The sequence below is a fragment of the Phyllobates terribilis genome, unplaced genomic scaffold (assembly GCF_046119375.1).
Source record: "Phyllobates terribilis strain yellow unplaced genomic scaffold, ASM4611937v1 Scaffold_8__6_contigs__length_399053987, whole genome shotgun sequence".
Lineage (NCBI taxonomy): Eukaryota > Metazoa > Chordata > Amphibia > Anura > Dendrobatidae > Phyllobates > Phyllobates terribilis.
The window spans coordinates 306,552,105-306,840,462 of record NW_027362768.1 but is presented as its reverse complement, the minus strand read 5'-3'; the positions used below and the strand labels follow the sequence as shown (position 1 = coordinate 306,840,462).

Below are 288,358 nucleotides of genomic sequence, written 5' to 3'. Positions count from 1 at the left end.
CTCTTGAAGCTCATCAAGAGAATGCCAAGAGTGTGCAAAGAAGTCATCAAAGCAAAAGGTGCCTACTTTGAAGAACCTAGAATATAAGACATATTTTCAGTTGTTTCACACTTTTTTGTTAAGTATATAATTCCACATGTGTTAATTCATAGTTTTGATGCCTTTTCATAGTCATGAAAATACAGGAAAAAACTTTAAATGAGAAGGTGTGTCCAAACTTTTGGTCTGTACTGTATATATATATATATATATATATGTATGTATTGAAGAATATTTAGAATATTTCCTTGGAAAACTATCTGAAAATGACAGAGAATTCCTCTATGTAAAAGCCCATGTTAAAATCGGATTGCAGTCAGATCGCATTTGCATGTAAATAGGATGCAAGGTGAGGAAAATCGCATTGTACTTGCATGAAAATCGCATGACACTTGTCCGACTTTTCAGTCAAGATATCATAACTTTTTTTTCACACAGATGAGTGTGAGCCTTTATGGTGGCATCATGAACACTGACCTTAACTGAGGCAAGTGAGGCCTGTAGTTCTTTGGATGTTGTTGTGGGGTATTTTGTGACCTCTTGGATGAGTCATCGCTGCGCTCTTGGGGAAATTTTGGTCTGCCACTCCTGGGAAGGCACACCATTGTGCCATGTTTTCACTATTTGTGGATAATGGCTCTCACTATGGTTTGCTGAAAACCCAAAGCTTTAGAAATGGCTTTATAACCTTTCCCAGACTGATAGATCTCATTTACTTTATATCTCATTTGTGCGTAAATTTCTTTGCATTGCGGCATGATGTTTAGCTTTTGAGGATCTTTTGGTCTACTTCACTTTGTCAGGCAGGTCCTATTTAAGTGATTTCTTGATTGAGAACAGTTGTGGCAGTAATCAAGCATGTATATGGCAAGGCGAATTGAACTCAGCTTCCCAAAGATGTGATAAACCACAGTTCATTTATGTTTTAAAGGTGGGGGGGGGGGCAATCACTTTTTCACACAGGGCCCTGTAGGTTTGGATTTCTTTTTCCCTTAGTAATAAATACCTTCATTTAAAAAGCTGCATTTTGTGTTTTCTTGTGTTATCTTTGTCTAATATTTCAATTTTTTTTGTAATCTGAAACATGTAAGTGTGACAAACATGCAAAAGAATAAGAAATCAGGAAGGGGACAAACACTTATTCACACCACTGTAATTATATTATTATTTATTTATATAGCACCATTGATTCCATGGTGCTGTACATTAGAAGGGGTTACATACAAAATACAGATATCACTTAAAGTAAACAAACTAACAATGACAGACAGGTACAGAAGGAAGGGCTCTTCCCTTGCGGGCTTACATTCTACAGAATTATGAAGGAGACAGTAGGTTGGGGTTGCAGCAGCTCCAGTGTTGGTGAGGCGGCAGTGTGGTGAGGAGGCAGCGTGGTCATGGCAGGCTGTAAGCTTTCTTGAAGAGGTGGGTTTTCAAGTTCCGTCTGAAGGATCCGAATGTGGCAGATAATCGGACGTGTTTGGGCACAGAATTCCAGATGTTGGGGGATATTTGGGAGAAGTGTTGGAGGCGATTGGGTGAGGAACGAATAAGTGTGGAGGAGAGAAGGAGGTCTTGGGAGGGTCGGAGATTACGTGAGGGAAAATATCGTGAGATTAGTTCAAAGGTATACAGAGGAGACAGGTTATGGATGGCTTTGTAGGTCAGTATTAGTAGTTTGAACTGGATATGCTGGGATTTGGGAGTCAGTGAAGAGATTTGCAGAGGGGAGAAGCGGAAAAGTAGCGAGGAGAGAGATGAATTAAATGGGCAGCAGAGTTAAGAACGGACTGGAGAGGTGTGAGAGTGTCAGCAGGGAGGCCACAGAGGAGGATGTTGCAGTAGTCGAGGCGGGAGATTATGAGGGCATGCACAAGCATTTTAGTAGATTGGGGGTTGAGAAAAGGACGGATATTGGAAATATTTTTGCGTTTAAGGTGACAGGAAGTGGAAAGAGCTTGGATGTGCGGTTTGAAGGACAGGGCAGAGTCAAGGGTTACTCCTGAGGCAGCGGATGTCCGATACAGCGGAAAGCGTGATACCGTTTATTGTGATAGATAAATCAGATAGGGAAGATACGTGAGATGGAGGAAAGATGATGAGTTCAGATTTGTCTACATTGAGCTTGAGGAAGCGAGAGGAGAAGAAGGAGGATATGGCTGATAGACACTCTGGGATTCTGGACAGCAGAGAGGTGACGTATGGGCCAGAGAGTTAGTTCTGAGTTTCATCAGTGTATAGGTGATACTGGAAGCCGTGGAACTTTGAGTTGTCCCAGGCCAAGGGTATAGATGGAGGAGAGTAGGGGTCCTAGGATAGAGCCTTGAGGGACTCCCAACAAAGAGAGGGTGGGATGTGAAGGTAGTGTGGGGAGATTCTAAATGTGTGGTTGGAAAAGTATGAGGAGATCCAGGATAGAGCAAGGTCTTTGATGCCAAAGGAAGAGAGGATCTGTAGTAGGAGGCAGTGGTCAACTGTGTCAAAGGCAGAGTACAGGTCTAGAAGGAGGAGTTTAGAGAATTGTCTGTTAGCTTTGGCTGTAAGTAGGTCGTTAGTAATTGTGGTCAGGGCAGTTTCAGTGGAATGATGTGGAAACCAGATTGTAGGTTGTCGAAGAGTGTGTTAGATGAGAGGTGAGAGGAAAGTTCAGTGTGAACATGCTGCTCAAGGAGTTTGAAAGCAAAAGGGAGCAGCAATATGGGACAATAGCTTGACATAGCGGTTGGGTCAAGGGATGGCTTTTTGAGAATAGATGTGATTGTGGCATGTTTGAAAGCAGAAGGGAAGGTACTAGAAGTTAGTGATAGGTTGAAGAAATGGGTTAGGGATGGGATGAGTGTGGGGGTGAGGTTGGGGAGGAGGTGAGGTGGGATGGGGTCAAGTGCACAAGTAGTGAGGTGTGATTTGCAGAGGAGACTAGTAAGCTCCTTCAGTGATGTTAAAGAAGGAGGTTATGGGGTAAGGGCATTGGTCTGGTATACAAAGGGGTTGTGGTTGATTGAATGATAAAGTTTCCTTTTTTGGTCTATCTTATTTGTGAAGTGTGTGGCAAAGTCCACAGCAGAGATGAGGGAGGTCGAAGGGGGCAGTGGTGGGCAGAGGAGGGAGCTAAAAGTGTTGAATAACTGTTATCAATTGTAGGATAAGGAAAATAGGAGGGTTATGAAGTAGACCTATTTAGCAGAGGTTAGGGCTGATTTGAAAGCGAGTGTTGCTTGTTTGAATGCAGTGACGTTGCCTTGCGAATGTGCTTTCTTCCAATGTCGCTCGGCGACCCTGGACACTTGACGAAGCTTTTTAGTGAAGTTATTGTGCCAGGATTATGTATTGATTTGTCACACTCTGCCATGCACGAGAGGGGCGACCATATCAATAGCTGATGCGAAAGTGGCATTGTAGAAAGCAGTGGCGCTGTATGTCATGGAGTGAGGATATGGATGCCAGTGGTAGATTAGAGTCAGAGTGTGTGAATGTCTAGATGTGCAAGGTTTCTGCGGGGGTGTTCCAGTTGCTGGACATGGGTGACAGGTGAGGAGGACAGGGATGAGAAAGTGAGTGTAATGCACACGCCCGGGCTGAGCGGCGTGTGCGTGTGATTGTAGTGATTCCACTGGACCGTGCCGGAGAGTGAATGCCTGGAGGGGCGTAACTAGGTATTCACCCGATCCGACCAGGGTCGCACGACGGCATACGACGCCAGTGCACCAAGGAGGAACCGAGCAGAGGGACCAGGTGCTACTCCAGGACAGACCCCGGACACGGCTGTTGACCCACACAGGGGAATACAGGAACAGACTGGTAGGCTGGCACACAGACTGGTGGGTATAGGCAGGCACGACTGGTATGCAGGCAGGCGGGTATGCAGGCAGGGGGGTACAGGCAAGCACAGCTAGAGTGCAGACAGGGAGGCACTAGCAGGTAGGAACACAGGCGGGATAGGACCCAGTACACACTGGGACTCAGGAACAATACAGGCAGAGGGGTACAGGCAAGCACAGCTAGAGTGCAGACAGGGAGGCACTAGCAGGTAGGGACACTGGCGGGATAGGACCCAGTACACACTGGGACTCAGGAACAGAACCACAGATGTGGCGGACAAACAGCAGAGTGAGGCCGCCCAGAGAGGTGAGCGAGAACAGGGCAGGACAAGGCCGCCTGGAGCGGTGAGCAAGAGTAGAGCAGGACAAGGCCGCCAGGAGCGGTGAGCAAAGGGTCAGAGCTGAGCGAGACTGCCGGAGCAGTGAGCAAGAGTAAAGCAGGACGAGACCGCCTGGAGCGGTGAGCAAGAGTGGAGCAAGACTGCCGGAGCAGTGAGCAAAAGGATAAGAGCGGAGCGAGACTGCCGGAGCAGTGAGCAAAAGGGTCAGAGCGGAGCAAGGCTGCCGGAGCAGCGAGCAAAGGAGTCAGAGCAGGCTAGAACCGCCGGAGCGGTAAGCAAAGGAGTCAGAGCAGGCTAGAACCACCGGAGCGGTGAGCAAAGGAGACAGAGCAGGCTAGAACCGCCGGAGCGGTGAGCAAAGGAGACAGAGCAGGCAAGGCTGAGCAGGGGGGACAGGGCTCTGTTCACACGGAACAGACAGGAAGGGAAAGGCAGAGCCAGATACCCACAGGGTACTTGCAGTGAAGTAGCGAGTGGACCACAAACTCACAAACGGGAGTACAGAGACAACAAGCAGGAGTTAGGTACGAGTTCAGACTCTGCAGAAAAAGGAAGGGAACGGACATAGAGGCAAAACAGGTAAAGGATAGGAGAGAGTTCAGACTGGAACTGAGTGTACGGAGGAGACCGACACTGCAGCGGAATACAGGAGCGGGTCTGGGAATACGGCCCCCAGAGAGGCAGGATGAACAGGCAAGGAGCGTGTTCAGACAGGACAGACAAGATACAGGAGCGGGTCTAGGTAATCGGCCCCTAGAAGGCGGGAGGAACAGGCTAGGAGCGTGTTCAGACAGGACAGACAAGATACCGGAGCGGGTCTAGATAATCGGCCCCTAGAAGGCGGGAGGAACAGGCTAGGAGCGTGTTCAGACAGGCCTGGAAATACAGCCTCCAGGATAGGCAGACAAGAGAACACAGACAGGACTCAGTTCAGACACGGGAACTGATACCGCAAGGCAGGAGACATAGACAGGACTCAGTTCAGACACGGGAACTGATACCGCAAGGCAGGAGACAAAGACAGGACTCAGTTCAGACACGGGAACTGATACCGCAAGGCAGGAGACATAGACAGGACTCAGCTCAGACACGGGAACTGATACCGCAAGGCAGGAGACATAGACAGGACTCAGTTCAGACACGGGAACTGATACCGCAAGGCAGGAGACAAAGAACGGGACCTGGCACCTTCAGAGTGCAAGCACACACTGAATGAAACACTATGCTCAGGCAGGGATAGATGGGAGCAGCTGAGCTATATACCAGGTGACAGACAGCAATAGGCTGAGGACGCACAAGGGGTGTGACCCACAGCAGGTACAAAAAGCAGGAAGTGATCGGGCGCCGCCCTTAAGCAGCAGAAACAGACAAACAGACAGCAAGGAGGGAAGCCAGAGAGACATTCTGGACTGGAGATCAAGTGCGCGCTCTTGCACAGTGGGAGATGGACCACCATGCAAGGACGCCGCCAGGTATGTTACAGTACCCCCCCCCCCTTACGCCCCCTCTTCTTCAGGCCTGCCAGAATCTTCCGCAGGGGATTCGAGGACCAGTCGTTCACTTCAAGGAGATCACTTCCACTGTCCACAGGAAAAACTGATCTCATCTGGTTAGCTAGGATGCTACCTCCTATCCAGCCATCCTCAGCAACAGACGAAACGGGTGGAGTACCAGGAACAGCACACAAGGAAGTCTCTCTCCACATATTTTCAGGTGGCACCCCAGAGGGTACAGGAGACAACTGGAAGTCCTTCACCGGGTTGGAGGGGGACAGAGACTTGGGGGTAATCTCTGCTTCGAGGTACATCTTGTCAAGCTCACAGGAAGAAATAGACGGGTTATCAGGTACATAATGAGGAAAAGTCACTGTCTCTTTGTTATCTGGTGGTACCCCGGAGGATTCAGGAAACAACTGGAGGTCCTCCGCCGGGTCAGAAGAGTGCAGAGGCTCAGAGAAAACATCTGCTTCAGAGTACACTAGGTCAGACTCACTGGACGAAGCAGGCGAGGTATCGGGTACCGAGTATAGGAAAGTCTCTGTCCATTCACCACCAGGTGGCACCCCGAAGGGTTCTGGAGACAACTGGCGGTCCTCCGCCTGTTCAGAGGGGTGTAGAGACTCACGGGTAACCTCTGCTTCAGAGTACACTAGGTCGGACTCACTGGACGAAGCAAGCGAGGTATCAGATCCAGGATATAGGAAAGTCTCTGTCCATTCGCCACCAGGTGGCACCCAGAAGGGTTCTGGAGACAACTGGAGGTCCTCCGCCTGGTCGGAGGGGTGTAGAGACTCGGGAGTAACCACTGCTTCGGAGTACACTAGGTTGGACTCAGTGGACGAAGCGAGCGAGGTATCAGGTACAGAGTATAGGAGAGTCTCTGTCCTTTCGCTACCAGGTAGCACCCCGAAGGGTTCTGGAGACAACTGGAGGTCCTCCGCCTGGTCGGAGGGGTGTAGAGACTCGGGGGTAACTACCACTTTGGGGTACCCATTGTCAGGCTCACAGGACGAAGCGGACAAAGTATCGAGTACCGGGTGTAGAGAAGTCTCTCTCCATTTGTCATCGAGTGGTATCCCGGAGGATTCAGGAGGCAACAGGGGGTCCTCCACCAGGTAGTAGAGGTGCACAGACTCTGAGTTAACCACAGCTTTGGAGCATCCTTGGAGATGCACACCGGTTAAAGTGGGTGAAGCATCTGATGCCGGGTGCAGGAAGTTCTCCTGTGTGGAGTCTGGATGGGCAGAAGTCTCTTCGGGCAGGAGAACTGGTGCATTACCCACGCACATTACCCGTTGGGGCTTCTCCGGGATACAGGGAGATGAAGCTTCAGTAGGGACTTCAAGGTTGGGGTCAGGAGGTCTCAGGGAGGACAGACCCTGGCGTGACGGCTTGCCTCTACGTCTAGCATGTCTGGACTGCCTCTTGAGGTTGGGAGAAGTATTCCGGAAAGCGTAGTCACCCTGTGAGAATTCTGGGTGGGCAGTAGTCTCATTGGGCTGGAGGACTATTGCGCTACCCACACACATTACCCGTCGGGGCTGCTCTGGGATATTGGGAAGTGAAGCTTCAGCAGGGGCTTCAGGGTTAGGGTCCTTGAAGACCATACGAAAGGCCACCAGGAAGGCCTGCAGGTCAAGGACGACAGGATCCCATGCTTCCCATAGGGGGGTGACCCATTTCAAGGCATCACCCGCTAGGTAGTCAATCATAAAGGCCACTTTAGCCCAATCGGAAGGAAAATAGAGAGGGTAGGCCTTAAAGTGTAGCATGCATTGCTCCACAAATGCACGACACTGTCTTGGATCCCCATAGTAACGTGGCGGATCCGCAGGAACGAGAGCTGATAGACCCATCTGGACGGTGCGTAATTCGCCTGGAACTCAGCTAAGGAAAAAAAATGTATTTATTTATTTTAATGCATGTATTCGCTGGAAAACTTCTCAGAGAGCGAAGGCCGTGGGGCTCAACGGGAACCATGGCCTGAGCATGCTGTAATGCACACGCCCGGGCTGAGCGGCGTGTGCGTGTGATTGTAGTGATTCCACTGGACCGTGCCGGAGAGTGAATGCCTGGAGGGGCGTAACTAGGTATTCACCCGATCCGACCAGGGTCGCACGACGGCATACGACGCCAGTGCACCAAGGAGGAACCGAGCAGAGGGACCAGGTGCTACTCCAGGACAGACCCCAGACACGGCTGTTGACCCACACAGGGGAATACAGGAACAGACTGGTAGGCTGGCACACAGACTGGTGGGTATAGGCAGGCACGACTGGTATGCAGGCAGGCGGGTATGCAGGCAGGGGGGTACAGGCAAGCACAGCTAGAGTGCAGACAGGGAGGCACTAGCAGGTAGGAACACAGGCGGGATAGGACCCAGTACACACTGGGACTCAGGAACAATACAGGCAGAGGGGTACAGGCAAGCACAGCTAGAGTGCAGACAGGGAGGCACTAGCAGGTAGGGACACTGGTGGGATAGGACCCAGTACACACTGGGACTCAGGAACAGAACCACAGATGTGGCGGACAAACAGCAGAGTGAGGCCGCCCAGAGAGGTGAGCGAGAACAGGGCAGGACAAGGCCGCCTGGAGCGGTGAGCAAGAGTAGAGCAGGACAAGGCCGCCAGGAGCGGTGAGCAAAGGGTCAGAGCTGAGCGAGACTGCCGGAGCAGTGAGCAAGAGTAAAGCAGGACGAGACCGCCTGGAGCGGTGAGCAAGAGTGGAGCAAGACTGCCGGAGCAGTGAGCAAAAGGATAAGAGCGGAGCGAGACTGCCGGAGCAGTGAGCAAAAGGGTCAGAGCGGAGCAAGGCTGCCGGAGCAGCGAGCAAAGGAGTCAGAGCAGGCTAGAACCGCCGGAGCGGTAAGCAAAGGAGTCAGAGCAGGCTAGAACCGCCGGAGCGGTGAGCAAAGGAGACAGAGCAGGCTAGAACCGCCGGAGCGGTGAGCAAAGGAGACAGAGCAGGCAAGGCTGAGCAGGGGGGACAGGGCTCTGTTCACACGGAACAGACAGGAAGGGAAAGGCAGAGCCAGATACCCACAGGGTACTTGCAGTGAAGTAGCGAGTGGACCACAAACTCACAAACGGGAGTACAGAGACAACAAGCAGGAGTTAGGTACGAGTTCAGACTCTGCAGAAAAAGGAAGGGAACGGACATAGAGGCAAAACAGGTAAAGGATAGGAGAGAGTTCAGACTGGAACTGAGTGTACGGAGGAGACCGACACTGCAGCGGAATACAGGAGCGGGTCTGGGAATACGGCCCCCAGAGAGGCAGGATGAACAGGCAAGGAGCGTGTTCAGACAGGACAGACAAGATACAGGAGCGGGTCTAGGTAATCGGCCCCTAGAAGGCGGGAGGAACAGGCTAGGAGCGTGTTCAGACAGGACAGACAAGATACCGGAGCGGGTCTAGATAATCGGCCCCTAGAAGGCGGGAGGAACAGGCTAGGAGCGTGTTCAGACAGGCCTGGAAATACAGCCTCCAGGATAGGCAGACAAGAGAACACAGACAGGACTCAGTTCAGACACGGGAACTGATACCGCAAGGCAGGAGACATAGACAGGACTCAGTTCAGACACGGGAACTGATACCGCAAGGCAGGAGACAAAGACAGGACTCAGTTCAGACACGGGAACTGATACCGCAAGGCAGGAGACATAGACAGGACTCAGCTCAGACACGGGAACTGATACCGCAAGGCAGGAGACATAGACAGGACTCAGTTCAGACACGGGAACTGATACCGCAAGGCAGGAGACAAAGAACGGGACCTGGCACCTTCAGAGTGCAAGCACACACTGAATGAAACACTATGCTCAGGCAGGGATAGATGGGAGCAGCTGAGCTATATACCAGGTGACAGACAGCAATAGGCTGAGGACGCACAAGGGGTGTGACCCACAGCAGGTACAAAAAGCAGGAAGTGATCGGGCGCCGCCCTTAAGCAGCAGAAACAGACAAACAGACAGCAAGGAGGGAAGCCAGAGAGACATTCTGGACTGGAGATCAAGTGCGCGCTCTTGCACAGTGGGAGATGGACCACCATGCAAGGACGCCGCCAGGTATGTTACAGTGAGTAGATGACGGTCGGATAGGGGAGAGGGGAGGTTGTGAAGTTAGATAGGGAGCAGAGATAGGTGAAGATAAGGTCTAGTGTGTGTCGTTCTGTGTGGGTGGCTGAGGAGAATCACTGAGTAAGTCCAAAAGATGAGATAAGTGACTAGAGTTTTGAGGCTGCTGACTGGTGGGTGTCAGTGGGGATATTGTGATGGGAATGTCAGCAGAGAGAAAGTGAAGAATCCAGGTGGAGAATTGGTCACTTGGAGGGAGAGTAGATGCGGACAGAGTTGACTTCGAAAGAAGGTAGGATAAGGGAGGGTAGAGATGGGATTGGGTTAAAGGTGCAGTTGGCAGAAAGGAGAAGACCCACTCCTCTGCCATGTCTGTTGCCAGGGTGAGGGGTGTGGGTGAAGTGGATGCCACCGTAGCACAGCGCAGCAGGGGAGATAGTGCACATTGAAACCACCTGCATAATATTGTGGAGGTCCAAAATAGCTCTGACCCAGACTCCACAATAGTGACAAGATGTGTTATCCTTATGAAAGGGATCAATGTTATTAGGCAATATCAATGCCATGAAAGCTGCAATGTTAAGGTAGATGGCATCTGTGAGAGTAACATCAACATGAGTGCATGGATCCAACATGAATGCCGATACCCAACACAGGTGCCAGAACCCAACTCGAGTGCCAAGACTCAACATGAGTGTTGATAACCTACTCGAGTGCCAATACCCAACATGAGTGCAGGACCCAATATGGGTATCGGCACTCGTGTTGGGTCCTGGCACTCAAGCTGGGTCCTGGCACTGAACACGAATTCCAGAACCCAACATAAGTGCAGATCCCAACACGAGTGCCAGAACCCAAAACGAGTTCCAGACCCAACACTAATGCTAGGGACCAACATAAGTGCAAGACCCAACACGGGCATCAATGCTCATGTTGGGTCCGGCGCTCGTGCTGGATCTGGCACTCAGCACAAGTGCCAGGACTTAACATGAGTGACAGATCCCAACATGAGAGCCGATACCCAACAAAAGTATCAGAAACACAACACGGGTGCCAGGATCCAAACTGAGTGCTGGATCCCAACATGAGTGTCAAGACCTAAGTTTTTCCAAACCATCACACTGTCTCCTTCAGCTTGTCTCCTTTCTGTTTGCATCTCTTCCCCAGGTAAACAATGCACATGCCTGTCCATCATGATATAGAAGAGAACAAGATGTAGCAATGGAAAAAGGTGGTCTAATCTGATACATGGTCCAGTTCTGATGTTCACATGCCCATTATAGGCAACTTTAGTGGTAGATTAGTGGTAGAGTGTCCTTTCTGACCATGCAGCTCCATATACATCAACCTGTTGTGTGTACTCACATCTTTCTATCAAAGACAACGTTAAAAATTGTGGTCTTAGAAAGGCAAGCTTTGTTTATATGACCTATTGAGACATGTACATGCCATTGTCACAAGATCATCAATGTTATTTTTTTCATAATTGCACGTGATACCATAAGAAAAATATTGAAGGGCATTAGTCGGTCCGGTTTGCATTTTGCCAAGGACCTTGCAATGATTTTGGAATGCTCTAAATAAGAAGGACTTAAGGTCACAGTCATTAGTTTCGGGGACGCAGGTGAACGGCTGAGTGTACACAGTTGAATAATCCATTTTGTAATATTCATTATTGGAAGAGGTGAGTGACATGACATTCCCAAACACTCATAAGACTGTTGTATAACATGCCATTTAGGTATTAGCTACTGTGTCAAGCTTCACTCTGAACGTAAAGAGCACATCTTAAGCTTGAGCACATTGTAAAGTGGAGCATTGGAAGTAATAAATACTCGGTCAACATGAAAACTCTCATGACAGCTTCAACACAAATAAAACAGGTTGTGACAAGACCGAGACTTGGGCAGATGAGAAAGTTCTGTGCTTGTTTCTTACACGGATTAGGTAAGTGGACCACACAGAGTTGGCTGCACAGTGTCAGGCTGCCTGGCTTCTGGTGATTTAATCACACATGGTGCTGAATAAATAAGCAACACTTATCCTACAAAGCGTAAAATCAATCTATAAAGCGATTCAGCATCTAAAAAAAATAACTTCACAAATATGTAAAAACCTATAATGAGGACTGACGCGTTTCAGTCTTAAAGCGTACTTTCAAATAAAACCTATACATAAGCATGGTCTTGCTTCCTTCACCTGTACTACTGCTTTTGGTGCACATACCACAATGATATGTCTAAGAACTGTCCCGAGTCTGATGCTCAGTAAGTTGCAATTTTTGCAATATTTGAATGGATTGTTCTGTATAAGCACTCTGCCAGCACAATAAGTGCTGGAACTTCCTTTGTCTTCCCAGCATGCATTTTTCCTGCCACTCTCCTACTATATGCAGATTGATAGGAAAGCACAGAGAAAGTCTGTGGCCGTGGATAGTAAGTTAGACTGAAGAGAGACACCTGGTCGCCAGCACTTTGGGGTGATTTTTTGGGATTAAGACAACATAGTTTTTGAATGATTTTATGTCTGTTTATCACATCAGCTATTAAATTAAAATTAAATACAGTTGTCTGATAGTCATGGTACTACTTATTAGAGAGGAAGGAGTCAAATTCATGTAAAATTTTTAAGAATTCACCGAACCTGATGAATTTTAAAAATTTTGAAGACAATCACCCAAAAAGGCCACAGACATTTTACACATTGTCGTAGATTGCATCAACCAAGGGAGGATCACAAGATCTCAGGTGGTTCTTCTCCATAATACCTTGCAGATAACACCACATAGTATAGCACAGCCAATCAGGAGAGATTATCAAAGGAGAAAGAAACGCAGCAGTCATTGTGTGGTGAATCTGGATCTTTTGAGGAGGTCATGGCTTAAAAATATAGATAGGGAGAGAAAGTCATAAAACACTGAAGAAACTGTCCATAAGGTGTGTGACAGCGCAGCAGTGAAGAAGATTAGTGTATGAGGAAAAAAGAGTATATCATCATACATGTTTTACAGAATAATTGGAGTGTTTAGAGTACTCTTGATATGCTACGAATCGATTTTCATAGGAAAATTAATTGAATCTGGCGAATTTGAATTTCGAAAGATTCACCAATCTCTACTATTTAGAGGTTTGTTCTATGAAGGTGGTTGACTAAGTACAAATGTGAAAAATATTTTAAGAAACCATTTCTTTAAGCTCCTGAGGAAGCCAAATCTCAGCGATACACGGGGAGGATTTTTTATATTACTTAATTATCTACCTCTTTCCACTGAACTGGTATTTACTTAAAGTGTTAATGTTATGATTGGCACCTTTCATGTGATCTCTGATGTTGAGCTATTTCTTTCTTACCAATTATTCTTATATTTGTTCATCACCCCTTTTTTATAGTCTCAGGGGGTTCCTTTCTGGATATTTACTGACACTCCATGTGGGGGGACGTCTATTGGCTCATTGTTTGAGCCTAGACTGTCATTTTCATTTTGGCACATCGTTTTGGGCAAGTTTTTAATAGGTTTTAACTTGTATGTAATTGGTGGTTTAATTTGTATGTAATCTGTGTTTTTCGTATATTTGAATTTCAATAAAAATTTTGACTTAATTTTTTGGAATGCGCCTGTTTAAGCATAGGTCCTTTCTTCTTTTCTAAATAACAATAGGTAGGTTTATTATGTTCTCCAGAGTCAACGAGTCCATATCGTTAGACATAGTACAAATGTGTGCCCATTGTGTGCCTCCATATTCCTCCTGCTCCAGTGTATAAGAAAGTTTGTCCTCTGCCTATTTATAAATATACAAAACCCAAGATAAAAACATAAAAAGCAAATACCCTGCAGTAAATAAACAGCAAAAGTGCATGAAAATAGCATAGGGTGCTTGGTTGACATAATTTTGATCAAAAAAATATAAAAACCACCCCACCACGTCACCATGTGTTTTTGCATTCTGTTCAAATAAAGGTTGGGCCTCCCTTTTCTTTGAGCTGGATATTACATTCATGTAGTTTCCCATGCCTGGATGTCAATTATCCGGGTTCACTTCTTCTCAGCCCTTTTCCATATGCAAGTCACTTGACAAAATGCCAAGGTTTTAATATTTGAGGTTAGGACCATCCCGAATAGGGTCACCTTGACGCGGTGGGATGGTTTTTACATTTTTTTTTTATCAAAATGATGTCAACCAAGCACCCTATGTTATTGTCATGCATTGTTGCTGTTTATTTACTGCAGGGTATTTGCTTTTTATGTTTTTATCATGGGTTTTGTGTGTTTGGTGGCCGGTGTGAACATGAACTTATATTCCAGTTAATCGCTTCAGATTTTTCTATTAATAAATATATATTGAAAAAAATTCTGTCATGTGACTGATGTTTTAGTTATCGACATGATGAATAGCATTCCACACTATTAACTTAGTATTCCATTTTAATAAATGTACAATTAAAATAATAAACATTTAACCTTACATATTATTAACATGAGAAACAGGGCTGTATGTGTGGCACCCCAGGGGTCTGGTTGCCACAGTAATAGAAATATTATGTCTGAGAGCAAGTGGGAGGTTTCTCTGGTCAGGAGCCCTAAGCATGCAACATGGCCCACCCAGACCTGGGAGGGGAGGAATCTGCCCTTATAAACTTGGTCTGGGGCAGGATTAAGACAGACAGAGCCTGCAGAACAAGCAGAGCAGTCAGAGTCAGAGTGAAGTCCCAGACAGAGACGCAGTCAGGTCTGGAGGACAGCAGACAGAGGGAAAGCAAGAACTAGGATCTCTGTAGGAACAGGAGCGAGTGCCAGAGGCTGGAAGCTAGAAAGCTCGCCTTGGCTGAAGACACTAAACCCGGACACAGAGTCCGAGGCTGTGGGGACATCCAGGTCCAGCAGCAGAATCCAACCGGCAGGGGATTCCATGTCCTCTGGCCTTAGAAGCCCAGAGGCACGGTCACAAGCAAGGGACCAGCACCGCCATCGTGAAGCGGAGGCTAACGGAAGGCCCCAAGTCACCGGCCATACGGGTGAGCACCACACGGTATACTCAGGGACGTGGGCTACTTCTACCCGCATAGAGCAAGGTAGCCAGGAAAGAGTGCAGATAGTCGGGGAGGCCTACAACTCCACCTGGCCAGGGGAGATCCTGCTTGCTCACAGACTGACCAGACCCCTACTGCTAACCAGTACTCCCGGGAGGGTCTGCTTTATACCATCAGTAAAGACCCTGAACTGCACCACACGTCTCTGTGTTTCATCGCCGCACCAGCACCATTACTACTGGGACGCTCACACCATCACTCCCATCTTCCACACTAGCTGCCCTGAGGCAATACTTCTCCCGTGGGGAGTTATTCCATACTCGGCTGCGCAAATTACATCAGCCTCAGCAGTCTGCAGCGCAGCGGCGGTCCCCACTGACCGCAATCCACGGGTGGCGTAGTCGGACATTGTTATTACCTAAGACTGCCACTGGTTTGACCGCCCTGGGCACGGACAGGGTTACCGCCACGGAGGACTACAACCCCCAGCGATCCGGCTCCGGGTATCCCCCTGCACAGCACAGGCCCAGGGGGCGCTTCAACTTTGGTGTAGTCGGCAGGATTTCGTGCCCGCAACCACCGGGTACTGCGTGCCTGAAAAAAGACTTTTAAACTTACCTGTGGTGAAGTTTTCCGCCATCCGGAGCCGTTTCCTGCCATCGGACGCCATCTTGGGTCGTTTCCCGCCGTCTTCTGCCGTCTTCCCGCCATCCGCAGCTGCTTCCCGCCTTCGGACGTCATCTTCAGGACGCCGCACGGGAAGAAGAGGGGCGTGGACGCCGAAAGCGCGCGAGATCCGAAGCTCCGCACCGACGCTGCGCAAGGTCCTGGAAGGGAGAAAGAGCGACGCTGACGTCATCGGAGCGCGACGCCAGGTCCTCGACCCCGACGATTGACTGCGGAGCCGCGGCCTACAGAAGAAGAGCATCGCAAGGTAGGCCACGGTCCACTAGGGGGGAAGGAGGATGTCGGACACCGAGGGGAGCTCCACTGCCACAGCCACCGCCAGCGCAACCGCTGCAGCGGTCATGCCATTCACCATGCCCTATATCCCGGGGGCAACCTGGCTACCCCAGTACTCAGGGGAATCACATACCCTTAGTGACTTTAGGGAAAGACTTGATAGCCTCTTCCAGGTATACCCCCTCACGGAAGAGCAAAAAGTGAGCATCCTGGTGGCCCAGTTAATCGGGGCAGCCCAAAGGGAGGTAAAGTCCTGGTCACCTGGGAAGAAGAGGACTGTCAGAGAAATACTAGCCCGGCTGAAGGACACATTTGATACCCGAACCTCAGCCGAGATAAAACTAAGATTTTACGGGTGCAAACAACGGGCACATGAAAGTATAAGAGACTATGCTCTAACCTACAAGAGGCCCTGAGAGCCATTAAGCAGGCAGACCCTGACAGCGTGGGGAATGAAGACAAGCTGTTGACCGAACAATTCATTGAGGGTCTACTGTGCAATGCCCACCGAACCCAGTTGCGGGCAATGGTCTTACAGGACCCTGACCTGGACTTTGCACAGTTCAAGGACAGAGCCATCCGGGTGCTCCGAGAACCGGCACCAGGTGGCGCTGCGACCCACAGGCGCCCTGCTATCACTTATCACCAGGAGACGGCGCCCTTGTCTGCAGGGCCTGTGGGAGCTGATGCGCAGGCTTTGAACAATGACCCGGCAACAGACCTGCACCATCAGGTCCAAGAGCTGACTAAGAGCGTTGCCGCGCTAACCAGAACTGTGCAGTCTTTACAGGTCTCTTCTCCAGGAAAGATCCAGCTGGCATCCGGATCGGAGGACGTCCCGTGGCGCCGACTGAGGAGGACCCCACTGGCCAGAGGAAGACCCAGCGACCGGTACAATGAGGACGGACGACCCATCTGCCGCTGCTGCAATCAACCCGGACATATGGCAAGGTACTGTCATTTAAACGGGCACAACCTGGGGTAGAGGGCCAATCCCCAGGCATAAGATCATCAGGCCCATCGAACTGGCGTGACAAATACGTAGGGGGACGTCCGGTCTTGCCTGTGGTACTGGACGGCATTCCTATGAGTGCCCTACTAGACACCGGGTCACAGGTCACCACCATCACGTACGTGCTCTTTAAGCGGTACTGGAATGACTCGGACATAACCCACTACCCAGATGACGACCTGAGCATTATCGCCAGCAATGGTCAGCCCGTGCCACAGATAGGATTTAAGGAAGTGACCATCAAGGTCGGTAAAGTTGAACTGCCGGCACAAGGACTGATCATTGTGGACATTGACCGTCGCGAGAGTCACCCAAAAATAACCCTAGGTACTAATGTAATCGAAAACTGTCTTGCCGAGGTGATTCTTATTTAGCAACAGGTTGCCAAGAACCCCAGTTCCAGCCAGCATCGTGTCCTCCAAAAAGAGATTCGGGCACTGATGAAACGGCAACAGGTGGAACTATCTGGTGGTGAGATAGGTAGCGTGAGAATGTGTGACCCGTTCCCTATTGCCATGCCCCCGAAAAGTGAGATGATGATTTGGTGCCGGGCAGCTATTGGTCTAAGAGGTAGAGACTACCAAGCAATGGTAGAACCCGTCTACTCAGACAGTAGGCCCACCATTTTGACAGCACGGGGGGTGGTCGATGTACGCCATGGGAGGGTGCCCATCCACATCATAAATATCGGGGAGAGAGAAGTATACCTGCCCCGGTATGCCACGCTAGCCAAATTGTTCACCATCAACCAGAACTCTGTACAGGCCGTGGAACCCTTGCCTCCATCTCAACCAGAGGAAGGTAACGGCTCTAAGAAACCACTGGAGAACTGGTGTCAGCAACTGCATTTGGGTACTGACTCCACTCCCTCACACCAAAAACAGGGAGTCTATCGGGTGGTTCAAGAGTACGAGAGAGTGTTTAGTAAACACCCGCTAGACTTCGGGCGAGTAAAGGGGGTAGAACATCACATCCCCACGGGAGACCATCCTCCCATAAAGGAGAGATACCGACCCGTACCCCCTGCACACTATCAACACGCCAAGGGGATGCTGAAAGACATGAAGGAGGCTGGGGTAATTAGGGACAGCTGTAGCCCCTGGGCAGCTCCACTAGTCTTAGTGAAAAAGAAAGACAACACCATGAGAATGTGTGTAGACTACAGGAAGGTCAACCGTATCACACACAAAGATGCGTACCCGTTGCCAAGGATAGAAGAGTCCTTAGCTGCATTAAAATCTGCTAACTTCTTCTCTACTTTGGATCTCACTAGCAGGTACTGGCAGGTTCCTGTAGCAGAGGCGGACCGGGAGAAGACCGCATTCACCACCCCGATGGGACTCAGCAAATTTAACTGTATGCCATTCGGGCTCTGCAACGCACCAGGAACCTTCCAACGGTTGATGGAATGCTGTCTGGGACACCGGAACTTCGAGACGGTCCTATTGTACCTGGACGATGTCATCGTCTATTCCAAGACCTATGAGGACCATCTGGAACACCTGGCAGAAGTGTTTGAAGCCCTGGCAAACTATGGCCTAAAGGTAAAACCCTCGAAGTGTCATCTACTGAAGCTAAAGGTACAGTACCTGGGACACGTGGTGAGTGCTGACGGAGTGGCTCCCGACCCTGACAAGATCACCGTGATTAAGGACTGGCCAAGACCATCCAGCATAAAGGAAGTGCGGCAGTTCCTCGGGTTGGTAGGCTACTACCGAAGATTCATTCCCGGTTTTACCAAGAAGGCAGCTCCTATGCAGTACCTCCTGATAGGCCAGTCCAGGAAGGCCAAAAACCAGAAGCCACCCTTCAAATGGGAAAAGCTGGAAGAGGAGTCCTTCCGCTAGCTGAAGATGGCCCTCACGGGGGATGAAATCCTGGCGTACCCTGATTACAGCCAGCCCTTTATCCTCCACACGGACGCAAGCAACATCGGGCTAGGAGCCGTACTGTCCCAGATCCAGCAGGGGAGAGAACGGGTAATTGCTTACGCCAGCCGAAAACTGCGACCCACGGGAAGAAACCCTGAGAATTACAGCTCGTTCAAGCTAGAGTTCCTGGCAGTGGTGTAGGCAGTAACCGAACGTTTCAAGCATTACCTTGCCTCTTCCAGGTTCACCGTGTACACGGACAACAACCCGTTGACACACCTGGACACTGCAAGACTGGGTGCCCTGGAGCAGAGATGGATGGCCCGCCTGTCCAACTATGAGTTCACGATCAAATACCGGGCAGGACGCTCCAATACCAATGCGGATGCCCTGTCCAGGATGCCAAACCTACCGGACGAAGGGGAGGATCCAGAAGAATTGGAAGAGATCGAACTCCCTGCGTTTCACCGTCATGGGATTACCCAGTATTCCCACCGTGTGAGGGGCCAGCGATCTGCTACGTTCAACCCCTTACCCCACTACAACTGGGCGGAGACGCAAGACAGTGACCCCGCAGTCCGTCTGGTAAAGGAGATGCTGACCCAGGCTGACGCCCGCCTGGACCCAGATGCTCCGGAAGAGACCAAGCAACTGTGGACGGAAAAGAGCAGACTGTTTCTCTATAAGGAGAAGTTGTGCCGCAGAATGGTCAATTCCCGGACACATGAACTGATCTGGCAGGTGGTGGTACCGAGACGGGACGCAGCTATGGTGCTGGAGGCCTACCACAATGGGGCAGGGCACTTTGGATGGAAGAAGCTGGAGTTCCTGCTGCGTGAACGGTTCTACTGGATAGGCATGAGAGGAGCCATTGAGAGGTGGTGTAGAGACTGTGGCCCGTGCAATCTAAGAAGAAGGGACCGTGCCAGCCAGAGGACTCCCCTGCAGCCCATCATCACCAGGCAGCCGCTGGAACTGGTCGCTCTAGACCATGTTAAACTGGCTCCAAGCAGAAGCGTTACCCATAACACCTCCTACACCCTGTAGTGCAGGACCAGTTAGTGAGCTCCGTAGGTCCACTAGAGTCACTAGAGGTCAGATGCCCGCTCGCTGGAAAATCTAAACTAATGCACTGTGAATTTATCTGTTTAACTGTTTATGGTTTTTGATTGTTGCCTGTTATTAATTATGTTTCTCAGTTACCCTGCAGATTTCTATGGACTAACAGGTTATGGACACTGGATAACCGGAACAATTCTTGTAGATAGTTGCACCTTGGTGCCTCTTGCGAAGACGGCCGCGGAAGAGAAAACCTGTCTGGCGTGGCCTCCTTGCGGCCCAAAGTAGCTAGCTCCAGCCTTGCAGCCACGTCCAAGGCCAACGCAAGGGGTTTGCTTTGGACAGGTCCCCTACTTCGCTTAAAGCTTCACCTTGGGTGACATGGACGCCCTCTTGTTTCACAAACTTCACCTTGGGTGATATGGACACCCGGTTGCGGACACGCCGTGACCTTTAAAGAACTAAAGCTACTTGTAAATATGTTATTGTATTATTGTGTAACGGGTCTGGGAGGCGGAACCTCTGAGCTACTATACAAGGGGGCGGTCCTTGTAAGGGAGCGGGTGGCGACCAGGCAGGCAGTCACAGCAGTTGACTGGAACAGTCTCTGGAAGAACGGGCAGGAGATCACGGCAAGTGACTGGGGCAGTCTCTGGATGAACGGGCAGATGGTCACGGCAAGTGACCGGGGCAGTCTCTGGATGAACGGGCAGATGGTCACGGCAAGTGACCGGGGCAGTCTCTGGATGAACGGGCAGATGGTCACGGCAAGTGACCGGGGCAGTCTCTGGGTAAAGGGTTGGTACGACCTGTGGCGGCTGATGGTAGACGTGAGCTCCCAGGTGAGCAGGCGAGAGTCTCTGAATAAACGGGTGGCCACAGCATGTGACGGCGGAGCCTCCAGGAAGACCAACAGACAGGCGGCAGATGAGCGCTCCCAGGTGAGCGGGCAGAAGTCTCTGGACAGGCGGGTGGTCACAGCATGTGACGGCAGAGCCTCCAGGTAGGCTAGCAGACAGGCAGCAGATGAGCGCTCCCAGGTGAGCGGGCAGGAGTCACTGGACAGGCAGGTGGTCACAGCACGTGACGGCGGAGCCTCCAGGTAGGCTAGCAGGCAGGTAGCAGATGTGCGCTCCCAGGTGAGCGGGCAAGCTGGTCCATAGACAGACTGACAGGAGTTGGAAGGCAGACCGTCGGACCTCAGGCAAGCAGGCAGGTAGCTGATGTGCGCTCCCAGGTGAGCGGGCAAGCTGGTCCTTAGACAGACTGACAGGAGTTGTAAGACAGACCGTCGGACCTCAGGCTAGCAGGCAGGTAGCAGAATATCAGGCAGGAATAAGACAGCAAGCTGGCAGGAATCTGGCAGGTATCTGGCAGGTAACTGGCAACGGGACCTGAGGGCTGAAGCAGAGTAGTGAACAGTGCAACAACATTGCTCGGGCACCTCCATTTTGGAGGAGGTGCCTTATATATGGTGAAGTCCTCCGGCCATTGGCCGGGGACTCCTTAGGACGGCGCGCGCGGCCCCTTTAAGAGGGAGGGAGAGCGCGCGCGCCCTAAGCACAGTGGCCGGGAAGGAGCGCGCACTGCCAGCAGAGCGGGAGGAGGACGCCGGGCACGGAGCAGAGAGGTGAGGGGAACAGCGTCCCTGCCTAGCAGAGGGCAGGGACGCCGGCGCTACATATTGTTTATACCCTTGTATTTATGTTTCTTTAAAAATGTGTTTAGTCCCGGAGTACTAATATTTACTAGGGGGGAATGTGGCACCCCAGGGGTCTGGTTGCCACAGTGATAGAAATATTATGTCTGAGAGCAAGTGGGAGGTTTCTCTGGTCAGGAACCCTAAGCATGCAACACGGCCCACCCAGACCTGGGAGGGGAGGAATCTGCCCTTATAAACTGGGTCTGCGGCGGGATTAAGACAGACAGAGCCTGCAGAACAAGCAGAGCAGTCAGAGTCAGAGTGAAGTCCCAGACAGAGACGCAGTCAGGTCTGGAGGACAGCAGACAGAGGGAAAGCAAGAACTAGGAGCTCTGTAGGAGCAGAAGCGAAGGCCAGAGGCAAGAAGCTAGAAAGCTCGCCTTGGCTGAAGACACTAAACCCGGACACGGAGTCCGAGGCTGTGGGGACATCCAGGTCCAGCAGCAGAATCCAACCGGCAGGGGATTCCATGTCCTCTGGCCTTAGAAGCCCGGAGGCACGGTCACAAGCAAGGGACCAGCACCGCCATCGTGAAGCGGAGGCTAACGGAAGGCCCCAAGTCACCGGCCATACGGGTGAGCACCACACGGTATACTCAGGGACGTGGGCTACTTCTACCCGCATAGAGCAAGGTAGCCAGGAAAGAGTGCAGATAGTCGGGGAGGCCTACAACTCCACCTGGCCAGGGGAGATCCTGCTTGCTCACAGACTGACCAGACCCCTACTGCTAACCAGTACTCCCGGGAGGGTCTGCTTTATACCATCAGTAAAGACCCTGAACTGCACCACACGTCTCTGTGTTTCATCGCCGCACCAGCACCATTACTACTGGAACGCTCACACCATCACTCCCATCTTCCACACTAGCTGCCCTGAGGCAATACTTCTCCCGTGGGGAGTTATTCCATACTCGGCTGCGCAAATTACATCAGCCTCAGCGGTCTGCAGCGCAGCGGCGGTCACCACTGACCGCAATCCACGGGTGGCGTGGTCGGACATTGTTATTACCTAAGACTGCCACTGGTTTGACCGCCGTGGGCACGGACCGGGTCACCGCCACGGAGGACTACAACCCCCAGCGATCCGGCTCCGGGTATCCCCCTGCACAGCACAGGCCCAGGGGGCGCGTCATATGTGCTACAGAGGTAACTCAGTAGAAGGTTTATGGGTTACCTCTGTCAGATTTAGTGTTTCTTAAAATGATGAGCTCAGTTATTTAATAAAAGAAAAAAAAACAAGTTATTGTAGGAAAATACACATTTCCACAATTTTAAAATAGATTATTCAACAGCATTTCCCAATTTTAGCTAATAGGTTAAACTTAGACTCCAGACCTTAGATAACAATTTCAATGAAACTAGAACATTTTTACTACCTTTTCCTTCTCTTTCCACTTTTTCTCTAGACTGAAGGTTTATTGCAAGAAATCTATAAATCTCTGAAAGTGAACGTCAGATAATTGCATATTGTTTAGATACAAAATGTTTTATAATATGCTTAATGCAACAAGTGTAATGGGAGTACTGTATGGGGTCACTTGACAGCTCTAAAGAGGGCTACCATGAGCAGACTTGGCACTAGCTACTCAGTTTTCCATATCTCAAGGGTTATCCTGGCCTTCACCCTTTAAATCCTATACAGGTTTCTGGACTTAACAGGGACCCCTAGGCTAGGGCCACGGATTTAGCCGCCATTGGGTAATGTAAGCTAACACGTAGAATAGTCCAGTAGCCAGGTCAGAACAGGAACAAAATCACAAAGCAGGAGAGTAGCCAAAAATCAGGAATGTCTATGGAGAGTCAAAGCAGAATGTTGACAAATTCTCTAGGAGCAAGTTAAATTACAACTGGCAGTGGACTGCAGGCTTTCAGGAGCTTAAATAGCTTGCAGCCCCACAGAAGAAAAGAAAACAGAAAAATTAATCCTGATCTCCCAGTACGGACAGAACTACAAGTATCTGAGAACACGGAACTAGAGTATTCGCCTCGCGTTGTCCGCAACAAGAGCGCTGCACCGCCTGGTGGTGGCAAAAGCAGAGAAATGGCAAGGGCAGGCACAGACTCAGATGTCACACGTTTATTTTTTATTTCCATGTCATTATTTAAAAAAAAAAAATAAATTCTGAAATCTTGCAATTTTCCCCACTGATATTCACAATATACTGACACCTTCAGTTTTGTAGAGATTACTCCTACCTTGTCATCTCATGATCAACACAGGCAGGATTACAATGAAAGTTATCACCTCCATTATAAACCTGGAAGCATATTGTACAGAATCTACCAGGAGTTGCTGAGCTCTGTTATTGTCAGTGACACTTTCCACATGAAGTCAGCGCTGCAGACAATAACAGACATTGGGAACAGCAGTGGAGACACGGCACTGACAAGCTCGATAATAAAAATTATCAGCAATGCTAGTGATAAAGCTTGCGTACCAGTCCATCCAAGCTGTGAGGTCTTATATAGACAGGTGTGTTCCTTTCCAAATCAAGTCCCATCAGTTTAATTAAGCACAGCTGGACTCCAATGAAGGAGTAGAACTGATGCGCCCCCTGGGCCGTGGGGTACTCGGTAGCCGGGCCGGTCGGTACTGGAGGATGTCACAGTGGCAGTGACCCGGTCCGTGACCCAGGGCAGTCAATAAAAAGGGGATTACAGTTTTAAAGGGAATATAGTTTTTATATAAATGTTCATGACCCCACCTGTGGTATGCAGCTAAAGGGAGCCGCTGCTGCGGTACAGATCCTCTGGAGCTGATGATGACGCAGCAGAGTTGGTTCAGCTCTCCACAGGTAGAGCTAGCTCCAGGGCAGTGTAGATGTTGTATGTGGTAGATGTGACTGGTGCTGTATAGCGCAGGCAGGTGATGGCGCAGCAATTATTCACAGAGACAGTGGGGTGCTTTCTTCAGGGTTTTACTCACAGTTTGCCAAGATTCCAGGTTACAGTTAGCGGTGTATAACCTCCCACGTTGTCCTGTGTCTACTCAGGGAGGGGTTCAGCATATCCTCAGGTAATTCAAGAGCACTTAGCGGGACCCCGTTCTGTGTGCCTTTTCTGGTCGACTTCCTGCGCTGGCTCTCACCCTACTGCCCTGCGCCTCACACCCAGTGTCCCAAGCCAGTGACCGCGGACCTTGTCGGGTGATGTCTTCTCTGTCCCCTGGGTCCTCTATGGCCTCCTTTTTGGCGCTTAGATGTGGCTGTTGGCTGCAGCACCTGAAATACTGCACCCTCCGGTTATCTAGTTGAGACTTGAAGAGCTCTGCTAGTTTAGGGGCCGGTCCCCTCTCTGCGGCCTGATCCCTCCACTCCTGGTGGGTTCAGGCGCATGGGTGGCATCCGCACTGCCCGTGCCCCTGGGATCCCTTCTGTTCTGGAGCGTTCCTTCCTGCTCCTTTCTTCAGTCTGTCCTGGGCCTCTATCACTAGGCCCTCTTCCCTGAGCAGAGCTCCTGCAGAGCTTCGGCTCCTGATCCTCTGACTGAACACTCTGACTAACTGACTACACACCCAAGATGGCTTCCCTTTTTATATCCTCCTTCTCAAGTGCTCCCCTTTCTTCTTCCTCCACCTACACCCACTACATGGTTCCCCCTCTCTTGGTTCCCCCCACTCCAGCCAGGGACAGGGCTCAGCAGCGCAGCAATGCATCTTGCCCCTCCTGCTGGTCTGGAGTAGTGTAGCGTTGGATGCAGGTGTTTGGGTCCTGGGCAGTACTCCATTCTTACCTGAGAGTGGGATACCAAACCTCTGGGTGAGATGCAGTACCTCTGTGGCGACTGAACCCGCATGGGCGCCACAGAACCATCTCAAGGAGGATCACAAGGAAATGGACAGCATGTAACTTAAATATGAGTGTCTGAGCAAAGGGTCTGAATACTTATGACCATGTGATATTTCAGTTTTTCTTTTTTAATAAATTTGCAAAAATGTCTACGTTTCTGTTTTTTTTCAGTCAAGATGGGGTGCAGAGTGCACTTTAATGAGAAAAAAAATGAACTTTTTAGAATTTACCAAATGGCTGCAATGAAACAAAGAGTGAAAACTTTAAAGGGGTCTGAATACTTTCTGTACCCAATGTATATATATATTGATTAGAATACATAAGGTAATACACTCCCTTTCGCTTTTCCCAGCAACAGTAAGACACTTGTGCTGCTTCTTTTATCCGGAAATTAATTGAAAATAAGAATGCCAATCCCTGATTATACAAATTTCACCATAAAAGATGCCAAACAAAAGGACAAAATCTGTGTTGGCATAAGAGGGCTATTTAAAGCATGGTTGCCGATGTACGGGCACCAGGCTTGTATAAATGGCTGCTTCGTTCAGCTCGCTAAATTTTCTTTGTACTTGAATGAACAGTGTGTTTTAACAGGATTCTGCAAACATAAAAGGGATTTTATTTGAAGCAAGTGACTCTTCCCTTCAGCACCGCGCTCTCCCTATAAAACAAATATTCTTAGTGTACGAGACTTGAGTAAGAACAGGCTTCAAACCTGCCAAGTGCTCGCAATGAAAGGGACTATTCTTTTTATCACTGAATTCCAGTTTGATTCTACCAAGGATTGCATGAAGGTCTCATGGAGTTTCCTGAACAGTGCTGAGCCTGTGGCCTGATATTTGAAGAGGACGTCGGTGTCGTCTATTGAACTTGAACTGTGAAATTTGCATTTTTAATTCATTATTAACCATTGCTCAGCACATACGGTCTCCCCTGTTCCAGCTCATTGTCTCTTTTTTTTGTTTCCTTAGCAGTTTTATAGTTCAGCTATTCCACTTCTCTGTATTAACCTCCTCCATTTTCTCCCAACATCATTATTCCTAACACATCAATGTGTTGAATTAATGGACTGTGCAACTTCTCCACCCAACAGCAATTAGAAACAAATAACTCATTTATGTAGGAGCTTTACATGAGACTGGCCTACGTTCTTGCAGGATGTTCTGATCTCCCACCACAGTATTTAGAGTAGGTTTATGTGTACGTTATATGTCCTTTAGAAGTTAGTTATTGGGTCACTATGACATGGACATTGTTGTTCAGTATTCTTAAAAGGAATCTGTCATCAGGATTTCACACCCTAAACTTTTTATATGTGTAGTACTTTCCAAGACAAGTCCAGCGATACCTTTAAATGTCCAGTCCGTTCCTCCATTACTGAGAAATCAGTGTTTGAATTGATATGCAAATGAAGCTGAAGTGCTACTGGTAGATCTGAAGCCCCTGTCACTCCAGCTCTATTCCCTGCCCATCGCCGCCTTCTCCTGTTTGACTGACTGCTCCTTTGCCTGAAGTCACATAGCATAGAGCCTGTCAATAAATCAGGAGGAGCAGAGAGAATTCACTGCACACTCAAACTCATGCAAAATTATAAAGTTTATTCATACAATGTGTAAGAGAGTCCTTACTGAGAGCTGGAAGAGCCGAGAAGACACTGTAGATAATTCTTCTTTGTAGCAGAGAGTGAAGTTTATTCAGAGATATACGACAGAACAGTTCACAGAATGCAGGCAGGCAAAGTACACTAACAAGCAGAGGGGTCCAGACAAGCAAAGCAATGCTGGGATAGCTCGCCGTAGTCTTGCCATAGTGTGGCATTGGTGTATCCCCGAAAAACAGTATCAGGGGCTTTTTATACATGGTTAGACAAAGGAACTACATATTGCAGCAAAGGGCGAATACATGATAACCTCATACAGCAGGGAAAGACATGTATTTTAGACAACAAAGAAATTAATAATGCAACATGACAATATTTATGAGTATTTTCACCAAACTCCATTACAATCCATGAATCTCCATGTCCCCTTTAACTGTCATTATTCCCATAACACTCCACATATTGACAACTGCATTGTCCTAATTTCTATACCACAATTACAATGACACTATTTTCTACCATATAACACCACTTATTTACTTTCACAGTGCCCTGCAGCTGCTCCAATTAAACTTTGTGTATGCCGGCCATACCTGCTAATGGTACTGATGTCATTTTAGATCTCCATTCTGGCAAGAGCTCCCAGAACTGCATCTCATTAGCTGCAAAAGTTAGCTGATTAAAGTTTGTCCAAGATGGCTGCTAGGTCCAACATGGCTGTTCAGAATATGATGGCTGAATATTCTCTTACACAATGTAGCGAAAAATGAAAAATTCAAAGAGGTGTTCCTTGGTTGCAACTCGTGACGTTTCGATTTGAATAAATTCTTTCTCAAACTGTCGCTCAATGCAAGACACAGGGGTCATGGAACAGTCTCAAATAGCAGTATACAGTGCTGTGTCAAAGTACTCAAGTTCAAAGTTAAAGGACTCCTGGAAACACTATCTGAACATGGCAAACATGGCCCCAAGATTCCTGTAGTGCAGGGGTGGGAAACCTTTTTTTTGGGCTGTACAAAATTATCAACTTGAAATTTATACTACTATATTTGGTCAAACATTTAATTAATTCACCCCTAATGTGACAGCTGGAATGGCTTTTCTCTGGTGCGGCTGTGATGTTAGATGGTATTGATGATGTTGCTATTCGCATCTGCTTTTCCAGATTTGCGTCGGTCTGGAGCACAGTTGACTTTTTGCGATGAATTTTGATAAGAACTTACAGCAGTAAGTTCTGAACACTGATGTATATTACACTGCAGGTCTCACAGGGGGAAATCACTGCTCACTTTACATTTATAGAACTCAAGCAGTGGGAGATCTGCAGAATACAACACATAGGAGACACAGAGACTGCACTCTATACATCACATAGGAGACACTGAAATTGCTGTCTATACATCACATAGGATACACTGGGGCACATGCATCACAGGATGGGCCGCGGGCCTATATGCATTACAGAAAAGGCTGAGGTGTCCACTGCTCTCGTCTTTGGTAGAACTGGAGCGTGCTGACTCAGTACGTATGTGGAGTCCTTTATTCTACGTACTTCAGCATTCAGTAGTGTCAATTAAAGGGCCAGCTTCCGACGTTACGATCGCTGGCACAAGCATTGTGATCCCCGGGAATCTTCCGCAGGGGGCAAGAGAAAACGGCATCACAGGCTGTAAACAGCCCGCGGGCCAGAGGTTCTCCACTCCTCCTGTAGTGACATGTGGTCGAAAACCTACAAGTGACTGCCAAAGAACTGCAGCAAGATCTGGTGGCAACAGGCACTGAGGTTTACATTTGCACACTTAGGTGCATGTTAAAGGGAATCTGTCACCAGGTTTTTTGCCACCTAATCTCATAGCACTATAATGTAAAGACAGTGACCTTGATTAATTTTATGTGCCATGAAATCAGGGCTGCCTGCTGTAGTTTTGATAAAAATCACTGTTTTATCAGAAGAAAATTATCACTAGAGAACTGGTAAACCTGCTGCCATGTAGTTATCCATATTCATGAGCTCTGTATAACCCTGTCCCCACTATTAATTGATAGGTTTTTGTGTACTCTTTGCATAGGCAGAAAGCTTCCAATCAGTAGTGTCAGTGGGTTGCACATATGTTAGCATTCAGAGAACTAATATATCTGGAGCAGATAAAACAGTCATTTTATTAAAACTGCACCAAGCAGCCCATTGACACATTCCTGGAATCAGGGTCTCTGTCTCTACATCATGTGGTTCTCAGACGGGGTAGCAAAAACCTGTTGACTGATTCCCTTTTAATGATTATGATCTCCATGCCTGAACTCTAAGAACTGTACTAACCCAAAGCACAAGAGAAGTTGTCTGCAATATGTCCAAACACCATGTCATAAAGCAACAGAAGTTTTTGATTCAGTTTTGAGGAGCAATGAAACAAAACTTGAACTTTTCGAGCTTATGGATCAGCACTAAATCTGAAGTAAGAAGAATGAAGCATTCGCTGAAAAAAAAAAAACACCTTGCCTACAGGGGAGCATGGTGGTGGTTCATTGATGTTCTGGGGCTGATTTGGTTCTCTGGTACTTGAGCGTGTGGAAGGCAAGATGCATTCAATTAGGGGTATCAGGAAATTCTAGGATTAAACATCACTTCATGCCTTCTGTGAAGAAGCTGAAGCTTGTGCGTCTTTGAACATAGGACAATGATCTGAAGAATACCTAAAAGTTCATCAAGACTTAGTTTCAGAAGAAGCTATGTAAAATTCTGGAGTGGCTGTCAGTCATATAACTTGAACCCCATAGAAAATCATTGTTGGAATATGAAGAAGGCAGCTGAAACATAGAAGCCATTGGTCATAAGGAATTGGATAAGATTCCTCAGAATTGCTGCCAGAAGTTGGTGCCTGGCTACACAGCAGTGTGCTCTACATAATAATAAATATGCTTGTGATGAAGGGATTGAATAATTCTGAGACTGCAGTAGTCATTAAACGTAGCATAGACTTTGGAGGAACTGCTTATTATATTCGTTGTGTCGAGCCATTTGAATTGCTCTTGTTTCATTAATTTAATGCAAACAGCATTATAAAGATGCTTAATATATTATCACAAAAGATTACTACAAGATGTATTTGTGTACCCCCAGAAAATAGTCACACCACCTTGAAATAACCAATGTGAGCCTTCACCAAATTGTATTGAGTCCCTTTCCCAAAGACATCAGAAGATGATGAAAAGACTCTACCTTAAGGCAATCGTTTTTCAAAATGGACCAGTATCTGTCCAAAATATTTCTAATTCTCCTACTCATGACAAAAAGAAGACACAAAAGTGACCCGTTTCACATTACTACTCTTGTTTCTAGGATGAAATAGGGTTTCCCTCTCAAACGCTCAATATCCTTATATATTCTTTCCTATGCCTTAGAACAGGGGTGGGGAATCTCAGGCCTGCGGGCAATTTACGGCCTTCTATGACCTTTTATCCGGTCCCCGAGCAGATTCCCAGGGACCGCAGTGCTTGGACCAACAGCTGTATTTTGCCGACCACTGGTCTTTTAATTCCTTCTTGTTCTCCATGACAGATGTTGTCAGGTATTCCACCGAGACGACACCGGGGAGATCACACAATATCTCACGCTGTCAGGATTTCATCAGGGATCGGCGAGGACACGGTCCCCATTACTCACTACATAGGTATCGGCAAGCGACCAGTGAGCATATGGCGTCACACCTCCGGATTCCTACTCATGGAATATGTGTATACTCCCCCCGTACGGACACTGTTAGCTTCATAATAGCCCAATTATTATTATTCTCTGCCACCACCGGCCAGATTTGAAATATAATACAGGCCTGTCAGACGCCTGCGTTCTGGTAGCGTATATGGCTTCGGGGGAGGGAACAATTACAGGACAAAAGAAACAGAGCTATTAAATTTTATATTTAATCCAAAAGGGAGGCAGTGTTATGAAAAATATACAAGATTGTACAAATGGACATTTACAGTACAGAATAGACAGTTACATAAAATAAACAGGATTACAGAAGAAACTTACTATAGAGTTCACAGAGTCTAATCAGTATAGCCGGAGGAGGGGCTACCCAATTTGATTTGAGCGTTATCGAACGCGATCCGTTGCTTATAGTATTTATACCCGCCAGGCAAAGAATGCTTATCTATCCTCAGTGGACTCTTTTATGCCTAAGGGAAGATCTGCCCACACACCCCCTGTGCTGACATCACGGGGCTGGTCTCCAGCTTGCACATTTTTATTAAGAGATCTGGTTTTTGGGATAACTTATCACTGGTTGATCCCAGAAGCCCAAAAGTGATACCATACTTTCTATGGTAGGTATGATTTTACTTTTATTTAGAGACCACACATGACATAACTGCGATCTGTTATTCTGGTGTTCTTGCACTACAGCTCCCCGGAGGGGCTTATGGCTACGAAAAAATAAGCATATTGTTCCTTGGCTGACCCTGTCACTAAAAATATGGGTCCAATTATTATCAGAATTATGGAACCTGAGCTATTCCATATTTTGTATCGGTGCCGGGCATCCTGGCACCCTCTATTAAATTCCCTTTTTTGTCCTGGGAAGCCAGCTTCAACAGCTACATGTAAATTGATCGAAAGCTGGTGTATAATCCCCTGCCGCTGCCAGGGAGAAAGACCCTCACATTTTAATTATATAGGTTATAGCTTTACAAGTCACTTCTGGTGTAGGTGATAATTTGCAGAGAGACACAATCTGGACTGTCAGCTCTTCTCTTGTGACAAATGGTAGATAAGGAAGGGGTGAAGAGGGGTTTGGGAGAAATGGTTCATATTTTCTTAATGTCTCCCTGACAGATGTAAATTAAAGTTCCAAGAATTGTTTCTCAAAATTCTCAAGATTTCCAGATTGTTTTACCAGCGTTTACACTTTAAAAACCTATAGCGGTTTCTTCATTGTTGAATGGAGAAAAAAAAATCAAAACCAACTGGAAAATGTCAGTAAAAAAAGTCAATCCAGAAACAATGTAAAAATGCTAAAAAAATAATCTGTCAGTCAAAAATGCCAACAAAAGCACTCAAGAAATGACCAAAAAGATGGAAAAAAAAGATCCTACAAGAAAAAAAAATGCTGGCGAATACTGAAGAGTCTTCCTCTTGGAAAACTCTGTGGATTCACCTGAGTTAAAAAGACGTCATGTACACATACCATGAGTGTAAATTAGATCTCCGGAAGAATATTGTTACAGTAAGTTTATCATGAAACATCTCATGTTCAGTTTTAGTGTCAGTCCCAACTAAAGAAAATATTGTCAATCTTAGTCAGCACCAAACTCTACTCCAAAGATCAAATGTATAAAGACATCCTGTAGTCTCAGAATTGTTCATGGCAAGTGTATTTAGTTCTTAGTAAAGCACCTTTTGGCTATTATAGCCAGACATCACTATAAAGGGTCACAATATAGATGTTTGCATAAGTTGGGGCCACATTAGACCCCATAGCGGTTCCACACTGTATGAAAAATTTGTCCACAAAGAGAAAATATCTGTTCTCAAAAACAAATACTAGCAGGGTAAGGATATAATCTGAGTTCTTAAGTTCAAGTCTGCTACTGGACAAGATCATTATGATAACCTCCAAACTTCTCTTATGTGTGAATGAGATGTAAAGTGATACCACAGCTCTATATGGGCCACGTGCTATAAACTATGATCGACACAGTGGGAAATCTGTTTTTGTATAACTGGTGATATGGTTTATTCTAAATTTTGCATAAACCAATAATGGATTTTCCTTGGTGGAAAAAGAAGACAGGAGCGTAGCAAGTTAAAACTATAAAACAGATAGAAAATATTCTCACTTGGCACAGTTGTGCTAAAGGCACAAATAAAATTCCACTATAGTGTATTCCAGCAGGTGCAGCCAACCTGGTACAGTGTGAAAATATCCTCCATGGAGAGTTCCAGCAGATCTGAATGAAGTGAAACAAACCAGATAAAAGGATGCTCCTGTCGAGATAAAAAGGCAAATAGATCCGATAAGTGCAGATAAAAAAAATTATTATGTACACCTGAGGAAGACTGGATGCAGCCGTAATGGGTAATTTTTTTTAATAAAATGTATTTTTTTACATAATACTTTTGTTTTTCTGCACTTATTGGATCCAATTGCCTTTTTATCTTGACAGGCGCACCCTTTATCTGATTTGTTTCACGTCTATATTTTACATATTATACACCTTTTATCTTAGCGATCTACATTAGATCATGCCAATGTTAATTTTATTACCAAATGCATTATGTAACAGTAAACATATGACTTGAATGTCACAATTGAATACATATAGGTATTAATGTTATAATTGTATAGCAGCTCTTTGCATACCACTTAAGTGGATGAATGTGGATTTTACACTTGAGTAAAGGTCTCTGTGCAGGCCTATATGTGGTGATGTAATAGAATGCTAACAGCTGATTATTAATTATGAGTAGCAAGCGTCCATGGATCGGACTTGTATTTTCAACAAATTATTTGTATTAAGATTTTTGTACAAATTTTTTTATAGGGGATGAGTAGGTTTTTCTGGCCCCCTGGTGAAAGAGTGTCAGTGGGCCCCTTTAACACATACCACAATTCATGATGCACAGATACCGCAGAGAAATATAGGTATAGTACAATGCAAAGATTTCACTTCTTACATTACATGAGTGATATCTAATGTAAATTCCACAATAGCTCAGAAACTAGCGAATCGCTCCACACAGTATACTGTCCCCATAAAATGCCTCCTACAGGATAATGGTCCCCATATAACACTCCATACGGAATACTGGCCCCCATTTAACGCTCCATACAGAATAATGGCCCCCATATAACACTCCATACGGAATACTGGCCCCCATTTAACGCTCCATACAGAATACTGGCCCCCATATAATGCTCCATACAGAATATTGGCCCCCATAAAACGCTCCGTACAGGATACTGGCCCCCATATAATGCTCCGTACAAGATACTGGTCCCTTTATAACGCTCCATACAGGTTACTGGCCCCCATATAATGCTCCATGCAGGCTGTTCCCCCCACATAATGCCCTATGCAGGCTGTCCCCCCCCCCTTATAATGCCCCATGCAGAATGTCACCCCCCATATAATGCCCCATGCAGGATGTCACCCCCCCATATAATGCCCCATGCAGGATGTCACTTCTCCCCCCCATATAATGCCCTATGCAGGATGACCCTTCCCCCCCATATAATGCCCCATGCAGGATGTCAATCCCCCCCATATAATGCCCCATGCAGCATGTCACCCCTCATATAATGCCCCATGCAGGATGTCACCCCCCATATAATGCCCCATGCAGGATATCACCCCTCCATATAATGCCCCATGCAGGATGTCACTTCCCCCATATAATGCCCCATGCAGGATGTCACCCCCCATATAATGCCCCATGCAGGATGTCACTTCCCCCCATATAATGCCCCATGCAGGATGTAACTTCCCCCCCATATAATGCCCCATGCAGGATGTCACCCCCCATATATTGCCCCATGCAGGATGTCACCCCCCCATATAATGCCCCATGCCTCCATACATTACAAAAAAAAAATCAAATACTCACCTCACTCCTCCTCACCTGTTGCTGCTGCTCAGGTCTGGATTCCAGCGTCTCCGGCGCTGTCCCGCTCTGCGCTGCCTGTGATGGCTCAGAGGAGGGCGCGATGGAAAGATGTCACCAGACCCTCTGACCTGAGATGTCACAGGGAGCGCACAGCAGGAAGACATCGGATCTGCGGAGGCACGGGGAGAGGTAAGTATGCGGCTGCCGGGGCCCTGAGCAAGCGGGGGAGAAGGGTGGGCGCTGGCACCACTCTCCTCCGCCCATAGCCCCGGCAGGGTGCCCGACCGCAAGTGAGCCCCCCGGCCTGCTCAGGGCCCCAGCACTTGCCCGGGTGAACCAGGTGCTGACGCCGGCCCCGGGTATGAAATTAAGAGAATAAATACCATGGATAATGGTGGAGGGAGAGGGAGGAGAGGAGAGTGGGAGGACTTTTATTTTCAAGACATTACACAGATGTTCAATGCAATTAAACTCTGGGGAATTTGGATGCCAAATCTACAAAATGTGATTTTTTTCGACCATGCTCCCTAAGTTCTATTTCTCCATAGCCCAGTTCTGTTGCTCACATGCCCACTGTTAGCTCTTTCAGAGAAGGCCAATGCAATCCATAGACAGACAGCATGCTGCAATGTACTGTGTGTTTTTATACCTTTCTATCATAGCCTGCAATTACAGCATTTTGTGCTCTTGCTGCTCCTCTGTGGCCATTAGACCAGATGGGCTAGTCTTCACTCCTTGAAAGCAACAGTTAACTTTGGATGTGTATGAACCTGTTGGACTTCAATAATTGCTTTGTTATTCATACTTGGACTATTTATAGTATATACTAACCATTGCATACTTGTGACCGCCCCCTACCTCACCACAACCTGAAGTTTTCTTAAAGTTACTAACCTCAGACTTTTGGTATCAATCAACCTGATTTTGTGAGGCACAAAATAGGTGAGCAGATGGTTTCTACATGTGTGGTGCCCACTGTGAAACAGGGAAGAGATGTGATGTGGGGGTGATTTGGTGGTGACACTGTTAGTGATTTATTCAAAATTCAAGGCCCACTTACCCAGCATGCTTACCACAGTATTCTGTGACAACATGCCATCTCATCTGGTTTGCACATAGCGGGATCATTGTTTGTGTTGCAAGAGGACATTGACCCAAACCACACCTTCAGTCTATGTAACCAAGAATTTGAGGGATGGGGTGCTGCATCAGATGACATGGCCTCCACATTCACCTGACCTCAACCCAATTAACATGGTTTGAGATGAGTTGGATGAAGACTGAAGTCAAAGTGGTCAACAAGCGTTAAGCACCTCTGGGAACGCTTTCAAGACTTTTAGAAATCCATTTGAGATGATGACTTGATGAAGCTGCTTGAGAGAATGCAAAGGGGGTTCAAAGCTGTCAGAGTTAAAAGGGGGATACTTTGAGGAATCTACAGGTGCATCTCACTAAATTACAATAACATCAAAAAGTTAATTTATTTCAGTTCTTCAATACAAAAAGCGAAACTTTCACACCTAGTGAACACAGGCCAGGATCTTTTAACAAGCTAATTAAGACCTGCAGTGCTAGCATTTAATCCAGTCCTACCCGGCTCTGTGTATATATGTAAAACAATGGTTAAATATATAGCAGATTCAATGATTATTGACCACATCTCCAATTTTTTAAGTAAATATATTTCTAAATGACGCTATTGACATGAAATTCTCACCAGATGTTGGCAACAACCCATCCAATGAGGGTCCAATGTGAAATAAAACCATAGATGTTTATAAATGAAGTTATGTGTAATAGCGAGAAATAACAGGGAAAATGTATTGAACACTGTTATAGAAAACATTAAAATCCATAAAATATCCAGGAGAAAGAGCTGACAATCTAAACCTCTTTTGGTAATAAAACCACATGTTTAACATATGGGAAGAGAGTAAATTATGTATAGCTATGAAGTGACAAAACTACTTAAAACTCCCTTTGAATCTGTGACTACCTGCAGTGACAAAATAATTAAAACAGGATATCTATTGTGGGAAGATGTCAGAAAGACTGAGATTTATAGATTAGAGAGAAAGGGAAGCGAAAATCTAACACCTTTAGCGGTAACTATTGTTCTCTTCAGAGGAAACTGGACATCTGCTTGAGACATTTGGGCATCGGTGGAAAGTTATAACTATTGGGGTTTGTATAGATCTGATATGGATGGGATATACATTTTCAACTTAAGGACTAATAGGAGAAGCATATGCATATTTTTTCATAACTGTGAGACATGTCAATCAGTCCCAAATCAGTAGTGGCCAGATAGGAAACATGGCATGGCTGTTGTCAGCGCAGCATCTAAGAAAAGGTAAAATCACAATAAAAAATATGATGGTGATATCAAATGCCTGTAATCGTCAGGAGTGAGGATATTGTGAATGTTGGGAATATCGTAATTTTCTTAAACTGAAGCCACATCCCATGACCAGACCTGTTATGAATCATAAAGGGGAGATGTGTGGGTGTAACTTAGGTGTTAATAAAAAGACAAGGCAAATTATGATCTGTGTTCAATGCTGAAAGATACATTGTCATGTAGGCTTGATCCACGTTAACCAGACGTTTCCCAATCTGATTGCTCCCATCCGCTAAGCTCTGAGCCATCTCTGTGACCAGCGTTTAGTAAGTTTCGTTTGTTAATCCTTTTTATTTTATGTAATTGTAGATGCTGTATTGTTTTGTCACCTTTGTAAAATCTTTTGTATATTTTTTTTTTATAAACACTGGCTGTTTGGATTAAATATAAAATTTAATAGTTCTGTAAACCACACTCCTAAAAGCCATATGCTAACTGTAAGGTGTCCAGTCGGCCTGTAAACGATTGGCGGTGGCAGTGAGTAGTTTTTTTTATTGCGGAGCTGGCAGTGACCATACCAGGGGTATATACATATATTCCATGCATTGGAATTGGAGGTGTATATCCCATACACTCACTGTTATTTCTCCAATAACTGGCCTATCAGTGGAAACCGCCTGCAGTCTCCTCCATTAATCGGCCAATTGTGTAATTGTCCTAACAATATGGGGCAGCAGAGAGCTGTGACAAAAAGGTAACAGCGGGGTGGTTCAGTGTGAACCACACAGCTGTGATCTTTGACAAACACGCTTACTGAAATTTGATTAATACTTTGTGCAAAAGCCTTTGTTGATGATGACATCTTAAAAGATGCCTGTTGTATGGAAAACTAGTTGCAGGCATCGCTCAGGTGTGATTTTGGCCCAGTCTTCCACACAAACACTCTTCAAATCCTGAAGGTCCCATTGGCTCCTATGAACTCTGAGCTTTAGTTGCTTCCATAAATGTTCTAATGGGTTCAGGTCAGGTGATTGGGTGGGCCATTTTAGCAGCTATATTTTCTTTCTCGTAAACCAATTGAGCGTTTGGCTATGTGAGGGATCATTGGCTTGCTAAAATGTCCACCTTTGTTTCATCTTCATCATCCTTGTAGATGGCAGCAGTTTTTTTTTTAAGAATGTCTCTGTACATTTGTCCATTCATCCTTAATGTTATGCTTGTGTAGCTGCTCACTCAGGATAGATCGGTAAATCTAAATACTGCAATTGACCCTACCGGTTCCTGTACAGACTAGAGATCCTGCGTGAGCAGAGATCACCCTAACCAGAGACTAGAACATGGCAACTCGGACCTATGCTGTCTAAAAGGCTGTTGTGTGCATCACGCTCCTCCTAAAGAACTGGAGGGCAGAGCAGAGTGTGATTTACCTTCAAAAAAGAAAGTTTACTGAAACCGTGAAAAATCCAAGAGTAAAATAAACCACGAAATACAAAATAAAGTATGTACTGTTAGAAAATATGGCGCATACTTCATAAAAAGAAACAGAAGCTAAGTGCAGAGCAAAGAACAGAAACAGCAAATGAGATAAACCCTAGCTGGAAATATACTGACTGGCTTTAAACTACAGTAAGTAGGAAATTAGCGTGCACACTGTCTAGTACGATCGAGGTGCAGATGCAATGGACTGGTAGTGTTCGTAGATTGCATAGAAATCAATTCATCGCACACTCTTAGAAATTTGCTATTTTGGTGTAAGTTTATTCACACAGGAAAAAAATACAGTGGCGATGGTGACAATAAATGGCGACAGTAGACGTTTCGGCCATCCAGGCCTTATTCATTAAGTCGCTACTGCAAGAGGGACAAATAACAAAATGAGAATATAGAATTCATAAAATTAATCCTACATAAGAAATAAAGTTCAAAAGATTCCAAATGATGGAAAGGTTGGTATCAGGATAGGTGGTACAGGTAAGAGGGATTGTAAAGGAGGGAGGAAAGGGAAGAGGGGGGAGGGGTAGGGGGAGGGAGTAGCAGTTATACCAACAAATAGTAAATACAATAAAACATTTACAGGCAGTCATGGAGTACCAGGGGGAGCCCAGATGTTAGCTACAGGGGTAGGAGGTTTCCTTACTTGTATCTGGTTTAGATAATAGGACAAAGGAAGACACCAGAGTATACGGATGGATGTTCCAGTTAGAAGCTGTAATGATGAGATACGTGTCAGTGTCATCAAGTATTAGTATGAGCACATAGTTTCATAGATATGAATACCTTCACAGTGGTACCAGAGTTCATCAGCCTGTGGAGAGCTGGAATAGAGGTAGTGGCTATTATACATGATGTCAGTAGTGGAAAAATGAAGGCGTTTGGCTGAGATGAGTATATACCTGTTAATCCTGCGTCATGGACGTCTCTCAGGTGGGGGTCCCACGTGTGGTGGCTGCGGAGGGTGCAAGAGTGGCGTTCCCACGCTGTGCTGTGGGTAATGTGAGGACCAGGCTGCCTTTTGTATGCAGTGCCGCGCGCTGCCGGAAGTGCGTCACAGGGGGCGTGTCCCGGAAATGACGCGTCACTGCTCGGTCACGTGACGGAGGCTGTCATGCGTAGCCATGGTAATGGTATACAAAAGCGCTGTGTGGTGGGCCGTTCTATGAGTGGGGAGGTGTGGTTCTGGCATAGCGTTGGGCATATACTAGGAAGTAATGCACTGCAGCAGGTCACGTGGGGGAGTCTATCACAGGTAGTCATGGTGATGGTAAATAAAACGCTGTATGTGTTAGCCCTTTAGAATGTATAGGATGATAGCGCAGGGCACTGTAGTTAAATGGGCCAGGGGGAAAGTTAAGTGCTCACAAAAGAGGTAGGACACACTTAGGGAAAAGCTATCTGGAGGAAGAGATAAGGTATTACCCATAGGAATTAAGTTGAACCCCAAGGGATCTTAGGGTGTTATGTAAGGGCATATTGTTAGGAAATTCTTAATAGAGGGGCAAGATGAACATATGTATTAGAGGGGAAGAGCCAGTGTAGCTGTCACTATACAGTAGGGTAGAGTCAACTCACCTAATAAGTCAGGATGGTTCAGTGGGTCTGTAAAGGAAGGAGACAGTTATTAGATCCAGTCTATTTCCCTGTTGAGTCCCCTAGGAGAGAGGGTTTGCAAAGTGTAGATGCAGTAGGATTCCCGTTGTTTTAGAAGATTGATGTGGTTACCCCCCCGTCTGGGTCTGGCCGTATGCTCTATGACCTGGAAGCGGAGTTGGGCCACGATATGTTTTGCTTGTGAGAAATGGTTAGGTAATGGGAGCCAATTTTTGCTACACCGGATGGTGGATTTGTGACTTGCGATTCGGTCTCGTATGTGTTGTTTTTCTTCTCCTACATAGAGGAGACCACAGGGGCACTTGATAACTAGTGTTGAGCCACCCCCGTAGTGTTCGGGTTCGGTTCGGTTCGTCGAACACCGGGATGTTCGAGGAACTGTTCGTCGAACTGTTCGTCGAACACCTTAGAACACCGTCGAACACCGTTAAAACCAATGGCAGGCAAACAAAAACACATAGAAACACATAGAAAACACCTTCAAAGGTGTCCAAAAGCTGACAAACTGCTCAGAAGACGCTTTCTTTAAAAAAGCCGGCCGGCAATTCAGCAGCGGCATACACCGGTACCCGACAATTTAGACAAGAAGGAATAGAGCCTCACACATAGATTAGATAGATAGAAACATGTCAGTCACATATATATGAAGTACAGTGACAGTGTTGCTTACTGTACTTGTCATTTAGTGTAAAGGATTTATTAAAAAATATAATAGTGTTTTCATGCACTGTCTCTTTAAAAAAGCCGGCCGGCAATTCAGCATCTGTACCCGACAATTTATAACAGACAGAATAGAGCTTCACACATAGATTAGATAGATAGAAACATGTCAGTCACATATATATGAAGTACAGTGATAGTGTTGGTTACTGTACTTGTCATTTAGTATTAAAATAAAGGATTTATTATTAAAAAAAATTGGCGTGGGGTTCCCCTTAATTTTAGTCTCTAGCGGAGGTTAAGCAGACAGCTGGGGCAGATGTTTGAAGCCTGGGAAGGGGGTAATACCCACGGAGCTTCCCAGGCTACTAATATGAGCCCCCAGCTGAATACATAGCCTTTACTAGCTATTAAAATGGGGGACCCCCCCAAAAAAATGACGTGGGTCCCCCCTAATTTAATAGCTAGCAAAGGCTAGGCAGACAGCTGGGGGCTGATATTAATAGCCCAGGAAGGGAACCATGAATATTGGCCCCCTCCCAGGCTAGAAACACCAGCCGTCAGCCGCCCCAGAAATGGCGCATTCATAGGATGCGCCAATTCTGGCACTTAGCCTCGCTCTTCCACGCTGCCCTGTAGCGGTGGCAGGGGGTAATAGGGCTGGGGTTGATGTCAGCTTATAATGCCAGCTGACATCAAGCCCAGGTTAGTAATGGAGAGGCGTCTATAAGACACCCCCATTACTAACCCCATAGTCAAAGTTAAAAGAAAACACAAACACCCAGAATAAAGTCCTTTAATTGAAATAAAGACACAATCCTTTATTGTTCTAAATTAAACCATACTTACCATCACGCCCATTCCAGCTGAAGCCAACGATCTACTGCAATAAAAGAAAAATAATAAAGCAACCTCATCCTTACCTTTCCATGGTTCCCACGACAGCTTCAGCTCTGCTACATCGAGATGACAGGCTGGACCGCAGCAGAACGCTGCCATCCAGCCTGTCATCCCGCAGACACTGAGAAGCGCAGGCATGCTTGCGCTCTGCAGTGTCTGGCTGTGACGGCATAAAGATGAGACGAGTTCATGTCCAATGAACTCGGCGCACCTCATGCACGTCACTGACAGCGTGGGAAAATTCTCACGCTGAAGCGCTGAGTGCAGGAGAATTCTCCCACGCTGTCAGTGACGTGCATAAGGTGAGCTCATGTCCAATGAACTCAGCTCACCTCCTGCACGTCACTGACAGCGTGGGAGAATTCTCCTGCACTCAGCGCTTCAGCGTGAGAATTCTCCCACGCTGAAGCGCTGAGTGCAGGAGAATTTTCCCACGCTGTCAGTGACGTGCATAAGGTGAGCTCATGTCCAATGAACTCAGCTCACCTCCTGCACGTCACTGACAGCGTGGGAGAATTCTCCTGCACTCACGCTTCAGTGTGAGAATTCTCCCACGCTGAAGCGCTGAGTGCAGGAGAATTTTCCCACGCTGTCAGTGACGTGCATGAGGTGAGCCGAGTTCATTGGACATTAACTCGGCTCATCTGGATGCCCTCACAGAGAGACACTGTGGAGCGCAAGCAAGCCTGCGCTTCTCAGTGTCTGCGGGATGACAGGCTGGATGGCAGCGTTCTGCTGCGGTCCAGCCTGTCATCTCGATGTAGCAGAGCTGAAGCTGTCATGGGAACCATGGAAAGGTAAGGATGATGTTGCTTTATTATTTTTCTTTTATTTCAGGAGATCGTTGGCTTCAGCTGGAATGGGCGTGACGGTAAGTATGGTTTAATTTAGAACAATAAAGAATTGTGTGTTTATTTCAATTAAAGGACTTTTTTCTGGGTGTTGTGTTTTTTTAAAATACTTTACTAGAAATTCATGGTGGTCATGTCTAATATTGGCGTGACCCCATGAATTTTGGGCTTAGGGCCAGCTGATAATGCCAAGCTGGCCCTAACCCCTTTATTACCCAGTGAGCCACCGCATCAGGGCCCTGGATGAGTTGGGTACAGCGCCAGAAGATGGCGCTTCTATGAACGCGCCATTTTCCGGGGTGGCTGCGGACTGCAATTTGCAGCGGGGGTGGCCCAGAAAGCTTGGGCCTCCCTGCGCTGCGGATTCCAGCCCCCAGCTGCCTAGTTGTACCTGGCTGGACACAAAAACAGGGCGAAGCCCCACGTCAATTTTCTTTAAATTATTTCATGAAATAATTAAGAAAAAAGGGCTTCCCTATATTGTTGTGTCCGGCCAGGTACAAATAGGCAGCTGGTGGTTGGGGGCAGCCCGTTCCTGCCTGCTGTACCTGGCTGGACACAAATATAGTGCGAAGCCCCACGTCAATTTTTTTTTAATTATTTCATGAATTTCCTGAAATAATTTTAAAAAATTGAAGTGGGGCTTCGCACTATATTTGTGTCCAGCCAGGTACAGCAGGCAGGAATGGGCTGCCCCCAACCACCAGCTGCCTATTTGTACCTGGCCGGACACAACAATATAGGGAAGGCCTTTTTTTCTTAATTATTTCATGAATTTCATGAAATAATTAAAAAAAATTGAAGTGGGGCTTCGCACTATATTTGTGTCCAGCCAGGTACAGCAGGCAGGAACGGGCTGCCCCCAACCACCAGCTGCCTATTTGTACCTGGCCGGACACAACAATATAGGGAAGGCCTTTTTTTCTTAATTATTTCATGAATTTCATGAAATAATTAAAAAAAAAATACGTGGGGCTTCGCCCTATTTTTGTGTCCAGCCAGGTACAACTAGGCAGCTGGGGGCTGGAATCCGCAGCGCAGGGAAGCCCAAGCTTTCTGGGCCCCCCCCGCTGCAAATTGCAGTCCGCAGCCACCCCGGAAAATGGCGCGTTCATAGAAGCGCCATCTTCTGGCGCTGTACCCAACTCATCCAGGGCCCTGGTGCGGTGGCTCACTGGGTAATAAAGGGGTTAGGGCCAGCTTGGTATTATCAGCTGGCCCCAAGCCCAAAATTCATGGGGTCACGCCAGTATTAGACATGACCGCCATGAATTTCTAGTAAAGTATTTAAAAAAAACACAACACCCAGAATAAAGTCCTTTAATTGAAATAAACACACAATTCTTTATTGTTCTAAATTAAACCATACTTACCATCACGCCCATTCCAGCTGAAGCCAACGATCTCCTGCAATAAAAGAAAAATAATAAACCAACCTCATCCTTACCTTTCCATGGTTCCCACGTCAGCTTCAGCTCTGCTACATCGAGATGACAGGCTGGACCGCAGCAGAACGCTGCCATCCAGCCTGTCATCCCGCAGACACTGAGAAGAGCAGGCATGCTTGCGCTCCTCAGTGTCTCGCTGTGACGGCATCCAGATGAGCCGAGTTCATGTCCAATGAACTCAGCTCACCTCATGCACGTCACTGACAGCGTGGGAAAATTCTCACGCTGAAGCGCTGAGTGCAGGAGAATTCTCCCACGCTGTCAGTGACGTGCATGAGGTGAGCTCATGTCCAATGAACTCAGCTCACCTCATGCACCTCACTGACAGCGTGGGAAAATTCTCCTGCACTCAGCGCTTCAGCGTGAGAATTCTCCCACGCTGTAAGTGACGTGCATGAGGTGAGCCGAGTTCATTGGACATGACCTCGGCTCATCTTTATGCCGTCACAGAGAGACAATGTGGAGCGCAAGCAAGCCTGCGCTTCTCAGTGTCTGCGGGATGACAGGCTGGATGGCGGCGTTCTGCTGCGGTCCAGCCTGTCATCTCGATGTAGCAGAGCTGAAGCTGTCGTGGGAACCATGGAAAGGTAAGGATGATGTTGCTTTATTATTTTTCTTTTATTGCAGGGGATCGTTGGCTTCAGCTGGAATGGGCGTGATTGTAAGTATGGTTTAATTTAGAACAATAAAGAATTGTGTCTTTATTTCAATTAAAGGACTTTATTCTGGGTGTTTGTGTTTTTTTTAACTTTGACTATGGGGTTAGTAATGGGGGTGTCTTATAGACGCCTCTCCATTACTAACCTGGGCTTGATGTCAGCTGGCATTATAAGCTGACATCAACCCCAGCCCTATTACCCCCTGCCACCACTACAGGGCAGCGTGGAAGAGCGAGGCTAAGTGCCAGAGTTGGCGCATCCTGTGGATGCGCCATTTCTGGGGCGGCTGACGGCTGGTGTTTCTAGCCTGGGAGGGGGCCAATATTCATGGCTCCCTTCCTGGGCTATTAATATCAGCCCCCAGCTGTCTGCTAGCCTTTGCTAGCTATTAAATTAGGGGGGACCCCACGTCATTTTTTTGGGGGGGTCCCCCATTTTAATAGCTAGTAAAGGCTAGGTATTCAGCTGGGGGCTGATATTAGTAGCCTGGGAAGCTCCGTGGGTATTACCCCCTTCCCAGGCTTCAAACATCTGCCCCAGCTGTCTGCTTAACCTCCGCTAGAGACTAAAATTAAGGGGAACCCCACGCCAATTTTTTTAATAATAAATCCTTTATTTTAATACTAAATGACAAGTACAGTAACCAACACTATCACTGTACTTATTATATATGTGACTGACATGTTTCTATCTATCTAATCTATGTGTGAAGCTCTATTCTGTCTGTTATAAATTGTCGGGTACAGATGCTGAATTGCCGGCCGGCTTTCTTAAAGAGACGGTGCATGAAAACACTATTATTTTTTTTAATAAATCCTTTATACTAAATGACAAGTACAGTAAGCAACACTGTCACTGTACTTCATATATATGTGACTGACATGTTTCTATCTATCTAATCTATGTGTGATTCTCTATTCCTTCTATTCTAAATTGTCGGGTACAGATGCTGAATTGCCGGCCGGCTTTCTTAAAGAGACGGTGCATGAAAACACTATTATTTTTTTTAATAAATCCTTTACACTAAATGACAAGTACAGTAAGCAACACTGTCACTGTACTTCATATATATGTGACTGACATGTTTCTATCTATCTAATCTATGTGTGATTCTCTATTCCTTCTATTCTAAATTGTCGGGTACCGCTGCTGAATTGCCGGCCGGCTTTTTTAAAGAGACGGTGCATGAAAACACTATTATTTTTTTTAATAAATCCTTTACACTAAATGACAAGTACAGTAAGCAGCACTTTCACTGTACTTCGTATATATGTGGCTGACATGTTTATATCTATCTAATCTATGTGTGAAGCTCTATTCTTTCGGTTCTAAATTGTCGGGTACCGGTGTATGCCGCTGCTGAATTGCCGGCTTTTCATGTTTCACTGTTGGCACTGTTCCCATCGATTTGGGCAATCACTGTAATGCCACAACCACCATGGCTGTGGCATTACAGTGAGTGGCAGACAATCCCTGCATGATTGTTGCTCTAAATAGCGCCAGACATGCAGGACACGCTTTTGGTGCACGAACAGTTATCGAACATAACCTCGAACAGCCGAATTTTTTGCAAATCGTTCGGGTTCGTCGAACAACTCGAACACAGCCCAAAACAGCTCGAATTTGAGATTGGCGAACAGTTCTAGTCGAACACCGCTCATCTCTATTGATAACATAGATAACGAAATTTGAGTCGCATGTGAAGAATCCCTTGATGGGATAACTTTTGCCTGTCCTGTGGTGAGTGACATTGTCAGATCTAATGATATTAGAGCAAGCAGCGCAATTTAGACAAGGGAAAGTCCCGTTGCGACGGGTACTGAGAAAACGTTGTGATGGAAGTGTCTGTGTGCTGCCGAGATCTGCTCTGACAAATTTGTCCTTAATGTTGGGTGCTGTCCTAGTGCACATGATGGCCGGGGTCGTGAAAGCCGGGATCTCTGGGTAAGCTTTGGACAAAAGAGGGCAGTGTTTTTTGATGGTTGTGTGTATTTTAGGCATGAAAGGGTGGTACGTGTGAACAAATGGTATCCGTTAGTTTTTTGTGGTAGGTGGATGTTGAGGTATCGGGTCCAAGACCCGGATTCTTTCTTGTTGGAGGAATTTAGTGGGGTAATGGCGTTCCAGAAATTTTTGTGACATGTCTTGTAGTCTCTGAGGAAGGGCATTGTGGTCTGAGACAATCCGGGTAATTCTGTGGAACTGAGAACGGGGGAGACTATTCTTAGTGGTCTTGGCGTGACAACTAGAATAATGTAACAAGCTGTTGCAGTCGGTGGGTTTGGTGAATAAGTCAGTAGTGAGTCTGCCGCTGCTGTCCTGGATGACTAGTGTATCAAGGAAAGAGATTTTTTCTGTGTCATGATTAAGGGTGACTTGTAACTCAGGTCTAATGGAGTTAAGGTAGGCGAAGAAAGTTGTAAGGGTCTCTACCGGTCCCTGCCAGATGAGAAAGACATCATCGATATAGCGGTAGTAGGTGGTGCAATGTAGTTTAAAAGGATCATTGCTGTAGACAAATTCCTCTTCGAATTTGTGCATATAGGCATTTGCGTAAGCAGGCGCTACGTTAGCGCCCATCGTTGTCCCCCGTATCTGTATGAAGAACTTATCCCTGAATAGAAAGAAATTCTTGTGTAGTATTAGGGAAAGTAGTTCCAGGCAAAACTCAACCGATGATGGTGATAGGTTAGATTGTAGAAGGAGGTGTGAAGTGGCTTCTAAACCCTTGCTGTGAGTTATGGAGGTGTATAGGCTGTTGACGTCCATTGTGACTAGTCGGCTACCTTGTGGAAGGCAGGGGATATTTCTAATGATTTCCAAAAAGGCATTCGTGTCGAGCAGAAAAGCTCGTGTTTTTTTAACCAGTGGTGTCAGGATTTTTTCCAAATATATTGCCAGCGGAGATAGAATGGAATCTGTGAAGGCCACAATGGGTCGGCCTGGGGGGTTAGTGAGAGACTTGTGGATCTTAGGTAGAATATAGAATACGGGAGTAATGGGGTGGGTGTTGGTCAGGAAGGTAGCAGTTTTGGAGTCAATAGTTTTCTTGTGTAAGTATTTGGTAAGGGTAGTTTGGATTTTGGAATGGATGATATTAGTGGGATCATGATTTATCTGTCTGTATGTGGTAGAGTCAGCTAATTGGCGATGAATTTCGTCAATGTAGGCTGACTGATCCATGATGACTGTGGCGCCCCCCTTGTCAGCTGGTTTGATACAATATGTTTGTTATTTTGCAGATTTTTGAGGGCCTGTTTCTCGTCTGTGGTAAGGTTTTGGTGAGTTGGGAAGAAACCCAGACATTGTTGGTGTAGTAGGCTTTTAATGTCTTTGTCAATGAGATCTATGGTGGTTTCTGTTGCATGGTTTGTATGAGGGGGGTTAAATGAGCTCGGGTTGCATAGACCGAGGGTGGTGATGGAGAGCTCTGGGACAGGGTCACCACCTGGTGGAGGTATCCTGCTCACAGTGGTCTCATTGAGCCGACCAAAATGGGTTTTCAGACGTATGGAACGATAAAAACGTTGTAAGTCCTTTTCCAACTGAAAAGAGTCCCAGTTGGGTGTTGGACAAAAGGACAAGCCTTTCTGTAAGACCGAAAGTTCTGCAGGGGCCAGGGTATAGCCCGAAATGTTCCTCACCAGGTTTGGCATCTTACCTGGGAGCGCGTTGTCATCCTGTCGCCTCCTCGATCTCCTTGTTGGTCTGAGTTTTGGCGTCCGCCTCTCCGATTTTTCCATAAAAAACGCTGTTCGTTTGGTCCAGTAGAGGAGTCGCTGCCAGAGCTATATGAGTTCGGGTTGCAGTTTCCCGGGTAGTGGCGATGTGGTTGAGGGCCTGTAGAGACGTTCCATCGGTAAACACAGTTATTAATGTAGTCCTCGTTGTCTCTATGGAACTTCTGTCTTTTTCTTTCTTGTAAGGTTTTCTGGTGTTCCAAAAGGATTTTATCAGTTCTATTCTGTGATAGACTCCCCCACGTGACCTGCTGCGGTGCATTACTTCCTAGTATATGCTCAACGCTATGCCAGAACCACACCTCCCCACTCATAGAACGGCCCACCACACAGCGCTTTTGTATACCATTACCATGGCTACGCATGACAGCCTCCGTCACGTGACCAAGCAGTGACGCGTCATTTCCAGGACAAGCCCCCTGTGACGCACTTCCGGTAGCGTGCGGCGCTGCATACAAAAGGCAGCCTGGTCCTCACATTACCCACAGCACAGCGTGGGAACGCCACTCTTGCACCCTCCGCAGCCACCACACGTGGGACCCCCACCTGAGAGACGTCCATGACGCAGGATTAACAGGTATATACTCATCTCAGCCAAACGCCTTCATTTTTCCACTACTGACATCATGTATAATAGCCACTACCTCTATTCCAGCTCTCCACAGGCTGATGAAATCTGGTACCACTGTGAAGGTATTCATATCTATGAAACTATGTGCTCATACTAATACTTGATGACACTGACACGTATCTTATCATTACAGCTTCTAACTGGAACATCCATCCGTATACTCTGGTGTCTTCCTTTGTCCTATTATCTAAACCAGATACAAGTAAGGAAACCTCCTACCCCTGTAGCTAACATCTGGGCTCCCCCTGGTACTCCATGACTGCCTGTAAATGTTTTACTGTATTTACTATTTGTTGGTATAACTGCTACTCCCCTCCCCCTACCCCTCCCCCCTCTTCCCTCTTCCCTTTCCTCCCTCCTTTACTATCCCTCTTACCTGTACCACCTATCCTGATACCAACCTTTCCACCATTTGGAATCTTTTGAACTTTATTTCTTATGTAGGATTAATTTTATGAATTCTATATTCTCATTTTGTTATTTGTCCCTCTTGCAGTAGCGACTTAATGAATAAGGCCTGGATGGCCGAAACGTCTACAGTCGCCATTTATTGTCACCATCACCACTGTATTTTTTTCCTGTGTGAATAAACTTACACCAAAATAGCAAATTTCTAAGAGTGTGCGATGAATTGATTTCTATGGCTTTAAACTACATTCAAATGAGAATATCACCAGCAAGAAATGCCAGCAGGGGGACAGAATATAAAGCCACACCCGAAAGGTGATAGGGCAGAAAAATGAAAACACCTGTGTTATGCTAAGCAGACTGCAACCAGAATAGCAGAACCTGAACAGCCGGAACAAGGATTGTCTGCTGTGGCTTGGCAGACAAAGAAGCCGATCACAAAACACAAGGGTTTCGAACCCAGAAGCATGATACTTCCTTCAATTATATGAAGTTTTCAAGTGCCATACGTTGAAAAACAGCCCCACACCGTGAAGTTCCAAACTTCACTGTTGGTATGGTGCTTTTGGGGTGATATGCAGTGCCTTTTGGCCTCTAAACATGGTGTGTATTATGGCATCCTAAAAGTTAAATTTTGGTCTCATCTGACCAGACTATATTCTCCCAGTATTTCATAGGCTTTTCTAAATGTGGTAGAGTAAACTTTAAATGCTCTTGAACTTGCTTTTTGTTCAGCAATGGAGTCTTGCGTGATGAGTGGGCAAAAAGGCCATGGAGATTGAGAGCATTACTTATTGTTTTCTTTGAAACAACTGTACCTGCTAATTCCAGGTCTTTCTGTAGCTCTCCGCAGGTAGTCCTTGGCTCTTGGACAACTCTTCTGATAATTTTTTTCACTCCTCTGTCTGACATCTTGCGGGAAGCACCTGGTCGTGGCAGGTTTATGGTGAAATGATGTTCTTTCCCCTTCCCGATTATGGCCCCAACAGTGCTCACTGGACCTTTCAGTAGTTGATAAATTCTTCTGTAACCAATGCCATCAGTATGTTTTTCAACAATAAGGTTGCGAAGGTCTTGAGACAGCTCACTGATTTTACCCATCATGAGATGTTTCTTGTGTGGCACCTTGGTAATGAGACCCCTTTTTATAGTCCACCAGTTGAACTAACTGATATTTTTCACTAATTGGCAGGATTGCTTTCTAATTACTGATAGATTTCAGCTGGTGTCATGACTTCCCATGGCTTTTTGCACCTCTCTTCATGTGTTCAATGCTTTTTACCGGTGTCATTTCTCATTCTTGCTTAACTTAATTTATAGACATCTATGGTTTGATATCTTTAATTATATGGATTGCATGAGTTGTTACTGACATTCGGTGAGAATTTCACGACAGTAGCACCTTTACAAATACTGTATATTTACTTAGAGAATTGGTGACGTGTTCAATACTTATTTCACCGTATGTATGAAATATCTATATGAATACATACATATATATATATATATATATGTGTAACGTGTTCAAAATTCAGCACAAAGTATAAAACTTGTCTTTCAGTGCAAGCAAAACATGAAAGTGCATATGCATTACATTAATCTGTGGACAGCCTGTGCAATCTCTGCCAAATTTCTCAAGGATTTTTGAAGCATCTGTGATTTGCGTTTCCTTAGGGATTGGAGCCCTCGACAAGTTCATTAATGCTTATGGAGCATTTCCTAGCCAGTGTTAGGCAGTAATTAATACGACTGAACATGACAGGATGTGTTAGTGATAGCAGGTTCCCAATGACCACAAAAAGCCCTGCTAATATATAACAAGGACACCGCCTAAAAACAGATAGTGAGCACGCCCAGCACGCAGAGAAGATGCAACTGTACCACTTACAAAGAATTCTGATGACATCCTAAGACTTGTGGATGGAATGACCCACCAGCCACAGTCCCAGCCCAGGAGATGGAAGCTTGATCCCTGACCTCCATCATCTTGTCTCAGAGCCAGAAGGAAGTCACATGTGTGGCACGAGTCTGACCTAGAAATATGGCAGGGAGTGGGATATTTTGCGCGTATAAGGAAGGGCTGGAACTTTACAGATGAATCATTGAAACAATCATTATCCTGAGGAAAAGCCTTGAAGGGCGGATTAATTCTGATAACTGCCCTTTCAAGGTAACAATAAACTGTAAATGATCCTAAGCCAGTGGTTATAGATATAATTTATTTACAGGCTTTATTAAGTGTTTTTCCGTTGGCCAAGAATCTATTAGTTGTATAAGACATATTAATGGATAGTTATGTGCCTGAAGAGTATTCTCATATAACAAGTTTAGTACCAAGTTTTATAGAAAATGGCATCCTGGCACATAGCTCTTGCTTCTCACCATTTTTAGATAGTTATTCTTGTCATTTATGTATAATATAATACAAAACAAGGTCCACACAAGACCACCACTAAGTGTTCAAATAATACCGCCATTAATACGGTTTTCTAATGGTACTACCATATAGTACCTACATATCGCTACAATATATTTCCCATTGAATTGCTCATTAAGTGCCTAAATAAAACGCCATTCATTGTTCAAGCAATAATATATTGGTAGTATTGGTCTAAGTTTCCCCTGGGGGTCCAATATTTACAGAGGGCTAAAAAATGCAAATTCCTCAGTTTGCCAACCTCTATAACCCTGAAACTACCCATTCGATCTGTGAAGGAAATTTTCTAACTAAAGGGGTTGTCCAGGACTTAAACATTGATGGCCTATCATTGGGATAGGTCATCAATTTCTGATTCGTACGTGATGCGACACCCAGCACCCCCACTGATCAGCTGTTCCCAGTATCGGAGGCGACAGGAACTGCTCAGTTGCAGAGCTCAGCTCTGTCAATGAAATAGTAGTAGTCGGGTACTGCACATCCACCTCCTATTGATTTGAATAGGCGGCAGATGTGCAGTACCCAGCCACGGCCACTATATAGTCGACGGAGCTGTGCTGTGAAGCTCCACAACTGAGCAGTTTTGGCAGGCACTGACACCAGGAACAGCTGATTGGCAGGGGTGCACCCCTACCAACCACACATTGATGACCTATCCTAATGATAGGCTATCATTATTAAAGTCCTGGACAACCCCTTTAAGATTCTCTTAATGGGGAATGATGCAATGTTGCTGGTAAACGATTTTTCTCCATTCTTCACTAGTAGTATTGTGCTACTGCAGTAATATGCTGGTCAGCAATGTATCTCCAACAAGCCTCAATTTGGACAGGTTATTAGTTTACAGGGGTTTTCCCACTAAAGTCATTCATGTCATTTAGGCAGGATATACTTTAAATCTGTGATAGGTGGAGCGTCGGAAATGGGATCCCACCCATTGGGAGAATATCGGTCCATCCGGCAAACCAACTTATGAAATCCCCATGCATGTTCTTAGTTCACTCTATTGAAGTCCATAGAGTGTTAGACAAACAACCAAGTCCCTTGGCTTGCTTTATTAAATTAAGGATACTCATCAGCTATTTATGCCACATGTTTAAGTCTTAAATTGTATAAAGCGGAAAAATGGACAAAGAAGGAGAGTAAAGTTTTACCAATTTTTCCATCTGAGACTTAGGTAAACAACAAATATCACTACTCTGCCTTTATGTATACCATGCTAAGTATTTTTATTCTTTTGAAAGTTCTAATGAAATCACATAATTAAAATTAATTAGTTTTAATTGATTTCACTTCATTGATCATCCAAGTTATTGGTCCTTATTGGAGACATCAATGGTGTGCATCAATCACTGACCTCAATGCTGGAAGAAAAGAAGACCCGACTGGAGTACCGAGGAGCTGCCGCAGACGTGGCATCAGGTAAGGGCCTAAGACAGGTGAGCATAATTTGTTTTATTATTTTTTTATTTCCTTCCCTCTGTTATGCTTTTGGGGTCTGGAAAAACTTCAGAGCATAATTATTTATATTTAAAGCACGATTAATTCCATGGAGCTGTACATGAGAAGGTGCTACATACAAAATACAAATATAAATTACAGAGAACAAACTAACAATGACAGGCTGGTACAGAGGGGAGATAGCCCTGCCCATGAGGGCTTACACTCTACAGCAGGGGTGGGGAACCTCAGGCCCGAGGGCCATTTACGGCCCTCGATGGTGTTTTTCCCGGCCCCAGGGCAGATTCATGGGAACCACAGTGCGTGGGTTGGCAGCTGTGTTTTGATGTCCTTTAGGTTCTTCTTGCTCTGAGCACATGCAATGCAGCTTTCACTTCTGAATGCTGAGGCATGAACAATAAGAGATTACGTCCTGACACCAGTGCCAGCGTAAAGACTTACTTTCTGGGTGGAGTTAGCGTACAATTTGTACGTCCCCCAAAGGATCATGTGGATATCCAAATGGCCCTTGGCAGAAAAAAGTTTCCTCACCCCTGGTCTACAGGATAATGGGGAAGGAGACAATAGGTTAGGGGACTGCAGCAGCTCCGGTGGTGGTGACGAGGTGGCAGCAGGGTCATTGCAGGCTGTAAGCTTTCTTGAAGAGATGGGTTTTCAAGTTCTGTCTGAAAGCTCTGACTGTGGTGGGAAATCAGACATGTTGGGGCTCAGAATTCCAGAGGATGGAGGATACTCGGGAGAAGTCTAGAGGCGATTGGGTGAGGAACGTGTCAGGGTCAAGGAGAGGAGAAGGTCTTGTGAGGACTGGAGATTACATATGGGAAGATATCGGGAGATTAGTTTGGAGACATATGGAAGAGGTAGATTATGGACAGCTTTGTAGGTCAATCTTAGCCATAAATGACAATCGGGGCACTATTGATTTAGATCGATTTTATTCTGACTGAACTGAATGTGCAAAAGACAAGTCAATTAAATTTGCCCGTAACTAATTTTGCGAGATATATTAATGTCTAGTCCTTATATTTCATGGCAATCCTAAAAAAATTGAAGTGTGATATTGAAGTAGAAAAGTAGGCATAACATTAAAACTACATGTGGATTATAACCACTATAACTCCGAATCATCCCTGTGGACCCTCTTAAGATCTGAAAGTGGCCTGTTGTAGGAGTAGTGTTTTCAGAATAATGGTCGTTTAAGGACAGTTGTGTTTTTCTCTTTAATATATGTTCTTCGCTTGTACATTTAACCAATGAACAATGCAATGTAAATAAACAGTTAAATCAGAAGGAAATCCATCATGAAGTCCGTTCAAGGCTCCATTCATGTACATAAGGCCGTTCCCCATTATTGATTCAGCGCTCTTTCCAGTCTATACACCTTATGAAGAGCGTAGGATTGTATTTGAACAGGATACTGCTCGGTGAGTGAGATTTCATCCCTTAGACGAAGCTGCAGCAGTGAGTGATGAGATCTATCCTAACAGAGCCAAGTCCGAAACAAAACTTTTCTGCCTTTAATCACCAAGGAACGCGGGATAATTTGACCAGTTGTTATGAAAACAATGCACGCTTCATTAAGATTTGTGAACTTACCAACCCACAGGTTTTGCATAAAGACTTCTTTTCTTATTCCTTTTATCTGGAATTCAGATGTTTAGTAGCTGGAAATAGAAATCACATTTTTTTTTTTTGAGGTTTGGATGTTTTACATTTAACCAACATGGTTGATAAAATTGCAGAGTATACAGCTGGCACCAGTGAGAAAGCCAAGACTGCTCCGTCATGCCCATTTGTAAAGAATTCCCGGCGTTTAGCCGGCTGTGCTTGCATGTACACTACTGTGTTTCTCAAGTATTTTAGATTTATTCAGACCCCCCCAAAAAAACAAAATAAATACTGACCTGACGGTTTGTTTCACACAGTATTATATAGTTGTATTTTTGGAGCCATATAATGGCTGAAAACCTCTGGCTAAGGGTCAAAAGACCCAACCATCACCTTTAGAGATCCCTATGTTGCTGTTGATTCAAGTCCTAAACCAGTGGACTGGCCAAGACTTGCAGACTACAAGTTTTGCTGATGCCAGGGCAAATTGCAGAAGTTTTTGAAAAATTAGGGTCGACGACACTACAACTATTGAGTCTTTGCAGAAACTTCATGTATTGTCAATAAAAGTTTTTAAAACTTAGAAAAGGCTTATAATTGTACTCCAATAACCATAGAAACATCTGACCAAAGATCTAAAAACACTGAAGAAGCAAACTTTGTTGTTACACTCATGCCCGGACTGACTGGCGTGAATCATGGTTAGTGGTCCCACTGAGCCACGAACCGAGGAGTGCCTGGAGGGGATTGACTAGAGTCCACGCCTGATCCGAACACGAACACACGGCGGCTTAATCGACTCCGTGGTCCGAGGAGGGACGTGGGAGGTGGCCCAGGTGCTTCTCCAGGTCAGACCCCGGTCACAGCAGGTGACCCACACCGGGTAATGCAGGAACGGGCAGGTTAGGCTGGTATGCAGACAGGCGGATACTGGCAGGCACGGCTGGTATGCAGACAGGCGGGTACTGGCAGGCACGGCTGCTGTACAGACAGGCGGGTACTGGCAGGCATGGCAGGTATGCAGACAGGCGGGTACTGGCAAGCACGGCAGGTATGCAGACAGGCGGGTACTGGCAGGCACGGCAGGTATGCAGACAGGCGGGTACTGGCAGGCACGGCAGGTATGCAGACAGGCCGATACTGGCAGGTAGGAAAGCAGGCTGGATAGGGACCAGAACAGACTGGGATACAGGAACAGAGCAGCAGGCGCGGAGGACAAGCAGAGCAGAGTAGAGCCGCAGGCGCGGAAGACAAGCAGAGCAGAACCGCAGGCGCGGAGGACAAGCTGAGTAAAACCGCAGGCGCGGAGGACAAGTAGAGCAGAACCGCAGGCGCGGAGGACAAGCAGTGCAGAATCGCAGGCACGGAGGACAAGCAGAGCAGAACCACAGGCGCGGAGGACAAGCAGAGCAGAACGGAACCGCAGGTGCGGAGGACAAGCGGAGCAGAGCAGAGCGGAACCGCAGGTGCGGAGGACAAGCGGAGCAGAGCAGAGCAGAACCGTAGGTGCAGGCCGACAGGACAGGGCTCTGTTCACATGGAACAGACTGGGAAACACATGAAGATAGCTAGAACACAGGAGGTAGATACGGAGGCAGGGAAACGGGACAAGCAGAACCAAATACACACAAGGTACTTGCAAGAAGCAATGAAGCAATGAAGTAGCGAGTGGACACAAAACTCACAAACAGAAGTACAGAGACAACGAGTTGGATTTAGGTGCAGGTTCAGACACTGCAGGAAAAGGAAAGGATCGGACATAGAGACAAACAGGTAATGGGCTAGGACACAGTTCAGACAGGAACTGAACCTGGAACAAGATACAGGAACGAGCCTGGGTACTCAGCCCCCAGGGTGGCGGAAACAGACTAGAAGTCACAGATACAGGTAACGGGCCTGGATACTCAGCCCCCAGGGTGGCGGAAACAGACTAGAAGTCACAGATACAGGTAACGGGCCTGGGTACTCAGCCCCCAGGGTGGCAGAAACAGACAAGATACAGGACAGGACCTGGCAGCTCAGTTGCACAGAACACACTGAAAGAAAGTGTTGCTCAGGCACCTCCTACTGGGTGGAGGGGGTTTAAGTATCCAGTGACTGACAGCAATAGGCTGGGGACGCATTAGGACTGCGCACGCTGTAACTTTAAGAAACAGGAAGCAACAGCGCCACCGTCCTAAGCAATTAGAGAAGAGACATGCACACAGCAAGTAATGGAGCAAAGTGTGCAGCCTGGACTGATAGGTAAGTTGGCGGTCTTGCATGGTGGGAGGTGGTAAGCCATGCCAGCATGTCGCCAGGGATGATACAGTACCCCCCCTTTACGCCCCCTCTTCTTCAAGCCTGCAAGGATTTTCTGCAGAGAATTTGGAGGCCGATCCTTCTCTTCAAGAAGATTACCTCTTCTGTCCACTAGAGGGAGCCATCTTGGTGACTAGGATGCTTCCTCCCATCGAGCCATCCTCAGCATCAAATGAAGTGGGCGAAGTACCAGGAACAGGACACAGGAAAGTCTCTCTCCATTTGTTATTATCGGGTAGCACCCCAAAGGATTCACGGGACAACTGGAGTTCCTCCACCGGGTTGGAGGGGTACAGAGACTCGGGGGAAGCCACCATCTTGACGTACACTTTGCCAAGCTTACTGGATGAAGTGGGTGAAGTGGGTGAAGTACCAGGTACAGGGTGTAGGAAAGTCTCTCTCCATTTGTTATCAGGTAGCACCCCGGAGGATTCAGGAGTAGAGATGAGCGTTGTTCTACTCAAACTGTTCGCCAATCTCAAATTCGAGCTGTTTTGGGCGGTGTTCGAGCCGTTCGGCGAACACGAACAATTTGAGAAAAATTTAGCTGTTCGAGGTTATGTTCGATAACTGTTCGTGCACCAAAATCATAACTGGATTTTTTCTCAGTAATGATGAAAATTAATGTTAATACGCAGTTTGAGTGTACAGCGGGGTGGGGGGAGGGGCAGGGGATGGATCTCTGCAGGAACAATGAAGATCTACATTTTTTTTTTCTCTTTCCCGCATTTACAGTGGGGAGGTGCAATCTGTCAGCCTATCAGCAGCGCACACACGGAGCGAAGTGCTTTTTTTCACACAAGCAAGGGCATGTGTCATTGGCAGTGTATGTCACATGTCCTTGCCCTATAAGACCAAGCCATTTTCCCCGTCGCCACCATTTTCTCACTGCTGCAGCTGCGTGTTAGACGGCACCGCTGTTGCTGTGTGCGCTATACCTTGTTAATTTCAAGCCAATTTTCGCACAAATCTACAGATAGCTTGGGAGTAGGGAATAGTTGTGATTGCAGTCCTTTTAAGGACTAGGTTACAGCATTTCCTATGACTTTTATCAGGCAGGTCTGTGCTCTTAAATAGATAGGTTGTGGGAGTAAAGACTAATTGTAATTGGAGTCCTTTTCAGGACTAGGTTACATCAGTTCCTCTCAGTTTTTGCCAGGCAGGTCTGTGCCAGTGCTGTGCAAGTTTTTTTCACAGCATTTGGCTGAATCTAGCAAAGCTAATCCTTTTTGGCCTATTGCAGAGTGTGTTAGTCAGTGTAGTAGCCTATCTGTGTTGCAAGATATACCACCTGTGTATAGAATACCAATTTTTTTACTGCACCTAGTGAAGTAAAATCTTTTGGGCATAGCATCATTCTATTAGTCCATCTATACTGACCTCCATCAGGTTGCAAATTGAATATAATTTTTTTCTGCATCTAGCTCTGAAAAAATATTGGGCTTCTAGCTGTGTGTGGGACTTGTTGTATTAGTCCATCTATACTGACCTCCATCAGGTTGCAAATTAAAAATAATTTTTATCTGCATCTACAGTACCTCTGAAAAAATATTTGGGCTTCTAGCTGTGTGTGGGACTTGTTCTATTAGTCCATCTATACTGACCTCCATCAGGTTGCAAATTGAATATAATTTTTATCTGCATCTAGCTCTGAAAAAATATTTGGCCTTCTAGCAGTGTGTGGGACTTTCTCTATTAGTCCATCTATACTGACCTCCATCAGGTTGCAAATTAAAAATAATTTTTATCTGCATCTACCTCTGAAAAAATATTTGGGCTTCTAGCAGTGTGTGGGACTTGTTCTATTAATCCATCTATACAGACCTCCATCAGGTTGCAAACTGAATATATTTTTTTCTGCATCTACCTCTGAAAAAATATTGGGCTTCTAGCTGTGTGTGGGACTTGTATTAGTCCATCTATACTGACCTCCATCAGGTTGCAAACTGAATATATTTTTTTCTGCATCTACCTCTGAAAAAATATTGGGCTTCTAGCTGTGTGTGGGACTTGTTCTATTAATCCATCTATACAGACCTCCATCAGGTTGCAAACTGAATATATTTTTTTCTGCATCTACCTCTGAAAAAATATGTGGCCTTCTAGCAGTGTGTGGGACTTTCTCTATTAGTCCATCTATACTGACCTCCATCAGGTTGCAAACTGAATATAATTTTTTTCTGCATCTAGCTCTGAAAAAATATTTGGCCTTCTAGCAGTGTGTGGGACTTTCTCTATTAGTCCATCTATACTGACCTCCATCAGGTTGCAAATTCAAAATAATTTTTTGTCTGCATCTAGCTCTGAAAAAATATTGGGCTTCTAGCTGTGTGTGGGACTTGTTGTATTAGTCCATCTATACTGACCTCCATCAGGTTGCAAATTAAAATTAATTTTTATCTGCATCTACAGTACCTCTGAAAAAATATTTGGCCTTCTAGCAGTGTGTGGGACTTTCTCTATTAGTCCATCTATACTGACGTCCATCAGGTTGCAAATTGAATATAATTTTTATCTGCATCTAGCTCTGAAAAAATATTTGGCCTTCTAGCAGTGTGTGGGACTTTCTCTATTAGTCCATCTATACTGACCTCCATCAGGTTGCAAATTAAAAATAATTTTTATCTGCATCTACCTCTGAAAAAATATTTGGGCTTCTAGCAGTGTGTGGGACTCATTGTATTAGGCCATCTATACCAAGCTCCACCAGCTTTGAAATTAATAATAATTTTTAGCTGCATCTAGCCCTGAAAATAATTTTTCCCAATAGTGGTAGCAATAGAAATATGGGGCGCGTGCCTGGCTAACAAAAATATACGCTTCATAACACAAAACACCAGCCTAGCGCACTGCATTAATAAGATGGCATCATCGTCTCTCCCAGTGCTAGGCCTACTACGCAGGTTAGTATTCCTGTGCCTAAAACACAATGTATGGGTCCGCGCTAGCCACTATGCTGAGGGGTATAAAGCTGCTGCTAACGCTTTATAACAATTCAATTGGCAGATTTTCACAGAGCTCTTCCACAACGCCCACCCATCGGGCAACAGTTGCCCACCCTCCCTATGGGATCTAGTGGCGAATAGTTGATGCCATTAATCAGAGCGTCAGTTGCCCCGGCAACGTGGCAAGCATACGGTAAGGCATGGGAAGAGTGGACACGACTAGTAGCAGGCAGACGGGTTGACCAATGTGAACAAGCCAGATCACAAGTCACCATAGAATTTCTCCACCAGCTAATGATGAGGGGCATATCAGGGGCGTCAGCGCAGCGGTGTCTGACCGGAGTAGCATTTCACTTCCAACTACTGAATTGGGGAGATGTGACAAAGATTCATCATCAGACAATCCATAAAAGGGTGGAAAAGGGGTCAGCCAAGTCAGGAATGTAGACGTCCCGTCCCGTGTCACTAAAACTGATTTCTCACATCTTATCCCTAACACCATTAACATGACACTCACAATTTGAAGCAACACTAATGTCTACTGCATTTGTGATCGCCTTCTTCGGGGCGCTATGTATAAGCGAATTAGTCCCTCAATCCAAAATTACCACCAGTGGACGCTTATTACACCAGGAAGTAGTCATAGCCAATAATGCAATACGTGTACGCATACACCAATCGAAAACGGTTCCAGCAGGCAGGGGTACTTGGGTTCTTCTACAACCCACAAACGGTACACTGAGTCGGGTAACAATAGTAAAAACATATCTAACCATCAGATCACAAAGTAATTTCTTCGTATCACACATTGATGGAACGCCATTATCAAGATACCTGTTCCAAGCTATATTTAATAAATGCATAACATCGGCAGGGAACCACCCCAAAGATTACGGGACACACTCATTCCGCATAGGTGCGGCCACGGAAGCAGCAAGAGCAGGACTGTCAGAAACGGAAGTTCAGAGAATAGGGAGATGGCGATCCACGTGTTTGGCGAGATACATAAGACCGGACTTGTTATCCTAACGTGGTTTGTTTCTTTTACAGGTGACGCTAAGCCAACAGTGTGAGTGATAAGCCACTCGTATATATATTGGGCACAAAAAAGGGCGAAAGTCCGCCCAGGCGGGAGGAAATTAGAGTTTCAAAACACATATTTCAACTGGAGAGGTATTAGAGGCCTGCTATGGCCACAGGTACTAATGGAGGTAATCAAGGTAGGGAGAGAGGCAAGAGGTCCGGTCATCTTAGTTATACAGGCCGGGGGAAACAACCTAGGTCATCACAAGAGCGCATAACTAATGGCAATAATGAAACTAGACACTGAGCGCTTCAGAGAATTTTTCACAAAATTAGCTATAGTATGGTCAGAGATTGTGCCGATAGCTGTATGGCAAGGTGCGCGAGACATCACGGCCATCGAATGGACAAGGCGGGTAATAAATATTCGGATGGAAAAATTTAGAAGAGACAGAGGCGGTGTAGTGATACGACACCGACAACTGGAAGGAGATAAAGCAGGCCTCATACGGCCCGATGGTGTTCACTTAATAGATATTGGACTGGACATATTCCTGTCAGGACTCCAGGACGGAGTGGAACAAGCGTTAAGAGTGATGGGTGGGGGTCAGAGTCCTGCATACGAGTACGCAGGATCCTCCGTGGCCTGGAAATAGAAAGGACATGTTGGAGAGTTACACTTGTTGGCCAACTTGCCGGAGTGGAGACCCAGGGCATGCTGCAACAAGCTGAATTATTTTAGAAATAAAATGCCTTTCTAATGGAATGAGTATAAAGAGTTAATAAAGCTGTGACCGATCCTCACCCATCCAGTTGTAAGAGTTACATTATTGGGTTGTCCATGAAAGGGGGGCGGTAGGGGGGCTGAGCATCTGGGTTTGGTTGGGGGTCCCCACAGTCTGCCTAGGCTAGATTAATTTAAAAATTCTTATTAGATACACAGGCGGTGCAGCTTGCTTCGCAGCTGGGCTACTACGCCCAAAGTATTGCCTAGGCTAGATGCAGTTAAAAATTCTACGCTGACTAGCAGACACTGAAGATTTGGAGCAGACCTCTGAGTAAACAGCTCTTCAGACTCAACCATCTGTGTTACCCCAAGCCATAGTGTATGTAGTTTCTTACAGTTAAAAGGGGGGGGGTGCGACCCAACCCACCTGGAATTGACGATGCCAACGTCACGTAAGACTCAGCAAGGGGACTCCCAAAATTGTGGCACAGACACCACTTAACCCTAGAACGCATACCTGTGGCCTTGCAGGCCCGCCCAGTTAATTGTTTTCTATTTTCTGCAAGATTGCTTTAGTTAGAATTTTGAAACTCTAGGTATTCTTCATGTATATAGTTGTTTGTCATTTGAGTTTGAGTTATTCCATGTTATTTGCACACGGGCCTAAAGGGCCCCAGGTATGTGAAAGTGTAGATTTTTATGGTCATGCGTTCTAGGGTTAAGTGGCATCAATTGACCCACTGTTGCTTAAAACGGTTGGTGAGGTGATTTTACCAAATCCCCAAGCTTTTAGTCTTCCAAGGATGACACAGGGGTAGAAATGTCCTTGCGAATCCATGATTTGATCATCTTTATGAACTTGAGTCTGTCTACATTCTCAGTGGACAGCCGCGTGCGCTTATCTGTCAGCACACCACCAGCAGCGCTGAACACACGTTCAGAGAGAACGCTGGCTGCATGGCATGACAAGATCTCCAAGGCGTGAGTGGCGAGCTCCGGCGATTTTTCAAGATTGGAATACCAAAATGAGCAAGGGTCCAGTGACACAGTCATGGCTTCGATGTTCACTTGGAGATTCTCCTGTACCATCCTCTCTAGGCATTGACTATGTGTCAGACTTCTTGTCTCCTGTGGCCTTGCAAAGGATGGTCTAAAAAAGTGGTGAAACGATTCCACAAAATTGCTGTTACCAGCAGATACTGTGTTACTGTTACTGTTTAAGTGATGAAGACTCGACAGTCCCACCGTTGGCAAGTTAGAACTGTGAGATTCACTACGTGCACCACTGGTGTTTTGTGGAAAAGCACATGTAAGATTCTGCAACAGATACTCCTGCATTCGTCAATACCTTTTTATGGCAGGAATTATTTCGGCAAATATACTTTTGTACCGGGGATCTAAGAGTGTGGCAACCCAGTAGTCGGGATTACTTCGAATTCTGACAATCCGGGGGTCATGTTGCAGGTAGTGCAGCAAGAAGGCACTCATGTGTCTTGCGCATCCAGAAGGACCAAGTCCTTGTTGTGTTGGTAGCGAGGTAAGAATCATGCTTCCTTCCTCTGCCCTCTCCCTCCAACCTCGCACAACAGAAATGTGATCAAGGTCTCCCTCATCTGATGAGTCTTCCATGCCCATTGCCAGTTCGTCCTCCACTTCTTCCTCGGCTCCTGCACCTTCCTCAACAGTTTGGCTGCTACCATGCGCCCTGGTTAATCCCTCTCCCCCACCCTCCCATGCCTGCCGCCTTGGTGCTGCCAACCGTCTGGACCTTGGAGATGTTATCCCTTCCGCATACGACTCCTCCTCTACTTCCTCCACCTCCTCTTGTCCCACCACCTGACTCCGAATTCTGTTTAACATGTGCTCCAGCATGTAAATCACTGTAATAGTCATGCTGATAATGGCATCGTCAGCACTAAACATCTTCGTCGCCATTTCAAGACTGTGCAAAAGGGTGCATAGGTCCCTGATCTGAGACCACTCCTCCAGCGTGATTTGCCCCACCTCTGGATCTCGTTGGCCCAGGCTATACATCAGAACGTATTGCACCAGGGCTTGTCGGTGCTGCCACAGTCGCTGCAACATGTGCAGAGTTGAATTCCACCGTGTCGGCACATCGCATTTCAGCCGGTGAACTGGCAGGCCCAACGACTTCTGTAGAGATGTAAGTCGTTGAACTGTGGGATGCGAATGGCGGAAGTGAGCACACAGTGACCGTGCACTCTGCAGAAGGCCATCTAGTCCGGGATAGTGGGCTAAAAATTGCTGGACAACCAGGTTCAACACGTGAGCCATACAAGGCACGTGTGTGACATTGCCCCGGCGAAGTGCCGCACCCAGGTTTGCAGCATTGTCGCACATGGCCTTCCCTGGTTGCAGGTCCAGTGGAGACAACCTTTCATGAAACTGGGTCTCCAGAGCTGACCACAACTCCTCAGCTGTGTGACTCACATTTCCCAGACATTTCAAAGTAAACACTGATGCATTGAGCCCTGCTGCCAGCATAGTAAGGAGGTGTGCAGGATTCCTTCTGCACAGTTAGAAAGCAGGTGGCATTACCAGACAGGCTTTGGGTGCAGGTGGAGGACCGAGAGGAGGTTGAGGAGGCAGAAGCAGTGGAGGAAGTTCGAGATAAAGAGGATTAACACACAACTCGTGGGGACGGTAAGACTTGGACAGCAGCCCCTTGTCCTGCTGTCACCATAGTTACCCAGTGCCCAGTCAGCGACATGTAACGCCCCTGTCCATGCCTTCTCGTCCAAGTGTCTGTGGTGAAGTGCACCCTGTCACACACAGAGTTTCTCAAAGAAGCGGTGATGTTGTGTGCGACATGCTAGTGGAGCGCAGGCACACCTTTCTTTGAGAAGTAGTGCCGACTGGGCATCTGGTACTGGGGCACTGTGACGGACATAAGGTCTTGAAAATCCTCTGTGTCCTCCAGGTGGAAAGGCAGCATTTCTGTAGCCAACAGCTTGCAGATGGTGAAATTCAACCTCTTAGCTTTCTCATGGCTAGGAGGAAATGGTCTTTTACTTTTCCACATCTGAGGGACCGAGGGCTGGCTGTTGTGCTTAGACCGTGTTGAGTAGGGTGTCCCCGGCAACTGCCGGTCTGTGAGGAAGATGCAGGCGGACATGTTAGGTTGCCTTGATCCAAAGGTGGTGCTCTCGATGTCGGAGAGCGCTCAACACTAGCAGGTGTTTCCACTTCCCAATGAACTGAGGACCTGCCAATCACACTGGCTGTTGCGGGTAAACAGGTGGCAGGTCTGCATCCAAAAACATGTGTGACTGCTGTCCCCCCAGTCACAGAGGATGAAGAGGCTGCGGATGCACAAGATGGGGCAGACGGTGGTTGGCCCAGCCGGCTAGGCCGTATTGTAGCACAGTGAGCTTCCCACTGCAACTTATGCTTCATATCCATGTGACGGTACATGCATGAAGTACTCAAACTATGTATTTTTTGGCCTCTACTTAGCTTTTGCTGACAAATATTACAGATAACACGAGTTGGGTCATCCTTATCGATCTGAATAAATGCCCAGGCTATGCAAGGCTTAGAGCCCATGTGACCTGAAGAGCCACTACGACTTGTGGTCAGAGGCAGAGTTGTGGTTGAGGATGCAGTTGTTGACGTGCTTCCAGTACTCCGTCTCTGTTCAGGAAGGCGCAACCTAACCTCGTCGTCAATAGCATCTGTGATGCCCCGCTGCGCTTGGTATCACAGATCCTACAAGAGTGCATTGATGGAATCCTCCACAAGATGCCCCCATAAACATTCACACATCTCCACCTTCCACCTCAGACCAGCAGAGGGAGCCCGTTAGGGATATAAATAGGGAAGGTGGAGCTAGGCAGTTCAGTTCCTCTGAAGAGTTCCTGCAGTAGAGAAGCCTAAGAGAGGTCAGTCTGCAGTGGAGCTCAGTCTAGTCTAGAGAACGCAGTTAATAGTTCAGCAGTGGAGCACGAGGCTCCTGCTTGCTAGATTCAGGGAGCCCAGATACAGCTTAAGGTGTGCCGGTGCCGTAAGATCAGTGAAGCGCGGCAAGCTGCCGTTAGTGTGTATAGCCTAGTGAGGGCCCGAGTAGGCCGAAGGCGAGTGGCGAGTTAGTACATAAGGGGCAGAGGAGCTTAACCAGCTCACCCCGAAGCATTTACCGGACACAGGATCCGAGCTTACCGGTATCTCTATGACCCAGTAAGGCATAACCGGAATCCCTGGAGAACTACAAGTCCCAGGATCGCTAAGGTGCTGATATGTAACAGAGCCAGGAGACGCTTAGGCCCCGCATACTGGGAGCGTGAACTCCAAGAGAAGGCCCTACCACAAGGTCAGCCAGCGCAGGACAGAGACAAAGTTAGGCCTAGCTCCAGGCAGGTCAGAAACTTACTACGCAGAGGCAAGAAACAGGAGGCCCTACACCCGCTCATTGGGGAGGATCCTGATATGCACCCTTCACCCTACAGTGCTCCGGGATGTGCCTGAATTTCCACCAGTAAAAGGTACTGAAGTGACTACCGTGTCCGTTCCCGTTCTTGCTCTGACCCAGCTGGGTCTCGCCTGTCCTGTATTCCCCCTGCATACGCTGCCCTGAGACCTAGCTCCACCTGTGGGGAGCTATACCATCGAGTTGCCTTATCACCGGCCTCAGTGGACTGCTGCAGTGCTGGTGCTTGTCACCAGATACCACAGGTGGCGTCATGAACTCTTATAAAATTAACAATTATCCACCCTTTTAAAGAGAGACCCCAGGGTACGGGCCAGGGAGCCGACCACCGCGACATCCCCAAGGCCAGGCAAATGCCCGGGTACCGAGTCATCCCCATCCCCAGGGCTAGTCACATCCTCCTCCACCTCCTCTGCTGACCTCATTGACTGTCTGACTGTGGGTTGACAGTAAGTGGGATCTCCAACCTCGTCATCATCACCCTGTGTGTTATCACACCCGTCGCCCTCAGAGCCAACCTCTTCCTGCCCTGACCGAAAAGTCAAGTTGTCGCTCCAATCAGGTATTTGAGTCTCATCATCGTCTTCATCATTGTCTCCACCAACAGGAGTTACAGTTTGGGAACAAGGGTCTACATTATGCTCAGAACCTTCTTCATCTGGTCCTGGATCCAACTTATAAAGATTCTGGGCATCGGATCAGATCATTTCCTCATCTGGATTAACAGAAGCTCTGGAGCAGACCTCTGTTTCCCAGGCTATAGTATGAGCAAACAGCTGGGCAGACTCAGCCATCTGTGTTACCCCATACTCAGACGGGCAGCTGGAGACTTGGGAGCTGTGAGGAAGCAAGTGCGATTGGGGTGACACCTCTGAGGACTGGAGTATTTGTGATGTTGAAATTGAGGTGATGGAGAGCCCACTTGAAGGAGCACTTGATATCCGTTGAAGCACCTGCTGTTTTTGTGCCTCATCTAGAATTTGTAGCGATGGGCGTGTCCGTAAGAATGGGATCGTATCACATTGTCCACGAAAAGAAGTCGACATCTTAGTTTGGCTGGAAGATGGTCTTTCTTCTGCAGATGTTACTCCCCCCCCCACCGTGGGGGGCCTCGACCCACCGGCGGACAGGCACCAGTATTGGGATAGGGGGGCTGGCCGTCAGGGTCCACCGCGGCTCTGGCACAAACCCGGCGACACAGAGGTGGCACAGGCAGGAACGGACTGGCCGTGTCGGCTTCTCACTTTTTGGATTTTAAAAGGGCATGACATGCCTATATCTGTGTCTCCCCCTCCTTTTACTCCTCCACCTCTTTTCTTTTCGCATGACTATATGTACTTGTCACTTTTCCATGTGTTAGTTGTGTCTTCTGAGCAGTTTGTCAGCTTTTGGACACCTTTGAAGGTGTTTTCTATGTGTTTCTATGTGTTTTTGTTTGCCTGCCATTGGTTTTAACGGTGTTCGACGAACAGTTCGACGAACAGTTCGGCGAACACACGGGTGTTCGACGAACCGAACCGAACTCGAACACTACGGGGGTGGCTCAACACTATTCAGGAGACAACTGGAGGTCCTCTGCTTGGTTGGAGGGGTGCAGAGACTTGGAGGTAGCCACCGCCTTGATGGACTTATTGCCAGATTTATTAGAGATGGAGGATCCTTGCTTTGGGACCATATTCAGTCTGGTTTCTGAGATGACACGTCTGCGAGGTGGGGCGGTACCTGAAGCCAGATCATTGGTACAATCGTCGAGACTGTGTGGGGACATTGCCTCCGCTTCCCTTCCTTCGGAGACTTCAGCGTACAGCGAGTCAGCGACTAGCAGATCTGGTGAAGAAGAAGAAGAAGACATTGCTGACTATCCTGAAGATATGAGGACTGGACTCCCCTTGTACCTCAGCAATCCCCCAGGAAACACCATGCAGGATCTCCAGACCTGAGCGGGCACTAGATCTCTCGGCTCTGGACGACCTGTGGGTAAACCAGACAGCACCTGGAATGTGAACTTCTTCATGTGTAATGCTCCAATCTGGAGCTTAATTTATACAGACATATTTTGACTGTTTCTGAGCAGGGCTCGTCCTTCCGTTGACAATGCCCAAACCGGATTCTGGAGTTTTCGGACGGGAATCAGACACTGAATCTTCAAGGCTTTAAGCCCGAAACTTCCGGTTAATCTGAGGTCTTCACTTGCTGCGGAGACAGTCATGGTCATCCATGGAGAGGAAACACTAAAGCCAAGGGCAGCCTCTCCTACAGGACTAATGTCTTGGGATTCTCCAACCTTCGCTGGACAAAGACCGTCAGGGGGTTCAAAACAACCGCAGTGGGACCGCAATCCGATTTTGCGACTGAGTTCCGGCCTCTGCTTTTCCTGATGAACATTGTCGTCCTTCATGGATTCTGTGCGTATAGCTGCCTCTACAGGCTGGGGAACAGGAGGTCTTTGGGAGGACAGAACCTGGCGTGACAGTTTACCTCTACACCTTGCACGTCTGGACTGCCTCTTGAGGTTGGGAAGAGAATAATTCTGTGGAGCATTGTCATCCTGTGTGGATTCTGTGTGGGCAGCAGCATCTTCAGGCTGGGGAACTGGTGGGCTACCTACACGCATCACCCATCAGGATGGCTCCAGGATATTGGGAAGGGAAGCTTTAGCAGAAGCTTCAGGGTTAGGGTCATCGAAGACCATTAGAAAGGCCACCAGGAAGGCCTGCAGGTCAGAGACAATAGGATCCCATACTTCCCATAGGGGGGTGATCCAATTCAAGGCATCACCCGCTAGGTAGGACATCAGAAATGCGACTTTAACCCGATCGGTGGGAAAATAGCATAGAATTTGAAATGCAGCATGCATTGCTTCACAAACGCACGGCTTTGTTTTGGATCCCCATAGTACTGTGGTGGATCCGCAGGAACGAGTGCTGATAGCTCCATTTGGGCTGGTGCGTAAATCGCCTGGACCTCAGCTTGAGAAAATTTTTTTTCTTGGTGCACGTATTCGCCAGACAAGGATTCAAATGTCTCCGAGAGCGAAGGGCCGTGGGACTCAACAGGGACCATGGCCTGAGCAAACTGTTACGCTCATACCCGGACTGACTGGCGTGAGCATGGTTAGTGGTCCCACTAAGTCATGAACCGAGGAGTGCCTGGAGGGGCATGACTAGGGTCCTCGCCAGATCCGACGACGAACACACGGCGGCTTAATCGACTCCGTGGTAGGTACTGATAGGCACGGCTGGTATGCAGACAGGCAGGTACTGATAGGCACGGCTGGTATGCAGACAGGTGGGTACTGGCAGGCACGGCTGGTATGCAGACAGGCGGGTACTGGCAGGCATGGCTGGTATGCAGACAGGCGGGTACTGGCAGGTACGGCTGGTATGCAGACAGGTGGGTACTGGCAGGCACGGCTAGTATGCAGACAGGTGGATACTGGCAGGCACGGCAGGTATGTAGACAGGCGGGTACTGGCAGGCACGGCAGGTATGCAGACAGGCGGGTACTGGCAGGCACGGCAGATATGCAGACAGGCGGGTAATGGCAGGCACAGCAGGTATGCAGACAGGCGGGTACTGGCAGACACGGCAGGTATGCAGACAGGTGGGTACTGGCAGGCACGTCAGGTATGCAGACAGGCGGGTACTGGCAGGCACGGCAGATATGCAGACAGGTGGGTAATGGCAGGCACGGCAGGTATGCAGACAGGCCGATACTGGCAGGTAGGAAAGCAGGCTGGATAGGGACCAGTACAGACTTGGATACAGGAACAGAACCACAGGCGCGGAGGACAAGCAGAACAGAACCGCAGGCGCGGAGGACAAGCAGAACAGAACCGCAGGCGCGGAGGACAAGCAGAGCAGAATCGCAGACACGGAGGACAAGCGGAGCAGAGCGGAACCGCAGGTGCGGAGGACAAGCGGAGCAGTGCAGAGCGGAACCGCCGGTGCGGAGGACAAGCGGAGCAGAGCAGAGCGGAACCGCAGGTGCAGGCCGACAGGACAGGGCTCTGTTCACATGGAACAGACTGGGAAATATAGGAAGATTGCTAGAACACAGGAGGTTGATACGGAGGCAGGGAAATGGGACAAGCAGAACCAGATACACACAAGGTACTTGTAATGAAGCAATGAAGTAGCGAGTGGACACAAAACTCACAAACAGAAGTACAGAGACAACAAGTTGGAGTTAGGTGCAGGTTTAGACACTGCAGGAAAAGGAAAGGATCGGACATAGAGACAAACAGGTAACGGGCTAGGACACAGTTCAGACAGGAACTGAACCTGGAACAAGATACAGGAATGAGCGTGGGCACTCAGCCCCCAGGGTGGCGGAAACAGACTAGAAGTCACAGATACAGGTAAAGGGCCTGTGTACTCAGCCCCCAGGGTGGCAGACAAGATACAGGACAGGACCTGGCAACTCAGTTGCACAGAACACACTGAAAGAAAGTGTTGCTCTGGCACCTCCTACTGGGTGGAGGGGGTTTAAGTATCCAGTGACTCACAGCAATAGGCTGGGGATGCATTAGGACTGCGCACGCTGTAACTTTAAGAAACAGGAAGCAACAGCGCTGCCGCCCTAAGCAATCAGACAAGAGACATGCACACAGCAAGTAATGGAGCAAAGTGTGCAGCCTGGACTGATAGGTAAGTTGGCGGTCTTGCATGGTGGGAGATGGTAAGCCATGCCAGCACGCCGCCTGGGATGTTACATTTGTGAAAATCAAAATTTGGTCCATCTCAAAACTTTTGGCCATGACAGTAAATATGTTTGTGTGATACTGGCCTAAGTGTAAAAAAGTATAAGAATCAAGTCAATGTCTTTTTTATTTTAAAATCAGGTTTTCGTGATAAAAGAATTGTTCAAAAAAAGTTTGTCAAAGTATTTTTTTCATATCACAATCAGTTTTCTGAAACATTAGAAACCTTGCATTTTTCGCACCAGTTACAGCGTTTTTTTTAGAACTCCTTCCTGTCCTTTTAGGAGGACTTTCCAGCAATTTCATTAACATCGTAGGCAGGATTACAATGACAAGCAACATCCTTTAGACACAGCTCATAAAACAAGATCTACAATTCACAATAGGTGATTTAATAGCTCTGATTGCTTCATCTCTCATCACAATGAGGTTAGCACATGCTTCAATCCATAAAGATGGGGACTGAGCCAGTATTGCTGCTAATGTCCACGTGAAAGTGTACTGTATGGGGCCCTTCCTGTAATGTCTCCCATTCTGAGCCCCTTCCTGGTATAATGTTCCCCATTATGTAATCCTAGGCCCCATATTTAATAATGTTACCCATCGTGGACCCCTTCCTATAATAATGTCTTCTATCTTGGGTAATTTCCAGTAATATATCCCATCCTGGTCCCTTCCAGTAATAATGTCCCCCATTCTGGGCCCTTCCAATAAAAATGCCTTCATTTTGTTGTAATTCCTCCCCATCCTGGGCCCTTCCTGGTATAATGCCCCCTTATGCTGGACCCCATCGTGGTACAAAGTCTGTGATCTTGGGCCCTTTCTTGATATAACAACCAACACCTTCTGTTCTCCTCCAGCATATTATTAAAAGAAACAAACTATTATTCCTACCTTCCCCCACTCCCACGACATGCAGTGTCCTGCTCTACAGCCGGCGTATAAGCCAGCAGCTGACTTCGGGGTGCCGGCATGTGCAGCGCATGACATCACTGCCGTGCGCCACCTGTCATGGGCAAGCTGATGTCTGCTGCCGGCCTCCGATGGGCTAGTAGCATGTACTATGCACTTTTTTTCTTGGCTTGACAATGGCCCTACGTGGCCAAAACATTGCTACTTCTCCCTTATGTACACTGGTGTCAATAAAAATAATTTTTGTTGAAGGAAGATACCCGGTGCCTTGGATTTTTTGAGTATGTGCAATTTTTACAACCTAGTGGAGGGGCTGTACTAAGTCTGCATGGGACACAGAGTGGTGCATACCTGGTATCAATGGCTAGTAGCATGTATTTCAGTGCAGGGAGCCGCAATATATTTCAGCTGAATGGGTGTTCGAGGATGCACATTCAGCTGAAATTGGCGCTGGCGTCGGCATGCCCCCCTTCTACACAATCCTTACACCACTGTGAACAGGCCTTAAATGAGTGCTGAATGGTTTGCATATAGTCCCATGTAAACGGGCCATTACCATTTTCTTGTTTTTTCTAGTTTTCCCATCAAAACCACTTGTCTTCTGAGTTTTGCTGTTCTCTAGAACCAGTATAATAAAAAAAATAAAAGGGTGGGGAGTTCATTAAAATTGGAATTTGATACACATATCCAGTTAAATTGCCACATGGAGTGAGATGTGTCAAAAGATCAAGTCTATGCCAACCATGGGCAGATGTAAATTTGTACTATAATTTAGATCAAATTCTGGAATAAACGTATACTAAATTTGTGGTGAGCAGTGAGCCAATACCCTTTTTCCACTTAGGCATACTTAAACAGCGGAAAAGATAAAAACACAAATTATTTGGCAAATACAATATGCGCCATAATATGCGATTTTTTTATGCCCCCTAAGACATAAGCATAGCCTGTCTGTAGGATATCATTTAATACTAGTGTGTTGTTAAATATCGGCTGGTTGACAACCATCTCTCCTGAATAGCCCATATACATGCACGCTTGCCTCAGTTGAGTGTGCATTTTTTTTCTGCCAGGAGAGCAGAGTAAATTCTATCTCCCCCATATACAGTATTGTGCAAAGTTTTAGGCAGTTGTGTAAAAAAAGCACTACAATATAATTTATCAATAACAAAAAATGAAAAAAAGTTTGAGCAAAAGAGAAATCCAAAATCAAACCAATATTTGGTGTGATCGCCCTTTGCCTTCAAAACAGAATCAATTCTTCTAGGTACACTTGCAGGGGAGTACCTATGACCTATGATAGATGCAGGGGTTGCGATCGCACACTGGCCCTGGAGCCTACGGAGATCCAAAACATCTTTGCTCCATATAAAATGGCTATTGCTATTAAGAACCTGCGATAGATGGGGGCCCCGTAGGAGATTTTGAATTGGGGCCCACAAGCTTCATGTTATGCGACTCGGAACTCGGAACTCGGCAGGAAGGTTGTTCCAACATCTTGGAAAACTGACCACAGATCTTCTGTGGATGTCGGCTTGTGCCATGTATTGTGCCTGTGTGCGCGTTGCCTGTAACATGCATGATGCTGTTCATGCGCAGCTCAAGGCCTCTCCTGTATCTTAGACCTGTAAATCTGGTTTAAACCTGTACTCAGTGGCGTACCGCCAATATCGGCAGGCCACATCACTGCTATGGGGCCCGTGAGCCGGGAGAGCCCCGAAGCAGCAGGGGAACGAGGAGGATAGGTGAGTATTGGGGGGGGGAGGTTGCGGCGGCGGAGGAGCGGGGCACACGCAGTAACCGCTGCTGCAGCTACCACGTGTGCCCACTGCTAAAGGGACATGAATATTTCCTCTTCTCCACTCCCATGGGCGTGGAGAAGAGAGAATATTCATTCTCTTTGGTAGTGGTCACGGAGGAGAGCTGAGCCGCAGCTTTTGCTGACAGTGCCCGCTACTAAAGAGAATGCATATTCACGCCTCTCCACGCACATAGTCCCGGTGTGGAGAGGCGTGAATATGCTGGCAGCAGTAGCTCACCTCGACATCTGAGAGCGTGCGTTGCTCAGATGCTGATATGAGCTGCTGGCAGACAGGACACAGCAGCGCTGGTGCAGAGGTGAGGAAGGAAGGTGAGTATAAGTGTCTATTTTTTTGTGCATGCAGTGATGGGGCATACATACCAGGATTGGTGGGTGAGGAGGCCACACATACCAGGATTAGGTGGTGAGGGGGCCACACATACCAGGATTGGGGGGATGAAGAGGCCACACATATCAGGATTGGGGGATGAGGGAGCCACGCGCACCAGGATTGGGGGATGAGGGGGCCACACGTACCTGGATTGGGGGATGAGGGGGCCACGCATACCAGGATTGGGGAATGAGGGGGCCACGCGTACCAGGATTGGGGGATGAGGGGACCACACGTACCAGGATTGGGGGGATGAGGGGGCCACACGTACCAGGATTGGGGGATGAGGGGGCCAGGGGTACCAGAATTGGGGTATGAGGGGGCCACGTGTACCTGGATTGGGGGATGAGGAGGCCACGCGTACCAGGATTGAGGGATGAGAAGGCCACACGTACAAGGATTGGGAGATGATGAGGCCACGCGTACCAGGATTGGGGGATGAGGAGGCCACGCGTACCAGGATTGGGGATGAGGGAAGCCACGCGTACCAGGATTGGGGGATGAGGAGGCCATGCATACCAGGATTGGGGGATGAGGAGGCCACGCGTGCCAGGATTGGGGGGTGAGTAGGCCACGTGTACCAGGATTGGGGGATGGGGGGGCCATGCATACCAGGAATGGGGGGCGAGGGGGCCACGCAAACCAGGATTGAGGGATGAGGGGGCCACGTGTACCAGGATTGAGGGATAAGGGGGCCACGCGTACCAGGATTGGTGGATGAGGGATGCCACACGTACCAGGATTAGGGGATGAGGGGTGCCACACGTACCAGGATTGGGGGATGAGGGGTGCCACATGTACCAGGATTGGGGGATAAGGGGTGCCACACGTACCAGGATTAGGGGATGAGGGGTGCCACACGTACCAGGATTGGGAGCTGAAAGGTGCCAAACGTTCTAGGATTGGGGGATGAGGGGTGCCACACATACCAGGATTGGGGGATGAGGGGTGCCACACACACCAGGATTGGGGGATGAGTGGTGTCATACATACCAGGATTGGGGGATGAGTGGTGTCATACATACCAGGATTGGGGGATGAGTGGTGCCATACACACGAGGATGGGAAAATTTATCAGTAGCTGCTGCATTTCCCACCCTAGGCTTATACTCGAGTCAATACATTTTCCCAGTTTTTTTTAGGTAAAATTAGGGGACTCGGCTTATACTCGGGTCGGCTTATTTAAAATATACAGTATTTTAAAATCAGTGAGTACATGTTGCCCATAATACTGCAGGACTGTGGGATGCATTATATTATATGGGGGCTACATTTTACCCCATGGGGTGTGTAATATACTGTATGGAGGGCTATGGGGAGTGCATTATATTCTATGGAGGACCATGGGAAGTTCATTATACTATATGGAGGATTATGGGGGGCGCATTTTACTCTATGGAGGATTATGGGGCTCGCATTATACAATATGGAGGATTATGGGGGGCACATTATACTATATTGAAGGCTATATGGGGCCATTATAATATTTTAATGGCCATTACACTGTATGAAAGCAATTATACGGTGTGAAGATTTTTGTGGGGTCCATCATACTGTTTGGAGAGCTGTGTGGGGCTACTATACCCTTTGGAGGGCTAGTGCAGGCACTGTACTGTATGTAGGACCATTATACTGTATGGAGGACTGTGTGGGAGTCACAGTTGGGGGATCATACTGTGTTGGGGTCACCATACTTTGCCTTGGGAGTTGAGGTGGGTACAGTCGGGTCATTATACTGTGCATGTGGAGGAATTCACCATGGGGGTATCATACTGTGTTTGGGGGGCACTTTCATTGGCATCATACTTTATGGGCGCAATGAAAGATGAATCTAGGACTTCAGCAGGAGGAAAATTACTATGTAGAGGCTGCAAAATTGTGAGATCTGCTCTTCTGTGACACAGACAAATATTTATTTATTTTTTTGTGTGTGGGAGGGGGGGCAATTAGAGCTTCTGCTATGTGGCCCCATGATTTCTATGTACGCCGCTGCCTGTATGTAACTTTCCAGCATGAAAATATGTCCAAACTGCTTCAAAATTATTTATTTTAGCTTATTCTTCTATAATCAAAGCATTGGCCAATTTGTTCACCGATAGACATCTATGGCACAAAGTGTGAAAATTTGATTGGGTCACAGATCATCAATTTGATGATGGATACCATTTCATTACATATCATTAGTGTTGAGCATTCCGATACTGAAATATTGGGCATCGGCCGATATTCGCGGTATCGGAATTCCGATACTTAATTCCGATACTTTTACAATATCGAATACTGGAATCGGAAGTTCCCATAATGCCTGCGCTCTGCAGTGTCTCTGAAGGATGACAAGCTGGATGGCAGCACTCAGCTGCGATCCAGCCTATCATCAGAATGCCATCCCAGCTTGAAAGAATTCTCCTGATTGTTTAAAAGCCGGCGGGCGGTAAAATGCCGCCGGCTTTTAAACAATCACACAGCCCCATACTGCTTCCCCGCAGCCTCCCACCCCGATCCTCCGCTCCCCCCATCCTGATCGTAAGTTAGGACCGGGCGGGGAGCACAGCACCAAGGAGCGGGGAGCGAAGGACCCGGACGGGGAAGCCGGCAGTGAAAAGACTTAACCCCCGGTTTTCCCGTTCTGTGCTGCGCTTTCCCGCCAGTTATTTCAAATGAACAGCTGAGGTATCAGGTGACGCCGATCAGCTGTTCATTTGAAGTAGCCGCGGTGCCCTCAGAGGGTTCATGTGAGTTCATGCTTGACTGCATTGCATGAACTCACATGAACTTTCCCACGGCCGCACAGGTCAGCCTCACCTCCCAGACCATCAGCCCGTCATAATTAGTGTGTGCGCGGTGTCTGTGCGCTGTCTGCGAGTGTGTGCGGGTGTGCGCGGTGTCTGTGCGATGTCTGCGGGTGTGTGTGACGCGCCCCCTGGGCCATGTTGTTAGGGATACCCGGAGCCGGATCAGATGGGGGTTGTAGTCTCCGAGTGGCTGTGACCCGGTCCGTGCCCAGGGTGTCAAACTCAGTGTGCGGCAGTCCTTGCAGAGGTTCTTAGTGTCGACTACGCCACCCGTTGATTTGCGGTCAAAAGGCCGCCGCTGCAGGATGGTCCGCTGAGGCTGGTGGTGTGTGTGCAGCTGTGGTAGTATAACCCCCAACGGGAGGGGTATAGCCTCAGGGGGTCAGACGTGGAGGATGGTGGTTGTGAAGGTGCAGCAAGGAGACTCAGAGGCATGAAATGCAGTTTCAGGGTTTTTACTCACTGGTGTTGCTCGGGTCACTCTGTACAGCAGTGACCACCCAAGCCGTGCTGCGTCCACCAGGTGCGGGACTCGGTCAACCCCCAGGCAATTCTGGAGCGTGGTCCTGAGCTCCTTTCTGACTCTCCCTTCCTCTGGCCGTTCCCACCAGGGATCCACTTATGTCCGGCTCCCTCGGGTCTCTTGGTGGTCAAGCCTCCTCTGGGCTCCCTGACCCTATGCTCGGTGTGCCTTTCTAGTGGATTTGGTGAGGGTCGTGGCAGATCCTGCCCACAACCTCCGGTTCCTGGCTAAGGTGTACTTTGGCCTCCGCCAGCTTGGAATCCGGTACCCTTTTGCCGACCCTTCACCCTTTTGTCCTTATTCTGGGATCTTGGGGTCCCCTCTCGTCCTGCGCCTCTGGGTCCCTCTTCCTTCTCCTCTCCTGGAGTTACTGCTGACTCACTGACTGACTGACTGACCCTGTCCTAAGATGGTGCCCACCTTATATACTCCCTCTATGTGTGAGCTCAGGTGACCAGCACCCAATGAGCTCCTACATTTACCCAGACTACTCCCCCTATCTGCCCCTACACTACTGGGATGTTCCACCCCCCTCCCACTCCAGCCAGGGACAGACGCAGTCGTACCTGCACATAAACTGGTGGGAGTACCGTTGATCTGTCCCCCGGAAATGGGATGTATGTAGTGCATGCAGCCTACTAGCTCAGTTCCACACTCCATCCTTACCCGGGAGTGGAATACCACACCTCTGGCTTGAGGTGTAATACCCCTGTAGCAGCCGAGTCCTCAGGGTGCTACATTCCCCCCTGGTAAATCACAGCACGTCCTCGGGCTGTAAAAGAATAAAAACATCCACAAACATACAATTTTTTTTTCAAAACATCATAAACATATAAAACACTATATATATCATAAAACTTTTTCATATAAACATTCTTGTTCCTCCGGCCACGGTGCAAATGGTGACCAGGTAAGTGCCACAGTCTCTGGTAGAAAAAACAACAGTTTCCTATAAAACCGGTAGGGGGCACTTTAAGAAGCGCAACTATGTACAAAGGGGAATATGGCCGCTCTCAGTCCTCGGCCAGTGGGGAAAAGGAATGGCTGTTCACAGTCCTCAGCCTGTTAAGGGATAGGGACACATGGGTATTCACTTGCTGGTCCTGATGGGGACTACACTTTGGTAGCAACAGTTTTTGTACCCACACGGGTAGCTATTTACATGTTCTATTTACAGTTCATCAGTGGCGGTGTGCTCTTGGCTGAGGGTAATCTTTAGACCCGTCCGGGTCCTCTTGATCCTCCTCACCCCGTAGCTCCTTCTCAGTAAGTCTATGCACGTGCAGGGCATACGGGCCCTTGGCGCACTGATGCCGGGTGAAGGTGACCTCATCACCCAGGTATAGGTCACGACCTCTGTGTCCCTCCGGCAGATGACTTTCAACGTCTCTGCGGGTGACAAAGACGTCGCCGGGGGTCTTGTGGTCCCGGATGAAACCCCACCCGTGCTCCAACTGGAATTTTATTACAGTCCCGCTGGCACGGGGACCGTGGGCAGCACGGGGGTTTCTGCGGGCTCGGCTCTTCTGCTCGGCGCTCTTCACTTGGAGCCGCTCCTCGCGGACCCGCCTCTCTCGTCGCTCTCTAGCAAAAACCTCCAATTGTTGCCGGCAGCACTCCGCACGCTGGGCTGCGGCTGCCCGGGTCTCCTCGGTGAACCCGATGAGGTCTTCTCCGGTGGGGTCCCACGCAAACTGTGCTTCCTCCAACGAGAGTGGGGTGGTCTTGGCGGGCGCCGGAGCCGGGATCAGGGGCTCATCCAGGGGTCTTTCCTTCCGGAGTCGGGGATGGTGGAACTCCGGTGGCCACACAAAGGGCTGCCCATCCGGGCATGTGTGCTGGGCAAATAGGTCTTCACCCAGGTGTGGCGCTGTGGACGTTGAGGGCGCTGTTGTTGTGGCGGCGCCCGGGTTCACCAGGCCTTGCGACCAGGCTTGGGGCACCCTGAATGTAAAGGGCACCGTGAAGACGGCGGCGCCCGGGGTTACTTGGCCCAGTGACCAGGCCGGTGGCGTCTCCTGCTTGGCCGTGCTCTGGATCGAGGCGCGTGACGTCACAAGAGGCGTGGTCGCGGCTCCTGCTTGGGGCCTAGTCTGGAGCGGTAGCGGTGCGGCAACGGGCACGATCAGTGGGACTTCGGGCTCTGCGACGGGGAGCGGGGGTAGGCTTACGGTGGCTGGGCTTGGGGTAGTGACGTCCCCTTTACTTGCCTCCGTCTCTTCAGCTCCCTCTGCAGCGTCGTCTCCGGCCTCCGTCCCTTCTGCATCCTCTTCAGGGGCAGGCGTGCTCCTCGTTGCAGGTGGTGTGCTCCGCTGGCGGGTTCCAGCCTGCTGGGCCATCTCTCTGCTCCATGCGGCCAGTACGTCCCGCTGCACTCGGGCCATCCTCTGAGCCAAGCCCTCCAGTGCGGTCCGTGCATGCTCCCGATCTCTGGGGAGCTGCGCCAGGATCTCCACCAGGCCTTCTGGGGTTGTCGCTTGCAACAGGCTCCTGACCACTGGGTCGGTGCTGCCTGCCTCTCCCTCCATCTCCGGGTATGGCTCCTCCAGACTTCTCCAAGCTGCTCCCATCTTCTCTCTTTTGTTCTGTATCCGCCCACATTGGGGGTCGTCCTGGGGCAACTTTGTGATTGCCAGTTCCAGGGGCAGTTCCCTCACGCTGATGGACATATCAATCATCACAGTCTCTGCTGGTGGGGGCGGTTTCCACTTTTGGCGCCATTTCCGATCCTGGCCCACGATGGGAGGTGGCCTCTTGCCATCCTCTGGCACGCCCATAATGGCGTCCGCTCTGCCAAGGCGGGAAATCTTCTCAGATGGCGGGAACCGCTTCCCAGTGGTGGGAAACACTGCAGATGGCGGGAAAAGACTGCAGATGACGGGCAAATGGCGGGAACTGATCCGAGATGGCGTCCGATGGCGGGGACCCTCTGGAATTGGCGGGAGACTTCGTTTTGAGGTAAATACGAATTTTTCTTCAGGCACGCAGTACCCGGTTGTTGCGGGCACGTGATCCTGCCGACTACGCCAAAGTTGACGCGCCCCCTGGGCCATGTTGTTAGGGATACCCGGAGCCGGATCAGATGGGGGTTGTAGTCTCCGAGTGGCTGTGACCCGGTCCGTGCCCAGGGTGTCAAACTCAGTGTGCGGCAGTCCTTGCAGATGTTCTTAGTGTCGACTACGCCACCCGTTGATTTGCGGTCAAAAGGCCGCCGCTGCAGGATGGTCCGCTGAGGCTGGTGGTGTGTGTGCAGCTGTGGTAGTATAACCCCCAACGGGAGGGGTATAGCCTCAGGGGGTCAGACGTGAAGGATGGTGGTTGTGAAGGTGCAGCAAGGAGACTCAGAGGCATGAAATGCAGTTTCAGGGTTTTTACTCACTGGTGTTGCTCGGGTCACTCTGTACAGCAGTGACCACCCAAGCCGTGCTGCGTCCACCAGGTGCGGGACTCGGTCAACCCCCAGGCAATTCTGGAGCGTGGTCCTGAGCTCCTTTCTGACTCTCCCTTCCTCTGGCCGTTCCCACCAGGGATCCACTTATGTCCGGCTCCCTCGGGTCTCTTGGTGGTCAAGCCTCCTCTGGGCTCCCTGACCCTATGCTCGGTGTGCCTTTCTAGTGGATTTGGTGAGGGTTGTGGCAGATCCTGCCCACAACCTCCGGTTCCTGGCTAAGGTGTACTTTGGCCTCCGCCAGCTTGGGATCCGGTACCCTTTTGCCGACCCTTCACCCTTTTGTCCTTATTCTGGGATCTTGGGGTCCCCTCTCGTCCTGCGCCTCTGGGTCCCTCTTCCTTCTCCTCTCCTGGAGTTACTGCTGACTCACTGACTGACTGACTGACCCTGTCCTAAGATGGTGCCCACCTTATATACTCCCTCTATGTGTGAGCTCAGGTGACCAGCACCCAATGAGCTCCTACATTTACCCAGACTACTCCCCCTATCTGCCCCTACACTACTGGGATGTTCCACCCCCCTCCCACTCCAGCCAGGGACAGACGCAGTCGTACCTGCACATAAACTGGTGGGAGTACCGTTGATCTGTCCCCCGGAAATGGGATGTATGTAGTGCATGCAGCCTACTAGCTCAGTTCCACACTCCATCCTTACCCGGGAGTGGAATACCACACCTCTGGCTTGAGGTGTAATACCCCTGTAGCAGCCGAGTCCTCAGGGTGCTACATGTGCGTGCAGGCAGACATAGGCCGATGTGACACTACTACTCCCATCGGCCTATGTCTGTCCCCCGTCCACTCGTGCCAGCAGGGTCAGCTCGATGGGAGTAGTAGTTCCCATCAGCCTGATCCTGCTATGTAAACTGCCCCATGTGCTATTTTTGCCCCTATACATGTTTTTTTTGGTCCCCAATAAATTTTAAATACATGTCTTTGGTTGCCAGTGGTTACCTACAATAAATTAGTTTATACATTACCTGTCCCCGCCGATCGCCACCTAAAATAAAGTAAAAAAGTAAAAAACTACACCTATACTCACCTAGACACCTAATTCCCCGAAGCCATCGATCTCCTGTAATAAAATGTAAAATAATAAACCACAACCTTATCCTTACCCCTCCGTAGTAGTCCACGAGTGTCCCACGAAGATCTCCAGTTTAGAGCAGCCACATAGAATCTGACCGCTCTGAACCGCTGCCGCCGCTAGAATGGTGGGGCCGTAAAGCAGCCCCGTCATTGCATAAGCGGGTTCGCCGGAGTTCAGGCAGCGCTGCTCCGGTTAGCTCCTTTACGTTAATGTGAAATTCCCACGGTACAGCAGTGCCGTAAAGGAGGTCTCCGGAGCTGCGCTGACTGAATGCACTCCGGTGACCTCAGTCAGGGCTCACGCTGCCGGGAGCGGACGTGTTCCCGGCAGTGTGAGCTTACAGCAGCCATGCACAGCTGTCACCATCTCCAGATGTGACAGCTGTGCATGGGAGATCAGCGCAGGAACGTGGACAGGTAACTATTTTTTTTAGTAAACTAAGAATTAAATAAAATCATGTGTTTTATTTCAAATAAATTATTTTTTTCTGGGTGTAGTGTGTGTTTTGTTTTTAACACTTTGTAGATTAGTAATGGGGGTGTCTTATAGACGCCCATCATTACTAACCTGGGCTTCATGGCAGCTGGCGCTGACATGAACCCCACCACTATTACCACCTGCCACCGTGTAACATACCTGGCGGCGTCCTTGCATGGTGGTCCATCTCCCACTGTGCAAGAGCGCGCACTTGATCTCCAGTCCAGAATGTCTCTCTGGCTTCCCTCCATGCTGTCTGTTTGTGTCTGTTTCTGCTGCTTAAGGGCGGCGCCCGATCACTTCCTGCTTTTTGTACCTGCTGTGGGTCACACCCCTTGTGCGTCCTCAGCCTATTGCTGTCTGTCACCTGGTATGTAGCTCAGCTGCTCCCATCTATCCCTGCCTGAGCATAGTGTTTCATTCAGTGTGTGCTTTCACTCTGAAGGTGCCAGGTCCCGTTCTATGTCTCCTGCCTTGCGGTATCAGTTCCCGTGTCTGAACTGAGTCCTGTCTATGTCTCCTGTCTTGCGGTATCAGTTCCCGTGTCTGAACTGAGTCCTGTCTGTGTACTCTTGCCTGCTGCCTTTCCTGGAGGCTGTATTTCCAGGCCTGTCTGAACACGCTCCTAGCCTGTTCCTCCCGCCTTCTAGGGGCCGATTACCTAGATCCGTTCCTGTATCTTGTCTGTCCTGTCTGTACACGCTCCTTGCCTGTTCGTCCCGCCTCTCTGGGGGCCGATTACCCAGACCTGCTCCTGTATCTTGTCTGTCCTGTCTGTACACGCTCCTTGCCTGTTCATCCTGCCTCTCTGGGGGCCGCATTCCCAGACCCGCTCCTGTATTCCGCTGCAGTGTCGGTCTCCTCCGTACACTCAGTTCCAGTCTGAACTCTCTCCTATCCTTTACCTGTTTTGCCTCTATGTCCGTTCCCTTCCTTTTTCTGCAGAGTCTGAACTCGTACCTAACTCCTACTTGTTGTCTCTGTACTCCCGTTTGTGAGTTTGTGGTCCACTCGCTACTTCACTGCAAGTAAACTGTGGGTATCTGGCTCTGCCTTTCCCTTCCTGTCTGTTCCGTGTGAACAGAGCCCTGTCCCCCCTGCTCAGCCTTGCCTGCTCTGACTCCTTTGCTCACCGCTCCGGCGGTTCTAGCCTGCTCTGACTCCTTTGCTCACCGCTCCGGCGGTTCTAGCCTGCTCTGACTCCTTTGCTTACCGCTCCGGCGGTTCTAGCCTGCTCTGACTCCTTTGCTCGCTGCTCCGGCAGCCTTGCTCCGTTCTGACCCTTTTGCTCACTGCTCCGGCAGTCTCGCTCCGCTCTTATCCTTTTGCTCACTGCTCCGGCAGTCTTGCTCCACTCTTGCTCACCGCTCCAGGCGGTCTCGTCCTGCTTTACTCTTGCTCACTGCTCCGGCAGTCTCGCTCAGCTCTGACCCTTTGCTTACCGCTCTTGGCGGCCTTGTCCTGCTCTACTCTTGCTCACCGCTCCAGGCGGCCTTGTCCTGCCCTGTTCTCGCTCACCTCTCTGGGTGGCCTCACTCTGCTGTGTTTGTCCGCCACATCTGTGGTTCTGTTCCTGAGTCCCAGTGTGTACTGGGTCCTATCCCGCCAGTGTCCCTACCTGCTAGTGCCTCCCTGTCTGCACTCTAGCTGTGCTTGCCTGTCCCCCTCTGCCTGTATTGTTCCTGAGTCCCAGTGTGTACTGGGTCCTATCCCGCCTGTGTTCCTACCTGCTAGTGCCTCCCTGTCTGCACTCTAGCTGTGCTTGCCTGTACCCCCCTGCCTGCATACCCGCCTGCCTGCATACCAGTCGTGCCTGCCTATACCCACCAGTCTGTGTGCCAGCCTACCAGTCTGTTCCTGTATTCCCCTGTGTGGGTCAACAGCCGTGTCCGGGGTCTGTCCTGGAGTAGCACCTGGTCCCTCTGCTCGGTTCCTCCTTGGTGCACTGGCGTCGTATGCCGTCGTGCGACCCTGGTCGGATCGGGTGAATACCTAGTTAAGCCCCTCCAGGCATTCACTCTCCGGCACGGTCCAGTGGAATCACTACAATCACACGCACACGCCGCTCAGCCCGGGCGTGTGCATTACAGCATGCTCAGGCCATGGTTCCCGTTGAGCCCCACGGCCTTCGCTCTCTGAGATGTTTTCCAGCGAATACGTGCATTAAAAATAAATAAATAAATTTTTTTTCCTTAGCTAGTTCCAGGCGAAGTAAGCACCCGTCCAGATGGATCTTTCTGCACTCGTTCCTGCAGATCCGCCACGGTACTTTGGGGATCCAAAACAAAGTCGTGCATTTGTGGAGCAATGCATGCTACACTTCAAATCCTACCCTCTCTATTTTCCTTCCGATTGGGCTAAAGTGGCCTTTATGATTGACTACCTAGCGGGTGATGCCTTGAAATGGGTCACCCCCCTATGGGAAGCATGGGATCCTGTCGTCCTTGACCTGCAGGCCTTCCTGGTGGCCTTTCGTATGGTCTTCGATGATCCTAACCCGGAGGCTCCTGCTGAAGCTTCACTTCCCAATATCCCGGAGCAGCCCCGATGGGTAATCTGTGTGGGTAGCGCAATAGTCCTCCAGCCCAATGAGACTACTGCCCACCCAGAATCCTCACAGGGTGACTACGCTTTCCGGAATACTTCTCCCAACCTCAAGAGGCAGTCCAGACGTGCTAGACGTAGAGGCAAGCCGTCACGCCAGGGTCTGTCCTCCCTGAGACCTCCTGACCCCAACCTTGAAGTCCCTACTGAAGCTTCATCTCCCTGTATCCCGGAGAAGCCCCAACGGGTAATGTGCGTGGGTAGTGCACTGGTTCTCCTGCCCGAAGGGACTTCTGCCCATCCAGACTCCACACAGGAGAACTTCCTGCACCCGGCATCAGATGCTTCACCCACTTTAACCAGTATGCATGTCCAAGGATGCTCCAAAGCTGTGGTTACCTCAGAGTCTGTGCACCCCTACTACCTGGCGGAGGACCCCCTGTTGCCTCCTGAATCCTCCGGGATACCACTCGATGACAAATGGAGTGAGACTTCTCTACACTCGGTAATCGATACTTTGTCCGCTTCGTCCTGTGAGCCTGACAATGGGTACCCCAAAGTGGTAGTTACCCCCGAGTCTCTACACCCCTCCGACCAGGCAGAGGACCTCCAGTTGTCTCCAGAACCCTTCGGGGTGCTACCTGGTAGCGAAAGGACAGAGACTCTCCTATACTCTGTACCTGATACCTCGCTCGCTTCGTCCAGTGAGTCCAACCTAGTGTACTCCGAAGCAGAGGTTACTCCCGAGTCTCTACACCCCTCCGACCAGGCGGAGGACCTCCAGTTGTCTCCAGAACCCTACGGGGTGCTACCTGGTAGCGAAAGGACAGAGACTCTCCTATACTCTGTACCTGATACCTCGCTCGCTTCGTCCAGTGAGTCCAACCTAGTGTACTCCGAAGCAGAGGTTACTTCCGAGTCTCTACACCCCTCCGACCAGGCGGGGGACCTCCAGTTGTCTCCAGAACCCTTTGGGGTGCCACCTGGTGGTGAATGGACAGAGACTTTCCTATACTCGGTACCCGATACCTCGCCTGCTTCCTCCAGTGAGTCCGACCTTGTGTACTCTGAAGCAGATGTTTTCTCTGAGCCTCTGCACTCTTCTGACCCGGCGGAGGACCTCCAGTTGTTTCCTGAATTCTCCGGGGTACCACCAGATAACAAAGAGACAGTGACTTTTCCTCATTATGTACCTGATAACCCGTCTATTTCTTACTGTGAGCTTGACAAGATGTACCTCGAAGCAGAGATTACCCCCAAGTCTCTGTACCCCTCCAACCCGGTGAAGGACTTCCAGTTGTCTCCTGTACCCTCTGGGGTGCCACTTGAAAATATGTGGAGAGAGACTTCCTTGTGTGCTGTTCCTGGTACTCCACCTGTTTCGTCTGTTGCTAAGGATGGCAGGATAGGAGGTAGCATCCTAGCTAACCAGATGGGATCAATTTTTTCTGTGGACAGTGGAAATGATCTCCTTGAAGTGAACGACTGGTCCTCGAATTCCCTGCGGAAGATTCTGGCAGGCCTGAAGAAGAGGGGGCGTAAGGGGGGGGTACTGTAACATACCTGGCGGCGTCCTTGCATGGTGGTCCATCTCCCACTGTGCAAGAGCGCGCACTTGATCTCCAATCCAGAATGTCTCTCTGGCTTCCCTCCATGCTGTCTGTTTGTGTCTGTTTCTGCTGCTTAAGGGTGGCGCCCGATCACTTCCTGCTTTTTGTACCTGCTGTGGGTCACACCCCTTGTGCGTCCTCAGCCTATTGCTGTCTGTCACCTGGTATATAGCTCAGCTGCTCCCATCTATCCCTGCCTGAGCATAGTGTTTCATTCAGTGTGTGCTTTCACTCTGAAGGTGCCAGGTCCCGTTCTATGTCTCCTGCCTTGCGGTATCAGTTCCCGTGTCTGAACTGAGTCCTGTCTATGTCTCCTGTCTTGCGGTATCAGTTCCCGTGTCTGAACTGAGTCCTGTCTATGTCTCCTGCCTTGCGGTATCAGTTCCCGTGTCTGAACTGAGTCCTGTCTATGTCTCCTGCCTTGCGGTATCAGTTCCCGTGTCTGAGCTGAGTCCTGTCTTTGTCTCCTGCCTTGCGGTATCAGTTCCCGTGTCTGAACTGAGTCCTGTCTGTGTACTCTTGCCTGCTGCCTTTCCTGGAGGCTGTATTTCCAGGCCTGTCTGAACACGCTCCTAGCCTGTTCCTCCCGCCTTCTAGGGGCCGATTACCTAGATCCGTTCCTGTATCTTGTCTGTCCTGTCTGTACACGCTCCTTGCCTGTTCGTCCCGCCTCTCTGGGGGCAGATTACCCAGACCTGCTCCTGTATCTTGTCTGTCCTGTCTGTACACGCTCCTTGCCTGTTCATCCTGCCTCTCTGGGGGCCGTATTCCCAGACCCGCTCCTGTATTCCGCTGCAGTGTCGGTCTCCTCCGTACACTCAGTTCCAGTCTGAACTCTCTCCTATCCTTTACCTGTTTTACCTCTATGTCCGTTCCCTTCCTTTTTCTGCAGAGTCTGAACTCATACCTAACTCCTGCTTGTTGTCTCTGTACTCCCGTTTGTGAGTTTGTGGTCCACTCGCTACTTCACTGCAAGTACCCTGTGGGTATCTGGCTCTGCCTTTCCCTTCCTGTCTGTTCCGTGTGAACAGAGCCCTGTCCCCCCTGCTCAGCCTTGCCTGCTCTGACTCCTTTGCTCACCGCTCCGGCGGTTCTAGCCTGCTCTGACTCCTTTGCTCACCGCTCCGGCGGTTCTAGCCTGCTATGACTGCTTTGCTTACCGCTCCGGCGGTTCTAGCCTGCTCTGACTCCTTTGCTCGCTGCTCCGGCAGCCTTGCTCCGCTCTGACCCTTTTGCTCACTGCTCCGGCAGTCTCGCTCCGCTCTTATCCTTTTGCTCACTGCTCCGGCAGTCTTGCTCCACTCTTGCTCACCGCTCCAGGCGGTCTCGTCCTGCTTTACTCTTGCTCACTGCTCCGGCAGTCTCGCTCAGCTCTGACCCTTTGCTCACCGCTCTTGGCGGCCTTGTCCTGCTCTACTCTTGCTCACCGCTCCAGGCGGCCTTGTTCTGCCCTGTTCTCGCTCACCTCTCTGGGCGGCCTCACTCTGCTGTGTTTGTCCGCCACATCTGTGGTTCTGTTCCTGAGTCCCAGTGTGTACTGGGTCCTATCCCGCCAGTGTCCCTACCTGCCAGTGCCTCCCTGTCTGCACTCTAGCTGTGCTTGCCTGTCCCCCTCTGCCTGTATTGTTCCTGAGTCCCAGTGTGTACTGGGTCCTATCCCGCCTGTGTTCCTACCTGCTAGTGCCTCCCTGTCTGCACTCTAGCTGTGCTTGCCTGTACCCCCCTGCCTGCATACCCGCCTGCCTGCATACCAGTCGTGCCTGCCTATACCCACCAGTCTGTGTGCCAGCCTACCAGTCTGTTCCTGTATTCCCCTGTGTGGGTCAACAGCCGTGTCCGGGGTCTGTCCTGGAGTAGCACCTGGTCCTTCTGCTCGGTTCCTCCTTGGTGCACTGGCATCGTATGCCGTCGTGCGACCCTGGTCGGATCGGGTGAATACCTAGTTAAGCCCCTCCAGGCATTCACTCTCCGGCACGGTCCAGTGGAATCACTACAATCACACGCACACGCCGCTCCTCCAGACGTGTGCATTACACACCGCACCAGGGCAGCGTGGAAGAGCGAGGCTAAGTGCCAGAGTTGGCGCATCCTATGGATGCGCCATTTCTGAGGCGGCTGACGGCTGGTGTTTCTAGCCTGGGAGGGGGCAAATATTCATGGCACCCTTCCTGGGCTATTAATATCAGCCCCCAGCTGTCTGCCTAGCCTTTGCTAGCTATTAAAATAGGGGGGACCCCACGTCATTTCTTTGGGGGGGTCCCCCATTTTAATAGCTGGTAAAGGCTAGGTATTCAGCTGGGGGCTGATATTAGTAGCCTGGGAAGCTCCGTGGGTATTATCCCCTTTCCAGGCTTCAAACATCTGCCCCAGCCGTCTGCTTAACCTCCGCTAGAGACTAAAATAACGGGGAACCCCATGCCAATTTTTTTTTAAATAAATCCTTTATTTTAACACTAAATGACACTTGAGGAGTTAATAAAGATGCTGTCCCTAAATTATTATTTATTTTTTAATTAAGTTTTCCCAAAAATTTTGACGTGGGCTTTGCCATATTTTTGTATGCCAGCCAGGTACAGCATCCAGGAACGGGCTGCCCCCAACTCCCAGCTGCCTAATTGCACCTGGCCGGACAAAACAAAATAGGGAAGCCCTTTTTTTATTATTATTTCATGAAATAAGTAAAAAAAAAAAATATGTGGGGCTTCGCCCTATTTTTGTGTCCAGCCAGGTACAACTAGGCAGCTGGGGGCTGGAATCTGCAGCGCAGGGAGGCCCAAGCTTTGTGGGCCCCCCCTGCTGTGAACTGCAGTCCGTAGCCACCCCAGAAAATGGCACGTTCATAGAAGCGCCATCTTCTGGAGCTGTATCCAACTCATCCAGGGCCCTGGTGCGGTGGCTCACTGGGTAATAAAGGGGTTAGAGCCAGCTTTGTATTATCCGCTGGCCCTAAGCCCGAAATTCATGGGGTCACGCCAATATTAGACATGACCGCCATGAATTTCTAGTAAAGTTGTAACGGGTCTGGGAGGCGGAACCTCTGAGCTACTATACAAGGGGGCAGTCCTTGTAAGGGAGCGGGTGGCGACCAGGGAAGACGGGCAGGAGGTCACAGCAGGTGACCGGGACAGTCTCTGAGTGAACGGGCTGGAGGTCACGGCAAGTGACCGGGGCAGTCTCTGGATGAACGGGCTGATGGTCACGGCAAGTGACCGGGGCAGTCTCTGAATGAACGGGCAGATGGTCACGGCAAGTGACCGGGGCAGTCTCTGGATGAACGGGCAGATGGTCACGGCAAGTGACCGGGGCAGTCTCTAGGTAAAGGGTTGGTACAACCTGTGGCGGCTGATGATAGACGTGAGCTCCCAGGTGAGCAGGCGAGAGTCTCTGGATGAACGGGTGGTCACAGCATGTGACGGCGGAGCCTCCAGGAAGACCAACAGACAGGCGGCAGATGAGCGCTCCCAGGTGAGCGGGCAGAAGTCTCTGGACAGGCGGGTGGTCACAGCACGTGACGGCAGAGCCTCCAGGTAGGCTAGCAGACAGGCAGCAGATGAGCGCTCCCAGGTGAGCGAGCAGGAGTCACTGGACAGGCAGGTGGTCATAGCACGTGACGGCGGAGCCTCCAGGTAGACTAGCAGGCAGGTAGCAGGTTTGTGCTCCCAGGTGAGCGGGCAAGCTGGTCCATAGACAGACTGACAGGAGTTGGAAGGCAGACCGTCGGACCTCGGGCAAGCAGGCAGGTGGCTGATGTGCGCTCCCAGGTGAGCGGGCAGACTGGTCCTTAGACAGACTGACAGGAGTAGTAAGGCAGACCGTCGGACCTCAGACTAGCAGGCAGGTAGCAGATAATCAGGCAGGAATCTGGCAGGTAACTGGCAGGTAACTGGCAGGTAACTGGTAACGGGACCTGAGGGCTGAAGCAGAGTAGTAAACAGTGCAGCAACATTGCTCGGGCACCTCCATTTTGGAGGAGGTGCCTTATATATGGTGAAGTCCTCCGGCCATTGGCCGGGGACTCCTTAGGACGGCGCGCGCGGCCCCTTTAAGAGGGAGGGAGAGCGCGCGCGCCCTAAGCACAGTGGACGGGAAGGAGCGCGCGCTGCCAGCAGAGCGGGAGGAGGACGCCGGGCATGGAGCAGGGAGGTGAGGGGAACAGCGTCCCTGCCTAGCAGAGGGCAGGGACGCCGGCGCTACAGTACCCCCCCCTTTAGGCCCCCCCTTTTTTAGGCAAGACAGAAATTTAGCTAGGATAAGAGGGGCATGGATGTTCTCCCGGGGCTCCCACGTTCTCTCCTCAGGACCAAACCCCCTCCAATCTACTAGAAAAAAGGTCTTTCCTCTTACCCTTTTGGTGGCAAGAATGTTCTCTACCTCAAACTCGTCCTCAGCAGAAACCGGAGCAGGAGGCGTACCTGTAGACTTGGAAAAAGAGTTAAGTACCACAGGTTTGAGGAGAGATACATGGAAGGAGTTAGGGATCCGTAAGTTGGCCGGGAGTTTTAATTTATAGGCCACCGGGTTGATCTGACTGATGACCTCCAGAGGACCGATGAACCGAGGCCCTAACTTGTAAGAAGGTATCTTGAGTCGGACATATTTAGACGAGAGCCAGACTTTATCTCCAGGACGAAATTGTGGAGGATCCAGGCGTTTTTTGTCAGTGTGTCTTTTCATCCGTTCGGACGACTGGAGGAGTGCGGATCGGGTACTCTCCCAAATGGAGGAAAATTTGCTAACGAGAGATTCCGCAGCCGGGTTGTCCACAGAGGTGGAGACAGGAAAAGGAATCCGAGGACGCTGACCGAAGACTACAAAAAACGGGGATTTGGAGGAGGATTCGCTCTCGTGATTGTTATAGGAGAACTCGGCCCATGGTAGGAGATCCACCCAGTCAGAATGATGGGCATTAACGAAGTGCCGGAGGTAACTGGTCAGGTTCTGATTGATCAGCTCCACTTGACCATTAGACTGTGGGTGGTAAGCGGAAGAGAAGTCCAGGGTGACGTCTAGCAGTTTACAAGTGGCTCTCCAGAAACGTGAGGTGAACTGTACCCCACGATCCGACACGATGTGGAGGGGCAGGCCATGAAGACGGAAGATGTGGCGGATAAAGTCTTTAGCCAGCTCGGGTGCAGACGGGAGACCAGGCAGGGGAATAAAGTGAGCCATCTTGGAAAAGCGGTCAGCGACCACCCAAATGACCGTACAACCGGCAGAGACGAGGAGATCAGTTATGAAGTCCATAGCAATATGCTGCCAGGGGGCAGCAGGCACAGGAAGCGGAAGAAGGCGACCGGCTGGCAGGTGTCTCGGGACTTTGTTGCGGGCGCAGGACACACAGGCAGAAACAAAGTCTATTACGTCCTTGTGCAGGGTAGGCCACCAGTAGTGCCGGGCAATAAGCTGGAGGGTCTTTTTCTGACCGGCGTGGCCAGCTAGTTTAGACGAGTGACCCCAGTGTAGGATCTTCTCCCGATCAGGTACTGATACGAACGTCTTACCGGGAGGGAGACGATTTAGGCTCACGGGAGCCACCTGCATTACTCTGGCGGGATCGATGATATGTTTAGGTTCTTCCTCGAGATCGGACACCAGAAAGGATCGGGACAAGGCATCTGCTTTGACGTTTTTGTCAGCCGGGCGAAAATGAAGAACAAAATCAAAGCGAGCAAAAAACAAGGACCACCGGGCTTGGCGCGGGTTAAGTCTCTGGGCATGCTGGAGGTAAGCCAAGTTCTTGTGGTCAGTGTAAATTATTACCGGGTGAAGAGCCCCCTCGAGTAGGTAACGCCACTCCTCCAATGCCAGTTTGATGGCCAATAACTCTCGGTCTCCTATGGAATAGTTGCGCTCAGAAGAGGAGAAGAGTTCGAAGAAGAAGCCACAAGTTACCATTCTCCCGGAAGATGATTTTTGAGTAAGTACCGCTCCGGCTCCAGAGGAGGAGGCGTCAACTTCCAGGAAGAACTGCTTGATGCCGTCCGGGCGATGCAGCACCGGGGCGGAAGAGAAGGCCTGTTTTAGGGAAAGAAAGGCCTCCTCTGCTTCGGGCGGCCACTCTTTGGGATTAGTACCCTTACGGGTGAGCGCGGAAATTGGGGCAGTCCGGGAAGAGAAGTGTGGTTTGAAGAGGCGGTAGTAGTTGGCGAAGTCCAGGAATCGCTGAATGGCCTTCAACCCCTCCGGTCGAGGCCATTTCTCGATGGCAGACAGTTTCTCTGGATCCATTCGTAGGCCGGTCTGAGAAATAATGTAGCCCAAAAACGGAAGCGAAGTCTGCTCAAAGAGGCACTTCTCGTATTTAGCGAAGAGGTGATTCTGCCTGAGCCTGAGCAGGACCTGACGAACGTCCCTCCGGTGAGTCTGGAGATCCGGAGAGAAGACCAAGATGTCGTCCAGGTACACCACTACGCAGGAGTAGAGAAGGTCCCGGAAGATGTCATTGACCAACTCTTGAAAGACGGCAGGAGCGTTACAGAGACCAAAGGGCATTACCAGATATTCATAGTGTCCGTCCCAGGTGTTGAATGCCGTCTTCCATTCATCCCCCTGACGGATATGAACCAGGTTGTACGCCCCACGGAGGTCCAGTTTGGTGAAGATTCTAGCCCCCCTCAGACGATCAAATAACTCCGGAATGAGCGGAAGGGGGTACTTATTCTTCACCGTGATCTGGTTAAGGCCTCTATAGTCTATACAGGGACGGAGAGAGCCGTCCTTCTTTTTGACGAAAAAGAAGCCTGCTCCCGCCGGGGAGGTAGATTTCCGGATGAATCCCCTGGCCAGATTCTCCTCAATATATTCGGACATCGACCGGGTCTCAGCAGCGGATAAAGGATAAATACGCCCACGGGGAGGAGTAGTACCGGGTAACAGGTCGATAGGGCAGTCGTATGCTCTATGAGGAGGTAGTGTCTCTGCTTCCTTTTTATTAAAGACATCAGCATAAGACCAATAAGGAATCGGAAGTCCAGGTAGATTAGCTGGGGTAGGAGAAGGACGGACGGGATGGACGGGAACCAGACAGGTCTTATGGCAGTCCTGTCCCCAGCGAAGGACCTCTCCGGTCTGCCAGTCAAGCACGGGTGCATGTCTCTGGAGCCAAGGTAGGCCTAGCAAGAGGGCGTGAGAGAGTCCAGGCAGAACATGAAAGGAGATACTTTCAGAATGCAGCATTCCCACCTGCAGAGTAATGGATTCGGTGATGAGTTGGATGGGGCGTGGTAAGAGGCCCCCATCCACGGCAGCAACAGACAAGGGTACAGCCAGAGGTTTGGTGGGGATGCGGTATTTCTCTACCAGGGACTGTGAAATAAGATTCCCGGCTGCTCCAGAGTCAAGTTGGGCTAGTTCGAAATAACGGTTCTCCCCGCAGACGATTGAGACTGACAGCAGCAGAGATGGAGAGGATTTATTCTTGTCTAGGTTGACCTCTCTGAGCGAACCTAGACACAGGCGTTTCCCGACCTCTCCGGGCAGGCACGGATCCGGTGCTCCTTACTGCCACAGTAGAAGCAGCTCCCCTCGGCACGGCGTAAGTCCTGACGGGTTCTGACCATCTTGGTCTGGTCGACCTGCATAGACTCAGGAGAGTGTACCTGGGTAGAGACGGAGGGAGTGACGGGTTTCTGAAAAGTAGGAGCTAGACATGGTAACCTCCTCTCACGGGTGACCTCTTTGGCACGCTCCTGGAACCGTAGGTCAATCCGGGTGGCAAGAGTTATTAGGTCATCGAGAGTGGTAGGAATGTCCCGACCGGCAAGTTCATCTTTAATACGGCCGGACAGACCCTCCCAGAAGACGGATACCAGAGCGTCGTTATCCCAGGCCAGCTCCGAGGCAAGGGTGCGGAACCGTATGGCATATTGGCCCACGGTGAGACTTCCCTGACGGAGGCGTAGCAGTGATGATGCGGATGAGGTCTTCCGTCCGGGTTCGTCGAAGACTTTCCGGAAAGCCGTGAGAAAAGCAGGTAAGTTGGACACCAGGGGGTCTCCTCTCTCCCATAGAGGATTTAGCCAGGCCAGGGCCTCCCCGGTGAGATGGGACATGATGAATGCAATTTTGGCCCGGTCGGAGTTAAACTGGTGGGACAATAGTTCAAAGTGCAGGGTGCACTGATTTATGAAGCCCAAGCCTGGGCGGAGTCGCCTCCGAAGCGAGGAGGTGCAGAAAGCCGGGGTCCGGGGTAGGATACCATGGTATTAGTGGGCAGCGGAGCTGCCGGATTGCGAGACATGGCACTGGCGGAGGTTGCTGGTGGAGCAGTCAGAGTGTCCAGGCGAGTATTGACATTCCGCAGGTGACCCAGGATGGACTCCTGTTGGGACCTTTGACGGGACAGTTCATGACACAGGTCCGAGAGCGAGGGAGCTTGGGTGCCACCGGGTTCCATGGCCCGAGCAAACTGTAACGGGTCTGGGAGGCGGAACCTCTGAGCTACTATACAAGGGGGCAGTCCTTGTAAGGGAGCGGGTGGCGACCAGGGAAGACGGGCAGGAGGTCACAGCAGGTGACCGGGACAGTCTCTGAGTGAACGGGCTGGAGGTCACGGCAAGTGACCGGGGCAGTCTCTGGATGAACGGGCTGATGGTCACGGCAAGTGACCGGGGCAGTCTCTGAATGAACGGGCAGATGGTCACGGCAAGTGACCGGGGCAGTCTCTGGATGAACGGGCAGATGGTCACGGCAAGTGACCGGGGCAGTCTCTAGGTAAAGGGTTGGTACGACCTGTGGCGGCTGATGATAGACGTGAGCTCCCAGGTGAGCAGGCGAGAGTCTCTGGATGAACGGGTGGTCACAGCATGTGACGGCGGAGCCTCCAGGAAGACCAACAGACAGGCGGCAGATGAGCGCTCCCAGGTGAGCGGGCAGAAGTCTCTGGACAGGCGGGTGGTCACAGCACGTGACGGCAGAGCCTCCAGGTAGGCTAGCAGACAGGCAGCAGATGAGCGCTCCCAGGTGAGCGAGCAGGAGTCACTGGACAGGCAGGTGGTCACAGCACATGACGGCGGAGCCTCCAGGTAGACTAGCAGGCAGGTAGCAGGTGTGTGCTCCCAGGTGAGCGGGCAAGCTGGTCCATAGACAGACTGACAGGAGTTGGAAGGCAGACCGTCGGACCTCGGGCAAGCAGGCAGGTGGCTGATGTGCGCTCCCAGGTGAGCGGGCAGACTGGTCCTTAGACAGACTGACAGGAGTAGTAAGGCAGACCGTCGGACCTCAGACTAGCAGGCAGGTAGCAGATAATCAGGCAGGAATCTGGCAGGTAACTGGCAGGTAACTGGCAGGTAACTGGCAACGGGACCTGAGGGCTGAAGCAGAGTAGTAAACAGTGCAACAACATTGCTCGGGCACCTCCATTTTGGAGGAGGTGCCTTATATATGGTGAAGTCCTCCGGCCATTGGCCGGGGACTCCTTAGGACGGCGCGCGCGGCCCCTTTAAGAGGGAGGGAGAGCGCGCGCGCGCGCCCTAAGCACAGTGGACGGGAAGGAGCGCGCGCTGCCAGCAGAGCGGGAGGAGGACGCCGGGCACGGAGCAGGGAGGTGAGGGGAACAGCGTCCCTGCCTAGCAGAGGGCAGGGACGCCGGCGCTACAAAAGTATTTAAAAAAAACACAACACCCAGAATAAAGTCCTTTAGTTGAAAAAAACACACAATTCTTTAATGTTCTAAATTAAACTCTACTTACCGTCACGTCCATTCCAGCTGAAGCCAACGATCTCCTGCAATAAAAGTAAAATAATAAAGCAACCTCATCCTTACCTTTCCATGGTTCCCAGGACAGCTTCAGCTCTGCTACATCGAGATGACAGGCTGGATCGCAGCAGGAAGCTGCCATCCAGCCTGTCATCCCGCAGACACTGAGAAGCGCAGGCATGCTTGCGCTCCTCAGTGTCTGGCTGTGACGGCATCCAGATGAGTCGACAATGAACTCAGCTCACCTCATGCACGTCACTGACAGCGAGGGAGAATTCTCCTGCGCATGCGGTGAGCGTGAGAGACTCGGCTCATCTGGATGCCGTCACAGTCTGACACTGAGGAGCGCAAGCATGCCTGCGCTTCTCAGTGTCTGCGGGATGACAGGCTGGATGGCAACTTTTTGGTGCGATCCAGCCTGTCATCTCGATGTAGCAGAGCTGGAGCTGTCCTGGGAACCATGGAAAGGTAAGGATGATGTTGGTTTTTTATCATTTTTCTTTTATTGCAGGAGATCATTGGCTTCAGCTGGAATGAGCGTGATGGTAAGTATGGTTTAATTTAGAACAATAAAGAATTGTGTGTTTATTTCAATTAAAGGACTTTATTCTGGGTGTTGTGTTTTTTTTAAATACTTTACTAGAAATTCATGGCGGTCATGTCTAATATTGGCGTGACCCCATGAATTTCAGGCTTAGGGCCAGCGATAATACCAAGCTGCCCCTAATCCCTTTATTACCCAGTGAGCCACCGCACCAGGGCCCTGGATGAGTTGGGTACAGCGCCAGAAGATGGCGCTTCTATGAACGCGTCATTTTCCGGGGTGGCTGCGGACTGCAATTTGCAGTGGGGGGGGGGGCCCAGAAAGCTTGGGCCTCCCTGCGCTGCAGATTCCATCCTCCAGCTGCCTAGTTGTACCCGGCTGGACACAAAAATAGGGAGAAGCCCCACGTATTTTTTTTTTTTAAATTATTTCATGAAATTCATGAAATAATAAAGAAAAAAAGGGCTTCCCTATATTGTTGTGTCCGGCCACGTACAAATAGGCAGCTGGTGGTTGGGGACAGCCCGTTCCTGCCTGCTGTACCTGGCTGGACACAAATATAGTGCGAAGCCCCACGTCAATTTTTTTTAAATTATTTCAGGAAATTCATGAAATAATTAAAAAAAAATTGATGTGGGGCTTCTCCCTATATTTGTGTCCAGCCAGGTGCAGCAGGCAGGAACGGGCTGCCCCCAACCACCAGCTGCCTATTTGTACCTGGCCGGACACAACAATATAGGGAAGGCCTTTTTTTAAAAAATTATTTCATGAAATAATTTAAAAAAAATTGACGTGGGGCTTCTCCCTATATTTGTGTCCAGTCAGGTACAGCAGGCAGGAACGGGCTGCCCCCAACCACCAGCTGCCTATTTGTACCTGGCCGGACACAACAATAAAGGGAAGCCCTTTTTTTCTTAATTATTTCATGAATTTCATGAAATAATTAAAAAAAAAAATATGTGGAGCTTCGCCCTATTTTTGTGTCCAGCCAGGTACAACTAGGCAGCTGGGGGCTGGAATCCACAGCGCAGGGAGGCCCAAGCTTTCTGGGCCCCACCCGCTGCAAATTGTAGTCCGCAGCCACCCCAGAAAATGGCGCGTTCATAGAAGCGCCATCTTCTGGTACTGTACCCAACTCATCCAGGGCCCTGGTGCGGTGGCTTACTGGGTAATAAAGGGGTTAGGGCCAGCTTGGTATTATCAGCTGGCCCTAAGCCCGAAATTCATGGGGTCACGCCAATATTAGACATGACCGCCATGAATTTCTAGTAAAGTATTTAAAAAAAAACACAACACCCAGAATAAAGTCCTTTAATTGAAATAAACACACAATTCTTTATTGTTGTAAATTAAACCATACTTACCATCACGCCCATTCCAGCTGAAGCCAACGATCTCCTGCAATAAAAGAAAAATAATAAACCAACCTCATCCTTACCTTTCCATGGTTCCCAGGACAGTTTCAGCTCTGCTACATCGAGATGACAGGCTGGACCGCTGCAGAACGCTGCCATCCAGCCTGTCATCCCGCGGACACTGAGAAGCGCAGGCATGCTTGCGCTCCTCAGTGTCAGGCTGTGACAGCATCCAGATGAGCCGAGTCTCTCACGCTCACCGCATGCGCAGGAGAATTCTCCCTCGCTGTCAGTGACGTGCATGAGGTGAGCTGAGTTCATTGTCGGCTCATCTGGATGCCGTCACAGCCAGACACTGAGGAGCGCAAGCATGCCTGCGCTTCTCAGTGTCCGCGGGATGACAGGCTGGATGGCAGCGTTCTGCTGCGGTCCAGCCTGTCATCTCGATGTAGCAGAGCTGAAGCTGTCCTGGGAACCATGGAAAGGTAAGGATGATGTTGCTTTATTATTTTTCTTTTATTGCAGGAGATCGTTGGCTTCAGCTGGAATGGGTGTGATGGTAAGTATGGTTTAATTTAGAACATTAAAGAATTGTGTGTTTATTTCAATTAAAGGATTTTATTCTGGGTGTTTGTGTTTTTTTTTAACTTTGACTATGGGGTTAGTAATGGGGGTGTCTTATAGACGCCTCTCCATTACTAACCTGGGCTTGATGTCAGCTGGCATTATAAGCTGACATCAACCCCAACCCTATTACCCCACTGCCACCGCTACAGGGCAGTGGGAAGAGCGAGGCTAAGTGGCAGAATTGGCGCATCCTATGGATGCGCCATTTCTTGGGCGGCTGACGGCTGGTGTTTCTAGCCTGGGAGGGGGCCAATATTCATGGCACCCTTCCTGGGCTATTAATATCAGCCCCCAGCTGTCTGCCTAGCCTTTGCTAGCTATTAAAATAGGGGGGACCCCACGTCATTTTTTTTGGGGGGTCCCCCATTTTAATAGCTAGTAAAGGCTAGGTATTCAGCTGGGGGCTGATATTAGTAGCCTGGGTAGCTCCGTGGGTATTACCCCTTTCCCAGGCTTCAAACATCTGCCCCAGTCATCTGCTTAACCTCCGCTAGAGACTAAAATTACGGGGAACCCCACGCCAATTTTTTTTTTAATAAATCCTTTATTTTAACACTAAATGACAAGTACAGTAATCAACACTGTCACTGTACTTCATATATATGTGACTGACATGTTTCTATCTATCTAATCTATGTGTGATTCTCTATTCTTTCTGTTCTAAATTGTCGGGTACAGATGCTGAATTGCCGGCCGGCTTTTTTAAAGAGACGGTGCATGAAAACACTAATATTTTTTTAAATAAATCCTTTACACTAAATGACAAGTACAGTAAGCAACACTGTCACTGTACTTATTATATATGTGACTGACATGTTTCTATCTATCTAATCTATGTGTGATTCTCTATTCTTTCTATTCTAAATTGTCGGGTACAGATGCTGAATTGCCGGCCGGCTTTTTTAAAGAGACGGTGCATGAAAACACTAATATTTTTTTTAATAAATCCTTTACACTAAATGACAAGTACAGTAAGCAACACTGTCACTGTACTTCATATATATGTGACTGACATGTTTCTATCTATCTAATCTATGTGTGAAGCTCTATTCTTTCTGTTATAAATTGTCGGGTACCGGTGTATGCCGCTGCTGAATTGCTGGCTTTTCATGTTTCACTGTGAGCACTGTTCCCATCGATTTGGGCAACCACCTGCCCCAATACATTCTACATTATTCTTAGTTGTTTTCCTTCATGTAGAATTAACCTACAAGGAAAGAAAGGGTTTATTTTCATTCCAATATTTGTGTCCCATTGACTTGCATTGGTTTCCGGTATCTGAATCGGCGATATCCGATACTTTTTGGGTATCGGCCCGATCCAATCCGATCTGATATTTCCTGATATCGGAAGGTATCGCTCAACACTACATATCATGCCTTGAAAGGCTTTGGTATATTCCTTCAGAACTTAATTTAAGGGTTCTTTGTAGATGTCCCTCATATACAGTACAGACCAAAAAGTTTGGACACACCTTCTCATTTAAAGATTTTTCTGTATTTTCCTGACTATGAAAATTGTACATTCACACTGAAGGCATCAAAACTATGAATTAACACATGTGGAATTATATACTTAGCAAAAAAAGTGTGAAACAACTGAAAATATGTCTTATGTTCTAGGTTCTTCAAAGTAGCCACCTTTTGCTTTGATGACTGCTTTGCACACTCTTGGCATTCTCTTGATGGGCTTCATGAGGTAGTCACCGGAAATGGTTTTCACTTCACAGGTGTGCCCTGTCAGGTTTAATAAGTGGGATTTCTTGCCTTATAAATGGGGTTTGGACCATCAGTTGTGTTGTGCAGAAGTCTGGTGGATACACAGCTGATAGTCCTACTGAATAGACTGTTAGAATTTGTATTATGGCAAGAAAAAAGCAGCTAAGTAAAGAAAAACGAGTGGCAATCATTACTTTAAGAAATGAAGGTCAGTCAGTCCGAAAAATTGGGAAAACTTTGAAAGTGTCCCCAAGTGCAGTTGCAAAAACCATCAAGCGCTACAAAGAAACTGGATCACATGAGGACCGCCCCAGGAAAGGAAGACCAAGAGTCACCTCTGCTTCTGAGGATAAGTTTATCCGAGTCACCAGCCTCAGAAATTGCAGGTTAACAGCAGCTCAGATTAGAGACCAGGTCAATGCCACACATAGTTCTAGCAGCAGACACATCTCTACAACAACTGTTAAGAGGAGACTTTGTGCAGCAGGCCTTCATGGTAAAATAGCTGCTAGGAAACCACTGCTAAGGACAGGCAACAAGCAGAAGAGACTTGTTTGGGCTAAAGAACACAAGGAATGGACATTAGACCAGTGTAAATCTGTGCTTTGGTCTGATGAGTCCAAACTTGAGATCTTTGGTTTCAACCACAGTGTCTTTGTGCGACGCAGAAAAAGTGAACGGATGGACTCTACATGCCTCGTTCCCACCATGAAGCATGGAAGACGAGGTGTGATGGTGTGGGGGTGCTTTGCTGGTGACACTGTTGGGGATTTATTCAAAATTGTAGGCATACTGAACCAGCATGGCTACCACAGCATCTTGCAGCGGCATGCTATTGACGCGCCCCCTGGGCCAGTGTTGTTTGGGGGATACCCGGAGCCGGATCAGATGGGGGTTGTAGTCTCCGAGTGGCGGTGACCCGGTCCGTGCCCAGGGTGTCAAGCTCAGTGTGTGGCAGTCCTACAGATGTTACTGGATGTTCTTTAGTGTCGACTACGCCACCCGTTGATTTGCGGTCAATACGGCCGCCGCTGCAGCAGGGTCCGCTGAGGCTGGTGGTGTGTGTGCAGCTTCGGGTAGTATAACCCCCAACGGGAGGGGTATAGCCTCAGGGGGTCAGTTGTAGAGGGTGGTGGTTGTGGTGGTGCAGTGAGGATGGTAATGAAACTCAGAGTCGGGCTGTGCAGTTCAGGGTTTTTACTTACTGCTGTTGTTCTGGTCACTCCGGCCTTGAGTGACCGCCCGAGCCGTGCTGCATCCACCAGGTCCTGGACTCGGCCAACCCCCAGGTAATTCTGGAGCGTGGTCCTGAGCTCCCTTTCTGACTTGTCCTTCTCTCTGGCCTTCCCCACCAGGGATCCACCTATGTCCGGCTCCCTCGGGCCTCTTGTTGGTAAAACCCTTGTCTCTGGGTTCCCTGACCCTATTCACGGTTTGCCTTCCGGGTGGATTTAGTGGGTGGTCGTGGCAGATCCTGCCCACGACCTCCGGTCTCTGGCTAAGGATTAGGGCCCTCCACCAGCTTGGGATCCGGTACCCTTGTGCCAACTCTTCACCCTCTGGTCTAATTTTGGGTTCTTGGAGTTCCCTCTTCTCCCCCTCTGGGTCCTTCTTTCTCCTCTCTCTCTCTCTTGGCCTTGGAGCTGGCTGAGCTGCTCTGCTTCTCTGACTCAACTCTGACAGACTGACCCTGATCTAAGATGGTTCCCACCTTATATACTCCCTCTATGTGTGAGCTCAGGTGACCAGCACCCAATGAGCTCCTAGCATTACCCAGACTGCTCCCCCTATCTGCCCCTACACTACTGGGATGTTCCACCCCCCTCCCACTCCAGCCAGGGACAGACTCTGTTGTACCTGCACATTTCTCTAGTGGGAGTACCATTGGTCTGTCCCCCGGAAATGGGATGTGTGTAGTGCATGCAGCCTACTGAGCTCAGTTCCACACTCCATCCTTACCCGGGAGTGGAATACCACACCTCTGGCTGAGGTGCAATACCCCTGTAGCAGCCGAATCCTCAGGGTGCTACACTATTCCATCCGGTTTGCGTTTTGTTGGACCATCATTTATTTTTCAACAGGACAATGAACCCAAACACACCTCCAGGCTGTGTAAGGGCTATTTGACCAAGAAAGAGAGTGATGGGTTGCTACGCCAGATGACCTGGCCTCCACAGTCACCAGACCTAAACCCAATCGAGATGGTTTGGGGTGAGCTGGACCGCATAGTGAAGGCAAAAGGGCCAACAAGTGCTAAGCATCTCTGGGAACTCCTTCAAGATTGTTGGAAGACCATTTCCGGTGACTACCTCTTGAAGCTCATCAAGAGAATGCCAAGAGTGTGCAAAGCAGTCATCAAAGCAAAAGGTGGCTACTTTGAAGAACCTAGAATATAAGACATATTTTCAGTTGTTTCACACTTTTTTGTTAAGTATATAATTCCACATGTGTTAATTCATAGTTTTGATGCCGTCAGTGTGAATGTACAATTTTCAGAGTGATTAAAATACAGAAAAATCTTTAAATGAGAAGGTGCGTCCAAACTTTTGGTCTGTACTGTGCCATTTACAGTGCTGTAAAATACATGGTAAAATTCACACTAACTGATATTATTCTTTAGGGATTATGTTAAAATAGCGAGGCAGCCTGCATAACCTAGCATTATGCTTTTTAATTCGACAAGCAAAGCAAATCATCAAAAGTCCTATTGGATTATTGCAAATAAGCAAATCTGTTTACTGCTGACACTGCATTCATCATTGATAGGAATTATGTTCTGCCTTCGGTATGTTCCACTGGTGTCCAAACACCCAAAGAGAGCACAGTCAGGCACAACGACTCCATCCCTCGAAGACACAAACTGTGGAATTTATTCCTGAAAGGAGCCAAATTGTGCCCTCAAAAAACAATTTGTACGTCGGCATTTACAAGGATTGGTTTGCTAGTAAGTATAGAGTCGTGTTGCACTGATTGTACTTTTGTATCTTTACCGCTTCTGTAGTCAGCAATTTTCTTTCAACTATTTATAGACGCAAAAGCCAAAAATAACTTTTATGCGCCAAGCTGAAATAGGGACAGATATTTTTGTAAAATCATTATGTAGAGTTTATTTTATTTCTTTTTTCCCATAGGCCTTACAGAAGAAAATCGATGCTAGAGATAGAAGAATTTCCAGCATTTAAAACTTTTGCTAAAGTTCACTCTTGGCTATATTATCTTACAGTAGGGACAAAATAAAGAAAGCAATACTCATGTGTTACATTCCTCACCAGCACTGCCACTCAGGTGGTCACAGCGAGTCACTTTTTGTTTAGCCATCATGTGTTGTACATTCATGTGACTGCTGCAGCCAATCACTGGCCTCAGCCATGTAGTTATTTGCTGCAGCGGTCTCATGGATGTAGAACACGTGATTACTGCAGCCAAGTAAGTAGAGATGCATTGGGACCACCAGAGGGACAGTGCAATGTGTGATGTAGCTGGTTAGTATTACTTATTTTATGCCAACTCCTTTAATTAGAAGTATAAGAGTTCAGGAAGAAAAGCCATGAGCTAAGGCAAAGATGTAAAGACAAGTATAAATATCCAGTGATGATTAGTGATAGGATGCCTACCTTATGGTCATGCACTGCTAATTGCTGCTTCCACTCTGTCACTCTTCCATACGGACTCAGACTGGCCCACTGGAGAATCGGTGAATCCTCTGGTAGGCCCCTGTGCAGGAATGATATTCCCACCCTAATACATGAACAGGGGTAATTTTTAAATCAACCCTCTTACAAGTCCTTTGCTTTGGCCACAAAAAGATGTGATAACTATGGTGAGCACAACATGTTGATGTTTGGGCCACTGAGACCTTTAACCCCTTAACAACCGCCGTAATGCATATTGACGGTGGCAGTTAAGGGTACTTATGCCTCAGTGACGCTCTTTCACATCGCTGAGGAATAAGGCTTTAGCACCCCCCAGAGTTGGAAATTCTCTTGAGTCTCTAGCCGAGACCCTAGAGAACATGATCAGGTTAGTTTTTGCCGGTCCCTGATCACGTGATCACCGCTATTCAGTGAATAGCAGCGATCACGAAAAAAATAAAAGTATACCCGCGGTTACAATGGTTTCTCTCTCCTCTAACATGATATACATGTCAGACGAGAGAGAAATTAAGCCCCCCGCACCCACCCAGTACCTCCGCCATCTCCTGTATTTGCTGATCCATCCCCCGGCCCTCCATGATGTTCCGGTAAAAAAAAAAAAAAGGCAGGCGCATGCGCAGTGCACTCGCCGAGATGTGCCAGCAGGGTCCCGGCAACAATAGGGAATTTTCCCTATTGGTTCATCTTGATCACTGTGATAAACCCTATCACAGTGATCAAAAAAATAAATAAATCAAACCCCCCTTTGTCACCCCCTTAGTTAGATAAAAATTATAAAATAAAAAAAAAAATATTTTTTCCATTCAATTAGGGTTAGAATTAGGGTTGGTGTTGGGAGTTTTTCAAAGGTAAAGAAAGAAAAAATGATGACGATATGACGAATAGTGTTGAGTGAAAGTGCTCGCTACTTGAGTTTGCATCGGGTGCTCGGGTATGCACGGAGTATCGCGGGTGCTCGAGTGACATGCTCCAGTTCCCTCACCACATGTTTCGCGGCTGTTATACAGCAAAAAAAATATGAAGGGATTGCCCTGCATTTTTTTTTTGGGTGTCTAACAGCAGCGAAACACGTGAAGTGGGGACTCGAGCATCTCACTCGAGCACCCGCGATACATGGTGCATACCCGAGCGCCCTAGGCAAACTCAAGTAGCGAGAATTTGCACTCAACACTAATGACAAAATATTCAATGTAACAACCTAATGTTATCAAATTCTGTGTCGTACCTCTGGGTTCAAAATGCTTACTATATTCCTTGATAAAATTCTTGAGGGGTGTAGTTTCAAAAATGGGGTCACTTGTGGGGGGTTTCCACTGTTTAGGCACATCAGGGGCTCTCCAAACACGACATGGCGTCCAGTAATTAGGCCAGCAAATTTTGCATTCAAAAAGTCAAACAGTGCTCCTTCCCTCCTGAGCCCAGCTATGTGCCTAAACAGTGATTTTTGCCCATAATTGGGGTATCAGCATACTCAGGGGAAATTGTAGAACAATTCCCAGGGTCCATTTTCTCCTCTTACCCTTGTGAAAATAAAACATTTTGGGCTAAAATAATTTTTGTGGAAAAAGTTAATTTTTTTATTTTCACGGCTCTATATTATAAACTTCTGTGAAGCACCTGGGGGTTCAAGGTGCTCACCACACATCTAGATAAGTTCCTTGAGGGGTCCAGTTTCCAAAATGGTGTCACTTGTGGGGGATTTCCACTGTTTAGACACATGAGGGGTTCTCCAAATGTGACATAACACCCGCTCTAGATTCCAGCCAATTTTGCGTTCAAAAAGTCAAATGGTGCCCCTTCCCTTCTGAGCCCTGCCGTGTGCCCAAACAGTGGTTTTCCCCCACATATGTGGCATCAGCGTACTCAGAAGAAATTGTAAAACAGATTTTGTGGTCTCTTTACCCTTGCGAAAATAAAAAAATTGGGGTCGGAAGTAAAATTTGTGTGAAAAAAATTAAATGTTCATTTTTTCCTTCCACATTGCTCCAGTTCCTGTGAAGCACGTGAAGGGTTAATAAGCTTCTTGAATGTGGTTTTGAACACCTTGAGGAGTTCAGTTTTTAGAATGGTGTCACTTTTGGGGATTCTCTATAATATAAACCCCTCAAAGTCACTTCAAATGTGATGTGGTCCCTAAAAAAAATGGTTTTGCAAATTTTGTTGGAAAAATAAGAAATCGCTGCACGGGATCACTAATTATTCTTTCTTTTAAGTAAAACATTGTTAAAAACAGAGAGGAAAATGTTTTAAATCACAAGAAAGAATCAGCTGTGATCCCGTGCTGTAATGCCTGTATATTCTTTTGCTTTCTCCCCTGCCCAGGAGCTGTGGTATGATCAGACCATGTTCCTGTACGGTCAGACACAGCCATTACACAGTACACAGCAGGGACACATTTATAAGATTATCTCAGCACAGGAACATTTTTTTAAACACATCCAATTGTGGAACTTATTATTATTTCAAGATCTGTTTATTAAAATCAACTTTTGTTCGTGGGAAAACCCCTTTAAAGGAACCTGTCATGTCCCCAAAAGATATTCAGCTACAGATATGGGGTTATTCTGCAGGTTAATAGTGTTCTAAAGATGTATGGCTGCTGCACTGAAAGCCCAGCTACCAGGAGAAAATTAATTTTATTTCTTCCAGCAGCCTCCGGCTTTCAGTCATAGAGGTGTGCCGGCGCGGCTTCAGTCACTGCTTACTATACTGTGAGCGGTGACTCTAAGTGCTCCCCAATACATTCACTGACAGCCGGCTCCGCAGCGTATTAGTGCTTACAGCTGCCCCTCACTATGTACTGAGTGGTGACTGAAGCCGCACCGGCTGCGCCTCTATGACTGAAAGCTGGATGCAGCCAGGAGAAAAAAAGCTCATTTCCTCCTGGTAGCCGGGCTATCAGGACAGCGGCCGCACAGCTTTAGAACACTATTAACCTGCAGGTTAAGCCCATACCTGTAGGCTATTAGCATTTGGGATGTGACAGGTTCCATTTAAAGTAAACCCTAGGAGATATTGCCACATGGGTCTTTTAGATTGGCCATAAACATTAGATAGCATAGCTGCCGGTTAAGAGATCTCTCATGAACTTTTATTACATGCATGCTCAGCTTGCATGAGAATGCACGTATTTTCAGTAGGGTGAAGGGAGAAAAACTGCTTATTGTCACCAAAATCTTTCTACCCGATTACCATGATCCCCAACATCTGGGGAGACTTGGGAGGCCACCCTACACAATGAATGGGCAGACAACTTAGCTGACAAATGTCTTCTTATATGACCAGTTTTACTTAGACTCATGAAGCGCCAATAATTTTATGAGAGATGGAGACACGTTGGGCAGGTCAGTTCCCACTCCCTCTGTGTCTGACATATTTGTAAAGTCTAGTGCATTATCTCCAATAATCTATATAGGGACGGCTCGAGCTTCCTGTCTGAGGTCAAGTCAAATCCAGGTCAGGTTTATAGGAAGTCAAAGCATTGTTGTCTTGTGTGACGGGATCAAATTGACTAAAATATAATGTCAAAGGTAGAAAGATGTAAATGTAATGTTCCTCTACTCTGCAGGTATTCTACTGTGACAACACTGAAGCTAACGAGACTTGTTTTACACGGAGGCATTTGTAATAGTTTAGGAAAATGTCTTTTTGGAGTAAGTCCAGTGTGAGAAAAAACATAAGACATTGAGTGCAGACAAAAAATCTCTTTAAAAAGAGGGAAAAAAAAGAAAAAACAAAGTGATCTACCTTTTCCAAGGGATTGTCTTCCATGCATAATTTTTCCTAGTTTCACCAATTAAAAAAGGACTATTTTTGCCCTCCTTTTTTTTCTTCTATATTTGGTTTTTAAGTGCTCTAAAAATGTCTCACTTTTGGTTATTCAAATATTTTTTGCCTCTTTTTCATGATACGTGGAGACTATGATTTTTGGATTCATATTTTTTTCTGATATTGTACGAAAATCTATATAAAAAAGATGTCTGCTTTTCAAAATTTTTAATTAATTTTTTAAGACCACATAGGACCACTAAAATACATTTGTGTGTTCCCCTTTCTGTAACAATTATTTTGAATTATTGCTTCTTCATTCCTTCTTTATCTTTTTCTCTTTAATCTCTTTCTTTGTCCTCCAGTTTCTCTTCCTTTCTCTCTGTTTTTTATCTCTATTCTTTCTCACTTTTTTTCTCTCAGTTTTCCCTTCTCTCCCTCACTTTCTCTCTTTTATCCCCTCATTAATCTTTCTTTTCATTTCTTTTACTGTTGTTTATCCCTCTCTTTCCTCTCTCTTTTCTCCCTCACTTTCTCTCTCTGTTCTTCATCTCTCTTCTCACTTTTTTCTCTCACTTTTCCCTTCTCTCACTTTCTCTTTTTCCCCCTCTTTAATCTCTTTCTTTTCCTTTCTCTGTTGTTTATCCCTTTCTTTCTTATTTTTCTTTTCTCTCTTTTCTCCCTCATTTATCTTTTTCTGTCTCTATTTATCTCTCTTCTCTCACTTTTCCCCTCTTGAATCTATCTTTTTCATCTCTCTTGTTTCTGACTCGCCCTCCCTGAGCGGTGGGGTTACTCGGTGCCAGGTCAATGTATGGTGGTGACGTGGGATGTCGTCGTGGCCGTGACCTGATCCGTGCCCAGGGCTGTCACATGAAAAATGGGCTTTTGGATGAGTGGTTGTTCGACTACGCCTCCTGTGGTTTCTGGTGAGGGCCACCAGCGCTGCAAGAGTCCTCTGAGGCTGATGTTCTGTCAGCTTGGTTGGTACTACTCCCCACAGACGGAGTAGGCCTCAGGGCAGTGAGTAAGATCTGGAGAGTTGTGGTGGGTGCAGTGCCGCGCAGGAATGTACAAACGGAGGCAACAGATGAAGTCATCCAAGCTTTACTCACTTTGGTGAAGTAGCAGCTGCAAAGCTTCTCTCTGCTTCTCATGGCGCGCTGCAGCCACCAGGAAGGGATTCAGCACTCCCCAGGTAGACCAGGAGCACCTGTCAAGACCCCGCTGGTGTGTTCCTCTCCTTAGTAAGTTCTCCCACTGAGTCTTCTCCTGACTGTGTTGTGGTATGAATGTGGTGTAAGGCTGGGTCCCACTGGGTAAACGCAGGTTGAGAGATACAGGTGGCGACTCCGCTCTGTCCGTATCCCCCTGGGATCCACTAAGCCTCCGGGCTTTTCTGACTGAGACGTGAAGTGACAAAGCCAGATATCGGGGGCCGGTTACCCCTTTTGCAGCAGGAGTCCCTCTGGCTAGGCCAGAGTGAAGAATACAGGTGGCGACTCCGCTCCGTCCGTACCCTCCTGGGATCCTTTTGCCTGTGGAGCCTATCTCCTCTGCTCCCCTCCAAGGCCTTCTTAGAACAGGACCCTGACCGGGCAGAGACACTTGTTAACTCTGACCCGCTCCTCGTCTCAAGGCCAGAGAGCGAGGACCACGAATCTTCAGCCAGCTACAGACTCTTGCTGAACCTTGACAGAAGACCCACAATCAAAGACCTTGAACTAAAGATGGCCAATTATTATATATCATTCTATAAGTGCTTCCTGTAAGTGTTTCCTCCACCCTCACCCACTACTTGGTTCCCCCTATCTTTGGTTCCCCCCATCTCCTCTATCCCGGCCCGGGGCAGCACCCTGGTGCATTTAGACCCACAACAGGACAGGAGTGGTGTAGTGTTGGGTGTGAAGTGGGGTCCTGTGTGATGCTCCATCCTTACCTGGAAGAGGAGATACCACACCTCTATCTGAGGTGCAGTACCCATGTGGAGACTGAACCCTCAGGGTCGCCACATTTCTCCCTTTCCCTCTTTTTTCTTTAATCTTTTTTTCATTTCCTTTCTTTCTTGCTGTTCTTTCTCTCTCTAACTTTTCCTCTCTCTCTCACGTCGCTCTTTTTTTTTCTCTTACTTTCTCTCTTTCTGAAAATTGCATCACCTCCCTTAATTCATTCTTTGTCTTAGTACATCCGAAAAGTGTATTTAGTCACAGCCCCTATTGCATAATTCAATGAGCTGCGGTATAATATGAACTTGTGTTTTTTTGTTATTTAGAGGTAATTCTACACATCCGCTGCCATTTAGACCAGTAAATGAAGGCTCTTTTATTGAGGATTAGTTAGATTTGTTTGCGATTCTCTTGGTACGAATAACACAATGGATGGATACTGGGTAGAAAATAAGCTGAGCAAACTGTTTCAGCTCTCCCCATTGTCTAACTGGAAGGGTTGTGGGTTTGATTACTGCCAAACCATTCAGCAAGAAACTGAGCCAGACTAGAAACATTTTGGCCAATGTCCAGGGGCATCTTGTGATGATCACTGGATAAGTGAGAACCATTGATGTAGCTGGATTTGTTTGAACGCTCACTAGTCCTCAGTCTATGCGGATGTCATTTTTTTTTTCTTTTACAAAAGAGAAACACAAACCTGTAGTAAATATTTGCCAGAGCTTTAATGATGTGTCCGTGTTGGACAACTCCCTTTTAGTAGAAGGGTCCCCAAAATAACAGCCGACCTTTGCAAGTCCCACTGATGGGACCATTGTATTCTAAAGAATAACTTTTAAGGAAGTGAAAATGCTCTTTGTTGCTTTGGCGTCTCTGCCTCCTGCTAAGCAGAGACGCCGTCCCTCTCACCTTCCTGCCCAGCGCGCGGCGTCCTCCTGAGCTCCTTCCCTCGCTGCTGCCGGTGCGCGCTCTTTCCCGGGCACTGTGCTTAGGGCACGCGCGCGCTCCCCCTCTCTTAAAGGGACCGCGTGCGCCGTCCTAAGGAGTCCCCGGCCAATAGCCGGAGGACTTCCCATATATAAGGCACCTCCTCCAAAATGGAGGTGCCCGAGCAAAGTTGTTGCAAAGCATACTCACCTCTGCTTCAGCCCTCAGGTCCCGTTGCCAGCTTGACTTCCAGTCCTGTCTGCCTGCTTGTCTTCCCTTCAGCCCGACAGTCTGTCTCCTGCATCCGCCAGTCTGTCTATGGGCAAGTCCCCCTGCGGAACAGGAAGCACCTGCCAGTTACTTGCCTGCTACCTGCCGTACCTGCTTACCCGCTCACCTGGGAGCGCTCACCTGCTACCCGCCTGCTAGCCTACCTGGAGGCTCCGCCGTCACTTGCCGTGACCACCTGCCTGCCAGCCAAGAGACTCTTTCCCGCTCACCTGGGAGCGCTCACCTGCTACCCGCCTGCTAGCCTACCTGGAGGCACCGCTGTCACTTGCCGTGACCACCTGCCTGCCAGCCAAGAGACTCTTACCCGCTCACCTGGGAGTGCTCACCTGCTACCCGCCTGCTAGCCTACCTGGAGGCTCCGACGTCACTTCCCGTGACCACCCGCCTGCTCACCCAGAGACTGCCATCTACCTGTTGTGTCCACCCGCTACTGTTAGAACCTTGCTGTTAGGTTTTTTTTCCTTTGCTTGTCACATGACCTTGTTGGCCTATTTAGTCCTGCTCCGCCCTTCTGGCTTTGCTGGACTTCATTGTATATCTACTTTCTAGCTAGCCTGTGCTCTGTATCTAACTCTGTTAGTTTGCTTGGTCTACGGACCTCTATGTTCTATCTATTTTGTTTGTTCGTCTGTCTGCTACTATTTCTGTTAGGAGGTGTCCCATATTCCTCCCAGTCCTTAGTACTTGTAGGGATTCCCTCCCCACATCTATAGGTCTCCGTACAGACTAGATTAGGACTTTAGCAGGTCTGATCGCAGGATCAGGTTCCCTGTTACATCGTAGGGATTCAGCTGAGTCCTATAGTAGGGACAGATCTCCTCTCTTTCCTTAGTTTTGGTAGCAGAACATAACAGTAAGTCCAGCCTGCAAATTCTCTAAGGAAAGATTTTTCTGTTCCATCATGGTGTCGGTTCAGGATTTGGTTCATCGCCTGCAGGGACTCTCTCTGGAGGTGGCCGAGCTCCGTCAGCACGTGAGTAACTGTCCTGGAGCACATTTCTTGGAGCCTAAGGTATGTTTGCCGGATTTATTTTTTGGTGAACACCGAGAATTTTTTTCATTTAAAAATGCTTGCTTATTGTATTTTCGTTTGAGACCTAAGTCCTCTGGGGATGAATCCCAGCGCGTAGGGTTCATAATGTCACTTTTGCGCAAAGAGCCTCAGGAGTGGGCCTTTTCTTTGCAACCTAGTGATTCATGCTTCAGATCAGTGGATAGTTTTTTTTCTGCTTTGGGACTATTATATGATGATCCTGACCGTGTCGCATCAGCTGAGACTGAGTTGAGACGTTTAAAACAAGGATCGGGTAATGTGGAAAAATATTGTACACATTTTCGTCGTTGGTCCACTCAAACAGGGTGGAACGATTCTGCTCTGAAAAGTCTATTTCTTGCTGGGCTCAGTGAAAGGGTTAAAGACCTGCTAATTGCTTATTCTACACCTGAGGATTTGCAACAGGCTATGCAATTAGCTATACGGGTGGATAGAAGACTGCGTGCTAGGGTTAATGAGAGCAAATCCTCTGCTATGTCAGTTTCTGGTTATGATAATGTGTGTATTAACAGTGGTGAACCGATGGAGATTGGATCGGTGGCACCTCGCTCTCAAGAAAAAGACCGTCGTTTTTCGGAAGGCTTGTGTTTCTATTGCGGAAAATCTGGTCATTTGATTAAAGGCTGTGAGCTTCGTATGAAGAAAGAAAAAAAAATGGTCAGTCACGCCCGTATTGCCTGTTTAAATTCCAAGGGTGTATTTTTAGCTGCTTCCACGATTGCTCAGGAAAAATTAATGGAATTTCGGGTGTTTGTTGATTGCGGGTCTACACTGAATGTAATTGATGGGGGATTCGTGGAAAAACTCAATTTAAAACCTGAACCTTTATCATCCCCCATTGCTGTGGTTTCTGTGGATGGCTCCCCTTTGAAGAATATTACTCTCAAGGTCAGTGAATTTCCTCTCACTATTAATGGTGTTCACCATGAGAAATTGGATTTGGTAGTGTTGAATAACTTGCCTTCTCCAGTAATATTGGGTTTGCCCTGGTTAAAATTTCACAATCCTGTACTGGATTGGTCTACCAGTGAAATTAAATCCTGGAGCCATAAATGTTATGACAAGTGTTGTAACGGGCGTATTGCAGCTTTGGATAGGGGAGAATTGCCTGTTCCTATTCAGGATTTTTGGAGAGTTTTTTCTGAGAAAGAATCGCAGGTTTTGCCTCCCCATAGAGACTATGATTGTTCTATTGAATTTGTCCCTGGAGCGACTCTTCCTAAAAGTCGTTTATTTAACCTTACTATTCCTGAGAGGAAGGCTTTGGAGGAATACATACAGACAAGCTTGGCTGCCGGTCACATTAGGCCCTCTAAGTCTCCTGTGGCGGTTGGATTTTTTTTTGTAAAAAAAAAGGACGGCGGTTTACGTCCTTGTCTGGATTTTCGTGAGATTAACAAAATTACGGTACGCAATTGTAGCACCCTGAGGATTCGGCTGCTACAGGGGTATTGCACCTCAACCCAGAGGTGTGATATTCCACTCCCGGGTAAGGATGGAGTGTGGAACTGGGCTCGGTAGGCTGCATGCACTACACACATCCCATTTCCGAGGAACAGGCCGACGGTACTCCCACTTAGAAATGTGCAGGTACGACCGAGTCTGTTCCTGGCTGGAGTGGGAGGGGGGTGGTACATCCCAAGTAGTGTAGGGGCAGATAGGGGGAGCAGCCTGGGTAAAGATAGGAGCTCATTGGGTGCTGGTCACCTGAGCTCACACATAGAGGGTGTATATAAGGTGGGCACCAACTAAGAACAGGGTCAGTTGCAGAGAGAAAGTCAGCGAGCGGAGGAGAAGAGAGACCCAGAGTGAGAGAGGAGAGAGAGAGACCCAGAGGGGGAAACAGAAGAAAGGACTCTAAGACCCCAAATTAAATCCCCGGGTGAAGAGTCGGCATCAGGGTACCGGAACCCAAGCTGGTGGGGGCAAAAACACTCCCCAGCCAGAGACCGGAGACCGTGGGCAGCGTTTGCCATGGTCACCCACCACATCCACCACGAAGGCATACCACGAGGAGGGTCAGGGAACCCAAGGCCAAGGGTCTCCCAACAGAAGGCCCGAGGGAGCTGGACCTGGGTGGATCAATAGTGGGGACGGCCAGAGAAAGGACAGAAGGAGAGCTCAGGGTCACGCTCCGGACTTATTTGGGAGTTGGCTGGATCCAGAACCTGGTGGACGCAGCACGGCTCGGGAGGTCACTCGAAGCTGGAGTGACCAGAACATCAGCAGTGAGTAAACATCCTAAACTGCATAACCCGACTCTGTCTCTGATTGCCGTCTACACTGCATCACCACAACTCCCATCCTCTGCACCTGATCCCCCTGAGGCTATACCCCACCCGTTGGGGGTTATATCACCAAAGCTGCACCTACACCACCAGCCTCAGCGGACCCTGCTGCAGCGGCGGCCACAGTGACCGCAACACAACGGGTGGCGTAGTCGACAATAAAGAACTTATAACATCTGTATGACTGCCACATACAACTCAGTTTGACACCCTGGGCACGGACCGGGTCACAGCCACTCGGAAGACTACAACCCCCATCTGATCCGGCTCCGGATATTCCCCCCTAAAAGAATATGGCCCAGGGGGCGCGTCAACTTTGGCGTAGTCGGCAGGATTACGTGCCCACAACACCCGGGTACTGCGTGCCTGAAGAAAAGTGCGAGTTTACCTCAAAAAGAAGTCTCCTGCCGGTTCCGGAGGGTCCCCGTCATCGGACCTCATCACCAGTCGATTCCCGCCGGTTGTCCGCCATTAACAGCGTTTTCCCGCCATCTGCAGAGTTTCCCGCCAAGGGGAAGCGATTCCCGCCATTTCCAAAGGTTTCCCGCCTTGGAAGAGCGGACGCCATTATGGGCGTGCCAGAGGGTGGCGAGAGGCCACCTCCCATCGTGGGCCAGGACCGAAAATGGCGCCAAAAGTGGAAACCGCCCCCACCAACAGAGACTGTGATGCTAGAGGTGTCTATCAGCGTGAAAGAACAGCCCCTGGAGCTGACAGTCACCAAGTGGCCCCGGGACCGCCCTCGAAGGGGGAGGAGACGAAAGGAGAGAGCAAAGATGGGTGTCGCTTGGAGCAGTCTGGAGCGAGCGCACCCGGAGGCAAGAAGCCTGGAGAGGAGTAGCAGAGAAGCTCACCCGGAGATGGCCAGAGAGCAGAGCAGCACCGGCCCGCTGGCCAGGAGCCTGCTGGAAGAAGAGCAGAGCAGCACCGACCCGTTGGTCAGGAGCCTGCTGGAAACCACGACCCCACTAGGCCTAGTGGAGGTCCTCGCACAGCTCCCCCGAGACCGGGAGTGTGCACAGACTGCCCTGGAGGGCCTCGCACGGAGGATGGCCCGGGTACAGCGAGAGACATTGGCGGAGTGGAGCCGAGAGATGGCCCAGCAAACCAAGACCCGGAGCACGCCAGCCAAGATGAGGAGACAGACCGCCTCTGAGGATGGCGCGGGAGGACCCAAGGCCGGAGACGGCGCCGAGAAGGGAGCCGAACGCATGGAGGCAGGTAAAGGGGACGTCTATACCCCAAACCAGGACACCGCTTACCTGCCCCAGCTCCCCGTCGCAGAGCCCGAAAGTCCCCCTGCTGTGCCCGAAAACGCCATGTCACCGACGCAGACTAGGCCCCAACCGGAAGCCGCCGCCGCGACCCCTGTGACGCCATGCGCACCGACCCCGAGCGTGGCAAAACAGGAAGTAACACCAGCCTGGTCGCAGGGCCTAGAATTCCCGGGCGTCGCATCACCAACAGCGCCCCCTACCTCCGCGGAGCCTCCGGCCTGGCCGCAAGGCCAGGTAGCCCAGGGCGCCGCCGTCCTGACGGTGCCCTTCACCTTCCAGGTGCCCCAGGCCTGGCCGCAAGGCCTGGGCAACCCGGGCGCCACCACCACCGCGCCCGCACCCGTAAAACCAAGGGTGCCGCGTCTGGGAGAGGACTTGTTTGCCCAGCACACGTGGCCGGACGGACAGCCTTTCATCTGGCCCCAGAGATATTATGAACTGGAGCACCAGAGGAGAGTTGGGGCCATGTGTGCACCCCTGATTCCGGCTCCGAAGCCCGTGATAAGGATCTCGCCCCCGCTTGAAGAGACCCAATTTGAGTGGGACCCCACCGGAGAAGACCTAATGGGGTTCACTCAAGAAACCAGGGCAGCTGCAGCGGAGCGTGCTGAGTGCTGCCGACAGCAGCTCGAGGAGTTTGCGAGGGAGCGGAGAGAGAGGCGGGTCCGGGAACAACAGGCCCAAATAAGGAGCGCCGAGCAGAAGAGCCGAACCAGGAGGGACCCCCGTGCAGCGCACAGTCCCCGCACCACCGGGACTGTAATTAAGTTCAACATGCAGCATGGGTGGGGCTTCATCAGAGACCACAACACCCCCGGCGACGTCTTTGTCACGCGCAGAGATGTGGAGTCCCATCTGCCAGAGGGGCACAGAGGTCGTGACCTTTATATCGGGGATGAGGTCACCTTTACCCGGCACAAGTGTGCCAAAGGACCTTACGCCCTCCATGTGCATCGCCTGACAGAGGAGGAGCTGCGATGTGAGGAGGAGGAGCAAGAGGATCCGGACGGGTCTGAAGCTGAGATCCCCAAAGAAGCAGCAGGAGGAAGACGTTGTTGAGTACAGCGGAGTAGGTGCTGTAAATAGTTACCCGATCGGGGTATAAAGAAACTGTTACTGCAAATATAGTCCCCGTTGGGACCAGCTGAGTGAACTGTTTACCCGTTTACCCTTAATCCCACAGGCTGAGGACTGTGAGCAGCCATTCCCTTTCCCTCCTTAACTGGCCGAGGACTGAGAGCGGCCATATCCTTGTATATAGTTGCGCGTCCTAAAGTGCCCCCTACCGGTTCTATAGGAAAACCATTTTTCTAGAAAGACTGTCGCACTTTGCCCGGTCAACAGTTGCACAGTGACCGGAGGAGGAGCCAGAGGCGACGAGAATGTTTTATCTGAAAAGTTTTATATGATGTTTTATTATGTATATGTTTTATATGTTTATAAAAAAAAAATTTGTATGTTTTTGGTGTTATGTCTTACAGCCCGAGGATGTGCTGTGATTTACCAGGGGGGAATGTAGCACCCTGAGGATTCGGCTGCTACAGGGGTATTGCACCTCAACCCAGAGGTGTGATATTCCACTCCCGGGTAAGGATGGAGTGTGGAACTGGGCTCGGTAGGCTGCATGCACTACACACATCCCATTTCCGAGGAACAGGCCGACGGTACTCCCACTTAGAAATGTGCAGGTACGACCGAGTCTGTTCCTGGCTGGAGTGGGAGGGGGGTGGTACATCCCAAGTAGTGTAGGGGCAGATAGGGGGAGCAGCCTGGGTAAAGATAGGAGCTCATTGGGTGCTGGTCACCTGAGCTCACACATAGAGGGTGTATATAAGGTGGGCACCAACTAAGAACAGGGTCAGTTGCAGAGAGAAAGTCAGCGAGCGGAGGAGAAGAGAGACCCAGAGTGAGAGAGGAGAGAGAGAGACCCAGAGGGGGAAACAGAAGAAAGGACTCTAAGACCCCAAATTAAATCCCCGGGTGAAGAGTCGGCATCAGGGTACCGGAACCCAAGCTGGTGGGGGCAAAAACACTCCCCAGCCAGAGACCGGAGACCGTGGGCAGCGTTTGCCACGGTCACCCACCACATCCACCACGAAGGCATACCACGAGGAGGGTCAGGGAACCCAAGGCCAAGGGTCTCCCAACAGAAGGCCCGAGGGAGCTGGACCTGGGTGGATCAATAGTGGGGACGGCCAGAGAAAGGACAGAAGGAGAGCTCAGGGTCACGCTCCGGACTTATTTGGGAGTTGGCTGGATCCAGAACCTGGTGGACGCAGCACGGCTCGGGAGGTCACTCGAAGCTGGAGTGACCAGAACATCAGCAGTGAGTAAACATCCTAAACTGCATAACCCGACTCTGTCTCTGATTGCCGTCTACACTGCATCACCACAACTCCCATCCTCTGCACCTGATCCCCCTGAGGCTATACCCCACCCGTTGGGGGTTATATCACCAAAGCTGCACCTACACCACCAGCCTCAGCGGACCCTGCTGCAGCGGCGGCCACAGTGACCGCAACACAACGGGTGGCGTAGTCGACAATAAAGAACTTATAACATCTGTATGACTGCCACATACAACTCAGTTTGACACCCTGGGCACGGACCGGGTCACAGCCACTCGGAAGACTACAACCCCCATCTGATCCGGCTCCGGATATTCCCCCCTAAAAGAATATGGCCCAGGGGGCGCGTCACAATCCTTACCCACTGCCATTGATTCCTGATCTGTTTAACCAGTTATTGGGGGCCAAGTGGTTCTCTAAAATTGACCTTAAGGGGGCATACAATCTGTTGCGCATGAAGGAGGGTGATGAATGGAAGACTGCTTTTAACACTCCTGTGGGTCATTTTGAGAATCTGGTTATGCCTTTTGGTCTTACTAATGCTCCTGCATTTTTTCAGAATCTGATTAATGACATCCTTAGACCTTTGATCGGTAAAAATGTGGTTGTGTATTTGGATGACATTTTGATTTATTCGCCAGATCTGGAGTCTCATTGGCGGAGCGTGCGTGAGGTATTACAGTTATTAATGGACAATTCGCTTTTTGCTAAGCTGGAGAAATGTGAGTTCGCTGTACAGAGAATTAGCTTTTTGGGTTACATTATCTCCAGCAAAGGTTTTGAGATGGATCCGGTTAAGGTTCAGGCTGTGCAGGAATGGCCTAGGCCTATTGGTTTGAAATCGATACAGAGGTTTTTGGGTTTCGCCAATTACTATAGAAAGTTCATAAAAATTTTTTCTAGTATTGTCAAACCTCTGACTGATCTCACCAGGAAAGGTGCTGATGCGGTTCAGTGGTCTTCTGAGGCCATTGAAGCTTTTGTGTATCTCAAGGAGAGGTTCATCTCTGCTCCCATCCTTATGCAGCCTGATGTTACTAGGCCGTTTTTGGTTGAGGTTGATGCTTCCTCTGTGGGGGTTGGCGCAGTATTGTCTCAGGATAACGGGGATGGATTACATCCCTGTGCCTTTTTTTCAAAAAATTTTTCGGAGACTGAATTGAATTACGATATTGGTAATCGGGAATTATTGGCTATTAAACTCGCATTTGAACACTGGCGCCACTTCTTGGAAGGTGCGGAATTTCCCGTTCAGGTTCTTACGGATCATAAAAATCTGATATATCTTGATGCTGCCAAGCGCCTGAATGCCCGTCAGGCTAGGTGGGCACTGTTTTTCTCGCGGTTTAATTTCTCCGTTACTTACATCCCTGGTACTAAGAATGTTAAGGCGGATGCCTTGTCTCGCAGTTTTTCTCCCATAGTCGGTGCTGAGAAAAAGGAATACATTTTACAAGAAGGTGTTGTGATAGCTGCTTTAGACTCCGTTTTGGAAGATGAGATTCTTAAAGCTCAGGAGAATGCCCCATCTAACACTCCTCATGGGAGGTTGTTTGTGCCTGGGACCTTTAGGAGAGATTTGTTTGTTGAGTGTCACGAATCTCGGTTGGCAGGTCATCCCGGAATCTCTGAGACCAAGAGACTGGTGGGTCGCAGTTTTTGGTGGCCTGGATGGCAGAAGGAAGTCATTAAGTGGGTGCGCCAATGTACTATATGTGCTAGATCTAAGTCCTCACATACTCCTGCTGCAGGGTTGCTTTGTCCTTTGGAGGTCCCCAGTGCTCCTTGGACACATTTGGCTATGGACTTTATAACTGACCTTCCCCCCTCTGAGAGTTTTACTGTCATCTGGGTGGTCGTGGACCGTTTTAGCAAGATGTGTCACTTGGTTCCCTTCGTCAAACTGCCCTGCGCTAAAACTCTCGCTAAGGCCTTTGTCAAGGAAATTGTCAGACTTCATGGCGTTCCTACTGACATTGTTTCTGATAGGGGTCCTCAGTTTGTGGCTCGTTTTTGGCGTGCCTTTTGTGACAGGTTGGGAATTCATTTGTCGTTTTCGTCCGGATATCATCCTGAATCTAATGGCCAGACAGAAAGGAAAAACCAGGATGTTGAGCAGTTCTTGCGTTGTTTTGTGGCAGACAATCAAGAGGGGTGGTCTGAGTTTCTGCCATTTGCCGAATTTGCTCTGAACAATCATACATCTTCTTCTGCTGGTTGTTCGCCTTTTTTTTGTTGTTCTGGGAGACATCCGTCGTTTGGGTCGTTCTCCAGGTTGGGATCTGCCGTGCCTGAGGAGGAGAATTTTTCCGGTGATTTGGAAAGAGTTTGGACGGATGTGCGTGGTAATCTTCAGGAGGCCAACAGAAAATCTAAAGACTACTTTGATAGGAAACGACAGGAGGTTTTGTTCGCTGTTGGTGACATGGTTTGGTTGTCCTCTAGGAATCTGCGGTTGAGGATTCCTTCTAAGAAATTGGGTCCCAAGTTTGTAGGGCCCTTTAAGGTGCTTCAGGTTGTCAACCAATCTGCTGTTAGGTTGGAGGTTCCTACCTCCTGGAGAATTAATCCGGTCTTTCATGTCTCTCTGTTAAAAAAAGCTGTTGTGTCGGATGGTGACGCCTCTGCCTCTGTTCCTCCGGTGGTGGAGGACGGGGAATATGAAATTTCTCGCATCCTTGACTCTAGACGGTATAGAGGTAGTTTGCAGTATCTTGTGGCCTGGAAAGGTTTCGGACCCGAGGATAACTCTTGGGTGAGGTCAGATGATGTTTCCGCGTCCAGACTTATCAGAGCGTTTCACAGGAGATTTCCTGATAAGCCTGGTCCTAGGGGATCCGGAGGATCCTCTTAGAAGGGGGGGTACTGTTAGAACCTTGCTGTTAGGTTTTTTTTCCTTTGCTTGTCACATGACCTTGTTGGCCTATTTAGTCCTGCTCCGCCCTTCTGGCTTTGCTGGACTTCATTGTATATCTACTTTCTAGCTAGCCTGTGCTCTGTATCTAACTCTGTTAGTTTGCTTGGTCTACGGACCTCTATGTTCTATCTATTTTGTTTGTTCGTCTGTCTGCTACTATTTCTGTTAGGAGGTGTCCCATATTCCTCCCAGTCCTTAGTACTTGTAGGGATTCCCTCCCCACATCTATAGGTCTCCGTACAGACTAGATTAGGACTTTAGCAGGTCTGATCGCAGGATCAGGTTCCCTGTTACATCGTAGGGATTCAGCTGAGTCCTATAGTAGGGACAGATCTCCTCTCTTTCCTTAGCTTTGGTAGCAGAACATAACAGCTACTCCGGTCAGTCCCAGCTATCTGACCCGTGGAAGCCACCTGCTCTAATACAAGGTCGTCTTCAGTATAACACCTGCCCCTCGGGGTCCCTCCTTGTTCCAGGGCACAGAGGTTCCACCACCCAGCCCCGTTACAGTTTGCTCGGGCCATGGAATCCGGTGGCGCCCAAGCTCCCTCGCTCTCTGACCTGTTCCACGAAGTATCCCGTCAGATATCCCAACAGGAATCCATCCTGAACCACCTGCGTAATGTCAACTCCCGCCTGGACACACTGACTGCTCCACCTGGACCTGCCTCCAGTCGTACGACTCACGTCCCGGCAGCACCGCTACTCATCAATGCCATGGTACCCGGTCCGGGTCCCCGGCTCTCTGCACCGCCTCGTTTTGCTGGAGATCCCGCCTTGGCTCGAGGCTTCATTAACCAGTGCACCCTGCATTTTGAACTCTTGGCACATCACTTTACCACTGACCGGGCCAAAGTGGCTTTCATCATGTCCCATCTCACTGGGGAAGCACTGGCTTGGCTAAATCCCCTGTGGGAGAGAGGGGATCCCCTGGTATCCAACTTGTCAGCTTTCCTCACTGCTTTCCGGAAAGTCTTCGATGAACCGGGACGAAAGACCTCGTCAGCCTCCTCTCTGCTACGTCTCCGCCAAGGGAGTCTCACCGTAGGCCAATATGCCATACGGTTCCGTACCCTCGCTTCTGAGCTTGACTGGGATAATGAGGCCCTGCTGTCCGTCTTCTGGGAGGGTCTTTCCGGTCGGATTAAAGATGAACTTGCCGTTCGGGACATCCCTACCACCCTAGACGACCTGGTGTCACTTGCTACCCAGATTGACATCTGGTTCCAGGAACGTACTAAGGAGACCACCAGTGAGAGAAGGTTTCCCCGCTTTGCTCCTAACTTCCAGAGACCTGTCTCTTCTTCATTCACTCCCCGGGCGCACTCACCCGAGCCCATGCAGGTCGACCAGACCAAGTTGGTCAAATCCCGCCAGGAGTCACGCCGGGCCGAGTGGAGCTGTTTCTATTGTGGCAGTAAGGAGCACCTGATCCGTTCCTGCCCGGAGAGGCCGGGAAACGCCGGTGTCTAGGATCACTCGGAGAGGTCCTCCTAGACAAAAGTAAGTCCTCTCCCTCCCTGACTTTGTCTGTCTCTCTCTCCTGGGGAGAGGATCGGCACTTTGAAATCGCCCACCTGGACTCTGGAGCTGCTGGGAATCTCATCTCCCAGTCCTTAGTAGAGAGGTACCATATTCCCACCAAGCCTCTCACTGAACCTTTGTCAGTTGCCTCCGTGGATGGTAAACTCCTTCCAGCGCCCATCCTGCTCGTCACTGAACCCTTAACTCTGCAGGTGGGAATGCTGCACTCTGAGAAGATCTCCTTCCATGTGCTATCCGGACTCTCTCACTCCCTGTTGCTAGGTCTACCTTGGCTCCAGACACATGACCCCGTATTGAACTGGCGATCTGGTGAAGTACTCCGGTGGGGTCCAGACTGCCATAAAACTTGCCTGGTTCCGGTCCGTCCAGCTCGCCCTCCGCCTACTTCAGCTAATCTACCCGGTCTCCCGGCTCCATACTGGCCCTATGTGAACGTCTTCGGTAAAAAGGAAGCAGAGACGTTGCCACCCCATAGGCCATATGACTGCCCGATCGACCTGGTATCTGGCGCCACTCCTACCCGTGGGCGTATCTACCCGTTGTCTGCGGCCGAAACCCGGGCCATGTCAGAATACATTGAAGAAAATCTGGCTAGGGGATTTATCCGAAAATCTACCTCCCCGGCTGGAGCCGGATTCTTCTTTGTCAAAAAGAAAGACGGCTCGCTACGTCCCTGTATAGACTACAGAGGACTCAATCTAATCACTGTAAAAAACAAATACCCGCTGCCGCTCATCTCCGAATTGTTTGACCGTCTCAAGGGCGCTAGGATCTTCTCCAAGCTGGATTTACAAGGAGCATATAACCTGGTCCGTATCCGTCAAGGAGACGAGTGGAACACAGCATTCAATACCCGGGACGGTCACTATGAGTACCTTGTGATGCCCTTTGGTCTCTGTAACGCCCCCGCTGTCTTTCAAGAGCTGGTCAATGACATCTTCCGTGACCTCCTGTACTCCTGCGTAGTGGTATACCTGGACGATATCTTGGTCTTCTCTCCGGATCTCCCCACACACCGGAGGGATGTTCGTCAGGTCCTGCTTAGGCTTCGGCAGAACCACCTCTATGCCAAATACGAGAAGTGCCTCTTCGATCAGACCTCCCTTCCATTCTTGGGCTACGTTATCTCCCAGACAGGTCTGCAAATGGATCCCGAGAAGCTCTCTTCTGTTCTTAAATGGCCCCGTCCTGAAGGTTTGAAGGCAATACAGCGATTCCTGGGCTTCGCCAATTACTATCGTCTTTTCATCCCACACTTCTCGTCCCGGACTGCCCCCATATCTGCGCTTACCCGTAAGTGGGCAAATCCCAAGGTATGGTCGCCTGAAGCCGAGGAGGCCTTCCTTTCCTTAAAGAGAGCCTTCGCCTCTGCCCTCGTCCTGCACCATCCGGACTGTAATAAGCAATTCTACCTGGAGGTTGATGCCTCCTCCTCCGGAGCAGGAGCGGTACTCACCCAAAAATCTTCTACCGGGAGAATGATAACCTGCGGCTTCTTCTCCAAACTCTTCTCCTCGTCTGAGCGCAACTACTCCATAGGAGACCGTGAATTGCTAGCCGTCAAATTGGCATTGGGGGAGTGGCGCTATCTGCTTGAAGGGGCTCTTTACCCAGTAATCATCTACACGGATCACAAAAACCTGGCATATCTCCAAAATGCCCAGAGACTCAATCCTCGCCGGGCCCGGTGGTCGTTGTTTTTTGCCCGCTTCGACTTCATTCTTCATTTCCGCCCGGCGGACAAGAACGTCAAAGCTGATGCTTTGTCCCGGTCCTTCCTGTCCTCCGATCAAGAGGAGGAGCCTACGCACATCATTGACTCCTCCAAGGTGATGAATGTGGCCCCCTTGGATTTGACTCGTCTTCCACCCGGTAAGACGTTTGTAGCAGTACCAGATCGGGAGAGGGTTCTTCGCTGGGGACATTCTTCTAAACTAGCTGGCCATGCTGGCCAAAAGAAGACCTTCCAGCTCATTACCCGGCATTACTGGTGGCCTACCCTGCGTAAGGACGTTGTAGACTTCGTCACGGCCTGTTCATCCTGTGCCCGTAACAAAGTTCCTAGACATCTACCAGCTGGCCATCTCCTGCCCCTGCCCGTACCTGTTGCTCCATGGCAGCGCATTGCTATGGACTTTATCACCGATCTTCCTGTTTCTGCCGGTTGTACAGTCATTTGGGTGGTCGCTGACCGCTTTTCTAAAATTGCCCACTTCATTCCCCTACCTGGTCTCCCATCTGCACCCGAGCTGGCTAAAGACTTTATCCGCTACATCTTCCGTCTCCATGGCCTACCCCTCCACATCGTGTCGGATCGTGGGGTTCAGTTCACCTCTCGCTTCTGGAGAGCCACATGTAAGCTGCTAGACGTCACCCTGGATTTCTTCTCCGCTTACCACCCACAGTCCAATGGTCAAGTGGAGCGGATCAATCAGATCCTGACCAACTACCTCCGGCACTTCGTTAATGCCCACCATTCGGATTGGGTGGATCTCCTACCCTGGGCCGAGTTCTCTTATAATAACCATGAGAGCGAATCCTCTTCCAAATCCCCGTTCTTTATAGTCGGTGGCCAACATCCCCGGATTCCAGTTCCTGTTTCCGCTTCTGTGGACAACCCTGCCGCAGAGTCTCTTGTCAGCGAATTTTCTACTATTTGGGAGAGTACCAGGTCCGCTCTTCTTCTGTCCTCCGAGCGGATGAAGAGATATGCTGATAAGAGACGTCTGGATCCACCTCAATTCCCTCCGGGAGACAAGGTTTGGCTCTCTTCCAAACATGTGCGGCTCAAAGTACCCTCCTACAAGTTGGGCCCTCGGTTCATCGGACCCTTCGAAGTCCTCAGGCAAATTAACCCAGTGGCCTACAAATTAAAACTCCCGGCCACCCTACGCATTCCCAACTCCTTCCACGTATCCCTCCTCAAACCCGTTGTCCTTAACACTTTTTCCGACAATCCAGGTACTCCTTCTACTCCGGTTTCTGCTGAGGACATCTTTGAAGTGGAGAGTATCCTGGCCACCAAGAGGGTAAGAGGGAGAACCTTTTCTCTGGTGGATTGGAAGGGGTTTGGACATGAGGAAAGAACTTGGGAACCCAGGTAGAACATCAACGCTCCGCTTCTCCTTGAGAAATTTCTCTCTGGCCTAAAAAAGGGAGGGCCTAAAGGGGGGGGGGTACTGTTGCTTCGGCGTCTCTGCCTCCTGCTAAGCAGAGACGCCGTCCCTCTCACCTGCCTGCCCAGCGCGCGGCGTCCTCCTGCGCTCCTACCCTCGCTGCTGCCGGCGCGCGCTCCTTCCCGGGCACTGTGCTTAGGGCGCACGCGCTCCCCCTCTCTTAAAGGGACAGCGTGCGCCGTCCTAAGGAGTCCCCGGCCAATAGCCAGAGGACTTCCCATATATAAGGCACCTCCTCCAAAATGGAGGTGCCCGAGCAAAGTTGTTGCAAAGCATACTCACCTCTGCTTCAGCCCTCAGGTCCCGTTGCCAGCTTGACTTCCAGTCCTGTCTGCCTGCTTGTCTTCCCTTCAGCCCGACAGTCTGTCTCCTGCATCCACCAGTCTGTCTATGGGCAAGTCCACCTGCGGAACAAGAAGCACCTGCCAGTTACCTGCCTGCCACCTGCCGTACCTGCTTACCCGCTCACCTGGGAGCGCTCACCTGCTACCCGCCTGCTAGCCTACCTGGAGGCTCCGCCGTCACTTGCCGTGACCACCTGCCGGCCAGCCAAGAGACTCTTTCCCGCTCACCTGGGAGCGCTCACCTGCTACCCGCCTGCTAGCCTACCTGGAGGCTCCGCCGTCACTTGCCGTGACCACCTGCCTGCCAGCCAAGAGACTCTTACCCGCTCACCTGGGAGTGCTCACCTGCTACCCACCTGCTAGCCTACCTGGAGGCTCCGACGTCACTTCTCGTGACCACCCGCCTGCTCACCCAGAGACTGCCATCTACCTGTTGTGTCCACCCGCTACTCCGGTCAGTCCCAGCTATCTGACCCGTGGGAGCCACCTGCTCTAATACAAGGTTGTCTTCAATATAACACCTGCCCCTCGGGGTCCCTCCTTGTTCCAGGGCACAGAGGTTCCACCACCGGGCCCCGTTACACTCTCCATGTACCGCTCCTGTGAAAAATTAAAGCATCAATATTTCCAAATTCATTTTGAAATGGAAACATTGGCCGGATGTCACGCAAAGTGTAGGAAAGACAAAATGCAACACGAAAGGATAAAGGGAAGGGAGCCCAGACACTAAGGAAAGAGGGGATGGAGACCTCCTAGGCTGATCTGATATTACCCTGTCTTCCCTACCGTCCCTAATCGCCAATCAGGAACCTAAAACTCTTTATCACCCTAGAGCTAGGCCTTGGGTAGGGAAGGGGGGGTGAGCGCTAGTCAGTCCCAACTAACAACTAAGGACAGCAAGGGGAGACAGACATGGGGAAGTAACTTAGCTTGAGCAGACTTCAGAGAGATTACACACATGGCCTCTTAGCACCAGAGAGGAAGTAAGCAGACTGCAACAGCTCCAAGCCTTCACAAGGGGTCATGTGAATATCACTGGCACCTCCTTATAGCAAACATGAAGTATTTAAACACCCAGGCCTGAGTGTCAATTAGCCGGAGGGAGGTAGCCACTGGGTCCAAGAGTGAGACAGATCTAAGAAGGTGTCTGTAATGCCAAACCAAGAGATCTTCTGCAACCAACTGCAGGGCGACTATCATATCTGACACACCCGTAACATCAGATTGAAACTTTTGAAAATTTTGCATGGCTGTAGGCCAGACTCTGAATTTCATGATACGGAAATTGTTCTGCTGTTTTCAAATCAATTCTAGAGGCTGCAACCCTGCAAACACCCCAAATTGGAAAGTGGCTAGAACAATTCCAAAGAAGTCGACTTTTCTCTGAAACTGTAGAATGGATTGGTTTGAAAATCTTGCCAGTGATGGTTGATTGCCTATCATTTGTGATCCTGTCAAGTTCAACCGCCTACGATAAAAACTACCTCTCCGGTGCACCCCTAAACTCAAACCCTCCCCAAAGGGTTGAAAATGGGGCGATAATGATAACCTTGTGTGACATGCAGAAGTAGTGCTGTTGCTTCAAAAGCATCCAGCAATTATTAGAAATAACACAAGCACAGGAGACAGGATGTGGTGTTTCAGAAGCATCCAGCAACTAGAGGGGTTAACACAGTCACAGGAGACAGTGAGTGCTTTAGCAGAGCCCCAGGGGGATTGTGGGGAACTTGTTATTATAGTCTGGCTGAAGCTGAAGAGAGAGGTGGTGTGTTATCTGAATCTGACCGAAGGCAACTGAACAGGATTCAGATCAGGATAGAAACGAAACACAGGTCAGATAAACTCCCTGAACTAACAGTGCAGAGTATTATCGGGCAGGAAGATAAGGACTGGAAGGAATTGTGCCACAGGGAGCAGCCCTTAGAATTGATTTGAAAACAGCAAAACAATTTCAGTATCATGAAATTCAGGGTCTGGCCTACAGCCATGCAAAATTTTGTTTCAATCTGACCATTGTTTACATTTCAAAATGAATTTGGAAATATTGATGCTTTAATTTTTCACAGGAGTGTAGTATAGTACATTGACAATCCGGCTCCTCCAGAAAGAAAAACATTCTGTAGCATCGGTGTCTCTGCCTCCTGTCGGGCAGAGACGCAGTTCCCCTCACCGCCACGGCCCTGGTCTGGCATCTTCTGGCTCCCGTCCTGCAGCTACTGTGGCGCGCACTGCGCGCAGCTTCCTGGGCACTGTGCTAAGGGCGCACGCGCTCCCTCCCTCTCTAAGGGGCCGTGCGCGCCGTCCTAAAAAGTCCCTGGCCAATGGCCGGAGGACTTCCCCTATTTAAAGCACCTCCTCCAATATGGAGATGACTGTGCAATGTTTGTTGTTTCATGTGCTAACACTTGCTTCAGCCCTCAGGTCCCGCTGCCTGTCAGTCCTGCCCATCAGTCTGCCTGTCAGTCCTGCCCGCCTGTCAGTCCTGCCCGCCTGTCTGCCTTTCAGTCCTGTTCGCCAGTCTGCCTGCCAGTTACCTGCCGTGCTCACCAGCCTGCTTACCTGGAAGCACCTGTCTGTTACCTGTTGTGCCCGCCTGCCTACCTGGGGGATTAGGTTGGCGTGCACTCGGTCATGAGTCGAGGTGCTGATGCAATAGGCTGGTAAGCCCAAAATAGTACAGTGGATTTAATTCATCGCACTCTCATAATTTTTGAAAGAAGTGATTTATTTACAGCAAAAAATATAAGATACTTTAACCAAACCAGAGGTGGGTGACAACAATATAGCGAGTATAAGACGTTTCGGCCTGAATCGACCTTTTTCAATCAGTCGTTTTACTGGATGGTGTAGATATGTGAAATTAAGGCTGTATGCTCAGGTAAGTCAGACCCCTTGGAAGAAAAACTAGGATAAAGGTAGGTATCTCTAAGGCCAAAGAGTGTTGGTTTGGGCAAGCGAAAGAGGGCCGGTATCAGTCCGATGTCAGTATAGTGGTAGCGAATAGCGGTGCTGCCAGCACCAAGCTCGTGGAGAGGACCTTGCACCTCCTCCAATATGGAGATGACTGTGCAATGTTTGTTGTTTCATGTGCTAACACTTGCTTCAGCCATCAGGTCCCGCTGCCTGTCAGTCCTGCCCGCCAGTCTGCCTGTCAGTCCTGCCCGCCTGTCAGTCCTGCCCGCCTGTCTGCCTTTCAGTCCTGTTCGCCAGTCTGCCTGCCAGTTACCTGCCGTGCTCACCAGCCTGCTTACCTGGAAGCACCTGTCTGTTACCTGTTGTGCCCGCCTGCCTGCCTACCTGGAGCACCTGCGTGTTACCTGTCGTGCCCGCTAGGTTGTCTACCCTGACCACCCGTCAGCCTTCCAGTCGTGCTCATCCGCTGTACTGGTCATTCATGCCATCTGACCCGTGGGAGTCACCTGCTCTCACACAAGGTTGGTCCCAGAGTGGCACCTGGTCCCACTGCTCGGTCCCTCCCTGGTTCACGGAGTCGATTGAGCCGCCATGCGACCTTGGTCAGGCCGAGTAGGTACTTAGTCATGCCCCTCTGGTCCCTCCTTGCACCGAAGCACAGAGGTTCCACCACCTGGACCCGTAACTGTTTGCACAGGCCATGGAACCCGGTGCCCCCCAGGCTCCTTCGCTCTCTGACCTGTACCAGGAGGTCTCATGTGAGAGATCCCAACAGTAGAATATCCTGTCCTATCTGTGGTCAGTCAACTCTCACTTGGACACGCTGTCCACCCCGTCTGGTTCCGTCTCTAGCCGAGCGGCACCCGCTCTGGCGGCACCTCAACCTAATGGCACTATGGCACCCGGCTCTGGACCCCGGCTCTCTGTGCCTCCACGTTTTGGTGGTGACCCAGTCTTATGTCGAGGCTTCCTAAATCAGTGCACGCTGCACTTTGAACTCCTGGCACATCAGTTCACATCTGACCGGGCCAAGGTGGCGTTCATCATGTCTCACCTCACCGGGGAGGCATTGGCATGGCTAAACCCTCTGTGGGAGAGAGGGGATCCCCTGGTGTCCGATCTTCCGGCTTTCCTCACTGCCTTCCGGAAGGTCTTCGATGAGCCCAGACGAAAAACTTCTACTGCCTCCTCACTTTTCCGTCTTCGCCAAGGGAGTCTCACCGTGGGCCAATATGCCATACATTTCTGTACCCTCGCATCAGAGCTTGCCTGGAACAACGAGGCCCTGGTGTCCACCTTCTGGGAGGGCCTTTCCGGACGGATCAAGGATGAGCTAGCCGGTCGTGACATCCCTTCCACCCTGAACGACCTGGTGTCATTAGTTACCCGGATTGACATCCGTTTTTTGGAACGAGCTAAGGAGACTACCCGGGAAAGATGATTTCTGTGTCTTGCTCCTGTATTCCAAAAGCCAGCCTCCCAACCAGCAATTCCCCGGGCATGCTCGCCTGAACCCATGCAAATTGACCAAACCAAGATGGTCAAATCTCGCCCGGAGATGCGCCGAGCCGAGGGGAGTTGCTTCTACTGTGGCAGTAAAGAGAATCAGATCCGTTCCTGCACGGTGAAGTCAGGAAACTCCATTGTCTAGGACCGCTCGGAGAGGTCGTCCTAGGCAAGAGTAAATCCTCTCCATCCTTGACTCTGTTTCCATTTCCAGTGATGAGATCCGCTTCTTTGAGACCGCCCACCTGGATTCCGGAGCCGCTGGGAATCTCATTTCTCAGGCTCTTGTGGAGCGGTATCAGATTCCTACCATACGTCTGGCTGAACCATTAGCGGTCGCTTCCGTTGATGGGAGACTTCTTCCGGAGACCATCTTGCTCATCACAGAGCCTGTAACCCTTCAGGTGGGAATGCTGCACTCGGAGAAGATCTCCTTTCATGTGTTGTCCGGTCTCTCTCACTCCCTCTTGCTTGGTCTACCCTGGTTACAGAGACATGAACCTGTCCTGAATTGGAGGTTTGGTGAAGTGCTCCGTTGGGGGCAGGAATGCCAACAGTCCTGCTTGGTTCCGGTTCGTCCAGCTCGACCTCCGTCTACTCCGGCTAATCTACCTAGTCTGCCGGCACCCTACTGGTCCTATGCGGACGTCTTCGACAAAAAGGAGGCAGAGACACTTCCACCTCATAGGCCGTATGATTGTCCAATCGACCTGGTACCTGGTGCTTCTCCTCCCCGCGGGCGTATCTACCCCTTGTCGCTGGCTGAGACCCGGGCCATGTCTGAATACATAGAAGAGAATCTTGCTAGGGGATTCATCCAGAAATCTACCTCCCCGGCTGGAGCAGGATTCTTCTTCGTTAAGAAGAAAGACGGCTCACTACGTCCCTGTATCGATTACAGGGGTCTTAACCAGATTACCATCAAGAATAAGTACCCCCTGCCTCTCATCTCGCAGCTGTTCGACCGCCTTAGAGTCGCGAAGATCTTCACAAAGATCGATCTTCGTGGGGCGTACAATTTGGTCCTGATCCGCCAACGAGACGAGTGGAAGACGGCATTCAACACCCGGGACGGTCACTATGAATATTGCGTGATGCCCTTTGGTCTCTGTAATGCCCCAGCCGTCTTCCAGGAGCTGGTTAATGACATCTTCTGTGATCTCCTGTATTCTTGCGTGGTGGTGTACCTGGATGATATCTTGGTCTCCTCTCCGGACCTGCCCACACACCGGAGGGATGTTCGTCAGGTTGTGCTAAGGCTCCGGCAGAATCGCCTATACGCAAAATTTGAGAAATGCCTCTTCGAGCAGACCTCCCTTCCATTCCTGGGCTATATTATCTCCGAGACTGGTCTGCGGATGGATCCCGAGAAGGTTTCTGCCGTCTTAAAGTGGCCCCTACCAGAGGGGTTGAAGGCGATTCAGCGATTCCTGGGCATCGCAAATTATTACCGCCTCTTCATCCCTCATTTCTCCTCCCGGACCGCTCCCAACTCCGTACTCACCCGTAAGGGAGCAAATCCCAGAGAATGGACTTCCGAAGTGGAGGAGGACTTCGTCTCCCTAAAACAAACCTTCTCCTCCGCCCCAGTGCTGCACAATCTGGATTGCAACAAGCAGTTCTTTCTGGAGGTTGATGCATCCTCCTCCGGAGCCGGAGCGGTGCTCACCCAGAAATCCCCATCCGGGAGAATGGTAACCTGCGACTTCTTCTCCAAGCTCTTCACCTCGTCCGAGCGCAACTACTCCATAGGAGGTCGTGAGATGCTAGCCATCAAATTGGTGCTGGAGGAGTGGCGTTACCTACTGGAGGGGGCTCTGCACCCTGTGGTCATCTACACTGACCACAAAAACCTGGCCTATTTACAAAACACCCAAAGACTTAATCCACGTCAGGCCAGGTGGTCTCTATTCTTTGCCTGATTCTGCTTCACTCTGCATTACCACCCGGCAGACAAGAACATTAAGGCTGACGCTTTATCCCGCTCGTTCCTGTCCACTGACCAAGAGGAGGAGCCTCTACATATCATCGACCCCTCCAAAGTAATGACTGTGGCTCCGTTTGACCTGTCTCTTCTTCCACCCGGTAAGTCTTTTGTGGCTGTTCCAGATCGTAAGAAGGTTCTACTCTGGGGCCATTCATCCAAACTAGCCGGTCATGCTGGTCAGAGGAAGACCTTTCTGCTCATCGCCCGACATTACTGGTGGCCTTCTCTGCGCCAGGATGTTGCGGACTTCGTCGCGGCTTGTTCCTCCTGTGCCCGTAACAAGGTTCCCCGGCACCTTCCATCCGGCCATCTCCTTCCTCTTCCCGTGCCTTCCGCTTCGTGGAAACACATACTGTAGCTATGGATTTCATTACAGATCTCCCTGTCTCTGCCGGTTGTACAGTCATGTGGGTGGTCGCTGACCGCTTCTCTAAAATGGCCCACTTCTTCCCTCTGCCTGGTCTTCCGTCTGCATCTGTGCTGGCCAAGGACTTTATCCATCACATCTTCCGTCTTCACGGTCTAACCCTCCACATTGTGTCTGATCGCGGGGTTCAGTTCACTTCGCGCTTCTGGAGAGCTACATGCAAGCTGCTGGATGTCTCCTTGGATTTTTCCTCTGCTTATCACCCTCAATCCAATGGTCAAGTGGAATGTATCAACCAGATCCTTACCAGTTTTCTCCAGCACTTCGTCAATGCTCACCATAACGATTGGGTTGAGCTCCTGCCCTGGGCCGAGTTCTCCTATAACAACCATGAGAGTGAGTCTTCTTCTAAATCCCCGTTCTTTGTGGTCTACGGTCAACACCCCCGGATTCCGTTTCCCATCTCCTCTTCTGTGGACAATCCTGCCGCGGAGTCTCTTGTCAGCGAATTTTCGGCAATTTGGGAAGACACTAGATCTGCACTTCTTCAGTCCTCTGAGCGGATAAAGAGACATACTGATAAGAGACGTCTGGATCCTCCTCAATTCCGTCCGGGAGACAAGGTCTGGCTTTCCTCCAAATATGTCCGTCTCAAGATACCTTCCTATAAGTTGGGTCCGCGGTTCATCGGTCCGTTCGAGATTCTGAACCAAATCAATCCCATGGCCAACAAGCTGAAACTCCCGGTCACCTTACGGATTCCCAACTCCTTTCATGTATCCCTCCTCAAACCTGTTGTCCTTAATTCCTTCTCTTACGATCCAGGTACCTCTTCAGCTCCAGTCTCCGCTGAGGACGTCTTTGAGGTAGAAAACATTTTGGCCACCAAGAGGGTGGGGGGGTACTGTAGGATCGGCGACTCTGCCTCCTGCTGGGCAGAGACGCCATTCCCCTCATTGCCACGGCCCTGGTCGGGTGTCTTCCAGGTCCGTCCTGCAGCTACTGTGGCGCGCACTGCGTGCAGCTTCCCGGGCACTGTGCTTAGGGTGCGCGCGCTCCCTCCCTCTTTAAGGGGCCACGCGCACTGTCCTAAAAAGTCCCTGGCCAATGGCCGGAGGACTTCCCCTTTTTTAAAGCACCTCCTCCAATATGGAGGTGCCTGTGCAATGTTTGTTGTTCCGTGTGCTAACACTTGCTTCAGCCCTCAGGTCCCGCTGCCTGTCAGTCCTGCCCGCCAGTCTGCCTGTCAGTCCTGCCCGCCTGTCTGCCTGTCAGTCCTGCCCGCCTGTCTGCCTATCAGTCCTGCTCACCAGTCTGCCTGCCAGTTACCTGCCGTGCTCACCAGCCTGCTTACCTGGAAGCACCTGTCTGTTACCTGTTGTACCCACCTGCCTGCCTACCTGGAGCACCTGCCTGTTACCTGTTGTGCCCGCTAAGTTGTCTACCCGGACCACCCATCAGCCTTCCAGCCGTGCTCATCCGCTGTACCGGTCAGTTCCTGCCATCTGACCCATGGGAGTCACCTGCTCTCACACAAGGTTGGTCCCAGAGTTGCACCTGGTCCCCCTGCTCGGTCCCTCTCTGGTTCACGGAGTCGATTGAGAAGCCATGCGACCTTGGTCAGGCCGAGTAGGCACTTAGTCACACCCTTCTGGTCCCTCCTTGCACCGAAGCACAGAGGTTCCACCACCCGGACCCGTAACACATTCTTTGTAGCTGCTCGCTACTGAAGTTTATTGATGTAGGTTCCGATTATGGTCTTTCTTCTGTTAATTCCTTTAAGCACAGAATAAACTCATAACTTTTTTTGAAGGACGCCGTCCATTTTCACTTTGGGTCCTCTGATCTTCCTTTTACCTCTCAGTCCTGTACATTCATTTACCCTTTCATCATAACTTTTTTTGAAGGACGCCGTCCATTTTCACTTTGGGTCCTCTGATCTTCCTTTTACCTCTCAGTCCTGTACATTCATTTACCCTTTCATTTTTCCAACAAGCTGAATTACTTTCTTGACCAGGTCATCCAGAAGAGACCAGGCAATATCTGCCTAGCAGCGGCTGAGTGTGTGCATGGGACTATTGGCAAGAGAGCCACCACTTTAATGGTGGGATTGGGGGCATATATGTATCCAGAGGCACAAAAGGGCAAGTGTTTTATTTTGGGGGCACATTCTGTGAAATAATTTTATTCAATGGGATGGGTTGGGGCATATTTAATATCCAGGGGGGCACATTATGGTCAATACTATTGTTCATGTGTGCATTGAGGGGTATTTTTTCTTTTTTTTTAAATTAAAGGGGTTGTCTGGTCTATAACTACAAGTTTGAAGTCACTCTACGTGACTGCAGACTTGTGAATCCTCACATCGCGCACTGTGAGGATTTTTCAGTGCAGGGAGAGGAGTATGTGATTTGCATACATGATGTCACGTGCCAACCAGACTGTATCTGGTCTCTCTCAATGCAAGTGGATTGAGCGAGGCCGGAGTCTAGTCGGAATGTGGCCAAAAGTAAGCAAATTACATACTTACGGTCACATGACTGCTCACTCCTGGCCCCGGCCACAAAGAATCGTCACAGCATGCAGAGCACACAATGTGAAGATTCACAAGTCTGCACTTACATACATGTAGCGCCCCGAGGGTTCGGCCGCTACAGGGGTATTGCACCTCAACCAGAGGTGTGATATTCCACTCCCGGGTAAGGATGGAGTATGGACCAGGGCTCAGTTAGCTGCATACACCACACACACCCCATTTCTGGGGGACAGCTCGACGGTGCTCCCATTTATATATATATGTAGGCACAACTGACTATGTCCCTGGCTGGAGTGGGGAGGGGGGAGGAAAACCCAGTGGTGTAGGAGCAGATAGGGGTTGGGTTCTGAGCATAGGTAGGAGCTCATTGGGTGCTGGTCACCTGAGCTCACACACAGAGGAGGAGGTATATAAGGCGGGCACCATCTTAGTTCAGGGTTGAGAACAAGAAGGAGAAGTCGAGAGGAGAGCTGACTGGGAGCAGCACCTCAGGCTGAGTGCTGCTCCAAGAGGCAGGCCTAGAGAAGAGGCCGGGGCCAGAGTGGAGAAGAGGAGAAGGAACGGAACAGAAAGAGAAAGGAACAGAACAGAAAGAGAAGCAACCAAGGAGTAGAAAGGCTCAGAGACACGAAGGCAGAAGGGACCCTAAGGACCAGCGTGATATTGGGTGACGGGTCAGGCAAGAGAAGGGTACCGGATCCCAAATTAGTGGAGGTAAATTATCCCTCAGCCAAGAACCGAAGGTCGTGATCATCTATTGGTGCGACCCCCCGCTAAACCTGCTAGGAAGGCACCACATAGGGTCAGGGAGGCTGGCGCCAAGTTCTCCCAGAGAAGGCCCAAGGCAGCTGGACAGAAGTTTGGTCACTGGTGGGGCACGGCCAGAGAAAGGATAGAAGGGAGTTCTGGGCTATACTCCTGAATTGCCTGGGGGTTGACCGAGCCCCGAACCTGGTGGACGCAGCACGGCTTGGGCAGTCATTGCCGGCAGAAGTGACTCAGATAACAACTGTGAGTAAAAGACACTGGACTGCAACACGTTGACTCTGTCTTTCTTACCGCGCCAGCACTAACGGTACTGGGACGCCCTGCACCACAACCCCTACCATCTACACTCACTGCCCTGAGGCTACACTCCTCTTGTGGGGAGTTATACCATTCTCAGCTGCACCCACAACACCAGCCTCAGCGGTCTGCCCCGCAGCGGCGGTTCGCCCTGACCGCAATCCACGGGTGGCGTAGTCGGACATTCATAACTATACAAATAGACTGCCATAGCATTTGGTCTTACCACCCTGAGCCACGGGATCGGGTTGCCACCACTACCCCCAACAGTCCACTGAAGCCCGGTTCCGGGTGCCCCACGGCCCAGGGGGCGAGTCATACAGATGTGCTCAAAAGTTTGCATACCCAGGCAGAATTTTTCCTTTCTTGGCCTTGTTTCAGAGAATATGAATGATAACAAAAAAACTTTTTCTCCACTCATGGTTATTGGTTGGGTGAAGCCATTTATTGTCAAACTACTGTGTTTTCGCTTTTTAAATCTTAATGACAATCAAAAACATCCAAATGACCCTGATCAAAAGTTCACAAACCCTGGTGATTTTGTCCTGATAACATGCACTGAATTTGACACAAATGGGTTTGAATGGCTACTAAAGGTAACATTCTCACCTGTGACCTGTCTGCTTGTAATCAGTGTGTGTGCATAAAAGCTGAGTGAGTTTCTGGGATCCAGACAGACTCTTGCATCTTTCATCCAGCCACTAACATTTCTGGATTGTGAGTCATAGGGAAAGCAAAGAATTGTCAACGAATCAACGGGAAAAGGTAGTTGAATTGTATAACACAGGAAAGGAATACAAAAAAATATCCAAGGAATTAATAATGCCAGTCAGCAGCGTTCAAACTGTGATTAACAAATGAAAAATGAGGGGCTCTGTAAAAACCAAACCATGGTAGACCAACAAAAATTTTTGCCACAACTGTCAGAAAAATTGTTTGGGATGCAAAGAAAAACCCACAAATAACATCAGCTGAAGTTCAGGACTCTCTGAAAACTAGCGGTGTGGATGTTTGAAGCTGCACAATAAGGAGGCACTTGAAGAAAAATGGGCTGCATGGTCGAGTCGCCAGAAGAAAGCCACAAAGTATTGTGCCTACAATACACCAAACAGCACAGAGACAAGCCTCAAAACTTCTGGAACAAGGTAATTTGGAGTGATGAGACCAAAATTTAACTGTTTGGCCACAACCGTAAACGTTACATTTGGAGAGAGGTCAACAAGGCCTATGTTGAAAGGAACACCATTCCTACAGTAAAGCACGTAGATGGATCGCTGATGTTTTGGGGATGTGTGAGCTACAAAGGAACAGGAAACTTGGTAAGAGTTGAAGGAAAGATGAATGCAGCACATTATCAGCAAATACTGGAGACAAATTTGCACTCACCACCTGGAAGCTGCGCATGAGACGTACTTGGACGTTCCAACATGACAACGATCCAAAACACAAGGCCAAGTCGACCTGTCATTGGCTAGAGCATAACAAAGTGAAGGTTCTGGAATGGCCATCTCAGTCTCCTGACCTCAATATGATTGAGCCACTCTGGAGAGATCTCAAGCGCGCAGTTCATTCTAGACAGCCCAGGAATCTACAGGAACTAGAGGCTTTTTGCCAAGAAGAATGGGTAGCTTTACCATCTGAGAAAATAAAGAACCTCATCCACAACTACCACAAAAGACTTCAAGCTATCATTGATGCTAGAGGAGGCAATACACCATATTAAGAACTGGCGTATGTGAACTTTTGATCTGGGTCATTTGGATGTTTTTGGTTGTTATTAAGATTTAAAAAGAGAAAACACAGTAGTTTGACAATAAATGGGTTCACCCGACCAATAACCATGAGTGGAGAAAAAGTTTTTTTGTGATCATTCATATTCTCTGAAACAAGGCCAAGAAAGGAAAAATTCTGCCAAGGTATGTAAACTTTTGAGCACAACTGTAGATTGACTGTACACTTGTAATTTTAGACTGGACAATTCCCTAAAGCAGCAACACAGCATCAGTTATTTTTTTCTGCAAGATCACATTTTGGGCATATTTTTATTCAGGGACACAATTTAGGCATTTCTTATTCAGTTGTTTAGTGGAATTTTCTTTACTCTGTTGCACAATGAAAGGCATATTTTCTTTCTGGGAACAGTGTAGGGGACTACACTGATGATGTGCCAATGATGTGACACTGTTTTTTTCGTGGGCATGGTATGCTAAAGTGAGGAGTAGAAGAAAGCTGAGATGAGTGGCTAGAAGAAGTGGTCATGAAGGTCTGGACCATACGGAGATGAAAAACAAGACGTCACTTTTTCCAATCAGCACTGTGGTCACTGTTTGGAGTGCTGAGGGATGATTCTGGTAACGTTCGTGTTTGTGAAACAACAATTGCCATTGTTACCAATGTTAAAAGAAGTTGTCCAGGCTTGGGTACAAGTCTGCAGTCACTCTGTGTGACTGCAGACTTGTAAATACCCACAGCACACAGTGTGCGCGCTGTCAGGACTCTCCGATGCTGGGGGCAGTCGGGCGCTAAACTGAAAAAATGCGATTTGCATGCATGCGGTCACCTGCCAACCAGACATGCATGGCCTCACTCAATATAAGCGAGACTGGAGAATCCTGACAAAATTCACTGAAATTAATGACTACAGACTTATACCCCACACCAAATTTTTTAATGAAACCCAATTGCAAAATGATTTTTAGTCCCAAATACATACATTTAAATATAAAAAAAACAAATGTATTGGCCCCCAAAAGGTGGGCAATCCCTTTAAAGGAACCTATTTCATTTTAGGGTTTTAGATCTTAGCACCTTGTATAGGTTGTATACTGCGCAAACCCAACTAGCTGCCTTGTTCTTATTCTTCTTCTTTATCTTCTTGTTCTAATGTGGATATAAAAATCATTGTTTTTACTATATGAACTAAAAATAGCACAGGAATGCACCATTATAGATCAGTTGCTTCCTAAAATTAGATGGTATGATGTACAGTACGTGTCAAACAGTATATTGATTTTCATTGTCTTGTCTGAGGTCTGCCAATTTATCTTACCATTGATATGATTAATCTATAAAAGACTTGTGCCGCAGGAGAACCCAACCTTCTGTAAAGTTCATGTTCTCCTCATGTTCAGTGATTGTCAGATTTCAAAGCAACTGGAAAACCAAAGATTTCCAACTTCGTAGATTATAATACAAAATTCACTGGAGATCCCTCTTTTTCAGCAGGTAATTGCTATATTAAATATTCCTATATTTTAATATTGACCCATAATTTTCATTTCCACGTTTGGGGGCATGACATTGTTCCTAAGGATTTTAGCCGGTTGTCAAAGTTTGCTTCATGACCTCAACTTTTCAACTCCACCAATTTTGGATCAAAGTTCCAAGTGGCCCAAACATCAACATTTTGAGCTCACAGTAGTTCTCACTTCTTTTCGTGGCCAAAGCAAAAGGACTTGTAGGAGGGTTGATTTAAAAATTACCCCTGCAACCTCTTACAACAAAATGTGTCCTTGAATAATTTATTGTGTTGAAACAATGTAATAATTGATCAACGTAAGATATTTTATAAGTTAGTATGGTGCTTTTGTGTTTCCATTGTCCTTTAGACTAGGAAAAGTGTGCATTGGCCTTTTAAGTAATTTGGCATCCTTTGTGAAATGTTTTATTACGGCTCTATATGGTTTATGTTGTATAACCTTTTATTTTATTTTTTTAACAGCCTTCGGCTCCATCTCGAGTTAGGGTGACTTGATGGATTAACGCTCTGTAGGAAAATCGATCTTGTGCAGCCTAGATAGGTCTATCAGGGTCTTCTTTGCCATTATCTTGATAGTATCAAGCCATTGGGTTGCTAGTCTTCCTCTTCGCCTTGTTCCTCCTATTCTTCCGATCATGATGTCCTTCTCCAGTGATTGCTGTCTTCTTTACAAGCATGCAAATTCTAGCATGTATGAGATTTGAGCACTGTGTGGATATGCAGGCTGGTCGAGGTTGACCCCCTGGCAAATACAGAAAGAATTAATCTAAAATGACCTTCCGTGTATGACCGTGCCAGTCTGCCCAAAATACAACTGCCTGTGGTGAGAAAACCAGTCTGTGATTGGAACTGCGGTCTGAAACTCTGGATGATGCTGTGGTCAGAAACAGTCTGAAGGACTAGGACAGTGGACTGTGATGTGGAGCCGTGCCATGACCTTCAGCCAGTAAAGAAATCCCTGAGGATGCTCATGCGAAACGTGCATTGGGGTGTGTGGCTAGGCAACAAGACAACAGGAGGTCTGCTTGTAACATGCAGGCTTAGTAGTTTTTGCACTTCAGCTATTATAATTTCATAATAGATTCATTACATGTGCATCTTATTTATAATCTCCTGGCTTAGTCCTTATAATTATTAATTTATGTATTTGATCTACTTTGGTTGCCGCTTATATCATATGGCATCATTTAGTCTCATCATCCTCACCTTGCATGTTCCTTTGTAACTAATATACACATGTTGTATTCATACATCCTTTTCAGTGGTGTACATAGATATCATGGGGCCCCATAGCAAAAGTTCTAATTGGGCCCCCTCCAAAAAAACAAACAAATATTTGTCAAGGTCACAGAAGAGCGTATCACACAACTTTCCAGTCTTTGCATAGTAATTTTCCTCCTGCTGAAGTCCTATATTCTTCTTTCATTGTCCCCATAAAGTATGAGGTCAACAAAAGTGTCCCCCAAACACAGTATGATACCCCCATGGTGAATTCCTCCACATTATCCTCCACATGCACAGTATAATGACACTACTGTACCCCTCTTCAACTCCCAAGGCAAAGTATGGTGACCCTAACACAGTATGATCTCCCAACTGTGACCCCCACACATCCCTCCATGCAGTATAATGGGTCCACACTGTACAATGGCCTGCATTAGCCCTCCAAACAGTATGATGGACCCCACATAAGCCTTCATACTGTATAATTGCTTGCATACAGTATAATGGCCCCCCACATATCCCTCCATAAAGTATAATGTGCCCCCATAATCCTCCACACTATATAATGCACCCCCCATGGTCCTCCACACTATATAATGCACCCCCCATGGTCCTCCACACAATATAATGCACCCTCCATGGTCCTCCACACAATATACTGCCCCCCCATAGGGTGAAATGCAGCCCCCAGTCCTTCAGTATTATGGCCACCACGTACTCATTGATTTAAAAAATATATACAATACTTACCTCTCCTCCTCATTCCCCCGCTGCTCCGTTTTCTGAAGCACGTCTCATCAGCTCCACTACCTGGCACAGCATGGCACATGATGACGTGACGTCATGATGCCCTTTGCGTAAGACGCACAAGAGGAATGATGGGAGAGGGAGCGTCACATGACATTCTCTCCTCCATCATTGCTTTCAACTGTATTGGGGGGGGGGAGAGGGGAAGCCGATGTGAGGGGGGCCCAGTGCGGGGTATGACACCGGGCCCATAGCTGTCGCGTGGCCTGCCGCCATTTTCGGTACACCACAGGTCCTTTTCATTCCTCTGGTTGCCCAGTCCATGTTTTTAATCAGGTCCATTGTCTAAAAAGATACAATAATGACAATGTAAATAAATAGAATAATATTATCCAAGATTTTTTGGTAACTTTTTTCAGTTTAATTAGGGTATAATTATTTTTCAGTAATTGTGTCCTGATACTGAGCCTTTCCACGGCTTGAGACAACTTGGAAAACATTGGCCTTTACCGGGATATTTTCTGGAAGTGAGCTTTGTTGTGAGCTGCACATGTTATGGTTTTGTCGTGTTTTTACTCTGCAGATATACCACAAAACCTGAATGAGATTCCTGAAATCTCATGTACACATTGCTTATGTTTTCCTTGCAGATTTAAATCTGAATCAGGTCAATTCTTTCAGCTTTTCTACTGCAGATTTCACCCATACTAATAAATTGGAAAAATGCCTCAAAAACATGTCAAATTGCATGTATTTTATGCTTTGTTTTTTTAAGCCAACACATCAGTATTTGCAGCAGATTTTTCTGCTGCAAATACTAAACGTGTGCACGTACCCTAAACCTTGCGTACTGTTCCGGATGTAACAGAGGAAGGTGTGCCATGATATCTGGACTGAGCACAAACTGTAGGGCTTTGTTGTCAGTGAATAACACAAGCAATTTGTGTTAAGCTAGGTGCAGACGAACATATTTTTATCATCTGAGAAAATCGGATCAATTATGCTAATCACACTGATCAGAGCTTGATGTGAAGAAAATGGAGCAAAAAAATTCCTTCATTTTCTCCATCCAGTCAGTGGAAATCAGACTGCACTCAGATGTAATCCGAGTGTAGCCTGATGTTTTCCATGGACACATTGACTTGCATGACCAAGCGCGATCCGAATATTAGATCAACTCTGGCTTGCAGCGATTTCGAACATGTGCACAGTTCCATAGCATAACATTGGTCTGAGTGCGATCCGATGTTTTGTTGGATCACACTCGGTCATCTACACGAACCATTAATATGATAATGCCAGTAATTGCCATAACCACTGTGCCCCATGCCACTGTCAAGTTAAGAGACTGTTCCTGTGCAACTGCAAAACTCTGTGCCCCAGGAGTGGCATACAGCCACCAAGATTTGTGCCATCATTGTTGTATAGCCGCCACACTTGTACCCATAAATTAAAGACTGTAACCGCTCCTCTTTCCCTTCTCATTTTGAGAAAATACAGTTTCAGTTGACCCTGTGTCCATGTGTAACATGCAGAAGAAGTGTTGTGCTTCAGAAGCATCCTGCAACTAGAGGGGTTAACACAGTCACAGGAGACAGGGAGTGTTTTAGCAGAGCCCCAGGGGGATTGTGGGGAACTTGTTATTGTAGTCTGGCTGAAGCCGAAGAGAAAGGTAGTGTGTTATCCAGATCTGACAGAAGGCAACTGAACAGGATTCAGATCAGGAGAGAAACTAAACACAGGTCAGATAAATTCCCTGAACTAACAGTGAAGAGTATTTTTGGGCAGGAAGAAAAGGACTGGAAGGGATGGTCTCACAGGGGTCATCTCATCAAACCCTCCCACCCTCCATCTCCATGCAGGATAAAGAATGCTGTGTACTATTGTGTCCTTGTGAAGGAAAAGCCTATGGTTGTGTATGCATAGAAGTGTGCTGCTAAGAGATCTAATCTATGCTGAATTATGCTACTGAAGAGACTGTAATACTGTGCCTTGTGAAGAAACTACTGTATTGTTACTGGAGGCGGTTGCTCAAGAATCTCAGAATGTACTGTAATGAAGATTGTTGCTTTAATGTCCCTGAATTGCACTGGCCGTGCTTCAGATTAAATTCCACTGTTAAACTGTTGAAAAAGACTCTTGTCAGATGTGTCTGGTCAGCAATTGAATCTATCGTGTGCCTGAGAGAAGCTGCAGCCTATGTTCATCCTGAGTAATGGTTTCCTCAGGATTCCAAAGAATTCATGAAACACGTGTCACCCTATCTGAACCTAGCGGCGTGCGTGTAACACATGCCCATCTCTGCACCATCCTTGTGTGAGAAGCCAACTTTGGGCTCAGAGGCCACAAGGAAATCTGACCAAAATGTGTAGGAAAGGAGTTCTAAATGTGTTGTCTAATTTAGAAAACCTTTTTTATATCCCCTATTAGTGAATTAGGAGTGTATAGGGGGGGTCTCCGGTTCAGGATCTTCATCCCTTGTAAATCCCTTGTTGGCAGCTGCGTAACACCTGCATGGTTGATCCGTACGTGTAGTCGTATAGCAGATTATCCCTCAAGGCTTCAAAAGAAGAAATAGCCTGAGCCTTAATTATCTTGCACAAGGACAATGGAGGCTCAAAACAAGTTCTTATCTTTACATTCCTCCCAAAATAACCGGTAATTATCAGCATTTATAGTGGTGATAATGTACTATAGGGCACTTACTTTTTAGACCTACAGCCAAAATTTGTCAGCACTTGTTCATATGACTTTAGTGGTTAAAGTTCCACATAGTGACATCTTCTTTTCCAGCATAGGTAACATAATTTCCTTTATAAGTTACATGTAATTTCAATCCATTAAAGGGGTGGTCTGGTGAAAATAAGTTATCATCTATCCACAGGATAGGTGATAACTTACTGATCGGTGGAGGACCGACCAATGGGACCGGCACTGATCGGCAGAACAGGGCGCTTTAATGCTCATTACAAAATAGAACGGAAGTAAGACGCTCGACTGCCAGCTCCATTCATTCTCTATTGGGCTGCCGGAGAAATCCGAGCACATCATGGGTCCAAGAAGTCGGACACCCACTGATGAACAAGTTATGAACAATTCTGTGTGTTTTCACTGTAGAACCTCCATTAGAGAACATTTCTCTCCAACACAATATGACCTGAAAATATGTCTCCAGTTTTTATAGATGCAGTCTTCTATAGTCTTTTTTTTTCTTAGAAGGGTCTGATAAGATGATCACAGGGTTTCTAGAGGGATACCCAGTAGTCTGCTAGAATCTCTGTGAGAAAGTAGCAGCCAGGGGCATATTCTTTGAGGAGTTTACCACATTGGATACCCTAGAGCTGGGGCAGACATATCAATAGGGCAACCTGTGCAGCTGCACAGGGGCCCAAGAGGTGAGGGGGCCCATTTCCAGCTCCAAAGCAGGTGGGATTGTGCATGATGATGAGCTTTTGGGTTGCAAAAGACCCATATATTGTTCTTGCACAGGGTCCCTCTTCTGTCTGTGTCCCCCAGTGCCTAAAAGCCTCCACTATTCACCTTCCCTGATTAACATCAAGGTGAAAAACACCAAAGAGGTGGCCGCTCATATGTTTTGACCCTCTGATTTCTATCTGTTGACAGCTCCCCCAGACACATTAATGCTCCTTTCAGCCTAGTGTGCACGTGTTTCCAATGGAGAGAGAAGAGTAAGCTGCTGCCAGACAAGTCTGGCAGCAGCTTATCTTCAAAGAGCAAAAGGATCGGGCGTTTTATCCCACATCTCCTTTTATATAAAACTTCTCACAATGTGTCAGGTGGGGTCTGGGTCCAGAAGGTCGTATGAAGTCCTCCACCAAGCTAAATTTAACCCAGCTGGCAGAAAGTAATTTTCACTTCCAGCGCCACCACAGGGTAAAGGAAGCATTGCACATAATCAAAATTTACTATCATAGTTATGCATAACTGGTGTTCCAGAGCAAAAGGGGTGGCGTGGGGGGAAGCGATCTGGTTGCTCTTTATTCTTAAAAAGTAAAGAGGATCCTGGAGGGTGAGTTCTCCCTTGACCTTAAAGGGAACCTGTCACCATGAAATTGCAGTGCAGTCTGCAGGCGTCATGTTATAGAGCAGACTACTAATATATTGTTTTGTTAAAAAGGTTCAGCATAACCTGAGTTTTACTCCGTTAATCCTCTGCTCTTCCTGAGACCTTCAGTCCAGTGGGTGGTCCTATCAGTGACTTACACAAAGAAAGCTAAGTCACTGATAGGACCACCCACTGGACTGAAGGTCCCAGGATGAGCAGATGATTAACTGAGTAAAACTCAGGTTATGCTGAATATTTTCTAACAATACTAGATATTAATCTACTCCGCTTCCCCTGCTCTATAATACGGTGTCTGCAGATTGGACTTTATTCTCATGCTAACAGGTGCTCTTTAAATTCTGTAAGCTCCCACATCCACATGGGTCTTTGAAAATCTGTACTTTTAGAAACTTGATAAGTGACAGCCCCTTTAATGGCTGTGTGGCTGCATAGGTATTTGTTCCCCAATAAAAATACCTTTTTTTTCTAGAAATCTGATGTGCCAGTCACGAGAACTCTAGTGTGGAAGCCATATGCGAATTAGGCTGGAGGTGCATTGGCGCGTGTCAATGTACCTGGAAAAAACAGACTAAGTGCTCTGACACCCCCCAGTGCAGTTTAGTCTATGCACTTTTCAAGAGAGATACATGGGATTTCTACAAAAAAAATTATTGTTTTTTCTTTTATTGGAGGGCATATGTTGATAACGCCATACCATTAATTCCATATGTAAAAACATGCTGATATGTTCCCTTTAAGTGTCAGCATCTTACTCAGCCAATTGAGATTTATACATAAATTACCAAAGTTAACAACTACATACGGCTGTCATACCATAGTATGCATTAGCACACATCAGATAAAGCGCATCGGCTGAAATTCTGCTTTTGATGGGGCCATCCCCTGTGTCCGAGCGTGGACCTGCCGAGTATCCCCCTCCGCTCCCCCAACGTCAGAGGAGATAAGCATAAGGCAACTGCATTTCAAGAGCCCGATCCTTTTTGCTTTCAGGTTAGATATATCACCAGAAATAAAGTCTAGCAGCTGTACACTCCCTTGTCCCTTGTCACATGCACATTTGACTAAACTGAGCGTGCATGTCTATGGAGGGGGGGGTCGATTGGTGAGAGATGGCCATAGGCCAAATAAAAGTTTTGCCAAGAACTTTTTTTTTATATCTTTGCATTTTTTCCTGACTTCAATTATTTTAGGACATAATTTTTTTTTTATTATTTCTACTTATATTTAGAATTTTCCATCATTTCAGAAGTTGTGCTACCTGCTATTTTCCACAAGAGGGAGCACTAGATGAGAGACAGCGCTAAACTGTTCTAAAAGGCATCATTTACTATTACTATGTATTCTGTTTTCTCATTTACTTCTGCCGGTATTTTAAAGGGGAAATGCACACTGTGCAGATTTGTGTGGGGAAAACCCGCAGAGTAATACAGTATCAGAAAAGTGAATCAGATTTATCCATTGCATACATTTTCCGCACATTAATTGACCTGGGGTGCAAGTTTCAACATATGCAGCATGTCAATTCTGGGTGAAGATTTCATTACAGTCTTCACTTTCGCAATGCATAACGTAACATGAAAAAAAAAAAACTCAGTAAAATCTGCATTTAGTAAGCGCGATTTCGATGTGGAAATTCTGTAGTTACACATCGGAAAAACTGCATCAAATCCACAGTGTGTGAATGCACCCTAATACAGCATATCAGTGATGTGAATGCAGGCCATGCAGACCCCATATCAAAATACCATGGTGTATGCAGATTTTTTTATCTGCAGATTACATATAAAGAAATCACATTCATTCAGGGAGAAATGCAACTTGGACATGGAGATAATAACCCACAATAAGGTTTAAAAATGGCCAAAACGCACATTTGTGCATAAGACCTAAAGTACAGATGCAGCAGAGCTGAGTTTTCTTTGTAGGCTGCATTATTGGTGAGTTTTTCATTTTGCAGATTTTCAGCAACCATTAAGTAAAATGGGTTACTTGCATTTTTTACGAAAATATGCAGCGTAAAAAAACTCGTGGGAACGTAGCCTTAATGGTAGATTCTCAGCAATGCATTTTGCTGCATAAAATCTCTACAACAGAATTTTATTCCAGATTTTGATGTCAGTCGTGAATGTCCAGCAACAGAAAATAAAAATAAAATCCACACCCCAGGTCAACTTCTCGGCACAGAGTGTCCGCAGACTGTGGATAAGATTTGTTTTAAGTCTCTCCACTTTGCTTCTATTGTATTCTGCTGCTCATTATACAAATGTAAATCTGAACTGAAAATCTACAGCATTTCCATCCCATGTGGACGTACCCCATTTCTTCTACCTATCACAATAAGGGTAAGGGTCACACAAATTTATTTTTCATTCCAAGAAAAAACGGACAGCACTAGGACCAATGTTATTCAACCGGGCTGTCTAGCTGAGCATTATTATGCAGCCCGAATCTGACCATGGAAAAAAACAACAACAAAAAAAACAAACAAGAACACAAACAACAACAACCCAAACAACAACAACAACCCTAACAACAAACCAAACAACAACAACAACAACTCACAGCCTGCACCATTTTCTTCTGAGTGTTGGATGAGACTTCTCTGTTTAAGTTTATGGGTGCACAGAGAAAACAAAAAAAACGGATCCCATATGGAGCCACCTTATAAGGAATCCGATTTTTAGAGATACATTGCAATTCCATAACATGGAAGCCATACTTAGTTTTGTAAATTTTTAATAACTGCTGATGTATAGAAATGGATTGCATATTGACCACCATCGTCCCTTTTTTTCTGGATGAAAATCGGACGATTATATTTATAACCTGGTGTGAACTCTGGCCTATGAGTTCACATTACTTGCAGTCCTATGGAATAAGAGAAATGAGCACTAATAATTTGAGCTCTATTACATATGTGTTTTTAATATTTAATTCAATAATTTGCAAAATGTGCCGAGTTTATTTAGACTTGTAATTAATATAATAATAATAATAACAAAGACACAAATGGATAAACCAAGACTTAAAGGGGTATTCCCATCTCCAAAATCCCATCCCAATATGTAGTAGGTGTAATAATAATAATATTAGCAAATGCCTCCAATTAGAAATGTAGTATAGTTTTTCTGATTTGCTATGTCTTTCCTCATGTGCAGGCATTGTAGGACCTTAGGTATCTATGGTTACGACCACAAGCAACTAGCTGTCATTTTATCATTGGTTGTATCCATGGATACCTAAGGTCCTGCACATGAGGAAAGAGACATAGCCAATCAGAAGAACTATACTAAATTTCTAATTGGTGGTACTTTCTAATATTATTATTATTATTATTATATCTGCAACATATTGGGATAGGATCTTGGAGATGAGAATACCACTTTAAACCCCACTGAGTAATTTTTACAAATGTATTCTTAGGAATGAGAATCTTCAACCTTGTGGGATCTATCTCAATATACACCCTATAGTTACCAGGAGGTGAGCTCAGACAGCTTTCCTTCAGGTTACAGAGAAGACGACACCTGACAAATGACAGCCTCTCCCTTGTCTCGTCTCTGGCACACAGAATGATACAGGGAAGCTGAATACTATCAGCAGCAATTGACTTATGTCATGAAGCTTCCTGCAAGAAAGATCACTTGCCTTCTGCACATCCCTGAAGACTGGACAGTAAAGGCTTGTTCACATGCTGAATTTTTTGCAGCATTTCACCCATCCAAATAAATGGACAACAAAAAACGCATGTATTTTCTGCAGCATTTTTTCCTGCCAACACTGCTTTTTGCTGCAGAAAAAAATCTGCTGGAAATACTCAATGTGCGCACACCTTAAGGCTATGTTCCCACAATGAGTATTTGTTGAGTTTTTGATGTTGCAGATTTTCTGCACCCATTAAGTAAAATAGGTTACTTGAATTTTTTCGAAAAGACGCAGCGTAAAAAACTCACCGAAAACTCATCGTGTGAATGTAGCCTTAGGCAAAGGTAAAGCATTCACAAAATAAGACTATGTTCCCACAAAGTTTTTTTATGCTGCGTATTTTAGAAAAAAAATGCAAGTAACCTATTTTAGTTAATGGGAGCAGAAAATCTGCAACATCAAAAACTCATCATGGGAACGCAGCCTAAAGGCTCGTGTACATGACCATATAAATTGGAAGAATGCTATCCTTTAAAAAAATGGACAGCACTCAGACCAAGGTTATTTAAAGGGGCAGTGCAGATGAACCTTTTTTTTTCTCAGACCAATTTCTTGTGAGAAAAAAAATAAATAAATGAAAAAAAAATTGCTGCATGCTTGATTTAACTCCAAAAATTGGATGAGACTCACCCATTAAAGTTTAAGGTTGTGAGAAAAAAAAAATATTGGATGTATTAAAAAGCCAAAGTATAGCAGCGGATTTTTACAGATACATTGCATTTTTGTAAAAAAAATACTGTAAATAGTCTTGTAAATGATTATAAGCTGCTGCTGTAAAAAAAACAACAGATGGTATAGGGACTGTACACGGATGATAAGTGCGAAAAAAATCTATAAAAATCATTGCACTTTTCAAGATGAAAATTTTTATGATTTTTTATACTGTTGTGTGACCGTAGCCTAAGGGAATGTGGTTGAATTCTAAAGGTCTGCCGCTGTTGATGGCAAGTAATAGTTGTGCAAAAATGCATTAAAAGGGGTTGTCCAGTACTTTTAAAAATATGCCAAAGTGTTTTAATGATAAATAGAAGATTCTTTCTAATTACCTCCTGGTGCTGTTTCTGCCTGTGAGCGGCGCTATTGGTGGCCGCTCACAGGCAGCACGTGACCCTTAAGTAGTAGTCTGTAACCTGTAAAAATAATAAAATAAAAAAATCCTTATACTCAGCTGTCCTAAGTGTTCCCCCACAATAATCCACCTGACCGCTCACACAGATGAGCTGGGGAGAATGACTCGCTCCAACGAGCGGGCCCCGGAGCTGCACTCAGCGAGCAGTGTCCTGTCACTCACTGAGCTCAGCACAGCTCCGGGAACCGCTCGCTGGAGCGAGTCATTCTCCCCGGCTCCTCTGCGTGAGCGGTCACATGGATTACAGCGGTGGACACCTTCAGATAGGTGAGAATAAGGATTTTTTTAATGTTATTCTTATTTTTACAGTTGGACACAGTAGGAGCAGAATACTACTCTCAACATAGGACAATGATGAGGGCAGTGTTCAGCACCCAGCGCTTGGGAACAGCGCTAACTATACCGCTGATTCCCAGGCGCCAGTACATGTGATCCTGATGCAGCACACGATTGCCACACCGACGCACACAGACATCTCCGCTACTGGTTTTTCTAGTACCGGAAATATCAGGATGTGCGAAACCAGCCTTAAGGGGATTTTTCCACTTTGGAAAAACCCTTTTCCTGAGACAGCTCCCTGATAATGAGATGATCTTAGAGCTCTTTTGCTGGTTTTACTAATGTAAAAAACCTCACCAAATACTCAATGTGTGATCGTGGCCTTAGGGCTCATGCAGACATCAGTGATTTTTCTCATAACCAAAAAAAGTTCAGAGTTTCATCAGCATTTGGTCAGTTTTCACCGTCAGTGTTTCATAAGTGCATTAAAAAAAAAAAAAATTGCAAAAAACCTTCTCCTCCTGATTAGGAGGTTAAAAATGGACAGCACATGGATTGCTTTGTCCGTGATATTTAGAGCTGTATTGACAACTTTGAGCCATAACTCGGATCAAAACTGGACATGTCTCCATTTTTTTTTTTTGCAGATCATTCAGTTTGCAAAAAAAAACAAAACACTGACATATGAACAGCCGCATAGACTATAAGTTCTATACATGAACAACAAGGATATAACACGTACTTGAAAAACGGACGTCTGAAGGAGGTCTACGCTTTTCAAGCAATGGAGATAAACGTCTGGCACACAAAATACTGATTTCCGGTCTTCAGCAGAAGGTCACCTTGATGCCATATACTCAAGATTGTCAGCGAAGCCGTATCAATGGCACACTGTTTGTTAATTCCCATCTACACGGGGCCATAATCTGCAAACGAGTGTTCCTGATAATGGTCGTTCTCAATAAATGGACCTTCTGAGCATGATGGCAATTAGAGGACTAACGGGCAAAATCCTCAACGCTTGCTGGTTGGATTGTTCATGCGAATCATTCAATGATGGTTATCAGAAGCACATTCCTCCATGTAGGGCCACATTCACACATTCAGTATTCGGTCAGTTTTTTACCTTAGTATTTGTCAGTCAAAGCCAGGAGTGGAACAATCAGAGGAAAAGTATAATAGAAACACATCATCACTTCTGTGTTTTTCTCAGCCCCATCGCTGCCTCTGTTGCTTTCATTGGCGCCCTCTTAGCTGTGGGTGGCACTTTCGCTGGTGGCGATCTTCATGAAAATGGCGCCAAAGCATGCGCTGATTGACCTCCGACGGTCTTCAGGAAAATGGCGTCAGAGGTGGTGCATGCGCAGAATAATATCTCTAGTAAAACCCTTGATAGACTGCAACGCACATTACAACCACTAGGTGGCCACAAAGCAGAAACATCTCCTAACATAGTATCACAAATTATTATTTTTTAAAGCTGTTCATGTCACACCACAAATTTTTCAGATTTGGGGAACTTGGGAAATTAGCAGAACTTGATAATACGGATATTACTTGCTAAAGTGTCCAAACCCTGTATAGCATGTCACTGGTGACATCCCATATTCGGGGGAGAGACTAGTGGATCCTTCGCTATGGGATAATTATATGGAATGCAGAATCAAACATTATGTCACAGTTCAAGTCATGTGCAACCATCTTGGAAAATGTGGGCATTTTTCTAAAACTTTATAATAACGTCTGAAAAAAGTTCATTGGACTTGGAAAACCCCTTTAAAGGAGACCTGTCACTTACTATAAATATGTAATTGGTTTACCTGGTGTAAATGCCACTTTTCTCCTGAATCCGGCGATGTTTTTCTTTTTTTTCTGCTTCTCTCCGTTCCTTAGATATGGCCTCCTCTTTCCTGTATACAAATCTAGTATAATTTGCCAAAGGGGCAAGGCACTCAAGAACACGCCCACAGATAAGAGTGAAGAACCATGCCCCATTGGCTAAAAGTTTAGTCTTGCATTCAAGGGAAAGGGGCCATATCTCAGGAACGGAGAGGAGCAGGAACAAAAGAAAAACATCGCCGGATTCAGGAGAATAGCGGCATTTACACCAGACTAAAAAAATTACATAATTATGGCAAGTGACAGGGACTATTTAAAAATGTCATAGTTAATACATGCCCCCCTTCTGAAGGATAATTAGCCCTGTATAGGGTAGCCCCACCACTATGCACCTGTAGCCCTCCCTATGCCAGGAGCAGAAGGTTGGAGTTTTTTTTGTGCATGGGTTTTGAGTCAATCAACCAGAAGTAAGTGAGGAGGGCATCTGTTTTAGACAACAATGGTCTGTTTCTTTGTGGGTGCTGTCTAGCTTTTCTTTAATAAATTTTGATAAGATCTAAATAGATGAGGGTGGCGGTCTCCCTCCTCATCTGCTGACTCACAAAAGGAGGAGAGGGGGGCAGTGCGAGATCGCTGTTAGAATATCTCAGGGCAACATAACATAACTTTAGGAAGGAAGCCACAAAAAGAAAAAAATACCAAAAAAAAAAAGTTTAAGTCAAAGGAGCAAAGGGAGGGGCAGTTGTATGAGTGGTAAACAGATATAACCAGCCCCCCCTGCAGCATTGTCCATACTACAGTAGAGGAACACCAATATCTACACACCCAGCTGCATCCCTCCCTGACAGCACTGGCTGAGATTCACAACAGCACAGGAATGTGCACAATGAAACAGGATCCCAGTGTCCTCCTGGCTCCAGGTATTCCTCAGGCACAGTCTACCTGGTGACTATCACATGAAGAGCACCCTGGCTGAGGGAGCACCATGCTTGTTGCACAGGGACGCAGCTGCTGCAGATCTTCAGCCAACAGGTGACTGTTCTGCAGAGTTATCTTCATCTTCTGTGTTATTTTTTATTTTTCTTTTCTTGGAGTTCTTTTTTTTTGCACTCTAAATCCAGAGAGAGAGAAAGTGAAAAGACAGTGCAAGGAGACATGTACTGGCTGATGGTGCAACATTATCACTAGTGGGTGTACTGCACACTCCCATCACTACACACTCCAAGTGTGACCTGCATACAAAATCCCCAGGACCCCCTGAGCAGGGGAGGCAGAGGAGAGGGGGGCTGACAGCACTCACTGACTGATCCTGGCTCAGCTTCTTTTGGGATTTACAAACACTAAAAAAAAAAACTGCCTGATCACATCACAAAAGTGGGATTGGTTTACTGCGCTGCTGGGGCTTTGATACTTTGACCTGGAGCTCCCCTGTCTGGTCCAGCAGATCCCCCCAAACTGTCAGCGCTGAGCACTGGTGAAGCCCCCTAATCAAGGAATATGAACAGGAAGACGAGACGCTGGATCTTTCATATCTTTCTCAGTCTGGGGATTGTCTACATTAAGATCGGGTAAGTGGTGACCAGAGATGGGCAGAGATGAGCAGAGATGGGCAGAGATGGGCAGAGATGAGCAGAGATGGGCAGAGATGGGCAGAGATGGGCAGAGATGGGCAGAGATGGGCAGAGATGAGCAGAGATGAGCAGAGATGGGCAGAGATGAGCAGAGATGAGCAGAGATGGGCAGAGATGGGCAGAGATGAGCAGAGATGGGCAGAGATGGGCAGAGATGGGCAGAGATGAGCAGAGATGAGTAGAGATGGGCAGTCAGGGTCTCACCTCAGCGGCTGCTCCATTCATTCACTGATGGCTGATGGAGGGGCTCTGGGGAAAGGTCTCACAGGTGATTCTGCAGCAGGAAACTGCCTAGAAGAGGGGTCCAACTTGTGGCACTCTGTAACATTACTACAACTCCCAACATTTACCAGGACATACGTTAGTAACATAGTAACATCGTTTTTAAGGTTGAAGGAAGACTAAGTCTATCTACTTCAACTCATAGCCTAACATGTTGACCCAGAGGAATAACTGTTCAAGAGCCAATCCTATCTGTTATCTATCTATCAATCCATATCTATCTATCTATCTATCTATCTATCTATCTATCAATTATATATTATTATTCTATTATATCTTCTATTATTCTAAATATCTGTCACATATCAGTTTTCCAACTATCCATCTATCAATTATGTCTATCATCAAATAACTATATATCTAAATATCTGCTTATTATTTGTTATTTATGTACCTTTCTGTCAGTTATCAATTATATCTATCTATCCATCAGTCTATCTGTCCGTCTATCTATCTATGTGTCCGTCTATCTATATATCAAATATATCTGTTATCAAATATCTCTCTCATTATCTCCATCAATTATCTTTCTAAACATCTATTGAATATCAATTTTCCATCTATCATCAATTATATCTATAATCAAGTAGCTTTGTATCTAAATATCTGGATTTTTTTATATCAATTATCTACATAACTTTCTGTTGTCTGCTTTATCTATCTATCTATCTATCTATTTGTCTATCTCTATTTGTTACCAAGTATATCTCTCGTATCACTCATCTATTTATCAAAATAACTAATATCATTTATCTATCTAAAATAGGCAAAAGGAGGCAGCACTTCAATAAATTGTGCGGAAAGGTGGACTTTTATTAGCCCATATATCGACATTTCAGCCCCATTAGAGAACCTTTCTCAAGGGCTTCAGTAATGGGACCAAAATGTCAGGCTTGAGAAAGGTCCTAAGATGGGACATAAACATTTATTGCCACATGGGCTAATAAAGTCCACTTATTTGGAATAATCGGCTTTAGTGCTGCCTTCCTATACTTTATTCTATCTATCTATCTATCTATCTATCTATCTATCTATCTATCTATCTATCTATCTATCTGTCTGTCTGTCTATCTATCTATCTATATATCTACCTATATATCCCTCTATCTATCTATCTATCTATCTTGCTATCTCGTTATCTATCTATCTATCTATCTATCTATCTATCTATCTATCTGCATGTCTTATCTATCCATCAGTCTATCTATCTCTCCATCTATCTATCTATCTATCTATCTATCTATCTATCTATCTATCTATCTATCTATCTATCCATCTAATCATCTGACATATATGTAAGCATGCACATATTCAGGCTTGGATGATTGTCGCCTAACTTATTATGGCAGTATTTTTACGATCCCACTTTTCATTGGACAGATTAACCTGGTGAGGTGCGTCTCTGTGTGTTAAGAGCGGATCGCAGCTCTGGAGGATTAGTTTAGTCCACTAGAAGTAATAGAAAATGATAGATTTTATAAGTACTGCAATTCTTTGCTTTCCCTTCACCGTCACTTTTGTGAAGTCGGTAACTTGTGAAGTGTTTCCCCCGGGGCCATCACCTGATCGTGGACGCCCTATGTATAACTTGTGTGATGAGGATGAGCAGTACGGCCGATACAATGTATGAATAGATATTTGTATGCCATTGTCCTGTGTAGCTAAATACAAGTCACTGAGGACGACTCTCCTACCTTCTGTACACAAATGATGGGAATCCTTTGAATGATGACAAAAGTTTATCGGGCGCACTTTGCTATATAAATATTTTTAAACATTAGATAACTTTTTTGATATTTTTTGTTCTCACGTGATTGGTTATTTCTATTGGATAATTCATTAGTAGGCAGAAATGTAACTCTAGGGGTTGCAGAGGGAGCAGTCGGACGTAAGAGGACACATTTCATAAATGGCACATTATAGGTAGGGCCCCTCGGACAGGTTCCACCTTGGGTCCCATTTGCTTAGAGCAAATCTTAAGGGACTCTCAATTATTTGCTTATGTTTCTGTTGGGAAAAATCGTTCCATCTCTGGCGCGCTTATCATAGGTTACATCATTCATGTACAAAGCAGAGGAATGAATGGAAGTGTTTATCAGTGTCTAATTGTATCCTACGTGTAGTAAATCATTGACCGACCTGGTGCCACCTTCCCGGGTTAATTAATGACGTACAGAATGAATGAACTTCATAGATCTATAAAGAAAAGTCTCTGACTCAACCTGGACAATTCATCCTGGTTCCACCACTCTTCCTTTCATTGGTTTCTCTTGGCTTACATGGGACTTCACTGGTGTACATCAGTAATCTCTAAGCTTCTGCCACTATCCGCAGAGCTACAGATGGACATAGTAACAGGACATGCAGCCACCAGACTTCTGAGATCTTCGTATTTCCACTTTTACCAAATTTCACCATTTGGAGCCACTTCAAATCTGGAGTAATGGAGCCAATATTTTACTGCTCTCTTTTGGTATTGTTTTGTACCTGGCCTCTTTCGTACAATTTTGCCGGCTCTCTTTGAACCAGTTTGGTTAATTCTGCTGTCAGATGTGACCAAACTGTGCAACTGTCAACTGATCACCCACAGTCTAACTACTTCCCAAAATCCTGACTCAAAGGAAACCGCTTCACAATGCCGGACTGGTGGCACGAAGGTCACCATTGACCTATAATGTGGTCATTTGGGTTCCATCATTTTGGTGCCATCCAAAGCTATTTTTTACTGTCAAATATGATGGAATCTGTAATCGAAGCTATTTAAAGGGTTTCTGAAATAAATGTTAAGATAGTTTTAAAAGAGGCTGTCATTTCAGAAGATATTGATGATATCAGATCAGTGGGGGTCCAACACCCGGCGCCCCAGCAGTTGTTATTAACCATGCAATGAGCACTTACACCTAACAATTGTTAGGGGCGTGGGTGTTGGACCCCAACCGATCTGATTTTAATGAGCTATCCTAAGGGCTCCTGCAGACGACCGTATAACCCGTCATTTTGCACTCGTCCCCATGTTATATTATGTGTCATGCACATGTCCGATGAAAAACCATCGCATGCGCCATTTGTCTCCAATATTCGAATCTCACTCGCCCATTGAAGTCTATCGGTCCGTGGAAACCACTGGACTGCACTCGAAGGACATCTGAGTGCAGTCCGATTTTCATGGACAGAATGAATGGAGAAGGTGGAGACATTTTTAATTTTTTTTTCCACATAATCGGATCAAACTCTGATCAGAGTGTGATTAGCATAACAGGACCAATATTCTCGGATGAGAGAAAAACGGTCCTGTGACCCTAGCTTAGGGATAGATCATCAATATCTTCCATTTAGACAATTCCTTTAACTTGCAGCTTGAACAGGAAAAAAAACAATCTGTACCTAAATGCTGTACAAACCAAGGAAAGCAACTCATCCATATAGTTACTCATCTTTTTCTGTGCATTAAAGTCCATTTCCGTCAGACATGGCCGTGGTTTAGGATCTGGATTAACACTTGGACTCCATGCTGTTCTCTTATGTTGAGCAAGATATAGATCAGCAGAAGTGGAGCACAAAACATCACCCATAGAAGTCTATGGAGCCAAATGCTTCTACTTTTGCATACAAAATTTTGAATCCATATGAACCTTGCAGATATTGTGCCATTCTCCACTAGAAATTAGGAAGTTGTTCTAAAAATCAGTGTTTTCGGTGGGAGGATGTGTGATGCGGTGCTGCATGGAGGCAGTACACAGCCGGACACTTGGATGGAGTCTCATGATTTTGCAAAAACTTTTTAAGTAAACTGATCAAGAAAGTAATAATTCCTATTACAATTTTCCCAATACTGATCCCTCATAATCATAACCAGTGTGTTAGTCCTTATTCAGACGTCCGTTCATCTCCTACTGGTTCCATCTGTGATTTACACGAATTGAACATGTACCCATTGCTGTCTATGGAGCTGTTCACATGTCTTTGATTTTTGCATACTGTGCTAAAAAAAAACCCTTAAAGGGGTTTTCCCATGAACAAAAGTTCGTTTTAATAAACAGATCTTGGAATAATAATAAGTTCCACAATAGGATGTGATTAAATAAAATGTTCCTGTGCTGAGATAATCTTATAAATGTGCCCCTGCTGTGTGCTGTGTAATGGCTGTGTCTGACCGAATAGGAACATGGTCTGATCATACCACATCTCCTGGGCAGGGGAGGAAGCAAAAGAGTATACTGACTTTACAGCAGGGGATTGCAGCTGATTTTTTTCTGTGAGGTAGAACATTTCTCTGCCTGTTTTTAAACAATGTTTTACTTCAAAGAAAGAATCATTTGCAATCCCATGCTATAATATCTGTATACTCTTTTTCTCCCCTCCCCTGCCCAGGAGATGTGGTATGATCAGACCATGTTCTGTACATGGTCACACACAGCCATTACACAGTACACAGCTGGGGAACATTTATAAGATTATCTCAGCACAGGAACATTTTATTTAATCACATCCAATTGTGGAACTTATTATTATTTCAAGATCTATTGCTTAAAATTAACTTTTCTTTGTGGGAAAACCCCTTTAAAGTCCATTTATAAGGGTTGATAAGGGGTGGACATACCATTGGTGCATCCTGGGGACCAGGAGGTAAGGGGGCCACTTCTATCTCCAAAACGGTAAGCAACTTTTGTCACTGACACAAAGAGGGGCCCATATATTGTTCTTGCACAGGGGCCCTCTTCTGTCTGTGTCCGCTACTGGGGCTGATCAGTGATTATCAGCCCTCTCAGTGGTTTTCAGGGCTCGTGTACAGTGGACACAGATTACTTATGTGGCGATTGACTAGGTCCTATAAGGCCACGTTCACACGTTCAGTATTTGGTGAGTTTTTACCTCAGTATTTGTAAGCTAAAACCAGGAGTGGGTGATAAATACAGAAGTGGTGACGTGTTTCTATTATACTTTTCCTCTGATTGTTCCACTCCTGGTTTTGTCTTAAAAATACTGAGGTAAAAAACTCACCAAATACTCAATGTGTGAACGTGGCCTAACTCTATCTGTAACACAGTTGTACCCAGGAGATGTATTGCCGACACCTTGCATACTAGATGGGGATCGAACACATTAATGATCTGTCCCCTACAGTTTGTGTTGTGAGACCGTCCATGAGAAATCTTGTTCCCGATTATCAGCACATGTAAACAATCTGCCAAACAGCCGACAATTGGGCAAGCCATTTGTCAGATAAATGGATTGGTTATGCCGGCATGAAAATCATTGCCAACGGTAACTAGAGTCGGTGCAAATTGATTCTCAGGACCTGGTCCATCAGCCACATGAATAATCTGTGGCCCCTGGGTGGGAGCAATGAGAGTCGCCCCTTACCTGACATCATCCGTGGCTCTTCTTTTGACGATCCAGCCTGGAGTGATGTCATCGTTGCGGTGAGATGCACATGTGACATCACGCCAGGCCGGCTAATCAAGAGAAGAGTTGTCAATTAAGAGACTGTTCCCTGGACTTCCGTAGAGCGGCCAGGGATTACTGACGTGGCCAATTGACCGGTTCTACAACTCTATCTGTAAGGTTAGGGTCACACCAGCATATGTTCTCGCATCAGAGAGAATGGGGCCAATTATGCAAAACAATCTTTGATCAAAGTTTGATCAGATTGCGGTCCGATTTTCTCGGATGAGGAGAAGATGGAAAAAAAAAATGTCTCCATCTCCTCCATGCTATCAAGCCATGAAAATTGGACTGAACTCATCTGGGTTCAGTCCAATATTTTCCAGAGACTCATTGACTTGCATGGCCGAGTGCAATCCGAATGGCGGATCCAACTCGGGCATGCAGTGATTTTTTCCTCGGATCACTTTGGTCGTGTTCATGGCTCAATAGAGCAACATTGGTCCGAGTGCAATCTGATGTTTTGTCGGATCGCACTCGGACTGAAAATACGGTCTTCTGCACCTGCCCTAACTGCTCGGGTAAGCAGGAAATGTATTACTGACAACATACATACTGTATGGGGATAGAACGAATTAGTCATCTGTCCCAGACAGCTTGTGTTCGCCCGTGTGAATGGACCGCACTTGTTTATGGGCGAAAGTTGTCCCATGGGCTTTTATGGTACCAATCTTATTTCACATGCTCCAACATTTTTATTGATCGTTGATCACATTTGTGCAAGTTGCGACAAATATTATCGAAAGTCATGTACACTAAGTCAATGTGTTCGCATGATTTTGTTGCTTGGGAATTTCCATGCTCTATGATTAAGGTCTGTTCGAAGCTCCAACCAAAATACAATGTTGCCTCTGGATACTTAAAGGTGTTTCCCCACCAGCAAAAGTTTATTTTAATCAATAGATCTTGGAATAATAATGTAAAGGAAAATACAAATATCAAATCTCTTGTGTTTAGAATTAATTATCTTTAGTTGTATCTTCATTAGGTCCTAAAGGGGTTGTCCACTGCTATGCCAACTACTTCTCAATTACTATATTCCCCCACGTAAAAAGATGCAGCTTGTAGTCACCACCAGGACTGGGGCTGGTCAAGCAACATCAGCTCTGGGTCTGCCAGGGCTTGTGTGACATTATTATGACATGTGAGCCCTGCAGCCAATCACTCTCCCTGCCGTTGGACGTAACTGACATTCGGAGGAAGTCAAAGAGCAGCAGCACGCTATCATTTCTTCCGAATGTGAGTTTCATCTGAAGGTAGACCATTAGCGGCCATTGATTAGCTGCAGGGCTCACATGACATAACAACATCACATGATCTTCAGGAAACCCAGCACCAACATCACTGGAACAGTGCTGACACCTGAGGTGAGTACAGGCTTTATTTCTTTTACATGGGGAAATATAGCAAATGTAAAAGGGATGTCTGAGTAATGGAAAACCCCTTTAAAATGGATCTGTCAGCTTTCATGACTTATCTAATTTAGTAAATAATTGTATTTCATATAACAAAGGAGTTTTAAAGCTTCTTTTATAACTCTGTGTCGTGCCGTGTAATTGTTATTCCTCCTCGAAATTTAGGATTACATTGACAACTGGGTGTTACCAGTCTTCTTGCCAGAGAGGCGTGTCTCCATACAGTCTGATATTGCCAGCACTGATTGGACAGCGATAGACTGTGCTGGGACACGCCCCCAACTGGCTTTAATCTAATTGTTAATTTACTTGTAAAGTTCTAGAAGGAATAACAAAGGAACGACACAGTGTTGGGAGCTAAGGAAAGATGTTCCAGAATTGTTAATTAATAAACAATATAATTAATTATTATTAACGGCCTGCTGCCTGATCTCGAGCCATGGTGACTTGATGGATGAACGCTCTGTAGGAAGATCGATCTTGTCCAGCCTAGATAGGTTCACCAGGGTCTTCTCCACCGCTATCTTGATAGTATCAAGCCATTGGGTTCCTGGTCTTCCTCTTCGCCTTGTTCCTTCTATTCTTCTCACCATGATCTCCTTTATAGAATACAATTATTTATTAAAATAGACGTGTGATGGGGCGACCCATCCACGACCCATCTTCAATGCTCTTACTGAGGGAAGGAGGTTGTTGGCCAAAATCCCGCGATACATGACCCCATCCATCCTCCCTTCAATACAGTGCAGTAGTCCTGTCCCCTTTGCCGAAAAGCACCCCCATAGTATGATTTTTTTTTCCCCACCATGCTTCATGGTTGGGATGGTGTTGTACTCATCCTTCTTCTTCCTCCAAACACGGCAAGTGGAGTTGATACCAAAAAATTCTATTTTGGTCTCATCTGACCACATGACCTTCTCCCATACATCCTCTGGATCATTCAGATGGTCATTGACGAACTTCAAACAGGCCTGGAAATGTGCTGATGTGAGCAGGGGGACCTTGCGTGCCCTGCAGGGGTCCCAACTCTCTTCAGGTCATTGACCAGGTCCTCCCATGTAGTTCTAGGCTGAATCCTGACCTTTCTCAGAATCATCCTTACCCCACGAGGCGAGATCTTGCATGGAGCCCCAGACCGAGGAAAATTGACAGTCATCTTGTGTTTCTTACATTTTCTAATAATTGCATCAACAGTTGTTGCCTTCTCACCAAGTTGCTTACCTATTGTCTACAGCCCATTCCAGCCTTGTGCTGGTCTACAATTTTGTCCCTGGTGTCCTTAGACAGTTCTTTGGGCTTGGCCATGGTGGAAAGGTTGGAGTGTGATTGATTGAGTTTGTGGACAGGTGACTTTTATACAGGTAATGAGTTCAAATAGGTGCAATTAATACAGGTAATGAGTGCAGAGTAGGAGGGCTTCTTAAAGAAAAACTAACAGGTCTGTGATAGCCAGAATTATTGTTGGTTGGTAGGTGATCAAATACTTATTTCATGCAATAAAATGCAATTTACTTATGTAAAAATCATACAATGTGATTTTCTGGATTCTTTTTTAGATTTTGTCTCTCACAGGTGAAGTGTACCTACGATAAAAATTACAGACCTCTCCATTCTTTATAGGTGGGAAAACTTGCAAAATCGTCAATGCATCAAATACTTATTTTCTCCACTGTATCCTAAGGATAGGTCATCAATGCTAAAGTAGTTGACAACCTCTTTAAATGTGAACAAAACATGAATACCATCCGTGTGTTGTACATGATTCACATTTATTGTCATCCGTGATACCTGGAAAAAAACAAACATGTCTCTGTCACTTTTCCAGAGACACACGGTTCACGAAAAAAACGCAAACATGTGAATCACCCCATAGTTATAATGGGTATGTGTTGTATCAGTGATATACATGGATAGAACACATATGTGCAACACGGACGTCTGAACGAGGCCTAAGGGGAAACTGACAACTACTTCATGCGACACAAACCTCGAGCAGCATGAATTAGACACCTGCTCTGTTATTGTATACATGTGCTACAGTATTTCAGAAAAGGACGATGCGCCCTGGATGAGTAGCCAAGAGGCTTCTCTTAGCCTCACTCATCTAGATTGACTGGTCTCTCCTTATAAAAATAGGGAGAGACCTGTCAATCAAAGGGAAGGGGGCTTGCTTCTTGGACTAGTCATCCTAGTCTTATCGTCCCCAGACGGCTTTTAAAAGTATGTTTTATAACATACAAGTCTGCAATAACGGAGCTGGTCCCTGATTCATGTTGTCCGTGGTTCGGGCAGCATAAATCAGTTCTCAGGTTGACTTTCAACCTAAACTTTACTAAGTGAGTGATCACAATGCAATGACAATGCAGCCTTAGGGCAGGTGCAGACGGCCGTATATTCTCTCATCCGGGAGAGTTGGGTCGATCGATTATGCAAATAACACCGATCAAACTCTCATCTCGAGGAGTTTTTTTTTGGCATCTTGGTCATTACCTTAGCGCTTGTTTGACGTTTTGTCCATCAATGTTTTTTTCTAGCGTTTTTGGGGTGTTTTTTTCTTACTGCCGTTTTCCAGTAGTTTTTTTTTTTCTACCATTAACCGCTTCCCGACCGCCCACTGTAGATAAACGTCCGCGCTGCCTGGGCTCTGTGCAGCGCGGACGTTTAAAAACGGTGGGTGGTCTCGCAGTGCTCAGGACCCCCTGGGTCCTGCAAGCGCTGTGAGAGCGGTGCAGAGCGTTAGCTCTGACAGGGAACATCATCTGGACCTGATTAGATCAGGTCCCAGTGATGTTAACCCTTTGCTGTCTTCTATATGCTGTGATCTATAGTGATCGCGGCATATAGGAGACAGCAGGAGGAGAGGGGGTCGTCCACTTACCTCTCTGACGACCCCTTGATTGCTTTCAGGACCTGGCGTTGCTATGGCAGCTGGAGGTCACATGACCGCCTCCAGCTCTGCCATATATGGTGTCCTTCCTGTCTGACTTCAGCCTGTAGCTGATGCCAGACAGGAGATTGTGAAACAGTCAGTGAAGATCTCATATAATGTAATATATGTCTATTACATTACATGAGATCAGGGATCAGAAAAATAAAAATTAATGTCCCATACAGGGACTAAGTAAAAATGTAAAAAAAAGTAAAAAAAAATGTTTTGAAACTGTTAAAAAAAAAATACAAAATAAATAAAAATAAATAAATAAAATATTAAACCGATAAATCCATATAGTTATGCAAAAATAAAAAAAGTACACATATTTGGTATTGCCGCGTTCGAAACAACCCGAGCTATAAAACTGTCACACTAATTAACTCCTTATGTGTACACCGTAATAAAAATAAATAAAAAACGGAGCAAAAAACTATGCTTTTTCCTCATATCGCCAAACAAAAAGTGGAAAAGAATGCGATCAAAAAGCAAAATGGAAATAGAAATGGTACCGCTGAAAACGTCATCTTGTTCTGCAAAAATCAAGCCACTATACAGCTCCATCAGCCAAAAAATAAAAAAGTTATACCTCTCAGAATAAAGCAATGCAAAAAAAATATTTTTTCTTTAAAATTGTTTTATTGTGTAAAAGCGCCAAAACATAAAAAAATATACAGTAAGTGTAGTATCGCTGTAAATGTACTGACCCGAAGAATAACGCTGCCTGATCACTTTTACCACACGCAGAACGGCATAAAAAAAAACCTCAAAAAACAATTCCTGAATTGTTGGTTTTTGTTAATTTTACCTCCCAAAAAAACGGAATAGAAAGCGATCAAAAATGTCACGTACCCACAAATGGTACCAATAAAAATGTCAACTCGTCCCGCAAAAAACAAGCCATCACATGACTCTGTCGGCCGAAATATGGAAAAATTATAGCTCTCAAAATATGGCGATGCAAAAACTAGATTTTGCAAAAAAAAAGCGTCTCTTAGTGTGTGACAGCTGTCAATCATAAAAACCCGATATAAATCTGGTATCTCTGTAATCGCACCGACCCGAAGAATAAAGTAATCTAATCAGTTATATCACACTAGGAACGGCGTAAAAAAATAAATAAAACCAATTCTTCACCTGCTACTGATTTGTTTATTATGTCTCCCAAAGATCGCAGTATGGCTCGGCACACATTTATCCTGCGCTCTGCGCTGAGCACTTACGCCAGAGTTTCCATGTAAATCTCTGAAATATGTGATTCAGCCGGAACCCATGACGGAAGATTCCCTGTAATGAGGCAGATATAGGCCACTGTGGATGCCGTCTGGCCTGTGATCCCACGGTGTCATTTGTTTTAGGCGTGCATAAAAGTGCGGTTGGCCACAGTTTTGTGCACTTCTGAAAAAAAGGACACCGCTAAACAGAGGCCAGACGGAGTCCAGAGTAACTCTGCTGCCTCATTACAGTGAATGGATCCCGCAGGGGTTTCATCTGAATTACATCACTTGGAAATTTAGATGGAAACCCCGATGTAAGTGCTCAGCCTAGAGCGCCGGATAAATGTTACGTAAAATGTTCCCAATAAAAGCTTCAACTCAGTCCTCAAAAAAAGCTAGTCCCCACTCAGGTCCGTCATCTGTTAAAAATATAAGGGACTTCCAAGTTACTGGTAGCAGAAAGGCTCTGGAAAAGCGAAATGGCCCTTGCCCCCCAAATGAAATTCAAAAAATTTTGTGCTCCCAAATCCAAATGCCTATTCTACAATAATTTGTTCTCCAATTGTCAAATAGCACTCCGTCCCCCCCAGATCTCGCCGTATGGCTGAGCGGTACGATACAGCCACATATGGGGTATTGGCACTTTTAGAAGAAATTGTGTGACACATTTCGGCACCATTTTTACCCATTGCCCTGTGTGAAAATGTAAAATCTGAGGGTAAAACATTTTTTTGTGGTAAAAATATAATTATGCTTTTTTCACTGCCCAATGGTATAAATTTAAAAATTAAAAAATACTCACTACTTCCCTAGATGAATTCCTTGAGAGGTGTAGTTTACAAAATGGGGTCACTTGTGGGGGTTTCTGCTGTTTTGGCATGTCAGCGACTCTTCAAATGTGACATGGTGTCTGCTGCCTATCCCAGCCAACATAGCGCTCCTTTCTCTTCCGAACCCTGCCGTACACCAAAGCAGTGGTTTTCCCCCACATATGGGGTATCGGCGTGTTCAGGAGAAATTGTACAACAAATTTCATGGTGCAATTTATCCTGTTACCCTTATGATAGTACAAAATTAGGGAAAGGAAAACATTTTTTGTGGTAAAAATGTGAAAATTTTATTTTTATGGCTCAATATTATAAACTTCTGTGAAGCAGCTGGGGGTGCAAGGTGCTCACCACATATCTAGATAAGTTCCCTAAGGGGTCTAGTTTCCAAAATGGTGTCACTTGTATGGGGTTTCCACTGTTTAGGCACATCAGGGGCTCCTCAAATGCAACATGGCGTCCGCTAATTTTTCAGACAAATTTTACATTCAAAAAGTCAAATGGCGCTCCTTCCCTTCCGAGCCCTGCCGTGCGCCCAAACAGTGGTTTTCCCTCACATATGGGGTATCAGCACGCTCAAGAGAAATTGCACAAAAAATTTTGGGGTCCATTTTTTCCTGTTACCCCTGTGAAAATAAAAAAAATTGGGTCTAAAGTAACATTTTTGTGAAAAAAGTTAAATGTTAATTTTTTTCTTCCACATTCCAAAAATTTCTGTGAAGCACCTGAAGGGTTAATAAAGTTCTTGAATGTGGTTTTGAGCACCTTGAGGGGTGCAGTTTTTAGAACGGTGTCACTTTTGGGTATTTTCTGTCATAAAGACCCCTCAAAGTGACTTCAAATATGATGTGGTCCCTAAAAAAATGTTTTTGTAAATTTTGTTGGAAAAATGAGAAATCGCTTGTCAACTTTTAACCCTTATAGCTCCCTAACAAAAAAAAATTTTGGTTCCAAAATTGTGCTGATGTAAAGTAGACATGTGGGAAATGTTATTTATTAAGTATTTTGTGTGACATACTTCTCTGATTTAAGGGCTTAAAAATTCAAAGTTTGAAAATTGCAAAATTTTCAAAATTTTTGCCAAATTTCCGATTTTTTCACAAATAAACGCATGTGATATCAAATAAATTTTACCACTATCATGAAGTACAATATGTCACGAAAAAACAATCTCAGAATCAGGGGGATCCGTTGAAGCGTTCCAGAGTAATTGCTTCATAAAGTGACAGTGGTCAGAATTGAAAAAATTGGCCCGGTCACGAAGGCAAAAACAGGCTCTGGTGCGAAGTGGTTAACAATGAAGAATCTGCCAGAATCTGAAGCGAAAAAACGCCAGGAAAGTGCTCAAAAAGATGCCCGGACATCCTTTGAACCTTCCCATTTCTTTGAATTCTAAAGTATAGAGCATCTTCTGAGCTGAAAATATCTGAGGAATGGACCGGTCACTTCTTTTAACCTCTTGTCGTCTTTAGAAGCCTGAAGTGGTTAAAAAAAGCTCAAAAGCCAGAACATATGAACAGCGAGTCGTTTTACATAGAAATGAATATGTTCATTATTTTGAGCATTTTATGAGTAGTTTTTCAGGCAGGTTTCCGAGCAGAATCCTCCTGAAAAAAACATTGTGCATACCTAACCATTTTTGCAACATTCTACTTTTTTTATGCAGCCAAAACTTTCCCTCTTGGCATCTTTTTTTTCCAGCACTTTTTTTGGTGCGGATTACATATGTGTTTTGTCCACAAAAATTGTTATAAAGATAATTTTATACACTAATAACGCTGCACAAAACGCTTGTTGCGTTTTTCAAGTTTTTTTCTTTTCACAGTTTTTTTTCACAGTTTTCAAAAATGCTGCAGTTCTCAAATTCAGATGTACACATAAAAGGACTAACAAGAATAAAAAATAATAAAAAAGCAGGAACCCTTGAGTTCCCTACAAAATAGCTCACTCAACCATGCAATAATAACATTAAATCCAATGTTTGGGTAAAAATATATCCCCTTACAAGTAATGATCATAAACAATGAAGGTACATGTACTAAAAAATAACAATAGTAAGAAATCATTAGTTGTGTAAGGTGCTAGTGCATGTAGAGGATACTCATACCTAATATAAGCACATAAACAGTAGATAAGGTAAGCAGGTAATAGGATAAGCATAGACAAAGTAGTAAGTCTTAATGCTTCCAAGGAAAAAGTAGTGGTGTATATAAAAATACAAGTGTATATAAAGTGTATATAAAGATCCAAGGATTAGGGTATAGTACTTGCCAAGGGAGAGAGCTTGTAGGGAACCAACCCCGACGACGCCCCCTCAGAAGAAGCACTCGCGAAACGGCGTCGTCGGGGTTGGTTCCCTACAAGCTCTCTCCCTTGGCAAGTACTATACCCTAATCCTTGGATCTTTATATACACTTTATATACACTTGTATTTTTATATACACCACTACTTTTTCCTTGGAAGCATTAAGACTTACTACTTTGTCTATGCTTATCCTATTACCTGCTTACCTTATCTACTGTTTATGTGCTTATATTAGGTATGAGTATCCTCTACATGCACTAGCACCTTACACAACTAATGATTTCTTACTATTGTTATTTTTTAGTACATGTACCTTCATTGTTTATGATCATTACTTGTAAGGGGATATATTTTTACCCAAACATTGGATTTAATGTTATTATTGCATGGTTGAGTGAGCTATTTTGTAGGGAACTCAAGGGTTCCTGCTTTTTTATTATTTTTTATTCTTGTTAGTCCTTTTATGTGTACATCTAAATAAAAATTATACTTTTAAGCCATGAGTTTTATGCTTTCCTGTTGAAGCTGCACTAATTTTTGTGGCAGTTTTTGTGCCTCTAGCGTATTATTGGGAAATTATACTTGGACCATTGTGGTTTATACTAGTTCTCAAATTCAGTCAGGAAAACAAAACAAAACAAATGTCTGCTTGAGATTTCTGAAATTTCATAGCTTTTCCTGGTACTGTAAAAAACAGCTTTTCATTGGCATAAAAAAAGCAGCAAAAAAATGCTGCATGTGAACATGGCCTAAGACTTCCTTTAAATGCAGTTTTTTTTTACAGCGTTTTTTTCCGAGCCTGTAAAAAATTGCATTTTTTCTCTGTGCCTATGATGAAGATAAAAATGCTATGGACCCCCCCCCCCCAAAAAAAAACAAATCAAAAGTGTGAAAAAAAATAGCAAATAGCAACAATTGAATTTTAACTTTGACATAGATGCAGATGGAAATAAACATTGAGCAACGTACAAAAAAAGATACAACAAATGTCTTTTTCTGCAATGTCGCAGTGTCATGGAGAGCTCCCCGTACTGTAGACCTTGCTGTACACTGGTGCAGTCTTTAATTTATGACTCAGGAAGTGTTTGTCACATTTTGGCACGAGCCTCTGGCTTTTTATCTTGTGTTATAATTATAGTAAAAAAAAAAAAAAGTAGAAAAAAAACACACACACACATAAACTGATAGGGAAAGGCGAGGCCCAAACGTCCACGAAATGTCCACACTCTTTCCTTCAAACGTCATCGGTGTGATTACCAGCAGTTACTTTTAGGAAAGGGGAAAACTGTTTAGTAACAAATTTGGAAGATGGAAAATAAACTGTGAGCAGTAAATCTGGAAGTTCCCCGCCATGTGCAGCTAATGGAACTTGCCATTGTTCCGGAATTCAGTGGGAGACAAAAGGTTAACCAAGTAGATGCGTTCACTAGAGTGATTTATCATTTAGAACAGTGGATTCATTTGGAAAGCTGGAACATTGTTAGAATGTAGCGTTGATCGAGCAGTGAAATGCTCGAGTGCTCTGTACTCGAATCAAGCTCTGACATGCTCGAGTCGAGTAGCGAGCATAATGGAGGTGAATGGCAAACTCAAGTATTTTTCCAGAGGATGGAAAATCTCTCTCATCTCTCAGATAATTCACTTACAGGGATTCGAGCACTTGAGCACCACGTGATACTCAGCACTGCTCACTACTCGATCGAGCACCACCCAATGCTCTCGATCGAGTATCATGCAATGCCGAGCACGCTCGACCATCACTAGTAGAACATGATCACCTACTACCATCTGCAGTCTCTACAGTAAATAAATAATTGATATGATTTACAGCTCATGCACAGATACACCTGATGAAGCCTAGACAGTCGAAACGCGTTTTTTTTGTAAATTTGTCATACGTTATCTAGCAACCCTTTACAAGAGATTTAAAATTAAAAATCTCAATCCAACAATACCTCTGGATCCTCAATGCATCTGAGTTGAAGCGCCTTATAACCTGCTCTTCTGTTTCTTGGCTCGTGCACATGGCCGTATTTTTGGTTCAAGTGTGATCCGACAAAACATCCAATCAAACTTGGATCAATGTTATTCTATGGGGCCGTGCAAATGTCCGATTTATTCTGAGGAAAAAAATCACAGTATGCTTGATTTGCAGCCGTAAATCAGATTGCATTCGGCCATGCAAGTCAATGCGTCCGTCAAAAGAATCGGACTGCACTCGGATGATATCTGAGTGCAGTCCGATTTTCATGGACTGACAGAATGGAGAAGATGGAGAATTTTTTATCCCCATCTTCTCCACATACAAGAAAATTGGATCACACTATGCTGACACTCTGGTTAGAGTCTGATTAGTATTATCTGACCGATTTTTGCGGCTTAGAGAAAATACGCTGGTGTGACCTTAGCCTAAACAAACATTTTTTGAGTGATACAAAAGCTATGGCCTGATATGAGCTCATGCCCTTTCTATGTGTTTGCGTGATTTCCTGCAAATTATAGGGACTCCATGTGCCGTCATGCAAGCCATACATGCGGCTTTGCTTTGAGGCTAAGGCCGTGTTCACATGCTCAGTATTTGGTCAGTATTTTACATCAGTATTTGTAAGCCATAATCGGGAGTGGGTGATAAATACAGAAGTGGTGACGTGTTTCTATTATACTTTTCCTCTGATTGTTCCTCTCCTGGTTTTGACTTACAAATACTGATGTAAAATACTGACCAAATACTGAATGTGTGAACATGGCCTTATGGTAGGACTTTCTGTTAAATCTTTGGGTGCTCTATATTAATATTTAGATGTTATACTGAGCTGAAATATGGCCTTGCACATGAGGATTGATGGGAACCTGTCACGTTTACCATGCTGTTTGTTCTATGGGTGGACAAAGAGGGTCTGTGCAAGAACTGTGTTAGCCCCTTTTATCCTACAGCTCATCCTAAAGCGCCTAATTATTTCCCCCTAAAAATCCACTAATAAGGGCTCGTGCAGATGACCGTACTTTCGGTCTGAATGTGATCCGACAAACAATCTTATTGCTCATTGACCAATGTAATTCTATGGTGCCGTGCACATGTCCGATTTTTTTCCTTGGACCGAGTCTATTCAAGGAAAAAATTGCAACATGCACGATTTGCATCTGTAAATCGGATTGAACTCAACCATGCAAGCCAATGGGTTGGTCCAAAAAAATCGGATTGCACTCGGATGACATCTGAGTGCAGTCCAATTTTCACGGACAGAATGGAGAAGATGGAGAATTTTTCCCCATCTTCTCCACCTCCGAGAGAATCGGATCACACTATGAGTGTGATTATCATAATCGGACCGATTTTTTCGGAGAGAAATACGGTCGTGTGACCCTACACTAATTGTGAGCTATGAAGTTTATCAGATAAGACAGTCGCCATCAATAGATGGAAACTGCTTTTAAGATTACAGTGGGCCCCTATACATCTCCACAGGTTGCACAAATGGTATGTTTCCGCCCCTGTTTTTTTGCTGTTATAAAGCAGGAGGAACTAAGGAGAAGATTGAATATTATTTTTTTCATCTAAATCTCAAACTTTAGGAGTCCAGAAGGTGGACCACCCAGTGATTTACAGCCTTCCTTTTATATGTAGAGCGTAGCAAACACCCAAATTGGGCTTCCCCCTAAATAAAAAATATATAAATTATTCTACAGAGTCAATTGAGGTCACAGCGCATAGCCACAGTCACAGAAGTGCATACCTCTGAACTTTTAAAAACATAGAGGGGAACATTTATTGCGGCACACACACAGAAATCGTGCACGTACTGAAGCTTCTCATTGTTCCAACACTTTATGATACTCCTTTCATGGCCCCATACAGTAAGATGCGTCATCATAGAGTATGATTCCTCCCAAAGTGCCTCTACCACACAGTATGATGCCACTGCATTGATTTCCCCCACACAAATTGCCTCCATCGTATAGTACATTCCCCACCTACACAGTATGTTGACTCCCACAGTGCCCCAATAGAGTATAATGATCCAACACTGCCCACAATACAGTATGATGCCCCCACAGTGTCACCCAGCATAGTATCATGCCCCCCACAGTGCCTCCAACTCAGTTTGATGCCCCTCACAGTGTTTTCCAACTTAGTAAGATGCCTGCACTGTGCCCAAACTCAGTATGATGCCCCCTCTGTGCACCCATAGTACAATGCAACCACAGTGCCCCATCACAGTAACATGTTTCTATAGTGTCCTCCAAATCAATATGATGCCAAGAGTGCCCCAACTCAGTATGATGCCCCACAGTGCCCCATTTCAGTAACATTTCTCTATAGTACCCTCCAACTCACTATGAATCCCCCCTCAATGCCCATAACACAGTATGATGCCCATAAAATAAGGGTGCTTTCACACTGCGTTCTGGCACCCGTTAGTTGGTCCTGTCTCAAAACGGGATTCCGATGTCTGAGTGTGCACCTCCAGTAGGAGTATACGCCCTAAAATGATGCGCGACAGAGTACACGTTCACTCTGTCGGCACCATTATAGTCTATGGCCCCATTGGCTCATACGTCCGAATTACATTTTGTGGAGGGTTTGAATGTAAGCCCTGACGGGACCAACGAACGGGTGCCAGAACGCAGTGTGATAGCACCCTAAGTCTTGCACATTAAGATACCCCCAAATTTTCACCCACGACCATTATGGGGTTCCATGGTGCCTCCCAACACAGTACTGTCTGACAAAGGATAAAAAAAATCTTCACCTAGCCCCATACACCACAATGAGCCTCTCTGTCTGTGCTCTGTGTGGCTCTACACAGCAGGTGGGATCTAGAGATGTCATCGCACCTGCTGTGCTGAGACTCAGTCATACGGGCTCAATGGGGAAGCAGAGAGTTGCTTCTCTAATGCATTCTTCTGTATCTGCATCCTGAGGTTGCAGACACCATTAAAGTCAAGGCACTGGGACTGGGAAGAAGGATCTGTGCTGTTCAGCAACAGCTCCCAACTCACAGGCTCCATAGCAGCTGCATGATCCATATTCTTGAATGTAGAGGACCCAGATGTGATAACCCAGCGATTCCAACCTCCATCTGCTGCCGCCTGTATTGATAAAGTGGTAACCTAATTTAAATAATAGTTGCAGAAATGGTGCAGAAATCCAGCAACATCAAAAATGCACCAAAAGCTCATCGTGGGAACGTAGCCTTAGGGTCCACCACTAACAATAGATGATGATCACAGGTCACCTTCTACCCTCCCTGCACAATGGCATCTGCACAGGTCACAGAGCTTGCCTAGTAAATTTTCCAGCAGAAGTCAAATCTATTGTTCCCTATGTCCATGTAGATGCTGTAAAGAATATCCCTAAATTCTGTTTCCAGCAACTACGACATGATGGTGACCGCCTTAATTAAATACAGAAAATATGGTAATACAAATCTGTAATCAGAGAATAAAAACAGACTGGAAACATTTTTTAAACAGTAATAACTAATTTACAAGAGTCACTTGCAAGGCGGCAGTGTTCACACCGTGCAGTAACTGAGGCAGTGACCCAAGCAAGTCCAACATAAACAGCTTTATTCAGCAACTCATGGGTAAGCAGAAAAGTCCTCCGGTTCGCAGCCGGGTTAACACAAGTCCTTAAACAACGGTTGCTGTGGGCAATGGCCACGCCGGGCCGCTCAGAGTCTGACAGGTGCAGAGCCTTCCCAGACGTGGGTTCAGCTACACACAGGCCCGCCGAGCTTTCCTGCTATGCTCCTAGCAGGTTCCAACATAGAACAACACTAATCCTTAGTGCAGGGTTTTTAAAGGACCTGAGGCAAGAGCCACTGGAGAACCCGGGTTGGAGGGAGGAGGCCACCCCACTGCCTTCCTGTAGCCTCCCCCAAGAAATGAAGGCCCTGCCGGGTTTTACTTAATCTGCCTTAGCCAGATAACCTGACCATGTCAATGCTCACCTTCATTCCTGCATTGCAGCCGCAGGTGAGTTTGTGACTGCAATGCACTCCAATGGATTTAATAGGTCTCAGTACACATTCTGGGGGAGATATACCGTCCCTCGTATACGATCCCGGTCACTGTCTCACATATCCCCCACCTCTGTTCAAACTTGTGGGGTTGAACATTTGACACCATACAGGGTGCCCGGGACAGGGCATCCGCGTTTGCCTGCGACTTCCCAAGGAGATGTTCTACAGAGAAACTGAAATTTTGCAGTGACAGGAATCACCTGGTGACTCGCGCATTCCTCTCCTTGGCATTTCTCATCCATACCAAGGGTGAGTGGTCCGTCACCAAGCGGAACTGACGACCGAGTAAATAATAACGTAACGATTCCAAGGCCAACTTAATAGCCAAACACTCCTTCTCTACCACGCTATAGTTTTTCTCTGCCGGGACAAGTTTTCTACTCTAGTAGGTGACCGGGTGCTCTTCACCATTCACTTTTTGTGACAATACCGCCCCTAGGCCTACCTCCGAGGCATCTGTTTGTACAATGAAGGTTTCCTTGAAGTTGGGGCTGATGAGGAGCGGCTGTCCACACAGGGCCAACTTCATGGACTGAAAGGCTTCTTCTGCCTGAAGGTTCCACCGAACCATTACCAATTTTTTTCCTTTCAAGAGATTGGTCAAGGCCGCTGTTCTCCCAGAAAAATTAGGTATAAACCAGTGGTAATACCCAAGGATGCCAAGGAATGCCCTCATCTGCTTTGTACTTGATGGTTTAGGCCAATTTTTTATGGCCTCAACTTTATTGATTTGGGGCTTGATAACTCCTCGGCCAATCACATACCCCAAATATTGGGCTTCCTCTAGCCGTATTGCACATTTTTTGGGGTTTGCCATTAACCCCACAGCTCTGAGAGAATCCAGCACTGCTTGTACCTGGGATAGATGCGTATGCCAGTCGGTACTAAAGATGATAATATCATCTAGTTACGTGGATGCGTACTCCTGATGAGGCTTGAGCACTATGTCCATCAACCTCTGGAATGTATCCGGGGCCCCATGTAACCCAAAAGGTAAGACCACTTAGTGATATAGATCCTCCGGAGTTATGAAGGCGGTCTTTTTCTTTGTCAATTTCGTGAGAGGTACCTGCCAGTAACCCTTGATGAGATCGAGCGTGGTAAAGTACTGGGCCTGCCCCAGTCTCTCAATCAGCTCATCCACCCTGGGCATTGGATAAAGGTCAAACTTCGACACTTCATTTAGTTTTCGGAAATCATTACAGAAGCATAACGATCGTCTGGTTTTGGAATCAGTACGATGGGGCTAGCCCACTCACTCCGTGATTCCTCGATGACGCCTAACTGGAGCATCTGTTTTACCTTAGCCGTGATGGGTTTCCTCTGGGCTTCGGGTACCCGGTACTGTCTCATTCGCACCCTTACCCCAGGTTCCATTACAATGTCATGTTGGAGAACTGTAGTCCTACCCGGTAGGTTTGAGAACACGTCGGTATTCTGCTGCACCAGTGAGCGAGCTGTTTAGTGAGAGCATCACATATCCTGACCTCTCCCCTGGATGCATCCCTGTCTGAAGGTAGAGAACTCTCTGGTGATATGCCCGGAGTGACGTCTGTAACTAAACACTCTCGATCTTTCCAAGGTTTTAGCAGGTTTACATGATAAAGCTGCTCAGGTTTCCTCCTTCCGAGCTGATATACCCGGTAATTTACCTCCCCCACCTTTTCTCGAACCTCATATGGCCCTTGCCACTTGGCTATGAGCTTACTCTCGGCTGTGGGTACCAGTACTAACACCCGATCGCCCTTGTTAAAAGACCTGACTCTGGCTCTTTTATTATGTGTGCGCCTCTGGGCTGCCTGGGCATCTAACAGATATTCATTCACGATGGGCATGACCGCCGCGATCCGGTCCTGCATACTAGCCACGTGTTCAATTAGACTCCTATGTGGAGTCGGCTCTTGTTCCCACGTCTCTTTGGCTACGTCCAACAGACCCCTAGGGTGTCTGCTGTACAATAACTCAAAGGGAGAGAACCCTGTGGAAGCCTGGGGTACCTCACGGACGGCGAACATCAAATAGGGTAGCAACATGTCCCAATCCCTTCCGTCCTTAGAAACCACCTTTTTTTAACATGGACTTGAGGGTTTTATTGAACCGTTCTACTAGCCCATCGGTTTGAGGGTGGTACACCGAGGTGCGCAATTGTTTAATTTTTAGCAGTTTGCACAGTTCCCTTGTCACTTTGGACATAAAAGGGGTCCCCTGATCCGTCAGGATCTCCTTATGTAGTCCAAGGTGACAGAACATGGCGAACAGCTCTCGTGCAATCAGGTTTGCCGAGGTGTGGTGTAGCGGTATAGCCTCCAGGTACTGGGTGGCATAGTCAACGACCACCAGTATATGTTGGTGGCCACGAGTTGATTTTACAATGGGCCCTACCAAGTCCATTGCAATTCGTTCAAAAGGTACCTCTATCACTGGCAGGTACCAATGGGCTACGGAAACTTGCGGTGGGTGTGGTCTACTGACATTCAGGGCAGGATTCGCAGTACTTTTGGACCTCCGCGTAAATCCCCGGCCAAAAGAACTGCTGCAAGACATGCTCTTGCGTCTTTTTAACCCCTAAGTGTCCACCCAGCAGGTGTGTGTGTGCCAACTCCAGAACCGCCCGACGGTACGACTGAGGTACCACTAACTGTTCCACGACCTCATCCCTGATTTTGTCTACCCTATAGACCAACTCACCGTTGACATGACTACCATGCATGGAAATACAGTATCTGCACTGGGCTGTTGAGCTACACCATTTACCTCTAACACCCTTTCCCGTGCCCGAGTCAGAGTGGGATCCTGTAGCTGAGCTGTCCCAAACACTTCAAGCTCGGGGATCGATGGGATCTCCTCGACCTCTCCTGCCAGCACCTCTAGGGGAAACCTATCGGGGTCACAGTCTGTCCCTAGGTTGGACACCCCTACGGCAGGTATCCCTGACTCGGGTTCGTCCGGTACAGCGCCTATAATACATTTTACCGGGGGAGAGTGGATTTTGTTTTTCCACAGAGTCCAGAACAGGGGTAAGTCTCTTCCCAACACAGTCCCATAGGGAAGAATTTTTACCACCCCCACCACATGTTTTATGTCTCCACATAGCGTGGACAAAACTACCTCCGCGGTTGGGTACTCTCGGAGGTCCCCATGGATACACCCAACCCCGACTGTCCATTCACTGGGGTTGTCTCCTGTCACTAGCGACCCATGTACCAAAGTCACTAGGCTCCCCTAATCTAGGAGGGCCCCCGTAGGGTACCCATTAACCAGTACCTGGCACAGTTGGGGCTTAATGTCTGGGGGGTCTGCACTAGCAATGCAGACAGTTTGGGAGTACATTGAGACCCGGCGGATAAACCCGCAGTCCATTGGTTCCGTAGTCAGGGGGCAGTTAGCAACCACATGTTCCGGCCCCTGACACTGCCAGCACCTAATGGTGGAGGTACTGTTAGGTCTTATGACTGTTTGGGAGAGAACCGGTCTCCTCCACTCTCATTCCGGGGTACCCCTTCAGCACGGGTACAGTGCTGACTGTCCTCAGCAGAGGGACGCGACCCCTTTCCCGGTTCCTGGGTTGGCAGGGATCGACGTGACAGCTGCGAGGGGGCAGAGTCCCGGATAAAGTCCTGAGTGGCCGAGTAGCGCTCTATCAGGCTGACCACCTGGTCGAGTGTGCCGGGGTCCCCTTGCCCCACCCAACGTTGGATAGCGGCTGGCAGAGTCCTCACCAGCCGGTGAACCACCACCCTCTCCACCATCTGGGCTGGAGACAAAGTCTAGGGCTGGAGCCACCTCTTTACCAGCTGCAAGAGGTCATAAGCCTGAGACCTGGCGGGTCGGGTCTCCACATAGGCCCATGAAAATATACGTATATATTGACCCCCCGTCGGGTTAGGATCTCACCTTTGAGCCTCTGGCAGTTCTGGGCGTCCTCCCGACTGAGGTCGAAGTAGGCCTTTTGGGCATCGCCGACCAGAAATGGAGCCACCACTTCTGCCCACTGGCCGGCCAGTAGGTTTTCCCGCTCTGCTGTGCGCTCATAAATGGTCAGGAAGGCTTCCACATCGTCCTCCGGTCCCATCTTCCTCAACGCTGAGCGAACCTTGTCCCGGGCCTCGTGACGTTTTGAGGCTGGTGCTGTCGGCGTCTCCCGCAGGGCGGCAATCTGTTGCAGCAACAGTTCATTTGTTTTTTGCTGCTGCTGGTACAGTAGCTGCTGCTGATTATGCTGCTGTTCCTGCTCCTGCTTTTGCGTTGGAGACTCAGGTGCTGCTCCTGCTGTTGCCGCTGAGACTGCAGCTGCTGCTGCTGGGTAAGTACCATCTGCTTTAACAGCTCCTCCATTTTGTCCATGGGGTGGGGCTGAAAGGTGGCCAGCCGGATTGTGGTCATGCAGCGGCCGGTGGGGTATGACTCAGTCACTATGCCTACATTCTCCACCAAGCTGTAAGGCGGCGGTGTTCACACCGTGCAGTAACTGAGGCAGTGACCCAAGCAAGTCCAACATAAACAGCTTTATTCAGAAACTCATGCGTAAACAGAAAAGTCCTCCGGTTCGCAGCCGAGTTAACACGAGTCTTTAAACAATGGTTGCTGTCGGCAATGGCCGCGCCGGGCCGCTCAGAGCCTGACAGGTGCAGGGACTTCCCAGGCGTGGGTCCAGCCACACTCAATCCTGCTGAGTTTTCCTGCTATAGTCCAAGCAGGTCCCAACATAGAACAACACTAATCCTTAGTGCAGGGTTTTTAAAGGACCTGGGGCAAGAGCCACTGGAGAACCCGGGTTGGAGGGAGGAGGCCGCCCCACAGCCTTCCTGTAGCCTCCTCCAAGAAATGAAGGCCCTGCCGGGTTTTACTTAATCTGCCTTAGCCAGATTGCCTGACCAGGTCAATGCTCACCTTCATTCCTGCATTGCAGCCGCAGCTGTGTCTGTGATTGTGACGCACCCCCTGGGCCTGTGCTGTGCAGGGGGATACCCGGAGCCGGATCGCTGGGGGTTGTAGTTCTCCGTGGCGGTGACCCGGACCGTGCCCAGGGCGGTCAAACCAGTGGCAGTCTATTGGTATTGTAATTGTCCGACTACGCCACCCGTGGATTGCGGTCAGTGGGGACCGCCGCTGCGCTGCCGACCGCTGAGGCTGATGTTGTTTGCGCAGCCGAGTATGGGATAACTCCCCACGGGAGGAGTATTGCCTCAGGGCAGCTAATGTGAGAGAGATGATGGGAGTGATGGTGTGAGCGTCCCAGTACTTGTGGTGCTGGTGCGGCGAGGAATCACAGAGACGTGCAGTTGCAGTTTTCAAAGCTTTACTCACGGTTGTTATTCCGGTCACTTGTGCACATGAGGGACCGCCTGAGCCGTGCTGCGTTCACCAGGCAAGGGACTAGGTCAACTCCCAGGCAATTCCAGAGTGTGGTTCAGAGCTCCCCTCTCTTCCTTTCTACTGGCCGTCCCCACCAGGGACCCACCTTTGTCCAGCTTCCTCGGGCCTTCTGTTGGCGAAACCTCTCTCCGGTTTCCCTGACCCTATACGGTATGCCTTTCTGGTGGATGTAGTGAGGGGTCGCACCAAGATGTGGTCACAACCTCCGGTTTTGGCTGAGGATTAGTCGCCTCCACCAATTCGGGTTCCGGTACCCTGCTCTGCCAACCCTTCACCCTGTATCTCCTGGGCATATGGGGTTCCTTCTGCCTTCGTGTCTCTGGGCCTTTCTCTGTGTTCCTTGCTTCCTTTCTCCTCTGTTCCAGTTCCTTTCCTACTTTCCTTTCTGTTCCTTCTTCTCTCTCTCTCTCTCAGGCTCCAGCCTCCTGACAAGGCCTGCCTGCAGAGCAGAGCCCATGCAGGGGCTCTGCTTCCCGTCTTCTCCTCAGACTGTCTCCACTGAACTGAACTGGACTGGACTGAACTCTGTTCTAAGATGGTGCCCACCTTATATACCTCCTTCTGACACCCGAGCCCAGGTGACTAGCAACCAATGGGCTCCTACCTATGCCCAGAGACCCACCCCTATCTGCTCCTACACCACTGGGTATTCCACCCCCTCCCCACTCCAGCCAGGAACAGATGCTGTCGTGCCTGCACTTCTATCTTGTGGGAGCACCGTTGAGCTGTCCCTCGGAAATGGGGTGTGTGTGGTGCATGCAGCTTACTGAGCCCTAGTCCACACTCCATCCTTACCCGGGAGTGGAATATCACACCTCTGGACTGAGGTGCAATACCCCTGTAGCAGCCGAGCCCTCGGGGTGCTACATTCCCCCCTGGTAAATCACAGCACGTCCTTGGGCTGGAAAAGAGCAAAGACAATTTAAACATACAAGTTTTTAGAATGCATTCGTATATAAGACAATAACTTTTCACTCATCCCTTTATGGGAGGTATTCTTCTCTTTTTAACGTTACTGGTACTCTTTTTTCTTTTCTTTAACATTCTTCTGTCACTAGCTATGGTCAAAACTACCGGAACTCTTTTATCATATAAAACATCACATAAAACATTTGCAGTATTACTGTAGCAGCATATAAAACTTTTTCATTTTAAACATTTTCAAGTGAAACATTCTTGAGCTCTGGCCGCGGTGCAACTTGCGACCAGGAAAAGGTGCAACAGTCCATTTAATCCGCCTTGAGGTAGACGTTGCGGTTTTTGTATAAAACCAGTAGGGGGCGCTTTAAGAAGCGCAACTATATACAAGGGATGGCCGCTCTCAGTCCTCGGCCAGTGGGGATAAGGGAGTGGCTGCTCACAGTCCTCAGCCTGGTTAGGGATTGAGGGGGTTAACTTGCACACGGGTAACAGTCCTTTAACTATTCCACACGAGTCCCAACGGGGACCACACTTCACTCAGCAACAGTTCTTGTACCCTGACGGGTAACTATATACAGTTCCATTTTACCGTTTACTGGTAACGGTGTCCTTCTCGCTCTTCCGGGTAATCTTCTGGTCCGTCCGGATCCTCAGTGTATTCCGTGTCTGGGCGGTACTGCAGTTCCTCCTCTGTGAGCCGGTGAACGTGGAGGGCGTACAGTCCCTTTGCGCCCTTGTGCCGGGTGTAGGTGACCACGTCGCCGGGGTACAGGTCACGTCCGTGATGTCCCTCTGGCAGGTGGCTTTCAACGTCCTTTCTAGTGACGAAGACGTCGGTGTCAGCCTCCGGGTCTCTGATGAAGCCCCAGCCATGCTCCAGCTGGAACTTGACTACGGTCCCGGTGGCTCGGGGACCGCGGATGGCGTGGGTGTCTTGTCGGGCCCTCCTCTTTTGCTCCGCACTCCTGGCCTGGAGTCGCTGCTCCCTGATGCGCCTCTGCCGCCGCTCTCTTTCATAGGTGGCTAGCTGCTGACGGCAGCACTCCAGGCGCTGGGCTTCTTCCGCCCGGGTCTCCTGGGTGAAGCCCATGAGGTTCTCGCCAGTGGGGTCCCATGCAAACTGGGCATCCTCCGGCAGGGGTGGAGCGCTGTTGGCGGGCTCCGGGGCCGGGATAAAAGGCTCACTCAGGGGTCGCTCTTTCCGGAGACGGGGGTTGGCGAACTCCGGCGGCCATTCAAAGGGTAGCCCGTCCGGGCTGGTATATTGGGCATACAGGTCCGCGCCCAAGGGTGGCACTATGGGCTTCGGACGGGTGGCAGCGCCCGGGGGCACTCGGCCTTGCGACCAGGCCGGTGGTCGCTTGTTGGTCGCGCCCGGGGGTGGCACCGCCAAGGTAGGGGGCGCTGGTGAGGCAGCGGCGCCCGGGTGTGCTAGGTCTTGCGTCCTGGCCCGTGACGTCTCACGCTGTACGGCGCCAGGGTTCAGAGGGCACAGCGCGGGGCGGGGCGTGACGACGGTGCTTGCTGCCTGAGACCTAGCTGGTGGCGGTGGAGGCGTGGTGTCAGGTACGGTCCCCGGGGCTTCGGGTCCCGCAACGGAGGGTGAGGGCAGGCTGGTGTTCCCCGGGCTTGGGGTGGTGGCGTCCCCATTACCTGCCTCGGTCTCCGTGGCCTCCTCCGCGGCGTCATCTGCAGCTGCCGGTCCCTCTTCTCCGCGCCCAGTGGTAAGCGCGCTGCCCGGTTCCGGCGGGGTCCTCTGCTGGTCACCTCCGTGCTGCCGGGTCATCTCCTCTCTCCACCCGGCAAACACATCCCGCTGCGCCCGGACCATTCTTCTATTCAGATCTTCCAGCGCTGCGCGCGTACGGTCCGGGTCTCTAGGCAGTTGGGCCAGCAGTTCTGTCAGGCTGCAGGGTGGCTCCGCTTGCAGCAGGCTGCGGGCCAGGGTGCTGGTGGAGTTTTCTGCTCCCTCCATCTCCGGGTGCAGCAGGTCCAGACTGATCCAGGCCGCACCCAGCCCCTCAGTTTTCTTTCCTATCCGCCCCCATGGGGGTTGGTCTTGGGGGCATCTGCTGACAATCACCTTCAGGGTGTAACGGGTCTGGGAGGCGGAACCTCTGGGCTACAATACAAGGGGGCGGTCCTTGTAAGGGAGTGGGTGGCGACCAGGCAGGTAGTCACAGGAGGTGACCAGGACAGTCTCTGGGTGTACGGGCAGGAGGACACGGCAAGTGATAGGGGCAGTCTCTGGATAAAGGGTAGGTACGACCTGTGATGGCTGAACCTCCAGGTAGGCTAGCAAGGCAGATGAAGAATGTGTGCTCCCAGGTGAGCAAGCGAGAGTCTCTGGAATAGCAGGTGGTCACAGCACGTGACGGCGGAGCCTCCAGGTAGGCAAGCAGGCAGGTAACGGAGAGGCGCTCCCAGGTGAGCGGGCAAGAGTCTCAGGAATAGCTGGTGGTCACAGCACGTGACAGCGGAGCCTCCGGGCAGGCAAGCAGGCAGGTAGCGGAGAAGCGCTCCCAGGTGAGCGGGCAAGAGTCTGGAGTAGCTGGTGGTCACAGCACGTGACAGCGGAGCCTCCGGGCTGGCAAGCAGGCAGGTAGCGGAGAAGCGCTCCCAGGTGAGCGGGCAAGAGTCTGGAGTAGCTGGTGGTCACAGCACGTGACAGCGGAGCCTCCGGGCTGGCAAGCAGGCAGGTAACGGAGAAGCGCTCCCAGGTGAGCGGGCAAGCTGGTCCATAGACAGACTGACCGGAGTTGTAAGGCAGACCGTCGGACCTCAGGCAAGCAGGCAGGTAGCTGAGGTGCGCTCCCAGGTGAGCGGGCAGGCTGGTCCTTAGACAGACTGACAGGAGTAGTAAGGCAGACCGTCGGACCTCAGACTAGCAGACAGGTAGCAAGTAATCAGGCAGGAATCTGACAGGTAACTGGCAGGTAACTGGCAACGGGACCTGAGGGCTGAAGCACAGGTGAGACACAGGTGCAAACAACATTGCTCGGGCACCTCCATTTTGGAGGAGGTGCCTTATATATGATGAAGTCCTCCGGCCATTGGCCGGGGACTCCTTAGGACGGCGCGCGCGGCCCCTTTAAGAGGAGGGGAGCGCGCGACCCTAAGCACAGGGGCCGGGAAGGAGCGCGCGCTGAGAGCAGAGCGGGAGGAGGACGCCGGGAAGGAGCGCGCGCTGACAGCAGAGCGGGAGAGGGACGCCGGGCACGGGGCAGAGCGGTGAGGGGAGCAGCGTCCCTGCCTAGCAGAGGGCAGGGACGCCGGCACTACACAGGGGCAGCCTGCCCACGTTGATGGACATTTCCATTGCTGCATTCATGGCTGTTGGGGGCGGGCTCCTTCTTTGGCGCCACTCTGGGACCTGGCCCACGATGGGAGGTGGCTTCCTGCTGTCCTTTGGTGCGCACATAATGGCGTCCGCTCTGCCAGGGCGGGAAAAACGGATGAAGATGGCTGGAAACGGTCCAAAAATGGCGTCTGATGGCGGGAATCGGCTCCGGATGGCGGGAAACGACTCCGGACAGCGGGAAACTTCTGGAAATGGTGGGAGACTTCTTTTTAAGGTACATGTGCAGTTTTCTTCAGGCACGCAATACCCGCTTGTGGCGGGTTGGTAATGATCCTGCCGACTACGCCAAAGTTGACGCGCCCCCTGGGCCTGTGTTGTGCAGGGGAACCCGGAACCGGGCCTGTTGTAGAATGCTGGGGGTTGTAGTCTCCGTGTGGCGGTGACCCGGTCTGTGCCCAGGGTGGTCAAACCAGTGGCAGTCTATTGGTATTGTAATTGTCCGACTACGCCACCCGTGGATTGCGGTCAGTGGGGACCGCCGCTGCACTGCCGACTGCTGAGGCTGATGTTGTTTGCGCAGCCGAGTATGGGATAACTCCCCATGGGAGGAGTATTGCCTCAGGGTAGCTAATGTGAGAGAGATGATGGGAGTGATGGTGTGAGCGTCCCAGTACTTGTGGTGCTGGTGCGGCGAGGAATCACAGAGACGTGCAGTTGCAGTTTTCAAAGCTTTACTCACGGTTGTTATTCCAGTCACTTGTGCACATGAGGGACCGCCTGAGCCGTGCTGCGTTCACCAGGCAAGGGACTAGGTCAACTCCCAGGCAATTCCAGAGTGTGGTTCAGAGCTCCCCTCTCTTCCTTTCTACTGGCCGTCCCCACCAGGGACCCACCTTTGTCCAGCTTCCTCGGGCCTTCTGTTGGCGAAACCTCTCTCCGGTTTCCCTGACCCTATGTGGTATGCCTTTCTGGTGGATGTAGTGAGGGGTCGCACCAAGATGTGGTCACAACCTCCGGTTTTGGCTGAGGATTAGTCGCCTCCACCAATTCGGGTTCCGGTACCCTGCTCTGCCAACCCTTCACCCTGTATCTCCTGGGCATATGGGGTTCCTTCTGCCTTCGTGTCTCTGGGCCTTTCTCTGTGTTCCTTGCTTCCTTTCTCCTCTGTTCCAGTTCCTTTCCTACTTTCCTTTCTGTTCCTTCTTCTCTCTCTCTCTCTCTCTCAGGCTCCAGCCTCCTGACAAGGCCTGCCTGCAGAGCAGAGCCCATGCAGGGGCTCTGCTTCCTGTCTTCTCCTCAGACTGTCTCCACTGAACTGAACTGGACTGGACTGAACTGAACTCTGTTCTAAGATGGTGCCCACCTTATATACCTCCTTCTGACACCCGAGCCCAGGTGACTAGCAACCAATGGACTCCTACCTATGCCCAGAGACCCACCCCTATCTGCTCCTACACCACTGGGTATTCCACCCCCTCCCCACTCCAGCCAGGAACAGATGCTGTCGTGCCTGCACTTCTATCTTGTGGGAGCACCGTTGAGCTGTCCCTCGGAAATGGGATGTGTGTGGTGCATGCAGCTTACTGAGCCCTAGTCCACACTCCATCCTTACCCGGGAGTGGAATATCACACCTCTGGACTGAGGTGCAATACCCCTGTAGCAGCCGAGTCCTCAGGGTGCTACAATTGCAATGCACTCCAATGGATTTAATAGGTCTCTGTACACATTCTGGGGGATATATAACGTCCCTCGTATATGATCCCGGTCACTGCCTCACACACTATAGAGAGTATACACAAATATTATGAAGCACAGCACTCTGGTACACTATCACATCCACAGAGAGTCCTCCAAATTTAATAACTCGACAAAAATAATAGTAGCACCTGTACTTCCATCTAAAAATATGTAATTTATTAACTTGCTGTAAAAAATCGAAATAACAATAAGATACACATCATCAACAACAGCAAAATCTTCCTGATCAGATTTACAGCTAATCATTTTTTATATTATTATAATATTAATTATTTATATATTTTTTAAATCATTTGGGTATTTTTTTTTTATTTAATTCTTTTGTTTGTTGTTATTTGCTATATATCTGTACCTCATTGTTGATTATATTTATTACAATTAGTTACAACACATAAACACTTAAACAACAAGAAAGAGAAATAAATGAAAAAAATCTAAAAATTACCCACTTGTATATAAAAAAAAATATTAGTTGCAAATCTTCCAGATCAGATTTGCAGCTAATATTTTTTTATATTATTATTATTATTATTATATTAATTATTTATATTTTTATATATATATATTTGGAAAGAAAAAATACTAGTTGCAAATCTTCCAGATCAGATTTACAGCTAATATTTTTTTATATTATTATTATTATTACTACGATATATTCATTAATTATTTTACATTTTTTATATACATTTGGGTATTTTTTTAAATTTAATTGTCTTTTGTTTGTTATTTGTTATATACCGCATGTATACCTCATTGTTAGTTATATGTATTACAACCAGTTAATAAATTACATAATTTTAGATGAAAGTACAAGTGCCGATATTATTTTAGATCTAAAAAAAAAAATTATTTTTTATCGATAACTGGTTATGATTAGTAAAAAAAATGAGGATAATACTTTACCTTTGAAACTACAGCCCAATTATGTTTGTACTGCACCTTAGGAAATGCCAAGGTCCTCCCTAATCCATAATAACAAGGGAATCTCCATCTCTCGCAGGTGCTCCCAGTTAATATTTAGCCAACCTTTCCTCTACAGTTTTGACAATGGAAATATTTTGTTGTTACATAGTTAACACGGTTGCAAAAAGACACTTGTCCATCAAGTTCAACCCGAGTTAAGGGAAATGTTATATTTCATATTTCTTGACCTTTTAGATTTTTGTTGCAGAATGTGTAGAAATATAATTCTTACCATCTCTTCTTGGTTGAGTATTTGGACAGCTGCACGGCATAACTTCTCTTGTTCTGCCCGCTCTATTTTTTTCTATTCTCCCTTTATATAATACGTCTCTTTACAAAGCTTGTATTCTCAGCATCTCGCAGCTCATCTTCAGTAGATGTAGACAATGGCACACAACAACTTGCTGTTTTTTGATGTAGGTCACATGCAATCTTCAGTCTTTACTCTTTTTGTCCTGTATATGGGGCACCGCACCATGGATCCTTTTTTGTATATTCTATTTTGTGTTTGGGAGCAGTTTCACAACTGCTCGGTCCATTATTAATGCATGTGTGACTATAAAGGAGTTATCCACCCAACAAAAATGTAGTTCAAAGTGTTTAAATAATTTCTTCCATGTTGACCTGGACACAGGATGTAATAGAGGCAGCAGAGCTGAATAAAACATTTTTTATTTCACCTCTGTGTTGCAGAGATATTTGCAATCATAGTATTTGGCACCTAATGAGTTAACTTTTTGAAGTCCAAGTGTGTGTTATCACAGTTTTCACTGGGGGCGTGCATTTCTTCTCCCTCTATGCAGCAGACCAATCATAAGCAGGCAGAACTATACTAGAGAAAGAACACACCCCTGCCATAGCTTAGAGCAGGTTTCTCAGAATGTGAGGTACAGTATAATGATACAGCTCTGATATCCTGGTCTAACCTCCAGCATGAGTGAGTGTGGAGAGAGGGGCAGCATAGCTGAGTTTAGCTGTGTCACATTACAAACCCTTCTATCAGCTGTCCTGATCTGTCAGTAATCACGCTTATGCCTGCTGTGCTCAGGCAACTTGTAATTGCTCTGCAGTGAGGCAGGTCTGTCATTACTTCTCACACATGAGCACCCTGCCTGTTCTGGGCCACTCCTGTGTGAGATGTAATGACACCCTGCTTTGATCTCACTGCAGAGGAATTACAAGCTTTCAGACTTGCATCACATTAGAAAGTTGCATAGCTTACCTTACAAATTTATTAACATTTGAGAATATTTTTTATGCTGGACATGTAGGTTCATTTTTCTAGTAGTATGGAAATATATCACGATTAAAATAGTTAAAGGGGTGTTCCCATCTCATACATTTATGGCATATACACAAGATATGCAATAAATTTATAGTAAATATTGGTTCTATTCCAAATAATGGGAATTATGAGCACCCCTCCATTCACAGCGGTGCACATCAGAACCCTGTTCTTGAGATATATACAAGTTGAAATTCACATCTACTATACATTTCTGGCATGTCCTGTGGATATGCCATAAAGGTACAAGATGGGACTACACCTTTTAAAAAGCAACTCTCTAATCGCTTCCAGCAGTGGCGTAACTAGAGTCTGATGGGCCCTGGTGTATAATTTGGACCCGGGCCCCTACCTGCATGTTGGTCAGATGTATGGCCCCTTGTAGCGTTCTAGAACCAATAATGACATGCATGTTCACCCCCCATGTAATAATGTCCCCCATCCTGGCTGTTTCCTATAATAATCTCTTCCATCGTGGCCCCCATCCTGCAATAATGTCTGTCATACTAGGCCCCTTCCTGTTATAATGTCCCCCATCCTGGGACACTTCCTGGTATACAGTGGGTACGGAAAATATTTAGACCTATTTAAATTTTTCACTCTTTGTTTCATTGCAGCCATTTGGTAAATTCTATAAAGTTCATTTTTTTTCTCATTAAAGTACACTCTGCACGCCATCTTGACTTAAAAAAACTGAAATGTAGAAATTTTTGCAAATTTAAAGAGCCTTGGATGGGAGAAAGTTCCACAAAGTCAACTATCACTGCAGCCCTCCACCAGTCAGGCCTTTATGGCACAGTGGCCCGACGGAAGCCTCTCCTCAGTGCAAGACATATGAAAGCCCGCATAGAGTTTGCTCAAAAACACATGAAGGACTCCCAGACTATGAGAAATCAGATTCTCTTTTCTGATGAGACAAAGATAGAACTTTTTGGTGATAATTCTAAGCGGTATGTGTGGAGAAAACCAGGCACTGCTCATCACCTGCCCAATACAATCCCAACAGTGAAACATGGTGGTGGCAGCATCATGGTATGGGGGTGTTTTTCAGCTGCAGGGACAGGACGACTAGTTTCAATTAAAGGAAACATGAATGCGGCCAAGTACGAGATATTCCTGGATGAAAACCTATTCAAGAGTGCTGTGGACCTCAGACTTGGCTGAAGGTTTACCTTCCAACAGGACAATGACCCTAAGCACACAGCTAAAATAACAAAGGAGTGGCTTCAGAACAACTCTGTGACCATTCTTGACTGGCTCAGCCAGAGCCCTGACCTAAATCCAATTGAGCATCTCTGGAGAGACCAGAAAATGGCTGTCCACCAACGTTCACCATCCAACCTGATGGAACTGGAGAGAATCTGGAAGCAGGAATGGCAGAGGATTCCCAAATCCAGGTGTGAAAAACTTGTTGCATCATTCCCAAGAAAACTCATGGCTGTACTAGCTCAAAAGGGGGCTTCTACTCAATACTGAGCAAAGGGTCTGAACACTTATGTCCATGTGATATTTCAGTTTTTCTTTTTTAATAAATTTGCGAAAATTTTTACATTTCTGTTTTTTTTCCAGTCAAGATGGGGGTACAGAGTGTACTTTAATGAGAAAAAAAATGAACTTTTTAGAATTTATCAAATGGCTGCAATGAAACAAAGAGTGAAAATTTTAAAAGGGGTCTGAATACTTTCCGTACCCACTGTAATCCACCTCATCGTGGGCCCCTTCCTTGTATGATGGCCCTTATCCTGGGCTCCTTCCTTGTATAATGCATCCCCATCCTGGGTTCCTTCCTTGTATACTGCTCTCCATCCTGGGCCTATTCCTTGTATAATGCCCTGATATAATGCTCTGTTGTTTTCTAATATATTAAATAGCAACAAAATGAAAAATTCTTCTTACCTTCCTCCTCTCCCATGACTTGCAGCATCCTCTTCTGTTGCTGACATCGGTGTGCCAGCAAGGCAGCACATTACATCATTGCCATGCACTGCTCGTGACTGGCATGCCAACATCAGGTGCTGACCTCTGATTGGCTGGTGATGTGTATTGCAGTGCGCAGAGACGGCGGAACTCTGCACAGTAATACAGTTCAGCTAAATATGTATCCTTGCACAGGCCCAGTCTTGGTTGTACCCTCTGCAGCCACAATTGTTATGGCCCTGGCTTCTAGAGCGGTCATATTTTATACCTCTAGGGCCGCTTGCCAGCTAATTACATGGCATTTTTGTAATGGGGTGTGGTGGTCCAAATGTGGAAACGCAATAAGGGTATGCCCACATAGTATGGAAATCCAGCATATTTTTGGGGAGGAAAGTCTCCTGGGTATTAAAGTATTAGAATCATGAAGATGATTTTTTTTTAAATCTCATCTACACGGTGCAGTATTTTTACAATATTTTTTAAGTAAGTTCTCATCATTCCCGCGATTAAAACCACAACGGTATCTACACAATTTGCTGATGAGAATGCGGTTGTATATTGTGGATTTCCTTGCAGAAAATAAGCTATGTTAAGACCTATGTTTAAAGGGTAGTGATGATCGAGCATGCTCGGGCGAGCACCTGTTATCCTCAGTGTGCTCGGGCTTTAAGTTTTCGTCGCTCCGTGAACATGATTTGCAACTGTTTGGCTGCTTTAATACATGTGAGGAATGCTGGAAAAACAGGCATTCCTCACATGTATTAAAGCTGTCAAACAGTCGCAAATCATGTTCACGGAGCGACGAAAACTTAAAGCCCGAGCACGCTGAAGATAATAGGTGCTCGTCCAAGCATGCTCGTAAATCTTGAGCAACGCAAATGCTTGATCATCACTATTAAAGGGTTATCTGGGCTTAAGATATTAATGACCTATCCAGGTGATGGACCCTCACCGGTCAGCTGTTTTCAGCTCTGGCAATGGCAATGGCCAGATGTGAAAAGTGAAAGAAGCCAAACTGCCTAGCTCAATTCACTATGTAATGGCCTTTCTCAGGTAAAGCAGCTCAACTCCTGTGGAAATGAGTAGGAGCTGAGATCCAGTACACAGGAACGTTGGATCAGAGATGTTCCTGACTCTGGTCACTGTTTACACCTGACCATCGCCAGAGCTTGGTTTTCTTGAAATGACCACAAGTAGAGAGCAAGGATTTTAAACTATCCCACAGCTGATGTGTGTCTCTTTTATTTCACTCACAGAATAAGGGTCTGTACATCAGCATACAGTATGGAATCTTTGTGGGTCCATATTATAGACCCTTGTGCTGATATATGGTACAGGAGACACTTTATATAAGGCTACGTTTGGACATACTTTGCCGTCTCAAGGGTATCACTCTCTTTTGGTTCTTCTCCTACTTTTCTGACCACCCCTTCAGTACATCTTTTGCCGGATCTTCTTTCCCTTCTCTTCCACATACTGTTGGGGTTCCTCAGGGTTCAGTCCTAGGCTCCCTCCTCTATTTTCTATATACAGCCCCATCATCAAATTTGGTTTTCAGTACCATCTCTATGCTGATGACACCCAATTATACACGTCGCCTTCTGACATCACTCCCGTACTACTGTAAAATACCAGTGATTATCTGTCCTCTGTCTCTAACATTATGTCCTCTCTCTATCTGAAATGGAATCTTTCCAAAACTTAAATTCTTGTGTTTCCTCCCTTTACTAATTTACTTAATCCCGATATTCCCATTTCTGTACATGGCTCTACCATAATCCCTAAGCAGCACGCCCACTGTCTTCTCGTTATATTTGACTCAGATCTTTCTTTTACTCCCTATATCCAATCACTCACTTGCTGATGTCACAAGCACTTCAAAAACATCTCAACAATCTAATATTTTCTTATCTTTGACTCTACAAAAACTCTTACTACCTCTCTGGTTCATTTACACCAGGACTATTGCAACACTCTACTAATTGGTGTCCCCCTTATTAAACTCTCCAATCTCTGATCTATCATGAATGCAGCAGCCAGGGTCCTATGTTTGTCCAACCACTACACCAATGCTTCCTCCAGTGCCAGTCATTACACTGATTACCTATCCACTACAGAATCCAATATAAACTTATCACTCTCACCCACAAAGCACTCCACAGTTCTACACTGCCCCACATTTCCTTTTACATTTCTGTCTTCTACCCTACCCGTGTTCTACGTTCTAATGACCAAAGACTGGCATCCTCTATAATATAAACCTCCCACTCCCATCTATAAGACTTCTCTCAAGCTGCTCCAGCTCCTTGGAATGCACTTCCTCACATAATTCTGTTAATTCCCAGCATCTGCCGTTTTAAACTCTCTCTAAAAACACATCTCTATTGACTGGCCTGTCTCCGCTCCTCACTAATCTATCTATTCCATATTCTCGTCTTCCTAACTTTTCCTTCCTAACCTCCATGCACTCAATAGCACTTTATATTTGTATATACAGATACTGACTGATGACTGCTTCATGCAAACTTATTTGAATACCCCTGTTTACTATAATGTTGGCTAGACCATACATGACAAGCACTTTTTACCCTTTGAGTCACTCCTATACCATATACTTAATAAAATGGATAAAATAGTGCATGCTGTAATTTTTCCCCAAATGGATCTAAATAATAATAAAAATATTTTTTTATTATTTTTATATCACCAACATGTTCTGCAGCACTTTACAAATCAGAGAGTACATGTACACACAATATCAGAAATGACAGAATAACACAATATTTAACAATTCAAACAAGAGTTGTAAAGTCTTGCTCACAAGAGCTTACAATCTGTTTAAAAATAGGGAGATACAAAAGCAAAACAGAGCTTATACTGTATGGTCCAGCCATCTATATAATGAATAGTGGATATTCATGTAAAATTGCATGAACCAGTCATCAGTATCTGTATATGTCCAGTTACAAAGTGTTATTGATTATATGGGAAACTGATGAAAGGGATCAGGTTGTAAGGAGAAATGAAGGAAGGGAGAAGTGAGAAGGATTAAATTAGTGAATTGATGTGATAGAAGGGTTAAACAAAATCTTGGAGATGGGTCTAAGAGATTCAGATTATGGATCATCAGCAGAATGGAAAACACGGGTAGACAGAAAGGAGATGTATCTCTTTGTGCAACTCTTTGGAGAGCTTTGTCTGTGAGAATAATATGTTTATGTTGTGTTCCATAGCAGATGGGCAACCACTGCAATGGCTGGAACAGGATGGAAGCATCGGTGCAGCAGCTGGATGGAAATATTAGTCTGATGCTTTCAGGGCAGATTGGAAAGGGGAGAGTTTATTGAGAATATCAATTAATTGCAGTTATAAAAAATGCCTACAAATCACCTATGACTGAAAGTACACTGTTCTGAAAGTAACCTTAAGTTTGAGACCCACAATGGTTCAGTATACCTCATAGCAGATTAGAAATGATATATTTCTGAACTGTACAACCTGCATTCATTATGTAATTTACATAAAAAAGGTAAAAATAATTGAACTCAATAAAGAAAGTGATTTTATCCCTTTTATAAACTGTAGTACATTATTTATATTTGTACACAATTGAGGAGATTTCTAGGTATCCGTCTGTGTGGACAGAGCTCTGATTGATTTCCTTAGACCATGTAACTAACAGTACTAATGTTACTTCTTCTCCTGTCTCCCATAATAGAGGCTTCTCTTCTGTGGTGGCACTGGGGGCCAGCGTGATTTGCAGCAAGATTCCAGGCCTGGCACCAAGACAGAGGACTATCTGTCTCAACAGACCTGATGCTATCATTGTGATCGGAGAAGGAGCGCAGATGGGGGTCAATGAGTGTCAGTTTCAGTTCAGACATGGACGGTGGAACTGTTCGGCCCTGGGAGAGAGGACAGTGTTTGGGAAAGAGCTGAAAGTGGGTATGTTACCAATGACTTGATACTGTACAGTTGACACTTCAATCATTTTATCTGTCTTAGTTCATCAGCTGCAAAACTGGGTCACTTACTGTGGATATATCAACGCAGAATCTCTACAGAATATTTATCAAAGTCTGTTCTTTGTATTGCCAGGAAATTTCCACAGCAAGAAGTGTGCATTTAATAGGTGTGTTTAGTTTTTTGCTTTTCAAGATATTCTTTAGATTGGAAATGTCAATGTCTTTATTTATTATTGTTTATTTTTTAGAATTATTTTTACATTTTAATATCATATATTTAACAGTGCCATAAGTTTTCTGTATATCAATTCATACAGTTTTCTCAAAAACAGAGCTACAGGTTATTGTATAGTGCTGCCACCATCATACAAGTAGCAGTGCCGCACAATAACTAAGCAAATGCTACTATGCAGTATTCAAATAATACCGACATACAGTGACCCATTAATAGATTCGTACATGCAACATGCTAACAGTGCTAATCAATGTCTAAACATTATTGAGTCAAAAAGTAATATTAGGATTATTCCATCTAATAACGTCATGGCATACTACTTCGCTATGCCTTCACTTTACTACTTGTGGAGGTCTGATTTCTGGGACCCCCACAGATCCTGAGAAGGATGACGTAATATTGGTATAGAACTCTGCATGTTGTATTTTTTTGCACAAAAGCTGGATGAGGCAGTGTGATGCTCTGGGCAATCTTCTTCTGGGTGACCTTGGCTCCTGGCTTGGGCAATCTTCTTCTGGGTGACCTTGGCTCCTAGCTTGGGCAATCTTCTTCTGGTGACCTTGGCTCCTGGCTTTCTTTTGGGGTTACTCAAGACATGTGCCACCTTACCTAACCATAGCACAGACCATTATATTCAAACCAAACAGGAAAAAGAGCAGTGATTCCCAAGAGCTGCCACAGAGTGAAGACAAGGGTGTATGCAACTTTGAAATGCGTTGTATGTGTTATGAAGATCCAAAGAAGATACACGCTTGTCTTCACTCTTTGACAGCACCCGGGAATTAGTGCTCTTTTTCCTGTTTGGTTTGAATACGTTTCTTCCCACCGGCATGTGGCTCAACAGTCGGAGCAGCAGCCCTCCATTCTTACGAGTATGGAGTTGTGCCAGGTCACAACCCAGTCAGGTGAGCTTATACAATCCCTTGATCGTTGTGTCTTATATTGGGGGTAACACACTTGGAGAGCCTTTTCTATTTTTCTTTTCATTGCACGGTACAGACCAAGTACACCGCTTCATGTCAGCAGTATTCCCGATTCGTCGTTGCTTTTTGGTAGAGAAATGTTTTGAGGAACATTTCCCAGATCTCCAACTGATTGAGCGTCAGTCGGATGAACTGTAAAAAAGACATATCTATCCCATGGAAATGATTTGTTGCTAATGACTTGGTGCCAGATACTTTAGAAAAAATCTTGTGGAGTCTTTGCCTCTATCGGTCAGACCTGTTTAGGTGGCGCGAGAGGTACCTATACAATATTTGGCAGGTGGTTGAATGTTATGGCTAATACGCACAGTTATTATATATAGGTACAAGTATATAGTGTGTACTGTATGTACTACTGTGTATGTATACCGTGTGTATGCTGAACTTTGTAGGTGAATTCTCACTATTAATATTCATCGACATTGATGTGTTCTGCATGCTGCTCTGTACCGTCCATCCCCCATGTTTTTTTTTTAATATATTTATAAACCTTCCGAATCTAAGTACAACAGAATTACATATTTAGCTTCTTTTTCTTGGCAATTCTTCACGCATTTTCTTCTATGTTAATAAGTCTCTGAATGTCTCAATTCATCCATCTCTATAGAAAACTGTTCCAAGGTTTCATTGTCACTCAACCCTTTATCCCATGTCAGCGCTCATGGTTTTACAAAAGTTTATTATAAGTTTATTATCAAAGTCCATTAGTTCAACATGTTAAAAGATGCTAAGGGGCCTTATTGTCTGCATGACAAAAAAAGGTATAGCAATTTGTCTTACTTTTTAAAAAATATAGCTATTTTATTTCTTACAATTTACATAATTTATTTCTTAGATTTTTTTTGTCCATGTGAAATATGATAAATTTTGTAAAAAATAAATCAAGAAGAAATCTGCTTTAGAAATAATAATAATAATTTTTATTTGATCTTTTAAAAAACATTTTACATTTTTTTTTTTAGAAAAAATCTTTTAGAAAAGATATTCTCAGTAATATTCTTCAGTTATATTTTTCAAATGCAAATTCCAAATCTTTTTTTTTTACCTAAAAGAAAATATAAAACAAACCCTAAAACTAAATATGGCAGGAATAATATAGTAAAATGCAAATTCACTATGATCACTATTGAATTAGAAATCATTACTTTACTATACGAGTTAATATTAATAGCATAAACCAAATAAACAGTTTAAAGATAGTTTTTGTCATTAACATAATAAAATTCAATGTAACTCAATTTACTCATTAAAAAACTTAAAAAAAAGTAGGCATTAATTACTTTTTTGGAAAATAAATGAAATTGTTGCATGTTACTTTTTAAGGAATGTTTTAGAATATTTCTCATTTTATTTCTGTTAAATATTCCAGATTTGTAATTTATGTTTTATCCAATGTATAAGCATTTCGAGAAGACAAGACAAGGTTAGCTGATTAAGTCACTAGTGACCTGGGGTTAGTAGCCATTCAATAGACTCTAAATAATGGCAGGCTTGAAAAGAGTAAAGAAAATCACATGAAAGTGAATTTCCAAATTTGAGAAATCCAACAAAGACTGATCTTAAAAACATCACGCTTCTATCTAGTTCGGTATACAGCTTATTATCATTTTGAACAAGAAGACGTATAGGAATGGGGGGAAGGTGGCTCTTTCTTGCTATTATACAAAGATGCCTTCTCCAGACTAAAGAAAATTGTGATCTTTTCATCTTAAGAAAGCTGAACAGTTTAACTTTAAGAAGACGTCTTCAAAGTCTATAGAAAAGGGGCCTAGGTGTCAATTTCTCACCATGTGCAATGAAGCTGAACAAATCGTCGGATTCATAATTACTTCTACAAAAATTCGGTGTTTTTGGCTTCATTTTTGGTTTTCCAAAAATTCTTGAGTTTTAGCTTTATTTTTTGTTTTCTCAAAATTCTGGTGTTTTTGGCTTTATTGTTTTGTTTTCCCCAAATTCTTGTGTTTTTAGCTTCACTTTTGGTTTTTCAAAAATTCTTGAGTTGTAGCTTAATTTTTTGTTTTCCAAAAATTCTTGTGTTTTAGCTTTAGTTTTTGTTTTCTCCAAATGCTTGTGTTTTTGGCTTTATTTTTTGCTTTCCAGAAATTAGAAGTTTTAAGCATGTTTTCTACTTTAAGGATAGGTGCACTCTATGATTTTTTCTCTATCTCGACGGTAGGGAGAGAAAAAAAGAAAAGTTTCTCCACCTTCTCCATTCTGTCAGTCTGTGAGAATGAGACGGTACTGGGGTTATCCAAGTGCGGTCCAATGTTTTTCACAGACCTATAGACTTTCATTATTGATTTTGATCCAACACTCGGATCAAAATTGGAAATGTCTCCAATTTTTATCAAGGAAAAAATCGAACATGTGCACAGCCCAATAGAATATCATGGGCATGAGTGCTATCCATGAAAACCACGGATAGCACTCGTCCCACATAATCGGTGTTGTGCACGATCCCTAATAGTCATTCTTTCCCTAACAACCTTGGAGGAATAGAGTTTAATATCCATAGACCACCCACTGGATTCCTAAGCCTGCAACAATGAGGAATAGAGATTATATTAAAGATTTTATCAGAAAACTATATATAAATTTAGTTAGTTTCTACTGCTTTTTATCATGGCATCTGATGAGCTGACAGGGTCTTTTTAAAAGTGCTACAAGGATGGCCACACGTTCTTCGAGATTTCATCATGGAAAATCTGGAGAGTTGTCCAATGAACAAGATAAAGCTACTTTAAGATATGTTGATGCTCTTGCCATTTAGGAGTCTGGGAACGTGGGGGGCCATATTTTTTTTTTTACTAATTTGAAATAGCCAAAATTAATCTGAAAAAAAAAAAAATTTATTGTGATTTATTTTTAGGTGCAAATTTACTTTTCCACTTTTATAGTTTGATACACTTAGCTTCAGATAAAGTTTTCATTTTGTTTTTATGTAATATATGCTACGTTTTTTTGCTTTCCTTTTAAGGGTTTTCCAAAAAATATTACCGTATATACTCGAGTATAAGCTGACCTAAATAAAAGCCGAGGTACCTAATTTTACCACAAGAAAACAGTGAAAACTTATTGACTCGAGTATAAGCCTAGGGTGGTAAATGCAGCAGCTACTAGTAAATTTCCCCATCCTGGTAAGAATGGCCCCTTCATCCTCAATCCGGGTATGCATGGCCCCTTCATTCTCAATACTGGTTTGCATGACCCCCTCATCCCCAATCCTGGTATGCATGGCCCCTTCATCCCCAATCCTGGTATGCATGGCCCCCTCATCCCCAATCCTGGTATGCATGGCCCCCCTCATCCCCAATCCTGGTATGCATGGCACCCCCTCATCCCCAATCCTGGTATGCATGGCACTCCTCATCCCCAATCCTGATATTCATGGCACCCCTCATCCCAATCCCGGTGTGCATGGCACCCCTCATCCCAATCCCGGTATGCATGGCACCCCTCATCCCAATCCTGGTATGCATGGCACTCCTCATCCCAATCCTGGTATGCATGGCACCCCTTATCCAAATCCTGGTATGCATTGTGTAACATACCTGGCGGCGTTCTTGCATAGGGCACCATCTCCCACTATGCAAGATCGCAAACTTGATCATCAGTCCAGTCTGCTAGGCTGGCTTCTTTCCATGCTGTCTGCTTGCCTCTGTTCTGGCTGCTTAGGGCGGCGGCCTGGTCACTTCCTGTTTCTTGTAGCTGCTGTGGGCACACCCCTAATGTGTCCTCAGCCTATTGCTGTCAGTCCCTGGATATTTAAACCAGCTTCACCTGGAAGCTGGTGCCTGAGCAACTTTAACATTCAGTGTGCTCCTTGACTCTGAATGTGCCAGGTCCTGTTCTGTTTTTCCCTGCCTGTCCGCCTTCCTGGAGGCTGTATTCCCAGGCCTGTCTGAACACGCTCCTAGTCTGTTCGTTTCTGCCTCTGGGGGCTGTATACCCAGGCTCGTTCCTGTATTTTGCTGCAGTAACAGTTCCTGTCTGAACTGTCTCCTAACTTGTTACTTGTTTTGTTTCTATGTCCATTTCCTCTCTTTGCAAGTACCTTGTGTGTATCTGGTTCTGCCTTTTCCTTCCAGTCTGTTCCGTGTGAACAGAGCCCTGTTCCCTCTGCTCTGTCTTTGCTCACCACTTTGGCGGTTTATCTCTGCTCTGCCTTACTTACCTCTCTGGCGGTTTCTGCCCACTCTGCTCTGCTTTGTCTACCGCACTTGCGGTTTCGCTCTGCTCTGCCTTGTCCACCGCGCCTGCGGTTTCGCTCTGCTCAGCCTTGTCCACCGCATCTGCGAGGTTTCGCTCTGCTCAGCCTTGTCCACCGCATCTGCGGTTTCGCTCTGCTCAGCCTTGTCCACCGCACCTGCGGTTTCGCTCTGCTCAGCCTTGTCCACCGCACCTGCAGTTTCGCTCTGCTCAGCCCTGTCCACCGCACCTGTGGTTTCGCTCTGCTCAGCCCTGTCCACCGCACTTGCGGTTTCGCTCTGCTCAGCCCTGTCCACCGCACTTGCGGTTTCGCTCTGCCCAGCCTTGTCCACCGCACCTGCGGTTTTGCTCTGCTCAGCCTTGTCCACCGCACCTGCGGTTTCGCTTTACTCTGCTTGATCACCGCATCTGCGGCTCTGAACCCATCTCCTAGTCTGTTCTGGACCCTACCCAGCCTGTGCTCTAACCTGCCTGTTCCTGTATTCCCCGGTGTGGGTCAAAAGCCGTGTCCGAGGTCTGACCTGGAGTCGCACCTGGTCCCTCTGCTCGGTTCCTCCCTGGTGCACAGGCGTCGTTAGCCGTCGCGCGACCTTGGTCGGATCGGGTAGATACTTAGTTACGCCCCTACAGGCACTCTCCGGTTCATGGTCCAGTGGGATCACTAAACACGCACACGCCAGTCAGTCTGGGCATGTGCATAACACATTGTGCCCCTCATCCCAATCCTGGTATGCATGGCACCCCTCATCCCAATCCTGGTATACATGGCACCCCTCATACCAATCCTGGTATGCATGGCACTCCTTATCCCAATCCTGGTATGCATTGCACCCTTCATCCCAATCCTGGTATGCATGGCACCCCTCATCCCAGTCCTGGTATGCATGGCACCCCTCATCTCAATCCTGGTATGCATGGCACCCCTCATCCCCAATTCTGGTATGCATGGCACCCCTCATCCCCAATCCTAATATGCATGGCACCCCTCATCCCCATCCTGGTATGCATGACAGCCCTCATCCCCATCCTGGTATGCATGGCACCCCTCATCCTTTTCCTGGTATGCATGGCACCCCTATCCCAATCCTGGTATACATGGCTCCCCAGCATTGCACACATGAAAAAAAATAAACAATTCTACCCACCTTCCTCACCTCTGCTACAGCACTGCGTCCTGTTCTGCCAGTATCTCACCGCCGCATCTGAGCAGCGCATGACGTCTCTGCCATGCACCCTCAGACGCCGAGGTGAGGTGCCGGGATATTCACTCCTCTCCATGGGACTATGGACATGGAGAGGAGTGAAAAGTCATTCTCCTTACTAGCGCAGTGTGAGTCAAAGCCGCCACTTCCTGCAGCGGCTCAGGGATCCTCTGTGCCTCATAGCGGGCACAGAAAATCGCTGAGTCGCAGCAGGAAGTGGTGACTGCGACTCACACTGCGCTATTAAAGAAAATGAATATTCACCCCTCTCCGGACCCATGGGCGTGGAGAAGAGTGAATATTCATTTTCTTTAGCAGCGGGTACACATGGTGGTCGCTGCAGCATCGGCTACTGCCTGCGCCCCACTCCTCCGCCGCCGCAACCCCCCCTGCATATATAAGTATATATAAAGTATATACCCGAGTATAAGCCGAGGGGGGCTTTTTCAGCATAAAAATGTGCTGAAAAAGTTGGCTTATACTCGAGTATATACGGTAAGTTATCTTGCCAGATAACTTGCTGATCATTGGTGGTCCGACTGCTGGGATCCTAAGAATTTGGACTCTAGAGGCTTGAGAATGAAGCTTTATAGAGTTACCATCTTGAATGGAGTGGAGACGCGCATCTTCAGTCTTTGCTCTATTCATTGTCTATGTGACTGCTGGAGATAGCGGAGTACAGTCCTTGGCTTTCTCAGTCAGTCCTATAAACAATAAATATGCAGAGGCTGAGAATATGCACCTCCAACCCATTTAACATAGGGCTCTACAGAATCTGGTTCTCATGATCCCGAAGTTTTGTTCTCAGGACCACAAGGAATCCCATAGGTTGGACACTCTATGTTAAAGAGAACCTTTCACATGAGAAAAACGCTATTAATCTGCAGATATGGGGTTAATCTGTAGGTTAATAGCGTTCTGAACCTGCCTGATGCTGGCACTTAGATCCCTGATGCCGGGAGGAAATTAACTTTTTTCTTCCTGGCAGCTTTCGGGTTTCAGTCATGGGGTGGCGTCAGCTTGGTTTAAGTCACTGTTCTTTGCATAGAGAGTGGCAGATGTAACCGCGCCCATGATTCTGACTGACAGCCGGCCCTAATGCTGAGCTAGTTGTCAGTCAGAGCCAGGGTGATTGAAACTGTGCCGGCTGCACCCTCGTGACTGAAACCCGAACGCTGCCGGGAGGAATAAAGTTCATTTCCTCCTGGCAGCGGGGCTCTAAGTGCTGGCACTTAGAACAATATTAATCCACAGATTAACTTCATATCTGCCAGTTAATAGCATTTTTTCATGTGACAAGTACCCTTTAAGCAATTTATCCCCTAAAGGATTGCAATTTTTGAAAAACACTTTTAAATATTTTTTTCTATGTATTTCAAACATTCTAAAAATAATGTTATTTTACATTCTTTGTTTAGCAACTTTCCCATTTTAGTTCTCCTATTCACTGTATATTCTTTTAAGCTGCTATTCACATCAGAATAGTAATATACTGAATATCGAACAATGCAAAACCGGAAAACATTTGCTGTTGTGCTGGATTGAACTTTGGAAAGAAAAGTCATATTCAATTCCTATTTTTTTAAAATTTCATATGCTCTACATTATGGTTTCTGCAAAGGAGTAGATGACAGAAATCTAAAACCGACACTGTATGTTTCCTGAAACTGTATGTTTTATGTATTATGTCCTTATAACATGGTAATGAGAGGGAATTGTCATTCATCTATGCATAGACATGATCGTGTCCAGGGAATATGGTCTCCAGGTTTGGGGTTCATTATGATAATATTTTCAAGTTAATGGAAGCATTCTTGTTGATGCCCATAGGGATGAAATCCCTACCGATCTAAAACTTCTGAAAGCTGAGAGGTAGAAACCATTGTATGAAGTCTCGGCTATCCTCGGTGAGCTAAGGCTTCTTTGTCATCATATCTGCAGTGCACTTTGAGGTTTTCGTCTGAATTTCCTGATTGACACCTTGGACGTACTGTAAGCTTCTACTACAAAACAATGTATGCTGCACGGTATGCGTTTTCTTACTGGATGCCTCCGCATGAAGCAGCACTACTCCATATAGAACATACAAAACCTAAGATAGAAACAAAATGAGCAAATACCCCACTGTAAGTAAGTAAAAGGTAATAGTACAAATACATACATACTTAGTAAATACTGTTTTTTCATAAAAAAAAAACATAAAAGTCATCCCACCGCGACAAGGTGTACCCAAATCGGGATGGTCCAATTTGGGTACACCTTGTCGCGGTGGGATGGCTTTTACATTTTTTTTTATCAAAAATAGTGTTTACTATGTACCCTATCTTATTTATATGTACTATTACCTTTTAGTTACTTACAGCACTGTATTTGCTCATGTGTCACCCTACCTGGATGCCACAAGTGTAATAAAGCTGTGCCTGAGAGCAAGGGGGAGGTTCTCTGGTCAGGGGAACATTAGCATGCAATGCCTCCTGTCTCAGGCCAGTAGGGGGAGCTGGCTGCCCCTATAAAAGCTGGTACTGGGGACAGGGTTAGGGAGAACTGGATTGCCTGTCTCAGCTTTGAGACGTGTCCCAGAGTGGAGCAGGGACAGAAAGTTGATTGCACCTAAGAGGAAGTGTGGCAGTAGGAGAGAGCCACCAGCCAGAGACAAGAGGCGAAGAGAGCCTGTCTTGGCAGATAAAGACTTACTTTACCAGACTTTGGTGTCTGAGGCTGGAAGGATTCTACATCCCCCAGCAGAGAACCAGTCCGCAAGGGACTATACATTCCTTGGCCTAAGAAGTCTGGAGGCCCTGCCACAACCGAAGGGACCAGTGAAGCCGTACAAGGCTGGGAGCAGAAAGGAACCCACGTCGCAGGCCATACAGGCGAGAAAGCACGGAATGCTCGGAAACGTGGGCTGTTACCCTATAAAGAGGAGATAGCCAGAAGGAGCGCAGAAAGCACGGTAGGCCTACACCCTCACCCTGACCAGGGCCAATTTCCCCGTTGCTCTCAGACATCCAGGTCCCCTCCTAGCCGGGACTGTTTATGGGTCAGTTTACCTGTTGTAGTAAAGACCCTGGACTGCAACTTGTCTGTGTGCTCCTTGCTCCTCCAGCACTATCAGCACTGGGATTCTCACTACCATCACTCCCATCATCCACTATACTGCCCTGGGGCCGCACTCTTCCCGTGGGGAGTCACACTACCATAGCTGCACACCTTATCAGCCCCAGCGGTCTGCATGCAGCGGCGGTTCCTAATAACCGCAAATCCACGGGTGGCGTAGTCGGACATAATTAATGACACATAACGGACTACCACTGGCCTGACCACCCTGAGCCACGGAACCGGGTTGCCACTACTACTCCCATCGTTTCCCTAATTGCCCGGATCCGAGTGCCCCACGGCCCAGGGGGCGAGTCAGCTTTGGCGTAGTCGGCAGGATTTCGTGCCCGCAACCACCGGGTACTGCGTGCCTGAAAAAGACTTTTGTAACTTACCTGTGGCGAAGTTTCCCGCCGTCTGAAGTCGTTTCCCGCCATCCGGAGCCGATTCCCGCCATCAGACGCCATCTTGGACCTTTTCCCGCCGTCTTCTGCCGTCTTCCCGCCATCTGCAGCTGTTTCCCGCCATCGGACGCCATCTCCAGGATGCCGCGCGGGAAGAAGAGGGGCGTGGACGTCAAAACCGCGCGAGATCCGAAGCTCCGTCCCACGCACCGACGCTGCGCAAGGTCCTGGAAGGGAGAGAGAGCGACGCTGATGTCATCAGGACGCGACGCCAGGTCCTCGTCCAGAGCAGCAGCAGCGGAGCCGCGGCCTACAGAAGAGGATCGTCGGAAGGTAGGCCACGCTTAACTAGGGGGGAGGAAGATGTCGGACACAGAGGCCCCCACTACCACCAACGCAGCTGCAGCAGCGGTGATGCCCTTTTCCTTGCCCTACATCCCTGGAGCGGCTTGGCTCCCCAAATACTCAGGGGAGCCCCATGCCCTAACTGACTTCAAGGAAAGGCTATACAGTTTGTTCCACGTTTACCCCCTGACAGAGGAACAGAAGGTCAGCATATTAACAGGGCAGTTAACTTGCGCAGCCCAAAGGGAGGTAAAATCATGGCCCATTGAGGAGAAAGGGACTGTGAAGGGTATTCTGGCCCGGCTGCGGGGTACCTTTGATACACGTACCTCCGCTGAAATTAAAATGAGGTTCTATGGATGTAAGCAGCGGGCACAGGACAGCATCAGAGACTATGCCCTAAATCTGCAGGAAGCCTTGAGGGCTATTCAACAAACTGACCCTGGCAGTGTGCAGGAAACCGATAAGCTGCTAACAGAACAATTCATAGAGGGTCTGCTATCCAGCGCCCACAGGGCCCAGCTGCGCCTCATGTTCTTTCAGAACCCCGACCTGACCTTTGCCCAATTTAAGGACAGGGCCATAAGGGTGCTCCGTGAATCTGCAACCAGTGGCGCTATAAACCCCCGGCGCCCTGCTATCACCTACCACCAGGAGGCGGCGCCCTCCTCTATGGACTCCGTGGAGGCTGATGCACGGGCCCTGAACCAAGCCCCGTCGAAAGGCCTGCACCACCAAGTCCAGGAGCTGACCAGGAGCGTCGCGACGTTGACCAGGACCGTCCAGGCGTTGCAAGTGGACCCGTCAAGACCCATCAAGCTGGCTTCAAGTCCGGAGGATGTCCCGTGGCGTCGACAGAGGAGGATCCCGTCGTTCCGAGGGAGGCCCACAGACCGCTACGCAGAGGATGGACAGCCCATTTGCCGTCGATGCAACCAGCCCGGACACATTTCCAGGTACTGTAATTTAAACGGGTCCAACCTGGGGCAGAGGGCCGACCCCCAGGCATAAGATCACCAGGCCCTTACAATTGGCGTAATAAGTACGTTGGGGGGCGCCCGGTTTTACCCGTGGTGCTGGACGGTATCCCCATGAGCGCCTTGCTGGATACTGGGTCGCAAGTAACCACAATCCCTTATGTACTTTTTAAGCAGTATTGGACTGATGCTGATATCACACGGTATCCAGACAGTAACTTGAGCATCATCGCCAGTAATGGCTTACCCGTGCCGCAGATGGGGTTCAAGGAGATGACCATTAAAATTGGTAAAGTTGAACTGCCGGCACAGGGAGTGATTATTGTGGACATTGACCGTCATGAAAGTCACCCTAAAATAACTGTGGGTACTAACATCATTGAAAATTGTCTTTCAGAAGTAATTGTAATTCTACAACAGGTGGCGGTGAATGCTAGTTCCAGCCAAAAGAGAGTCCTCAACAAGGAGATAAAAGCCCTGATGAGACGGCAGCAGGTAGAACTGTCTGGTGGTGAGATCGGTAGCGTAAGACTCAGTGATCCATTCCCCATTTCCATGCCTCCCAAAAGTGAAATGATGATCTGGTGTCGGACTGCAATCGGGTTGAGAGGTAGAGACTACCAAGCCATGGTAGAACCCGTGTACTCAGACAGCAGGCCCACCATTTTGACAGCCCGGGGGGTGGTTGATGTCCGTCATGGGAGGGTGCCCGTCCGCATCCTCAACATTGGGGAAAGGGAAGTACACTTACCCAGGTACGCTACACTCGCCAAACTGTTTGTCGTCGAACACAAAGCTATTAGGGCCGTGGAACCCTTGCCTCCATCTCCTCAGGCGGAGGGTAATGGCTCCCAGAAACAAAAGGAGGACTGGTGCCAGAAACTCCACGTGGGTGCTGACTCCACTCCCCTGCACCAAAAACAAGGAGTCTACCGGGTGGTACAGGAGTACGAGAGAGTCTTTAGTAAGCACCCGCTAGACTTCGGCAGAGTAAAAGGGATAGAACACCACATCCCCACAGGGAGCCACCCACCAATAAAAGAGAGGCACAGACCTGTACCCCCTGCACATTATCAGAACGCCAAGGGTATGCTAAGGGAGATGAAAGAAGCTGGGGTCATTAGAGACAGCTGTAGCCCCTGGGCAGCCCCCTTGGTTCTGGTCAAAAAGAAAGACGGCACCATGAGAATGTGCGTGGACTATAGACAAATCAACCGTATCACCCACAAAGACGCATATCCGCTGCCTAGAATAGAGGAGTCTTTAGCCGCACTAAAATCTGCTAACTTCTTTTCTACTTTGGACCTTACTAGCGGGTACTGGCAGGTTCCTGTGGCAGAGGCTGACAAGGAGAAGACCGCCTTCACCACCCCGATGGGACTGAGCGAATTCAACTGTATGCCTTTCGGGCTCTGCAACGCACCAGGGACCTTCCAGCGGCTGATGGAATGCTGTCTAGGGCACCGAAACTTCGAGACGGTCCTCCTTTACCTGGACGAAGTGATCGTCTATTCGAAGACCTACGAGGACCATCTCAAGCACCTGGCCGAGGTGTTCGAAGCCCTGGCAGGCTACGGCCTGAAGGTGAAACCATCGAAGTGTCACCTGCTGAAACCAAAGGTCCAGTACCTAGGGCACGTGGTAAGCGTGGAAGGAGTGGCCCCCGACCCTGACAAGGTCACGGCAATCAAGAGCTGGCCAAGCCCCTCGAACATCAAAGAGGTGAGACAGTTTCTCGGGTTGGTAGGCTACTACCGAAGGTTCATCCCCGGGTTTACTAAGATGGCAGCTCCTATGCAGGACCTCCTGATCGGACAGTCTAAGTCCAGAAGTCAAAAGCCACCCTTCAAGTGGGATAAACCGGAAGAGGAGTCCTTCCGCCAGCTAAAGTTGGCCCTCACTGGGGATGAGATCCTGGCCTACCCTGATTATGGCCAGCCTTTCATTCTCCACACAGATTCCAGTAATGTGGGACTGGGAGCCGTACTGTCCCAAAACCAACAGGGCAGAGAACGGGTGATCGCATACGCCAGCCGGAAGCTGAGGCCTACCGAGAGGAACCCGGAGAATTACAGCTCCTTCAAGCTAGAATTCTTGGCGGTGGTGTGGGCCGTGACGGAACGCTTCAAGCATTACCTGGCCTCCGCAAAGTTCACCGTGTACACGGACAACAACCCGTTGACACACCTGGACAATGCAAGACTGGGTGCCCTGGAACAGCGGTGGATGGCCCGTCTCTCCAACTATGACTTCGTGATCAAGTACCGGGCAGGCAAAACCAACGCCAACGCGGACGCCCTATCAAGAATGCCTCACTTACCTGAAGGTGACGAAGACCCAGAAGAGCTGGAAGAGGTAGAACTCCCCGCGTTTCACCGGTATGGAGCCGCTCAACACTCTCACCGCGTGAAGGAGGAGGATCTAACAACTGTGATGATGAATCCCCTACCTCACCACAGCTGGGCCAAGACCCAAGATAGTGACCCTGCTGTCCGCCTGGTGAAAGATCTGCTGACCCGGGAAGACGCCCGCCTAGATCCAGATGCCCCAGAGGAAGCCAAGCAGCTATGGAAGGAGAAGAGCAAGCTGTTCTTCTACGAAGGCAAGTTGTGCAGAAGGATTGTCAACCACCGGACGCACGAGCTGACCTGGCAAGTCGTGGTCCCAAGGCGGGATGCAGCTATGGTCCTGGGGGCTTACCATGACAGAGCGGGACACTTCGGTTGGAAGAAACTGGAGTTCCTACTAAGAGGAAGGTTCTTTTGGGTCGGCATGAGAGGAGCAGTAGAAAAGTGGTGCAGAGACTGTGGCCCTTGTCACCTGAGGAGGAAGGACCGCACCAGCCAGAAGACACCCTTGAGGCCCATCGTCACCACGCAGCCTCTTGAGCTGGTAGCTCTGGACCACGTCAAATTGGCTCCCAGCCGGTCAGGATACATCTATGCCCTGACAATCGTGGACCACTATTCCCGTTTTCTAGTGGTGGTCCCAGTAAAGGACTTGACAGCCCAAACAGCGGCCAGAGCCTTCCAGCAATACTTCTGCCGTCCACACGGGTATCCGGAACAGGTCCTGACAGACCAGGGTCCAGCGTTCGAGGCTGAAATCTTCCAGGAGTTCTGCAACCTCTATGGCTGTAAGAAAATACGGACAACGCCTTACCACCCCCAAACCAACGGGATGTGTGAGAAGATGAACAATATAGTCATTGATCTCCTGAAGACGTTGCCCCTGGAGGAACGCAGCCTGTGGCCAGAAAAATTGCCGGACCTGGTAGACATGTACAACAACATCCCAGTGAACGCTACAAACTGCACCCCGGCTTACCTGATGCGAGCGAGACCAGGAAAGCTGCCCGTAGACCTGGAGATGGGAGTCCTAATACCTGAGGACACCTCCCCGGATGCGGACTGGGATACAGAAAGGCAACTGCAGTACAAGAAGGTACAGGAGAGTGTGGAGAAGAGCCTGGCCCAGGTGAGAGAGAAGCAAGAAAGACTCTTCAATCAACACGCCCCTGCTAGTCCCCTAGAACCTGGTGAGCAAGTCCTAAAGCGAAAAAGAAGGCTACATAAGTTGGACGACCAGTGGGAAAGGGAACCCTACACCGTACTGCAGTCTGACCACGACAACCCAAAGGTGTGCGTGATCACCAAGGACGGAGGAGAAACCACTAGTGTCGTCTCCAGAGACCACCTCAAAAGGTGCCCCGAGCAACTCCGCAGTGCAGAAGAGGATCAGAGTGACCTTGAACCCGCAGAGGACAAGGAAGAAATGATCAGCACCGTTCTCGGAGAGTTCCCTCAGTCCTGGACTCGCATAAATGATGCCATAGTGGTACCTGTCCTGCATTTCCTGCAACCGGCACAGCAACAACCAACACCAGAGCCGGAAGGTGAAGAGGAGCAAGCGGTTCCAGAGGCAGAAGAGCCTGTTCCAGCAGCCCAGGAGAGTCAACCCTCTGCTGACAGTGAGCCTGCCATGCCTGCGGTAAGCCAAAGGACCCGCAGACAGCTGCCTGCCCTACCTGTACACCCAGCTGGTAGCTGTACCCCTAACGCTAGTGGGGAAAGCCAAGTCAATCCACCACCAGACAGTGGGTTAAGGAGGTCAACCAGGAGCACAAAGGGACAGATACCCGCTCGCTGGAGAATATAGAGTGTACTAAGATTGTAAATAACCCTGTTGCCAAATGTTGAAATGTTTGCCAAGTTACCTGCATGTTTATTAATAGTGTGTTTCAGTTTCTTGCAGCTACCGTAAGGACTCACAGGTTATAGACTTTTTATAACCGGGACCTTGTATGGACTGCGTTCGGAGCTTAACCCAGGAATGAACTAAGACTGTGAAGGACTTGGGGTAGGACAGACCCCCACCTGGTTAAGGCTCCCATTGTTTTGGTGATATGGACACCCGGTCACAGACCACACTGTGACCTTAAGAACTCAATCTGTGCGTCGTTTGTCTATTAATGTTTTATAGTTATGCATATTGTCTTTGTTTATTGTTTAGTCCCGGAGTACTAAATTTCACTAGGGGGGAATGTGTCACCCTACCTGGATGCCACAAGTGTAATAAAGCTGTGTCTGAGAGCAAGGGGGAGGTTCTCTGGTCAGGGGAACATTAGCATGCAATGCCTCCTGTCTCAGGCCAGTAGGGGGAGCTGGCTGCCCCTATAAAAGCTGGTACTGGGGACAGGGTTAGGGAGAACTGGATTGCCTGTCTCAGCTTTGAGACGTGTCCCAGAGTGGAGCAGGGACAGAAAGTTGATTGCACCTAAGAGGAAGTGTGGCAGTAGGAGAGAGCCACCAGCCAGAGACAAGAGGCGAAGAGAGCCTGTCTTGGCAGATAAAGACTTACTTTACCAGACTTTGGTGTCTGAGGCTGGAAGGATTCTACATCCCCCAGCAGAGAACCAGTCCGCAAGGGACTATACATTCCTTGGCCTAAGAAGTCTGGAGGCCCTGCCACAACCGAAGGGACCAGTGAAGCCGTACAAGGCTGGGAGCAGAAAGGAACCCACGTCGCAGGCCATACAGGCGAGAAAGCACGGAATGCTCGGAAACGTGGGCTGTTACCCTATAAAGAGGAGATAGCCAGAAGGAGCGCAGAAAGCACGGTAGGCCTACACCCTCACCCTGACCAGGGCCAATTTCCCCGTTGCTCTCAGACATCCAGGTCCCCTCCTAGCCGGGACTGTTTATGGGTCAGTTTACCTGTTGTAGTAAAGACCCTGGACTGCAACTTGTTGTCTGTGTGCTCCTTGCTCCTCCAGCACTATCAGCACTGGGATTCTCACTACCATCACTCCCATCATCCACTATACTGCCCTGGGGCCGCACTCTTCCCGTGGGGAGTCACACTACCATAGCTGCACACCTCATCAGCCCCAGCGGTCTGCATGCAGCGGCGGTTCCTAATAACCGCAATCCACGGGTGGCGTAGTCGGACATAATTAATGACACATAACGGACTACCACTGGCCTGACCACCCTGAGCCACGGAACCGGGTTGCCACTACTACTCCCATCGTTTCCCTAATTGCCCGGATCCGAGTGCCCCACGGCCCAGGGGGCGAGTCACTCATTTTATTTTTATCTGTTTAATGGCCAGTATAAACATGCTCCTATATGTTGCCTGCATACCAATTTATACTCCAGCTAATTTTTTTTGTTTTCCATATAGAACATAGACAATGTCCCCGACTTATATAGACGAGGTAGAGGCAATAGAAAAACTTTTTGATCTCCATTTGCTAATTGGAGGCCGATGGATCTGTATTAATGTATTCAAAAGGTGCTTAAAAGGTCCTATTGCATCAAGTTTTTGAGCATTTTGGTTCAAATTGTTGCATTTAGTTTTAGACCTTGGAATTGCAGTGAAGCTTAACTGGAAAGAAATATGGCCTAAATGTATGGGCGTGACTTAAGATGCCCCAATGTGGGCAAACGTTTGGTTCAAAAATAGGTAACAAAAAAAAAAGTTTGCACTGTTGCACTATTATTAGTAAATCTGCATCATCTCAGAGTCTTCAGTCTTAAGACCACAATTGTATCCTCCTTCCAGATATGCACTTTTGCAGTCATTAGACATAGATAGGAATGTTTCCAGCCACCGACAGCTAGCAGTGACCTTGAGAATAAGGATACAATGTAACACAAAGTTGTATAATTTAATAAGCCTAACTTGTGTACAAAAAGCCCTTTCCTTCGGGACTCGGAATAAGTTAGTTCCACTATAAGAACACTCACCGCACATTTTGTGTTTAGGAGACCTATGAAAAAAAGCTATCCTTGGAAAATTAAGATAAGACTTTCCTTAGCCCATGTGGAAAACATCTGGTAAAAGCGGAAAGTGGAATTTCCCTATATAACTTTTAAATTCAAGATTATTCTAAAATCATATTAATAAATTCCCGGAAATCATTTGCACTTCCAAAACTTTTCAAATGTATTAAATAGAAAAAAAGGACTAGGGTGTAGAAAAATGGCAGAAGTATAACTTAAAGGGAAGTTATCACCAGGTCTTTACTACCCCATCTGAGAGCAGCATGATGTTAGGGCGATGTGTCACTTACTGATCTGCTTGCTGCAGTTTTGATAACGTCCCTGTTTTATCTGCTGCAGATCTACCAGTTTTCTGAATGCTGAGCTCTGTATAATCCCGCCCACACCACTGATTGGCAGCTTTCTGTGTACACTGTGCATAGGCAGAAAGCTGACAATCAGTGGTGGGAGTGGGGTTATACAGAGCTCATGAATGTGGAGGACTACATAGCAGCAAGTTTACTAGTCCTCTCATGAAAATCTCCTGGTGAAAAAACAGTGATTTTATCAAAAATACAGCAAACATCCCGGTAAGTGACACATTGCTGGAATCAGGCTCTCTGTCTCTACATTATGCTGCTGTATGTAACTGTCTATAAGCAGGTGTATGGTGTCTCTTTCAGGTGAGCTCCTCAGGTGCATGAATGTCTATGCAATCAATCTTCAATAGTGCTGTAAAAATTCTCCCTTAGCGGCAAACCTTCAGAGATACCCATATTATGCATGTATTGAAATCTACAGAAGCTTTGTTATAGATCTTTATAACATAAATCATGTAACATGGCTGCCGGACAGGTCATCAAGGGGAGATATGTATTATCGAGGCTGGTAACCTTGGTGATAAAAGCCCGGAAAAGCAGGCTCCAGCACGTATAGTGCTGAGAGAGTTGATAGGGCGTGTCAAGGGCCAGATTTGCAAGCAGTCAGAGAAATGGGTGGGACTGGATGTTCACATATCTCCACCTCGGGCCGTGGTACGATACAAGGAAGTTCAGCTATATCATTAGGACACAGTGTGTGCACAGTGGAAGACCTTGCTTGTGTGGCTCCATCTCTGCTAGAGGCTGAATGAAGGTCTGACGTTTAAGCGGGTGAGCCCGTGCTACTGTTCTGTATGTATGGACTGGTTATTTTCTGTTTTGGTTCTGTTTTACCTCTTGAACCCAGAAGAGGCTGTATTGTTAAGCTGGATGGTTTATTGACATCTAATAAACCGCACATTTGTTTTGAACCAGCAAACTGGATACTTGTGTGCGCACTAGCGTCTAGCGGAGAGCCGATCCCTTACAATTGGTGCTGCGAATGTGGGCCGAAATCCCAGAGGACACAGGTGACTGCCGTCTAGAAACTATATGTCCTGGGTCAAGGCACCTGCAGCACTGCAAGCATTGTCTGAAGCCATGTAGGGGCTAATCAAGAAGTTGGTTCAGGCTATTATCCTTCAGCCTGTCCAGCAGGAGCCAACTAACTCTTGATAAAACAGATACAACAGCAGAAACGTCAGCTGAAACTCCTGGCAGAGACGGTCCATGGCAGGGAAACCACCCCACCCTCAAGTCAAGGTCATAATTCACACGTGAGGAACACATTAAGGAGAGCCTTGCAAACGATGACCCCGGGTACTGATGTCAAGGCACTCTTGACTGTGTTTGACAGGGTGGTGGATTGGGAAAAATTGCCTCCAGAGCAGTGGGCAGAGGTTCTGAGGTCATATCTAATGGGGGAACTTCAAACAGGCCTATTATGACCTGGCCTTGCAGGATGCAAAAGAATACCCCAAGTTGAAAACGGATATCTTGGCACACTTAGAAGTAACTCTGACAGTCAGTGTGCAACGGGTGCACCACTGGGCCTATCACGGTGACAAACCTCCCCGGTCCCAAATCTTTGACCTATTACACCTGGTTCAAAAATGGTTGCAACCAGAATCCTCCTCCCCAGTGCAGATGCTGGAGCGGGTCGACATGGACAGGTTCATACACTCCCTTCCGAGACCGGTGCAGTCTTGGGTTGCCTAGGGAGACCCCGAGAATGCCAATGACCTGGTGGGCCTGGTGTAAAGGTACCGGGCAGTCGAGAGATCCTTGGGGAAGCAAAGGGTCTCAACATCTCCATACTGAGGTTCCCAAAGTGTGGCTGACACCCAAAAGAAGCGAACTAGAACCTCTGGGGGGCGTTCAAGGACCCAGAAAGCATCTGAGTTGTTGCCAAAGGCCCCATCTAATAACATTATCTGTTTATCTGTTGAAGGTGTCACGCCCCAGGTCACATAACCGCCTGTTGTCCTACGACCACCGAGCTGATGGACTGCAGCATAAGACGGCGCTGCTCATATTTTGCATACCCTGCCTGCATTGCTGTCCCTCATCCCAGTGAAAAGCCGCAGGCATGTCCCATATCAGTGAAACGAGTGCCAATGATTGGTCTGTTGGACTTGGGAAGTTTGGTAACTCTAGTGAGGGCCACACTTCCTCCCTTGCTGATTTCTGGGAAGATGGTAGGCGTCCGCTGTATAAATTGTGATGCTAAAGACTACCTTGTGACCAGAGTGGTCATTGACACAAATTGTGGCACCAAGTTCCATGAGGTTGGAATAGTGAAGGACCTATTACACCCTGTTATAATAGAGTAGGACCTTTCCTTGGTTTAGGAATTGTGGGGGAAAGTGTGATCGCTTGGTTACTCAGACAACAGCCAGGTCACCCTTAACCCCTTTACCCCCGAAGGTGGTTTGCACGTTAATGACTGGGCCAAATTTTACTGTTCTGACCACTGTCACTTTATGAGGTAATAACTCTGGAACGCTTCAACGGATTCCCCTGGTTCTGAGATTGTTTTTTCGTGACATATTGTACTTCATGATAGTGGCAACATTTATTCTATATGACTTGCGTTTATTTGTGAAAAAATCGGAAATTTGGCGAAAATTTTGGAAATTTTGCAATTTTCAAAATTTTAATTTTCATGCCCTTAAATCAGAGAGATGTGTCACTAAAATAGTTACTAAATAACATTTATCACATGTCTACTTTCCATCAGCACAATTTTGGAGCCAAATTTTTTTTTGTTAGGAAGTTATAAGGGTTAAAAGTTTTTCCAACAAAATTTACAAAACCATTTTTTTAGGGCTGTTTACTTTTGAAGTCACTTTGAGGGGCCTTTATGACAGAAAATAGCCAAAAGTGACACCATTCTAAAAACTGCACCCCTCAAGGTGCTCAAAACCACAATCAAGAAGTTTATTAACCCTTCAGGTGCTTCACAATAATTTTTGGAAGAAAGCAATGAAATGTAACTTTTTTTCACAAAAACTTTATTTTAGACCCAATTTTTTTTATTTTCGCAATGGTAACAGGAAAAAATTGACCACAAAATTTGTTGCTAAATTTTTCCTGAGCACACCAATACCCCATATATGGGGGAAAACCACTGTTTGGGTGCACGGCAGGGCACGGAAGGGAAAGAGCACCATTTGACGTTTTGAATGTAAAATTTGAATAATTAGGGAACGCCATGTCGCGTTTGGGGAGTCACTAATGTGCCTAAACAGTGGAAACCCCCCACAAGTGACACCATTTTGGAAACTAGACCCCTCAGGGAACTTATCTAGATGTGTGCTAAGCATCTTGAACTCCCAGGTGCTTCACAGAAGTTTATAACATTGAGTTGTAAAAATAAAATTTTCACATTTTTCCCACTAAAAAAAATATGGGGCAGAGATTCAAGCATGTCACTCGAGCACCCGTGATATTTGGTGCATACCTGAGCACCCGATGCAAACTCAATTAGCGAGCACTTGCTCTCAGCACTAGTTGCCATATCGTCATCATTTTTTTTCTTTACTTTTGAAAAAATCCCACCCCAACACAACCCTAACCCTATCACAGACCTAACCCCAGCACAACCCTAACCCTAGCCTAGCCCTAACCCTAACCCTAGCACAACCCTAACCCTAGCACAACCCTAACTCTAGCACAACCCTAACCCCAGCACAACCCTAACCCTAGCACAATCCTAACCCAACCCTAGCACAACCCTAACCCTAGCACAACCCTAACTCTAACCGTAGCACAACCCTAGAGTTTATTTTTTACGCTGTTTCTCGTGCGGTATAAGTGATTAGATGACTTTATTCTTCGGGCCGGTGCAATTACAGCAATACCAGATTCATATCGGGTTTTTATGATTGACAGCTGTCACACACTAAAAAACTTTTTTTTTTTGCAAAGACTAGTTTTTGCATCGCCATATTTTGAGAGCTATAATTTTTCCATATTTCAGCCGACAAAGTTATGTAAGAGCTTTTTTGTTGCGGGAAAAGATGACGTTTTTATTGGTACCATTTTCGGGCACATAACATTTTTTGATCGCTTTCTATTCTGATTTTTGGGAGGCAGAATAAAGAAAAGCCAACAATGCAGTAATTGTTTTTTTTTTATGCTGTTCTGCGTGAGGTAAAATTGATAAGGCAGCTTTATTCTTCGGGTCAGTACATTTACTGCGATACTACATTTATATTGTTTTTATATGTTTTGCTGCTTTTACACAATAAAAACTATTTTATAGAAAAAAATTTTTTTTGCGTCACTTCATTCTGAGCGCTATAACTTTTTTATTTTTCGGCTGATGGAGCTGTGTGGTTGCTTGTTTTTTGCGGGACAAGATGAAGTTTTCAGCGATACCATTTTTATTTACATTCATCTTTTTGATCGCGTTTTATATTTTTTTGCGATATGATGAAAAAGCATAGTTTTTTTGCTTAGTTTTTATTATTTTGTTTTACCGTGTTCACTAAATGGGTTAACTAGTGGGACAGTTTTATAGGTCGTTCCAGACGCGGCAATACCAAATATGTGTACTTTCACTGTTTTTTTTTTCATAAGAATATTTATTTATGGGTACAGTATATTTTAATCTTTTTATTATTTATTCATTTTTTTTTAATATTTTCACAATTTTTTTTTTTCACTTTCTGACACTTTCTTTTATTTTTATACTTTGTCTCACTATGGGACTTTAATTTTTTGCAGGCTGATTGCTTGCAAAGCATAGGGATGCAGGAGTATCCTTATGCTATGCAGGCTGTCAGCCCTGCAAACACAAGTTACTTTGATCACGCACTGCTCATGATCAAAGTAACTTCCTGATGCCTGGTGACCTGGATGTCATCATGACGACATTGGGTTACCATGGCAATGATCGGGACCCCGCGCACACAGCGCAGGGTCCTGATTCAAGGTAAGAGGGTCACTCTCACTTCTCTTTGCTCCCGGAATGCTGCGATTGACTTTGATCACAGCATTTTGGAGGTTAATGTGCTGGGAGCGGTGAGGGACCGCTCCTGGCACATAGTACCTGGTGTCAGCTGTGAGAATCAGCTGACACCCGGTGGTGATCGCCCCACGATCACATTGTGCGTAATATTAGGTACCTGGTCCATGAGGCCCAGAACACAGGGACGTACTATTACTGACAATGTCAGTAACGCGTTAAAGAAAGCTCAATGCAGTTCCCTTTGTGTGATGGTTGCTGATGAGAATGGGGCAGCGTTCCCTTGGTGCCAACATCCCTGAGCTGAGGGTGTCTGGGGGAAACTTTGGTACTGCCCAACTCAGGGATCCAACTCTTAAAGGAGAGTTTGATAATGGGACTGTACTTAATGGTTTTGTTCAAGGTGAGTCCAAACTATAAATGGGCAGCACGGTGGCTTAGTGGTTAGCACTGCTGCTTTGCAGCACTGGGGTCCTGGGTTCAAATCCCACCAACGACAACATCTGCAAGGAGTTTGTATGTTCTCCCTGTGTTTGTGTGGGTTTCCGCTGGGTTCTTCAGCTTCCTCCCACACTCCAAAGACATACAAATAGGGAATCTAGATTGTGAGCCCCAATGGGGACAGCGATGATAATGTCTGTAAAGCGCTGTGGAATATGATAATGCTATATAAGCAATGCATAATAAATATATATGGACTGTTTATTCTCCATTTTGGTTCTGTTATACCTTTTGTACCCAGAAGAGGCTGTTTTATTTTGTTAAGCTGGACGGTTTATGAACTGGATCCTTGTGTGTGCAGCAGCGTCTGCCAATGAGCCGATCCCTTACAGTCAATAAAACGTCAATAAGCATAAAGTCCCAATAAAAGTCTACATTAAGAAATAATAGATCATGAAAAATTGGCTAATGAATAGACTTGAACTGTTTATTAAAAGTGGTTGTAAAAAAATATTTTCATCTGATTAGTATATTAGTAAATATAAAATCTACTATTATATTTGCATATCCAAAAGTGCCCCGATCTGTAGATATCAGTGTGGTCCCGCTCCTGGCAGAACCTATATCTCACCTGTCTTGATGAGGAAGTGTGATGCAGTCAGACGCTCCTGATTCATGAAGAGGCGTATAACTATTCATGAATCTGGAGCGTTGGACGAGTGGCATGACCTCTGTGTGTGCCTTGTCACAAATCCTACTCCAGTCCCAGCCCATTGTCTCAGTTCATTATGTACTTTAAAGGGATTCTGTCAGCAGGATCAACTCTCCTAAGCCGTCTATATGGGCATGTGGGTCATAGGAAGCTGAATAAAACGATACCTTGATATCTGTGATCCGAAATCTTATTCCAGAGAAATCCACATTTTTCTTCATATGTAAATGAACTGTTAAGATCTATGGGCCGGACATAGATCTCCCCGAGAATCTGCCTCCAGAGCTTATTGTAAATTAAACTTGGCATTACCAGTGTGAGACATGTAATGACTGACAGTGTGCTCTCCTGATCTACATGTCTCACACAGGTAACGCCTCCTTTCATTTAAAATAAGTTCTGGAGGCAGATTCTCGGGGAGATCTATGTCCAGCCCATAGATCTTAACAGCTAATTTCCATAATAACAAAAAAGTAGATTTCTCTGGAATAAGACATTGGATCGCAGATATCAAGGTATCATTTTATTCAGCTTCCTTTGACCTTCACGAACATATAGACGGCTTAGGAGGGTTGATCCTACTGACAGAATCCCTATAAGCATAAAAGTAGTTTAAAAAAGTACCAATAAAAGCCATAGAATCTGTAAAAAATGCAGTCGGGTCGCATGTGGAAGATAAAAACTACAACAATTTTTTTTTTACTTTTTAGACACTTGAATCACTTTTTAGATAGTTTCTAGCTTTGTCTGAGTCATTGTGAGCAACTAGATACCTGGTTGAAACCAAAAACAGGCAAGGCACCTCTGAAGCATAATAGGGTTAGATATTGCCAACAATCTGGTCCACAGTCCTTTAAGTGATCTGTCCAGCTGCTGAAACAGACAAAGCATAAAAAGTTTGCTGACCTATTTGCAGGCAATTGTGTTTGCAGTAATCATTTAGCAATAGCATAGAGCTAATTTCCCACTAATGGCTCATTCAAAGTTTTTCTCATATGTGTTTTTCATGAATATTGATAGTGAATTTACAATTCTGTGATTTTTTTATGGAACGACTGTTCCACGCAAAATTGAGGAGACATGTCCACTCTTGATACAAGTGCCCGATGAAAATCGGCAATGCTAGTCTGTGGGTCCATGAAAAAACTGTTTTTCGAGTGCGGTCTGAATTACACAGACTGTTAGGAGAACGTGGAGATTTTTTTTCAACGAATGAGAAAAATTTATTAAAAATCAGACCAAACTCTGATGATAATCATTGATGAAACTCAGTCCATTATTCTCGTACATGAAAAAACTGATGTGTGAATGAGACCTAACACCAAACCCTCAAAAATGAGAGGTATATGCTACCCAAAAAGCTAGAGAAAAACTTGTATACACTTTACTGTATGGTGTATAAAGGCTCATTTAATTGTCAGCTGTGATTTCTTAGGCAGGCCATAAAGGCCAATATTCTCAGATTTGTTTGACCTGTGACATAGTGACATAATCATAGAATGAAACACGATTGAACATGGTTACATAGCTGTAACAGAAATCTATCCCAGTTCTATGGAAATTCAACATTATTGCTTCTTATTCCTAGTAAGAGTCAATTTTCACTGTACATTATAATGTATATTTTATTTGATAGAATTCACGGTTTATGTAATCAGTGAATCTTGTTTTTTCCTATGTTCATTGCATTTAAAGAGTTGCTAAACTTTTTTTTTATTTATCAACCTTTGCAAAGTTAAGAATTTTTGTAATATACTATAGATCATTATTAGGGTTGAGCGAGTATGTTCTGTCCGAGTATGCTCGGGCCGAGCTCCGGGTATTTATAGCTGCTCGGTGATAAGGTTAAATCCCTCCCGTGTGCATGATTTGCAACTGTTTGACAGCTTTATTTCAGTGGTGGCCAAAGTATTGGCACCCCTGCAATTCTGTCAGATAATACTCAGTTTCTTCCTGAAAATGATTGCAATCACAAATTCTTTGGTATTATTATCTTCATTTAATTTGTCTTCAATGAAAAAAACACAAAAAGAATTGTCCTAAAGCCAAATTGGATACAATTCCACACCAAACCTAAAAAAGGGGGTGGACAAAAGTATTGGCTCTGTTTGAAAAATCATGTGATGCTTCTCTAATTCGTGTAATTAACAGCACCTGTAACTTACCTGTGGCACCTAAGAGGTGTTGGCAATAACTAAATCACACTTGCAGCCAGTTAACATGGATTAAAGTTGACTCAACTTCTGTCCTGTGTCCTTGTGTGTACCACATTGAGCATGGAGAAAAGAAAGAAGACCAAAGAACTGTCTGAGGACTTGAGAAACCAAATTGTGAGGAAGCATGAGCAATCTCAAGGCTACAAGTCCATCTCCAAAGACCTGAATGTTCCTGTATCTTCCGTGCGCAGTGTCATCAAGAAGTTTAAAGCCAATGGCACTGTGGCTAACCTCCCTAGATGTGGACGGAAAAGAAAAATTGACAAGAGATTTCAACGCAAGATTGTGCGGATGGTGGATAAAGAACCTCGACTAACATCCAAACAAGTTCAAGCTGCCCTGCAGTCCGAGGGTACAACAGTGTGAACCCGTACTATCCGTCGGTGTCTGAATGAAAAGGGACTGTATGGTAGGATACCCAGGAAGACCCCACTTTTTACCCCGAGACATAAAAAAGCTAGGCTGGAGTTTGCCAAAACTTACCTGAGAAAGCCTAAAATGTTTTGGAAGAATGTTCTCTGGTCAGATGAGACAAAAGTAGAGCTTTTTGGGAAAAAGCATCAGCATAGAGTGTACAGGAAAAAAAAGACGCATTCAAAGAAAAGAACACGGTCCCTACAGTTAAACATGGCGGAGGTTCCCTGATGTTTTGGGGTTGCTTTGCTGCCTCTGGCACTGGACTGCTTGACCGTGTGCATGGCATTATGAAGTCTGAAGACTACCAACAAATTTTGCAGCATAATGTAGGGCCCAGTGTGAGAAAGCTGGGTCTCCCTCAGAGGTCATGGGTCTTCCAGCAGGACAATGACCCAAAACACACTTCCGAAAGCACTATAAAATGGTTTGAGAGAAAGCACTGGAGATTTCTAAGGTGGCCAGCAATGAGTCCAGACCTGAATCCCATAGAACACCTGTGGAGAGATCTCAAAATGGCAGTTTGGAGAAGGCACCCTTCAAATATCAGGGACCTGGAGCAGTTTGCCAAAGAAGAATGGTCTACAATTCCAGCAGAGCATTGTAAGAAACTCATTGATGGTTACCGGAAGCGGTTGTTCACAGTTATTTTGGCTAAAGGTTGTGCAACCAAGTATTAGGCTGAGGGTGCCAATACTTTTGTCTGGCCCATTTTTGGAGTTTTGTGTGAAATGATCAATGATTTGATTTTTGCTTCATTCTCTTTTGTGTTTTTTCATTGAAGACAAATTAAATGAAGATAATAAGACCAAAGAATTTGTGATTGCAATCATTTTCAGGAAGAAACTGAGTATTTTCTGACAGAATTGCAGGGGTGCCAATACTTTTGGCCACCACTGTACATGTGAGGAATGTGTAAGAAATAGACATTCCTCACATGTAATAAAGCTGTCAAACAGTCACAAATCATGCACACGGGAGCGATTTAACCATATCACTGAGCAGCTGTAAATACTCGGAGCTCGGCCCAAGCATACTCGGCGAAAGGGTTAATAGAACATACTCGCTCAACACTAATCATTATCCTTCTGCTCTTCCATATACTATGCTACGGTGCTGTTTTAACTTCCTAATTCAAACTTCCTGAGGCTATGTACCCACGTTGCGGAAATGAAGCGGAAAATTTGCGCTTCATTTCTGAATGTCCTCTCCTGGAAAAACGCATGTGGAATTTCGCAAGCGTTTATCGCGCGTTTTTTGCGCGTTTTCGACATGCGGAATTGCCTTGCGTTTTTTATTGCATTGCAAAGGCAATTCCCCATGCGGAAACTCAAAATTAATTGACATGCTGCGGATTTTTGTGCGCATCAAAAACGCTGCGGAAAAATCCGCAGCATGGGCATAGAACTTGCGGATTCTCATTGGGGACCATGGGGTGCGGATTGACAAGTGTTTTACAAGCGTTTCCGCTGCGGAAATTCCACAGCAAATACGTTTGTAAAACGCTACGTGGGCACATACCCTAAGAATCTGTTTTCAACTGTTTCCCGGAAAGATACTGTATTTACAGAGTATGGAACTTTCCCTGTCTGAGCCTCTCTACTCCCATCCCCTCTATTCAGGAAAAGTCCCTAACACACATTGTTTGTAAATAGAGTACTGATTCTTTCTGGGCAGCAGATTAAAGCAGATTTTTAGGGCGCTTGAACTGGACAGGTAAAACAGCACTGCTGCATAAAGAAAGAAAGAGGAAAATAAAGGTAATGAAGTATATTCCAAAAAATCACAAAGGCTGATGAATAATTAAAAAAATAAAGTTTAGTTACTCTTTAAAACCACATTGACCATGAACTAACCATATTGTAATTATAACAGGATACTTGTGTTTGACATACCCTTTTTTCTTCTACAGGAAGCAGGGAGGCAGCATTCACATACGCCATCGTTGCAGCTGGTGTGGCTCATGCCATCACGTCCGCTTGTACACAAGGAAACATGAGTGACTGTGGATGTGATAAGGAAAAACAAGGACAGTTCCACAGAGATGAAGGCTGGAAATGGGGTGGCTGTTCTGCTGATATCCGTTATGGATTAGTGTTTTCCAAGGATTTTGTGGACTCCAGAGAGATCAAACAGAATGCAAGGACTCTCATGAATTTGCACAACAATGAAGCTGGACGTAAGGTATGAGTCCTAATACATTGATGGTGATTGAGGCTCCATTAACCCTATTTTTATCTATTATGGCTTACGGCTTTATTTTTATATGGATACAGTATCCATAAAATAGTCTTCTTCTTAAATAACCTTCACCCCATGGCTTTCATATATGCATATGGTCAGGGTTTCTCATAATGGTGCATCACCTAAAAGTTACTAAGGTTACAATGGTTGCACTTTACTGTAACCTATATTAGACAGTGTCAGCGGTGAGTTGAAATCCCTAAAGTCCAATAAAGGATATGAATAGTTATATATTTAAGATAAACAGTACCCAAGATTCAAGACAGTCTTTAAAGTAAAGTCGTTTCAGAACTCATTCTTATTTCAGATTTCATATACAGCTTTCAAAGTTTTTAAGCCTGATGAAGACCAAAGACTCAATCGAAACGTTGCTACTTACATTTCAATCAAGTCTCTGTCCTTCAAAAACTCACTTGTGTGTTCATCTCACAAGCAACATTGTTTAAAATATATATACATTTTTCAACTAAGCACATCTTCATTTCTGTATATTTTTATGATTTATCCTTAGAGTCATTATGTACAATAAAAAATGATATTGTGGTACCGTGTTAGCCAGAAAAATCAATGTAATTACTTTTATGTCCAAAGATGACAAAAGTATTCTCGGAGTGATACCTTTATTGGCTAACCAAAACAAAATATATATTTGCAAGTTTTCAGAGCACAGAGGCTCCTTATTTAGGCCCTGTCTTGGCAATCCACACAAATAAACTCTCATAAATTAAAAATCGAAAGGCTACGTATGGTATATTGCAGAAACTTCATGCCATCTTGCCTTAGTTTGGGTTTGTTTGTTCAAACCATTGTCATGATGCAAGTTAATTGTATCAAATCAGCCATCCGAAAAATGTGTCTGTTAAAGGGATCAGTCTACATAGAGCATGACAAACCTTGGATACGTACAGTATATGTCATTGTTAGAATATTGCATGATAAAACTCCCTGCTGGCAGGAACAAGAATGTATTTTGAGAGTCCGGGACAACTGAGAAATCTGAATTTTCTCATTGTAGAAATACATCATCTTCTCGCTGGTCACACAATCCACAGGAGCGTAGGCTCAGCATTAGTGCTCCAGTGTGCTATATGAGAGAGCTGCTTCTGTCTGCAGTTCATCTCCAGAAAAAACAATAGGAACGTCCATTGAAAACACAACAGGCAAGATCCTTCTCTTCCTATCTGTCAGGGGATAGTCGGCAGGCCCCCATACACATTAGACTGCAGCTGATTACGCTGAGATCAGGGGCTCAGATGCTTTTAGTCTAATGTGTATGGAGGCCTTAGCATTAATTATCTAGTGACAATGACACCTGTCAAGTGAATGGATATGTTAGGCAACAAGTAAACAGTCAGTACTTGAAGATAATGTGTTTGTAAGCAAGAAAAATGGATAAGCAAAAGAATATAAATGACTTGGACAAGGCTCAAATTCAATTGTTAGATGACTGGGCCCAAGAATCTTCAAAATGACAAATCTTATGGGAGTACCCATATTCAGTGGTTAATTCCGATCAGCCCACCACCGAAAGCACCTACAGTGGGTACATGACTATGACTATAAGGTTTTGTGGAGTCTATGGCTCAATGGGTCAAAACTACATCTGTGGCACAAGGAGGAAACATATTTACAGGTGTTTGTAATATTCGGAGTCCCGGGGGTTGTCTAGGGAGGGGAGAGAGAGAGAATATTTTCCAGTACCAAAGTTCGGGTCCCCATTGTTTTCAATGGGGTTGGGGTTCAGGTTCAAGGTTGGGTACAGTTCTGGTACCCAAACCCAACTTTGGACTAAAGTTTGGATTGGGCACCAGAAATCTGAACTTCACAGGTCCGCTCATCCCTAGCAGGGTCGGACTGGGGCACCGGGACACCAGAGAATTCTCCAGTGGGCCCGGGTCCTCGGTGCGCTCCCGAGCAGGACGCACGGGGGCCTGCTGGTTAGCATGGCCGCCAGTGCACCTGCATTGGGGGCAGGAGCAGAGCACCTGCATCGGGGCAGTGCGGCTGACAATGAGGGCAATCTGGCTTCTTCTCGGATCTCCAGGCTCTGGGGGGCCCATGGCCAGATTGCCCTCATTGTGTGCGGTGGGCAGGGAGCGATCCCTACAGCTCCGCTGCTGACAGGAGGACAGGAGGAAAATGGAAGTGGAGTGGAGGGATCCGTCCTCTGCTTCCTGCTAGGCGCTTTCTCCCTGACACAGGCTCACGCGGCTTGATGACCTCATCATCCAGCGCGGGCCTGTTTCAGGGGAAAAGTTGCCGGCAACGAGGATGCAGCGGGGGAACGAGCAGAGAGAAGTAAGTGTTTCCTTGTTTGTTTTTTAACTAATACACTGGGTATGAGGGAGAGCAATGATGATGGAAGAGGTGGGGGAAGATATGGCATGGCAGTGATGATGGAGGAGGTGGGGGAGATATGGCATGGCAATGATGATGGAGGAAGTGGGGGGAGATATGGCATGGCAATGATGATGGAGAAGGTGGGGGAGAGCAATGATGGAGGAGGTGGGGGGGCAATGATGGGGATGGGGGAGAGCAATGATGGAGGTGGGGGAGTGCAATGATGGGGAATTATTTGGATGCTATATGCTGTTAATATCTGGTCTGGTCATGGTGTGGTGGTATTTCTCCCTTGTATATGGTATTATTCGGTCACTATGTGTTGGTAATATGTGGTCTGGTCATGGTGTGGTCGTATTTCTTCCTTGTATGTGGTATTATTCGGTCACTATGTGGTGGTAATATGTTGTCTGGTCATGGTGTGGTGGTATTTCTCCCTTGTATATGGTACTGTTCGGTCAGTATGTGGTGGTAATATGTGGTCTGGTCACTGGTGTCACTGTATTTCTCCCTTGTATGTAGTATTATTCGGTCACTATGTGGTGGTAATATGTGGTCTGGTCATGGTGTGGCGGTATTTCTCCCTTGTATGTGGTACTATTGGTGTTGTTATAATGGATTGTGTTGTGCATGGGGGTCATTTGTTCTCTCTGATATTAATTAGGACAAGATTCTTTATTTCCATGATTAAATACTTGGAACAAGATTCACTTACAGGAGTTCTCTGGGGAAAGCAAGTAATCACCTCTCCACAGGATAAGTGATAAGTTATTGATTAGTGGGGGTCTGAATGCTGGGACCTGCACCGATTGGTAGAATGTGGAGTTTTTATCCCCGTTAGACTTGAGCTCATGTGCAACTTGACTTCATTCCCTCAGTGGCTGTTCTTGTTTTTTTTCTGGAAGCCCCAAAGAGAATGAATGGACCTGCGGTCAGACATCCCACCTGCTGCAGCATTTTAAAATGGGGATAAAAGTGTCCTGTCAGGGATGAAACTTCCCCATTCTTCCGATAGCTGCGTTTTCCAATGTTCGGACCCAAACAATCAATAAGTGATCACCGATCCTGTGGATCCCATGGATCGGTGATAACTTGTTTTAACCAAATAACCCCTTTAATGCAAACAACCATAATTTTATATCCCAGTTATAGTGGTACACAGTAGATGTGCAGGAGCCGCCTGTGATTTACAGTCAACGCTTCACTATAATAGGGATAACAGCTATCAGGTATTTGCATATAGCTGTAGGGTGGGCCCCAAGGATCAATCCCTCCTGTGGGCCCCAGACACCCCAGTCCGACACTGATCCCTAGTTATGATATAATAAAGACAGGTAATATTAAATCATAACACACTAGTTGTAGATCCAGTGATTTTGTAAAAAGTCACTTCGGCAGAACATATGCTAAAATTGGATTTATGCAAAACGTTATAGGAAGTGTTCGTTCTATACTAAAAGTTATAAGAAGTGTTTGTTTTATACTAAAATTTATAGGAAGTGTTCGTTTTATAGTAAAAGTTCTAGGAAGTGTTTGTTTTATATTAAGTTATAGGAAGTGTTCGTTTTATACCAAAAGTTATAGGAAGTATTTGTTTTATACCAAAAGTTATAGGAAGTATTCGTTTTATACCAAAAGTTATAGGAAGTATTCATTTTATACTAAGTTATAGGAAGTGTTAATTTTATACTAAGTTATAGGAAGTATTCGTTTTATACTAAGTTATAGGAAGTGTTCGTTTTATACCAAAAGTTATAGGAAGTATTCATTTTGCATCAGCACATTATATAACATTGTTCATTTATATTCAGCCATGCCTGAAAGTGATAGAGTATTTCTTTCCTGCTGGGTTTTGTAAAATGAAATGATTTAGAATTTGGGAGTTGCCTTTATCTATGGGTCAGACGCAGCACTTCCTGAAGAATGAAGTCAAGGTTTTAACAATGGCAGCTGAGAGAGGCTCATTTTTCATTCCTTGTGGCAGAGTCATTTGGCCAAGAAAAGTCCTAGTGAGGCAGGAAGAGAATCCCAACCCCTGTGTAGCTCCGGGATGCTTTGCACTTAGCACAGTTTGTCAGTATGAGCTCATACACTAGGAGGGGTATGTTACACTAAGGCCAAATCGTACGTAGGATGTTGAAATTTGCAACATTTCTATATAATATACTGTAGTATATTGCATTTGTTTATTTATTTAATTACTTGTTAAGATAAACATTTATGTTTAAAAAGTATTCACCCTCCATGGGAGACTTCATGCTATTACTTTTTAGCAACATTGATTTAAAGCGACCCTCCACTCTGGGATGGAAAAGTGACTATACTTATCACATATATCCACCGTACCTGGTGCCCACTGTTTGCCTCCCACTGCCTCCTTTGCTCAAATCCGTCTTCCTTTCCTCCTGCTTCTAAGTTGGCTGCCACAGCGACATGGTGAGTGCACTGGTAGGTCTTATACCATACCTTCCCTGCCGTACCTATCACATAGTACAGGAAAGGCAGGGGAAGTGTGGTTAAAACTTCTGCCTGCTCTCTCCGTGTCACTACAGTGGTTATCTTGGGAGGAAAGGAACACCAATCCGAGCATAAGAGACAAAGGGAAGCAAACGGAGGACACCAGGTAGGGTGACTAAACATCAGAAATGTATGACACATTTTCTGTCCTAGAGTGCAGGAAAAAACATGGATGTGTTTTACAACAGTGCCACCTTTTCACATAGGCTGTTTCGAGCATTGCGGCTGAACAGCATTTTTTTGGGACTGATTTGCAATGCCATACAAAGTCCACTGAAAAAAGTTTTGCTATGTCTTTGTTGGCTTCTCTTTTCATTGCATAGAGTCCCTTTAATAAAATGGAGACATTTTTATTTATTTTACTCACTTATATACAACCCCTGGCAAAAATTATGGAATCACCGGGCTCGGAGGATGTTCATTCAGTTGTTTAATGTTGTTGAAAAAAAGCAGATCACAGATATGGCTCAAAACTAAAGTCATTTCAAATGGCAACTTTAGGGCTTTAAGAAACCCTAAAACAAATCAAGAAAAAAAATGTGGTACTCAGTAAGGGTAATTTTTTTTCAGACCAAGCAGAGGGAAAAAATTATGGAATCACTCAATTCTGAGGAAAAAAATATGGAATCACCCTGTAAATTTTCATTTCCAAAACTGACACCTGCATCATATCAGATCTGCTCGTTAGTCTGCATCTAAAAAGGAGTGATCACACCTTGGAGAGCTGTTGCACCAAGTGGACTGACATGAATCATGGTTCCAACACAAGAGATGTCAATTGAAAGAAAGGAGAGGATTATCAAACTCTTAAAAGAAAGTAAGTCATCACGCAATGTTGCAAAATATGTTGGTTGTTCAGTCAGCTGTGTCTAAAATCTGGACCAAATACAAACAACATGGGAAGGTTGTTAAAGGCAAACATCCTGGTAGACCAAGGAAGACATCAAATCGTCAAGACCGGAAACTTAAAGCAATATGTCTCCAAAACAGGAAATGCACAACAAAACAAATGAGGAACGAATGGGAGGAAACTGGAGTCAATGTCTGTGACCGAACTGTAAGAAACCGCCTAAAGGAAATAGGATTTACATACAGAAAAGCTAAACATAAGCCATCATTAACACCTAAACAGAAAAAAACAAGGTTACAATGGGCTAAGGAAAAGCAATCGTGGACTGTGGATGACTGGATGAAAGTCATATTCAGTGATGAATCGCGAATCTGCATTGGGCAAGGTGATGATGCTCGAACTTTTGTTTGGTGCCGTTCCAATGAGATTTATAAAGATGACTGCATGAAGAGAACATGCAAATTTCCACAGTCATTGATGATATGGGGCTGCATGTCAGGTAAAGGCATTGGGGAGATGGATGTCATTACATCTTAAATAAATGCTCGTTTACATTGATATTTTGGATCGTTTTCTTTTCCCATCAATTGAAAGGATGTTTGACATCATTTTTCAAGATGACAATGCATCCTGCCATAGAGCAAAAACTATGAAAATATTCCTTGAAAGAAGACACATAAGGTCAATGCCATGGCCTGCAATTGAAAATCTTTGGTGGAAGTTGAAGAAAATGGACCATGACAAGGCTCCAACCTGCAAAGCTGATCTGGCAACAACAATCAGAGAAAGTTGGAGCCAGATTGATGAAGAGTACTGTTTGTCACTCATTAAGTCCATGCCTCAGAGACTGCAAGCTGTTATTAAAGCCAGAGGTGGTGCAACAAAATACTAGTGATGTATTGGAGTGTTCTTTTGTGTGTTTGTTTTTCATGATTCCATAATTTTTTCCTCAGAATTGAGTGATTCCATATTTTTTTCCCTCTGCTTGGTCTGAAAAAAATTACCCTTACTGAGTACCACATTTTTATCTTGATTTCTTTTAGTGTTTCTTAAAGCCCTAAAGTTGCCATTTGAAATGACTTTAGTTTTGTGCCATGTCTGTGATCTGCTTTTTTTCAACAACATTAAACAACTGAATGAACATCCTCCGAGCCCGGTGATTCCATAATTTTTGCCAGGGGTTGTAGCACCATTGTATGCGCTTTTCAAACATCATCATTTCTGTCCACATTGGGGCTCACAATCTACATTCCCTATCAGTCTGTCTTTGGAGTGTGGGAGGAAACCGGAGAACCCAGAGGAAACCCACGCAAACATGGGGAGAACATACAAACTCCTTGCAGAAGTTTTCTTTGGTGGAATTTGAACCCAGGACCCCAACTCTGCAAAGCAACAGTGCTAACCACTTAGCAACCGTGCTGCCGATGTCCCAACATATTTAAGCCCACAGGTACATTCAAGGCAATAAACTACCCCACTGGTGGCACAATTAATATGTTGGTAAATTGTATATTTCTTCCCAAAGGCATCCATGAACCATTTTCTAGGAACTAAAACCCGACATGCCTTACACATTTTGCATGGGAAAAAAACGGGATCTCTTGTTCTTATAGACACATTATCCCTCTTAAAATGACTAGATACTAGAAAACTTGAAATTGAAGTACTTTTTCTATACCCAGAAGATGCTCGTGATGTTACACAGTTTCTCAAATCCACATCTGATCGAATGATGTCCCAATGTTTATTAAAGATATCCAGCATCGTTTGCCATTCATCGTGAAATTCTGTAATGAATCTCACGACATTATTGTCATCTCTATTTTTCTTCTTAGGGACCAGGAGCTCATTTCTCTCCACTCTTAGGGCATAATTATATGCCTTTTTAATCATTCTCCCTGAGTAGCTTCTCTCCAGGAGTCTAAGTTTCAGTTCTCGAGCCATTAATAGCAGCCTAAATACACGTACTGTGCAATTGTGTGATTGAGCAGAAGGCGAGTGCTGATTTCTGACATCTCCCACTGTTAATATTTAAAACAACTGGATTTAAGTGAGCCTATACACATATATATATATATATATATATGTCTGTCAGGTGGTGAATAGTAATGCCCTATGGCAGACTGATACATGTACATTTTGCTATTATAGCAACTATATGTGTCTTTAATTGTTCCACCTGACATTCATATTTAGGCTATTCCAATATATGGGGATATCATATATATATAACCTCGGTCCTACATTAGAGGGACTTGACTGAGGTGTCCCAAATTTGCCCTACACTACATCCAGCCAGATTTATTAGTGGGTACCACTTTTTCAACTAGTAAGTGGTTACCTTATATGCATCTATAGATGCATGAGCAATTTCACATTTATAGGATTTTAACTAATCAATAAAGTTTATGCATTTTAATTTCCTTATATCCACACTTTTCCACTTTCCCCTTTCCCCATCTCATATGACTACTTTGGTGGTGTACACCTGTGGATATAGATCTGATGAGAATAGACTATTCTTTTGCGTGCTGCCGATGTCGCCTATTACTTGGGGTTTTACCTTAGTATACACTTATTACCTCTGCACAGGATAAGTAATAAGCAGGTGATGCCTGAGGGTGCTGTGACTCTTACTTATCATAAGAAAGGGGATCCTGTGTCCTCTGTTTGAATGGAGTGGCATGAGACAGGACTTTGTTTTCGAGATTTCAGAGGTGGGACTGACTTTTATCATACAATCCTACGGAAATAAAGCAAACCGCCCCCCAAAAAATCAGTACAAACAAGGGTGTGGCCTCCCTTTCTATGAGCTGGGCATTTTATTTATATTGCTTCCCATAGCTGGGTGTCAGGTTGGTAACTCCTCAGCGCCGCCCTACTCACCGTGCTCACCGCGCGGCTTCTCCTTGTGTCAGGCCGTCTCGCTGAGTCTGCCTCTTGCAGCACTCCTCAGCACTGCTGCATCTGCACATGTGGTTTTCATTTGGCTTTAGGGGGGGTGTGGTAGGTCTCTGTTGGAATTTAACTCTGCTGTATCCTGCCGAGATTAGGTTACCTGCCCTCTCCCGTGCCAGCAGTGTCAATATTAGGCAGCTCTTCCCACAACTCTTTGCTAGAATATTGGTTCCTAGCTTGTTAGCAACTGTTCACTGTATTCTGTCTCCTGTTATCAACCCGGCCTGCTTACCCGCTCAGTGTGACTTCTCTATCCCTCTGGCTTTGTTTTGTGAACTCGTGCAGCCTGCCCCGACCTCGGACTGTCTGACTACTCTTTTGTCTTGCCCTCCTGTACCTCATACCCATCCCTCTGACCCTCCGGTCAGCAGCTGCAGTCCCGGACTGCCCTGGAATGGTACCTGGTGTCTACCGGCAGCCCAGCCTGTCCTCACCATCAGAGGTCCTAGTAAAGACCCGGTAGACACTTTGTCACTTAGTCATGCCCCTTCAGAGTACACTCTGCCGGTGGCGCAGCCGTTCCATACCCACCAGCCTTACACTGGGTGTCCACTGTTGGACTCCAGTCCTACTTTGCCCTTATTCAGGTCATTTTTGACATATGGTAAGGTTTTAATATTAGAGTTAGTATAGGACCGTTCCGAGTTAGGTGCACTTTGTTGTGGTGGGATGTCTTTTATGTTTCTTTTAATCAACAACAGTGTTTACTAAGTACCCTATGTTATTTATATGTACTACTACTTTTTACTTACTTCAGGGTTTTTACTCATTTTGTTTCTATCTTAGGTTAAATCCTGTGAAAGTGCCATAATTATATGATCCTGAAAATATCCCTTTAAGCTAATCAGTAAAAGAAATATAATAATATTGCTATAACTCTTTAAACCAATGGTATAGTTAAGAACTGGCCCAAATCTGTGCCACAGAACAAAATTATCCTGCTATAAAGTGATAATAGAAGACTGCATTACCAAATATAGAACTGTCTTTGTAGTCCTTATTAACTAGTCACAATTGATAAACAAGACCATTTATACTCATCGAGATGAATCTTCATGGCATACAAAGTAAATCTCGACAGACTACAACTTACTTACCAACATTAGAGTTGATAGCATGAAGACATTTAATGCGGTTTTCTGAAATTGTCTTCAGGAGTGCAGCGCTCCCCTGCCTAACAGTTCCGTAGTTGCTGGGGGGTCAGTGCGTTCCTGATTGATTCACAGCTAAGGGTGGCAGCATCGTTGTGCCGCTGGCCTAAACTGTGTGCTCTCCAGTGCTGCAAGCAGAGGCAGTTTGGGTCACCTTCAGACCAGCTCTTACAAACTCTGTGGAAGAGAGCTTGTAAACACTTGCTTAGGAAACCAGTCTGCACTGCAGGAACCTAGGCAATGAGCAGTAAAAAAAATATAAAATTGCCTGGGGTGGTATTAGAAAAAATTGTGACAGTCCCGGCAAATTCAGGACTGTTACCAGCTATGCTCCAATGTTTAACACACTTTTAAAAGAGATTTATTACAGGTGATAGAACACCGAGTAGATGCTTTGTTCTGTATGAGTCACTTTTACTCCTTTTAGGGCAGGTGCACACAACTGTAATAATCGGATCGAGTGCTGTCAGTCGTTTTGAAGAATAGCACTCGTCCCAGTGTTATTTAATGAGGCTGTGCACATATCCGATTCTTTTCCTTGGATAGTCTATGTCCAAGGGAAAAAAATCTCAGTTAGATCCGATATACGGATCGCACTCGGCCATGCAAGTCAATGAGTTTGTGGAAAACATCAGACTGCACTCGGATAACATCTGAGTGCAGTCCGATTTCCACGGACTGATACAATGGAGAAAATTGAGAATTTTTTTTCTTCATCTTCTCCTTATGTGAGAGAATCAGAGTTTGATCAGTGTCATTTGCATGATCAGCCCGATTTTCTCGAATGAGAGCATCTATGGTCATCTGCACCGACCTTTAGTTTTAGACTTTTCTGTTTTTCACTTATAAAGGAAGAATTGGGTAACGTTTCGGGCATCATTAAGATCATCGCTTACTGTCATCAGATGTGTCTTCCTATAATAATCCACCTTTGGATTCAAGATACTAACAGACTTTATTATTTCCTAGGTTTAAAGAGAATATTTCTTCTATGCTCCTCACACTCCTCCGGGAGTAGACATCCCACTGTAAATAGTGGAGGTCTCCTAGCAATGCAATCTTACAGCAGGTATCTTGTTCACACTTTTGCATGTACTCCCCCACAGATGTAATGGGATGAATATGTGCCGTGCTTGACAAATTGCTGACGCCCCTGAGTTTACACAATATTTTGTTTCTGCGTGAAAAGATCTCTAGGAGAGATTACGAGGATGTGAGAACACTTCTACTATGTTATACCACATAGGAAAGTTAGACCTGACACTTGGGTTCTGCGTCTTCTCAACTGCAGCAGATAACAAGACATTAATGTCCCAAGTTATGGATGGGAAATAAAGAGAACAAAAGTCGGCAGATGAACTCTCCTCATGGTTCTTTTATCTGCTCTGGGTAATCACACACAATATTACTGATTGACATCTTCTTCTTCCTCCCTTACATATAGAACTGGTTTATATAGAAGACGTAACGTGTTTAAGATGAAGTCAGATGTGGCCATTATTTTAAGGGGTTTAAGGAATAGCTCTTTATCCACTTATGAATTAAGACAGCTTTTTACTAAAGAAATTGTCAGGTTTCGAAAACCCTATCCCTAGTTAATACAAATTGGGGGGGTTCCGTGTTCGAGATCATCATCTATTAGCCTTAGTGGAGTGAGAGAGGCTACAATGTTTGTCTCTTGCTTTGGAGGACCCAACATATCTATGCATTTTGTGGACAGTTTGTTCATTTCAATGTGTAATGCTCCATTTCTCCTGCGGAGGCACTGCAGTGAAATTAAACACTCACTGCTGCATTGTTCCCTGTGATCAGCTAATCATTGGGCACTCTTCTAACAAAGATGGATTGTTCGAAGCGCCATTTAAGAATTGATCTCTATAGTTTCACCTCCTAATTAAAAGTGTGTAAAAGAAAATTTGACAAACCTAAATGACACCCAACAAACCCCATTACCCACAAGTTATGCTGCTTTATCCTTAAGCTCACGACCAGCCTTAAGGATGTGTAACTCATCCTTACTAAAAGGGGCATCACCAACCCTAATGACATTGGAGCCTGACATTTGCACCTCTGATGCAACACTTAATGCCCAAACCTTTGGAGAAGGAGCTGCATTTGTTCATTTCAATTTGCAATTCTCCATTTCTCCTGCGGAGGCACTGCAGTAATATTTAACACTCACTGCTGCATTCTTCCCTGTGATCAGCTAATCATTGCATACTCTTCTAACAAAGCTGGATTATGCAAAGCGCCATTTAAGAATAGTTCACCTCCTAATCAAAAGTTTGCAAAAGAAAATTTGACAAATCCAAATGGCACTCAACAAACCCCATTATCTACAAGTTATGCTTCTTTATCTTCATGCTCTTTCCCAGTCTTAGGGGTGTGCAACTCATCCCTACTAAAAGGGGCATCACCAACCCTGATGGCATTGGAGCCAACACTTGATGGCCAAACTTTTGGAGAGGCCGCTGGCCAAACCGTTGGATCCATCACTTTGGAGATGGCCAAACCATTGGATCCAGCTACATTTTCTAGTTTTTTTGATTGACCAGTATGTTATTTGACTGTATACTGTATTGTGATTTATTTTTTGGGAACTATGTGATACTACCTAGCGATGGTGTAAGTTGGAGGTATTGCACATGGCACCAGCTAACCGTAGACTGGTCAGGTCGTCACATTTTAATTCATATCATCCCTAAGTTTATGACTAGCATCCTGCAAAAATACTCAAAATGCAAAACTTCCCGTTGTATCATAATTCCACTCCAAACTATTGGGAAGTATTCACTCACTTTCTATAGACAGTCTATTAACATACCAAAGGAACGTACAGAAATTGATAACATGAAGTCCTTGTCCGTCAGAAAGATTTATGACTCCCAGTTTCTTTCACAAGACGTACTGTAAATGACAGGTTCAAAATAGTATGATATGAATGTATACGTGTAAGTTCATGCTCGCTGCTTCAGGCTGGGTTACTGTTTGGTTGCATAGTTGGAAATGTTGTACAGGACAGTTTATTGGAAGTGTCTGAACTCCCTCTTCTCAGGTCAAGACAGTAAAGGTAATTATCAAGGCATTATCCAACCCCAAGATAGCATTTCTGGAATTTTTAAGAAGTATTTCAATCTAGAATAATATATGTAATATATCTATGAGATATTACATTTCAATGCCCTTTTATATATAGGCATGAGGTTCTAAGCCACTTGTCACACCTGGATCCTTAATTCAGAGTTAAAGGGGTTGTCCATGACTATATAGCCTGTCCTCGTCTGACCTAAGATCCTAATGGCTGCAAACAAACATGTTTCCTATTGAGCTTTGTTATATTACATGTTTCGAAGCCAGCATCTCACTGACGGTCTTGTGATTCAATGTGTTTTTATCCTGTTTTCTTCCATTGACGTTCTATTCGATTGGCCCCTCATCCAGGCACTGGAAGAGGGGCCAATTCAGATAAATCACCACCATATCCCCTCAGAAGAGTTGGTGATAATTGGTTCAAAACTACCCAGAATAAGAGCTGATCAGAAGGAAAGTCACCAGAAGAAAACAGTATGGAGACTCATTGAATAACTTGACTGGTTTAGAAAGATGTATTATAATAAAATACAATTACAAATTTGCTTGTCCATAGCTGGTAGGACCAACTGGAACAGGTTATAAAATTGTGGACAACCCCTTTATATTATCTGTTAGACCAAGATTCTATTGCATTAAAAGTGAAGGAGAAAAATACCCCTATGTTTCCACTATCTAGGGGACTTCACCAGCCGTCTCCGGATAATTCACTGCAGTGTTTGTTACTATCTTCAAAGTTCTGATACTTGGCTTAGGGTTGTCCCGTAAAGGCAAGTTATCACCTATCTACTTGCTGATCAGTGGGTGTTCCACCGCTGGGACGGCACCATTTGGTAGGTGGGGGAATCTTTATCCCCAACGGGAAACATTTATCCTCATTACAAAATGGTGCAGCAGGTGGGATGTCCAACCAATAGGGATGAGCAGACCTGTGGAAGTTCAGGATCGTCGGGTTTGACCGAACTTTAGTCCAAAGTTCGGTTCAGGTACCAGAACCGAACTCGAACATGACCTTATGCCAAACCCCATAGAAATCAATGTCGACCCAAACTTTAGAACTGGAAAATTTCTCTATCTTCCCTGAACTCTCAAATTGTAAAACGGTAAAACGGACTTCCAGGAGAAGTCTGTGTTCGGAGTTCAGCACAGGACAACTTTACAGTTCAGGTTCGCTCATCTCTACCAACCACTACTCCATTCATTCTCGGAAAAAAAAATTAGCGCAGTTCTTGGCAGCCCCATAGGGAATGAATGGAGCACTACCACTTCATTCTAATGGGGATAAAAGTTCCCGCGTTCTGTCTATCTTATCTTGTGATAAGTGATTACTTGTTTTTACTGGATAACCTTTACAAAAACTAGGACCTGAGCACTGTTATTTGCTTTAACAGTATTATTGGAGAACTACATGGCATTGTTACAGTATTTGGATGTGATCTACACTATAAACTGTATAGTTCGGTGGAGGAGGGATAATGCTATGGACTTGTTTCTAAGGAGTCGGCCTCAGTCCATTAGCACCAGTGAGCAGAAATCTTAATGCTTCTGCACATCTTCTTCACTTCTATTCCCAAAATATTCAAAAGATAATGTTGTGTCCATAAAAGTTTGACTTAGTAAAATCTAAAATTATTTATACCGTATGTTAAATGGCAAAAATACAGTAAGTAAAATTGTAAAAGCCAGAATTGCTGTTTTTTGGTCTCCGAACTTCCTCCAAAAAGCTATAAAAGGTAATAAAACATCTTATGTACCCCAAAGTGGTAACAATAAAAAACTACAGCTTGGCATACAAAAAAGAAGCTCCATCGACAGAAAAAAAAAAAAGTTATGGGTTTTTGAAAATGGTGGCACAATAAAAATTACAGCCAGGCTGTTTTTTAATTAGCATTTGAAGTTTTGGTGTAATTAGCTTTAGGTGCATGGGGGCGGGACTGTAGGAAGGGTCTTTGGCTCCTGCCTGGCCCCTCCACCTGCGTCTGGTGTCTGTATCACAGGTCACTGCTTGGTAAGTGACTTGCCTCTTTTAATAAAATAGTGCGGGTGGCATTGCATGCGCAGATTGAGATTTCGGCTCAATGATTTCCTTTAGGCTCATGCTGTCTAAATTGGAATCACTGCTGAGCCCAGTGATTGTCAGCAGCGGTCATGTAGATGGTTCAAATCAGCTTCTTATGGGGATACAAGCATTTGAACACCATGCGATATTCGGCCCTGCTCAATACTCAATCAAGCACCCGATGCTCAATCAAGTATCGAGCAGTGCCGAGCACGCTCGCCCATCACTAATGAATATTGTTGTATCCAACTTTGAAAATTTTCAAAAACACTTTAAGGCTAAGACCTCATTCCGTTTTTCGCGTAGAGCGCTATCCGTGGTTTTCACAGATAGCACTCGAACCTTCGATAGTCTATGCGGCCATTTACATGTCAGCGGAAAATCGTGGATACATGTCTGATTTTGATCCAAGAGTCGGATCAAAATCAGCAATGCATGTCTATGGGTCCATGAAAAAAATCAGACCGCGCTCAATTTACATCTGAGTGCAGTTTGATTTTCATGGACTGTCAGAAAGAAGAAGGTGGAGAAACTTTTTTTTCTTCATGTATCAGAAAATCTGATGACACTCGGAACACTCTCTTATCAGGGTCTGATCAAAATAATCAGTCGTCTGATTGAGGCCTTACTTTTATGGTGTTGCATTTGTTTTTGGTGACATTTTTTATTAAAGGGAACATGTCATCAGGTCTTCTCAATATGAACTAAAACAACTACTTTTAATCCCTTTTACATATCACTTCAGAAATCTGGGTATAAGCCTTTCGCTTCCCTACAGATCCATGAAAATACCTTTTATTTTTTTCCCGGTGTCGCATGTCTGGTTTAGCGCCGCTCTCTCCGCACAATCGCTGGTCTTCCAGTCTTGGATGGACATGGGTGACGTCTCCTGTCTTATCCTACCAGCACTGCAAATCTCGAGCCTGTGCACTTGAAGCTCAGACCTGTGCAGGAAGGCTTCAGAAGTTAAGCCACCACATGAGCATTACAGGACTTTGCTCTGAACTCAAGACTCCTGCGCAGGCTTAGGCTTCAACTGCACATAATATAGATTTGCAGCCCTGGGTGGATAATGTTGGAGACGTCATTCATATCCATCAAGACAGGAGGGCCAGCGATTGCGGGGAGAGAGGTGACACGGAACACGGACCTGTGACATCCATCGAACTGGACCGCATCGATTAGCATAGAGAGCAGGAAAATTCTGAAAGGTATTTTTATGGATTGGCTGGAGTGATGTGTAAGAGGGCCTAAAAGTGGTACTTTTAGTTTATATGGGGAAAACCTGGCAACAGGTTCCCTTTAAGTTTTATTTTTCAAAGGTGTTTTTCCCAGTGTATAGTTAGAGGTATAAAGGTTTTTAATGCTATTCTGATTTCACCATTTATTGCCTTTCTCCCAAAAAGCTAGCCCCTATATTCTAAGGATTGGTGGAGACTAATGATGAGTGAGTATGTTCTGTTAACCCTTTCGGCGAGCATGCTCGGATGCTCGCCGAGTATCTTCAGTGTGCTCGGGTGTTATGTTTTAGTCACTCTGTGCTCATGATTTGTGACTGTTTGACAGCTTTAATACATATGAGGAATGCCTAAGAAATAGGCATTCCTCACATGTATTAAAGCTGTCAAACATTCACAAATCATGAGCATGGAGTGACTAAAACATAACCCTGAGCACGCTGAAAATACTCGGAAAACACCCGAGCATGCTCGTAAATCTCGAGTAATGAGCATGCTAGCTCATCACTAATGGAGACCCCAAACAAGGCTGTGGCCCCGGGAAAAATTAAAATTATGTCTCCAATTTATTGTACCAAAAACATGGTCACATTGAGCTAATTCAGGTAGGGTGTAACAGAGAACTGCTGTGCTGATCTCTGGCTCTTCTAGGGGTTTTTTAGTTATCAGAATGATACTACCATGCAGAGCTAAATATTTCCCCCATACAGTCATAAAAGCATACCTATCATTTTAGAAGACTTTTCAAAATTATTTGTCATTAGCTGTAAAGAGTAGTAGAACTATTTCTGGCATTTTGATGACTTGTATCCTGCATGTACCAGCAGTTTCCCCCTCTGTATGTTCCATCTCTAATTGTTAGTTTTCCTTGACCTCTGCTCCAGGAGACTAGCTTCTCACATAGAGAAGAAGAGATCCAGCTCTCTTTCCTATTTGTAGCACACCATCACAAGCAGTATTGAAGATATTATACAACAGTACTGAGCAGTGAAACTGTTAATCCAGCTCTGGGATGAGATGAAACACTTAATAGAAAGCAGCTGAGTCTCCTTGTATCTCTTTATTTCTTTTCAGCCTTCTCCAATCCTCCTCTCCTTCACCACTCTATAAAGGCGTCAAAGCTCAAATCTGATCCCTTATTGAGCAGTCAGTCCATCTTGTTTGCCACAATGAATTTTAGCTATACAGTATGTCTGAGTGAATGATGAGTTCAAGTTCAGGGGGGAGAAGATGAAATGATGAATAAGTGGAGAAAGAAGCATTTTTCTCTTGTAAGATATATTAAAAAGTTTCTTATATTCATTTAATGCTATTGATTTATGAAAAGTTTGTTAAAACGACAGTAGCATTTATGTATTACTTTCATACTGAGACTGAGCAAAACATATTAAATAAAGACCAAAACTTTAATAGTATAGAAATCTACTATATTATTGTACAGGGTGGGCCATTTATATGGATATACCTAAATTAAATGGGAATGGTTGGTGATATCAACTTCCTGTTTGTGGCACATTAGTATATGGAAGGGGGAAAACTTTTCCAGATGGGTGGTGACCATGGTGGCCATTTTGAAGTCGGCTATTTTGGATCAAACTTTATTTTTTTCAATGGGAAGAGGGTCATGTGACTCATCAAACTTATTGAGAATTTCATAAGAAAAACAATGGTGTGCTTGGTTTTAACATAACTTTATTCTTTCATGATTTTTTTACAAGTATATGACCACTTATAAAATGTGTTCAAAGTGCTGCCTATTGTGTTGGATTGTCAATGCAACCCTCTTCTCCCACTCTTGACACACTGATAGCAACACCGCAGAAGAAATGCTAGCACAGGCTTCCAGTATCCGTTGTTTCAGATGCTGCCCCTGTATAGTAAAGTTTACAGTATGAGCCCCCACATAACTCCCATATATACAGTATGAGCCCCCACACAGACCTCCATATACAGTATAAGACCTCACATAGCCTCCAATATACAGTATGAGCCTCCATGTAGCCTCCTATATGCAGTATGAGTCTCTACATAGCCTTTCTATATTCAGCACGAGCCCCCACATAGTCCCCTAAATGCAGTATGAGCCCACACATAGCCCCCTTTATGCAGTATGAGCCTATACATAACCCCTCTGCATATAGTATGAGCCACCACATAGCCACCTATATACAGTATGAGCCCCCACATAGTCCCCTCTATACAGTACGAGGCCCCACATAGCCTCCTATATACAGTGTGAGCCCCCATATAGTCCCCTATATACAGCATGAGCCCCCACATAGCCTTTCTATATTCAGTATGAGTCCTCACATAGCCTCCCATATGTAGTATTAGCCCTCACATAGCCAACTATATACAATGTGAGCCCCTACATAGTCCCCTATATACAGTATGAGCCCCAACATAGCCTCCTATATACAATGTGAGCCCCTACATAGTCCCCTATATACAGCATAATCCCCCACATAGCCTTTCTATATTCAGTATGAGTCCTCACATAGCCTCCCATATATAATATGAGCCCCTACATAGCCACCTATATACAGTGTGAGCCCCCACATAGTCTTCTATATACAGCATGAGCTCCCACATAACCTTTCTATATTCAGCATGAGTCCTCACATAGCCTCCCATATATAGAGTGAGCCCCCACATAGCCCCCTAAATAATATGTGAGCACACACATATTCCCCTATATACAGCATGAGCCCCACATAGCCTCCCTATATTCAGTATGAGTTCTCACATAGCCTCCTATATTCAGGCACATATCCAATATAAATAAAAAACAACACATACCTCGCTTCCGTTCCCATGGCGCTCTGCTCCAGTCTCTGGTGTACTGACTCTCTGCACAGCTGATGCGATATAGTGATGTCATCCTTCCTGCTGTCTCAGTTCCGAGGATGCAGATAGTGGTCATATCTGGACACTGGACGTGGGGAGCAGAGAGCATGGTGCAGCCCATGTGCCACTGTTTTCAGTCCTTCGGCTATCCGAGTCCACAGGCCGAGCTGGACTGGAACAGCCAGAGGTCTGGTCTAGAATATTGAATACAATAGTAAAGTATAGCCTAATGTGGCATAGTATTCTTATAATATTTTATAGTATGGCAAAATATTGTGTTACTATACAGTATTGTATTTTATAATGCAATATTGAATATACTAGCATAATAAATTACTATATACTGTAGTCTAGAATAATATTGTATAATACAGTATAGTCTTGGATAGAAGAATATAGCATATTACCTCTTCCCTTGTTGTGTGCGCAATCTGCTCCACTTTTGTACAGTTTAATTTCTATAAATATTTCGGACAAATATAACGTTTACTAGAACAGTGCAGGTATTAGACACTTAATTCGTCTGGGTTCATGACAAAAAAAGTTTGGCAAAATATTGGTTTAAAAGGGACACCAAATCCACACAGTGGTCGTTTGCCAGGTATGCGACACCCAGAACGCCCTGAGCTCACGAGCTCCTGAGTCAGCTGGCATATTGTGTGATATTGCATAGGAGCTCCATGGACGGCGGGCTCTTTCGCTTGTTGATCCACTTGACCAGCACACTCAGCTTTTTCCAATCAAACTGTTTATTCCATCAGAGCATCGCCATTGTCTGCAGCTTCACTGCTAATGAAATACGTTAATAGGAAATTTACACTGTTTGGAAGAGGCGCATTAGGCACACATGGATGGATAGACAATATATTGACAGTTTCAATTAGCAGCTCCACTGGGTACTCGGATACTGGCTGGAAAGCACTAAGATTTGCTTTTTTCTTTGTTTCCTTTTCTTTTAGATCACATTAAGCCAGACTGATATAATATTATTAAATATAACAATAGTACAATGTAAAACAATGTCATACATACTAATTCTGAACATTGTATGTTATTATTATTATTTTTTATTTTTAAAGATCCATTGATTCCATGGTGCTGTACATGTGAAAAGGGTTTACATACTATATAGATATATAAATTACAATGAACAAACTCACAATGACAGACTGGTAGAGAGGGGGAGAGTCTACAGGGTAATGGGAAGGAGACAGCAGTTCCGGTGGTGGTGAGGTGACAGCTGGTTATTGCAGGCAGTAGGCGCTTTCCTGAAGACTTGAGTTTTCAGGTTGCGTCTGAAGGTTTCAAATGTGGGAGATAATCAGACTTGTTTGGTTCTGCTCCCAAACAAGTCAGATTATCTCCCACATTTGTTTGGGAGCAGAATTCCAGAGGACTTGGAGATGTTCAGCAAAAATCTTGAAGGTGATTGGATGAGGAACGTACTAAAGCAGAGGAGAGAAGGAGGTCTTGTGAGGACCAAAGACAATGTGTTGGGATGTTTTGGTAGATTACTTTGGAGATATATGGAGGAGACAGATTATGGATTCATCCTTGTTGATCCTTATTAGTAGTTTAAACTGGATTTGATGGGGAATTGAAAGCTTGGAATGGAATTGGAGGAGAGTAGAAGTGGAGGAGTAGCGAGGAGAGGGGTGGATTAATCGGACAGTGGAGTTAAAGACAGACTGGAAAGGTGTGAGAGTGTTAGTTGGGAGGCAAAAGAGGAGGATATTGCAGTAGTCGAGTTGGGAAATGATGAGGGCATGCACTAGCATTTTAGTAGATTCAGGATTGAGGAAAAGACAAATTCTGGAAATATTTTTGAGTTGGAGGTGGCAAGAAGATATAAGGGTTTGGATGTGTGGTTTGAAGGATAGGGCAGACTCTTACTCCAAGGCTGCGAACTTGGGATATAGGGGAAAGGGTATGGGGGTTGAGTGAGGTAGGGAAAAGATGATGACTTCGGTATGTTCAGATAGATGTGCATATACATGTAGAAAGGAACTGTACCATCAGTAATAAATTGATTTTATATTGTAGGGGTTTGATTCATTGATATAGTACATGGTTGATTTTATAGCAGTACTTACTTGTTATTCTGATATAACCAGCTAGTCCTCCTGCTCTCACTGCTGCCATCTGTGAAAATCTTTACTGAGCGATCTCTCAGCCTACTCCCTGCACCGGCTGGAGGTTCTATGAAGATCACAGGGAAAATAGGTGGAAGGATTGGTTGTATCCAGTGGTGGACTGACCGATTGGGTAGTGGCCAAGGGATCTACAGTCCCTTGGTCTGTAAGAGCACTCTTTAAAGATTAGTTGCAGGAGGAAGAGAATTTTATTAACTCAAATTGTCACTTATAGTTCAGAAATCACTTTTAGACCAGGATCACATCATGTTTCTACTGTGCTACTGTGTTTGACTTTGAAAATATATATGGACTGCAAAAACCTTAAGCAGAAACTAAAGTTGCATGGTTTTGACTCTATTTGATAATTGAAGATTGAATGAATGGTGTTATTCAAAAGTACAACTCGTCCCGCAAAAAACAAGCCCTCGTATGGCCATATAACTGGAAAAATAAAAAAAAGTTATGGTTATCGGAAAAAGGAGATGAAAAACGAAAAAAAAAAAAAATCACCCGGGGGTGAAGGGGTTAACTGTGGGATTTAGTAAACTATTGTTTGAAGGTGGAAAATTCCTTCAAATTTTAACCTATGACAAATTTGGCCTCCGTTAAGAGTCACATAATTTTCCTTTGGAAGCAATATTTTTTTTCTTGTCATTGCATGTATACATTGATGAAAATAGGAGACTCATTTTAGTAAATACTTGTGTACCTCATGAAATAACATATCTAAAGCATCTTTTCTTATAACTTTTCATTGTGTCGTTCCTCTGTTATTCCTTCTACAAAATTTAGATACACTAAGAACTGGGTGTTTCCCAACAGAGTTGGGGGTGTGATGCTATATCGGGTGTTGGGAAATTATATAATATAGTGCTAAATATCTTTATATCTGATAACTCCATTGTGTGTGTAGCTATTTCATGATTTTAGAGATTTTGGTAAAAAAAAAAATCATATTTTACCCATTGATTAATTTGTCTAGGCTTTAATTATAGTTTTTTCCCCATGCCATTAATAAATGCAGCTAAGCTACAATACCAAACACAGTTAATGGACAAATATAGCGCTTGTTTGGAAATTTTTTTTCATCTTATGTAAAACTCTTTATGATTGCTCTGCAAGCCATTGGTCCATAAGATGCTATGTGCCCAATATGTATATTTACAAACCCCATCTGATCCAGACAAAGTCAAGAAACGTTGGTCTTGTCCAGTTTGTCTTTAAAATTTCCTAACTGCCAACTCTTTGAAATATCCAACTTCAAAAATATATTCACGCTTTCCACTATTCCACGGTTCCAAAGTAAAGTAGAAAGTTGGCTGATGATCACCAAATGGGCCCACAAATACAAAGAGATGGCCATGGCAGCGACTATCCTTAATGTCCTACATGAAAGGGTTCTGGGTTAGAGATGATCGAACCTTTTAAAATTCAAATTCGACAGCTTTGGCGATTTATCCCAGAAATCTAATTAGACATAGAGAGAGAGAGCGGCAAGTGCAAGCGCTTGTACAGCAAGTAATACTTCCCATTTTCAGGTGCATGCACAGTAAGCAGTGCTAACTTGAGCATTACCGCCATCAGAGATATTGGCTATGATAATCTCTACTTGTTGGTGGTTCTGTCATGTCATATGTATTTAATCTGTTTTTATTAAAGATTTTCAAAATATGTAGATAGCACTGATACTGAGTATAATACAGAAAACATCGTGAAGCAAACCATATTTCGTGACGATGAATCACTTGTCATGGACATACCGTGAGTCTGGACAGTCAATGAGTCCGAGGTCAAAAGCCAGGAGGGTACATCATAAACAGAGGGAAGAGACAAAGGCATAGTAAGGTAACGGTCCGAGGTTAAAATAGAGGGTGGATAGCAGATCAGAGTAAAAGGATTAGACAAATGGATGGTCAGAACGAGGGCCAAGATCAGGCAGTGATAGATCAACACGCAAGGCACTAAGCACAGTGAAAACAAACCACACAGAGCTGAAGCTATGGCTAGTAGCTGTCTGGGACTGCCAGCCCAGTTAAATATTTGAGCAATCAAGGGAACAGGCAGCATCTAGCAGAGCTCAGCACTTTCCAGGCTCAGACTATACGGCCGAGCTGTCAATAAAAATACTGACAGCACAGCACGCCCCTGCACCAGACTGGACAACTGAGTTGCAAATCACTCCACAGACAGCTCAGCATGCCCCTGTACCAGACTGAACCATTGAGCTGTCAGTCACTACACAGACAGCTCAGAATGCCCCTGCACCAGACTGTAAGGCCGAGCTGTCAATACAAATACAGACAGCTCAGCACGCCCCTGCACCAGACTGGACAACTGAGTTGCCCATCACTGCACAGACAGTTCAGCACAGACAGTTCAGCACACCCCTGTACCAGACTGGATGACCGAGCTGTCAGTCACTGCACAGACAGCTCAGAATGCCCCTGCACCAGACTGGACGACCGAGCTGTCAATCACCGCATCATAAGAAACACTGAGGGGTGGAATCATTACACATATTCATTCTTATGTAAACAAACAGCACATCTGAGTTTAGAAATTATAGGTCTGATATTGCAACACAATCTCAGCTCAAAATATAAGAAGAAAGGTTAGAAGGATGCGATCTGTATTTTAAGATATTAGGAAAGCAGGGGAGATAGTTATTTGATGAGAAGTAAAAAAAGAGGGTAGAAAGGAAGAAAAATGAGGTGCAGGCACTGGAGGATGAATACAGAACAAAAAAGGAAAATCATGATCCCTTATGTAACAGTAAACAGCAAATGGAATTTGGGGGAATTCAAAAATAGGATCCAATTTCTCTACAGTGGCAGAAACTTATCAGTGGTACCATTGAATTAGGTGATTAGGTCTTTCATTTTACAAAGATGGGTCATCTCCTGAAACCATTAAGCTAAAGCTGAAGATTGAGGCAATTTCCAGTACTGGTGGATAAGTAGATGAGAAGCTGTTTAACAGAATCTCAATAGCCCCATTTTCTGAGCTTTGACAGACCATGGGAGAATGGACAACAAAACCACCTGAGTCCACGTGTAGTCCGGTAAACTGAAAAACAGTAGATTTCCAAAACGCCCTTAGGCTCTTGCAACCTCATCATATACGAAGCATGGCATGTCATGATAGCTGCAAGGCATCTTGGGGAAGCCAACAGAGTCTGTGACCCATGCAATCTTCTGCAGTATGTAAAAGATGGCAGCTATTTTTTTGCCGAACCATGCAAATCGAATGCGCCAGGATGTGCAGATTTCAGGAAATTCGAATCTAATTCAATTTTCATCTTATCGATTAGATCATCTCTAGTTCTGATGCTGGGTTTCATGTAAAGATGAATATGCATGCATTCCAGATTATCTTGGAATTAATAAAAGTTTTGAAATTATTTGAGTGGGAGACGTCTCAGGTGTGTGTAACTTCATTTTGTGTATTTGAATAATTAATTGAAAGGGGTGTGTTCATAATAATAGCAGTGTGGAGTTCAATTAGTGAGGTCAATCATTCTGTGAAGAAACAGGAGTGAATCAGGGGGCTCTTATTTAAGAGTGAAGCCAGCACATGTTGTACATGCATTTCTCCTTGAAAGCCTGAAAAATATGGGTCATTTGAGACATTGTTCTGAAGAACAGCGTAATTTGATTAAAAAGTTGATTGGAGAGGGTAAAACGTCTAAAGAAATACAGACAATGATAGGCAGTTCAACTAAAATGATCTCCAATGCTTTAAAATGGAAAGCAAAACCAGAGAGACATGGAAGAAAACAGAAGACTACCATTCAAATGGATCGAGGATAGCCAGAATGGCAAAGGCTCAGCCAATGATCAGCTCCAGGATAATCAAAGACAGTCTCAAGTTACCTGTGAGTACTGTGACAGTTACAAGACACCTGTGTGAAGCTAATCTCTTAGCAAGAAGTCCCCGCAAATTCCCTCTTTAAAAAAAATGATGTACTGAAGCGGATACAGTTTGCAAAAGAACACATCAACTGGCCTAAAGAGAAATGGAGAAACATTTTGTGGATTGATAAAAGTAAAATTCTTCTTTTTGGGTCCAAGGGCCGCAGACAGTTCATCAGACGACCCTCAAACTTTGCATTCAAGCCACAGTACACTCTGAAGGCAGTGAAGCGTGGAGGTGCAAGCATTATGATATGGGCATGTTTCTCTTACTATGGCTCTGGACCTATTTACAGTGGGTACGGAAAGTATTCAGACTTCTTTCAATTTTTCACTCTTTGTTTCATTGCAGCCATTTGGTAAATTCTAAAAAGTTCATTTTTTTCTCATTAAAGTACACTCTGCACCCCATCTTGACTGAAAAAAAAAGAAATGTAGAAATTTTTGCAAATTTATTTAAAAAGATAAACTGAAATATCACATAGTCATAAGTATTCAGACCCTTTGTTCAGTGTTGAGTAGAAGCACCCTTTTGAGCTAGTACAGCCATGAGTCTTCTTGGGAATGATGCAACAAGTTTTTCACACCTGATTTGGGGATCCTCTGCCATCCTTCCTTACAGATCTTCTCCTGTTCCATCAGGTTGGATGGTGAACGTTGGTGGACAGCCATTTTCAGGTCTCACCAGAGATGCTTAATTGGGTTTAGGTCAGGGCTCTGACTCGGCCAGTCAAGAATGGTCACAGAGTTGTTCTGAAGCCACTCCTTTGTTATTTTAGCTGTGTTCTTAGGGTCACTGTCTTGTTGGAAGGTGACCCTTCAGCTAAGTCTGAGGTCCAGAGCACTCTGGAAGAGGTTTTCATCTAGAATATCTCTGTACTTGGCCGCATTCATGTTTCCTTCGGTTGCAACTAGTCGTCCTGTCCCTACAGCTGAAAAACACTCCCATAGCATGATGCTGCCACCACCATGTTTCACTGTTGGGATTGTATTGGGTAGGTGATAAGCAGTGCCTGGTTTTCTCCACATATACCGCTTAGAATTATCACCAAAAAGTTCTATCTTCGTCTCATCAGACCAGAGAATCTTATTTATCATAGTCTGGGAGTCCTTCATGTGTTTTTGAGCAAACTCTATGCAGGATTTCATATGTCTTGCACTGAGGAGAGGCTTCTGTCGGGCCATTGTGCCATAAAGGCCCAAATGGTGGAGGGCTGCAGTGATAGTTGACTTTGTGGAACTTTGTCCCATCTCCCTACTGCATCTCTGGAGCTCAGCCACAGTGATCTTGGGGTTCTTCATTACCTCTCTCACCAATGCTCTTCTCCCACGATTGCTCAGTGTGGCTGGATGGCCAGGTCTAGGAAGACTTTGGTGGTCCCAAACTTCTTCCATTATGGATTATGGAGGCCACTGTGCTCTTAGGAACCTTGAGTAATGCAGAAATTCTTTTGTAACCTTGGTCAGATCTGTGCCTTGCCATAATTCTGTCTCTGAGCTCCTTGAGTAGTTCTTTTGAGCTCATGATTCTCATTTGGTTTGACATGCACTGTGAGCTGTGAGGTTTCATATAGACAGGTGTGTGCCTTTCCAAATCAAGTCCTATCAGTTTAATTAAACACAGCTGAACTCCAACAAAGGAGTAGAACCATCTAAAGAAGGATCACAAGGAAATGGACAGCATGTGACTGAAATATGAGTGTCTGAGCAAAGGGTCTGAATACTTATGACCATGTGATATTTCACTTTTTCTAGTTTAATAAATTTGCAAAAATTTCTACATTTCTGTTTTTTTTTCAGTCGAGATGGGGGTACAGAGTGTACTTTAATGAGAAAAAATGAACTTTTTAGAATTTACCAAATGGCTGCAATGAAACAAAGAGTGAAAAATTTAAAGGGATCTGAATACTTTCCGTACCCACTGTACCTTATACCAGGGATCATGGACCAGTTTGCATATATTAAAATACTTGAAGAGGTCATGTTGCCTTACGCTGAAGAGGATATGCTCTTGAAATGGGTGTTTCAACAAGACAACGACCCTAAACAAACCAATGAATGAGCAAAATATTGGTTCCAGTCCAACAAAATTGAGGTTATGAAGTGGCCAGCCTAACCCCCGGACCTTAATCCAATGGAACCTTTGTCGGGTGACATCAAAAATGCTGTTTCTGAGGCAAAGCCAACAAATGCCAAAAAACTGTGTGATGTAGTCAAAGCATCCTGGGCTGGAATAACAGTTGACAAGGTGCCGGACGTTGGTTGACTCTATGCAACATAGATGTGAAGCAGTTCTAAAAAGCTGTGGGTATACAACTAAATATTAGGTTAGTGATTCACAGGAATGCTAAATCCTCAAAAAAGTACATATTGTGAGTTTGTAAAGACAAATGCAGACACTGCTATTTTTTAGAAGAGCCCGATGTTCATTTTTTGTTATTTTCTGTAAAGTAGTTAAAAATGATATACCTTTATCTTCATGTTTTGAATTAGAAAACAGTGTGCAATGTTCCCGATGCAGGAAATAAAAACTAGTATAAAGATTTCGTGCTTAACTCATGTTTTTGAACAGACTGCTATTATTTTGAATACTACTGTATTTCCTTAGCTTAAAAGTTTTCTAAACACTTTTTTGTTATTTTTGTTTTTTTTTGCAGGTCCTAGAGGAAAACATGAAACTGGAGTGTAAGTGTCATGGAGTATCAGGATCTTGTACGACAAAAACCTGCTGGACCACACTGCCAAAGTTCAGAGAAATAGGATTTCTCTTGAAGGACAAATATAGTGAAGCTGTTCAAGTTGAGCCGGTTCGTGCCAGCAGAAATAAAAGACCAATGTTCCTCAAAATCAAAAAGCCACTGTCGTATCGCAAACCGATGGACACAGACTTGGTGTATATAGAAAAATCTCCAAATTATTGTGACGAAGACCCGATATCAGGCAGTGTGGGCACACAGGGTCGAATGTGCAACAAGACAGCCCAACATACGAGTGGCTGTGATTTAATGTGCTGTGGGAGAGGGTACAATACCCATCAGTACTCTCGTGTCTGGCAGTGTAACTGTAAATTCCACTGGTGCTGCTACGTGAAATGTAACACGTGCAGTGAAAGAACAGAAGTGTTCACTTGTAAATGAGAACATTACCCGGATAAGGACGCGTTTTAGCCCTGGGAACTAATATCGTACATTTGCACAAGATCTCAAGCTACATTCTGCAAGATTGTGGCCTAGAGTCCCATTGCCTTGTAACAAGCTAAATGAATGGACCATTGTTGTCTTTAATTTGAGTAATTCTAAGACCATTCATCCAATGAAACCCTTTATATGTTGATAATTCTTCACTGTAGATTTGCGCAGACTGTCTACAACTATGAAGAGAACAAGAGAAATAAGATCTTCTGGGGTGCTCTGAATACCGAGCAGGTCTTTTCCTTTACACAGTCAATGATCCATTCTGTCAAGGAAAACACTGTAGATTCAGATATGTTGCATAAGTATTTGGGTCCTGTACACTGTATTTGTTTACCTTTTTTTCTGGATACACATGAATCTGCTGAAAAATCAGGCCTCTGATGGGTCACATCTTAAAAATAAGCAAGACTGGAACCGGAAGAATTTTATAAAAACAACCACTATGCTAGCAAAGTTAAATGGATGCATTAAAAATGAATTTGTGTGACTTTCCCCTTTCAGTTTGGATTATACAGATTAACGTTCTTTAAGGGAATCTGTCATCAAGTTTTTGTTACCTAATCAGAAAGAAGCATAATGTAGAGGCAATCTCTGATTCCAGTGATGTATCTCTTAGTGGGCTGCTTGTTGCAGTTTTGATAAATCCCTGTTTTATCTGCTACAGATCTAGCAGTTCTCTGAATGCTGAGCTCTGCATAACCCCGCCCACACCACTGATTGGCAGCTTTCTGTGTACTGTAGGCAGAAACCTGCCTATCAGCTGTGGGGGCGTGGTTGGACTACCTGGCAGCAGGTTTACTAGTCCTTTAATGATAATCTCCTGCTGATGAACAGTGATTTTATCAAAACTACAGCATGTAGCCCAATAAGTGTCACATCGCTAGAATCAGGGTCTCCGCCCCTCTGCTCTCAGATTAGGTGGTGACAAATTTTCTCTATGTTCCTTATTTGTCGCCATAAATTTTTTTTTGTTTTATTTGCCCCATGACTGATTTTTTTTATGTTTATAAAACTCTGTTATACATATATAAATATATTTCAATTATTTTTTTTTTGTTGGCACAGGGACTTGTGATGATATTTAACGATATATTTTAGAGTAAACTAATATTAATTTATTTAACATATAAAAAATTCTGCCATTTGAAACTGTCTTATAACGAACAAAAAAAAATGTTTTAATTTTTTAATTATTTAGAAAATGAGATCTCTGTATTGGAAAAAAACAAACAAACTGGAGGTGTAAATATTACGTATTACTCAGATCCCATTTATAGCTGTGTACAAGGTATAATCTTGTTTGTTTCCCTGTTTTATGGTGAAAGCAGACATCTTTTCTTAAATACTTTAATGCTGTTTGCTGCTAGCTGTCTGGAATAATCGCTCTTGAATTGATATTTAATTGTCTGATTATGTTTTGTTTGTTTTTTTTCTGATTTTTTTTTTTTTTTTTTCTAAATTAATAAATTTGGATTTCATTTGTTGGAATGTTCCAGACGAAATCTAATGGAAAAAAAAAATGGACCATTATGGAAAAGAGTATATTTTGTAAGAGACTATTTTTATATGAATATTTTATTTATATTATGCCTGTGTCATTCTATAATCTGCAGTTTTTTCTCCAGAAAGCACTCAGTTTCTTACTTGCAAAAAAATCATACAAATTTAGATTATTAGCTTTCAGCTTACTATGATTTTTCTTTTTTTTTTTCAGTTTGGTATCAATAATACGAGAAAAAAATTGTGTATTTTCCATTATTGGCGTAGGGAATTCATTCATAGATTTGGCTTTCTGACAAGCAATTTGTAGAATTTACATAGCAACTCATAGAGGTCATGCAGCCTACAGTTTGTAATAAAGCTTAAATTTGTGATTAGTATTAAATTTTTGCTCGCTTATCCCATTCGGAAGAGAAAAAAAAAAAAAAAGAAAAATCGGATTTTGCTTCCCACGTGCATCTTTGGTTATTATTAGCAAATGTGCTGTGTTTGCTGCCTATTAAATCTCTATATTGTGTTACTGTCAAATTTGATTTTATCACTGACAGACTGTAGACTATGACTGTACAAACTAGCTTCACATACACAGCCTGATTCTCGCAGATAACACACAAAGCTTACAGGTTTTTTAGTTTTTTTTTTTTATCCGATTGCTCTGAGCGTTTGACTTTGAAAAGATATGGGATGCTAAAAGTTAACAGTAAAATAAAAAAAAAGTGAAAAAGTAAAAAAAAAGTTCAAATGTTCTATACACTGTTAACAATTAGTGCAGTATTTGTTTTAGTTCTTATACAGTTTTATTTTTTTAATTTTTTTTTAATTTTTGTAAACAGTGTTAGAGCAATGTACATCAATGTATAAGATATCGGAATAGGTGTTAGGTGAGATTAATTTATTGTCAGACTACTGAACTGATAAAAGATGACAAATATTTTTATAAACAATTTTTCTGGTTTCATTAACTACTGATCTATATATATATATATATATATATATATATATATATATATAGAGCACAATGCTGTAGTTCTGGTAAGAGGGTAATCAAAAAGTAGTTGTTTGTTAGCAAAATGGCTTCACTAGATTCATACCACTGGAAAAAGCTTCAGTCATTTATCGCAGAGTCCAGAATGTGATTTTGGATAATAAATGATCACAACTCTAATTTTGCAGTATTGTTTCATCTTCAAGTATTCAGCTAAGATGGCTTCTTCCAGAAATGTGTTCTTTTTTTTTCTCCATTGATCAGTAATATGCCGTGTGAACTCAATGACTATATCAGCTCCTCAATCCATTTTAGCAACAATAAAATCATGGATCTGAAATATCGTTTTTTATGTCTTTTTTTAATACCTAATTTATATAAAAGAAAACATGTTTGGTGGGGTATTACATATATACAGTGCATTGAAAAAGTATTCATATCCCGTGAACTTTTCCACATTTATTGACGTTACACCCACAAACTTAAATATATTTTATTTGGATTTTATATGCTGTACTAACACAAAGTAGCAAGTATTTGTGAAGTGTAAAGGGAATGATACATGTTTTTTTAAATATTTAAAAAATATAAATATGAAAATTGGGACATGTATTTCTATTCAGCCCCCTGTAGTCTGATACCCCTAAATAAAATCCTGAGTGACCAATTGCCTCCAGAAGTCACATAATTAGTAAACTAAATCCACCTGTGTGTAATTTATTCTCAGTATAACTACAGCTGTTCTGATAAGGCCTCAGAGGTTTGTTTGAGAACATTAGGGATTAAACAGCATCAAAACCCAAAGAGCACATCAGACAGGTCATGCATAAAGTCATGGAGTAGAGTAAAGCAGAGTCAGGTTATAAAAAAAGCTCAAGCTCTGAAGATATCACAGAGCACTGTTCAATCCATCATCCAAAAAATGGAAGAAGTATGGTACAACTGCAAATCTACCAAGACAAGGCTGTCCACCTAAACTGACATCCCAAGCAAGCTAATTAGAGAAGCAGCCAAGAGGTCCATGGTCACTCTGGAGGAGCTGCAGAGATCCACAGCTTAAGTAGGAGAATCTGTTCACAGGACAAATATTAGTTGTGTACTCCACAGATCTGGCCTTCTTAGAAGAGTGGCGAGAAGAAAGCCATTTTTGAAAGCAAGCCTTAAGAAATCCCGTTTTCAGTTTCAAGCAGTCATGGAGGGGACAGAGCGAGCATGTGAAAGAAGGTGCTCTGGTCTGATGAGACCAAAGTCAAACATTTTAGGCTAAATGCAAAATGCTATGAGTGATGGAAAACTAACACTGCACATCACCTTGAAAACACCATCCCCACTGCCAAACGTGGTGGCAGCATTATGCTGTGGGGATACTTTTCTTCCGCAGGGACAGTGAAGCCAGTCAGAGCTGATGTGAAGATGGTTGAAGCTAGATACAGGGCATTACTGGAGGAAAACCTGTTAGAGGGGGTAAAAGACTTGAGACTGGGGCGTTAGGTTCACCTTCCAGCAGGACAACGACCCTAAACATACTGCTAGACCTACAATGGAGGGTTTAGATCAAAGCATATTCATGTGTGTGAGTGGCCCAGTCACAGTCCAGACCTAAAATCCCATTGAGAATCTGTGACAAGACTTGAAAATTGCTGTTTACAGATGTCTACATCCAATCTCACTGAGCTAGAGCTAGTCTGTAAAGAAGAACGGGCAAAAATTTCAGCCTCTGTTGTAGATGTGCAAAGCTGGTAGAGACATACCCCAAAAGACTTGCAGCAGTAATTGTGGTCCTACATTGACTCAGGGGGTCTGAATGCAAATGCACATCACAATTTTCAGATTTATAAAATAATAGAAATCCATGTATCATTTCCTTCACACTTTTCAGATATTTGCTACTTTGTGCTTGTAGATCACATGAAATATATTAGTATATGTTTTTGGTGAGAGCACAAATATGGGCATTTATGGGCAGACACTTGGTGCGGCTGGCTTAAAGCCTGCATTGGAGAAGAAGCCTTTTTTTATTTCACTAAGGTTGAAGGCAATTAAATTCTTGGATATTTTGGAGTGTCAAACTACCTTCTTTTATCAAGGAACCCTACATGGGAATTATAAGATTCTATTAAAGGAGTACAATGTGTGTGGTAGCTTACATATAATAAAGGAGACCCTATAGCACAGAGGACACCTCATTATGGTGCCCCCAATATTGCAGTAGTGCGATTAGGGGCACTGTGTGGATGACATAGGATGAGTCATGCATATAAAGCAAGGCAGAAGAATGGTGATTGCGTGGAGAGAGGAGGTTGCGATCAAGACCATCGACGCCCGTTGACCAGACAGCATCATATGAGGAAATTATAAAAGGTATTTTTTTGAATATGCAGAGGAGGTGGAAGGCTTATAAGCAGGTTGAAACTAGACTGCTGTAAAAGAGGCGGTAAAGGTGGTGGGCGTAGTTTAAATTGGGAAGATTTGGTGAGTTTCCTTTTAAGATATGTCTAAGAACTGCCTGGACTAGACCTTATCTCTGAAAAACATAAACATAGAACTATGATTTTCTACACTCACAGTGATTGTGAGGCTATTGTTATACAGGGTAGACACTGATTGTCTCTTTTTTACTGGATACTCACTTTACAGACAAGGTCATTAGGGAAAACATCAGGGTGAAGAGGAGCCCAGGAAATATGCAAGAGACAAGGAAACTAGACTGCCACTCCTACCACTGGACTTTAAGTGCTATAACCTCCTCATTGGATATCAGGTGATAGGACACCCTCCCATTGAACATTAGATGATAAAACTCCCTCCTCACTACAGATTTAGTGATATAACACCCTCTTCAATTGACATAGGGCGATAGAGACTCCTCCAATTTGACATTAGGTGAAATAACTTCCTACTACCTGGATCTCTGGATATTGTATTAACTCCCTTCTCAATGGACAGGGCCAAAAGTCTAACTGGGCATTGGGTAAAATTACCACCTTCTCACTGGACAAGGGATACTACCTTGTCATTGGTTAATTACAAGAAGAGAAGAAAAATAAGTGGCTCTGATAAGGGCCGGATGAAGTGTAATTAGAAGCGAAACAGCTGTAACCCAATCTGTCTGTCTTCACCCTATATTACCATATGATATTGGAATAAAAAAAGCACAAAGCAATGCATCAGTGGTGAGTGCCACTTATTTTTCTTCTCTTCTTGCAATTTTTGAAGATTACATTGCTGCACAATTGAACACAGTGTCAGACTGGGGTGCCAAGGGCACACCGGTAACCAACTCCAAGGCCCCACTTTTCAACTTAATACAAATGTGACATTGTCCTCAATTACAAATTTATATAACAATGAAATGGGTAGATTGTTAAATGAATAAGATGCTGCCTTTGTCTGTACATAGTGATTCAAGTATATAGTGCCAAGTACTGATCATATAAGAGGGTGGTGACCCACCAGAGGATTCTCCTGTTCTCCTGTGGTCCAGTCCAAGTCTGGTTGAACACCACATCTGGCCTCCATTTTCATACCCAGTTTTCCTGATGAGGGTAAATCCTTCTTGCACTGAGAACCTCTCTCTACTGACTTTTGTATGCAGTCTGGTCCTCTGCCTGTTCAGATTCGAGACAGTTGACTTCGGCTTTCAGCAACTCAGCAGCATCTCAGCACTCCATAACACAGCACTTTTTGCTTACCTTTCCTTTGCATTTTTATGATCTTCTCCTGTCCGTTCTTCCTCAAGTCCACACTCTTCATTTCCTTCTTCTCTTCGTTCCTGTTGGGTCACATCCCAAATTTTATCATAACGAACCCCAGTAAGCACAGCCATTGCTCCGTACAACCATATCCCACAGTAGACATGATGGCTGGAAGGAATGGAAAACTCTAGTCCCCGATTCACAGTGATTTCAAATAGCTGCAATTATTTCTAAATTAGATGATGAAGATAAGTAAAAGATTTGGGCTGTTCTTTTCTTTTTTTTTCTTCTCCTTCTCTTTCTTCCATATCTCCCAATGTGGGTAAGCTAGGGCTTGTTTTATTTATTTACTTATTTATTTTTTATCATGTTTTTTACATTGAATATTAATAAATATTAAACTTAAAAAAAGAGGGGGAAAAAGAAGAAATACCCATAATTTCAGTATTTTTTTATCATTGTTTACCTCATTTATTTTGGGCAGTACTATTTCAGTTAAACAAAATTTATATAATATATTGATTTATATAACATGTACGGTATTATTATTTATTTTACTCATGTATATAGCACCATTAATGCCACAGCACTTTACAGACATTATCATCACTGTCCCCATTGGGGCTCACAATCTAGATCCCTTATCAGTATGTCTTTGGAGTGTGGGAGGAAACCGGAGAACCAGGAGGAAACCCACACAAACATGGGGAGAGCATACAAACTCCTTACAGATGTTGTCCTTGGTGGGATTTGAACACAGGACCCCAGTGCTGCAAGCCTGCAACACTAACCACTGAGCCACCATGCTGGTATGGCACTTTTGCATAATAAAAATATAATTTAGGGAAATATATAGTTTTAATGCCCCTCATTCTGAGACCCATAACTTTTTTAGATTTACACATTTCTGTCAATATAACTGTATGATGTTTTTTTTTTTGCAGGATTATTTATAAAGTTTTTTGATGTGGAATGGGAAAAATATAATATTTTCACCATTATTCTTTTTTGCATTTTTTTTTACATACCATGTCTGATGCGTTTTAAATATGATTTCTTTTTCTAAAATGCTGTTTTGAATGTGGCTGTACCATATATCTATTTTATTTTATTTTACTATTCACTATTCTTACAGCTTTTTTAAAGAAATGCAATATATATATAAAAAATATAAATTTTTTGTTTTTGATTTAATAGCAAGAAACTTTTTTTGTTGTATTAAATTTTACTTTCATTTGACTTTTTTTTCATCCCACTAGGCGACTTGAAACAGAGATCATTTCATCGCTGATAGAATGCTTTAAAATGCCTTAAAAAAACATTCCTAAGCATTATTGCTTGTCAGTGTAAGGGCTTGTGCACACGACCGTATAAATCGATTGAGTGCTATCCGTGTATTTTGACAGATATCAATTGTTCCCATATTATACTTTGGGGTCATGCACACTTCCGACTTATACGGTCACTGTCAGTGTGCATTGTAAGAATACCCAGCGTGCAGAGACCCGTGCCGCCCCTCCAAGTGCGCTCGATTGCTGGCTCGTTACTACTAGTGAAGAGCGAACATACTCGCAAGTACTGGAGATGCTCGGAGCTCGCCGACTACTTGCGAGATGCTCGGGCGGATGCTCGGGTCCCCTCCCTGCATGTTTGCCGCTCTTTAGAGCGCCAATCAACATGCAGGAATTGCCTGCCACTCATTGTAATGCCGTAGCCATGTTGGTTGTGAGCATTACAGTGATTGGCTGGCCGCACAGCGTCATCAGGTCTATATCAGACCCGGCGCCGCCGTGCTCGTCACAGTCTACTCCGGGGTCAGACAGTGTAGGGAGAGCTGCTGCTGAGCTAGGTAGAGATTTGCTTGTGTATTAGGTAGTGTAGAGAGAATAAAAGTACATTACACATATACATCATATCAAACAGTCCTTCTGAGGACTAATCCATCTGCAGAGATATCAGGCAGGCAGTGTATATAGGCAGGCAGGCAGTGTATATAGCAGACTGCAGTGCATATAGCACAAGAGGCTCCATTCCAATTCTGCCTTCTGCTGCTGTTAGATATTTCTATACAAAGGCCCAGGTCTCAGGGGCCAGGAATACTTTTCTTTGGATCTTAATCCTCATTATTTGCTTAAAAAGCAATCCAGAGAACACCGTTTTTCTGCGCCATTTGCTTGTTGGCACTGCAGAATACAGCCAGGTCCTTTCCATATTGCAGCGCTAGAAATCCAGCAATTTAAAACGGTGTTTTCTCCGTCAAACGGATCACATATACGTTTTCAGAAAATACTGCCATTTTTGACCTCCATTCCAATTTTTTTTCACTGTGTCAGCAAAGTTTTTGACACCGGTTTGCTGTTCAAACTAGCTACCTACAGGCAAGGTATATAAAACTCTGTTTTCTCCGTCACACAGATCACATATAAGTTCGCTCCAAACTCAGTCATTTGTAGTGAGTGTGGAAGATATTGTCCTCCATTTAAAATGGGCAAGGGACGGGGAACTGGACGTGATAGTGATGGTACATGCAGAGGGCGAGGACAAGGCCGTGGGCAAGCTGAAATTGTGCCACAACAAACACCCACATCTTCTCGCCTGACCTTCCTGTCCCAATTCCTAGGTGACCGCAGCACACCACTATTGAACCCAGAGCAGTGTCAAAAGGTTGCTGGTTGGATAGCAGATAATGCTTCCAGTCACTTAGCCACCACCACCACCCTCTTTTCCACATGGTCAAGCCTCAGTATCCGTGAGTCTGGATCGAATATTCCTCACCCTGATCCTCCTTCCTCCCACCATGCCGAGTCCCCGGAGACAACTGATCCAACACTTTGACACTCTGAAGAGCTGTTCACTTTTCCATTTATAGATTCGGGCCTCTTGCCCGGTCCACTTGAAGCGGGGCAAGAGGAGATCGCATGTAGCGATGCCCAAATATTTGAGCAGCCACGGTCACACGAAGGCGATGGTGGGAAAGTGTCACAAGAGGTGGATGATGATGAGACACAATTGCCAGAAAGTCAGGAAAAGGACCAGGGTGCGGAATTGGAAGACGAGGTGGTGTATGATATAGGGACTGACTCAACCTGGCAGGAGGACATGCAGAGCGAGAAGAGCAGCACACAGGGGAGGGAGGCAGAGAACCCCAACAGGCATGAAGAAGCAGTGTGGTGGCCTCAGAAAGAATGAAGGCAACCGTTCCCCGTAGCACCAACACGAAGGAAGTTGCTAGTACAACTATTAGGTCTTCCCGAGTCTGGTTGTTTTTTAAAGACTCTGCCAATAACCCCAAAAAGGCCATTTGCACCACCTGCCAGGCCAGCATCAGCAGGGGTGGCAAAACAACCAGCCTGACCACAACCAACATGATCAGCACATGGCAGCAAAGAACCTGACTTTGTGGGCCGAACCCCAGGGTCCAGGAACAGTGTCTGCGGGTGGCACCATTGCTTCTTCCGCTGTCGTGCGTGCAAGCCAATCCCCTGTCCATGGTGCATGCAAAGATGCCTCCTGCCCTGCACCTGTCATTGCACACTCTCAAGTAGCAGCATCAGGAAGCACGTCCACGTCCTTGTCCCAGCGCAGCATTCAGTTGTCCATACCCCAGTCCTTGGAACGCAAGTGCAAATACGCAGCCAACGCCCCACAGGCCACACTACTAAATTCTCACATTTCACGACTGCTTGCGCACGAAATGTTGCCTTTTAGGCTTGTGGAGACGGAAGCATTCCGCAACCTGATGGCGGAGGCACTCGGTCCCCAGCCGCCACTATTTCTCCCGATGTGCCGTCCCCGCATTACACAAGCACGTATCCCAAAACATTAGCCGTGCCCTCAACAACGCAGTTACCGGGAAAGTCCACCTAACCATGGACACATGGACAAGTGCTTGTGGGCAGGGACGGTACATCTCGCTGACGGCACACTGGGTTAACATAGTGGAAGCCGGGACCCAGTCGGACCTTAGGACGGAACACGTCCTCCCAACGCCAAGGATTGCGGGCCCTAGGTCAATCAGTGTTGCCCCCACGGTCTACAGCTCCTGCACCTCATCCTTCTCAGCCTCCTCCTCCTCTTAAGCCTCCATCTCCGAAATGACCACATCAGTCACAAGCTGGAAGCACTGCAGCACTGCCACGGCCAAGCGGCAACAGGCTGTGCTGAAGCTAATATGCTTAGATGACAAACCTCACAATGCTGAAGAGTTGTGGACAGCTCTGAAAGAGCAGGAAGATCTGTGGCTCACACTGCTGAACCTACAGCCAGGCATGGTCGCATGGTCGTGTGTGACAATGGCCGGAACCTGGTGGCGGCTCTGAGGCGAGGCGAGCTCACACATGTACCATGCCTGGCCCATGTGCTTAACCTCGTGGTTCAGCAGTTTCTCAAATCCTACCCGGAGCTGCCGGATCTGCTTGTTAAAGTACGCCACCTGTGTGCCCATTTTAGAAAGTCACCTACAGATTCCGCCGCCCTTGCCGTGTTTCAGCAGCATTTGCCGCTTCTGGCTCACAGACCGGTGTGTGATGTCCTCACGCATTTGAACGCTACACTGCAAATGTTGGGAATGATTTGTGAACAGAAGAGTCAGTTGTTGAGTACCAGCATCAACAAGGCCATCGGTATTCCGTTCAGAGTCCACACATAAGACCTCAGGAGATGACATGGATGTCAGACATATGTACCATCCTCCTAAACTTTGAGGACTCCACCAAGATGGTGAGCGGCGATGACGCCATAATTAGCGTCACCATCCCGCTTCTCTGTCTTCTGAAACGCTCTCTGCTCACAAAGAGCATGCATTGCAGGCGGAGCACAATGAGATGGAGCAAGGCACCATACAGGGTGATTACACACAGCCCAGCCTCATCTCATCCCAACGTGGATTGGGTTACAATGAGGAAGAGGAGGAGGAGGAGGAAGGACAGGATCTAGTTTTATGCGCTATAGACGGTACTACCTGCACAGCTGTCATACCGTCTGTTCAGCGTGGATGGCCAGAGGACAGAGAGGAGGAGGAGAGCATGGTCAGTCATCCTCTTGATGAGGACACGGAAGTCTTGCCTGTTAGTAGTCTGGCACGCATGGCTGAGTTTATGTTACGCTGCCTTTCCCATGACCCTTGCGTTCTCAAAATTTTGGGTGACAGTCATTACTGGTTGATGACACTTCTAGACCCATGCTACAAGGAGAACTTTATATCTCTTATTCCTGAGATGGACAGGTCTACAAAAATGGGGCTGTACCAGAAGGCCCTTGTTGCGGAACTATTAAAAAATTCCTTTCTGAAAACGCTGGCGACAGAGGGCACACTTCATTGGACAACCAAGGAGTACAGGCGAGAGAGACACAACTTCAATCCAGCATAGGCAGGAGAACACTTTCAAAGTTCTGGGAGAGTTTTCTCAGCCCTTCCCATCGCACAGACCCTGAGGCGTGGGGTACTATCACAAGGAGTGCAAAGCTTGGGAAGATGCTGAGGGAGTTCCTTGCTGACCGTACCAACGTCCTCCATGCCCTATAATTATTGGGTATCCAAGCTGGATACGTGGAATGTACTTGCTCTCTATGCCTTGGAGGTCCTGGCCTGCCCTGCCGCCAGCGTTTTATCAGAGCGGATTTTTAGTGCCACTGGTGGAAGTATAACTGATAAGCGCATCCGCCTGTCAACTGAAAATGCTGACAGGCTGACTCTTATAAAAATGAACAAGGGCTGGATTGGGCCAGACTTCTCAACACCACCGAATGATAGCAGCGTAACATAAACTCAAATCCAGTGTCTTTTCTTGGGAGGTGTATTCCCATGCACCTTTTCACACCCAGACATGGGTATACGCTTCTTGATTTTGGCTATGTGCTCTTGTCCTCCTCCTTCTCTTCATCCTCCACCACCATATCACCAGTGTGACCGTGGTCCGTGATGCCACACCCACATCATTTTTTTATAGGGTGTTTATGATAGCCTTAAAAAATTTTTTTATACAGTATGTTCATGTATACCCCCCAGGGGTAAATGTTTGCCAACCCATACACTTAGTGCATGGTTATTACGAGTATAGGAGGTCGGCTCCTTTCTAATGGGAACATTTTTTTATGAGGCCCTCCTCCACGTCTCTTCCAAGGGGCATTGGAGTGCCTCCCAATTTTTTGCAGCCCTTGCATTCACTACATAGGCCAACACTATGGGAGACCCACTTCCTAATAATGGGAATATTTTTTTATGAGGCCCTCTACGTCTCTTCCATGGGGCATTGGAGTGCCTCCAAATTTTTGGCAACCCTTGCATTCACTGCATAGGCAAACACAATGGGAGACCCACTTCCTAATAATGGGAACATTGTTTTCAGGAGGCCCTCTGACCTCCACGTCTCTTCCAAGGGGCATTGGAGTGCCTCCAAATTTTTGGCAACCCTTGCATTCACTGCATAGGCAAACACAATGGGAGACCCCCTTCCTAATAATGGGAACATTGTTTTCAGGAGGCCCTCTGACCTCCACGTCTCTTCCAAGGGGCATTGGAGTGCCTCCAAATTTTTGGCAACCCTTGCATTCACTGCATAGGCAAACACAATGGGAGACCTACTACCTAATAATGGAAATATTGTTTTCAGGAGGCCCTCCTCTAAGTCTTTTCAAAGGGGTATTGGGGTGCATCCAAATTTTCAAAGTGGTATTGGGGTGCGTCCAAATTTTGGGCAGCCCTGGCACTCACTGCATACGCAATAACAGTATAGGAGACCCACTTTTTAGTTAAGGGAACAATAAAACATAGCTGGCTGATTACTCTCTAAGAATAGTGAGGGCCGACTGCTGGCCCTTTAAGAATAGTAAAGGCCGCCTGATGGCCCTATAAAATAGGCTTTGTGACTCTCAGAGTTTCTCCTTCATAAATGAAACACGATGTGTCTGATGATGTGTCACACACCACATGGCCAGATAAGGTTGTACAATGTTAAAATGACATTTCCTGGTGAATGCATTTGTCAAGGTTGAAAGCAATGCAAAAGTGAAAAAACGCATTAAAAACGCTATGTGTGAACATAGCCCAAGGTGTGGAGGAGCATTTTTGTTTTTGGTTATTTATTTTGCTTTATATACAAGTCATTACCCTGGAAAGGATGTTCCTTAACATATTTCCCAGGATATTCCAATTTAGTTTCGTTTTGGTATGTTTTATTGTCAGTCCGTAAAGGTGGTGTAATACCTCTTACAACGTTGTTGACAGAAGTGACCTTGGAGTCAGAAATGCTTCCAGGGGTCTTCCCCATGCTGTTCCCATGTCATTTGAGCACTGTTCCCATCAATTTGGGCAATTTTTAGGCCCGCTGCAGACCGCCGGGGGGAGCCGCCTGAAAAATGCTCGAGTTTCCCATAGACTTATATTGGGCTCGTTGCTCGGGTCGAGCACCCGAGTATTCCAATGTGCTCGACCCGAGCATCGAGCAACCGAGCATTTTAGTGCTCGCTCATCACTAGTTACTACTGATCTGAGTCGGCAAGAGAGTGCACTGTCATTGTGCACATCTCGCAATGCTCATCGCCCAGGGACTAGCCCAGCCTCTGAAACAAAGGTCACCAATGATGCTTCATTTCATGGAGGTCACAGAGGCTGTGGCAGTGACCCCTGATGATGCTTCATTTGAGTAACCCAACATGTACTGGGAATTCTCAAATAAAGTGTCATTAAAAAGGAAGAAAACAGAAAAGTAGTTAATGTTGTTGGAATGATAGGGAATGTTTAATTAAAATATATTTGAAAATAGATTAGAATATGGCACTAAGTAGATAGGGATTTAGGATGAAAATTAATTTGTATTTTGGACCACCCCTTTAATTATGGCAAGATGTCTTGACAGATATCTTTGGGGAAGTCATTACGGCTATAACTCCTTGAGTTAAATGTCTAGAAGCCTTTGTAATGACTCATTTTTTTTTATTTTGAAGGCTGATACAAAACAAAACCACTTTTATCTTATCTTGCTGCCATAAAGCTTAGAAACAAACTATTAAAAAATGATAAAATGCATTATGCTTCCTCTGTGAACTGTTCACACTTTCGGATTTCACTCATTCATTTTTTTTTGGCTGTGATAACCCTTTGGCAGTTGTAGAAATATGTAACGCAAGTAGAAGCATATCACTTTCCTTTCTGGGGACATGAAAAAATGCTAAAATGAATGAATGCCAGAGCGGCACCGTCATTTTAGTGGCTTGCTTGGGCAAAGAAAGTGGTAGGAACATGGTGATGGATGGCTCTTTCTTTGCATTGCCACCCTGACATATCCTTTATCTACAAATCAGCTACCAGTTGCTACAACAACGGCATCTGTTCATTGGAAAATGCTGCTGAGCCGCTGAGAGAATCCTGGCTATCCGACACACAATGTGAGCTATGTGAAACCAAACAACATTTAGGATTTTCTTCTGACAGAACCGTAAAATAAAGTCAAACTTGGGCAATGGGGAGAAATGTCTGAAAAGAATTTACATTAAAAAAGAGAAATGTTTAGCACATGATGTCACAATCACTCAGAGACACTTTCTATTGAGGAGAGGAAGTAACGTGATGTATGGCCGGTACGGAGAAGCAAATATCCTTTCAACAGGTCATGGAAATTTAATGCTGGGATCTTGCTCTTGTTATGGAGGTAATTAATGTTGTTTCTGGAGCAATAAAACTTCATGAAATATCGTAGGTTTCATGCTAGGAGTAGAGGAGAACTCTAATTTTATGTGCCATTTAACTAACTCACTTAAGATTAAGTGCTTCAAAGTAGTGTCTTGTTTTTAGTCAAGTCTGACAACTGCTAGATTGACCCAAGATATATGGAGAACGTTCAAGAATGTAGGTCCCGGCAGTATCTAAGGATACTACAGTCCTAAGTAGAGATGAGCGTTGTTCTACTCGAACTGTTCGCCAATCTCAAATTCGAGCTGTTTTGGGCGGTGTTCGAGCCGTTCGGCGAACACGAACAATTTGAGAAAAATTCGGCTGTTCGAGGTTATGTTCGATAACTGTTCGTGCACCAAAATCATAACTGGATTTTTTCTCAGTAATGATGAAAATTAATGTTAATACACAGTTTGAGTGTACAGTGGGGTGGGGGGAGGGGCAGGGGATGGATCTCTGCAGGAACAATGAAGATCTCCATTTTTTTTTCTCTTTCCCGCATTTGCAGTGGGGAGGTGCAATCTGTCAGCCTATCAGCAGCGCACACACGGAGCGAAGTGCTTTTTTTCACACAAGCAAGGGCATGTGTCATTGGCAGTGTATGTCACATGTCCTTGCCCTATAAGACCAAGCCATTTTCCCCGTCGCCACCATTTTCTCACTGCTGCAGCTGCGTGTTAGACGGCACCGCTGTTGCTGTGTGCGCTATACCTTGTTAATTTCAAGCCAATTTTCGCACAAATATACAGATAGCTTGGGAGTAGGGAATAGTTGTGATTGCAGTCCTTTTAAGGACTAGGTTACAGCATTTCCTACGACTTTTATCAGGGAGGTCTGTGCTCTTAAATAGATAGGTTGTGGGAGTAAAGACTAATTGTAATTGGAGTCCTTTTCAGGACTAGGTTACATCAGTTCCTATCAGTTTTTGCCAGGCAGGTCTGTGCCAGTGCTATGCAAGTTTTTTTCACAGCATTTGGCTGAATCTAGCAAAGCTAATCCTTTTTGGCCTATTGCAGAGTGTGTTAGTCAGTGGAGTAGCCTATCTGTGTTGCAAGATATACCACCTGCAGGGCCGGCCTTTGGGGCGTGCCAGCTGTGCAACTGCACAGGGCGCCTCAAACTTGAGAGTGAAGGGGGGCGCTGCGCTGGCTCCCTCCCCGTCGGTATTTTTCTTATGGAAGAGCAGAGAGGGAGCGCCCAGCGTTTCTTCTGTGCTCAGGCGCCGGCGCCCCCTCTCTGCTCTGAAATGTCCGGCCGGGACCCGGGCGCGCTGCACTCTCTCCTCCTCACACACTTACCCCCAGCGCTGGAGACAGTGCGGGAGGCGCCGCCTGCAGCATCTCTCGTCTCCTTCCATTGGCGCGGGCACGGCACTGTGACGTCACACAGCTCAGACACAGTGCCGCGCCGGGGATGCTGCAGGCAGCTCAGCTACAAAGTGGTGGTGACTGGTGAGTGCTGTGCTGCTGAGCCTGATATGATGAACAAACTTGAATAAAGACGTTAACAATAAGGTGCAGACAGACAGACATCCCCCCAATGTCCCCATTGCCACCCTGTGAGTCAGCCATTGCAAAACTACGACTCCCATCATAAATGGACAGCCTTTGTTGGTAAAAGATCAGTTCCCTGACTATCTGTTCTTTGTTGCTGCATTATAATAAAAAGATGAAGAATATTTAGAATATTTAAGTTTCAATAATAATAGTGTTATTATTATATACATTTTTCAGTTTAATTATGGGCCCCAAAAAACTATCAGGAGCACAAAATCGAAAACGAAAAGCACTTAAAGAAGTTGAAGACAAAAAATGTGCAGAGTCTTTCAAAAAGCTTTTTCAGAAATCCAGCGACCAATGCTCTTCTAAAGAGACAGCTGCAGAACAATATGAAAGTGTAGCGACACATAGAGAAGGTCCAATAGAAATCGATTTGGATGAACCTTCCACGTCAGGACAATTTTCAAACCCTGATGGCTCTCTAAACGATGAATCAGAGATAGCAGAGGATCCTCAATTTTTAGAAAATTTAACTGAAAATGTTGAAAATCCAGAGGAACATTCTGCAGCTGACACAGGCACTGGTCACCAGGAAACTGATATCCCAGAATTTCCAAGCAATCAAGATCTAATACTGATTGACACTGATCCCGCTCTATGGCCTTCATTGACTACCAAAGTTATAGATCATGTTGTGGAAACTGGGCCTGTTCATATAACAGATATGGAGTTTAAAAAAGATTCAAATGACCGTCCGTCACTTTTCTGCTAAATTCTATAAGAGAGTTTTGGTTAATGGACAACACTGCAAGAGACAGTGGTTGGTTTACTCAAAATCTGCAAACAAAGTATTCTGCTTTTGTTGTAAATTATTTGATAGAAAACCAAGGTCATCTCTTGCTTTAGATGGATCTCAAGACTGGCAACATATATCATCTATATTAAAATCACACGAGTCCTCACCAAATCATTTTTTAGCAGAACGTAAATGGTTGGAGACTCAGGTTCGGCTCAAGACGAATACAACAATAGATTCCAACATGCAAACTCTTATGAATAGAGAAAGACAACACTGGAGAGGAGTGTTGGAAAGGCTTGTATGTATTATTCAATTTCTTGCAGAACGCAATTTGGCATTCAGAGGAAGTTCTGATCGTCTTTTTACCCCCAATAATGGAAACTTTTTGGGGTTTGTGCAGGTACTTGGAAAGTTTGATAGAGTGATGTCAGAACACCTGCATCGTGTTGTCTCCAAAGAAATATCAGACCACTATTGTGGTAAAACTATTCAAAATGAAATTATTGCTCTGATGGCAAGCCAAGTCATTAACCACATTGTAACGCGCTGCAACCAGGCTAAATATTACTCTATAATACTAGACTGCACCCCTGATTTAAGCCACAAGGAGCAAATGTCATTTACCATTCGCTTTTTGGATGAAGTATGTGGCATATACACAATTAAGGAACATTTTATTGGATACAAAAATGTTGTAGACACAACAGGAAAGGGATTGACCGATGCCCTTCTTGACTTTCTGAGTGAGAAAAATTTAGATATTACTAATTGTCGTGGTCAAGGCTACGATAATGGTGCCAATATGGCAGGAAAACACAACGGTGTTCAAGTTCAAATTTTAGAGAAAAATTCTCGTGCTGTCTTTGTACCATGTGGATGCCATTGTCTTAATCTTGTGGTTGGAGATGCAGCAAGATCTAGTAAAGACTCAAAGGACCTTTTTGGTTTAATCCAGTGTATTTATGTTCTTTTTTCTGGCTCTGTTAAAAGGTGGAAAATCTTGACTGACCATATTTCAGGTCTGACTTTGAAACCCATGTCTACTACAAGATGGGAATGCAGAATAGACTGCCTTAAACCCTTTCGTTATCATTTAGGAGACATACATGAGGCACTAATTGCACTATCTGAGGAAGAGAGAGTTGAGCCAAATGTATCTTTTGAAGCCAAGACTCTTGCTCAGAAGATTACGGACTTTAAGTTTATCATGTCGTTTATCATTTGGTATGACATATTGTTTCAAATAAATATCGTAAGTAAAGCCATGCAAAGACAAACTTCTGATCTCAGTACAGTGACAGAACTAATTCACAAGTGTCTAGAATTTATTAGAAACTTTCGTGAAAAAGGATTTGACATGGCACTGCAGAGTGCAAAGGAGATTGCTGAGAATTTGAATTTGGAGCCAGTGTTTAGGCCAGAAAAGCGCATCAGAGTGAAGAAAGCTAGTTTTAGTTATGAAGGACGGGACGAAGCAATAACAGACCCGCAATCTAAATTCAAGGTAGATTTTTTTTTCGTTTTAGTAGACACAGCGTCAGCATCATTGGAGGAGCGCTTCAAACAATTAGAAAACCATAACGGAGTATGGGGATTCTTATACAACATAAAAAATAATAGTTTTTCTAGAGAAGACCTGACAAGAAGTTGCCTAAATCTACAAGCTGCATTGGTTAGTGGAACTGAATCTGACGTAAACGGAGAAGAGTTGGCCCAGGAATTCTACCACATTCAAAGTCTTTTACCTAGTGATACCATAAATCCTCTTGATGTGCTAAACTTCATAAACAAAAATAGTCTGACTGACACTTTCCCCAATCTGTGGGTAGCACTTCGTATTTTGCTGACAATTCCTGTCACGGTGGCTTCAGGAGAACGTAGCTTTTCCAAATTAAAACTGATAAAAACTTACTTGAGGTCGTCAATGTCAGATGACAGACTAACAGCTTTAGCAGTCCTGTCCATTGAAAATGACATTCTTCAGAGTCTGGACATGACCACCACTATCGATGAGTTTGCAAGAACAAAAGCCCGAAAAGTTATTTTCTAAGCACATTCATTTGGGACTCTTTGCAATGCACTTTGAATGTGTATTTTATGGTTGAAATTGATTGTTTCAGAAATAAAAATTGTACCTGTTCAAAACACTTTATACTTTATAATGACCGTCTGTTCAACTTTTGTTGCTTGTTATTACTTGATCATTTGATTAATAAAAAATGCACTTGTTGTTTTCACCTACATGAGTTTAATTTTTTTTCTTTGGGGGGGGGCGCCAAGAGGGATTTCGCACAGGGCGCCATATACCCTAAGGCCGGCCCTGACCACCTGTGTATAGAATACCAATTTTTTTACTGCACCTAGTGAAGTAAAATCTTTTGGGCATAGCATCATTCTATTAGTCCATCTATACTGACCTCCATCAGGTTGCAAATTAAAACTAATTTTTATCTGCATCTACAGTACCTCTGAAAAAATATTTGGGCTTCTACCTGTGTGTGGGACTTGTTGTATTAGTCCATCTATACTGACCTCCATCAGGTTGCAAACTGAATATATTTTTTTCCTGCATCTACCTCTGAAAAAATATTGGGCTTCTAGCTGTGTGTGGCTCTTGTTCTATTAATCCATCTATACTGACCTCCATCAGGTTGCAAACTGAATATAATTTTTTTCTGCATCTAGCTCTGAAAAAATATTTGGCCTTCTAGTAGTGTGTCGGACTTTCTCTATTAGTCCATCTATACTGACCTCCATCAGGTTGCAAATTAAAACTAATTTTTATCTGCATCTACAGTACCTCTGAAAAAATATTTGGGCTTCTAGCTGTGTGTGGGACTTGTTGTATTAGTCCATCTATACTGACCTCCATCAGGTTGCAAACTGAATATATTTTTTTCTGCATCTACCTCTGAAAAAATATTGTGCTTCTAGCTGTGTGTGGGACTTGTTGTATTAGTCCATCTATACTGACCTCCATCAGGTTGCAAACTGAATATATTTTTTTCTGCATCTACCTCTGAAAAAATATTTGGGCTTCTACCTGTGTGTGGGACTTGTTGTATTAGTCCATCTATACTGACCTCCATCAGGTTGCAAACTGAATATATTTTTTTCTGCATCTACCTCTGAAAAAATATTGTGCTTCTAGCTGTGTGTGGGACTTGTTGTATTAGTCCATCTATACTGACCTCCATCAGGTTGCAAACTGAATATATTTTTTTCTGCATCTACCTCTGAAAAAATATTGGGCTTCTAGCTGTGTGTGGGTCTTGTTCTATTAATCCATCTATACTGACCTCCATCAGGTTGCAAATTCAAAATATTTTTTTTCTGCATCTAACCCAGCCAATAGTTTTGGCCTAATACCACAGTTTGGCCACTCAGCTCTGCTCGGTTACCATCCATTGTTTTTTTGTGCAAACAACTCCAGAGTTGTGAATTAGTTAACCACCAAAATGAGTGGAAAAAGGCCTGCTGCTGGTGGAAAGGGGAATAGGCGTGTTGGGAAGGGGAAAAAAGGTTGTGTCCGTGGGGTAGGTGTTAAAGCAACAGTAACATCTGCAGAAGAAAGACCATCTTCCAGCCAAACTAAAATGTCTACTTCTTTTAGCGGACAATGTGATAAGATCCCTTTCTTACGGCCACGCCAATCGCTACAAATTCCAGATGAGGCACAAAAACAGCAGGTGCTTCAACGGATATCAAGTGCTCCTTTAAGTGGGCTCTCCTCCACATCAACTTCAACATCACAAATACTCCAGTCCTCAAAGGTGTCACCCAAATCGCACTTGCTTCCTCACAGCTCCCAAATCTCCAGCTGCCCGTCTGAGTATGAGGTAGAACAGATGGTTGAATCTGCAGAGCTGTTTATGACGCGCCCCCTGGGCCAGTGCTGTAGTGCGGCGCACGTGTGCGCGGGGGAATACCCGGAGCCGGATCCGATGGGGGTAGTAGTCTCCGAGTGGCGGGGACCCGGTCCGTGCCCAGGGTGGTCAAACTAAGTGTGTGGCAGTCTTCGTAGATGTTGTTTAAGTGTCGACTACGCCACCCGTTGATTTGCGGTCGCAAGGCCGCCGCTGCAGAACAGTCCGCTGAGGCCGGTGGTATGTGTGCAGCAATGGTGGTATAACCCCCAACGGGAGAGGTATGGCCTCAGGGCAGCTGGTGCGGGTGAAGGGAGTGATAGAAAGGGCGTCCCGGTACCTTTAGTGCTGGTAGTGCGATGGAACACAGAGACTGATTGCAGTTTTCAATGCTTTACTCACAGATGTTATCAGTGTCAGTCCTGCAGGTGATGACGACCCGAGCCGTGCTGCGTCCACCAGGTACGGGGCTCGACCAACCCCTAGGCAGTTCCAGAGTGTGACCTTGAACTCCTTTCTCCGTTCCTTTCTCTGGCCGTCCCCACTAGGGACCCACCCATGTCCAGCTTCCTCGGGCCTTCTGGTGGCGAAACCTATCTCCGGTTTCCCTGACCCTATGTGGCGTGCCTTCGTGGTGAGTGTAGTGAGTGGTCGCGCCAAGACGTGGCCACGACCTCCAGTTCCTGGCTGAGGATAAGTGGCCTCCACCAGTTCGGGATCCGGTACCCTGATCTGCCAACCCTTCACCCGCTGACTCCTAGCGTGTTCGGGTTCCCTCTTCCTTCATGTCTCTGGGCCTTTCTCCAGGTTCCATTCCTTCCTTGTTCCTTGTTCCTTTCCTCTTGTCTTTCTCTCTCTTGCTCCCTTCAGGAGCAGCACCCAGACAGGGCTGCTGCTCCCTGTCACTACTCTTCTCCTCTTTTTCTGTCTGACTGAACTGAACTCCTAAGATGGTGCCCACCTTTTATACTCCCTCTGACACCCGAGCCCAGGTGACTAGCCACCAATGGGCTCCTTCCTATGCCCAGAGTCCCTCCCCTCTCTGCTCCTGCACCACTGGGATATTCCTCCCCCCCTCCCACTCCAGCCAGGGACAGACGCTGTCGTACCTGCACATCTATCTGGTGGGAGTACCGTTGATCTGTCCCCCGGAAATGGGATGTATGTGGTGCATGCAGCTAACTGAGTTCTAGTCCACACTCCATCCTTACCCGGGAGTGGAATACCACACCTCTGGTTCGAGGTGCAATACCCCTGTAGCAGCCGAGCCCTCGGGGTGCTACATTTACTCATACTATAGCCTGGGAATCAGAGGTCGACTCCAGCGCTTCTGTGAATCCAGACGAGGAAATGATCTGCACTGATGCCCAGAATCTTTATGAGTCGGATCCAGGACCAGACGCAGAAGGTTCTGACCATAATGTAGACCCTCATTCCCAAACTGTAACTCCTGTTGGTGGAGACAATGAGGAAGACGATGATAAGACTCAAATACCTGATTGGAGCGACAACTTTAGTTTTTTGTCAGGGCAGGAACAGGTTGGCTCTGAGGACGACGGGTGTGATAACGCACAGGGTGATGATGATGAGGTCGGAGATCCCACTTACTGTCAACCCACAGTCAGCCAAGAGATGAGGTCAGCAGAGGAGGTGGAGGAAGATGCTAGTGACGACGAGGTCAGGTTGCGCCTTCCTGGACAGAGACGTAGTACTGGAAGCACGTCAACAACTGCATCCTCAAACACAACTCTGCCTCTCACCACAAGTCGTGGTGGCTCTTCAGGTCGCATGGGTGCTAAGCCTTGCATAGCCTGGGCATTTTTTCAGATCGATAAAGATGACCCAACTCGTGTTATCTGTAACATTTGTCAGCAAAAGCTAAGTAGAGGCCAAAAAATACATAGTTTGAGTACTTCATGCATGAACCGGCACATGGACATGAAGCATAAGTTGCAGTGGGAAGCTCAGTGTGCTACAATGCGGCCTAGCCGGCCGGGCCAACCACCGTCTGCCATATCTTGTGCATCCGCGGCCTCTTCATCCTCTGTGACTGGGGGGACAGCAGTCACACCTGTTTTGGGGCGCAGACCTGCCACCTCTTTACCCGCAACAGCCAGCGTGATTGGCAGGTCATCATTTTCTTTGGAGGTGGTAACACCAGCTGGTGTTGAGCGCTGTCCGACATCGATAGCACCACCTTTGGATCAAGGCAACCTAACATGTCCGCCTGCATCTTCCTCACAGACCGGCAGTTTGCCGGGGACACCCTTATCAACCCCGTCTAAGCACAATAGCCAGCCCTCAGTCCCTCAGATGTGGACAAGTAAAAGACCATTTCCTCCTAGCCATGAGAAAGCTAAGAGGTTGAATTTCACCATCTGCAAGCTCTTGGCTACAGAAATGCTGCCTTTCCGCCTGGTGGACACAGAGGATTTTCGAGACCTTATGTCCGTCGCAGTGCCCCAGTACCAGATGCCCAGTCGGCACTACTTCTCAAAGAAAGGTGTGCCTGCGCTCCACCAGCATGTCGCACATAACATCACCGCTTCTTTGAGAAACTCTATGTGTGACAGGGTGCATTTCACCACAGACACTTGGACGAGTAGGCATGGACAGGGGCGTTACATGTCGCTGACTGGGCACTGGGTAACTATGGTGACAGCAGGACAAGGGGCTGCTGTCCAAGTCTTGCCGTCCCCACGAGTTGTGCGTCAATCCTCTTTATGTCAAAGTTCCTCCACTGCTTCTGCCTCCTCAACCTCCTCTCGGTCTTCCACCTGCACCCAAAGCCTGTCTGGTCATGCCACAAGCTTTCTAACTGCGCAGAAGGGATCCTGCACACCTCCTTACTATGCTGGCAGTAGGGCTCAACGTCATCAGGCGGTTTTTACATTGAAATGTCTGGGAAATGTGAGTCACACAGCTGAGGAGTTGTGGTCAGCTCTGGAGAACCAATTTCATGAATGGTTGTCTCCACTGGACCTGAAACCAGGGAAGGCCGTGTGCGACAATGCTGCAAACCTGGGTGCGGCCCTTCGCCGGGGCAATGTCACACACGTGCCTTGTATGGCTCACGTGTTGAACCTGGTTGTCCAGCAATTTTTAGCCCACTATCCCAGACTAGATGGCCTTCTGCAGAGGGCACGGTCGCTGTGTGCTCACTTCCGCCGTTCGCATCCCGCAGCTCAGCGACTTACATCTCTACAGAAGTCGTTGGGCCTGCCACTTCACCGGCTAAAATGCGATGTGCCTACCCGGTGGAATTCAACTCTGCACATGTTGCAGCGACTGTGGCAGCACCGACAAGCCCTGGTGCAATACGTTCTGACGTATAGCCTGGGCCAATGAGATTCAGAGGTGGGGCAAATCACGCTGGAGGAGTGGTCTCAGATCAGGGACCTATGCACCCTTCTGCACAGTTTTGAAATGGCGACGAAGATGTTTAGTGCTGACGATGCCATTATCAGCATGACTATTCCGGTGATTTACATGCTGGAGCACATGTTAAACAGAATTCGGAGTCAGGTGGTGGCACAAGAGGAGGTGGAGGAAGTAGAGGAGGAGGAGTTGTATGCGGAAGGGCTAACATCTGCAAGGTCCAGACGGTCGGCAGCACCAAGGCGGCAGGCATGTGAGGGTGGGGGAGATGGTTTTACCAGGGCGCATGGTAGCAGCCAAACTAGTGAGGAAGGTGCAGGAGCCCAGGAAGAAGTGGAGGACGAACTGATGGAAGACTCATCAGATGAGGGAGACCTTGATCACATTTCTGTTGTGCGAGGTTGGGGGGAGAGGACAGAGGAAGGAAGCATGATTGTTACCTCGCCACCAACACAACAGGGACTTGGTGCTCCTGGATGCGCAACACACATGAGTGCCTTCTTGCTGCACTACCTGCAACATGACCCTCGAATTGTGAGAATTAGAAATAATCCTGACTACTGGGTTGCCACACTGTTAGATCCCCGGTACAAAAGTAAATTTGCAGAAATTATTCCTGCCATAGAAAGGGATGCACGCATGCAGGAGTATCAGCAGAGACTGTTGCAGAATCTTACATGTGCTTTTCCACAAAATACCAGTGGTGCACGTAGTGAATCTCACAGTTCCAACTTGCCAACCGTGGGACCGTCAAGTGTTCAGCACTCAAACCGTAACAGAACCACAGTATCTGCTGGTAACATCAATTTTGCGGAATCATTTCACCACTTTTTTAGCCCATCCTTTGCAAGGCCACAGGAGACAAGAAGTCTGACACATAGTCAACGCCTAGAGATGATGGTACAGGAGTATCTCCAAGTAAACATTGAAGCCACGACTGTGTCACTGGACCCTTGCTCTTTTTGGGCTTCCAATCTGGATAAATGGCCGGAGCTAGCCACTTACGCCTTGGAGATCTTGTCATGCCCCACAGCCAGCGTTCTGTCTGAACGTGTGTTCAGCGCTGCTGGTGGTGTGCTGACAGATAAGCGCACGCGGCTCTCCACTGATAATGTAGACAGACTCACGTTCATAAAGATGAACAAATCATGGATCCGAAACGACTTTTCTACCCCTGTGTCATCCTGGGGAGAGTAAAAGCTTGATGATTGGTTAAAATCACCCTACCAACCGTTTTAAGCTTTCAAATTACTAATCATGTTTATCTGTATCTTGACTGGAAAATAATTTGGGCTTTGTAGCAGTGTGCAGCACTGATCCTATTAGGCCATCTATACTAAAGCTTCACCAGATTTAAAATTAAAAATAATTTTTAGCTGCATCTAGCCCGGAAAATAATTTTGGGGCTCCGAGATGCGCAAGGCACATAAGTGCCTTCTTGCTGCACTACCTGCAGCATGACCCTCATATTGTCAGAATTCGAAGTAATCATGACTACTGGGTTGCCACACTCTTAGATCCCCCAAACTTTTCGATCAACCTTTTCATTTTAATAAAGACCAAAAAAATGGTCATTTTTGAAATTATAAACATTAGCAGGTTGTTAGAAACTGAAATCAAACAGTTTTCAACTCAAAACTTTATTCTAGGTGATGTTACATTTTCACATAGGACCCCTTGTTCGAAAGGAGCTTCTGAACTCTCTCGTCCATTGAATTTGTCAGGTTTTGGATGGTTTCTGCTTCAATTGTTTTGCATGAGGACAGAATACCCTCCCAGAGCTGTTGCTTAGATGTGAACTGCCTCCCGCCATCATAGACACTCCTTTTAATGATGCTCCAAAGGTTCTGAATGGGGTAGAGGTCAGGGGAAAATGGGGTTCACACCATAAGTTTGTCCCCTTTTATGCCCATATCAGCCAGAGATGCAGATGTTTTATGTGCAGCATGAGATGGTGCATTATTATGCAGAAAAATGATCTTGCTGTGAAATACACGGTTCTTCTTCTTGAACCATGGCAGGAAGTGCTGTTTGAGAAAATCCACATACATTATGGAGTTCATCTTTAGCGCCTTCAGGGATCCTAAAGGGGCCGACAATCTCTCTCCCCATGATTCCAGCCCAAAACATTACTCCACCTCCTCCTTGTTGGCGCTGTAGCCGTGTTTGCGTGGGGTGTCCATCAACCAGCCATCCTCCACTCCATCCATCTGGACCATCGAGCGCTGCACGGCCCTCATCCGTGAACAAAACAGTTTTGAAATCAGTCTTCATGTAATGTTTGGCCCACTGGAGCCGTTTCTGCTTGTGTGAAGTGGATAGAGGAGGTCGACAGGATGGCGCATGCACAGCTGCAAACCTCTGAAGGACCCTGCATCTTGTTGTTCGGGGGACGTTGGAGGCACAAGCAGCTTCAAAAACTTGTCTGCTGCTATGACAAGGCTTTTTTGCCGCTGCTCTTTCAACCTGACGTAATTGCCTGTAGGAAAGAGTCCTCAATTTGCCCTTATCAGCACGCACACGTGTGTACTGTGAATCAGCTACATACTTCTTGATTGCCAAGACACTTCATCCTGATCATCGCACAATGTTGATTGTAGTCATGCCTTGACCTAAACACTCCACAATTTGTTGCTTCTCAGCAGCCGACACATCCTTTTTCTTTCCCATTTTGGCAGAAAATGTAGGCTGCTTAATAATGTGAGAGAGCCTTCTTAAGTAGTCTTGCCTTTCATTGGACACACCTGCCAAACTAATTAGCACAGGTGTCTGCAATTGCTTACAGTGATATAAAGAGCCCTGACACACATCACCATCAATGAGTTTAACTGACAAACAAACAAATTCTTCCCTTATCACTCCTAAACACTTTTTGCATAATAATTTGGAACGCAGTGTACATATGCTTTTCCACAAAACACCAGTGGTTCACGTAGTGAATCTTACAGTTCTAACTTGCCAACCGTGGTCTGTATGGAGTTGTTCAATAAAGGGCCCAAAATTAAGATAACATAGATGGGAGAGGTCTCTATGAATAGGAATTCCTAAGTATTTGATACCCTGTGAGGGTCAGGCAAAGGGAAAGTTGGACTGGATGGAATCCTATATGGATTTGGGGAGGGAGACATCGAGGGCCTCAGACTTCGCTGCATTGATTTTAAAATTTTACCATGTAACAAAGTGATCTATTTCAGCCATAACAGCATGGATGGATATATGTGATTGAGTGATATATACTAGGACATCATCAGCAAATAGAGAGCACTTGTACTCGGTGCCTCCCACCTCAATCCACCTAATATTGGGGTTATGGCGAATTGATGAGAGCAGGTGCTCCGTCACTAGGATGTATAAGAGAGGGGACAGAGGACATCACTGCCTTGTCCCATTGGTGATTGTGAAAGGTGATGAAAATGTTCTGACGCACCCCCTGGGCCTTGGGACACCCGGAGCCGGACCCTTTTTGGTGGATGCTGGTGGTTGTAGTCTTCGTGGCGGCGACCCGGTTCCGTGGCTCAGGGCGGTCAAACCAGTGGCGGAACTATTTATGTGGTTTTGATGTTTAAATGTCCGACTACGCCACCCGTGGATTGCGGTCAGAGTGAACCGCCGCTACAGGGCAGACCGCTGAGGCTGGTGTTGTGGGTGCAGCAGAGCGTAGCATAACTCCCCACGGGAGGAGTATAGCCTCAGGGCAGTGTATGCGGAGGATGGGGGTGATGGTGCAGGGCAGCAGCAGTAACGACACGGAGTCAGTGATGCAGTTCAGGGCCTTTACTCACAGTTCTTATTATCCAGACCACGTCTGCAGGTAACGGCTGCCCACGTCGTACTGTGCTCACCAGGTGAGGGGCTCAGACAACTCCCAGATAAATTTGGAGCACTTCACAGGACCCCCTTTGTGTGTCCTTTGTCTGGCCTTTCTTACCAACACTTCTGTCCGGCTGCCTCGGGCCTCCTCTTGGTAAACTTGGCGCCAGTTTCCCTGACCCTATGTGGTGCCTTCCTAGCGGGTGTAGCGAGGGGCTGCGCCACATAAAATGTCAGAGCCTCCGGTTTCTAGCTGAGGGTCGTTTCCTGCCTCCACTAGTTCGGGGACCGGTCTCCCCCTTTGGCCTGACCCCTCCACGCAGGTGGATTCGGGCGTGCGGTGGCGACTCGCCCGTCCGCACCCCTGGGATCCCTTCATTCCTCGTTCCTGGAGCCTTCTCCGCTCCTCTTCCTTCCTTCTCCCTCTTCCAGGCCTGGGCCTCTGTTACTAGGCCCGCCTCCGGAGCAGAGCTCATGCAGAGCCCCTGCTCCCTGCCACTTCTGCTCAGACTTCTCTGCACTGAACTAAGATGGTGCCCACCTTTTATACTCCCTTCTCAATGCACCCAGGAACTGCTTCCTCCCTGCTCCTGCACTACAGGGTTCCCCTTCCTCAGTGTTCCCTCCCCCCACTCCAGCCAGGGACAGGGACTGTCGTGCCCATCTCAGGGGCATATTGGTCGCCCTGCCCCACGGCAATGTGGTGTAATGCATGCAGGTGTCGGGTCCTGATCCACACTCCATCCTTACCTGAGAGTGAGATATCACACCTCTGGGTGAGGTGCAATACGTCTGTAGCAACCGAGCCCTCAGGGTGCTACAGTTCCATTTATCTTCAGCCTAGGTGACGTATTGCGATACAGGGCCGTGATTTTGGCTATAAAAGGGTCCCCTAGACCCCTACCCCAAGCTTTTTAAGAGAATCATATATGGCGTGCCAGGAGACTCTATGGAATGCTTTCTCAGCATCCAACGAGAGTATCTAATTACAAATTTTTAACTGCATCTAGCCCAGGAAATACTTTGTGCCTAGTAGCAGTGTCTGCTAGTCAGCGGATTATCCCGGCTGTTAAGCAAGCTGCACCACCTGTAGTTTAGACACTTAATTTTTTCAAAGGAAATGCTTCGGGACCATGGGATACTTAGTGAAGAGCATCAGGAGGCACCCCAAGGTATAGGGGCTGGGACTGGCAGTAGGATGCCTTGCGGTGGACAGCCGAGCTCGATCCTTATAAAAGCTTTTTAACTGCAGCAGCTTTAGTGGACGCTACTGGAGCTGGAATTACCGCGGCTGCTGGCATGAGACTTGCCCTCCAATAGATCCTTGTAAATGGATTTAAAGTGTATTCATTCAAATTAGAGAGACAATTTAAATTAAAAAGCTTAGAGCTGCCTCCACCACAGGGGGGCTCGCTCGACCCACCAGCGGACAGGCACCAGTATTGGGAGAGGGGGGCTGGCCGTCAGGGTTCACCGCGGCTCTGGCACAAACCCGGCGACACGGAGGTGGCACGGGCAGGAGCGGACTGGCCGTGTCGGCTTCTCACTTTTTGGATTTTAGAAGGGCATGACATGCCTATATCTGTGTCTCCCCCTCCTTTTACTCCTCCACCTCTTTTATTTTCGCATGACTATATGTACTTGTCACTTTTCCATGTGTTAGTTATGTCTTCTGAGCAGTTTGTTAGCTTTTGGACACCTTTGAAGGTGTTTTCTATGTGTTTCTATGTGTTTTTGTTTGCCTGCCATTGGTTTTAACGGTGTTCGAAGGTGTTCGACGAACAGTTCGACGAACAGTTCGGCGAACACACGGGTGTTCGACGAACCGAACCGAACTCGAACACTACGGGGGTGGCTCAACACTAGTCCTAAGTTAGTTGTTCATAAAAACCAACTGCTCGAACTACAAGGTGACTTTTAATAACGGTTCTTATACTACAATGAAGGTATATAATTGTTTACCTCTTCTATTGTTTCATCTACATCTTCTCCACCCCTAGGACAATTAAGTTTGTAACTAAGTGGACGCCGAAGAACTTCTGGAGGTGGGTCATTCCGGCCATGTTTAATTGTGACTCTCATGGTAGTGCTTTTTATCCACAGAATATCATGACCATCTGACGTCCATTCACCATCCTCAAGAGGTTCACTGTACATACACACCAGAAGAGACCTTTGGGGAGACCATGTTTGACAAGCTACAGTGCCCAAGCCACCAGAGACAGAACACTAACCAGCCTAAGCAGCCTCAATTAAGACCCCTTCTGCTTCAACTCTTCTTAAAGAAGTTGTTCACTACTTGGACAACTCCTTTTCATACCCCACGCTTGGCCTTGATAAAATAAAAAAGCTTATACTCACCCTCCGTGCTGATGCCATTCCCACGGTGTCGGCACTCGCTCTCTCCGGGGATCTAGTGCGGTTGTTGTGACACGTGATACCGGCACCCAATCAGCGCTGGCTTCACTGTCTCCACCTCCTGTTGAAATGAGCATGAAGATGAAGTCAGAGATCAGCTGCAGCCCGGACTTTGTCTTCATGCTCAATTAGTCCGAAGGCGGGGACAGTGACGCCAGCTCTGATTGGACGCTGGGGTCATGACTCGCCCCCTGGGCCGTGGGGTACCCGGAACCGGGCTTCAGTGCAATGTTGGGGTAGTAGTGGCAACCCGATCCCGTGGCTCAGGGTGGTCAGACCAAATGCTGTGGCACTCTATTTTTAGATTTAGGAATGTCTGACTACACCACCCATGGATTGCGGCTATTATGAACCGCCGCTGCAAGGCAGTCAACTGAGGCTGATGGTGTGTGCAGCTGAGATAGTATAACTCCCCACGGGAAGAGTGTAGCCCCAGGGCAGTGTAGTAGATGCTGGGGGTGATGGTGCAGGCGCAGCATAAATAACATGTTATTGTTATCCATGTCACTGCAAGCCGTGCTGCGTCCACCAGGTGAGGGGCTCGGTCAACCCCCAGGCAATTCAGGAGTATGGCACAGGACCCCCTTCTGTCCTTTCTCTGTCCTCTCGTGCCCCACCAGTGACCAAACTTCTGTCCAGCTGCCGCGGATCTATGCGGGCAAACGTGGGCCCCGTTTCCCGCTATCCTATATGGTGCCTTCCTAGCAGGTTTGGCAGGGGGTCGCACCAATAGATGATCACGACCTCCGGTCTTTGGCTGAGGGATGATTTATCTCCACCAACTTGGGAATCCGGTACCCTTATTCTGCCTGACCCTTCACCCGATATCTCGTGGGTTCTTAGGGTCCCTTCTGCCTTCTTGTTTCTGGAGCCTTTCTACTCCTCTGGCTCTCCTCTTTCCTTCCTTCTCCTTCTTCTCTTCTCCTCTCTGGCTCCGGCCTTCACCCTAGGCCTGCCTCGTGGAGCTGAGCTCAGGCTGAGCCACAGCTCCCTGTCAGCTCTCTCTGGCTGAACTACTTCTCTGACCTTCTCACTGACTAAAGATGGCTCCCACCTTTTATCTGCTTCCCTGTGTGAGCCCAGGTGACCAGCACCCAATGAGCTCCTTCCTATGCTCCAGAAACCGTCCCCTTCTGCTCCTACATCACTGGGTTCTCTCCTCCCTCCCCACTCCAGCCAGGGACATGGTCAGTTGTGCCTGCATATATATAAATGGGAGCACCGTCGAGCTGTCCCCCGGAAATGGGGTGAGTGTGTGTATGCAGCTAACTGAGCCCTGGTCCACACTCCATCCTTACCCGGGAGTGAAATATCACACCTCTGGTTGAGGTGCAATACCCCTGTAGCAACCGAACCCTCGGGGCGCTACAGTCACATGTCACAACAACTGTACAAGAGCCCTGGGACTGCGAGTGCTGACACGGCTGGAACGATGCCGGCACGGGAGGTGAGTATAAGCTTTTATATTTTACATTAAGAAGAGGTTGTCCTAGTAGTGGACATTCTCTTTAACAAAAACCTGTCAGCACGATTTTGTAATGTAAAGTAAAGACTTGGCTATAATGGTGCTATAATACAGATTAAATTGATACCTTTGGTGAAGAAATCCAATTTTTGTTCTTCTTTAATCCCCATTTGAAGTTTTCTGCTAATTAGATTTCGGTGCACAGGGGCCGGACTGTACACTGGGTCTTCTCCTCCCCGTCTCCCATTCCCTATGCTGAGGTTCTTGTTTAATCCATCCAAGTCAGAATACCCCTTAGGCTATGTGCCCACGATGCAGAAATGCTCAGGATTTTTTCCTGAGCGTTTCTGCATCTCCCTGGCAGAAAAAACGCACGCGGATTGTACATGCGTTTTTCCTGCCAGGGACATGCGGATGTAAAGCATTCTTCACATGCATTTCCGCATGCGGGTTGTCAAGCACTTTCCAATCGATTTTAGCATCACTTGGAAAGTGCTTGACAACTTGGTCACACTATATAAATCCATGCAAATGACATGGATTTATAAAGTGTGACCCGAGAGAATGGTAAAAAATAAAAAAATAAATCTATACTTACCTTCCGATGGCCGCCGGAGTCTTGCTTCGCTCCGTTCTCCCTTGCCAGCAGCTCGCGGTACACTGCACTGAAGGACCTGCCGTCACATGACTATGAGTTCAGCGCAGGTCCTTCAGTCCATCGTGAGCTGCCGGCAAGGGAGGACAAGCGCAGCGGGGACCATCAGAAGGTAAATATAATATTTATTTTTTATTTTATTCTTTTTTTTACAGGTACTATGGTACCCGGATCCGGAGGAGAGTCTCCTCTTCTCCAAACCCGGGTACCATCCGCACATTGAAATGCATGGAATGCGCATCTACATATGCAGTGATGCGTAATCCATGCGTTTCAATGCAAGTCAAAGGCGGCGAAAACGCAGCACTTCCGCAAAATAATTGGTAGTGCAGCGTTTTTTTCCGCAATGATAATCCGCAGCGTAAATTTCCACAGCATGTGCACAGCACATGCGGATTATCTTTGGGGACCATGGCAGGCCTTCTACCATGCGTTTTTTAAGCGTTTCTGCAGCGTTTTTGCCGCTGCGGAAACGCTTAAAATACGCATCGTGGGCACACAGCCTTACATGGTTTTCCATGGTAATCCAGAGAGCAAAAAACTCTGACACTGGACCAGGTGGACACTACCAATCTTTGGCTTAACAAAGTTGAAGGCTAAATGTCCCATCTCAAGACCTTCACCATTCCAGACCCCCCACAGAATTTGAGAACCGATTGCTCTAGTGTTGTGACACATAGCGCTGCTCACTGCTCTGCAGAAAGCATCATTTATGTATCCTATAAACATTCTGGAATGGAAGTAAAACTCCTGGATTATCACCTGAACAAAGAGATGAACCAAAATGGGGTCCCTAACAACTACTAAAGTCTACTGACCAAAAACTAGAGCAGTTAGCCACCCATAATCTTTGTAATAATGGACCGGAAGAAGGGGTGCACAACAAATTGGCACCCTTTTCTTTTACCCCTGTCCTTGTCACCTTTTCTCACCAGTTCCCTGTCTCTCCTACTTTGGTGCTGCTGAGTTCTCAGCCAGTCTCTACTTCCTGCTGCAGTTTTCATTGCCCGATATAGGGATAAGTGAGTGTAGCACCCTGAGGATTCGGCTGCTACAGGGGTATTGCACCTCAACCCAGAGGTGTGATATTCCACTCCCGGGTAAGGATGGAGTGTGGAACTGAGCTAGTAGGCTGCATGCACTACACACATCCCATTTCCGGGGAACAGACCGATGGTACTCCCACTAGAGAAATGTGCAGGTACGACAGTGTCTGTTCCTGGCTGGAGTGGGAGGGGGGTGGAACATCCCAGTAGTGTAGGGGCAGATAGGGGGAGCAGCCTGGGTAAAGTTAGGAGCTCATTGGGTGCTGGTCACCTGAGCTCACACATAGAGGGAGTATATAAGGTGGGAACCATCTTAGATCAGGGTCAGTCAGTCAGTTGTCAGTCTGTGAGACGTCAGTCTGTCAGAGTGTAACCTGAGAAGCAGAGCAGAGGAGAAGAGAGAGAGACCCAGAGGCGCAGAGGGGACCCCAAGATCCCAAAATAAGGACAAAAGGGTGAAGGGTCGGCAACAGGGTACCGGATCCCAAGCTGGCAGAGGCTACAGCACACCTTAGCCAGGAACCGGAGGTCATGGGCAGGATCTGCCACGATCACCCACTAAATCCACCCGGAAGGCAGACCAAGAATAGGGTCAGGGAGCCCAGAGGAGGCTTGACCAACAAGAGGCCCGAGGGAGCCGGACTTAGGTGGATCCCTGGTGGGAACGGCCAGAAGAAGGGAGAGACAGAAAGGAGCTCAGGACCACACTCCGGAGTTGCCTGGGAGTTGACCGAGTCCAGGACCTGGTGGACGCAGCACGGCTTGGGTGGTCACTGCTGTACACAGTGACCCGAGCAACACCAGTAAGTAAAACCCTGGAACTGCATTTTATGCCTCTGAGTCTCCTTGCTGCACCTTCACAACCACCATCCTCCACGGCTGACCCCCTGAGGCTATACCCCTCCCGTTGGGGGTTATACTACCTAAGCTGCACTCACATCATCAGCCTCAGTGGACCCTGCTGCAGCGGCGGCCGTATTGACCGCAAATCAATGGGTGGCGTAGTCGACACAAAGAACTCTAATAACATCTGTAGGACTGCCACACACTGAGTTTGACACCCTGGGCACGGACCGGGTCACAGCCACTCGGAGACTACAACCCCCATCTGATCCGGCTCCGGGTATCCCTAACAGCACTGGCCCAGGGGGCGCGTCATGAGCACTACAGCCAATGTCTGGCTGAGGCTGGACATTTCTGTGGCCAGTTATTATCTGAGCAACCATTTCCTTTGTTCTGAGCGTGTCCAGGCAATAAAGACCAAAGTGGGAATCCTGAAACAGAAGCTTTTTATTTCTGTTTTTTTTTAAGACACTTTGGCCCTGTTTTTTGAAGCGGACAGCCCTATTTACATGAGTAATAGGTTTCGTTCACGCCTGTGTTTACAGTTCCGTTTCAGGAACAGAGGAATGGAATTCATGTGGAAAACAGATTTGTTATAAAATTCAGGAAAACTGAAGCATTGACTATCTTAGGGTTCATCTGGCTTTAATTTGCAAATGGCAGAATGCCGCGCTTTTTTCCATTCAAAAAGTGGATACAAAAGGGAAACCCTATTATACAGTAGTCAATGGGCTCCTTCTGGTTCACTCTGTATCCCCTTTATATCTAATTCTTTTTCCATATGAATTCCATTTCTCTGCTGATAAAACATAGAAATCAAACAAAAAATGCAAGTGTGAACACAACTTTACCATGGATAACATGAATCAGAGCCTGGCTGCAGAATTGTACCAAGCAGGTTTGGACTGGCTCAACGGAGAACAGGAGAAACAGGAGTGGGCCACCAGCCTCTCATATGAGCAGTACTTGGCATTAGATACTTGAATCACTATGTACAGACAAAGGTAGCATCTTATTCATGTAACAATCTACCCAGTTCATTGTTCTATACATTTGTGATTGAGGATAATGTCACATTTGCATGTAGCTGAAAAGTGGGGCTCTGGAGTTGGTTACTGGCGGGCTCTTGGCACCCCAGTCCGAAGTTGGTAGCAAGGCATATTTTCCCCAGAAGCACTCCAGAATTTCAGAAGAAATATGAGAAGATCTGGTCGGGGATCATAGACAGAGACAAGACTAGACCAGCGCCATTCCCTGCCAGCTCTTTCCTGCGCCGCTCCACTTCATTGATAGGTCTCTTGTTACGGAATCAGGCAGCCAGGCTCTGAATCATGCTGCCCGGGGTTTGGGCAGCAGGAATCAAGTGACATGTTCCCTTTTTTAAAAAAAAACCTTTACATTCATGTAGGATCAGTCATTTCTGTCTCTTCTATGTACATTATTAGAAAACATATCATGGCAGAGATAGCCAGGACCGTGTGTCTCTATATACAGTGAAAAAATACAAAGAGAGAGAGAGCGCAAAGCCCAATAGGGTTACACCTGTAGACATAGGGAATAATAGTAAAAAGGTGGTTCTCACCTGGTTAGGTTGTGTGAGGACACAACTACCATAACATATAAAAGGCAGCTGCAGCGGATCTCCAATAGGTGTCCCACAGGACCAGAATAAATCCAAAGGCGGTGAAGGTAGAGATATTCGTCCGCGCCGCTGAAAAATTCTCAAATCAGGAACATATAATAAAATTCTTGTTTATTGGTAAATGCCTACGCGTTTCTGGGTGTTCCACACCCCTTCATAAGGGCACCAACAGATATATCAATGTATGCACTGAAACACTCCATTTATATACAGACATAAAGTGAAAAAAAAAAAAAAAAAGTGTGTTCAAAAACACTCCATTTATATATATACAGTGGGTACGAAAAGTATTCAGACCCCTTTAAATTTTTCACTCTTTGCTTCAGCCATTTGATAAATTCTAAGAAGTTCTTTTTTTCTCATTAAAGTACACTCTGCACCCCAACTTGACTGAAAAAAAATACAGAAATGTAGAAATTTTTGCAAATTTATTAAAAAAGAATAACTGAAATATCACATGGTCATAAGTATTCAGACCCTTCGCTCAGACACTCATAGTTAAGTCACACGCTGTCCATTTCCTTGTGATCCTCCTTGAGATGGTTCTACTCCTTCATTTGAGTCCAGCTGTGTTTAATTATACTGATAGGACTTGATTTGGAAAGGCACACACGTGTCTATATAAGACCTCACAGCTCACAGTGCATGTCAGACCA

At 46.3% G+C, this 288,358-nt stretch overlaps 2 protein-coding genes across 3 annotated transcripts; both read left to right on the top strand.

The window, feature by feature from the left end:
• The first annotated feature begins 153,264 nt into the window (after nt 1-153,264).
• LOC141157371 (protein Wnt-7a) lies at nt 153,265-254,255 on the top strand. Of its 2 annotated transcripts, none has more exons than XM_073644520.1 (4): nt 153,265-153,533; nt 193,819-194,045; nt 222,809-223,080; nt 250,894-254,255. In XM_073644520.1, exons 1-4 carry the CDS (start codon nt 153,487-153,489, stop codon nt 251,371-251,373), a joined length of 1,026 nt encoding a protein of 341 aa, XP_073500621.1. In that variant the 5' UTR covers nt 153,265-153,486; the 3' UTR covers nt 251,374-254,255. The 2 variants fall into 2 exon arrangements, with proteins under 2 accessions (XP_073500621.1, XP_073500620.1); XM_073644519.1 differs by having other exon boundaries at nt 153,267-154,069.
• Nucleotides 254,256-268,768: 14,513 nt separating this feature from the next.
• LOC141157758 (zinc finger MYM-type protein 1-like) lies at nt 268,769-270,629 on the top strand. Its single transcript, XM_073645288.1, has 2 exons — nt 268,769-268,784; nt 268,903-270,629. The coding sequence occupies exons 1-2, from the start codon at nt 268,769-268,771 to the stop codon at nt 270,627-270,629; spliced, it is 1,743 nt and encodes a 580-aa protein (XP_073501389.1).
• The last annotated feature ends 17,729 nt before the right edge of the window (nt 270,630-288,358 follow it).

Excerpts from the sequence above, each read along its gene's own strand:
- LOC141157371 (XM_073644519.1), top strand. The coding sequence starts at position 153,999 with ATGAACAGGAAGACGAGACGCTGGATCTTTCATATCTTTCTCAGTCTG. Across the intron at positions 194,046-222,808 it reads TGGGAAAGAGCTGAAAGTGG|GAAGCAGGGAGGCAGCATTC; the intron begins GTATGTTACCAA and ends TTTCTTCTACAG. Across the intron at positions 223,081-250,893 it reads ACAATGAAGCTGGACGTAAG|GTCCTAGAGGAAAACATGAA; the intron begins GTATGAGTCCTA and ends TTTTTTTTGCAG.